The following is a 243,793-nucleotide window of genomic DNA, read 5'->3' as shown; positions in this document are numbered from 1 at the left end:
AAACACCCCCATATAAGGGTAGATAGCCCCAACATACTGGAATCATATTCTTCATTCAAATGTTCTGCCTTTTAGGACGCCATCTTTTCCTGGCATGCTGACTGCACTGTGTATCAGGTAGTTTGTCTTCAAAGAGATCAGAGAGTGACAATCACTACTTTCTCAGTTTGTGGATATATACAGTATAAGTGGTTCAGTGAGAGGTGGCAGAATAATCAAAGACAGGAATCTAAAGAATGCTGTGATGTCAATGGTGCCTAATACTATGCAGCCGATTTACCCACAGTGTGTGATGTGTATGACAGACTTTGACCTTAGGGGTGCTGTTTGTTGACACGTTTTCTAACATCCAACATTGTGTAATACAAACATTGGAATTTAGTGCTTTTGCAGTTCAAACATCCTTACTCACTTTTTAGTGGCCAAGTCTGTGAGCTCTGGTTTGTGTGTAGTTTTCGGGGGTTCTTCATATTGGGAGGTGCTGTTCTACTCTTCATCTACAACAGAGACATCGTGTCACTTATCTGAGGAATTCACCCTGAGCATCTCCTCTTCATAAACACTCCCATGTGGAGCTCATGACTCTGTCTCTCTCAACACACACACACACACACACACACACACACACATTACTTCTCTGAATGGTCGAGCAGAACCAGAAAAAAGGGATAAAAAAAATAGCAATATCCATTAAGTGATTGCTCCCGAAGACACAAATGGCACCTGGAACTTCCTTAAACACGCTCACATTGTTGACATAGTTTTCTGTCTTCATGTTTTCAATGGCATGGCTCCATCCGACAGACAGGTGGTCTTCATTAATGCTGCTCTTGAAAAATGAGACGAGACAAAGAACAACACATGCAAGAGTCACGAGAGAGTGTGTTGTCCATGTTAATATACCCCAGAGTCACAGTGGAAAAGAGATTTATTACATGTGCAGGCATTCTTCATGGACTTATGATACATCCTTACTTAGATTTCATTTCACAAAACGGATCTGTTGAAGTTAAGAGATGATCTTGCCTAATTGTGTTTCAAGCACACATGTACAAAGGCATTTTTCAAATTGAATTCCTACCGCCTGTGTCTGACTGATCTCAGTGACGGGGCAAATGCCAGAGAGGAGCGACAGAGATAAGAATGGAACCTGGAGAATGTAAGTAAATCGTTCTATAACCCAGCAAGCATACGCTCACATTCAGGCATGTTGGCATACCCCTAATAACGGATAGATTTTAAACAAAATGTATCAACCATTCAAAATTATGGTCTTTCTCATAATTAGCCCAACATGTTTTTTCAGGGAAAAATATTTGAAGAATTCTTTGTTGATAACACTAGATTTGGCCATAAATCAGTGAAGCAGTTATTATGGTTAATCATTAAGATTATGGCTAATCCATACAATCTCATACCATTCCTTATTTAAAAAAAGGCATTTACTAATTTCCTGCACTTCCCTGAAAACAAATGAAGACTGGAAGAAAACAACAGCGAGTGGATGCGAGAAAATAAATACCATGTAAACAGACAGTTTAAAATATATGACAGCTGCGCAAATGTTTTTGAAACAATCTGTGTACCATTTATCAGACTAATGTGGCTGTGAGTGTTTATATCCCCTGAGAGTGTACAGTGTGTGAACATGTGAATGACGGTCTGTGTGTGTGTGTGTGTTGGGGGTGGGTGTAATGCAACACCATGGTCTTACGGGGAGGAGTGTGCCTCTGACCCCATCTGGACATACTGACTTCTTGACTCTGCAGGCGTAGCTGCTAATAGAACATGGATCCAGATGAATAGTCAGAGGTTATGTTGACATTGTCATTGGTCTGTCTCGTTGACACACACTGCCATACATTTTTTACATGAAAGTTAGTGGGGGAAGGGTTAGGAGAAAGGGAGAAACCATTAAATTCAGGGGCACACCATCCTTAGATCCCAATGTTGCAGCCACTATTCTTTAGTCTCCATCTCTCAGTCATGTGAACTCTTTAATGGTTTGTACTAAAATGCTAGATTTAATTCTTTCTCCCCTATGACACACCAATTGGTGGTGAATAGCAGACACTAATCAATAGGGATGTCACAAGACACTCAGTTCAAGACTTGACGATACACAAGGTCTACGAGAACAAGATGAGACAAGATTTTAACATTATCGTACTTTTAAGAAAAGTACAATGCATTTTTCAATCCATCCATCCCACTTCTGCTTATTCGGGTCTGTGTCGCAGGGGCATCAGTCTCAGTAGGGAAGTCCAGTCTTCCTGGTCACCTCTTCCAGTTCCACTGGGAGGACACCAAGGCGTTCCCAGACCAGCTGTGAGACATAGTCTCTCCAGCGTGTCCTAGGTCTGTCCCGGGCATTCTCCTGACTAGGCATGCCAGGAAAACCTCACCAGGGAAGCGTCCGGGAGACATCAGGACTAGATGCCCAAGCCACCTCAATTGTCTCCTCTCGATGTGAAGGAACAGCAGCTCGACTGTGAGTGCCTCTGGGATGGCCAAACTCCTTATCCTATCTTGAATCCAGCCACCCTACGGAAGAAACTCTTTTCAGACCTTTTGTATCCGTAATCTCGTTCTTATGTCATGACCCAAAGATCATGACCACAGGTGAGGGTGGACACAAAGATCGACCTGTAAATTGAGAACTTTGCCTTCCGGCTCAGCTCTCTCTTCACCACGACGGTCCAGTACACCAACTGCATTACTGCAGAAGATGCGCTGATCCGCCTGTTGACCTCATGCTCCAACATTCCCTCACTTGTGAACAAGACAGTGAGACACTTGAACTCTTCCACCTGGGTAAAGCTACACTCCCAACCCGAAGGGTGCAAACCACCCTTTTCCCACTGAGAACCATGGCCTCACATTTGGAAGTGCTGAGTCTCATCCACGAAGCTTTACACTCAGCTGGAAACCACCCCAGTAAACGCTGAAGGTCACAGCCCGATGAGGCCATCAGGGCCACAACTTACTGCTGGCAATGCAAACCAGGCTTTTGCTCCGGTTGTACCACGAGGAACACGCCACTAATCCTGTACTCCTGGAGCACCCCCCCACAGGACACCACGAGCAACATGTTTGAATGCCTTTCCAAGTCCAGACCGGTAGACCGGTTGAGCAAACTCCCCTGTACCCTCAAGTTCCCTTGCAAGAGTGTAGAGCTGGTCCAGTGTTCCGCGACTGGGACGAAAACCACATTGAAAACCACCTCCTGTAGCCAAGGTTCGAGTAACGAAGCTGCGTGCCACTTGGCCTGCCGGGACCTGTGAGCTGCTTCAGGAGCCCCACAAGCCATCCATGCTCGATAGGACTCCTTCAGCCTGATGGCAGCCCTGACCTCTGACCATCGGGTTCGGGGCTTGCCGCCACGACTGGAACAAACCACCTAGCGGCCGCAGTTGGAGTCAGTGGAGACACGGAATATGGCCCGTTCGGACTCAATATCCTCATCCTCACAGGAATGCAGGCGAAGCTCTGCCAGAGGTGAGAGTTGAAGACTCGGCGAACGGGAAACTCCAGCCCGCCCTCACTACACGTTTGGGTCTCCCAGGTCTGTCCGACATCCTCCCACGCCATCTAATCCTACTGATCACCAGGTGGTGATCAGTTGACAACTCAACCCCTCTCTTCACTCACGTGTCCAGAACATGTGGACGTAGGTCTGATGTTATGACTACAAAGTCGATCATAGACCTGCGACCTAGGGTGTCCTGGTGCAAGTGCACATGTAGACATCCTTATGTTCGAACATGGTGTTTGTTATCGACAAACTGTGGTTCACAAAGAAGTCCAATAACATCACACCGCACAGATTCAGATCGGGGAGGCTGTTCCTCCCAATCACGCCACTGCAGGTCACATTGTCATTGCCCACATGGGTGTTGAAGTCTCCCAGTCGAACTACGGAGTCATCAGCTGTGAAGGCTGTGTACTCTGAACTGCCGTTTGGTGCATACACACAAATGGTGGGGACTCTGACCTACCAGTTTGCGCACACGCACAAACGACAGTCAGGACGCTTTCCCCAACCCGAAGGCGTAGGGAAATAACTCTCTCATTCACCAGGGATGACTCCAACACGGAGGCACCCATCCAGGGGGCTACTAATAAGCCCAACCCAGCTCGCCGCCTCTCCCTTGCAGAAACTCCAGAGTAGAACAAGGTCCAGCCCCTCTCGAGGAGTTTGGTTCCAGAAGCCAAACTGTGGGTCGAAGTGAGTCCGACTACGGTGTGTCTAGTCGGAATGACCCAACCTCTCGCACAAGTTCGGGCTCCTTCCCCACCAGAGAAGTGACATTGCATGTCCCAAGAACCAGATTTGGCCGCCGGAAGCCAGGTACAGGCGCCCGTCCTCGACCGCCACCCAAAACACATAGTACCAAACCCTTATGCTTGCCCCTGCAGGAGGTGGGACTACGGCGATCCCATGTGGCTTCTTCAGGCTGGGACAGGCCAGGCCCCACGGGTGAAGGCCTGACCACCAGGCGCTCACTTACAAGCCCCTCCCACAGGCCAGGCTCCAGGGTGAGGCCCCGGTATTGCACGTCCAGGCGAGGTGCGGCCCTGTTTGCCTTGGGAAACTCCACCAGGGGCATATAGCCCCAGACAACATAGCTCCTAGGATCACTAGGGCACTCAAACTCCTCCACCACGATAAGGCGGTGATTCATGAAGAAGTATTTTTTCAATCTACTCATGTAATTTCTATTACGTAACGCTCTTCTGCACACTGTGTATATGCTACCAGCCCCGCCTCCATCCACAGAGACAAAGAGACTGTATGACTGACAAAAAGCTCACTCCGTTCTTGCTGTAGTTCTGTGGAACAAACGCAGCTAGGTGCTGAGACCAATGCAAAGAGTGAATCCTCTTCCTGCCTGCTTGGAGGTGAGAGATGAGGAAAACAGACACGCATGAACATGGCAATATATTGAGGCGGACAAAATTATCAACTTCATTTTCATTTATTTTATGATTAATTATCATCCCATGCCAGTGCCCACAAGAATCTTTTTTTTGTACAAGAAATCTTGTCACATTTTAATCTCACGAGATCTTGTGACACCACAACTAATGAGTCCTCTGGCCCGTTTGAAGATTTAATTAAAAGCCAAATAAAGCAGCAATATTTTCAAATTCTGAGGCAGGTCTCCCCTGGAAGGTGCAAGAACACTTCAGGGAAGGTGCAGTAGTGGCAAGTAGGTCCATAGTCAGACCATATGCAGTTACCGTGGGCCCTGGGTTCCCTCTGGTGAGCCTGGAATGTGCCAGCAGTGTCCAGATGATGAAGGCATTGATGATATTGACTGGCCTGCCACGTATCCAGACGGGTATCACCTTGAGCAGCTCCGGGTCATCATGGATCTCTGCATCCAACGTCACCATGTCTCATTGCAGACTGTCCAGGGGCCTCATCCAGGTCTGCGAGGAGATCAACCTGCCCATGCGTTGTAAGGAGTGCATATAGGCACATGCAGGCCATACGCACTCCTGAGACACATTGAGTTGTCTTCACAAAGTTCTCCAAAGTTTGATCAGCTGGTCATCAAATTTTTCCACTTTAATCTTAAGTATGCTTTTAGTATTCAAAGGGTTAATGATTTTGGTTGCCACCAGCTATTTTGTCATCAGCGAATTCAACTTATGTCATTAATAATTAATTTGAACTTTGTAATACTAAGCCTTTAATTTGTATATTGTTGCTGCCTGATTACCACAGTGAATGTAAAGTACTTTTTTCCACTGATAAACAATTTTACAACAAATCATTTCATAAAATGTATGTACGGTAAACAATTGAAGTGTGTCCAATGGGATACTTTGATACTACTCTTAGATTGGACAGTAATATATTGATGTGCAGGTGTACCAAATTAGTGAAAATCCCCTAAAATAAAGAAATGTAAAGATGTGCATCTAGCATTATTGTATGACTATTTATTCATTTGCACTTGAGAAAAGGAAACATTTTTTCCCCCCCACACTGATTGTAGTGCATATTGTTTATTTTCTTGTACACTACTAAATAAAGGATTTGGGTGAAGTCCTGTTCTTGTTTTCTACAGCCCAGTGCATGGATTGGATGGTCTGCTGTCAGCTCATTAACAATGCATCTGGTAAGCATATACCCATTAAGAATGTTGAGGCAGCGCTACCCTCATAGACTTTGTTTAGCTTGCATTGTTTTAAGTGTGCAACTGCTGACGTGTGGCTTCTCTTTGGGTTTAACAATGTGCTGTGGTATTTTAGCCTAGTTATAGACAACTAATCGACCATAGTGTATCATTTACTGTAAGAGTTTTATAGTGATTAGTTTGCTGCAAAATGCGTTTCATTTCCATATGGGTTTGTGTGTATTGTACTTTCACATTCCAGTGTCACAGCTCCATCTGTTTGTAGGAAGAATGGAGAGGCCCTCTGTCGACCCCTGAGAGGTTTAAAGTATGCTGGCCTCCTGCAATCTCCCGGCAAACACTGAACACTCTACTCTGCTTTGGCAAGCCGCTTTCCATTCAGCCTGGGCCTCATGAGGTGAGAGCTGAACTAGTTGGACCACAGCCAGACAAATGTTTGAAAGTAGCAGCGCTGAGCCATCAGGAAACAAGTTTTTAAATCGGTGGAGCTCTTGATCTTTCGTCCTTGAGCCGCAGGTAAAGCAGACCGCCTTTATTGCACTATTTCCGTTTATGTTTTCCGCTGACTCACGTTCCCGCCCATATTTTCTCTCCTTTTATTGCTTGTAGCCTCCAGTGAGACTCATCGGCTGCCGTGTTGTTCTTCTGCAGGCGGTCCTTCTGATTAACTGATTGATTTTTAGCATTTATGGCCCCTCCCCCAACTTTCCCCACTGCACACATACACTGGCCTCTCTTGCTGCTTGAAGATAAATAAGGGGCTCATCCTATCCACTGAAATTTTGATAATGTGTAGAAGCAACACAGGGTGAGAAAATTAAGATGCAACAGCAAATTTAAGTCAAGCTTTAAGATAAAATAAAAGTTATAACACCAGTTGTGTATCAATCTGCATTTATGTCAAAGAAGCTAGGAGTGCAAGTGAATTATTACTTTACCCTCTTGACTGATCTTTAGATGATGCAGATGACATGCCAGTGTTTGAGTTCTCTTTTCAAATCCCATATCTATAAATAGTTTTCAGAAGGTATTTTTAATCGATATACAGTGTTCCCTTGTTTATCACAGGGGGACAGGTTCCCAAAATAGCCCACAATAAGTGAAATCCGGGAAGTACCCAACTATATTATTGTATAATTATTATATGTTATGTATTATATGTTTTAAGGCTGTAAATCCCCTCACCATACACTTTACACACTTTTCTCGGACAGGCATTAACATTTGATCACATTTCTCTCTTGTTCAAACACTCTCAAAGTTCAAATTTCATTTGAATTTTAATGATCAACTTATGAGATTGGACACAAGATATGAAGTGACTCGCGCATATTTCACTCCTCCGATTGTGGCTTGTCCTGGCGCCGTTAGTCTGCAGCGTTTTTGTATCCTTGTGAAAACACCTTCCTCCTCATCTTCCTCCATGAACTGAAGATTAATTTACAGTATTCCAGGCGCCTTACAGCCGCGTAGCTTCTACTTTCATTCAGCATGTATGATCGCTAGCAGCTAGCAATCATACAATAGGAAACAGGCAGCCCTGCATGAAGGAGATTGATTGACAATGGCTGACAGCCAATCAGCATGCACAACACAATGGGCGGGTTCTCCTTTAGCCTATCAGGACTGTTGTGGCTCTATATTTACTGAGACGAACCGGACATGTCTGGACTCTCACATGAGTATACCCTGCCTCTGGTAGCAGTAGTAAAAACAATAACAGACACATTCCACAGAGCACCGATCGATCACTCTAATACACTACAAGTTCATATGCTGTTTAAAAAAAGTGGAAATTGCACTGAAAAAAGCCGCAAAAGAGCGAATCCACAAAAGGTAGACCGCAATGTAGCGAGGGAACACTACAATTTGCAGGCAAGTTGTAAGAAAGAAATAAAGCATGCCTTACTTGTTTCCTACATCTTCCCCAGAAGCGTCTCTAGATTCTGAATATAACATTAAACGGCCAGTTTTGCTCGATTACAATGTTAGGATTCAGCTTTGACATTGCATACGCTCCTTTGCCATCTTTGTAAATCTCCTCAATATAATCAAATGCTAACTTATGTACAAAGAACTGACTCCTCATCATCCCATTTATTCTTGCACACCAATGTTCAATTACATTATCCAGCAGCAGTAACCATAATGTGTATATAATTGTATTATTACAAAAATTATAACAGTGAGCGTAGCAGCGAGGCAGAGCAAACAGCCAATTTCAGTTGTCTTATGTTCAGTTAGATGTAAATCAACAGAAAGTAATAAATAAATAAATCCTCTCACAGACCATAACCATGCCTTTTTGGCAGAAAGGTGTTGAATTGAAAAGGCCATATAATACCAGATTTAGGATTTTACATACTATAATTCAATATTGATGTTTGATAAGCTTAATAGCTTTGATCCAATGCATGTTAATGGAGCTTGGTTACATTTGTCGGATGATGATGCTTGAACACGTTTCTTTTTAATTGTACATACAGTTTGGAGACTGTACATACAGAATAAGTAATTTCTGGTTTAATGATGGTTTACAATATCAAGTGACATTTAATCTATGGCGACATAAAACAGCGGTCGAAAAAACTCGGAAGAAGAGAACTGATCCAGCTGATTAATGAAGTTACTGTGTAACTTCTTATTTAGTAGAGCTGGAGTATGGCAGGTCAAAGCTCCTTTAGGTTGAAACATGGAAAACACTCATAACTTCCATTACATTTTCAATGTTTATGACAATGCTGTTTGGATCACATTTCAGTATAGTACCCAATCTAATAGCCAAGCCTGTCCTTTGAACTGAATGCTGACCAGTCAATGGAAGTGTGCCATCTACTGTTCAAAAGCAGGACTTAAACTCTCAAACGCCTTGCTGCACCTCAACATGCTGGTTCCATTTATGAGGACATTTAACACACTTGGGCTAAAGCCTGACTGAGTAGCAAATCAGAGCGGTTTTGTCTACAGCATAAGGAAATGCTTTTATGTCACGACTGACTGAAAGAGAAGAATATTAGGTAAAAATGGGACAGTTGGAAAGAATGTGTCGTTACTTTTTCAAAAAAACTCCACCTTGCTCTCTCACACAGTGCTGTCAAAAAGTCATTATGTACAATACAGTAATCCCTCATATATCATGGTTAATTGGTTCCAGTCTTGATTATGATAAGTAAAATTTCCGTGAAGTTGGATTCGTTCATTATAAATTGAGTATTTTCGTAGTTATGGCATGGAAAACCTGTTTACAATCTTCTAAATGTTTTTTTTTTTTTTACATTACAGCCATGGAGACATGAAATAGCACCCACATACAGTAGTTATCTTTACATTCATATTACCCAACATAGTATATATATAAAATCAGAGAAAATAAGCCATTTAATTTACCTTGTAGGGGGAGCAGAATCGATGGCGGACAGGAAGTGATGTCGGTGGTTCAGAGTTGAGTTTTAGGTTGTTGTGGGCTATTGTCGCAACAGTAAGCCTTGTTATTATTATTATTAGGATTTTGATTATTATAATGTTAGTATTATTGTGCCTATTGTGAGATTACTTAAACCTGCAATAAAAGCCGGTTGTTAATGGCTTATACTGTATTTGTATTTTCGTGCATTTAGCCATTTTTATGCTTGAAAATGGGCTCAATTCCGGAAAAAATGTTTACAATTTGCTTAAATCTGCATTTTTTTTCTTTTACTAATAATACGCCATAGTCAACCACAAAACAGTGACCATTTAATTGTTTGAAAAACCTCGATAAGAGTTAGAAAGTGATGCTCAAACCATGAGTAGTGAGGAACGACTGTATTGTTAAATAACCAAAGTTGATGTCTCTCTCAGTGAGTTTTACATGATTACGTCCAGTTAATGTTGTCTACTTGTTTGGTTTGACATTTAAGTGCACATGTTAAACAGTAGAAGAATCCCAAAAAGCATTTAAAAAAGCACTTATGTACAGTTGACAATTTCAATTGAATCTGTTAATAAATGCTACCTCGCTTCGTCTGTAAATGAGTTCAGAATGAGTACCTCACAGCTGTAAAGTAGCAGAGGTCTGTGACATGGCATTATAGATGAAAGTGTTGTTGAAGGGCACAAACTGGTGGCTGATGATCTTTATGGCTTCTTGCGCAGCTGAGCCTGAACAATCACAACGCGTTAAAGTAAAAATTAAACACACATTTAAGGACATAACTATACATTCTGTATGTCAAATTTTTGTATTACCTCCCATAAATGCAGCAACTGTATGTGGCTCTGCTGCGCCATACCGACAGCTGCAGGTGAAAAAAAAAAAAAAAAAGTTATTTCAAATCTTGAAGTACACATGACGATTAATGTCAATCAGCCAAAAACAATATGTAACAGTAACAGGGACTTACAACTCATGCACATAATCATCCTTAATGTTAACATTGAGGTTGTACTCCTGCAGCAGGCTGGTGACGCACAGTTTCAGCTTGCTGATGTCTTCTTCTACTTGGTAGTTATACACCCCTGGAAAATGTGACACATCAAACAGATACCATGTCTACTATTCTACAACACAGGATTAAGTGGGTTGTATTTTTTTCCAGCTTGATCATAATTCTGGAAAGTACCAGGGTAGCGGGAGTGCTGCTGGTAGAAGCGATCGACAGCTCGAAGCATCAGGTAGAATACCATCTCACTATCAGGATTGTCCATGCATGAGGCTGGGGACATACACCAATAGTTAATACATAATCATGCCGTAACAGACAATGCAATACAAAATGTAAGATGTACATGAAATGGGTACCATAGAGGAGCTGCTTACTTATTTCATCTCTGTTAACTGAATCCACACTGTACTCTGCTGCTAGAGATCTGCAGTGCACCACCCGAAGGAAGGACGCATTTTTGCCTGTACGTAAGTCATGAAGTAATCAAATTAACAAAAAACAACCAACCACTATATTGTGCAAAATTGTGAGACATTGTGAAGTTTGTCCTACTTGGATAATTATTTTTGTTTAGTCTGAAATGACTTAACCTCAATCCCACTTCAACATTTGACACTGTGTGTAGCTTGTGTAGTCTGAATTTTTGTCAAGAATATTGAAAACACCGTTAAATTTCCAACATAATGTACAAGTTGCTTACAGAAGAGTCTGATGTCTTTGTCAGTTATGCTTTCAGGTGCCTGGTGGAAAAAAAAATACAAGTCATCAAGCTCAAGTTTTAATCATATGCATTGTAATAACATTGATGTCATTCATTTATCCATCCATTCATTTTACACGAATGGATTTTATGGCTTAGTGTGAGATGTGAAGTACACCCTATGCTGGTCACCAATCGACCACAGGACAGACACAACCATTCACACCTATGGGAAATGTTGAAGTCTTCAAGAAACCTACAGTGACTACATCAACAAATGTCTGTGACGGCTATAAAGACCATGACGTAGAGGACAAAATAATATCAACAACCACAATGATAATACTGCATTGAAACAGTCATACGTATTAGTAGTAATGACATTATGTACACAATTGTAATAACCATAATCATATTGCTGATATCACCATCACTGTAATAAAACCAACAAAATAATAACCCCCTGGTTACCTCAGTGAGTTATGTGGGGAAGTACGTATGTACTGTGAGTGTATATACATATGTACGTGTGAACTGGTATCTCTGTATGTGTGCATGTCTTCATGTATGTAAATATGCGTGAATGTGTGAACGTGTAATTGTCACTGAGAATGCATGAAAAAAAAGAGGGACTGCCTCACACCACCCAGCAAGCTCCGGCCCACACAGCCAGGCCGAGCCCCCCCCACCAGAGAGCCACTGGGCCCACAAGGGCGAGCAGAACCAAGATCAGCCCCCCACAAGAGCCAGCCCACAAAGCCCTCCTCTTCCGTCTTCAATGAACCGAACATATGTTTTTAGACAGTGGGAGAAATGCCAAGAGGGTCACTCCATCACCCCAAATATGTTTTGAATCGGTGTCACCAGAAGCATGTACTGCAGGGTATTGTATTACTTGCAGCAATCATGGATAATTTGTGTCGCTTTTGTCGGAAACAGTTCCAACCATGACAATTAACAGTTTAGTACAGTCTTTAGTAATAGTATCAAGACTTCAATAACGCATAGCTTCACAGCATACCTTTCCAACAGACTGCATCAGACTCTCAACATATCCGGCAACAGTTTCTGCATCCTGCAGGGCCTTTTCCCTGTAACTGCGAGAAAACACCAACATCAAGTACAGCAAACGTAATAAAACATGCAAACAAACACACGGAATAATAGGCTTTTGCAGTTTGGTTTTGTAAACTAACAGTGATGGCAATTGTGTGTAATGCTGTGAGGTTAGGTTCACTTGCCAGTAGGGGGCTCTGTTACATTAGATATGGAATTATCTTGCTCTGAAGTGTAACAGAAGATAACCATTCGGCAGTTAAATTGATTGGACAGAAAATGCTTTCCTCTTATATCAAAAGTCTAGTCTGGTAATGAAACATTAGTCATGACATAAACATGTTTACTTTACTGTTACTTTTCTACGTATATATTCATTTTCTTACACATTCTGAAGATTGATAAACTTCTGTGAGTCTGCAATCATGTCTGGTATGGTCCCCCGCACAGGTAAGCTGCCTTGGCCTTCATTGTGTACAAACTCCCTCACAGCTCGCAGCATCACCCAGAAGGATGTAGTCTGTTGAAAAAATACCAACAGAATGTGAGCATTTTGCTCCACTTAGGTTGTCGTATATTTTATCGATCAAGCGTAAAGTCCAAAACCTGTGATGTTATGTTGTTACACTGATCATTATTGAATAGGTCTTTCACAACACTGGGGATCTGCAGAAACAAGAGGAACTAGGTAAGACTCCACAGACAATTCATAACACAAATACAACCAGTGTAGTACCGGCAGTATGAGATGAAAACTGGCACCTTGGTAGGATTTAAAGCAGTATTGACATTCTTAATGGCTTCCTCAAAGTTTTCCTCATCCTCTGGGACACCATTCTCATTCTTCAGGGTTCCTGCCATGGAATACAGTAGAATGAGTTACGTGGGGTGGAGATTTTATTTAACCTAATAATAAAAGGAAAAACTCTCCACACATACCTTCCCGAAGAATTTGTCTGAAGGCCTCTTTCTCTTTGTGATTTCTGGGGGGCTGAGAGTCATTCTAAAAAAGTTGAATTACATTTAATTGCATAGTGATGATATGTCTATCAGTTACACAATACTTGACAAATTTTTACTATACCTCACTGAGCCATTTTTCAAGGTATTTAGCAACAATGACTATCCAAGGTGTGTGACTGTGATCCTATAGAGAAAACAGAAAGGCTATTATCTAACTGAAGCTGACACTACCGGGATCATAAACCTGTACAGACATACAAAAGAAGCACCTTTTTGTCCATGCTGTCAAGGTCATAGGACTGAATGTGCTTCTGGAATTCAGCAAAGGGCTGGTCTAACCTCAGGTCCTCCAAAGCGTTGTCGGGGTGTGACTCAATCACTGTGGAGATTACTCAAATGTAAATTATATAAATCTAAAGTGTAAGACACAGTGGCTTAATATGCATATGGAAATGAATCAAAGGCTACTAACCTGTGTGCTCCTGCACCACAAGCCTCATGTAGCCAGTAAGGCCATACGTTTTACAAAGCAAGAAAGGTACCGATGCACTCCACAGAACTGAACCTAGCCTTAAACATGTGCTATTGGATTTCAGAAAAAAAGGTTAAAAAAAGGATGTTATAATTTTCTATCACAAGAACATAACTAGTAACATACGGCAATTGTCCCAAACCGGCGACAGTAATGTAAATAGTACATACTATATTAAAAAAAAACAAACAAACTATATTTTAATACCTTTCAGGCAACTGTACACCGATAACAATGGTAAATCTATGGAAGAACTCTGGATTGTTATCAAGGAGCATGTCAGGACTCTAGTAAACACAACAGAGAACAGAATCATGATCAAAATACATACACGCACAGTATTGTTACTTGTTTACTATTACTTATATTAATCAGCTTTGTGCTCTATGTTGTACATCTGAATTTGTTGTCACAGTTGCACTGGCAAAAAAACAAATTATCATAAAACAACACCAACCTCCTCAACAAAGTTACCCGACACATCATTGTTCAGTTCTTGGAGTAGCTCTGTGGCAGCCTGTGCTCTATTCTGCAAAAAATTATTAAAGGAATTCAAACTAATACAAATGTATACTTAAACACAAATGCATATATTCAGCATAAGTGTACCTTTCCAATGCTGTTGTTGCTTAGGAAAAAACTGCAAGACAAGATAGCACAGTGGTGAAGAAGAGTATTTTAACAGACGAACAAACAAAGCATGCCTTACTTGTTTCCTACATCTTCCCCAGAAACTGTGTTTCCATCAACTATGGTGAAAGCTCCAATACCTGATGAAGAGATTTGGGTTATTCAATGGAAACCCCACTTATTAGTTGTTGGATTTTATCATCAATGCAAACATTTATTTACCAGGAAGCACAAGGTTTTTGAGTATCTCTGTCCCAGTTGCTGTAGCATTGATCAGACAAACGTGGGCATTCTCTAGAGCTTCTTGACCATGGTCACCCCATAATCTGTGTAAAAATGAAAAACAAGACATGGTCTGCTTTGGCTGGTGATCGATTCTGACCCATAACTGTGAACACCTAACAGATTGAGTTAGCAGGTGAAAGAGTAGCGTGAAACTGGTTTAATAGTTAGTCGCCAAATTTGTGAGATGGTGGGAAAGCAATAACATTGCACGACTGTTGTATTAGCCGAGGCTGTTTGAAAGCTAGCATACGTAGCAAAGCAGCGAAAGCTAGCAACTTTATGTTAGCATTCCCCTATTACCATTGCTTTTATGGACACTGACATACAATCCGATATAACATACACATAGTTACGCAGCATGTATGATATAATTCACAGTTTAAATACCTGAGCTGCCTGTCGTATTTCTGTTCTTTGGAGGCTTTTGTGGCTGCCATGGTATCGGTCACTGCAATGTAAACAGAAATTACTTTTCGCAACGTCAGATTCGACACGAGTTTTACACATACACACAGACACACGCACACACAGTAAGATTCATACTCGCATTTTCGGCACGACAATCAACTGGTCAGAGATTGCTTTCGAAATGATTGTAAATGTTAACCAACACCTCAAAAAATCTATAATTTGTAAAATTATAATAGCTGTGATTAAAAAATGTCATAAAATGAAGTAAGCCGTATTGCTAAAACAGGCAATAGAGGAGTTTCGATTTATTTGAGAGAGCATTTTATTATTTTTAATAAAATCCTAAATAGAAAATGAATGGATGGATGGATACTATATGCTGCACTGGGGTATGAAGAACTATTAAATTGATTTTTGTTTTTGTAACTGGAATGACGTAGTAAGATAATAATTCTAGAATAATTCCTTATTATGTTGCAGTAGTCAATTGTTGTTACTGATTTTAATGCATTGTTTATATATGCCATTGCGATTCATGATCTAGATTGAATTATTTTATGATATACACATTAAACGGGTATAACGTTCCTCAAACCATAATATATTTTGAATTGCAAACCTCCTTTGTATAGTCATATCAGGTAGATAGCAGAAGCAGTGGGTGCGCGCACGCGTGTTCGCGTGTATTTGTGTGTGTGAAGGGGGTGTATCTAATGAGAATAATTGCCCTTCTTCCTGGCGCTACACAACCTGCTTCATCATGCCAGTCCTCTTGAAGCACACTTGACTCAAACCTTGTAATTGCAATCTTGCTGTGTGAAGTCAGAGGATGACGGGAAATAACTGGGGATACGGAAAAAAAGACGGTAAGACGTCACAGTAGAATCTCCTCTTTGCTGCTCCAGTTCATCTATTCCACTACAGTGTGACGGAATTGCATGCGTTTATGCTATTGAGGATGATAGCGTCAGATAATTTACTTCTTAAACGTATTTTTTTTCATTTCATTTGTCCTGCACGGTTTAAACAAGGAGATGTGCTTATTTCTTATTTTACTCATAATAATGCTGATCTCTTTGCCGGTTCTGATTTAAATGAGATGAAAAGCAAAATGAATGGATTCCACTGTGCTTTTTCGGGTGACGATGACATTATTTTGTCACCAAAACGGACATGTGTACATTATTATATACTCATCAGACACAACTTGTACAAGTGTTTTCTTTACATTACTCATATAACTAAACTAAAATAATGAAAATAATAACTAAAATTCATGTAATCAAAATATTAGAAGCTTCTCTTAGTACAACCATGATAAAAACACATAGTTAATTGAATACTTCTGACATTGTGGGCATTATTATCTTTGTAAAGGCAGATTTTATTGATTTGTTTTAACATCTCTTGTGTTGGACCATGTTAAGATTATGCATGTACTGCAGGGGTATCCAAAGTGCGGCCCGTGGGCTATTTTTTGCCTGTCGCTCATTTTTTAATTGGCCTTTGGCATATTATAAAAGTAAAATTAATTAATTACTAATGATGTATATTATTAGATATTACACCACCAACAACGCAAAGCTAAGATGTGAATGTTTTGTTCAAACAGCTTAGCATACACTCCTGATCAAAATTTTAAGACCAGTTGAAAAATTGAAGAATTTACATTTTGCACTGTTGGATCTTACGGAGGTTCTACATCGAGCTTCAAAGTGCAAAAACAAGAAATGGGAGTGAGACAAAAAATTGAGTAGGCAATTTATTGCAAACAACCACTAAAGGAAAACTGCACTTTAATGAGGGAATTTTGCCCATCATCCACAGTCTTTATGTGAGACTTGAACGCACATGTCTTTCTCTTTTCTGAGCTGGTCTAAATATATAAAACAGTTAAAAACAGACAGCTAAGAATGCACATAATCGCATGCAACTATTCTGCCTATAAAGACTTTTGAAAAAACTATAACTAAATAGTGCTTCAGGCATAGTGCATCAGGCCACGCGACATATTAGCGCTGCAGCCACTGCTGCTGTGTTTTTGTTTTTGATCTTGGAAAAGTTAACACTCGGTGTAGTGAAACTTTCTATGTTGCCATGTGAAATCAATGCTCCCAGGAAGGACGTTTCGGGAATGCCTAAAACGACCAAAGTACGGCAAAATACGATTAGTACTACATGTTAACATGAATGTGCCTGTTGCTACATGGTTACATTATGAATATAAAATGATAAAATGTTTTTGGAGGTGTTCTAATAACGGGCTTTCTAGGCGGAATAGGTGTTTCCGTTTACGTGCATTGATGAGCTGCTTCTTTTTATCTGTTTTTATATCTTTAGAATGCACAGAAAAGAGAAAGATGTGTGTTCATGCCTCACATAAGGATTGTGTTTAAGACTACAGCCTTTAAAAGCCAAAATTTGGGCAAGAATGTGGAATTTTAATTATAATGACATTTTCTGTCAGGTTTTCAGACTGTCAAAACGGTCGGATTGTTGAGCTGCATAAACAAGGCCTCTCGCGGCACACTATTGCTGCGGAGGTTGGATGCAGTCAGACAGTCATTTGAAACTTCTTCAAAGATCCAGAGGGTTATGTAACAAAAAAGTCAAGTGGTAGACCCCCCAAAAAATTTCACCGGCCTTGAGCTGGAGGATTCAACTGGCTGTCCATCAAGACACAGGAAGATCTTTGGCCCAAATGAAGGTTGTTACTGGTTCCGAGTGCAGTCTAATAACCAGCAGACGGCATTTGCAAGAGAAGGGTTTTAAGAACAAAAAAGCCTCGTCGTCTTCGACGGCACAAAATGGCCCGTTTGGAATTTGCACGAGAGCACCAAAAATGGGACATTGAAAGGTAGAAAAAAAAATTTTATTCTTTGAAGAAAAATTGTACCCTTGATAGTCTTGAATCCCGATGACTTCCAACGTTACTGGCATGACAAGAAGATTCCATCTGAAATGTTTTCCACACAGCAGCACATCATGATCTGGGATGCTTTTTCCTTCAATGGAACAATAGAGCTTCAAGTTGTGCAGGGGCGCCAAATGGCAGGTGGGTGTGTGGAGAAGGGGGCGCCCCTCATGACCGAAGGCCCTCGTCTGTGTGGTAATGACTAGCTTTTTCAACAGGAGAACGCTGCACTTCACATTGCCCGCTTCACAAAAAATTTCCTCCACAGGAATAATGTCAATCTTTTGGACCATCCTGCATGTTCCTCTGATGTAAAATCAATTGAACATTTGGGAATGGATTGTAAGGGAAGTTTACAAAAATGGACATCAGTTCAAGGCAGTGGATGCCCACACATTGTTTGAGGTGATTAACATGAATGGCGCAGCTACTCATTACTGACTCCTTTTTCAAACATTTTCTTTCTATTCTATTCTATTTTTTTAGCTATGGTCTTAAACTTTTGATCAGCTGATGAACAGCCTATTTCAGTTTGATGGTTTTTGCAATACATGGCTTAAAAATGTTTTTGTCTTACTCCCATTTGTTCTTTTTGCATTATCAAGCTCCAACAGTGGCAGTGCAAAATGTAAATTCTTGCAATTTTTCAACTGGTCTTCAAATTTTTATCAGGAGTGTATATTGACCTACATTGGATTGGTTTTTCCTTTTTATACAAAACGTATCCAAGTGGCCGCCACATCCCTCAGTTTTTCTCTATGTGGCCCTTGTTGGAAAAAGTTTGGACACCCCTCACGTACTGTATGCTGTGGTCAGTTGAATTTTTTAATTCCATTGCTTGTGGTCTTTGTTTATGAACAGGTCCTTCAGTGTGGCACAAAAACTTCCCAGTTGCCGAGGGGAGTAGGCAGTCTCCTATTGATATCGTCCCTCATCAGACTTCACATGACCCCAGCCTGGGACCCATTCTCCTCAACTATGATCACTGTTCCTCCATAAACATTTCCAACAATGGGCACTCTGTTGCGGTCACCTTTGATGACTCGGATGACCGTTCAGGTAAGGGAACGTGCACCTTGATTTATTTACTTTACAGTTAATATTTAATGAGTCCAAATTAATTCCTTAAAACCCTTGATTACAGAAATGGCAAATTCAAATATTGTATAATTTCCAGTCTGCACTTTTTACACACCACATTAGTTATTAGAAGTTTTCACTAATCATTTCTCATTCAACCTTGACAGAAGTATTAAAACGATTTATAGACTAGTTTAGTTTACATACATCTGTGTCAGAATTTTACAAGAAAAAAGTTTTAACCTACCACAAATTTCTGCACATACTGTATATAAAGTATTGATGTACACGTAGTTGAAGGTACATGCAGGTGCTGATTAATTACAGTGTCTGTCTGGTGGAAAAAAAGAGTATAATAAACTGAGCTAATCTCAGTAGTTATTATGATCTTGCAGTATGTGGGTGGCACCATGTACCACCCCATCATTACCATCCATAGGGACAGAAATATGGGGCTGTATGTCATAGGCTCCTTCCATAGAGCAAACAACAAAGGCGTTAAGCAGCAGCAATATAAACAAGGTGCAGAAATCTCTCAAAGCACCTGGTTGTGTTTGTCAGGTGTGGCTCAGTTTGTGGGTAACATGCTATGTCAACATATTGTGTATTGTCAAAAATATTTCTGATATAAGTTCTTTCATAGGAAAAGTTGTAATGGGTTTGGAACGGGACACAGGTAAATGTTTTATTGCATTCAATTACATGGTGTATCATTTTTTTCCTCTGGGGAATAAAGTATATTCATAATTCATTAAAAAGGGTTAACTACAATTAAAAGTTCATATGGTTCGGCCCAAGTGAGATATTACAAGTACAAGATTGGTAGCGTGCATAATTGGAAAATGTCAAAACCAATCATGTTCAATGTTATTTGAATTTTTATTTTTTTAAATCTACTCACATTTTCACGTGTCCTGACAAGGGATGCAACGGTACAGGTAACACACGGTACGATTTGTACCGTTTTTGTTCATGAAGAGTGCACCTTTTTTCTCCAAAATTCTCTTTCTATTATTTTTTTCTTCTTCTTCTTCTTCTTCTTCTTCTTGTTCTTGTTCTTCTTCTTCTTCTTCTTGTCCAAGGGGCCGAAAATGGCCCCTTGGACATCCCTGGTTTACAGTGTTTGTTTTTAGTTCCTAACCTGAAGTGCAGCGTTAATAATTGTAGCTTGCAGAACCATTCTCATACTTGAACAATGGCAGCACGCAGCTTTCATCTTATGCACCCATCTTCGTCCATTTACACAGGTTAATGTTCAAAAACAGGTGCACCGCACCTTGATGTGGAGGCAAGAAGGCGAGGGCACGGCGGGCACATAGCTGAAGAGATTTGCTATGTCACCTTTGCACATTGCTAACACAGAAGGGCAGGGCCGCACCGCTGTTGTCACCTTTACTGTCTGATATACAGTATACTCTTTCCTATACTCTGTTGCCGAATACCTCACCTTTTCGTCTGCTTTTAGGCAGACTGTCTGTCACTTGTGTGGGAAATGGGACATTATGTTGCGGGGACGTCTTTTTGCGAGCCTGGACAGGCACGTGAGCACACATACATACACAACACACAGAGCAAAATGTATTGAAAAACCATGGTCCATTTGGGTGGATTGTCCCGTGCAGGGCAGACTAAACAATATACTGTTTTACCATGCATCCCTAATTTTGACCCTTGTGTCATTCCTACTAAGCTAATTTGACTGTGGCTTGTGAGGCTTGCTTGTCAAGAAGATGTCAGAGCCATCATGACGAATAATAATCAGATTAGTGGGGTGTAGAAGTCAATGCCCAGCAGTCCAGGCCAGAGGCACACATAAAACAGTCTGCACTTTCCTTCTAACATGCAGTGTTCAGTGACATGAAAGCTCAATGTATTAATGGCTGGGTTGGCCAGTTGACGGAAATAGAAATTTCAACACCACTTAGCCATGTTTGACTTCACTTTGCCATTTTGTTTCTCTACCTGAATCCTATGGTTGAGAGGAACGATGATGGATGTGTTGGTAAAGCAGCTTCTCTGTCACTGCTCTCATCCCAGTGATGAGTGAGAGTCAAAAGTCTGCTATGTGGAATAGTATTGACTTACTGTACTTCTACCAAGCTTCCTGGATCATTGTTGTGCACTTGTTACTGTTTTTACAATGCTCCTCTCCTCCTGCAGTGATCCAGGGAGGCCCTCTGGACAATCCATACAGACTACAACAGTTTCACTTCCACTGGGGTGAAAAAGGCTGCCATGGCTCCGAGCACACTGTTGCAGGGAACAGCTATGTGTCAGAGGTCAGTGTTTGAGATGCAATGATCAGTATTTTCAGAATGATGCACTGAAGTTTGAGATACCTGTGCTGTTCCTGTAGCGTCTCTGTGGCTGGTTATCTTACATCAGTCTAGTTTTGTGTTTGAAAGTAATTTGCATGATAAAGCTTTATTGAAATTGACAAAACTATACATTTCCATTCTTCTCTGTCGATTTCCCCTGTCCAGCTTCATTTGGTTCATTGGAATGCAGTTAAGTACAAGACATTTGGCGAGGCGGCAGCAGCTCCAGATGGACTTGCTGTCCTGGGCATCTTTTTGGAAGTAAGATGACTCTTGTTTTTTTAGTTATGTTATTTTCCCCTCTGTATTTTATTTGAGCGCTGTGATTCAGTGGAGCCCATAAACTGTAGTTGTAGCTTGTTAAAGATGTATTTTTATTATAGCTGGTAGGGGCGTCACGAGACTCATTCCACGAGACGAGACAGTGCACGAGATTGGGTTTACAAGAACGAGACAACATTCTAACATTACTTTCAAGAAAAGTACAATGAAAGGAAGAAAGAAATAGCAGCTGGTATCCGGTGTTAGGTTTGTAAGCCAATTTGAAATTGTAAATAAACTGAATAATTATATTTTCTTTAGTAGAGGTGTTGAATTTATTTCAGTTCATTTCCCTTTCCAATTGAGACACAGCATAAATGTCTGCAACATAATCTCCGAGACAGAATAGTGTGTGGCGGTGCATATTTTCATTAGATAACATCTGATCTTGCACTAGTGATGTATTAGTGGTAATGTTATTATTTCATATGAGCTCTAACTCAAAATCAATTGCCCTGTGGTACAAGACTGGCGACGAACACAGATGGCTCCACACAATAACGGATGCACTCTACATGGTGAAGTTTAAGGTGAGTAACACATTTTTTATGTAGTGTATGTCCTCCGTAGCCATGTACATGTGTTACTTATTGTTACTTATTGTGTTGGTCATAGGGGACTGTCACAGATTTCAAAAGTTTCAACCCAAAGTGCCTCCTGCCCAGCAGCCTCCACTATTGGACCTACCTCGGATCACTGACCACACCCCCACTTCATGAAAGTGTCATCTGGATTGTCCTGAAAGAGCCAATCACAGTGTCTGAAAAACAGGTATGTTTCTTTGACCTCAGTATGCCGTTAGGACATAAAAATAAAACTTTTGTTCTATTATAATTATAATATTTTTCATATTACAATGCTATTTGGATGTAGTGTTGTTTTGCAAACATAGGCGAAGTGGTGTTAAATAATGTTTAATTACTACACCTTGATTTGTGGTGTAGGAGTGTGGGTTTTTAGCGTCGTTCTTGCGTATAAATGTTTTAAGTTTTAGTTTTTTATTGAGATCATATTTATTTACAATTTACAATTACTACCGACTAGACACACATGAGACACACGAGATGTGTTTTCTGTTGAAAAAAACGTAAAGCCTATTTTTGGATAATTTTTTTTATAAGCAATACAGTACTTTTATGACCAAAAATCCACTAATTTACGGGGACATGAATGCTGAATCGCGAATGTGCGTGGATCCACTGTATTTTATTACCAGAACCACAGGATGCAGTAGCATTGCCTTTTCCCCAAAATGTAAGGAAAACAACGTCTATAATATCTCATTGGCTATTTGTGATAGTAGCTGATGTTTATAGTATGTTGCATTGTGCAGATTTGGATGAACTGACAACTTAAATCCTACCTTTTCCTCAAAGTTACACCTATGAAATGCCACAGTTCCACAAACATTCTTGTATTTATCTGCAAGACGTTAAGAGGTTAAGGCATTCAAATGAATGCCACGGTTGACCAGTCTGTTGCGAAATCTGCTCTGCTATGCTTCACCATGCTTCCTTTGTCAAACTGCAGTTCAGCATCACTGGACATGTCTGCGAAGATTTAGGAGTTTAGAAGGGTTTTCCAGGAATATACTGTTTACTGTGATGCTAAATTTAAAGCGCAAAACCTCTGTCATGAGCTGATATATCATAGGGTTGACATTGGGCTCTGTTTAGCTCTGCAAATAATCGCAACGTATAAGTGGTAACCCCACCTTGCTGATACCTTAAGCTGACTAACTGTATAACCTTATGAGCCGTCCTTGTGACCTTGTTACCATCTTCTCTGGTGATCTTTCCCGTTCCTGTATATGGGACTGGCAAGACGTTTCTGTAAACTTGTGTGCAGCAATTTACAATTCATGAGTTAGTTCTCAGTTTATTGATCGTCCCCAGATGATTGGGCTGATGGATGCATCACTGCATGGGAATAGGGCTTTCATTGTGAAACGCAAATCCCATAGCCGTTGAGCCCCTGCAATATGTCAAAGTATCTCTATATGTAGGACTGAAATTCTTAATAATATAATATACATTTACATAAGGGCTGTCAAAAATAGCGCGTTAATTAAAACACACACATCATGGCAAGCCACGGCTCGCTATTATGACGACAGACAGCGGCACAGTGTTGCTCCCCACAAACTCACACAGTGTCTGATGAGCTTTTATAACTTTATTCTGACCTGAACACAACAACAGCAGTGCAATTCCAACACCATATATGCGATCTCCTACTCCAAGCAAACACGTCTCTAGTCCATTCATTGCAACAACACTTCCTCATTGTCACGAGACCTAGCGCAAGATGCTTTCATGAACACTCTGAACATCACAAGAACGTCTTTATTATGCTGAATGTGTGGTCTAAATAAACAGAAATGCAATGAAAATCAATAACTGGATATTCTCATCACTCACTTTGTAATAATGCGGAAGTACAATTTTATGAATTTAAGTGTGCTCGGAAAGCTCAGAAAATTCACTCCAAACCTGAAATCAACTTAAATGACGTGGTGTCTTTGAACGCCTCATTGCTCATAATAACAGTTAAAGTCTGATTCAAATATTCTGATATTAAAGAAACCAGTGTTAGGTAAATAGATTTTCAGACATGTGTGCCATCTCTTAACTTGATTAGAATTTTTAAAGTTAGTTTGGTGCTGTTAATACATTCAAATATATATAATCCTGCCCAGTCATTTATTTTTCTTTCAATAAAATACAGTAAAAATGTGCATATTTCAGACATGATAATGGTAATAGTTTAATTTAATTTAACATGCATACATGTTACATACATTGGAATACATCTCATAGTATAATTTACTGTTCTACATGTCCAAAAAGGAGTAGGAAGAAGCAAAGCTTATTTAGTCCTACTCCCCATCCTTTTCACACCAATTGCAACACATTTGTTCACTTCCTGTATTCTAAATGTACTCTTTGCTAGTTTAAAATACATAGGAAAATGATAAGGTACGGTAATATGATAAGGTAATATAAGATGACATGGTGATTAATCATGATTAATTCATTTGAAGCCATGATTAATCTGATTAAACTTTTTAATAATTTGACAGCCCTAATTTCTATGTTTATATTACTAAAATTACCCTACTCAGGACATTGTACTTCCAGACATTTGCACTTGGCCATATAATCACTTCAAATATTTCAGTTAATTCCCCAGTGTCACGCATGAACTACAGTACACTTCCAGTTAAATATAGCCGACAAACGCTTTGTTTACCCTTGCGCTAAAAAACATTGGTCCACTCTTTCTGGGAAAGTTTTAGAAATAATTACCGTTTGGTCAGAAGTTTACATACACTCACGGTCATGAATGTCATATTAATTCTGGGCTGTTAACAATTCAATCCAGGGTGGAAAAATTATACAACGTACATCTTCAATGATTTTTAAAAACTACAATTGGGTGCAAGTTTGAATTTATTTATTTTGGATTTTCTCTAATTCATACATTGGCTAAATGGTAGCGTATAAAATTATTTTAAGTGGAAATGAGGGTGATTGCACAAAAAAAATAGATTTGTAGTGCACTCCCTTGGCCAAGGCTGAACTTCTCATTAGTGATCATGACTGACTTCAGCTGTTGGCAGTTTCTCTTGCCAACATAAAGAGGATTTGTTGAACAGCCCTCATTGGATCAACCAGTGCTCTGAACAATGGGAAAGTTCAAGGAACTCAGCGAAGATCTAAGAAGGTCAACCGTAGATTTACACAAATCGGAAATGTTTTTGGAGCCTGACAGAAAGTCCCAAAATCATAACTTCAGACAACTGTACTGTACTTCCTTCTGAGAACAGACTCAGTGACTCATTGCTGTATTTGTCTTTGAGTGGAACAGGTAAACAAATAGTGTGTCACATGTCAACGTGACAGATGCTTTACAAAACATTTAAATTTTATTCCAGCTGGGCAAGTTCCGAATGCTTCTGTTCACTGGAGAAGAGGAGGACCAGAGGATACGTATGGAAAACAACTACAGGACTCCTCAGCCGCTGAAAGACAGAAAAGTGCGTTCATCTAATTAATGGAACATTTGAGATCCTGTGGCACAATGCGCTAGGAGACGACAGAGCGAATGCAACAATATGATCATTTTTTTAAACTCGGGGCAAGTTGTCAGAGGGACGTAAAACATGCATGATTTGTTTCACTGTTGATCTTTAAGGCCAAAAGAAGTGTTGGCTTGAAAAATAAACATTGTTGGACAGAGCCCCCTTTAATATAACTTTAAAATATGTTTTGCATAATATATTTAGTAACTCCTGATTTTATCCAAGAAAAATCAGAGGTGGTTTTGCTACTCCATTACAGCTACAACTGTTGGGATTAAAAAAAGGAGAGACAGAAAGCAGCAAAGTCTTGTTAGGTGCTATGTCGTTTGTCATGGTTACATTTAACTGGCTATTGTTGGCACTGGAGCTGTTTGTAGGCTGGTACCAAACACTTCTGCTGTTGATGGCCTCCTAAATGGTGTCAAATCATCCTTCTATCCAGCCTATTGCTGGTGGATATCCAGTCCCTGTGGCCGTAGAGCTTTGTGAGCGTAACAATCCTAACTATAGCTGAAATTGGATTAGTGCTGTGGCCATGACAGACTAGTCCCAGGATCTGTTACAGGTCAGGAGTGGGTGTTATTTTTAGCATGCCATTTAGATTTAATTGAAACAAGTGTTTACAATGACTTATTGTGTGAGGTTTTCGGACAGTTCCTTCCCACCATTGCATTACCTGCTGCATGTATGCACAGCCTGTACTGTATCAATGTATGTGACACCCGGCCTGGTTTGTCACACTGTTGAGCTGTGGCAGCTTAGTGTGACGCCACTCTTCATATAGGAGGACTACCAATGGGCATTGGCTGCAATAATTTAGTTTTATGCTCATACTGTACCACAAATTGCACATGAGAAGAATGCACCTCACTTATGATTCATAGATATGCAAAGATTAAACTTACGGGTTGTTTGAAATACTTTGTAATGTGCTTATTCATTGAAATAAAATGCAAGAAACATTTGGCTTTGTTTCACTAATTACAAATTCCATTTGCATGGGATACACAGTAAAAACAAAGCACCTGAGTGTGAAAATCTGCTGCTAAGGTTGCAACACCTGCACCTTGTACCTTGAATCGACATTATTATTTTTTTTTTCAAGGACGTCATTCAAGGAAATGTTTAAACACAAAGTCGCAGATTAGAGAAAGACCCCAAGGGGGCTTTGGTGGTAATTAGTAGCCAGATTGAAGCAGGGTATATAGTCTACAATCACAGGCAATTATTAACATAATATTTTCTTTGAGGAAGTTTAACAGCTAATGGGTTCGTTCAAACCAAGACTTGGGACTGTATGGCATTTTTCTTTATCAGTTTACATGTTTGCTTGAGTATTTTCTATTTGAACAATTTGGTAGAAATGAGGCTGCGCAGTAGAATTGTGGTCAATATGTCAACCTCACAGTTTGGAGAACCAGATTCAAATTTCTGTTGGGCCGTCTGCATGTGGAGTGTGCATGCTACCAGCATGTGTGCATGGGATTAATCCGGTTGCTCTGGCTTCCTCGCACATTTGAAAAACATGCATGTTTTTAGGTTAATTGGCGACTCTAAATTGTCCATAGGTGTGAATGTGAATGTGAATGGTTGTTTGTCTATATGTGCCCTGTGATTGGCTGACGACACGTCCAGAGTGTACCCTACTTCGGAGAGGCTCCAGCTTACCCTTAATGAGGACAAGTGGTATAAGAAAATGGATGTGTGGCTGGTACACAGTCCGCTATTAAAACACCTCCAAAAACCTCCAACAATGGTTTGTATGTAAGTGTATGGTTTTATATACATGCTGTGACCAACGGGTACATTCATGATAACATGTAATACTTACAGTATTTTGTTTATTTTGACCATTCCAAGCATTACCGGAGCTTCCTTGCTGCGGTGCGATGATTTCTCATTGCAACATCGTAGAAACGAACGCCTACACCTAGTGTTAACTTTTCCTAACTAATAGAAATAAAAACACAGCAGCAGTGGCGGCATCTCAAATATGTAGCCTTACCTTTTGTGTCTGAGGCGTTGTGAGCGCGCCGCTGACGCGCTATGGGCGAGTCTGTGGTGAAGCTAGTCGCTAGCCGGCTAGTCGCTAGCCCGTGTATTATGGCTAAGTGTCAATACGCCAGTAATGTAGTTTGATTGGCGTAACAATGTTAATAATAATGTCGCTGCAGCTTGGTTAACACGCACGTCACATTGTATGTAAATGAAATGTTGTTGGTGCTTTTCGGAGACTTTTTCAGACAACTTTATAGGAGGACTAATTATGTCCCATATATGCAGTAAAGAGCTGTCTCTTTTTATCTGTTTTAATATCTTTAAAATGCAAAGAAAAGAGAAAGACATGTGTTCATGTCTCACATAAGTATTGTGGATGATGGACAAAAAAAAAAAGTGCAGTTTTCCTTTAAAGTCTCAAAGAGCCTGAAAAAATAGATTGTTTACAATTTAATGGGCTCTTTGTTGGGACATGTGCTCAACCGATTTTGATGACAGTTGACTTGGCAGTACAGTATTTGTATATTCGAGCGGTAAAAGCAGCCCCTTCTGTAGGCGCCAGCTCACTTTCCATGTCAGTGAGGCCTGCTTTGCACAAAGCATTCTAAGTGCACAACAAGCAGAAGATTGAAACTGCGAACTGGTTTCTACAGAAGATGCCAGATGTCCTTGAGCAAGGCACTGAAGTCAAATCTTTACAGAGTAATCTAATGAGTGAGAAAGTATGGCATGACTTTTAAAACTTGTCATTGTTTTGATGTACTTGCATTTTTGTCCAGCAGGTAGCGCAATTGAAAGCTGAACGAGAGAACACACAGTATTCCTTGGCTAAGTGGAGCAAACTATTTCATCATAAATTCATCAGGCATCTCGACCAGTTAGTAAAAAAACAAATACTGTACATTTTAATGGCTTAAAACAAAGGACCCCAAAAACTACTTTTGCTAAGTACAAACCAGTTGTACCCATTTTTAATTTTCTAAAGCATGATTCCATTCCATTCAGATTTTACGCTTTATTTCATATTTTATAATAAGGTAAATTTTTTTGTACAATGTTTATGCTTGAGTCTTCCTGCAGGTGGCAGCCTCTACCGTTTTTTTTATTTAGACGGTGTTAGTTTGAACTGTAGTTCACCTTTTGCACAGAAGTACTGCAATGTATAGTTGCTTATGACACTTGTAAAATGATTAATTACGGATTTATTTGGTTAAAAAATAAAATACAATTTGATGTATAACAGCATAATATGATATGAATATGATAATTCAAATTTTATATGTCAAAACTTCCAAGGAGCAGTTTAAATCTTCCAGTTCCAGAAATTTGGATCCGAAAACCTTAATTTGACCTTGCCACCTTATTATTGTGTATTGTATAAGTCAAAATTACTATTGCATATAAATGCTGACGTCTGTGGAAACAAATCAGTTAGCAGGCTAATAAATAAAGAATGAGAGCGTGGGCGAGTGTGGGAAGTATATTTAACACATATTCTCAAATAACCCTTCCGAAATAGCACCAGGAAGCCTTATTGAGACTGCAAATACCCGAGTAGGCACATCATCCCCAGTAACAATCGATGGACTATGTTATAAGATATTACAAGTCAGACATCAGAAATAGAGTCCATTTAAATTTAGCACAAGGTCTTTGTGATTGTTGGAGTGATCCTTCCTCAGTCATGATAACCTGTGGTCAGCCTGTAAAAATGATGTGGTAATACTGCTAGGTCAAAGACATAACTGCATGGCCACAAAAGTCACAACTATCAAATAACTTGTGCAACAATAGGTGTTTCCTGCAACACCCTCTTCTTTTAGCCCAACATTGAAATAATTTTGATTTTTTCGAGCCTGAAATGGTGTTCTTAAACACACTGTATACTGTACTATGTACCTATCTCTTCACAATTGGCTGCATTCAAATAAAATGGGCAGTCCAGTATGTTCAACTACTAGTCAACTGCTATTATAAAAATACCCCATACCACGTGGTACTGAAAAAGCTTGGTTACATCTAAAATGATTTACTTAAGCATTATGTGTGCCACACAAGCTTGAAAGAACTCAATTACTTCACACTTTCAATAAACTTTTCAAGTTATTTGTTAGTGTTTATTAAAGTTTTGTACAATATATTTTATGGCAAATAATAGTTTGCCAATAGAAACATAAAAAAGCTAATTTTGATAACAATGTAGAATATGATAATATACAAATATTAAAATAAATTACGTTTTTTATTTTATCCAACTTGCTGCACTTAAACATTAACACGAGAAACTTACAATAGTTTCTCAATATTGGCAAGAACAGCGACTCTTTCTGGCACCCAGAAGAAATGGACACTGCAGTTGCCGTGGTTACAAACAACACATGTAACACACCACGGGCGACTCATATCTCCCTACTTGTCTTTGAACCCGTGATCCATCTGCATCACCTTGTCAGGAAATAAAACATCTAATAAAAATATCCAACGCTTCTTTCCCCTAAAACAACCCCCCCTCGCTGACACGTGCTGCTGTTTTGGTTGGGAGGCTTTATTTAGTAAAGCGTTATCTATTTTGCTTGGATGTTCAGTAAAAGGCCTTGGTTCCTATGCAAGCAGCCATGTGGCCCTCATACCTCCTGAATGCTGACATTTGGTTCTCAGCCAGGTTCAGGGTCAAGTTTAAGGTAGAGCAATAACAGCTTACCACATTAAGTGGCTGTGTATTAACAACAAATAGCATGAAAGTTGACGGACAAGGCCTTGGTTCGCTGGGTGTATTATAAATCACAGCTGAAGGGGATGTGAGTCACTCGCTCTCTGGGTGGTCTGTTAGGATAATTAAATAAAAAACGCACTTTAGAGTCATGGGGCCAAGGTCACAATCTTTAATTCTTGACTTTCATTTCATACACTATGAACATTTTGATCTATGGACTCTTTTTCTCGGAAAATATCACCTTGGCATTTTATTTGACCTCTTTAGTAGTTGCTCAGGCACAGTGTTGATGAGACATTGTTGATTGAGTCGTATGCTTACAACATATGTATGTATGACAGTTGCACCCTGACCCTTGATCTCTGATCTCACCCGGGTCCGGTTACACGGAGTACAAGCATAACATATTTGTAGTGGTCCACGTACAGCTGTATGGTCTTCAGAGAACTCCACTGACTTCACTGAGTGACTGTTAAACCCCTCTGAAGTCGAAGCGCTGGTGTTTGTTCCAAGTCGCTATGGCAACACACACTCACCGCTGCATCACAGCATATTCATTTCATACATGCTTAAAATCACTGTCGGAGATATTTAGATTGTGGATTTGACATATGAAACGACATTCAGGAGGCTCTACTGCCAGGTGTATTTACATTCTTGACTAATTCTGTTAATGCAGCATTGGCTCCAGAGGGCACATTATTGCAATAAACAGTGTTAAAGCTGGTATATAAAGTTTCTTTTGGGGAGGATTTGTTTTCCTGTCCGATGTGCACAAAATCAACTGGGATCGGCTTAAACAGATTTAAGCTAAGGTCACATTGATATAAGCCCCCAAATAGCTGTCCTTGGCTATGCCTGCCGTTAAATAGCCGCTCGTACCCACATTTTTGCTCGCAGTTCCAAGCAAAAAAATCAGTTGAGAAACTATCTAAAAAAAAACAAAAAAACACTTGTTAGTTGGGACACTCGTATGCCAAGATACCGCTGCATAAATGACAATAAAAAATACCGGCAGTGCTTCTCGCAGCTCGCTTCTCTCAAGCAGGTCGACGTAGTCTGTGACGATTCAAATCACAGCAACAGTAGATACAAATAACTTTGGTCTTGTTGCGAGAGCCATCTGCCTGGGCTTTCAAGCTAAATTTACCGATTAAAATACCCTTTTGTTTGTCTATTTCTGCTCAATATTTGTTCCCGCTTGTGGCTCCATTGTCACAACTTTCTCAAACTACAGTGTGGGCTGAGGGTCAAACACGACGTGCGCACGCGGCTCTAAATTGTCCATAGGTAAGAATGTGAGTGTGAATGGTTGTTTGTCTATATGTTAACTGACCCTTTGCTAACGGTTCGTTACCAAAGAGTCAATCGCTGAAGACATCATAGACAGGTGACGAAGCTGATTTCTGTTTTCATGTATTAGCAAGCTGCTAACAAGGGCGTTTTGTTATAAAACTGTATTAAGAACTAGGAGTATCTTAGAATAGTTGATTATTCGACAATTCGATTCAGAGGAGTCTAATTTGAAAATCAATCTGGCCATCGGATCATCACGACTGCTGCTGAGCATAGCGGTACATTTTTACAAAGAATGCCTTTGTTTTTGTTGTATAATAGCCTATTTTCATACAAAAACAAACAATTTGTGCTAATAAAGAATTGAAAATGGCGGGTGTGTTTAACAGAAACCTATACTTATCACGCATTAATAAAATCACCCACTTCAGTACCACAATCCAATGGAGTTGAGGTGAGCGCAAGCTTTGAACGCGAGGAAGACGGTCACCAACGACGGACTTATTGGCTCATAATGGCTACAAAAAATTATTGAAAGTGTGGAAGTATTTTGGTAAGGTTAAAGATGACTCCAGAAAGTGAAGTGCAAGTGGTGTCAGCAGCTTTTTACATACAGCCACCAACATCATTGGCACATTACTGAATATCATTTAAAGCGGTTAAGGCTGTTAGGTGAGAGCAGCCCAGGACAGAGCACTCTGGCGCACTGTTGTCGGCAGTCTATGCTCCAGCAGAAGCGATGGGCCTAACTAACTAAGTAACTAAGGCTGTTAGGACAACTTCATTTTATATCCCGGCAATGAATTTTAAGGCAAGAATTTAGGCAGCTAATATTTTATATTTTATATTTTAGCAGTTTTGGCAGGTTGTTTTTCAAGCCATGCTGTTCGTATTTTATGTGCACTTTTCTGGTGTTGTTCATCTTCCTCTCTGTGTTACTAAATGAACTAAGGTAATGTTGTAGCACCATGTTTATTTTTAATCTGAGTGCTTTAGCTTGTTTTTTTCAGGTGGAAAAAGTAGCAAATGAGATCTGTTTATTTGCTATTAGGTCTACTCTTAAAAAAAACATTTGAATATTAGTCGACTATGAACAAAATTTAACAAATCTGATTTGGCTATGAAAATCCTTAATCAGAGACAATTCTATTAACAACACAGCCATGTAGACATGAAAAAATACTCCTATAGTCACCTTTGCACTCATATTATTCATTGTTTACACCACATTGCAATTCTTATGCTGCAGGAACACGAGACAGCCCCTAGCTAGCAAGCTAGCGAGCTAGCAAGCAAACCAGTTAGCCTTGAATTTATTTCTTCTAGACTTAGGAAGCTAAACACGTATCACATGTACATGGAATGGGAGAACTTTTTTTCACTCTATCATGTTGGACACGCCATGGCTGACTTCATGCTGTGTTAAGGTAATGTAATGTAAGACAATGTCTCAATGTTTGGTGTCATTACTGCCACCTAGTGACCGTATCACTTGTATTTCAATATGTTTTGACTAATAATAGACCATAGTCTACCATCAATATTGAGAGGGATGACTGTACAATGAAAATTTTACTTGTTTATGAAAGGTATGATACAATTTAGACCAAAAATGCCTGTCTGTTTGCAATTGAGGTGAAGCAGACGCTGAGTAAGAAACCCTTTATTTTTATTTCATTACCAGACAGGCCCATAAAGATGCGATATGATGTATAAAAAGGTCTAACAAAGAGAAACCCTTGTGATCACCTCTCTTGGATCTTCTCCAGCACATCACAGGCTTCTGGCTCATCTGCTATCTGCTGCAACGCCCACAAGCCACCCCACCAACACATTCAAGGCAGAGGGGTCAGTCATGCACCCAAGTTTCCAAGATCACTAACCCTCAAGCCCATGGGGTCAAAAAATAGCCCTGTTAGCCTTTTATAAATCAGAGTGTTTCTATAAAAAGCCTACGTCTGACCAGAAGGCTGCGCTGAAGCCGCATTGCCCTATCTTTAGCTTTATTTATGTCCTGGTGTTGACAGCACCACTTGCAAGGCTTTCCAGTCACTGTTCATTAGATCACATGTGTGCCAAACCCTCAACCGCTTGTTGGAAAGCACCGTCCAGTAAAAACGGTCGTCAGAGGGCCTCCAATACTGGTCAACCTGCACCCTTTCGAGAAACAAACAGCCTAACAGCTGCTGAGTTAACAGCCTGATGATTCTTACACTCGGATTCTTTCCATCCAATTAGGGTTTATGGAACTTTGTCCTCATGGCATGTTCACTTTTGTCAAATGATGATTGTCAGTATTATAACTGCTCCAAACTATTACGCTGTTAATGAAGGCTGTTTCACTGTTAAAGAAAAATAGAGAAACCAACAAATGTGACTTTATTCAACAACTAGGTCAGGGTATCTGCTTCACTGTCCTCTGGTGTGTTTGGTTTTTAGTATAGCATGAACTACCACATTTTTCTTTTTACTTAAATATATATTTTAAAATATTATTTTATATTCATTTAACATTTCAACTTACGACTGTCATTATAGCCATATGATCCCCTGAGTAAATATTTTGAGGTTTCCTGAAAATAACACTTTCCAGTTCTACTGTTTTTCTTTGGTTCAGGTGCGAATACATTAGTATAATATCTCAGATTTAGTATAAAGCAGCAATTCAATTTCAAAATAATCTGGATAACTAAAGTTATCACAGTCTTGTCAGGTGTAATACATTTTTCATTTCATTTTTATCAGTAGTATTATCTAATCAAACAGCCTGGTTGGCATAAGCAATTTTTTCAACGGCCTGTGGCGCCTAGGAAGTATGCCTGGCAACATGTGGCCACACAAATAGTTCCAAATAATGCTGCTGATCTCTGTTAGAAATAAGATGTACTGTATGTTGCATTTTGATGGTAAAAAAACCCCATCATGTTTTCCATATACAGGAGGTCATTAGTTAACGAACAAGTTACGTTCAAATGACGTAAAGTTGGAATATTATACCGAACTTATACCTAAATTAACATCAAAGTCACTCACACTGTACACAGAACACATGAAAGATATATAAAATACAAAAATAAAAAGATTAAATACAAGAATTGCATGAAACAGTGATAAAAAAGAGAAAACAATACGTGGATTCCTGTAGTTCGCTTGCACACCGTAAAGGGGCGTTAACAATAAACAGCGATAGAGACGTTGTTCGGTGCCGCTCCAAATGACTACGTATTCTCCTGCTGCGCTCACATAACCATTTTTTGATCGAGTTTCATATTGCCAAACCAAAACGCTCAAGTAACTGGATAAAAACTACGGTTTTAAATAATTTATGGGAGTGCATCAAGCACCAAGGACCACCAGTAGCTTGTTTGTGGAGTGTATTGTGGACAAATGTAACCCGGGCTATGGCTAATACCGTGCAGCAGCTACAAAGCATGGTGCTGGACACACCAAACTTTATTATGGGTGATTATAACAACTGTAAACCGGCAAAGTCTTTGGGTAATTTTTACCAGTATGTCACTTGTCCAACACACCTGGCGAAACATCTGGACCTTTTTTTGGATCCGTAAAGGGAGTTTAAAAATCCCTCCGCAGAGCTCCACTCGGCATGTCAGACCATAATGTGGTTTATTTAGTTCCGTCATACAAACTGGTCCTGAGGAGAAACAAACCAGAGTGAAGATTGGTCAGAGGACTCCTTTCAGTGTCTCCAGGACTGTTAAAAATGTACGGACTGGGTGGTATTTAAAGAAGCCTGTGTGAATTTGGATGAACTGACTGAGACTATTTGGGCATATGTTACTTTTTGTGAACGCTTGGTCATTCCCCGGAAATTCATTTCAGCATATCCAAATAATAAGCCTTGGATAGCTAAATCTCTGAAAAATTTGATCACACAGCGTAATGTTTGCTTTAACCAGGGTGACATGACCCGATATAAGGAGCTTCAGAGACAAGTGAGGAAAGATTTGAAGGCTGCAAAGTTCTGCTATGAGGACAAAGTGGAGAAGCTCCTCAGCTCTGCAAACTCCCGCCCAGCCTGGGAGGGGATCAAATCCATGATGGGGATGCCTCTTGAAAAGGGTGTCATCTCCCAGAAAGACAAGTCTAATTTTGAGCTGACAAATGCGCTGAACATTTTTTATAACCATTTTAATATCCACGATTTTAGTAAGGAGTTGTCAGTTTTTAAAAATACCTCTGAACAGACCACTGTGCAGGTGGGCAGGGATCAGGTCCTGAAACCTTTTAGTGGTGTTAGAGATGGTATTGGGGATTGTGCGGAAAAATTTTGCGGACATTTTTCTTTTATTTTCAATTTGTCCTCCAACTTCAAAGGGTTCCTTGTGTGAGAAAGGATTCTATTATTGTTCCTCTGCCCAAAATGAACTTTCCAGAGGCTCTTAATGATGATAGACCTGTGGCTCTCACTTCTCCGGTGATGAAAACATTTGAGAAAATTGTCAATGGGGAGCTTTTGAATTTTGTTCAGGCGAATCTGGATCCACTCCAGTTTGGTTATAGGTCTGGCAGGGGGGTTGATGATGCGATCGGTACTCTGCTTCATCTGACCCCGACGCATCTGGAAGGTGCAATGACTTGTGTGCGCCTAGTTTTTATTGACTTTTCCTCAGCTTTTAATTGCATCCAACCGTATATTTTAGCAGATAGACTGAAGAGCATTCACAGCATTGAGCCTGGCCTCATATCACGGTTGATGGACTTTTTATCTGAGACGTAACAGCATGTGAGAGTAAACAGTGTTTTATCTGATGTTCCTTTATTTTCCACTGGGTTGCCACAGGGGTGTGTCCTCTCCCTTCTTTTATTTGTCTTGTATACCAATGAGTGCCAAAGTCCACAGGCTCCGGAATATCCTCAAATTTGCAGATGACTCTTTGTCTCTTCTCATGATGACTCTGATCATGGTGGTTCAGCTGTAGACGTATCTTGGAATGGTGCTGGACCACAGGCTAACATTCGAGTCTCAGGTGGATGCCGTATGTAAAAAAGTTCATCAGAGGATGTATTTTTTTCCGGAAACGTGGCAGTTTTAAAGTGGATAACACATTTATGAAAATGTTTTATTCTTGTTTTATTCAGTGCTGAAGTTTTCTTTTAGCAGCTGGTATGGGCTGCTCACCCTCAAAAACAGTAACAGGTTGCAGGGCATCACTAAAGTGTGCAGCAGAACTGCTGGCACCACACTTCATGACTTAGCTGTGTTGTATCAGAGTTGGACTCTGAAAAAGGCTCAATCAATCCTTGTTGATCCCAGTCATCCCCTGCATGATGAGTTCAGGTTGCTTCCATTGAGGCGCACATACGGTGTTCAAAAATGTAGGACCAATCGGATGAGGAATTCTTTGGTTCCAGGAGCCACTGTTTTGATGAATAACTGTAATCTTGGTGTTGTATTTGTTGTTTTTAATTTTGTATTTACTGTTGGTTTGTTGAGGAGAAGCGGTATAGAAAATGGATGGATGGATGGATGTTGGTCTGTTGTCAGTGTGATACTGCTGGCTGTAGAACAAATTGCCTCTTGGGGATAATCAAGTTCCCCTTGATCTTGAGCCTGGTCTTCACGCTAGCGCTACAACCATGCTTCCATCTGCTGTGGCGCCGCCTCCATCTCCCTCTATAGCAGCTAGTACTGGTATGCGGCTCTGCAGGAAGCTGGGTCGTCCCATTTTTCCAAGCCGCATCTCCATAATCCACACTGCTTGCCTATTGTTATTCCAGTAAAAATGCACGATCATATATTAAACGGGTAGTTCTGATTTTTGTTAATGCACAAAGTAATCATCAAACTTACTTATTTGTTCATATGATGCACACAGAGCAATGACCAACGTCATACTCTGTCTCCTTTCAGCTCTGTTCTCCTTGCGCCGTGGCATTCAGGTGCACTCGTAATTGTGAGTGTAAGGCCCTCATTGTTTCTGGATTTTATTTAGGTATCCCCATTATAATTAGCATACCACACTTTGGGGACCTAGGGTCTACATTATTGCAGCTCAAGTTTGACCACTCAAGGGCAGCAGGTCTCATCCCACTCATGCATCAGTTCATGAGTGATGCCAGAGGCCACTTGTCTCATCTTGGATGTACTAAGAGACTGGAGGTGGACTGTGTGTGAATGTGTGTGTGTTTGTTCATTACCCTCATTGTAAGATCAAACCACTCTTAAGATAAAACGTGGCAGCAGCTACTGTCATTCTCATTGTATCTGTTTCTTTTTGTGTGAAATATTCTTTTTGTACTTTGTTCATTACTGCTATTTATAATGGCTTGCGGCTCTGCACATTGATCTGTGCAAAGAATGCGTGGTGCAGTCATGCAGTACACGTGTTTGTGTCAATGTGTCAGTGCATGTAGATGGTGAGTGGCATGAAGGCTGTCGGAAAGCGATGGAATGATTGCAACCTTTTAAATAGAGGCTGCGTCTTGTCAAGAGCATAAGAGCTCTCCAGCGTCTTTGCTTTTCAGACATGATCAGGAAATAAAGCATGTAGGTGTTTTTTTGCAATTTTGCATGGCATTGAGTAAATTTGTCTTAAATTTGTGTGATGTATTTGTAAAGTGTGGGGGCTACGTGCAGGTGTGCACAGAAAACTTGGAAATGTTCAAAATTTCTGTCATGCCACCTTTGTTGCCAATTGTCAGGAACATTGTGCAACCTATTCATTAAAATGTGGGCGGTATATGTCACTTTCAGACCCCTACAAACTTTGATTTTACATCCATCCATCCATTTTCTTCTGCTTATCGGGGTCCGGGTCACAGGGGCAGCAGCCTCAGTAGGGAAAAACTCGTCCACCCCTGGAGCTTTGCCACTGGGGAGTGTTTTGACTACCCGAGAAACCTCAGATCTGATTTTACACTTTTTACACTTTGATTTTCCAATTTTACACATTTCCCAAGTTGTCACCAAACAATACTGCTACAAGATGCATCCCAAGAAGACAAGCAGAGGGAGCGCAAGACCAGCAGTGCCTGGACTTGAAGAAGAGTCCAGGAAAGAAACCGAGACAGAAAGAGAGTTGGAAGTTGCAGAGAGGGACATTTCTCCCCCATCCCTACCGCAGCTGCAAGATAATATAAACACCTTTTTTTCTGCAATGTGAGCTTCTTCTCTGGAGTTCAACATCTTGTAGGTCCCTTGCAAATCGAGAAATTAATGAAGCTGGGGTGATGCCTGCATAGCGTGGCATCATTAAGGGACAAAGCTGGACCAAATTATGCCATGACTAGTTCACGAATGCGGAAGTGGTGGTGACGATGCATACCGATGCTGGAACAAGGTTCTTCGCTCCTACTATGTCTTACACCAGACGTAAACAGTGCTTGACTTGCATGTCATGACAATGCATAAGTCGTGCATTTTGTACCAATACACACCATTTTCACTCACTGTTTACCAAGTGCATAAACACAATGCAAACAGCATGCAAACTAGTCTTACTACCATCTACTACGTACTACCATCTATACTGATACGCACTGCCACGGCAAATTGGAGGACAATGTGGAGACAAAATTTGTACAAGTGTAAAGGTGGCTTATTTCGAATGTTACAACACTGGTACTGTTACGTACAGTGAAATGTGGTGTATTATCATTTTAGCGTCCTGACAGAGGTACACAGAATCTGACACTCTTTTTTAAAACTTTATTCTGACATTAACACCTCAACAGCAGTGCTCAGTTCAAACACCATATATCTCCAGTACATTAAAACTTCACATTCTTGCGGGGCTTTTTATTGTGGCCACTGTGCAATAATCATGTTGTCTAATCAGCATCTTGATATGCCATACCTGTGAAGTGGCTGGATTATCTCGGCAAAGGAAAAGTGCTCACAGATTTAGAGAGATTTGTGAACACTATTTGAGAGAAATATGCCTTTAGTCTACATCGAAAAAGTTTTAGATTTTTGAGCTCAGCTCATGAAAAATGGGAGCAAAAACAAGTGTTGCGTTTTTTGTTTAGTGTAAAAGTCATTTAAATTCACTTCTGATTTGTCACTGATTGGAGGGAGTGGGCTGCACTTTCTCAAAGAAGCATTACAGCCCACTTTGCTTTCACATGCATTTATTCCTCCTGCTCCTTGAATCAAATTGTTTATTTCCAGCTTCCTGTCTGAAAGTCTGCAATGTAAGAGTGATTACAGGCTCTAAAGTGCCTGAAATAGCACGAGTGACGCACATACTGTGTCAGATGTCCATTTCTTTTGACATGCAGTTAAAGCTCTTTTCCGGTTCAGAACACAAAATTACACTAGTACACAGGGGACACATTTTTTTCCAAGTATTTTTATTCTCACAACCCCTATTTGCTGTGCAGATGCACATGACATCCTGTTTATTTTGAGGTTGCAATATAACTGTACTTCTGGTTCTTGTACTATATGTGTGGATCCTACCAATAGAATCTATAGAAATTTGAATGTTGCAATAAAAGCCTTTAAGTTAATGGTGTCACGAGGGGTGTCAGCCAGTGTTTGAATCCCAAAATGCAGAGAGGACCAGGCAGCATTTTAGAACAAAAGTTTAATACAAAAAGAGTCCTCCACAGGAGGACATTAAGACCACGATAATCAATGCACGGATGTAAGGATTTGTCCTTCTTTTCCACAAAGACAAACTCTGCCCCCAGCGGTGAAGACGAAAGACGAATAAGACTCGCGGCCAAGGAGGAAGAGATGTATTCCTTAAGAGCTTCTTGCTCCAAGCCCCGAAACATTATATAACCTAGCATTAGGTAACGGCATGTCTGAAAGCAACTTGATAGCGCAGTCGTAAGGCCAGTGTGGGGGCTCGAACCTTACTGAATACTTGGCTGAGGTCGTGATACTCGGTCTGAACGCCTGAGAGGTCAATCTCCTCAGCTAGTAATTTAGCAAACGGCGTATCTTGTACTGCAGAGCGGAAGCAGTTCGCGTGGCGAAAAGCGCTCCAGTTATTAACCCGGTTCTTTCCCCAATCAACGGAAGGATTATGTAATTTGAGCCAGGTTAACCCTAACAAAACGGGAGCAGATTGAGACGGGATTATAAAAAAGCGAATGGTCTTGTGGTGATTACCTGAAAGGCGAAGGGAGAATTACTTTGTCTGGTGCGTAACCACCGCCAGGAGGCGCCCATCTAAGAAGTGTACCTCCTTAGCCGACTGGAGCTTCACCTTAACAAACCCATATTTCTCAACAAAACTGGAGTCCAAAACTATTGTCAGCCCTCGAGTCAATCAACGCAGAGACCTGGACACTCTTTCCCCCCGAGAAATAGTTCCTGTGATTTGTAGTCTCCTGTTGGGCCACATCTCACTGAGCCGGAGCGGCTACTTATCAGCATACTCACAAAAGGAGGCAGTAGATCGATCCACGTTGGAGGACCGATCCTGCGTCGATACCGGTGGGATCTCGTTGCTAGTTTTTGGTGGATTGGACAGTCTAACCGGACACTTGGCGATCTGATGGCCCGGATCACCGCAGTACAGGCAGAGATGGTGTCTGTGACGGCACACTTGCTCTGATGAGGTGAGACGTGTTCCTCCAAGCTGCATGAGTACCCCCATCGATATTGCAGAAGAGGTGCCAGGAGTCGAGTCCGCTGAGCTGCTGTCCATGTCAGTAGCCGTTGATGTCGATGTCACTCGAGCAATCGACGCTGAGCTGGTGGGCTTTTCCTCTTCAGTGTGCTCACGGTCCCATTCTCTTAGTCGATTGTCGAACCAGATGGCTAAGTCAATAAGAGAATCCAAAGACGTAATATCATCACGCACAGCCAACTCATCCTTTATGCGGACATTAAGGGCCTTGCAGAAAATGCTTCGCAAGGTGACCTTGTCATAGCCCCTCTCGGCTTCCAAAACCCTAGAGTCAATAGAAATTCAGTCACCGAGCATCCCTTCTGCTTGATATCAAGCAATCGACTGCCTGCCTCCCTCTATCTAAAGGGATGGTCAAAAACCTTCCTCATCTCGACCAAAAATAGAGGAAGAGAAGAGCGAGCCTCTGCGAGATCCATTGTGCCCAGATTGTTCTGTCACAAGTGGCGTCAGCCAGTGTTTGGTGTTCACCAGTGGCTCCGCCTTTGTAGGACCAGCAGTGTCTCATATTTGGTGCTCTTGTGTCAATTCCAAATGGGCAATTTTATGGTATTGAAGGAGACAAGGCCTTTGAAGATGTTTTTTTTTTTGTTCTTAAAACCCTTCTCCTGCCGATGCCTTCTGATGGTTATTAGACTGCATTCGACAACAGTAACAACCTTCATTTGGGCTGAAGATCGTCCCATATCTAGACGGACAGCCAATCGCAACCTCTTGCTCAGGGCCGGTGAAATTTGTTTGGCTCTACCACTTGACATTTTTGTTCCATAACCCTCAGCATCCTATAAAAAGTTTAAAGTTACTGTCTTACTGCATCCAACCTCAGCAGAAATGGTGCACTGAGAGAGAACTTGCTTATGCAGCTTAGTTGAAAGTGAGAGGGCTTTTTTTCCCTTTGCCATCAAGAGACCGTGACAGTGTGAATACCTGACAGAAAAAGACATTGAATCCACATTTTTGCCCAGATTTTGGCTTTAAAAAGCTGTAGTCTAAAACGTTTGATCAGCTGATGAACAGCCTATTTCAGTTTAATGGTTGTTTGCGATAAACTGTTAACTCACTTTTTTTTGGTGTCACTCCCATTTCTTCTTTTTGTATTTTAAAGCCCTACTTAGAACCTCCTTAAGATCCAACAGTGCAAAATGTAAATTCTTGAAATTTTTCAACTGGTCTTAAATTTTGATGAAGAGTGTATCTATCCAGTATTAAGCATTGTTACGTCTTTTAATGTCTTATTTTCCAATAACGACAACATACTTTCAACGTTTCTACTAGATTACCAGTAGCTCCTGATAAATGTTGTTCCTGTAAGAGAGGACAGCTGCACCACTTCAGTCCAAATGATGCAACTTAATGCACCAGTAGGTTGTGTGCTCTTTTGAATAACCATTCCTGTCACTGCATCCATTTATTGTTCACATGGGAAAAACCCCTTTTGCCTGTGACCCTCTTCAAGTGCAAGTAATTGCCAGCAATTTAGTCATAATTGGCTAAAAGGGCAAGATGCTGAAACAGCTAAGAATGTCTTCCAAGCGAGAATGCTAATGTTTTAACCTTTAAGGGTTCAAATGTTTGTTACATAGAAACAGAAAGCAGGCATTCATCATGTGTCTTGATCTGTCTTGATGAGTACTTTTGATCCACTTAGGATAAAAACAAATAAATGCTGTGGTCTCACTTAGAATATAATAATACGTAACATGTAATCAACATACTGCAATTAAAATTTAAATAGGCGATATATTTGCCTGCTGTCCTGCTCTTGGTGATAATGGGACTACACCAGTAGATGAAAATAATTACTAATAATTAATTTAGTCATTGTTAAGTAGTTTACGCCAAGCAGTCGCTGATTAGCAGTGAAGGAAACCAACAGAAAGCACATCGCTGACAAGAAATAAGTACAAAGACAATATAACCTTTAACCCCAGCTACCCTAATCATCTTCAATATATTAATATGTTTTTTGTGTGCTTTATCAAAAAATATTTATGGTTGTGACTTGTAACTTATGAAAATATGATGTGAAATACAGTATGGTTGAAATGTCTCAGATTTTGTCTGTAATTATGGAAATAAAATCCTGAAAGTTTGAAGGTCAGGTTTGTCCAGCAGGCGCCTGAACAACATATTATATTGCCAATTTGCATTTTTATTGCAGTATGTTGATTACATGGTACACATTATTATATTCTGAGTGACACCACTGATTGCATTTAGCGCATATGCAGTAGTCTGTTAATTGACATTCAGTTGTTTAAACCATGAGACCGAAAGACTGGAAGAAATGTGGTTTGTAAAGTGAAACTACACCGAAAAAAGACTAAAATAACTAGGGGCATGGAGGGGACTTGGACTAGTGGGAGGGGTGGACTATGTCTGAATGAGCAATGGAAAACGGGCCGGCCACTTGGGGAAACATGGACCCTGCTTCTGTCCTTCAGTGTCGAGTAGTAGTAGGATTATCTCTCTTTTTCCAAGCTACTTGGAAGTGATCGGGACCCTCACCTCCCTTTCTTTCTGTGGCCTTGCCCCACTCTCAGCTCAACATCACTGTCCTCAGAGGAGCCTTCATAACACATCATGGCCACAGTGAAGGCTCACTGCCTCTCAAAACTTGATCCCAGGCCACGAGCTGTCCACTTCCCCTCTGCCCTCTCATCTCGCTCAGGGTCCTTTTCCTCACTGGATATAAATAGTCTATTATAAATGGGTGGTGGCTGCGTGGGCTACAAGCAGCATTGTCACAATATTCTGTGAGTCATCACACATTGAAAATGTACAGAATGGAGCTGCTATCACTTGATTACACATATTTATGTAATTGAATAGATGTTTGGAGATGAAGATTATTTTGTCATTCAGGTTATTTTATTATTAAAAATACAGGAAGCAGGGAATAACAAAACATGCATTTTGTCAGCAGGGCATGACAAAAGACTGCATCAAAACGGGAAAATAAATACACTGATGACAACAATGCACAAGGGAGCAGGACCCAAGGGAAGGGAAGGACAGGTGACAGTAGTGATGAGCTGAACACAAAGGCAAAACATGGGCAAAAATAAAGCAAGTTCAACACAAAATGGGCGGTCCAAGCAGTCCCCTATATAATAATACACAATAATCCCCACAATAATCCCCTGTTTATCGCGTTTAATTGGTTCCAGACGCAGCCATGATAACTGCATTCCCGCGAAGGATTCCTTATTTATGAATCGGATATTTTCGCAGTTAGAGCATAGGAAACCTGTTCACGTCCTTCTAAGTTTTTAACATTATTATTATATTATTATACATTATCACCTATAGTGACCTTTACACTCATATTACCCAATATAGTAGGCATAAAAGAGTGAATAAGCCATTTAAGGCATAAATAAGACTTGTGCGCATGTGTGTTGATGTAAATGTGTTCAGGTGCTTGGGGAGATGAGTTAGGGGGTAGACAGGAAGTGACATCAGGGGTTCAGAGTTGAGGTTTAGCTTGGCGTGGGTTACGGTCGCAACAGTAGCTCATGTTATTGATTATTGTGCCTGTTGTGAGATAATTCAAACCTGCAATTAAAGCCTGTTGTTCTGGCGTTCAAGTCTAGTGCTTGTGTGCAAATGTATTTTGGACAAAATAAATGTGAAATTAGCTGAAATATGCATATTTTTTTTAACAAACAATAGGCCGTATTCAACCACAAAACAGAATGATTCAATAATTAATATATTTCTGAAGAAATGTGATGAGTGAAGCTGCAAAATTCAAAGCACAAAGTGGTGAGGGATTACTGTACTTTGTCCATTTGAAATAAAAGGCTTGTTTGACTTGCCTTGAAGATTAAAGAAATCTAAATCAACACATAATATTATTTTTAATTTGATCACAGTTTTACAAGAATCATTCTTCATCAATTTCACAAGACAAGCAATAAAGTTTAAAACAAAATACCTAAAACTACATCTAAAATGACACTTTAAAAATGTAACAAACAGCCGCATAACCCAGGCGCAGGCAGGCCTAGGACCTACTTTTTACATCTACCCGACTGAATTTTAAATATACATTACAAGCCAAAGGTTTGAACACACCTTCTCGTTCATTGCGTTTCCTTTATTTTCTATTATTTACATTGTAGATTCTCAAAACAATGACTGAACATATGTGGAATTGTGTGCAAAACAAAAAGTGTGAAATAACTCTAAATATGTCTTATATTTCAGATTCCTCAAAGTAGCCACTCTTTGCTTTTTTGATAGCGCTGCAAACGCTTGGTGTTCTCTCAAATAGCTTCATGAGCCAGTCACCTGAAATGGTTTTCACTGTGCCTTGTCAGGCTTACTTGTCTTATTAATGGGGTTGGGACCATCAGTTGTGTTGTGTGTTTCCAAACGTTTGGCCTGTACTGTAGATACACAATCTATATTTTCTGAGCGGCATATAAGCATTGGCAGGTGATCATGATGTTTAGATTGACATTTTTAGAGGAACTCTCTCCTGGCTCGTGTTACCCGGCTGTTTGGGGTTCTGGTAAGACAGCCTCGCAAACACAACAGCAAGGATAATACCTATAAAACACAAAAAAAGCACAACACCTGAGCTAGTAAACCATATCACAATATCACCTGTTGCGTGAGTAATGATAGAAATGATGAAGACAGAATCCCCAGTCTGTCAAAAGTAATTCTCTTTGATAATATGTGTGATGTTGCCAGTAACTTTAAAGCCCAGAGTGATCAATACTGACCAATGACTGCAAATGTACCCAGCAGAATGCCCACTGCAGACTGGATAGTTGGCATGCCCTGCAGCTGCTTGGCTGGCATTTTGCAGTTGCCCCTGATGTTGCAAGGGCACACAGTCACTAAGCAAAAAAAAATAGAACGAACCAGTCATCACATCACATAGCACAATGACTATCAGACTTATGTGAGAGAAGTGACATGCCAAGAGGAGGTTGTGAATGGTGGAGAACTATTTCGCTGATGAGCAGCAACATCAAGTCACCAGAACAGAACTAGGCTGAACCAACACGTTGGATTTAATTAGAGGTGTACGATAATTATCGGGCATTTATGAGAATTATGACGTCATACCATAACATTAAAAAATAGCTCAGATAACCGACAATTTAAAAAAACTCCAATGAGGTGAGATTGCTCGTACTGTGTTGGTGACCAAATCAAGCGCTCCTTTTTTCTCCTGTTTGTGACGTCTGACTTCCGACGGCCTGTCGTAACTTTCCCTGAGCTCACTTGTAAACGAACATTCCGTTTTTCTGCTGCTAGTTCCACCAAACGATCTGCAATGAGGGAAAAAACATTGCGCTTCAACCCATCAAACCTTATCAGCCACCTGAAACATCAGCATCGCTACAATGCCGGGGATTGTTCCTATCACCACAGCATTTGAAAAGTGCAAAAAAGTTGGCCTGAGATGACCAAAGGCTAACACGATCTGTAATTTCATTCTGGAACAATGTCTCTAAATGCTAGCCCTTTACTGTCGTTGAAGATATTGTTTTTTGTCGGCTAGTAAACACCTTGGAGCCAGGGTTTGTACTTCTGAGCCACCACTGTTTTTATATGTTTTATATGTTTTGTTAATAGCTAGTGATGTCATCATTTTTTATTAGGAAAAACCTACAAGTACAATTTGTCAAATCCAACTTGGTTTGAGTCCTTCTTACCTTCAGGTGTGCACAAATAAAAAATAATCAATATAAAACGTTATTTGTTATCGGTATCGGTCTTGAGAAGCAGGAACTTGTCGGCATCAATATTGGCATGGAAAAAAAAAACTGTGCATGTCGAGATTTAATCTCTATTGATTGTTCCTTAGTGTTAGTCTCACAACCTCCCTGCACTTGGTTTTTACCTGGTAGGTTTATGAAGGTGCTCCTGGGAGGAGAGCTGCTGTCCGAGATAGTGAAGGGCACGGTGTAAACCTCGGGGGCCAGATATGGTGCGTTTAGGGACAGGTTGGTGTGAGTATCTGAGGAAAAAAAAAATCACAAATGATGGACTGATTTATTATAATGACCTAATATTGAATCAGGACTGTGACTTAATCATCATCATGCATCCCCTGGCTTTTCAGTAATTTACCTTGGCAACGTTCAAATTGCAATTTAATTCAGTGTATTTACTTAATTGCACAGACTGAAACCTGCACCAGAGGTTTAGAGCTTAACCATGTTTGTATGCATGTGAATATTGTCATTCATCCAGGTCATTTATTCTCAGGGCATTGAATCAGTCACAGCTGAACTGTTCAGGTTGTCTTAGAACAGTGGTTCTCAACTGGTTTGGCTGCGGGATTCGCCATCACCAGTCAATGACAAACGGCTACACAAAGTACGGGGTTTTTGAAAACTCTCTCAAATGCCATATATACAGTACATACTGGCCAGGCATAGACCCGCAACCCACTGAAAACAGATTCGCAATCCACCTTTGGGTCCCAACCCACCAATTAAGTATCACCGTCTTAGAAGATGTTTCTCCTCTCATCTCACCCCAACCGGGAATGGTTTCACTCTTTTGGGATGCAAAACATTAAGATACAGTGGAGTGAGACCTGCGCCTCCCTGGATGAAAATTCCCTCAGACACACACCAACATTTTGTCAAACGTTTCTCCTGCCAACCTCATTCCCGTTCTTCCATGTAGCAGTTGTGAAGAGCGCAGGCAGGTGTGACTCTTTATCTTATCTGCGCAAATTAGTTTTAAATACACGCCTGGCTGTATGACGTGAGCAAAGCCCTGTAAACAGAAGTGTTTATCAAACTGTTTGAACCCTTATCTGAGGGTCCTACACTTGCATCTTACCATCATTCGCCTTCATGTTCCATTTGTCAGTCAAAACAACACAAGCTGTTTATCACTTAGAAGCTGATTACACATTGTTTTTTCTTCTCTGTGTGCCCTGTTTCATTAGTGGCCTTACACCTCTGCAGATTTCTTTTGGACGCTTTTGCAATGACAAGGTTTGATTATATTAAATGCATTAAATACAGAATGGATGAATCATGTCTCTTTACTGCAAAGGATAATTAGGCATAAGTGGGTCCTCATTTGCATTGCAGGGTTACGGCACAAAAACTGCATTGATGGCAAAGTGCAAAGCATTCTGGGTGATTCCTCTTTTAGCCTCCATCAGCTGGCAAGAACACATTGATGACGACAGACGAATTACGCAGTTCAGCAAGTCATAATTACAGCTGAGCTCAATCAATTAGAACAGGAAGAAGGGAGGGGAAGCGGCAGATGGAACTCCTGCAAGGTGGTTGAGATCTGAGAAATGTGCTGCTTATATAGTGAACGCATTTCTACTCTACTTAAAGTCCTTTAACAATGTAACATTCACACCATGATGATAGTGTATGCTGTCATGGAATACAAATGACCTGCTCATTCACACACAGAAGAGCAGCAAGACAAAGTTGAGGTTGAGTATCTGGCTGGAGGATACTGCAGGGAGATTTAGATGGAGACTTGAACCAGCAATCTTCCTCTGATTATGCCTCCTCCAAGCACATTGAATAATGCAGTGAAAAGATACTTTCAGCAATATCTCTTCTGATAAGGAGAACATCAAGGCCAGACCACTGTGACATTTTCTAGTGGCTTGCGTATTAAACCCTAATAGAAAAGATGTCTCATGAGTCATGCTTGAATGTTAAAAATCAGTAATTGAGCAAGCCAATTTTATTGCACAAATTTGTTTTTTTGCTGTCTGCTAAAATGTAAAATAATGTTCCTGGTGGGGCTGCACATCGGACGAGTGGTTCGCATCTTGGCCTCATAGTCAGGTAAGCGAGGGTTTGAATCTCCGTTTGGGCATCTCTGTGAGAGAGTTTGCAAGTTCTCCCTGTGCGTGAGAATACACATTCCAAAAACATGCATGTTAGCTTAATTCAGTGCTTCTCAAATAGTTGTGCGGGCTCCCCTGGGGGTGCGGTCAACTATCGGGGGGGGGGGGGGGGGGGGGGGGTGACAGGGAGGGAGGACTTTCAATACAGTGCAGACCTGCCAACATGTATAATTGTAAATTGTTCATACATGTAACATGTATGAATTTGCATGCAATTTGACTCTTGAATATGCTTGTATGCGTCACTGCTCTCCATTTTGTTGCATTTCGCTGGTTTCAGTTTCGAGTTCAGTCTGTACAGGACATCCCATCCACACATTTTCTATGCTGCTTATCCTAATTAGGGTCGCGGTGGTATGCTGGAGCCTATCCCAGCTGACTTCAGGCGAGAGGTGTACACCCTGGACTGGACACCAGCCAATCGCAGGGCACATATAGACGAACAACCATTCACATTCACAGTCATACCTATGGACAATTTAGAGTCGCCAATTAACCTAACATGCGTGTTTTTTTTCCGAATCTGGGAGGAAACCGGAGTACCCGGAGAAAACCCACACACGCACGGCGAGACTGTGCAAACTCCGCACAGAGAGGAACAAGCGGCGATTCGAACCCAAGTCTTCCCAATCTCCTGACTGTGTGGCCAACATGCTAACCGTGTGGCCTTTACAGTACAGATAAAGAAATAGACAGAAACTAACTGAGAATCACTGCAATAGGCACAGTAGTACTAACATCATAATAATAATCATCATAATAATAACACGGCTTACTGTTGCGACAATAGCCCACAACAAGCTAAAACTCAACTCTGAACCACCGACCACTTCCTATTTATGACTGTTAATTGGAGACTCTAAATTGTCCATTGGTGTGAACGTGCGTGTGAATGCTTGTTTGTCTGTGCCCTGCGATTGAGTGTGTACCCCGCCTCTCTCACAAAGTCAGCTGGGGTAGGCTTACAGCTGACCCAAGACCCGAATGAGGACAAGCAGTATATAAAATGACAGATTCCAGCTTTACATAAGTATGACTAAGACATGCTATTCCAAAGCATTTTTACATTTGAACATAATCACAGCAATATAATATAATAATGCAGTATTTCACAAACATGAGTACACCTCAACCATTTTATTATATCTTCTCAAGGGACAGTACTAAAGAATTTGGTGATAACTTCATTTTGGTTGATATACAATACATAATTCAAAATCGTATTTGTATTTGAAATTACAAGGTGCTGCCAACAATATAACACAAGCTCATCAGATGCCAAGTCAAGGTTTTGAATGCCTATTTGTGCATGTCCATCGGACTGTGGTTGTACAGGGTGTATTTCTGGCCTTTGTGTGCTCACCATTTTAAATATAACAAACAGTAAAGGCATGCTTGCGTCTAGACTGAGTCCATCTCACCATTAATGGGTGTGAGCTTCCAGTTGCGTCGGACTGTAGCATCGCTCCGTAGGGAGAAGTTGAGTCTTCCTCCGTGTTGCGGGCCGTCACTGTCCCGAGAGGCCAGCACCAGCGCTTGGTCTTCCCAGCGAGGCGTACACAAGTACTTCCAGGAGTAGTCACCCACCAACACTGGACTGTTGTCATTAACATCCAGGATTTGGACCGTGACCAAGGTTGAAGCAGATAAGGAAGAGTTTCCTGAGAGGAAGAACAAATATAATAAAGAGAAGATAAGAGTAGTAATGCATTGTTCTCCACTAACTAACCAACATTATTTGGATTTATATGGGTGGGTATACTGTATATAGAGGCATACTATTTAGTGCTGATCCATCCAAATTGTAATTGTTTATTTACATTTGAGTTATTCCACATATTAATTATTGGAAGGAATAATGTTCCATGCATGTGGTGATGACTAATAATGAAATTTAACTTACGTCCATCAACTGCAATGACCTCCATGGTGTATGTGCTGTTCTCCTCTCGGTCCAGGGCCTGCACAGTCTTTAGTTCACCGGAATATTTTCCTATTGAAAAGTACTTCTTGGTGTCCCCTTGAAGAGAATATCTAGACAGAAAAAATGTGCATGTCTGTGGAACTCGATTGATGTTAATGTCCTTTCTGATCAGTGAAAGAAAGCTTTACCTGATCGGGTGAGAATCAGGGTCATAGCCTCGGATGGTGGCAATCACCCGCCCTGGTTCCTCACCTTCTCTAACGGTCACCTCATAATGACTTTGAGACAGAACTGGACCTTCATTTACATCATCAACATAGATCGATACAGTTGCCGTGGATGAAGGACCATAGCGGCCCCGGACCAAAGCTACTGGGTTCTGGGCACTTAGAACCAGGATGTACTCACTCTCACGCTCAAAGTCCAGAACCTGCACAGTGAAAACAAAGGAAAGCAAAAAATTTAATTATAATTGTCTTACCTTAATTCAAATGAACACCACAAATGTGGGAAAAACATCTTTTGATTGTTTTGGTCACATTTTAAAATAGCCTTAGAGGCATACAATTTGGAATTGGTCCAAAATATTTGGGAGCATTACAATTTCAGAGTAGCATGAGGCACATAGTCATACACACAACATTTATTGTTTAAACTGATGAAGTAGGAACAGTAAACCTGTGACCTGGTGACATTAATGGATTAAAAGCAGAAGGACAACAATGACTCAAGCTCCAGTTCAAACAGTCATTGCTCAGTGATTTCAATTAGCTTTTAGAGGTCAACATTTAGTGTGTCCAAAGCCAGTGTTTGATGTCGAGTTTTATCTTTAAATGTGCGCTAGTGCTCTCACTTGCCATTAAACAAAACATTATCACACCCCTGCTGTCTGACATCAGGTTGCTCACGCTGAGTGCGTCTGTGTTGCTAGGGTGAAAGAACACAGACCTTTAGAGGGGGGTGGTGGGTAACTGTGACTGGAAGTGATGCAACGTACTACTCGGTGTGCATCAGCACATCAAAACGTGCATGCACTATCTTGTGGATACAGTCATCTAAGCAAGTATTGTAGAGCGTACTGTAGACGTATGATCCAGTTTCTTCTTGATGCTAACAGTAACCTAAAACAATGAATATACGTATGTATTTGTTCTTGCATTGTCATAGTTAAAGTGACACCTTTATGTGTGGAGTGCTCCCTGTGCTCATGCTTTCGCCAGGTACTTTGAATTCATCCCACAGTCTGAAAACACACGTTTTAGTTTAATCAAAGGCTTTAAAAAGTCAATATGTGTATGTGAGTGTGGATGGTCTGTGTCAGCCCTGTGTAAGTGATATAGATTGATTGATTTGCAGAGCTACCACTGGGGCTCAACCATTTCCACTGCAGATATCATTAGGGGTACATTTATCCGCATACGGATTTTTCACGACACAGCCTTTGGTTTGAAACAGTGGCATACCAAATACCGTATGGTTTACATTATGTGTTTCTTGTAGGGCTGTAACGATTGAATAACAATTCGATTCATATCATGATTCGCAGTAAGATTCAAGGATGATATTGGTCCATTTAGAACAATACGATCTCAAACCATTCAGTAACTTTAAATCGATTCAGTAACGTTTTAGCCAAAAATTCAACCAGTGTGACTGTGAAATAAATACCTGGATACTAGACAGTGCAGGTGACGTTTCCTAGAGTCACGCTGTTTTTTTGTAAGGGAATCAGGTATAAATGAATTATGGATATAAACAAACAAGTAAACAACAATTACTGGCAAATGTAAGTGCAACCAACACTTCCGGGTGAATTAACAGGAGGTTAACCTGTTCTGCTCTCATTTTCAATATTCAGTACATCTCCAATAAAAGTACAATAAGTGCAACCAACATTTCAATAGTAGGTTTACCTGCTACTTCTGCTTCTGTTTTCCACGATAAATAATAATACAATATTAATATCAAAATACAGCAATTGGCTGGCGACCAGTCCAGGGTGTACCCCGCCTCTCGCCCGAAGTCAGCTGGGATAGGCTCCAACATACTCCCGCGACCCTGATAAGGATAAGCGGCATAGAAAAAGAATGGATGGATATCAAAATAAAGTGCAACTAACATCTGTTCAGGTTGATTAACAGTAGGTTTACCAGCTACTTGCTACTGCAAAAGGTGCCTGGGAGGTTAGCATATTTTGAAATCCTATGTCGCCTTAGTATGTGGTTGGAGAGATTGTCGTGTTGCCTTGGTATTTTACTTGACCTTTACATAGCCTACAAACAGTGAGGGACTTATTTAGGACGTCTCTTTGCAAAAGCCAACGTGTTTCCACACACTGGACCGCAATGGTGGCTTTTTTCTCGCTCGCCTGCTTGTCCTCTGCCATCCTCCGTGCTACGTTTTGTTGTCTGCTGGCGCGCGGCAATGAAACGTTTAACGTCTTTATCATTACAATTAATAAAAAAACACATCCATATCCACATCCTGCCGTGCTTAAATCCAATGCTCTATTTCCTAGTATCGATGCAATCGATTGGTTACCTTTTAAACGATGTCGGAAAGAATGGCAACTTGCCCAACACACATCTATGTAGTTGGATCATAGTAATATACACTAATTCCATATATCGTTGTAGTAGATGTTACACCCCTACTTTCTTGCATTGTGTGTTTACTTGGTAATCAAATACATTGCATCGTAAAATGAGAGTGAATGAGAAAATGAGAGTGTACATTATCACTGCTGTGAAAGGCGAGGTGTGGTAGCATGCAAAAAACCTCCACAAGCATGCAGCCCAGCCTTTGACGAGCAGGAATCATGACTAGTAAGAGTGCTTAGAAGTACAGTGCTTGAAGACACTCTTCTGTGCGCTGTGGCACACTGTCGAAATAAAATAAATAAGAATTTAAAAAAATAAAAAATTTTTAAAATAATTTAATTACAAAAATATGAAATGCTGATGCTCATAACTAATAATAACGCACAGATTTGTCTTTAAATATATGTAGAACGTTTTTTAGCCTCTTAAAAAAAATAAAAAATCTAAGTGGGACCTGTATTCAGAATGTTTGGTGGAAAAATATGGGACATTTCATGGGACGGACAAAGACAAGCGGATAAAACAAAAGCAGTGAGCTGGCATTGTTCCATGCATTACAGTTGCTAAAAATAAAATAATCATTCAGACTGTTCAACCTCTTACTGTTAGCGTGCATTATTTGAAGTTCCTCAAAAGCAACCTTGTCAATTATGATATAGTATACCGTATTTATTTTTTTATTCAAGAATGTTATTCATTTGAGAATTACCTGTCAGCAGTTTGCATTTTTGTAGGTGTCATTTTAATATTGATTAAAGCTGCACAAAACCTAAGCAGTTTTGTGTTTTGTACTTTGTACCTGCACTGTACCGAAAATGGACCAAACCGTGAGATGTTACCCCTCCTCAGATGTCATTGTTATTGTTTTTTTATTTCAAACAATTTGGATTCATTTCCATTCTACCCAAATCATTTTAGATATAATTTCATACTAACTGCTCAGCTCACTTCCCCTTTCTCACAATACATCTACTTTAATTGGCAGCCTCCAGCCTATGTGCTTAACTGCCATTAGTGTCTGCACGCTCAATCTGATTATTCTCCAGGGCTGTGCACATTGTGTGATTTCTAATCATGAAATGTGTCTGCCTTCCGGCTATGACCTCACATGGTGACAAAATGAATTAAAGGAGTTGCAAGAGTGCCTCTTAATCCACTGGGGATTGACTTATGAAGGATATAAACTTTTGTTTTTAATGAATGAAAGTAAATGAACCACATTGTAAAATTACTGTAGCCGCCCTATCGGTTGGATAACAGTCTACTAAAATCAAGCACTTAAACTCTCAAGTAATTGAAACTAATGTGTGCTGTTTGATGTTACCTTGGCAAAATAGCCATCTGTGTGTAAAGTTTGTGCTTTTACACTTGAGAGCAGAGCAGTGCAGTTGCATTACATTCAGATGCTCTCATAGAAAGGTTGCTGACCCATTTAGAGCAAACACACACACACACACACATCTTCCAAAACACCCTGCTGGATTACATGAGCCAGGCACAGAGTGATGTGCCCCCGGGACAGGGAGAGATTACTGGGCTAAAAGATTCCATTGTCATCACGACTCATTTTATCTGAGGCTAGTTCACACCTATTGATGAGGTGGAATATCAATTTACATCTGCTTTGTTTTTGTCAGTGCCTCACATGTTGCCATTATGATATTTTAAAAAGGCTTGAGTCATATCTGACAGCTTTGACAGAGATTTAATCACTTTATTTCATTTTCTTACTCTACATGATCTTCATTATTGTGCCCTCCCCTCCCCTTTTACTCCTCAACAATTGAGTTGAATTACTTACATACAAATTTATGAATGACAATGAACACTAGATCAGTGATTCTCATCTGGTTTGGCTGCGGGACCCACCGTCACCACTCAATGACAAGAGGTGACCCAAATTGCAGAAATTTTTCAATGAAAACTTCTAAAATATCTTATTTTTAGATGGCCTGTTTGCAAAAATTACACGGCTGCCTTGAGCAGGGATTCTCAACTGGTGGATCCGGACCTAAAAGTGGGTCACAGATCCATTCTGGGTGGGTCGCAGACACCCAGTCAAAAATGACATTCAAATATGTAATATACAACTGATGTATGGCTTGTTTTTTATTATTTAGCAGTAAAATGGAACAGCATTTTAGTCTTCCTCTTTGATATACTGTATATTCATTGGAGTTTTAAATGCAAATATATGATTTTGTAGTCTTATTTAGTGAAATTATGACAATTAATTTTAATTTATGCATTGTATGCATACGGTTATCATGTTCTCTATCATCTACTGTCGTATCACTGCACGTTCATTGTTGTGTATGTGTTCCACGGTGTTTACACACGCAGATGCAATGCAAGAGTCTCACATTTCATCGTCGTTCCGCTGTGAGGTCTGACTTTTTCCAAGGAGGCATTTTTGTGATGTAAATGTATTACTCTTTTGAACGCATATTGTTTTGAGAAGCCAAACTCTTTGCTTAAATGGCCCCACCAACTAACCGGAACTATGTTCCTCATCACCGAAATCTGACTAGAACTCTGCTCACGGGACGAAGTGGGGGGTAAGTTACTGCTGATGCACTACGCTGCTGATGGGGATGTCATACAACTTCATGTCAAAAAAACCCGAGCTATTCTTTGAACCGCTACAAACGAGGGACGACTGTATATCTTATTTACGTCTAAGATGTCATACTGTCTTATGTCTTTTATATTGGGTAATACGAGTGTAAAAATGACTGTCGTCTCTTGAGGGCTCTAATAATGATAAAAAGGGTATTTAGAAGGTCGTAAAAAGATTTATAAAGTAGGAATCCTACTTTGCTGAAATTCGCCTATCGTGGTCGAGTCTGGAATTAATAAATCATGACAAACGAGGAATTACTGTAGTGTATACCTTTTCAAAGGACAATATTAAACTCGCTCTCATAACTCATCTACATTATTGTCTGTAACAGTCCCAATTGTTTCTCACCAAAGGTCAAGCATGGTAGTCGTAAACCCAATTGTGCACCACTGGAAGGTGAAGCCATGCAAGGTATCGAACATCCACCTGTGGTGTCGTCATGGAGAAGTGGAAGAGGATTCCAGAAACAACCTGCTGGCGGTGGTGACTCCCATACCCAAGAGGAATAAGGCAGTGCCCGATAGCGATGGTGCTCACACTAAATAATGACGATAATGGCTGTAAGCGACTAAATCTGTACTAATTTTCAAGATGTACATTACTACTACTCCTATTAGTACATTACTACTCTAAGGTACATCCAAGTTGAGTAATGTAGTATTGCCCTTTGAGAAGATGCTTGCTGATACGTGAATGGTGTACTCACTTTTGTACGATACTGTAATTCTACTGCAACATAGCTTGAGAGTTTGTTTAAAGAGATAAAGGATAATAAGAGGGAGGATTAAGGGTAGAAAGCTGTTTACCTTTGAAAGGACAAGCGAGACCTCATTGGTCTGCCTGTCTGTCATCAACGAGAAGACCTCTTCCTCGTTTCCAGACTCTAACCGGTAGTTCACCTGCCAGCTGTCTCCTCCTCGCACATCAGCATCCCCTGCCAGCACAGCTGTTACGATGGTGCCCACTGAAGCATCTTCTGGGATGTGAAATGGTCCATACTGCAGAGAAAGAAGCAGAAAATGTGTCACTGGATGCACACAATGAGGCTTACCACACGTAGCCATGATTACATTTTCACAAATAAAAGCCACGAGGGAGGAACAATCCATTTTGAACCATTCTATGTTTGGGGAAGACCTTTTCTTCTGTGTGCACAGAACCCTGGTTTGAACACTTTTGGAATGAACTAGAACAGAGATTGCATGATGACTGAATGGACATAGACTCTCATAAACACACATCTTGTAATGAGAATTTGCCCCAATACGTGTACATATAATGTAATGTTAACCCCTGTTGCCCTCCTGGTGTTGGCTGACCTTTATTCACGCACCCCTATGTGTTTAGACAGCCTTTTAATCTGCCACTCACTAATGTCCTCCAGTAAAGCAGCCATGTCTCTGATCTGGCTGCCCCAGCAGCAGGGTCGCTGAACCCAGCCCTGTCACCAATCACCTCCCACATCAGCCTGTTTGGTGCTGCTTTCACGAGGCCATGGAAAATGCTGCACTGCTCAGGCGTGACCTGCTCAAGAGCATTTTCCACCTCACTGCTTGTGTGCGGGAATCTGAGTGGCGGTCACAGCTGGAACTCTGAAAAGCTTTGTGGGTTAATCCTACAGTGTGACACCTGCACATATCAAAACAAGCATTTCTGAGAGTCTGATTTGGAAAGTTATTTCTTTCCTTTCGTCTAAAAGCACTTTCTTTTATAGGTCCTAATGCCTGTACAGCCGCTTTGTGTCACTTCAGTCTCACAAAGAAAAAACAACTAAGGACTGACTGGCTATTATCACAGCATGAGGGTTCTCCCACGTTTCTCACAGCCTTCATTGCTGTTCCCTCGTATGTTATATGGCACATGTGGGCGTCAGTGAGATGGTTCTTTATCACGGCCTTTCCGTCCATCGTCTATGACCCTTATCCTATATAGGGTCACAGCAGCCTATCTCTGATGAGATTGGGTGAGAGGCAGGGTCATGCCATACACATGACCAGTCAGTCAATCACATGTGACACCATTAGGTACACCTGCACAATCAAATGAGCCCTATACATAGTCCACCCATCCATCCATTTTATATGCCGCTTATCCTCACAAGGGTCACGGGGGTATTCTGGAGCCTATCCCAGCTGACTTTGGGCGAGAGGCCAGAGGGGTACACAACGGACTGGTTGCTCTTGCCATAGTCGCCTATTATAAAGATTATAATGTTAAATTTTGGCTCAGTTTTTGTGTGGAGTTTGCATGTTCTCTCTGTGCGTGGGTTTTCTCAGAGTACTCTGGCTTCCCCCCACGTTCTAAAAACATGCATGTTAGGTCAATTGGCACCTCTAAATTGTCCATAGGTATGATTGTGAATGTGAGTGCGAATGGTTGTTTGTCTATATGTGCTCTGCGATTGGCTGGCGACCAGTCCAGGTTGTACCCCGCCTCTCGCCCAAAATCAGCTGGGATAGGCTCCAGCATACCTCCTACGACCCTAGTGAGGGTAAGTGGCATAGAAAAGGGATGGATGGAACTCCTACTGCTTATTGATATTTTTTTAAAACAAAATTTAAATGACAAAATGTAAGAAAACGAAACATTATACAGTAAGTCTAAAAGTGTAAAATGTAAAAGTTATGGCGTAATAGACATAGGGAAGAGGTAGGATTAAATAAACTTGGCTTCTTCCAACTCCTTTTTGGACATTTGTAAATGTAACTTAATGTTAAAATGTTAAGCATGTCTGAAACAAGCAAACCATACCATACCATATTAACAAACTCTAAGTATGTCTACATACGCCAACCACACGCTCTTTACAACCCGTCTAGGCTAAATACGTGTTTTAAGTTGTATTAAACCACGTGACACATTATGAAATCATTTGTGATGTCATTTTTAACATGATAATGCATCTGCTGCAGGGATGATGTTACGCTGCTCTAAAAATACACCAGTGGAAACTTCTCTCCAAAGCAAGCTAATGTGATTAAACTCTAAGAGCACTGTCTATGTAGAATACAAAGAACGGAATAAAACTCAGATAACACTGTGCCATCGCCATGAGCCTGAGATTAGAGGGCGTGCTTTATTTAGTTCACCACCAGGAAAATTAGATCAGTGACCTGCAGAGTCATGGTCTGCAGTCAAATAGCCGCTTCTATCGGTCTGGGATGTTTGGCTAGCCCTATTTCCAAGAGTATTGATCATGTTCATTATAGCGTGTTTTACTATGTGTACCCATCGTACCTCATGTTGGGAGAAAACTGGTGGATTGTTGTTCTCATCTTGCACCGTCACCACCACCGTGCAGGAACTGTTCAGACCTGACGGGACATCATCACACCTTCTGTTGGTGACTCAGGTCAGGCCAGCACACAAATTAAAGATGAGGAAAGAACAGCAAGTACCTCATCTTGCCTCCATCTCATCCTTATCCATGACTCATGCAGCATGCAAAAGCATACTTCCTGTTTATCAACAAGGCTATTGGTCTTGTATTTTTTAGATCGGGGTCTTCAATTAAATTTGAGTAAGGTTTGTTTATGCAATTTTTGTCACGGCGAAGGTCCAGATCTTATTTTCGCCTCAAATTGCATCAATCAAATTGCATCATCACTACACTGTGGCTAATATCAAATTAATGAAACCCAGCACATCACCCTATTGTTTCAATACAACACAATAATGTTGGCACCTAAATTGCATTTAAAAGAAAATGGGACCAGATTTCACATAAATAATAAAAGGTTTGATTTTACAAACAATGAATGAACAAACTAGGCTTATTTTTAAGTTAAATAAAACTGCACCGGTTTCTCTGAAAAAATATTAAACAATAACAATTAGTGTGTCATTAAAAGAAAAGCTGCTACAGTACATCCTCTTTAAGTTTCAGATTTTCTTCCTTTTTTGTTTTAGTTGACATTTGGGATTTGCCTGAATTTATCACACAATTCCTCTTTTTGTTTACCTTTGAGTAGGGTCTCTGTAGCAGGAGCACTCCTGCACAACTAATATTTTTTGTTTTGCTCCATATCCATACAATACTTAGTGAACACTCATTTGCTATAAATGGCTATGCGATGACTCTTGTAGATTTTTCATACTGGGCTCTAAGCAACGTTATTTTCCGTGCTCCCACATCACACCCTGCCATGATGTGTTTTGTCAGGCAATGTCACATCACGTTTGCACTTTTGACCAATGCTAGAGTTTCAAAGCATATGAGAGGCAGCGGATTGGCAGGCAGCAAAAACATATGGTTATACCAGCCAATCAGCGAAGACAGGAAAATAAAACAATAAAAAGTTTGAATATGATATCATGATAATTAAATATAATCAAAGGAATATACTGTATCTGAATTGTTGTGTTTGATTTATTTGTTGTTGTTATATTTATTGTTACAAGGGACAAAAGGTGCAAATTGGCCGTTTTGATAATATGCATGCACCCTTTTAATGAGCCATAATTTACAGCCATTTTCCCAATATTTTCAGTATTATTATGACTGTCAAAGCAAGAAATGTACTGATTTTGTACCCATTTCATTTCTTATTCTAAAATGCAAAGTCTAATGAGAAGGGTCTCAAGTCACCTTTAGCATCTTCAGCAGTGATAGTAAGCGTGTACTGTGGTGCTGTTCCCTCCATGCTGTCTGCTTGGACCGAGATGACCCCAGAGTCCCGGTCCACTCTGAACAGGGCACGAGGACTCTCTGGGATTTGTCCAACCAAACGATAGAAGATCCGTACGTTATCTGTCTTAGGATCGTCATTATCAGCTGCCTGCACTGTCAAGATTTCCGTCCCTTTAGAAACACAAGTGCACAAGTCAGTTTTCAGCCACTGCTCTTTGCAACAAGTTAGAGTCCTTGAAACCAAAGCGTAAAAGCCTGGCCAAAAAAGCTTTTATTCTAGGACCTGATGTGTCACAACACAGTTGGCTTTTAAAGCTTTTTACAAGGGAGTGACAACGTTTTTCCATATCTTTTCCTAAGACGTCTTTCTAATAGGTACCTGGCATCAATTATTCAACTAAATTTGGATATTGTATGTCTGCTGTGGATAAACTTCCGTTCCAGCTGAACAGAACCTCTGTTGTTCTGTTGCAGTTTCACAACTCAAGTTTTAATGCTCTGTAAATCAAAAACGTGTTATTATTCATTGGAGTGACACAATTTAGTGGATCAGAATATTGCCAAATCATTTCCGTATTAGTATTAGTATTCAGTATTAGTGTTAGTGTCCTCAATGTACAGTCAGGGGAGGCAGGGGAGGTAGCCTGTTATGAAATAAAAAACAAATAATAACATAAAATAAATATTTGTCAATTGAACTGTATTATAATTGTATTTTATAAGTGTATTTCAATAATTTAAAACATTTTCTTATGTAAAAATTGCTGAATTTGCACATTTCTTGATCATATGCAGGCCAGAAACCAAAGATGAGGCTGCTGCGTGCAGCTTAGTACGCAAGTCCTGCCGTCTGAGTTGGATCATGGTGCCTGTTAGTGCTGTTAGTCAGCATGTTGCCAATAATACAATGTTGCAGAAACATTTATTATACACCATGACTTTCTACAGCCTGTACAATGTCTTTAATGTAAGCATGACATCATTATTCTTGACAATAAAATACATAGAAATATATGCGGAAGCGCTTCTGTACTTTTGTCATCCTGAAGAGATGAGAGTGTGGATGAGCTAGAAGGTCCTTGTCGCTTGTCACTGCCGTCCTTCCGTAGAGAGGAAAATACAGTGTTGTTTTTTTTTGGTTTTTTTTAGCTGGAGAACAGCAATTCAAATACATTAAATATATTTTTATGCTCTGATGAATGAATTTGACTGCCAAGATGGTGGACTGTAGCTGACCAGAAGGTGATCAAACTTTTACAACAAAGTATCAGAGCCTGGAGGACAGGATGCATGTATTTCATATAGAAATGAAGGCAAGACCACAAATATAAAATGGGAGTGAAAAAAAATAAATGGGAGTCAGAAGTATTTATAGACAACATTATTGACAAAAGTAAATTATTATTTTGTTTTTTCTTGTTATCCTCTTCATGAGCAACCTTTATTAACATTTAAAAAATAAACTCCAAAGGAGTCAGTGCCACACGAGTCATGAACCGCACCGAATGTCAATTTTGGCTGTTTTTTTTTTTTTTAGGAATGCTAGACTGACCATAGTGTAGGTAATTACTTCCTAGTTTCTTTACCTACAATACAAAAAAATTTGAATCACACAAAGTACCAAGTATTTTTATTTTATTGTCAGGTTCATAATTATATTTGGGTAGCATGCAGTAAAATGCACTTCAGGACCATTCCTAAAACATGTTAACTCTGATCTAAAAATACATGTACTGTAGTTAAGGCCTGGAATGGAAATGTAATTATGTCTTTCCTAGTATTTACCGATGTACTTTGTCACAATGTTGTGAAAAGGATGGTACCCCAATACTTTTGCACAGTTTTACTGTATATATACAGGAAGTGAATTTTCCGTTACCTCGAGCTGCCAGTTCCTTGACCACAGTGTGATACTGTGCCTGTGGAAATGTGGGTCTGTTGTCATTGGCGTCACCCACCATCACCCTTAATTCCACCGGCTTGGCGATCTCTCGGCCATCCGGACGCTCCACCACGATGCTGATCAGAAACTGAATCAGCAAAGTAATATTGTAGTAATATTTATATGTGATCCACAAGTCATTAATTCGCTATGCTAAATACCTTTGGAAGTGAGGATCAGTACTTTGATACGCAATGTGAGTATAAACCAGTATCTCTTTCTTCACTAATGTTACATGCAAATTCAATGCAAACTTTATACATATCATAAACTACTATTGATACCTTTAGGCTGACCATGTTCCATCCTGCTAAAAATAAGTTAGTAGGCACCGTATACTGGAGAGATGTGGAAACATTTCAAGTTCAATTTGGAATCTGCCTACAAATACCTGTTTTAGTCTAAAGTGAACAAGATACACCACTACGTTTTACCCCTGACTTTATCGTTACGATTTGGCATTACCTATTAAATGGAGAACGACGGTACAGTTATGACAGAAGGTTCAAAGGAAAAAGAAAGCTATTAAATGAAGTTCCAAAGCAGAAACAGGGGCTCGTAGATACAGTACAGTGCAACTGCAAATGTGGCTGTGTTTAGACTTTTAAACATTAATTATAAGCACAGCATTCATTATTAGGTGCTGGAGATGTTTAGTTTGCAGGCTTTACAGACCTGGTCTTGTGTTTCTCTGTCCAGGGGGGCGTTGAGATAAATGACTCCTTCCCTACTGATGGTGAAGAGCATCTCTGGAAACTCCCCCTCCAGACTGTACTCTACTCGACTTCCACTCCATTTCACCTGCATAAACATCCACATTCAGCATGAAGTGCTATCAATTCAGGGAAATGTATTATACAACCATGGCAAACATACTGTGTAACACATTTGCTTAACATATGCTCCAAAACGTGAATATTTATGGTAAACCCCGAGGGCCATTTAAGCTGTCCTGTGTGTGCAAAGCTACGCTACCAGTTGTTTACATGATAAGGAGCCAACTGAACTGACAGTGAACAATGGAACAGAGAGTGTGGCCAAAACTAACTATGCAGGCTGAAGGGGATTTTCCATTCTGCTTTACAGCCCTTGACGGAGCATTGTGCAGTGGGGCTGAAAGAGCCTCAGTAGCCATCAAACAGCACCCAACAAGGAGAGGAGGCCAGCACACGCAGCACATGTGCATCTCCTCAACTCACTGTCACACACTTTCCCTTTGTTTCGGCGATTACGCCATGCTTTTGTATACAAATCAAAACATCACCCAGCTAGCTGTCTCTCTGTGCTAGTATGTTACCTCAGAACAACAGGATACAATAATAATGAATGCAAAGTCGCAAACTCCATCCATTGTCTATACCGCTTATCCTCATTAGGGTCGCGGGGGCATGCTGGAGCCTATCCCAGCTGACTTCGGGCGCATTGCAAACTCTGAATTCATATTTTGTATTTGTCACTGGCAGACATAAACAAAGGTGACATGTTTGGGGTTTAAAGGACTAAAGTGGGATAATAGTTTTGTTCACAGAGAGTGGACGGAAGATTCAAACAAGACACTTATGTATCATTAGAGCACATTTGTTTCAATAGTTCTGCAAGAGGAATTGATTCAAATATGAGCTTAATGAAGGTGAATGTTTTAGCTTAATCCCAACAGTACTGTTTGCTGGAAGCATATGTATTTTTTTATTTGACTAAAATATTTGTCCATAGTTTTAATCTGATTATATTCATGAACCACAAATTTAAGGCAAAATCATGAAATCATTCAATGATTGTGAAGATTTTCAAGCAAAGTATCAGTGTCAGTATCGGCAATAGTGGCCTTGTATTTACCTGGGATCGGATCAATGCCAACATTTGTATTATCGTCCACCCCAACCAATACTGCATGTGTAGGAGAAACGGTGATAAAAATGACTAATGTCGTGAAAGGATAAATGAGTTATACATGTATATATTGTTGTATGTTATATATGTATATTAGCATGCTAAAAGCACACCCCCTTGCCAGCACACACGTACACTTCCATCCATCCATCTTCTATGCCGCTTATCCTACTAGAGTCACTAGAACTCTGAGAAAACGCACGGACGTACGGGGGAACATGCAAACTCCACACGGCCCCACACATACACTTGATAAATTTAATATATTGATCCTTTACCACTATTTTTCTGGATGCTGACTGTTGTATCACTATCGTATTGTATACAAGTGTAGATGTTGTCACAAGGGTGATGGGGAGAGTATGAGGAGGATTGTACACCGACAGAAAGACAGACATTTCCAGAGGAATCAGGAGCAGAGGGGATGTCTCCGTTTTCGGCCGCCTGAAATTGTATCTTCTTGCTTCCACATTCAAAAAAAAAACCATGCATGTTAGTTTAACTGGTGACTTTAAATTGTCAATAGGTATGAATGTTAGTGTGAATGGTTGTTTGTCTATATGTGCCCCGCGGTTGACTGGCGACCCTTGACACACAGTCTGACGGTCGTTTATAACTTTATAACTGTCGATGTAGTATGTCATGTCAAAAAATCCAAGCTCTCCCTTTAAACTTATTCAGAAAATATCTCATGTTTCTCAAATAGATAAAATCTATTAAGCAGAAGCAAAACTAAAATAGATATTTAGTGTAGTGTAGTAGAAGTGACATAATCAGCAGAAAGAGACAGAGAATGGCCCAGATAACGTTGAGCAGCATGAGCACAATGTTGACAGTAAATAACGCAAACTAAACGCACATCTGTTGATTGAATAACACAGCATGAGTTAGTGAGTCCATACTTTAGATTTCTAGAACTATGCCTTTGCATTTTTCAGTTTAACTTCACCACACGGCATTTGTTTGTTTATTCTTCTTTTGCCTTCTTTTCTTCTTCTTCTGTGACTTTTGCCCAATTTTTTGCCACTTTTGGGAGGAGCTCCTCCTAGATGACAAAAAATGGCAACTCACTGAGGAGGAAAGGTGGAAGATGTTTATAACAGCTGTATTTTAATACGATTTTTTAAAAAAAGATCCCTGGCAAGAGCATATCGATAATCCATCGTAGGGTTAAATATCACGATAGTTCAATATATCGATTTTTCATCACGCCTCTACGAATAACTATAACTAATGACTTTTTTAAAAGTATTTTTCCCAACATTGGTGCCTACTGTATGACAAAGGCAATAGAAGCAGGGCTAACATGCCTCTGTAGCCCACCACCACTGTAGTGATAAATGATTAATTGCAGGGCAAATAATAGAACTGTTTTGTTAAAAAAAGAGAGATACCTCCGTCATCTAGACCTCGACAGATTCTGAGTCAAGAATCCCTCAGTGACAACCTCCCTGCAGCTGCTAATGGCATTGTCGTCATTGATGCACCAAAAGTGTTGACAGTGAGATCACGCATTTTTTCCACTGGCAATGACATGATTTGGACATAAATGTTCCTGCATGTATCTTACGATCTCTATCTCGCTGTTATTTTTGTTGTTGTTGAAGAACCGCTGACTTCATATAGTTCAGACTTTTTCTATTTTTGGCACTGAGTATAATTTTCCACACAACAGCAACAAGATAATGAAAACATCCCCTTGGTTATTGACTAAACACATCAACAGGCAACAGTTCCTACCTCAGCCATGTTGTATGCATGCAAAATATTGCCAAGAGCAACTGTAACACTGACGTCAGTGTTGCCACTATAAAAGCTGTGTGATGCTGTTTTATTTATGACGCTCATTTTAATTAAATTTAGTTTTCGCTTCGCTATACCACTCAAGGAACCAGTTAGCTGGAGTTGCACATGTACAGTATATGAATATGATTAGATTATAGATTAAGGGGCTATGACAAATTCGCACACATCCACTTTGCATCAAAAAAATCTGATTTGTACTGAAAGTGACGAAATGCAGCAAAGCGCCTTGACTAACTCATTCACAGGGACTGGCAACTCGCTTCCACTCCAAAGTCTCAATAGATTCCATTACTGAAGTCAAGTGCTTTCACTGATTGCCTTCCACAATCAAACCTTTAGGCAGGCAATCAAAAGCATGTGGTAGATAACGGAATGAAATTAGCCTTCAGCACCCCAAAGTACAGATAACAATGGTTTGGAATTCAAATTCCAGCCACATATTGTTTTGATTATGTTCAACAGTCTGTAGCATGCAGCATATACAGTGCATGCACAGTTGCGAGTTAGTATTTTGTTGTTATCCTTATATCTGAGCATTTTTCCAACTACAAATTATATCTTGACAGTTTAGTGTCGGACTAGTGTGATTAAGATCCCATATTCTCATTCATCCAGGTCATTGTGTTCTCAGGGCATTGAATTGATCTCAATGGGACTATTAATGTTGTCTTAAAAGCTGCCTCAGTATTATGCACAATATAATATGGGGTCTCAAGGCATTAATAGATGGTAAATGGACTTGAGCATGAACTGCTCAAAGACCAGATAGGAAAACTGTAGTCTGACTAGATAGGACAGCACCAGTCTGTCAACTCTAGCTATAGAGCTGTCGTATCTAGTTAGACTACAGCTGTCCTAAAAAATAATGTTAAAGAACTCTTGTCTGACTAGACAGGACAGCTCTAGTCGGTTAACTCTAGCTATAGTGCTGTCCTATCCAGTTAGACTAGAGCTGTCCTATCTGGTCTTTGAGCTCTCTATAGCTAGATTTGACAGACTATAGCTGTCCTGTCTTGCCCCAGCTCCGGAGATGCATGCGGCTCTCCAGCTTCAAATATTTTTTTAACACAGGAGTGGGGAAAATGCGCACCTTTGCAATGAGTTTTTAAAAAAATCTGACTTTCTGTGAGACCGTGAATGCATCCTGGCTGAGTTCTGACTGGTAATTGGATGAGTGAGAGGAAGGGAGGGGAAGCTGGTGTTTGGCTGCCTGCTTTGGTTGAGACGTGACAGACACGTCTTCTTCCCCAACACAGTAAACTAACCATCAATATATCCCCCAAAATGAAACATCTTCGAAGAAAATAGAGTTTTTATTTCTGCACGGACAGATGCCTTTGTCTCCTCTGCCAACGATGCTGGCTTACATTTATGCTTAATATGTGGCAGGAAACAACACAAAATGCTGAAAGACTTTCTATTTCAAAGTAGATGTGCATATGCATCATCTTGTCTCGTGAGTTAGGTGTCTCGTGACACCCCTACAAATAAATGGATGATGTAAGAAACACTTCCTGTCTTTCGCTTTTAATGCGCACCCCCACTCGCTAAATATAACGACCATGTTCGGTGATAGTTGTACGCCCGGGCAAATGTAACAAGCATAAATACAATGCCTCTGTGATTAAGGATGCAGACAAGTCTGAAAAGCCATGTGATTTGATCTGACAAATCTTAAGTAACTTTGATCAAATGTAGAACTGCTACAGCTTCTGCTTGGACATTAACATGGCTTTGCACCCGTTCAATTCTGATGGCGTAAATAGCCACACGATACTTGCTGACGCTAGGTTGGATTGCAAGGTGTTCGTAAAGCACTTAATGTGCGGTTCCAATAACCCCTTGCACACTGCAACTTCAATATCACTCCTATTATCATTCATAGTAACGATGCCATAGATCACAGTCTGATTGGCTTCTGGCTGCTCTGTTCTCGCAAGACAGCTTTTCTCCAAACGAGAAGTCTCACCACGTTATAATCTCGCGACACGAGATCTCGTGACACCCCTAGTAAATAGTCAACAGGGTTGCAAGAAATGTTCAAGTATGAGCTGAAATATAGTTTTAGAATGGCTGAGAGCAAAGTATTTGGTCAAAATTGTACATGAAAAAGTGGTTAGCATTATAATAACATGTGCTGTACAAGAGTGATTATCTAGAGAAGGTGATCATGGCTGCTTTATGTATTTATAGGCAATATAGAGTAGGTGGGATTCACAGAGTGAGTGCTTGAATATGACTACCCCTAGATGTGTCATAAGAGTGGTTTGTCCTGCCGCCCACTTCACACATTAATGCGGGGGCAAACTGAGGCTTTCCCCAGTAAGAGTCATACTTTTCTTTTTTTTTAAATTCTAATTCAGAGTGTTTTTGTGAATATTTTGATGAAAATTGTTTATGTTTCACTGCATTTAATTAGACGCAGGAATGTTATTAATTTAAACATTTCATTACATACAGTAGCCTACATAGAAGCAGTATACAAGCAGGTAGCACCTCTAATGGCTGTTATTAATTTAACCTGAACTAGACATGCAATCATTTCCGAGTATGGGAATCAAAAGCTCCTACACTTGTGAATCCACACATGTTCAGTGGGCGGACGGGGCTGTTATAACAGCAGAGATGAGAGGCGGAGGGCGAGTGTGTGGGAAGAGAAGGAAAGCAGGAGGTGGATGGGAGGTATTGTGATGTACAGTACCTGCGGTGCCTACTGACAAGCTCCTTGTTTTTGCCATTTTCTGAATGTATTGCCATTCAGGTGATGATGTGCAGTTATTCTCCCAGTGCAACACAATGTGTAAGGGCTTATGCGATATCTACTGTATACATGTAGTCAAGAATTATCAACAGAATAGTGATAAGGTGCAATTCAAAGCCATGGATGACAAATACAACCGTCAATCCAATGTAAAATCTAAACAATACAAGAAGTGTATATGAAGAAAAAATATGTATAACTGTACGATATGATGTAAAATGAGAAATGCACATTCCATTTCCATTTTACATTTGTAAATACCCCTTGGAACTAGTAGTGGCAGGGCAAGTGAGGGATAATGGGAGTTAAAGTGACTCAGTCAGGATGTAGCCTGAAAGGATCCATGGCATTTCAACAGCATCAATAATTCAGTATTTGGTCATTTAGGAGGACCCGAGAGGCCCTAAAAACAGCAACCGGCAATGTGATGCCACTTTACTCTGTTCAGGTTATTGACAGTTTGTTTCATTGTAACACAATATCATAGATGGAACAGCATAAACTCTCTATTCTAAAGTAGTTTCTCCATTTTGTGGTCAAATTGGGAAAATAACAATAGCGTAAATGTGGCAGCATTTTATTTGTTTCCAGTGTATCAGAGTCAACAGGCTCACCTGGGAGATTGGGATGGGATAAGGGCCCGGGAGGTTCTCCTGCAGTCGTACGGGATCAGGCGATGCCCAAGTATTCCCAGTCACCTCAACGGTAACAATGCCGGTGGTAAAGAATGCATTCGATTTCCCAGCCATGTCCTTCACCATCACTGACAGTTTATATCTGCCGCACATCTCAGGGTCCAGTGTTGATGCTCCTGGTGAGGGTGCAAGCACATTTCAATACACCATGACACTATACAGTATATTTTTCACTCAAAGTTATCCGCGTCCTGTATTTCTCATTTAATACCCGACTGACAACAGAATACTGTCATTATTTTGAGTAATTTGACCTTTGACTACAGCTATGACGGACAGACATGTCTGGGTGGTTAAGAAAGTGCTCTGTGAACGTACATACTGTAAGGTTGTGATTCGGCCAGCGTAGGTATGTAGACGAGAAAGTTAATGAATGCACACCCCTCTCCCTGCATCCCATCCATTGTCACCACTGAAATATCATTGAACAATGTTCTAACAGTTGAACAAGCAGCTAACAGTTGCTCCCTAGGCTCTGGAGAAGCCGCTCCGGTGTGCAACAAACGTGTAATTACAACTGTACAGTATGTACCCCATGGGGTGTCCTAATTTTTTCACTATATACATATGACAACATACATTTGTTTGTGTAACATGACTGTTCTACTCTACTAATCGCTGTACACAATAGGGTGAACATTTGGGAAAACATGCACCCGTACTGTGTTGCTTGTGCTATTATTTGTCTGACAAATACACCACATGGTAACGCTTACATTAAAACCCAAAGCCTGACCCCATAGGTTTGTTTGACTTAAAACTTCACCATAATGTGCACACCTTTAGGAGATTGTCTGAAATTTTGTGTGAGATTGGGTAAAAAATATGACCACCCTCCAGTTTCTATGCTGCTCATCCTCACTAGGGTTGTGGGGGTGTGCTGGAGTCTATCCAGCTGACTTCGGGCGAGAGGCGGGGCACACCATGGACTGGTAAAACATGGCCAGCATCAACCAAAATATACAGGTATTTGCTTATCAACTATGGCTCTTAAGTCATTGACCGTTCATTTAATTATTATAAAACGGAGAATATCTGCCATTTGTGGCCCCATGGTGTGTGCTAATTTGTTCACATGACTGTAACTGTAACCATACAACATGTAAGTACAAATATTACGTCTATTCTTTGTTGTTATCAACAAAGGGAACTTTCAAGCAGTGCCAACACAGGACTGACCATCCTCGGTGAGGGAAACCTCTCCAGTGATAGAGTCAATGAAGAACATTTGAGGGGAGGGGATTCTGGGTGTCTGCTCCATCAGGCGGAAACGTAGCTCAGCATGGGCAGTTTTGCGGTCATCACGGTCCAGCGCCTCCACCTGCATGAAGGGTATCCCTGAGAGACACATGTTGTATTGGTACTATGTGACAAAAAGATTTATTTTCACCATCCTCAGCCCTTTCTACGACATACACAGGTTAACCAAAATGCTAGCATGAAATATATGAGATTACATATATTTATAAATAGGGTTGGGTATCATTTACATATTATCCAAAGCCGGTGCAAATCTGTACTTTTGAAGCTGTGCTTTTTTATTTTTGACTAGAAAGAACGTACATGGCAAGAGGTCTGCTGTACTACAGTTTTGACCTATTTTGGTGCTTTCTTGACTACACTTCGGGAACACAAGAACTCATACAGGCTCATACAGGCAAGAGGTACAGATTCTTTGAAATAAATGAGTTACACTGCTGACACCTGTTAACAAGCCAAGCTAACCGGCTAACTGCTGAAGTTAGCAACAATGCCAAACAAAAAGCAAAATGATACCGGTCCTGGAAATCAGGTTCTAAAATCAGAAAGAAGGCCATTCTGGAGGATGGATGAGGAGGATTTGTAATTAGATGGCACCTAGAAGCTGTATGCATGTTCGAAATAAATTAAACCATAACCATAAACAGTGCCCGAACTGGCACAGGAAAACATTAATTTTAGCACAAAAACATTTTTGTGACATGCAAGTTGAACAGAATAGTAATTTAAATACTTCCATCCATCCATCCATCTTCTTCTGCTTATCCGAGGTTGGGTCGCTGGGGCAGCAGCCTAAGCAGGGAAGCCCAGAATTCCCTCTCCCCGGCTACTTTGTCCATCTTCTCCCGATGGATCCCGAGGCGTTCTCAGGCCAGTTGAGACAGTCTCTCCAATGTGTCCTGGGTCTTCCCAGAGGCCTCCTCCCGGTCGGACATGCCCTTAACACCTCGCCGGGGAGGCATCCAGGAGGCATCCTCAATCTTCTCCTTTCGTCACTACCCAAAGCTCATGACCATAGGTGAGGATAGAAACGTAGATCGACTGGTAAATTGTGAGCTTTGCTTTTTGCCTCAACTCCCTCTTCACCACAACTGACCGATGCAGAGTTTGCATTACTGCAGACGCCGCACCTATCCGCCTGTCAATCTTGCGTTCCATCCTCCCCTCACTCGTGAACAAGACCTTGAGGTGCTTAAACTTCTCCACTTGGTGCAGGATCTCATCCCCAAACCGGAGATGGCACGCCACCCTTTTCTGGGCGAGAACTATGAACTTGGAGGTGCTGATTCTCATCCCAGCCGCTTCACACTTCACACTGCAGAACTGATCCTGTAAGAGTGGAAGATCATGGCCCGATGCAGCCAGCAGGACCTCATCATCTGCAGAAAGCAGAGACCCAATCCTGCAGCCACCAAACCGGATCCCCTCAGTGCCCTACACCTACAAATTCTGGATTTTTGCCGGCAATGCGGACCAAGCTCTGACACCGGTCATACAGGGAGAGAACCGCCTGAATTAGGTGGTCCCATTCCCACAGACTTCTTTGAGGATGAAGGTTGAATTCCTTTCCAAAGTCCACAAAGCACATATGGACTGGTTGTGCAAACTCCCATGCATTCTCAAGGACCCTTATGAGAGTGTCAAGTTGGTCCACAGTTCCATGACCAGGACGAAAACCACACTGCTCCTCCTGAATGCGAGATTCAACTATTGGGTAGATCCTCCTCTTCAGAACCCCTGAATAGACCTTACCAAGAAGGCTCACAAGTGTGATCCCACAATAGTTGGAACACACCCTCTGGTCCCCCTTCTCAAAAAGGGGTACCACCTCCCCGGTCTGCAAATCCAGAGGCACCACCTTTGATGTCCACCTGATGCTGTGAAGTCGTGTGAACCAAGACACCCCCACAGCATCCAGGGCCTTAAGGAACTCCGGGAGGATCTTATCCACCCCCGGAGCCCTGCCACTGAGGAGCTTTTTGAACACCTTGGCAAGCCCAGCCCCAGAGATAGGGGGTCCCATCGTGGAAGCCTCAGGCACTGCTTCCTCACTGGAAGACATGTCGATGGGTTTGAGGAGGTCTTTTTAGTATTCTACCACCCCATCACCAGCATACAACGTTTACCGAGTACCATTTCCCCCTCATGAGATGGAAGATGGTGGTACCGAATCTCTTCTAAACCATCCGGAAGTCGTCTCTATGGCTTCCCCAAATTCATCCCATGTCCAAGTTTTTGCCGCCTGAATAATGGAGACACAGAACAAGGCATACTCGGACTCCCTCTGAACATGGTCAAAGCTCTCCCGGAGGTGGGAGTTGAAACTCCTTCTGACAGGGAAATCCCTTACCAGCAGACCCCCACAATGCGTTTGGGCCTGCCTGGTCTGACCAGCATCCTCCCCCACCATCGGAGCCAACTCACCACCAGGTGATGATCGATTGACAGCTCCACCCCTCTTTTCACCCAAGTGTCTAAAACATGTAAGTCCGATGACACGACCACAAAGTCAACATCAAACTGCGGTTTGTGATGGACAATCTGTGATGAGCACAGAAATCCAATAACAAAGCACTGCTCTGGTTCAGATCTGGGGGACCATAACTTCCAGTCACGCCTTTCCAGATCTTACTGTAGCAGCCAATATGAGCGTTGAGCCTGGTCGCAAAAAGAATTGCCATCTCCACCCATTACCTCTCACTGCTGGCAACACCAGAGTGGAATAAAGTCCAGCCTCTTTAGAGAAGAGGTTCCAGAGCCCTTGCTGTGCATTGAGGTGAGTCCGACTATATCTAGCAGGGACTTCTCCACGTCGTGCACCAGCTCAGGGTCCTTCCGCACCAGAGACATGACAAATTATGTACCAAGAGCTAGCTTGTCGCCTCTTCTGGCTGTGCATGGGTGCAGACCTGGCCACCAGACGCTGCAGGTAATTTAAATACTTAAATAATATAAATAAAATGATAAGTAATAAAATTCACCAATATGAAATCAAATTCACAATAAATTGTCATAATTATCACAATAAAACCAGCAGAAATACAGAACACAAAGAATATTAAAAAATGATTTAACAGTACTTTAAGTGCATATATTCCACTATTTAAGTGCACAGTTGGAGCAGAAATTGATAATTGATACACAATTATGGCTATATTAGACTACCATTAATCCGGCATGCAAGAGTTGTGTACTAATTTAGCAAAATCAAGTTTGTGTAACAACATGCTTGTGTTGTAATGTTGATGTTCAGAATTCTGGTGTTGCTTGCTGAGTGTTGTGTTGCTCGTGTGGACAATGACGGAGTAACGTGTGTGCGAGTTTGAGCACTGCTGTTGGCATGTTAAGGTCGGCAAGAAACTTGAAAAAGACTGTCAGAGACTGTAGGCTTCTGTTGGATGGTACATTACTTACAAGATATTGCTCATACAATATCTGTTACGTCTTGCCTTGTTAGTGTTGTGACGCGACCACAGGATGCAGAGAGATTCCACCTGATCGCAGGTAAAAAGTGTTTATTTAATAATGAATGGTGCTGTGCAGCGTCAGGGATCCAACAATCAGCAGAAACTAACGCAAACAAGAATAATGCTCCAACACCCGACAGACGCCAAAGGCTCAACTAAATAATCAAACACAAATGAGTGGCAGGTGCGATGGAACATATACATAAAGCAGGCAGAAAACAGCACAAGCAAAACGAGAAGAGCAACAAAACAAGAGCATAAAACCAGAATTAAGGCAGTGACTAATAGTGAAACTAAACAAACTCTCACACAGACTACGATGCAGAGCCTGTCAGTACCCCTCCCAAGGATGGATCCCAGATGTTGGACAATCCAATGTAGAAAAAAAACCCAGCAGGACCCCTCCGGGAGGCGTCCGGGACGGTAAGCCCGGCGGAACCAGCAGGACCCCTTTGGGGGACGGCCGGAACGGCCAGGACACCATGCCCGGCGAAGCTGGAGGGACTCCTCCGGTGGGCGGCTTGGGCTCCATGTGCGGCAGAGCTGGTAGGACGCCTCTGGGACACGGCCGCATCTTTGGGACACGGCCGCATCTTTGGGACACCCCTAGGTGACTGAAGAAGAGGAACTTGAAGCCGGATGGCCGCAGGTCATGCGCCATTGCCGCAGGAAAGCTGGTGAGCATCTTGGGCTGGTGTGGAGCCGGGAGAGGCACTGATGGTGGCAGGCGAATGGACTGAACCAGGACAAGAACCCCAGGCAAACCCCAGGTTAGTGTGTGGGAGACGCCAGGACAGGAACTCCAGGCGGAGTATGCTGGCGTGAGGAGAATGCTGGAACAGGAATTCCAGGCAAAGCAGGCTGGTGTGTTGGCTGAGCCTGGACAGGAACTGAAGAAGGAGCAGGCTGATGCGTGGACTGAGCCTGGACAGGAATTGAAGACGGAGCAGGCTGATGTGTGGGCTGAACCTGGACAGGAACTGAAGACGGAGCAGAAGCAGGAGGCTGATGTGATGCCGAAGAAGCAGCACAAGAAGAGGGCTGTGCTTCTTGGCTTGCTGCAGCGAGTCCCGCGTTTGACTTGAAGGTAGAGGACCAAGCTATGCATCTTGGATAAGTGCAGCGAGCCCTGCATCCTGACTTGAAGGCGGAGGACAAGGAAGTGCGTCTTGCATAGCTACAGTGAGCCCTCTTTCTTGACTTGAATGTGGGGGACCAAGCTGTGCATCTTGGCTAGCTGCAGCGAGCCCTGCGTCCTGACATGAGGAGTGGGCTGTGTGTCACCAGTTGCACAGCTGATCCCCTTCCAGACGACGTTCTCAGCCAAAACTGGGATCAAGGACTTCGCCTTGGCATGTCGTGGAGAGAGGGAGGGAAGGTTGCACCTTTGGACACCGAGGAGACCTCTCTCGAGCCGAGGTGTGCGCTTGTGCCGTGGCCGAGCAAACGTGTGATGGGCGGGTCTAGGATAAATCAATTCCCTGGGAACCAGCTTGCCTTTCGGGGCCCCACACCATTGTCTCCAAGCGCCTTCACCGTATACTGCATGCACTGTGTTGTGGTGCGACTCCAGGATGCAGAGAGATTTGACCCAATTGCAGGTAAAAGTATGTATTTAATAATGAATGGCTGCCATGCAGCAGCAGGGATCAGCAGAAAGAACGCAAACAAGAATAATGCTGCAACACCCGACAGACGACAAACGCTCAACTAAATAATCACACATAAATGAGAGGGACGTGCTTTGGAAAGTAAACGTAAAGCAGGCAGAAAACAGCACAGGGAAATCAGGCAGAACTGCAAAATAAGAGCATAAACCCAGGAACTAAGACGTGAAAGTTAAACTAAAGAGCGTGACAATATCACCTTCAAGCACTGGTTGCAGGTGGCTGAGTCTACATTCATTTAGCACGGAAATGAGGCACTGATAACTACCAAGTTGTTTGGTCTGGTTACTACTCTTTACATCGGCACTGGTGTCATTATGATACATCATCATATTTTATTTTGTAAACCTTGTGAGGACCAAGTAAGAGCTATTACATACATTTGAGAGATCTGCGCTCATTCTAGTTGAAGTATATCTTCAGTGAGTCAGGTACATACTTCTTTTGTATATAATAACATTTTATTACCATTTGGGTTATTGGGTTTCTTTTTACCATGATCGAGATGAGCCTTGTGAAGCTCTCTTACCTTTGAGAAGCCCAAGCTGCACGCTGCCTCTCATGCTCTCCTGAATGAAAGTGGGCACATTGTCGTTCTTGTCGATGACGCACACTTCGACCGTGAACCTCTGCCGTTGCCCTGATGTTCTGAAAGATACCTTGTGAGACACACACACACACACACTTATCAAATGTAATTTATATATTAATAATGGGTGAAGAATTCTTCATATATTCCTAAAGCCCCGTAAGCAAGGTAAGGAATTGTTTCTGCAAAGATTAAGGGAAACAACGATGTAGAAATGTTAGCATAACATTTCCACTTGTTGACTGAACAGCCACTTCTGCCACAATTGCTCTGACATTTTCTATGCTGCTGAAGGGACGTTTTCATACAGTAGTATGCAATAGGGTGATCCTAAAGCCAGTATTCCTACTTGCTTTGGTATTAGCATTGCTCAGTATTATAATGTATATTATAATGTGTAAATCACCCACATTGTGCCATTGATTTAGTCATATTTCCTTTACATTTCTGAGGGAATTGCAATTGTTGTCTGCAAGGACTTGGACACAAGTAAATTGCAAGTAGTTGATGGATTAGGTTGAAAAAGCCCTTGAGCAAGTCCACCACCCCTGGTCTCAACTCAGGAATACCGTTTGTGTGCCCCATCACTGGTCTGGGTCGCTCCTCTTCTGTGTGGTGTCATGCGTGCCGCACAATACACATACAGCAGAGTGAAAATGTGATTTACAGTTAGCTCTTCAAATTAGTTGAATGATTTGAATGCTATTATACAACATGATATTGGTTGAGTTGAAGTTGTATGATGTGTGATACTGCACAAAGAACTGCTACATAATGCATTCATGGATACCTGCAGTGAGTAAGACGGCTGCTTCTCTCGGTCCAGTGGTTTCAGAGCATAAAGGAACTGAGCGTCCACTCCAAATATACCTTCATCGTCCCCTGTTACCACTAAGTCGCTGTAATTGCCTGTCAGGCTGTGAAGCTGCAGAGCACACAACGTTAGTTTAAAAAGCAAACTGCTTGCAGCTGATAAATAAAATAATCATATCTTTATTTGAAAATTATAACATGTGTTTGCTTTGTCCAGTGGATGAGATTGTCATGTTAAATAAAGCAGAACACAACATGATGCCGATCAGATGTGTTGGCGAAACCCGTGGTTTCTTAGGTTAAGATATATTTGTAAGGCATTTAAAACATAAAGCGGGAGAACTGATGTGCAGACTACCACTAAGAGCATTTAAACATCATGTAATTATTATGCCTGTTCCATTTATAAAACACCAAGTGGGGTTGTTATCCAACATCTCCATTCTATTTGAAGCGTTGATGACACTGAATGTGACACAAAGAGCGAAGATGTTTTATGTATCAAGAAAGCACAATGCAACCAATGAAAGAGGCATTTTAGTGACATTTATGAAGAAAATATTGCCTGCTGACCAGCTGGATTGAATGAAGAAGACGAGTCTGACGTCTGAAAAGCAATTGTGAGCGCAACTATTATAGTCAGAGGATGACGACAGCATGTGCACTCATCTTAAACCTTGAGTGCAGACTGAGGAAAGAAAGACTGTCGCCTTCATAGCTGATACACTACAGTATTATTTGATTTGATGGAAGCCAGAAGCCAGTATATATTATAAGCTCTGCTGGTAGCAATGTTCTTATACTTTATGTTGACAACTATATTTATACATTCTGTGAACAAGGACACAGACTTTTATCTTCATTGCTGTGCAAAATACTGAAGTGGTGCATGTTAATCATCACTCTCATCATATGCATACCTGTTGATCTAACATGATCCAGTTCATATACTATATATAAAGATAATAAAGCACCGTTTTTTATGTATAATTTAACAATATGTTTGTTGGTGCAGTTTTACTGCAGTAGAAGTGTACTCCATCACACTGAGGGGTGTTTCTAATATTTTGTGTCTCTTTTGCTGTTAAATAGCCAAAGTATTATCAGAATTGGCTTTATTGGCGAAGTATGCTTGCACAAACAAGGAATTTGAATTTGATTAAATTATAAATAATTATTTAGGATTATTAAAAAGATTTGCCAGTTTAGTAATTAATGTACAATATTAAAGCAGACTGTTCATTCATACATTGGATTGTAGAGGTGTACAATTTCAGTCAGCTATTTTGTGTGTGTGTGTGTGTGTGTGTGTGTTTGGGAATTGCAGATGTTTGTTCTCTGCATCCTCTCTCAAAAATGGGGAAAAATAGCAACTGTGCATATCTACTTATCTATGAATAAAGCACTTTTGGTGTTGATAGATTGCGAACAAGAAAATGGTCTTACCTTGGCTAAATACCATGGGAAAATGCCATCATAGTTCTCAGGAACACCTATTTTAACATTAGCTCCCAAGCAAGATGCAAATATGTTCACCACCACCTGTAAAACAGCAAGATAACAGTTTTTCCACTTTTTTCCACCTAGTCCTCTCACCACATGGTAGAACCTAATATTTCATGATAAATTGAGATAAGCGTCTTACTGTGACAGCAAAAATGAGCAGAGGTCCAGCCTTGCAGTCAGCCATGACTACCTGCAAATGTCACAATATTTCAGACCCAGGGCTCAACACAATGTCCCTCTTGTTACTCAATCACAAGCATGAAATTCTTTCCAATTGATATGGTTGGCAGCCTGCATTCAAATATGTAACCTATGAAACTTTAAAGTCTAAAGACCTAAGTGAGACAAATTTGATTTGAAGCAAAAACATTCCAGTTGGAATGAAAGCAGAAACGTCTATCAAATGTGTTTTAAGTAGCATTCTGGCTCATTTTCAAAGGAATTTAGTTGTTGTATCCTACCTTCTCCGAATGATGAGTGTGATCCCTTTGCGAGGTGTGAGCAGAGTTTAAATTGGCTGGAAAAAATTGCGTTCTTGTACTCCTTCAGTGGATTAATGGTTAACGTCTCCAAAAAAACATGCTTAACTACCATGTTTCCTGCCTGTAAAACCAAAGCCAGAGCACCACCATTCCTCTGATAGGCTCAAATGAATATTCAACAGGATGCAAATCACTTGATTTCTGTGAACCAAAGCAAATTGTTCTCGCTTCAATCAAAACAAGAGACGGTGTTTTGTTTTTATGTCAGATTTATTGAAAAACTGAAATGATGAAAACAAAACAAAAAAAAAATGTCTACAAGACAAATATAACTTATTGCTTCACAAACTGAGCTTAGAAGTGTTAAACAACAACTGACAACATTTCTCTTTGAGCTGTGGCTTCATTGAACTTGGCTGAGGCACGAACCTGCGTACCACCTTTCAAGTACAGTATACGCGACTCCACTACAATGTATTGTGATGCTTTATGTCCTTGAGCATAATGAGATGTATGTATGTTGCATTCAGCATCATTCATGTCACAATTTATACATCGGTCCCTTCCATTAAAAAAGGAAAGGCAATCTTTGCAACCGATTGGGAAAAAAGCAACGCTTTTGTGGATTTGTCACACAACTGACCATATCATATTTCAAATAAATATGCAAAGCTTCATGCATGCGAACGCCATGATATGACAAGTGATGTCAGTCTTCTATTAATCAAGTCTTCACTTTTGGTGTCTGAAAATTAAAAATATATATTTGTACAGCTCTATTAGTCCGTTAGTGTTCAAATTAAAAAACACACAGCGTTGGGTCTTCAGAGGCCAAAGAAAATAATAGTCCTTGAGTCACATCTGGTTCTCAGAGAACTGTGAGGTCATGACAGGACTTGGACTTTTGCCTAAAAGCCATCTTCTTGTTCTTGCGTGCTACTATGCGGCCCAGAAATCTTTTGGCTTTCTTGCTGATGCTCTCTCGCCGCCTGCAGTTAGCCATGCGCCGAGCATTCTCCTCCTTGCTGTCCTTCCTCAGGCGGATTTGTCTGACGATGCCCTCAAACAGGTGCTGCACGTTGTGGTGAAGGGAGGCTGACGTCTCGATGAACTTGCAGTCGAACACCACTGCACAAGCACTTCCCTCTGAAGAGAATGAAGGAAGTGTTAATTCTCTGAGAAGATGAACACTGACATTTTTCACATTTACTCTGAAGAAACGATGATATTAAGCCAGATTTGATCACAAACGCCTCAAATACTAGATGCTTATTGACATTTCTTTGAATAATGCCTTACGGAAGGTTAAATGACTCTGACTTACCATCTACTGACACTTCTCTGGACCTCACCAGGTCACTCTTGTTGCCCACAAGGATTATCGGAATATCTTCAGATTGTCTGGCTCTGCGCAGCTGAATCCGCAGCTCTGATGCCTTCTCGAAGCTTGATTTGTCCGTCACTGAGTACACAATGATGTAGGCGTCGCCCATCCTCATACACTGCTCCTTTAGCCACTGGCTGTTATCCTTCATAGAAAACAACAGTCCAATTGTCAGCTTCATACATGATTAAATGTGTGATGCATTTACTGTATGTGATGTGATATCAACATGTATACATGAACCTCACCTGTTCCCATATGTCATACAGCATAATAGCCGCTTCTTCCTCATCGACCATAATGGATCTGTCATACGTGTTTCCTGAGGGAGGAAATAAGTAATATGTTACACAAAAATAATCAATTCATGTCAGCACATTTCATCTTCTTGCAGTGTGCATTTTTGAGATGATCACCTCAGCCATCACACTGGCAGGGATGTCCAAACCCTTTCCACAGATCAAATAATATTTTTATATATTTATTACTATTTGTAAAAAAAAATTGTATCGATATTTCAGCCTTTTCTCTTGAAATTGTGCCTTTTTGCACTATTTTCCCATTTTTGCTGGGATTTTTTGGCTTCATTTCCCCCCACAATGTGCCACAGGCCAATATCAAACAAACCCTGGACCACACTTTGGACATCCCTGATCACTAGTCTAGTACAACATATTTTTTCTTAGTGTTATGTTATTCGATTTGTGTGTGACAGCAGACTGCAGCGCTGGTGGCTGGGTGGAGATGGAAATAGCAATAATCAATACATGCACACTCTTGCGTGCAGCAATAAGAAGCCAATCCACCGCCGATTCACACAGCTGTTATAGCTACAAAAATAGAAGGTGGCCGTTTTCTTTTGGTTTTGTACCTCATACGAGATAAGGCACAGCCCAAAAATGAATATACAGTGGCATGACTAATTGACCTTTGTGCAGGTGACACATGCTGTGTAATGGATGATGACTCATCGTCTGCATCCCCATCATTTACCTGCTTCATCGGCATCGTGACCAGCATCCTCCAGTCCTCCAAAGACGCGTGCCAGGCTCGACTTCCCTACTCCGTGCTCCCCGAGGAGAACTACTTTGTACACTTGCGAGTCAGCCTCGCTGCCGGTGGAGATGACCGAGTCCGAGGAGTCAGAGGCACAACTGCCCCGGTGCTGCTCGTTCGGGGAGTAGGTGCAGCGTAGAAGCTTGGACAGCTCGTCGCTTTGTCCGCTTTGAGGCACGGTGGTGGCGTGCAGGTCCCGGTCGTCCACCGGCATGCTTCTCCTATGCAAGTTGGCCATGTTCATAGGGAAGGGCGTGCTGCCTCTCCTCTTGTCCATGTTTCGCAATCTGTCGCTCTTGTTCAAAGTCATTGTGCTTCAAAAACAGAGGACCTGTGGACACATGGCGCATATGTCTTATTGGTGTGATCTGGTACCACAGTGTGATTTCATATCATTTCATAAAATCTTAACTCGAACACGAATATCAAATCACTTACTGGGTGCTGCCAAAAAAATCCAGCGAAGTCAGGTCCAGTAATCCCTCAGTGGTTGTAGTAGCTCTAAAGTGCCTTTGCTCCAGCCACACTACCATTTATACAGAAGAGGGTGTGACGTCAGAGGGAATCGCGGCTCATGCTTATTGTAGTGGTGCGTCATGGCGACATGGGGGTGGGGGTGGGGGTGACTGGAAGAGCGAAGGAATCTCCCTTCCGCAAAGCCAAATGGAGCATCCTCCTCCTCCGTGCATCTTTGTGAAGGGGAAGCCCACTAAAAGCTAGAGTGGTATGAATATTTAATTTGGGAGTTAAATTTAGAGACGCTGAGAGGCATATCCTCATATTGAATGGTAGTCTGGCAATCTACACAACCAAATGTGTGAGTGTGCATTCTTATAGATTCTGCATGGATGCAATGCAGTCTATGTACAGTATATCAATGTTGTGGGTGAATGATGAACTGAATGATGCTTCCAGTTCAAGTCAGCACGATGGAGTTCAACTCAGTCTGCTAAATGAAGCTGTAAAATGCAGGTGCATCTCAATAAATCTTCGAAAATTTCATTTATTTCAGTAGTTCAAACAAGGCCGCCCATTTTGCGCAAGGGGGCGCATTCTTGCCAAATGTTCAAAGGATGCGCATTGCTGCTCTGAGGAATAGCGCACCAAGTCAACCCAAGGCAGGAGAGAAAAAATACAATTTTGCATAAGACCGCAATTTGGCTAGGGGTGGCCCTGAGTTCAATTCAAGAGTATCTGCAAAAGTAAAGGGAAAGATTTACAGGACAAGAGTGAGACCAGCCCTCATGTGTGGTCTGGAGACGGCAGCTCTGCCCAACAGACAGGAGGCACAGCTGGAGATGATAGAGCTGAAGATGCTTAGACTTTCATTGGGAGTGACGAAGACAGACAGACAGGAATAGAAATGTGCAGATCAAACGAAAACAGCCGAAGTTCGACGTCTGGGAGACAAGGTCAGAGAGGCCAGATTGAGATGGTTTGGTCATGTGAAAAGGATTGCAATTACAGTATGTTTGTAGAAGGATATATTGGTAGAAGGATGCTGGAGATTGCCAGGGAAGAGAAGAAGAAGAGCAAGATGTGATTGGAGAGGAAATAATAATGGTTCTCAGACTTTTTACGCCAAGTACAACCTCACAAATATTTGGCTTTCCAGGTATCACTGTTTTTGGTAACTGTGTTTACCATCACACCACTCCAGCTTTGAATAAGTGGCTTGTACTCAGATAATTGGCTTGTGGCAGATGAGGTTAGTTAAACATTATTATTATTATTACTATTTACTCTGTTGTCCCTGTGTAACACAACATGGAGGTTATACCACCAGTGATGTTTCTACCACAGTTTAAGAATCAGTGATCTAGCTCAATGGTTCTTCACGAGTGAGGTGCGCATCTCTCTTGACCCTAAGACTTTAAGAACAGCAGCTTGAAAAAAATAAAGGCAAAACATTTGATTTAGAGTTCCTACAGCGACAGAGTAAACAGATTCTGGGGTGAGAAGATAACTAAAGAAAAAATTATCCATGTATTAAGGGAGGCCCCAACCGTGTTCTCACTGTGCCACACTTTGAAACCTCTTGCTCTAGCTCAGGTATACCTCATGTTTGGCCAGTAAAAGTACAGTACCTTTCCTCACACAAGGAATACGTCGCATGTTTGCACTGTTGGTTGAATGTTGCTGCCATCTGGTGAGCAAATGTTGTATTGCAGGTTCCCTCCAAAGTCCATTTATATATTGTTCAGCTAGGTGGTCATTGAATTCGGAAATTCCTGTTAATAACATTCGCAATTCATCTCATACACGTGCACAATCAAACTGAGATAGTACGTTGCATTAGAGTGCGAAGCGGCTTAAGTTGGCTTAGACATTAATAGGTCAAAATGGTATGTTCACTGTCGGTGCAGAACGCTGGTAACGCGCAGGCGTGAAGGCGGCAGAACTTCCAATAACCCCGGAAGTTAACTGCTTGAATGGGATATTACGCATGCGCAATCTTCTCGTGCGTTCGACCTCCACTTGTCACCGGTAAGGGTTTATCTCTGCTGTCGTTCTGCACGCTTTACAGCACAATTTGACTTTATGTCGCCTCTATGAATTGTATTTAAACAGAAATTTCTCCATTGTGTTCTAACTACCTTGTCGGCAGCGATCTTTTTAGTCGCAACCAACGACCTTATTGTGTGCGGCCACTCTTGTGACATGGTTTCGTCTTGTACGCTACCATCTGTGTCTCAATGGATGTTCACCTTGTGATGTTTCAAGTGTATTTGTGATTGAACAGACCTTGATCATCTTCAGCTGCCGTGGTTGACCTGACGAGGACGTCCTGTCGTGATGTATGCTTGTGCTAAGTTCGTTTCCACGCCCTCTCTGGTGAGGCTACACAAGTGGATGGAAATGACAAACTATACGCATGCATGACTCCTTCAATTACCATGGCAGCTCTTAGGGAGTACGTTTGGTATGTTAACACTTGTTCTGTAACTTGCTAACAGTGCTTCTCTGCTCCGTAGCTGCCCATGACCCTTTGGTAAAGAGTTAGCTTGTGATAACAAGGGCGTCTCGCTGGGTTCAACTAGTAAATACAAGAAACATGACATCTACATGGGAAATGTAGTACTTTTAGCAGACTTGGTTGACCTCTGCGTTAATAATAAATTAATTAATTAATAAATACCTTTTTAATAAATTAAGCTTGACTGAACATTTAACATTCATTAAAGATGCAATTCACATGCACGTGCACACTCAGATCCCACCGCATGCATCACAGGAGACATGGAGTGTTGCTGTGTTGTATAGGGCTTGCAAGATTGATATCTGATGCAGACCAAACAGTTGTAGAAGATAATGAAGGCTGTCAGTCTGTCGATCGGTTATTTTACTACAACACTGCTAAAATAATGACAATTTTCTCCATTCATTCAGGTCCGTGCTGGATCTCGGGCTCTTTACAGGCCACTGTCAGCGGCTGTAGTGTCGGATACTAAGAGGGCAGAGGTAAGAAGCCGCCTTTGCTGAAACACAATGTGTTAATGTCATCACAATACATTATTGGCGTTGTTTAATGAATGACATGTTACAGCAGCAAAGTTTTTGAATACTTTCCATTTTTAGACTGCTGCACTCCTGCCACCACATGGCATTGCTATCTCCCAGCAACAGGTGGCGCTGCGTTGGTTTCAGACAAGCGCAGTGAGCCGTGACATTGACACAGCCGCAAAGTTTATTGGTGCTGGAGCTGCCACTGTTGGAGTGGCTGGGTCCGGAGCCGGTATCGGGACCGTGTTCGGAAGCCTCATCATCGGCTATGCCAGGTATGCCGCCTCTTATCAATTCCAGCATTTTTTTTAAGGTGTATGCATATCCTCCAACCTAATGTCATGGGATAATCATTTTACTTGTAAGCAAAGTGTGGTGGGCTTTTTCCCTACTTTTTTTGCTACACCGAACAATTTAAAGACATACTGTACTATAATAAGTGTGCTGTATTTGTTGCTAGACTTAAAGTTTTCTTAATTGTTTTCAACAGGAACCCTTCACTGAAGCAGCAGCTGTTCTCCTATGCTATCCTGGGCTTTGCTCTGTCTGAGGCCATGGGTCTCTTCTGTCTGATGGTTGCGTTCCTCATTCTGTTTGCGATGTAACCCATTAAGGTGTCTACTGCCAGGGACACATCAAAATCATCAAGAAGGAGCAGTCGGGGCGCCCGTGAATGGTACCAGAACTTAATCTAAACATGGTGCTTAGTTGTCATCATCGATGTATGTAATGATTGTGAAATCACGTGATGTGTGGAATTTGGCAAACCATTTTTGATGGATTTTACTAGTATATTGTATATTTAATCAAATGTTTTTGTTAAAGACCTTACAAGAAAATTAAAAACATTTAATTCTGTGTGGACATTATAATTGGTGTTTTTAATCAGTGTCGCAACTGCTTAAAATTTATTTTAACAAATTCGAAAGCGATATTGACGGAGTACAAACTTGAATGAACTTTATTACTCCTTTCACCGGTTATTTATACTGTCAAGATATTCATCCATCCATCCGTTTTCTATACTGCTTCTCCTGATTAGGGTAGTGGGGGTATGCCGGAGCCTATCCCAGCTGACTCTGGGCGACAGGCGGGGTACACCCTGGACTGGTCGGTCAACACATTCAGTCAGAGGCAATTGTAATAGTCTGGGTACCTTTTATTTAACAATACCAAACAGTTAAAATGAACAGAATCAGCCAAATGCTCACAGTATGATATAATAGATACTTTATTGATGACGGCTTTACCGGTAAGAAGGAGGGAGGACACAAGATGAAAAAAGGTAAGCACTTAGATTTCATTAGACTGAGAACGTGAATGTCTGCACTGGTGAGTAAGAGTACTAATGACAAATAGTGCACGTGGGGATGACACTGGATAGTAGTTGGAAGGGAGATGAACCTTGAGGTTACAAAGGTAATACTGTAGTGTATATATATATATACTGTATATATATGCACTGCTCAAAAAAATTAGAGGAACACTTCAAAAACACATCAGATCTAAACTGGGGGAAAAAATGATCTTGAATATCATTCCTGATAAGTAGGTGATGTATTAGTAACAAAATGATGCCACATAATTTGATAGAAATGAAAATGCTCACCCTATAGAGGGGGGAAATCAAAGACACCCCAAAAATGAAAGTGAAAAAATGATGCAGCAGACTGGTCCATTTTGCCAAGATGTCATTGTAGCAACTCAAAATGATTCTCAGTAGTTTGTGTGGCCCCCACGTGCATGTACGCATGCCTGACAACGTCGGGGCATGCTCCTAATGAGACTACGGATGGTGTCCTGGGGGATCTCCTCCCAGATCTGGACCGGGGCATCACTGCGGTACCTGGATGCATGGAGGAGATTCCAGGAGACAGGTAGTTACTCCAGGAGAGCTGGACAGGGCCATAGAAGGTCCTTCAACCCTCAGCAGGATCGGTATCTGCTCCTTTGTGCAAGGAGGAACAGGATGAGCACTGCCAGAGCCCTACAAAATCACCTCCAGCAGGCCACTGGTATGAATGTTTCTGACCAAACAATCAGAAACAATCTCCATGAAGGTGGCCTGAGGGCCCGACGTCCTGTAGTGGGCCCTGTGCTCACTGCCCAGCACCGTAGAGCTCGATTGGCATTTGCCATAGACCACCAGAATTGGCAACTACACCACTGGTGCCCTGTGCTCTTCACTGATGAGAGCAAGTTCAACCTGAGCACATGCGACAGATGTGAAAGGGTCTGGAGATGCCGTGGAGAACGTTATGCTGCCTGCAACATCATTCAGCATGACCGGTTTGGTGGTGGGTCAGTGAAGGTCTGGGGAGGCATATCCCTGGAAGGACGCACAGACCTATAAAGGTTAGATAATGGCACCCTGACTGCTATTAGGTATCTGGATGAAGTCCTTGGACCCATTGTCAGAACCTACGCTGGTGCAGTGGGACCTGGGTTCCTCCTGGTCCACGACAATGCCCGACCTCATGTGGCTAGTGTATGCAGGTAGGTCCTGGAGGATGAAGGAATTGATACCATTGACTGGCCCCCACGTTCACCTGACCTAAACCCAATAGAACATCTCTGGGACATTATGTTTAGGTCCATCCGGCGCCTCCAGGTTGCTCCTCAGACTGTCCAGGAGCTCATGGATGCCCTGGTCCAGTTCTGGGAGGAGATCCCCCAGACACCATCCGTAGTCTCATTAGGAGCATGCCCCGACGTTGTCAGGCATGCGTACAAGCACGTGGGGGCCACACAAACTACAGAGAATCATTTTGAGTTGCTAAAATGACATTTTAGCAAAATGGATCAGTGTGCTGCATCATTTTTTCACTTTCATTTTTGGGGTGTCTTTGATTTCCCCCCTCTATAGGGTGATCATTTTCATTTCTATCAAATTATGTGGCATCATTTTGTTACTAATACATCACCCACTTATTATCAGGAAAGATATTCAAGATCACTTTTCCCCCAGTTTAGATCTAATGTGTTTTCGAAGTGTTCCTTTAATTTTTTTAGCATTATATTTATTAACAAAGGTTGGTGCATTATTTAAAACCGGCCAATTTAAAAGCTGGTTAAATACTCCACAATACTCGTGATCCTTTTCTACCGGATATAGCTTTGCATTGCTATATACTCCAGTACAGGAGGTGGCGCTGTGCATCACCAAGGTCATACTAGTAATCGGCCTTCAACTCGGAAAAGGAAACCAACGGACCCCGAAATTGATGTTAAATTATCAGTTTTAGCTTGTCTACGACCTTTTAGTTCGATCTTTTATGGAGAAGACAAATGTTTCAACTTCCAGTGTATGCACGGGGTACATTGTGCGTTAGATTTGGGAAACTAACCCCGAGACCTCTGTGTTCGTCTTATGGAGAGGCAGGTCACGATGCTGTTTTCAAAGCCAAGAAGCCTCAACAAGATTCCATGAGCCAGGTAAGCAATCGCCTCCTCATGACGTTGCTCCTGAGACTTCATTTTGACTTTGGAGTGGAGAGATGATTTGTCTCAATAACCTGGCATCATTACTTTATGAGCTACAGTTTAATACCACGTGTACATGTATTTAGGTAATTACAACACACTGCAAATCAAACAAAGTAGAGGAGGTTAAGCAGAACAAGCTCCATTATACCTACTGTAATTCAGTGTTGGCATTGGGTGTGTTTCACGCATTGTCCAGCAGGTGTCGTCACCATGCAAGTTTTTGCAGCTCGAGAGTAATTTGGATCATTTCGATATACATGCACAGTATTGACATCCAAAATGCGTTATATAGAAGGAAAAAAAATACCATAAGAACATAACATTCCTTAGGTTTAATGAAGACTGTCAGAATTTACTGTTAAATTAATATCATTAATATTTTTACTGTTTGACGTGTGATTCGGTTCTGTATCACTCAGAGGTTGCTAATATTTTAGTAGATAAGGTATTTTTATAAAGCTCTTCGTTGAACGTCGGGGAATGAATCAAATGAGGTTACAAAGCTAGATGACTCATCCCTGTATAAACATTCAGAGTGCTGTCATAGTTTCCTATGGGATGTCGCTAGTCAAGTAGGGCCATCATATGCCTCAATATTTTATTCTGTTCATTTCAGGTAAACAGAAGAAGCAAAAAAGAGTGTCAGCTTATTCTGGACCATTTTGACCAGCAGTACAGTGAAGAGCTTGGGGACTTGTGGGCGTCTGTGAGGTCGGTATAGTTCAGAATGTAATTGCATCATTTTTATTGCATACAGTGTTTGCCCACTGGTGCTGCTTCTGTTCCACAGATCTGTGCTCGTCGACCCTCATTCCTGGCAGTACGGCGTGTTGCTGAACCGCTTCACTGTGGTGACAGACATCAAGCGTGTCCTCTTGTCACAAGGCTTTTCCACACTACTGCCTCAAAAAGAAGCCCTGACATTACCGAGTGTTGTGCCCACCGTGTTCAATGCTGACTGTCAAACATCCAAAAACTCTCAAGCCAAGTGTCCCAAGGATGACTCCCATCTGCATCTTCAGAACAGCTCTCATACACTCATTCAGCAGCCCGAGTCAGAACGATGCCTCACTCTGCCCTCTTTGTCGTTACAGTGTTACATCCACCCGTATCCATTGCGTTTTCCATCACAGGCTCACAGGCCCGGGCAGCTGAAGCAATACTACCTCCTGAATGCCGCCTCCTTGCTTCCAGTACTTGCTTTGCAAGTCAGAAATGGAGATAAAGTTTTGGATCTGTGCTCTGCTCCCGGGGGCAAAGCTTTAACTATAATGCAGTGTGCAACCCCAGGTGACACTGATTTACTTAAGCAGTCTTTTAAGAATTAATCCTCAAAAAGTGATGCACCACTTAAAGTTGTTACAGTGTACTGAATATAATTTGAGATACATAACACACATACGGTATCTGGTCCGACAAAGTGAAACTGTCCAGATCATTTAGTTGCTCCAATATACGGATAGCATTTTTCTCTTCTCTTTCAATTACTACGGATTGATTTTCCTTGCTAGCCCGTTTAAGTTTGTTGTTACTGTACTTCCAAATAGGGATGTTCCGATCGATCGGCCACTGATCGGTATTGTCTGATTTCTGTGAAAAATCACATCATATGCCTTTTCAATGGCGATCACAAAAGCCCATCACCTGTGGCTTCTACTGTCACACCCTGGAGCGATCACCGCATGCAGTGTAGTGTCTTGGGTAGCGTCCTCCTCGCACTTGCCTTCACACTCAGGCGTGCCAAAACAAAAACAATCATGTCTGCCGTGTGGAACTTACCTGCCAAACATGCCACAAAAGGTATCTCACGGGGCTAGCACGTTAAAAAGCTTTACGGGTAATTTAATACAGCATTTGAAGAACAAACACATGACGGAGTATGGTGATTTTTCGTGCTCATCAGTCAAACGGCAGCTAACGCAGCCAAAACGGTGGACAACACTCGCCCGTATGTGCCTGACAGTCAGAAGGCTAAGCAAATAACCCGAAAAATAATTCATCAGACAAGATGGCTGGCCTTTGTCAGTGGTGGAAGACACTGGGTTTGCCGAATGCTCTCTCACTTGGATCCCACGCCCGTGCTGAATGTCCTGCCAGAGCTCCACCAATGTACTCTCACATCTCACATCCAACTCCTTAAAGAAGGCGTCCCATCGTTACGAGTGATATGTTCTCTTGAAAAAGTCAAATATATTTTTGTCTAAATTAAGGTGATTTTATTGTTCCTTTTTTCATGTCATATAGCCAATAGCAGGGATGCAGCCAAAAATTCTGGGACCTATGGGGGGGAAAAAAAATCACCCATTAAAGGGGTAAAGACTGTTTTTATTAATTAATTACTCATTTTATTAGTAATTATGTATTTTTGGGCTTCTTGGCAGTCAGGGGTCCTTGGAATTGTCCTGACTTTTCCCCTTCATACGGCACCCCTGGCCAATAGCACTCATCATAAATAGAAAAATGTATAATTAATCCATGTGCTCGGTATCGGACGGAGGCAGGCAGCATAAAACCGTGATCGGAGCATCCCTGCTTCCAACCATGACTGTATCATTCAAATGGTAGTACATCAAATGACCTTTTCCCCAAATAAAATGTTCTTTCATTTTTTTCTTTTTTTTTTCAATCTTTTTTCTGCTTTTGTTTGTGACTGTGCAGTGACGGCACGCAATAAACTCTTGTGCATTGTTTTCCAGCATTCCTCTGCTGTAATGAACCCGACTCTCACAGACGCGACAGGCTGGCTAAAACACTGGAGTCATTCCTGCCTCATTCAATGAGAAGCCGAGTGGTTGTGTCGGCCCAGGATGGACGGTGCTTTGGGCAAAGGGAAGAAGGGAATTATGACAAGGTAAGAACTTTTCAAAATGTGCATACAATTAATCTTGCACAGTCAATTATTTCTCACTAAATGTTGCTATTTAGTAATATTACGTGCATTTTCAGTGTACAGCACCAGTTCACTTTTAAAAAAGAAACCCACCAAGAATTTGAGAAATGACCATATTATCAACCATTTTACACAGGGTAGCCTTTACATATAGTTTGTGTAATTTTTGACAGTAGGAGCAGGCATCTCAGACTGTATGTATTTTTGTGTTCCAGTTTGCAAATCATATATTTAAAAAAAAAAAGAAAAAATCCTTGCGTACCCCCTATGTTAGTTGTATCCCAATTTGGGAATCACTGCACTAGTGGATAGTTCTCGAAGGAGAAGATCAACTAAAGAGTCATCTTCCTAATATTAGCGCTTAATATGTGAACCTGTGTTACTGGGCACATTCGGCAGATACAATGATGTTCATTTTTAATTGGCAGACTCAGACATAAGAATTGAAATAACTGAAGTGATTCTAATCATTCTTGTAATTTTGTAGTGCATAGTGTGGTTCTGTGCGGCACTGTTCTATAGTATATTTTAGTTACCTTATTTTGCTACATGTCCTGCATTTTTCAGCTTGATACAATGTATTTCTGCAAAATACATCCAAAATAAACATAGTTATATAAATATTTCCATCACATTATCAGTTTAAAAAAATGTATTTCATTACATTTTACAAGTTTACCTTAATGATATACCATATGTGGAAGGGAATTATCACAAGTAATTACAAAAAAAGTAACTACCAGTAATAACTTGCTTAATATTATACACTTGATTAATTAATGTTACCTGTTAAAAACATATTTTTACCTTAACATCTATTAGAAATTCTTTGATAGTGCAGGTCTTGCTGCGATAAATGAAATATCAGGGTGTTGCATGAGATTGCAATGACTGGAGGGTAAGACATTTTCTTCAGGATAAAGATCAGAGTGAAAAAGGGGGCTGGGTCATTTTTCGGAGAAAGCTGCTGCGAGGGATCTGATTGGGTGCTTGGCTTCATATCTTTTCATGTGTCAAAGCAGAGCGTGGTTCTGAGAAAACCAATAGCAAAGGTGGATTTTGCAGCAGAGCATGAACAACATCTCACTTGCACATGTCGCTGTGTGTGTGACAGGTCCTGGTTGATGCTCCATGCTCCAATGACAGGAGCTGGCTGTTCTCACCCGCTGACCAGCAGGTGGAACAGAGGTTAAAACAGAGAAGCAGACTGCCACGGCTTCAGGTCCAACTACTACGGCAAGTCCAAATGTCTGCCGAGTCTCTTGTTAGGAGTTAAACTTTATAACAAAAATACTGCCATTTAGGTCAACCTACTGATTTAGAATAAAATGACATCGCTTGCCTGTTCACATCCGTACAACACCATACACCATACCTGTATGGTGTACAAATTAGGTAGAAACACTGACAGACAGGTGATAATTTATCTATGTATTTTAGTATTGCTGATTGCAGGTTGACATAGTTAGTGATGCTGAGAGATTTAACACATTTATCATTTATCGATATGAGAGCCAGAATGTTGGCAATACCTCTCTGAGCATTATTGTCACTTTAATTGAACGTCATTAGAGTGTGCTGATGTTGTTGTGGCCCCGAGAGCGTCACATGAAAGAGGAGAGAATGTAGTAAAAAGTTTGTTGTCAGACACATTTGGAATGAAATGTGAGGTATGTCTGCTCCGTGCAGGTCTGCATTGTCAGCAGTACGTCCAGGGGGCGTTGTGGTCTATTCAACATGCACCATGTCCACCGCAGAAAACTTTGCCGTGGTAGAGGCGGTGCTCAGAGATTGTCCTGAAGCCGAACCCGAGGACCTCTGGGAGGAGATTGCTCTTCCCTTATCGACCTACTTCACATTTCGTCCTGCTCACCGTGTTAGTGGACTGGTAACCCACACACAATCCCTGCAGCCACTGTGTGGCCACGCATCCTCATTTGACCAAAAATTGGGCATTCTGGTACTTCCACAGCCTTGTAAAACCTGGGGACCGATGTTTTTGTCTCGGCTTAGAAAGAGGAAGAAATGACATCTGAATGTAAGAAATTGACATTTTAATTAAACGTCTGTTCCTTAAAATAAATGTAATACACATCTGAATTTATTACACATGCTTACTCAGTTACTTTTAACAAAGAGCCAGGTTTCCTCATTGTTGGAAATTGTTTGCCATGCATAGGTAAATCAGTAGTTTACAGATGCTCTTGTGTATATCCCATTTATACTCAATTAAAACACAAAGACTATTATGCACACAGTCAATGAAGATGCGTCCTTGTTCTCATGGAATATTAAACCTAAATGAATGAATTAAATGAACTTGACTTCGTTGACGAGATATGTTAAACCAGTGGTCACCAACGTGGTGCCCTCGGGCACCAGGTAGCCCCCCACGACCACATGAGGTGCCCGCAAGCCTGCTTTTCATTCAGGTTTTCAGTTAATAATGAAAGAACAGTAGAAAGAAATGCATTCTGAAATACAAAATGTGAGTTGTGGACACCAGCATTTTGTTAATGTTCTGGTAAAACAAGCATATTCGCTTTGTTTGGGTTTAAAATAAGCTCTGAAAATAAATGTTACAAAAATGAGTAGCTCTTGGCCATTTTCATTTGGTAAATGTAGCTCTCACAAGGAAAAACGTTGGTGACCCCTGTGTTAAACACTGGAGTGGTTATGATTGAAAACTGCACTTTATGTTACATCATTGGTCATCTTTATGTCATTTCTAAAAATATGGTTTTTGTCTGTCAAGAAATGTAAGAGCAGTAATCACATCATCAAGTTAGAGTTCCCCTGTTCCGTGCTGCACCAGATGAACCACTTTTAGGTAAGCCCATCAGCTCAGATTTTACACACTTCAACAAGTCATTTTCTTAAGTTCTGTCACCCCCCAGTTGGTCGTTACATGACTGCTGCCATGCCAGAGTGGTCAGGCTTGAAATGTTGAGAACGTAACCTTGCATTTGACTTTCTCAGCACTGAAATGGCACTCAGCAGAGCACAGACATATACCAAGGCCCAACGATCCTAATTTGGATGTGCACAAATAGTAAATTAATATACACACTTCCTGCATATACCTGAATTATGCCAATAAGATTCATGCAGTATAACTGGTGGAGTTTCGTATACAGTCGTCTCTCACCACTGTGCGGTTCGAATTTTGCTGCTTCACTTTATCAGGTTTTAAAAAAAATATATTAATGAATAATTCATGCTGTTACATAGTTGAATATGGCTGAGGCAAAACATATGCATATTTAAACAAGTGTTAAGTATTTTTTGCCAAAATTAAGCATTCTCAAACAAAAAAATAAAAACACATGCTACCGTTGCGGCTGTAAGCCATGGCCAGGTAAAACTCAACTCAGAACCCCCGACATCACTTCCTGTCCACCCTTCACTCAGCTTCCGCAGAGAACACATTTATAACGACACACACAAGCATGAGTCTTGTTTATGGCTTAAATGGCTTTTTAACTCTTATTATGTCTTCTATATTGGGAAATATGAGTGTAAAGGTGATGTGAGTGTGAACGGTTGTTTGTCTATAAGTGCCCTGCGATTGGGTGGTGACCAGTCCAGGATGTACCCCGCCTCTCGCCCAAAGTCATCTGGGACAGGCTCCAGCATACCCGCGACTCGAGTGAGGACAAGCAGATGGATGGAGTGTAAAGGTGACTATAGGGGTTTTAGTTCATGTGTAGAGGGCTCTAATAATAATTCGTAACTGTATTTAGGAGGTCATAAACAGGTTTTCCATGCTCTAGCTACGAAAATATTGGATTTATCAATAAGGAATCGTACTCCGCGGAAATTCACTTATCACGTTCGGGTCTGGAACCAGTTAACTGTGATAAACAAGGGATTACTGGACTGCAATTCACGGGGAAAGACGGTGAAAAATCTTGTACATGGATTTTATATTTTATGCAGTGGTTTTTTTTCCCAATGTTTTTTTGCCTATCTAGAAATTGGACAGGGCTGGAAAAATAATCTGAGCCAGTCTGAATACCTGAATTGCTGTATTTAATAATAACATAGTAGTAACAGTTGTTGTTTTGAAAGAAAAATGTATGTTACATTTCTTGGAGCAATTTATAATGAATACAGTAATTTATTTTGTAGCCTGCCATTTTTCTTATAAAAGGGCCACTGATGCTGGTGTTAAGCCAAGATATATTGACGAAACATTACATTGCGAAGGACACCATTGCTGAAATCGGGAAAGCTGCCATAACCCTGCGTCTGCTTCATCCACCTACACTGGGTGAACACCGTTTGTTTTTATTATTTTATTTTATGCCTGCTCTACTTTTGCTGACGGCCTTTTGAAATGTAACCACCGCATCTCATCAACGTGTGTTCATATGGCTAGGCAACTTAAAAAGACATGTGGCGATGATATGTCGCGATGAAGTGGGGGTACAAAATGGCCCGCCATTTTGCTGACCTCTGAGTGAACTCTGGTTTGTTGATGTTCCCCATGTTGCCGCGGTTCCTCGAGGGGAGAATCTCTAAGCAGCTTTCCCTCCACTTCAAAGGGAGAATATAGGCCTGCTTTGCATAATCAGGTGGGGAACAGATTTTTGCCAGAGAGGCAGGAATTAATTTGTGGCACCGCCAGATGCAATCATTAAAACCCCAGTCATCGGCAATAATGAGAGAGGAGGAGGGGAAATTAGAGCAGGAAATGTAGTGTGAGTGAATAAGGAGAGCGCTACGATGATTGGATTGGCCTGCCAATGAAGTTAATTTGTATTGCCTTTATCCCTTCATATTGATAGTTTGTGATATTGTATGGGGTATTGTATTCCCTAATTAAAGGTTCTTACCTCTGCCAAAGAGGATAAGCGGCATAGAAAATGGATGGATGGACCTGTGCCAAGGAAGAACTACTTATATGCATTTATCACGATTTTTAAAAAGCCCATAAAATTTGTATTGTGTATTCACATACAGTATACATTTTGTGACTATTTTTAATTTTCCGTCATTTCCTCAATTACTTATTGAATTGAATAATGCATGAATTTTAATGAGAAAACGCGGTTAAATGAGCTGAAAAATGTATGATGCACGGCATGCGGTGTTCATTGTGAACACACGCTTGAGTCACCGTTTGACTTTTCCTTAAATTTGAACCCGTTGATTTTTTTGGTGGAAAACGGGCCTGTGTTCAGTCATGCACGCAATTATGCAATACATGTTGGTATGGATGATGCCCATGCTAACATATGAAAATAAAATAAATAAGATATTCAGTTGTAATTTTAGTGGCTATTTTTTGGAGAGTCTACGTTTTATGACACATCCTGTAGTGCCGTGCAAAAGTCTTAAATCAGTTATTTAGACAAAATATGTAAATAGTAGTTTTTTCATTACATTGGAGAGGTTTCCCCTCTACTTTACTTTGTTTTTACCTTGCTTTAATTGTGTTTATTTTAGAGATAATTATAATGCTGTCTTCCACGCTATTAAGACTTGTGAACTTGTGAATGTACGCGAGAACGCGAGTGTGAATGGTTGTCTCTACAGTGGTGTGGAAAAACTGTTTTCCCCCTTCCTGATTTTTTATTTTGCATGTTTGTCACACTTAGTCCATGACAACACAACTGAACACAAAATTCACTTTTTACATGGAACTTTATTATTAAGGGAGAAAAAAAAATCCAAACCTACATGGCCCTGTGTGAAAAAGTGATTGTCCTCTAAACCTAATAACTGGTTGGGCCACCCTTAGCAGCAACAACTGCAATCAAGCGTTTGCGATAACTTGTATAGAGTCTCTTACAGTGCTGGGGAGGAATTTTGACCCATTCATCTTTGCAGTTTTGTTGTAATTCAGCCACGTTGGAGGGTTTTCCAGCACAAATTACTTTTTTAAGGTCATGCCACAGCATCTTAATAGGACTCAGGTCAGGACTTTGACTAGGCCACTCCAAAGTCTTCATTTTGTCTTTCTTCATCCATTCAGAGGTGGACATGCTGGTGTGTTTTGGATCATTGTCCTGCTACAGAATCCAAGTTTGTTTCAGCTTGAGGTCACAAACAGATGGGCGGACATTCTCCTTCAGGATTGGTAGACAGCAGAATTCATGGTTCCATTTATCACAGCAAGTCTTCCAGGTGCTGAAGCAGCAAAATAGCCCCAGACCATCACACTCCCACCACCACACTTTACTGTTGGCATGATGTTGTTTTTCTGAAATGCAGCGTTACTTTTAGGCCAAATGTAATGGGACACGCACCTTCCAAAAGGTTAAACTTTTTTCTAGTATTTTCCCAAAGGTCTTGGGGATCATGCAGATGTTTTCTGGCAAAATTGAGACGAGCCTTAATGTTCTTTTCTGTTCAGCAGTGGCTTTCATCTTGGAACTCTGCCGTGCAGACCGTTTCTGCCCAGCATCTTTCTTATGGTGGAGTCATGGACACTGACCTTAACTGAGGCAAGTGACACCTGCAGTTCTTTGGATGTTATTATGGGGTCTTTTGTGACTTCTTGGATGAGTCATCACTGCGCTCTTGGGGCAATAAACATTGACCTGACCTAATGACTGTGAATTTCAGATTGGTGTGCTATTACTGAATGACTGTGACTTTAAAGCTCAGCAACAGATCAGTCTCCCAAGGATGTAGTCCCAAAAAGGCAGTTAAAGAATGAAGTTTAACATCAGACACACTTGACTTGGGTTTGGAATTTTCTGTGAAGAACATGGTGTGGGGAAGTTTCAAAAGCTTTGTTATTTATCCATCACTCCAACATTTTTGTAGCCACTAAAAAATGCTTGAGGTGCTGGACAGTTAACAAGTGGCCCCATAGATTTACAACATTTCAGGGCACCCATCATTCTTTTCAAATGTCATAATTTGTCAATATTCCATCAGTGGATGTGAGAGACAGGGATTGCTGCACCTGATTGATTGTTACATGACAAACCTCAGAGGGGAGAAACAGGGAAGGATCAATATCGATACAGCGCAAGTCACACCACATTTGACTTCTGCCTGTAAAAGCGCGGGACAGCGATATTCCTTAGGCTGCGTTAATTGCAGAAGACATTAGACATTTTAGCGTTATGTGCCGTTTCTTTGTCAAAGACCACTGGGGAACTGTTATACTGGGATCTCTAGCTGAACACAGCCATGATAAATCTGTGCAACACCTTCAGTTGTTCCACTGCTACCAAGGGAGTCAGAACCATCTCTCATTTTGTGTTGAGAAAAATGCGCAATAGGGTTTCTGTTTAAAACCTGCATTGGGCAGAGTGTTTTCCTCAATGTGGAAGAAAACATTCCTCCTGAGTTTCGTTATTGAGACATCAGGTACCATCAATGTCAGCAGTGACGGGGAACGCCAGAGGAAAATTAATGGATGGGGGGAGAAAGTTACTGATGCAACTTCAAGTTCAAGGAAATGAAAAGACACCCCCCAGTTGATATCTGTCAGATAAAAAACACACACACATATACACAGTATGTACTTGTAAAAAATGTCTTTTAAAAAAAACAACACATTTATTATGCACCGTTTCGATTTAGGTACAAAAAATGTTTCACCTCAAGACCCAAATTAGAACGGTGGGGCCCAAATTGACTAAAATACCTCATGATGCTAAATAATACCTCACAGACATAAATCATTCCTGTCAAACCTCCCGTTTTCCTTGGGGAACTCACGTATTTTGTGCTTCTTTTCTGGTGAACTCCCATTTTAATAGTTTCCCATAGTTTAACTTTCACAAAAAAAGTCCTCTACATATTGCTGGAGCAGCACAACTTCTTGTCCAATCAGCAACCACACCACTAAGTGAGGCCTTCAAAATAAAAGCACACCAAAAAAATAATGCCTCAGCCAAAACCACTCATCGGATTGACTTGCTGTGGCTGAAAGTGAAACATACTCCACAGTAGGCAGTCGGGTCTTTACACAACTAAATATTTTGACAACAATGAGTTGCCAGGCACTGCAATATTCTAATGAGAATCAACACTGAATAGGATCCCGTAAGTGCTCAGAAGTCATTGATAAATTGGAGTGGTTTTGAGTATGAGCCTGTATGAGTTTTGAGTATGAGCCTGCATTTAAAATTAGCATAATTCTTACCTACGTTTACTCATCTTATGCTCCACTTTGCATTTCATTTCTAGTGAGAGATGATGGTCTGTTGCTCAATACAAAATATCAGTATAGGTTTTATTTATTTTTTCCAATCAATTTTGTTTCCTGAGTAGATGGATGAAAGTCTGGGCCGGGGTAATCTGTCCTGCCTTCAGTCTGCGGAGTGTGTGCTTTGTCTTCTCATGCAGCTTTTATGGATGTTTCCTCTCTCTCACAGTTCCAAAGGACGTACAGCCCAGGTACTACACGAGTCTCTCAGCACATTTTATCAAATACCACACTGCAGTTAGCCTTGAACAAACGCTCAGACGTTTTCTCGTTCTCAGGTGAGTAGTTTGATTTGATATGTTTGTAAATTTAACAGACAAAACCCTTGAGATGAACAAGGACAATCTGATGTCTTGAACCGATGAACTTCAGCCTCGAAAGCCATAAAAAAAAGATGTCTTATATGAGACTTTATGATGTTGAAACTTGCACATACAGTCCTGAAAGCATAAATATACAATCTAGTTTAGACTTGCTCTCAGACCAATTAAATATATAGTAGATTCCTGCACATTTGCAATCAGGCATTCATGACCCTGCAAATTTGGGGGGGGGTTGGCCTTTTTTCCCCTCCCAAAATTGGCTTTTTTTCAGCAGAAAAACACATCTCATTCACCATAAGTTGTTAATAATTTTGAAATACTTGATAATACAAGGGAAATATACAGCATTCATGTACCACTGTTAAAACCAATGTTAGAAAACTGTTAGAAAACCCCACACATTTTACAAGTTTATGTCCTGACGCTTCACTAATAATGTTTTTGCATGAAGTGTTGAGATTTCACACTTTGGTCAGCTGTCCATGAACGCACCATAATTGTGTGCCGTGTGCTACAAGTAATTCCGTTAGTGCTGTGCGGTGAGATTCATGGCTGGTGAGGCACAGACTCTTTTGGAGGGTTTTTTTATGTTAAAGGGATAGTTCGGATTTTTTGACATGAAGTTGTATGACATCCCCATCAGCATTGTAGTCCAATAACAGCGACTGCCCCCCCACTTGGTGTCCAAAGTCCAGTTCTGGTCAGATTTCCGTGATGAAGAACGTAGTTCCACTTAGTTGCTGGGGACAATGAAGTAAAGAGTTTGGCTTCTCAAAACAATATGCGTCCTAAAGATTAATACATTTCCATCACAAAAATGCCTTGATGATGCGAGTGTCTTCGTCACATTCCCATGAACGCACATACGACAGTGCGCAGGGATACGGCGGGAGACAGACATAACGCCAAGCGTTTTGTGAGGTTTGAGTTTTTTGAGAAGGCATTTTTGTGATGCAAATGTTTTAATCTTTTGAACGCATAGTGAGGCTCCACAGTGTACCCCGCCTCTCGCCCGAAGACAGCTGGCATAATATCCAGTATACCCGTGACCTTTGTGAGGATATGCGGTATAGAAAATGCATGCATGGATGGACTGGTGAGGCTCTGCCTCACCTGCCTCCCATGACTGCATGCCACAGGATTCCGTCTGTTCATCAAAAATCTTACATTATCATTCATTACCGATGAGCACCCACAGTATATGTTTTATACTTTAAATGCTTTTAAGTGTGTGACAAATATTAATATTAAAAGTGAACAATGGCAATTGAAGAGACATGGGGAGGGTTCTGAAGCTGAATGTAATTAATAATTTCAACAGGCGCTTTTATTGCAAATATTGACCAGAAATCGGAGAACGTCAACGTCAAGCTATCAGGAGGGTTTAGCGTGCATGTGTCAAACGTAGACATTTTTATGGGTTATCAATTATGCACAGATTTTTTTTTTCCAGTCACTGGTGATCCATAACGTAAACCCGCACAAAGCAGGGTTCTGCTGTAAGTCTGCATATTTGCCCACCTTTAATATTGAATTATTATCATTGCTTTAAAAATGATAGTTTGACACGCAAATGCTTGAATGTCATGATGTTTTCATTGTCAGCATGAAGGTGCGCAGTGTCACCATCTCAAGCGTAATAATAACTCTATAGACGTAAAGAGGCTGTAATGATATCAAATATATCATTGAAATGGAAAATAGTTAATTAAGTATGCCTGCACTGCTGCAGGTTTAGTTCATTTCCCTTTTATATAATTTAAATAATGTACCTCTCTCTTAGCGGCAGGCCATGTGGATTTGATCCGATAAGGACCACATAAAGAGTTCTGTTTTGCACCCTTGATGCCTGCAGTATACACAGGCCCTCAAATAAAGTCTTCACCCAGAAATGATGTTCGCAGAATGACCTCCCTCGTCTCACTTTTTAAAAAATTTCATGTATGTCATACTTCCATACTTCAAACATTTTTGGCATGGGCCCTCCTGGTGTGAGGGGAAAGTATGAACGATAACTTATTCAACCAAAGGGAGAAGGAGAAATGGTCACAAGGGACACTGGTATATTTCATACCACAACTTCCAGTTTAAAGAAAAATGTCAGGGGGTATAATTCAGAGGATTAAATCAGAGTAATTAACAATGTTTTTTTTCATTTGATTCTAGTTTATACTATGTGAACTGTTATTCATAATATACACACATAACCGCCACAATATTAGCAAAAGGTAATTTAGTGTGTCTTCCCATACATGAGCTATATACTAATACTTATTGATTGCTTTGATTAAGTATAGAAATACTCATTTGTGGGGAGGTGCATTTTGTACTTAGGCAATCCACCTCTTAACGCATTCAATCCCAGGCATTTTTCAAAAGACAACCCCTTCAGTACTGGCCATTTTAGACGATATTGACTGATCTTTCAAGGCACACAGAATATTGTGTTGTATGGCTATATAAACATGGAACCTACCAAAAGAAGGATGAGATTCTCATATTTCATCAGAAAACAAAAGCTTGTTTCTACACTTTTCTATTCTTTAGTAATCAGCAGTAGAACATACAGTAGGTAAGTTTCAGGAAAATATCAGTTCCCAACAAAAAAAAAGGGAGAAAAACAGCTTTTTGTGAAAAGACACATTTCAAGCATAACTTTCACTTTGGTTAATATTTGGTAAATATATTTTTTGCTTCTTTGACAGCTGAAATATCTAATCAACTACTATACCAACATAAACAACACAAAAGTGTTTTTTTTTTACATCAAAATAACTATTTACAAATATAACACTATGCACTATTTACAGTTTTCACATTTGGATCTCAATTATGTGTGTGCACGTGTGTGCCTGTACATGTTGTGTGTGTGCGTGTGTGCACGTGTTTGCCTGCGTGTGTGTGTTAAAATTTCCCTACAATAACTTTCTGCACGCTACACTCCTACAAAGCTCTCCAACTTCCTCCTTCCTGTCTTCTGTCTTTTCTGCGTCATCATGAGCGCCACGTCTTTGGTATTGAATGAGTTAATACCACCACTATCACATCACAATTATGCTAACCATCAATAATATATCAATATGTAGCATTACAGAATTGGGAATGAATATCATTATTACTAAAGCAAAAAACAAACCCAGTTAACCCTTTTTCTTTAAATACATCATATCTAAACAACTCCAAACCACTACACTACAGTACAACATCATCTGGAGCAGTTCAGTATCAATATCTATCTTATAAAATACCTCACACTCACCACTCACTCTTACTGAAAGCAATGGTCTGGAAGACTTCTATTGGAAGTGGCCAACAAACCCATTCACAGACTGATATACACTCCTGATCAAAATCTTAAGACAGTTGAAAAATGGCTAGAATTTGCATTTTGCACATTTAGATCTTAATGAGGTTTTAACTAGAGCTACAATGCAGGATGGTCCAAAAGAGTGATGTTGTTCTCCCTGAAGAAGTCAAGCGAGCATTGTGAACTGCAGCGTTGTCCTGTTGAAAAACCCAGCTGTTACCACACAGACGAGGGCCCTCACTCATGAGGGCGACCCTGCACCTCCTGAAGCTCCAGTGTTCCACTGAATGAAAAAGCACCCCAGATTGCGCTGCAGTTGGCACCAGTAAGGGCCTTAATTTGGGTGGAAGACCGCCCTGTGTCTTGATGGACAGCCAATCGGATCCTCCGGCTCAGCGCAGGTGTGATTTTTTTGGATTTACCACTTGACTTTTTTGGTCCATAATGCTCAGGATCTTTCAAAAAATGTAGAATGACTGTCTTACTGCGCCTAACCTCAGCAGCAATGGTACGCTGCGAGAAGCGTAGCTTATGCAGCTCGACAATCCGACCACGTTCAAAAAGAGAAAGCTTCTTAGCTTTAGCCATCAGGAGGGCATGACAGTGAATGCCTGACAGAAAATGAACATTTGGAGCAGATTTTGGCTTTTATAGCCTGTGGTCTTAAACTTTTGATCAGCTGATAAACAGCCTATTTCAGTTTAATTGTTGTTTTCAATAAATTACTTTTTCAAAGTGCTTTTTGTCTCACTCCCCTTCTTGTTTTTGTATATTGTAGCTCTACTTAAAATCGCATTAAGATCCAAACGTGCAAAATGCAAATTCTAGCAATTTTTCAACTGGTCTTAAGATTTTGATCAGGAGCGTATATCAAATATATTAACTCACTTACTTGTTTATATAATGCACATAGAAAGATCAATAACATTGTGTCGGAACAGCATCAATTAAGCTCTGCGCTGTTCTTATGATGAGGCGTTCAAGCGCATTGCGTAACTCTGAGTGTTGGCATTGGCTTTCAGACATCAACCAATCAGAGGATGGGAAAATACAGATGATACTGTATGCCTGCTTGCTGGCCCTGTGGGGCAAATCTGAAACCTGATTGGTTAAAAGACACGCCCCATTGCTAATAGTTGAAGTGTCATGGGCCAGCACTCCTAACTCTGAAGGCCCTGAGCAGATTACATTGACGTGGCAACACATCAAAGCTGAAATCTGATTGGACAAAACAATCTTAACATACACATACATGTACTGGAAGCTGGAAGACATGCTACTTAATGAAAATAATAGACTGTTGGGAATAAATTCATACAATTTCATGGAACAAATACAGCCATTGTTTATCGCAGTTAATTAGTACTGTAGTTCCAGACCCAACCATGACAAGTGAATTTCTGTGAAGTAGGATTTCTTATTTATAAATGGAATATTTTCGTAGCTAGAGCATAGAAAACCTGTTTACAACCTTCTAAATATGTTTTTTTTAACATTATTAGAACGCTCTCGACATGAAATAACACCCCATAGTCACCATTACACACGTATTATACAGTAGACATTAAAAGACAGAAAACAAGGCATTTACAGCCTAAATAAGGTATACTATAGACTCACATGATAGCAGCAGGAGAGCCACACCGAGTACTTCCTACAGTAGCTTTTGTCTCATCAATGTAACATTACTGACATCTAGTGACCAGTGTAGAACACTACATATGAGAAACATACAGTGTTTGAATGCGTCTTCTGAATGCCTTATGTTTGTATTTTAGTTCATTTAGCCATGTTTGTGCTAGAAAATGCTTGATTTAGGCCAGAAATACATACAGATGACCTCAATTTAGCTTAAATATGCATATTTGACTAATGATAGGCAATAGTCCATCACAAAACAGCGCTGATTTATTAATCAATATATTTTAAAAACCGTCATAGAGTGAAGCCACAAAATTTAAAGCTCAAAGTTGCGTGGGATGACTGTAGTAGGATTTAAATTGTAAGTCTGCTTTTTTTTTACCCCAACCACTTGCTAAAAGGAACCTTCCCTTATCCCTTGACCTTAAGCTCCCTTCCTTATCTCCACCACCACCACCACCACCACCACCGCAAGAGTTATGTGGACCCCCAGGGGAAGTCTCCCCTTCATATCAGAAGCCCTTGACTGACATCATGCTTTCTTAGGTTTGCATCTTTCGAACTCTGATCTTCCTGGTCACATTTACATATAATTACTGCAGATCTCACAGTTAGTCTTCTTATGCACTACAGTGCCTTTACGTTGTTACAATTATACTGAAGGTCTGTGCCTCATTAATCATGTAAATGGCTTTATCCCAATGCACAGTGGACCAGTACAGCAAACATAACAAAGTTTGTTATTTTTTTTTTTTTTTTGTATACGTTCCAGAAAGTTTTGTCTGACTCAGTTGTCAGTGTGCTGGCCATATGCATTCAGTGGTTGGCTTTTGCAATGTTTTTCACAAGACGTACACAAGGTGACACAAGGCCAATGAAGCGCATAATCTGGAGTCAGCAAAGGCAAGTGGCAGAAGGAACATGTCTTCTATTTATCCTCCCTCCCTGTCAGTGTTTTCTTTACCTTCCTCCCGGTCCCTTCTGCGCTTCTCCCTCTGTCTCCTTGTCACCGGATAACTTTTTCTTTTCCTACTTCTGTCTGTGTCTTCTTCCATCCCCGTCCCCCCTCGTCTGGCTCAGCCAAACTCTCTGATCTTACAGGTCCTTGCATAGAGGCAGACAGTGATGCTGCATGGCTTTTCTCAGCTTATTAATGTCTTAAGTCTTTGCCCTGCCTTGTGGTGCAGCATACACTAAGACATCACTTCCCCATGCTGCACTGCTTAATGACACCCCCAAACTACAATGTGTCTCTATTATGTATGTGGGTGCGTTTGAAGAGCGAGGTAAATTTAAATGAGGTGGGGAGAAAAGGTCTGAAATTCACACACACTAAAATAAATATGGTGACAGCAAAACTCTTGATTGTCCTTATCAACAACAAACACACCTAGCCATGTCTTGTTTCCACAGGGGATATGCAGCACACTTTGTAGCTGCACGCTACCAATGGTTCACACAAAATAATACTTTTATGTTAAAAAGTTTGTGGTATTGGAATTAGGCAAGGGGGTTTATCAAAATTACATTTATTAGAAGAGATGTATCAAACTTCTTCCTGTGTCATTATGTTTATTAATGTGTCTGTAATTTGCAGTGGTGGGGAATTAAGCAAGGTGTTTCCGGGTACAAGACACACCTGAATAAATGTCACATGTCTGTTTAATTTAATCTGAAGTCTGCTTGAAGGGGAAGCAAAAGCAGTGAAGTGAAACAAAGTAATAAAGTGATAAAAGACTTTTTACTTGCTACAGTCATCCAGGATATACTGTAAATAAGAGGTACTTGATTTGGCCCTCGAGGGACTCAGCTGCCTCATTTGAACAACATGCACTATAAAATAACAATGGCGTGTAGTCAGGGCCAGCAATGCCTTCTCTGTTGGCCTACCACTACCAGAAGCACAGATTTACAATTTTAATTCTAATGATTGTTCCATGTATTTGTATCAGTTTATTCCCAACAGTCTATTATCTAATTTACTAGTGTCTTTCTTGGCTGCACTGCTTCCAGTTGTGTATGTGTATGTAAGATTTTTTTGTCCAATCAGTTTCTATGTGTCGCCATATCAATGTAATCTGTCCACAGCCTTCAGAATCAGGAGTGCTTGTCCCTGTCACATACACACTGTTAGCAATGGGGCTGTTTTGTTGTTGTTTTTTAGCCAACCAAATCTCTGATTCACCTCTGAGGGCCAACTTGCAGGCCCCCAACTCTGATTGGTTGATCAGAGCAAATGGCAGGCTCCCAGAGTGTCAGCAAGATAAGTTACACTCATAATAGCTGACTGAGGAGGAGAAGTTGACATCTACAGTCATGGAAAAAATGATTAGACCACCCTTGTTTTTTCAGTTTCTTGTCCATTTTAATGCCTGATACAACTAAAGGTACCTTTGTTTGGACAAATATAAGAATGACAACAAAAAAGCTCATAAAAGTTACATTTTTTGGCAGTACAATGCTATAGCTTTTCATGTAAGAACTTAAGTGATTTTGGTTATTATCAAGAAAACCATGAAAAGTTGCTAGATACCAGCTCTTAAATTAAACTCTTATGAGCTATAATTTGTTATCATCATTATATTTGTCCAAACAAATGTACCTTTAATTATAGCAGGCATTAAAATGGATCAATAAACTGAAGAAACGAGGGTGGTCTAATTATTTTTCCATGACTGAATGGTGAGCAAATGTATATTATTTAAAAGTTTTAGGTTTTTGTTGTGTTAGTCGATAAATATTGATTCTGAACTGCGCCATATTGCGCTGTATTTACATACTGCGTTGTATTTACACTCTACATTCGGCTGAGCCCCAACAAGCATCGCCGATCACCAGTAGAAATGAATTATTTATGATCGAAGTTGAGAGCAGAAATGTAAGTTGGGGTTATCAGTGACAATGTTTTGGAAGATAATGGGTTAAGTTGGTGTCTTGCTTCATTAATTATGATATAGTGGTGACCATAACTCCGCTTCATAACACACCTTATATGTTGAAAAAATCTGTCTTGACAATTTAGCGACATGGTCACTATATTTAGGGAGTAGAGCTGCACAAGTGAAAGACAGCATGTTTCTTGCGTCATGCATTTATTCCGTAATGAAGCACAAGCGATCGATAAAGGCAAACTGGATCTCCACCTCTGTACTGCTGTGCAATGCCAGTCTGAAAGCTGCAAAAATCTCCACAATGCAATCCAAGCCTTGACCAGCTACAGAGACAAGAAGACAGAACTTGGACACACTCCTCCCTCACCTAGCAACTAGGGATGAGCCGGATACTCGTTTTAGACGAGTATCCGTTACGGATAATGCATTTTTGCAGAGTACGAGCATGAAATGAGTGCAGCTTGTCATTATCCGTAATCATGATGAAGGAAAATCCTCGTTGAGTAACTACTTATGTATTCACTCTTCATGCTCTGTGATTGGGCAGTCACACACAGCGACTGCCACTACCTAGACAGACTCCCTACAGCAAGGGAGAGGATTTGACAAGACAGAGTTGAAAACGGCTTGGTGACTGCCTCCACTCCGGACGGGGATTTTTTTTACGTTTTCCTCAGCTCAGCTCGTATCTAAAGTTACTTGCTAAACTTGTTTTGTTATGTATGTGGTGCATTTGACAAGACAGAGCTGTAAACGGTTGCGTTGGTCACTGCTGGTGTATTTTTTTTAAATTCATCTGCTTGCTTCTAATTTGGCTGGTGATATAAAGTCACTATCAACTTCTTGCCCTTGAGAGCTGCCAATTCCATCTCTGTACTAACATTAATTAGAGAGGGACAGAAACATCCTAACCATCCCGCTACCAACCCAGAAACTGGACAGCTAGCCATGGCCTCGGATTGGAAGATGCCAGCTGATATTGGCAAGCAACTAATCTTTCCCCCAGAGATTGCAACCACCACCCTCAGGCCAGACTTGGTGCTATGATCCCCTTCACTAAAGGTGGTCTACATCATAGAGCTCACGGTCCCATGGGAGGATTCCACCAAAGTGGCCTACAAAGGAAAGAAACTGCGCTACACAGACCTGGCAGCGGATGCACAACAACGAGGATGGAAGGCCAAGGTCTATCCAGCTGAAGTAGGATGCAGAAGTTTTGTGGCCTCCTCTACCATCAGGCTTATGAAAGACCTTGGCATTCATGGACAGGCTTTGCGACAGACAATCAGTCTCTTCAGGTCAGTCTCTGAAGCGGCCGAAAGAAGCAGCCAGTGGCTATGGATCAAGCGCAAGGACCCTTGCTGGGCTCAAAGCAGAGGGGGGAACACACCTGGAACGCCAGGTGTTACCGATAACCTCTCTGGAGGTGTCATGGGCCTATCGGTGGGCCTATAATTGAAACCCCAAGGAGGGTACCCGCCTGACGACCCTAAAGAAGTTTAATACCCACCCCCTTCCTTCCTGCCCTTACCCAATGGTGGAGTGTGGGGGGGAAGGGAGGAGGCTGAGCGGCGACCCTTTCGGCGAGGCAGTTCTTTGGTCCCACGTAGGGACCTTACTGACTAGATCATTGCTCATGGCTTTTTCACGGCCGATACCAATACTGATTTTTAGTATTCACAGAGACCAATAACCGATATTTAGAGCCGCAGTAAGAGTGAAAATATTGGTGACAAAAATTTTTATAATGAATTCTCCAACTTTTAACTTACTATTACTCAAATTATTTTGCTTAAACCATGCAGTACAATTCATCAGAGTACTATGTATAGTAGTGTGTAGTAGTGTATGTACTGTATAGTAGTATAATCAGACATTTACTTGGTTGTAGTTTGCCATTTGGGATCATGCAGTTATGCAAGGTGCTTGTGCAAACATATTGTGTGAAATATACTCAGTAAAAGCATAAATATTATATATATATTATTGTTATGATTGGACAATGCCAAGAGTACTGGAGACGAGCCAGTCCGTGTAAGAAAAATGTATTAACAGAAAGTGTCCACACAGTAGAAAAACACAGGAAACACAAAAACAAAAAACAACCTGGACCTGGTCGCGGGAAACCCCCCCGCTGCTGAGCACGGAAAACTAGCAGGAAAAAAAAACTAGAGAACTAAAGGAGTGCAAAAAAGGGAGCAGAGAAAAAACACTATCACAAAACGCTACTGAGAACAAGCAGGATACACTGGCTAACAATAGCACTAACCACTGCAGGAGAGCCCGTGAGGGAACAATCGGGTATTTACAAAAAGTGGAAAAAAAGCGACCAGGAAGTATCTAAGCACGAGGAAACTGCTGGGAGGAGCAGGTCGCAGGCGAAGAGCAGGTAACAATCTAGAAAAGAACGCAGTGCAACTTTAAGAAGGCAGACTGGGTAATTGCAAACAGGTGTGTAAATTGGCTCCTCCCAGGTGCTGCAACACATGGCAGATAGGGGGCAGCAGACAGCACACAGACAATTGACTGTGACAATTATGAAGTTATGGATGTCACAATGTACCGAGATCATCGTGTTTAATTGAATTATTTTTCAATTAAAGTAAACAAAGATACTAGACAGACAACATTGTTTTGTGTGTTTTTTTGTGATCAAGTTCTATGTGCTAGCACAACTGGCTTCCAAGTGGCAAGTCTCCACTCTTTGCAGTACATACGAGTTTATTTCCCATGGTTATAGTTATGGTTTTTTTATGGTTCAATTTTTTTGAACATGCATACAAGTTACATTATAATATGTCTTTTTGTCACAATTCACAATTCCGCATGTCCAAGTGGAGTAGAAAGAAGCAAAGCTTATTCCATCCTACCCCATCCATTTCACATCAATCACACTACATTAATTCACAATACAGTAATTCACCCCCTATATTTTAAATGTACTCTTTGCCAAGATACAAAGGAAAATGGTAAGGTAGTCCAACAATGTGGTCAAATAGGAGTCAAAGTTTTCAGTTCCTGTAAATAAATTATATAACAATCATAAACAATAAGTATATAATAGTAATAGCTGATGAAAGGGTTAATAGTTGGATGACAGAGTCCAAACAATGTCTTCATAAAATAAAAAATAAAAAAATGAATTGGTAGCAAGTGCAGGAGTGGTTGGATACAACATTACATGTACACAGAAGTTCAGGATTCTGCCTCCTTGTACTTTGTAAACATCAACTGGCAGAATTGTTTCTTGAAATCGCTCATTTTAGTGTATGGTTTGAGTTCCTTCCCAATCCACTCCATAATTTTATTCCACATACTGATATGCGTATATAAGCGTTTAAAATGACATTTTTCCCTAAGGTCATATTTCACTTTCCTCTCTTGTTGAGAAGAATTGTATCATGTTTTTGGGTAACAGATTATTGTTCGCTTTATGCATCATTTTAGCGGTTTGAAAATGAACTAAATCAACAAATTTTAATAATTGTGATTTTAGGAATAAAGGGTTGGTATGTTATTTATAAGCGGAATTACGGACTATCCTAACTGACCGTTTTTATAGCACGGTTAGCGAGGGAAGTGTACTTTTATAGTTATTTCCCCATATCGCCACACAATAAGTTATATATGGTAATACCAGAGAACAATGGAGAGTATGGAGTGATTTCTGATTCAGAAAAAATGTTGCCTTATTGAGTATAGAAGTGTTTCTTGCCACTTTATGTATATTTTTAATGTGGGATTTCCAACTCATTTTGTCATCTATTGTAACACCTATACATTTATTTTCATTCACCCTGTCAATGTCTAAGCCATCTATTTGTATTTGCGCATCAATGTCCTTTCTGCTGTTACCAAATAGCATTATTTTAGTTTTACTTAGCTTCAGGGATAATCTGTTTTTATTTAACCATTTTTTAGTATGATTATTTCATCTTTGACTCTTGTGCGCATTTCCCGAACAAAATGCAGCAGTATCGTCTGGAAATAATACTAGCTTCAGGTCTTTCGTCGCTTTACAGATATCATTTATATATAGGTTGAACAATTTGGTCCCAGTATTGACCCCTGAGGTCAGCCCATCTCCATATCTTTTATTGACTGTCTGACTAACAAAAAAAGGCAGATGCCGATATGTGTCAAAATTACGACAATTGGCCCGGCTGATTATCAGTCGATCACAAGAATAAATATGGCAAAAAAAACAAAAAACGTCACAAACGTTAAGATTTACAGTATAATATCCTACAAACAGTCATCGAGTAGTTGTGGTTTAAAGGTTTACATTTCTGATTTTCGATGGATTAAAAGAGGCGGCATGGCTGAGGTGGTAGAGTGGTCGTCTGCCAACCTGAAGGTTGCGGGTTCGATCCTCTGTCCTCCTGTGATCATGTTGACGTGTCCTTGGGCAAGATACTGAACCCTCAGTTGCTCCTGATGCTGTTAGCAGTGTCAAAGTATCTTTGGCTGGGATTACCTCTCTGCGGCCCCTTGCTGGTCTTCCCGGGGGGGAGGGCTCTCTGGGCTGGCTCTTGGGGGGCTGATCTTTGCGCTGCCTGCCCCTGTGGGCCTGGTGGCTTTCTGGCGGTGGGGGCTCGGCCTGGCTATTTGGGGCGGGGCTCTCTGGGCGGTGGAGGGGGGCCCCTCTCCTTTCATGCATTCTCAGTGACAATTACACGCTCACACATTCTTGCACCTTTATATATATGAAGACTTGCACACATACAGCCTGTATCTGTACACACGTACATATGCACACTCACAATACATACTTACTTACTCACTGAGTTAACTGGGGTGTTATTATGTTGTTGGTTTTATTCCAGCGACGGTGGTGTCGGCAATATGATTATAGTTTTTACAATGATGTGCGTTATAGTTATTGTCATTCTGTTCACTATCATAGTTCATCATTTCATGACTACTGTTATGTGTGACTGTTTCAATGCAGCTTTGTCATTGTGGTTGTTGATGTTATTTGTCCTTTCCGTCAGGGTCTTTATAGACATCACAGACATTTGCTGATGTCGCCCTGCTTGTTTCTGTTGTTCTGTTATTGTTGTCACAATTGTTGTTGCTGCTGCTGTCCTTGTCTCTGTCTTGTTTTTGTCACCCTCTTATCCCCGCACCCCCCCTCTGTTTTCTTTTCTCTTCTTCTCTGTCCCCTCCTGCTCCGCTCCGGGCGCTCCAAATTTGCATAATAACATGCATCAAAGTTAAATAAATTCTGTATTACAGGGGAAGTGTATGTCACACTTTTCCTTGGCGGAGTAAATCTGTTGAGCACTTGAGGGCATTTAGATCTACAATTCTATCTGCCTTAAAGGCTGGACAGGACACGGGGGAAAAAAAAAGCAGTGTCAAAGCGCTTTGAGTAACTTGGAAGTTTAAAAGCGCTATACAAGTGAAAAACCATTACCATTTACTATTAAAAAGGGCCGCACGGTGGCCGAGTGGTTAGCATGTTGGCCACACAGCCAGGAGATCTCCTCGTGGGTGCTTGGGTTTTCTCCGGGTACTCGGGTTTCTTCCCACATTCCAAAAACATGCATGTTAGGTTCATTGGCGACTCTAAATTGTCCATAGGTATGAATGTGAGTGTGAATGGTTGTTTGTCTATACAGTATGTGCCCTGCGATTGGCTGGCGACCAGTCCAAGGTGTACCCTGCCTCTCGCCCAAAGTCAACTGGGATAGGCTCCAGCATACCGCCATACCCCCGCGACCCTAATGAGTATAAATGGCATAGAAAATGGCATAGAAAGCGCTGATTTCAAACAAATTGAATTGGTATTTATTGATGTTGTTCTAAGGTGTATTGACTTTGGTAAACAAAAAAGGAAAAAAAAAAAGAAAGAGAAAGTCACTATCTGGTTATGTCTTAAGTGGTGAAACTCAGACAATTCCCAGCAATGCTGCGTATGTGTCAAAAGCAAAGCAACATGAGAGGAAGTACTGGCTTTACGTGTTCAAATTTATGGGTCAAAAGTAAAAAGTTACCCAAATAATAAATATTGAGGGAGTCTTCTTACTTTTCTAATGTAAGTTTTTAAATTGCACCTCAGGTTCCAACACATGCATCCATTATACACACCATTTTTTATTCATCTATTTTCAAACAGCACATTCTCCCCTTTTTGCCCTAATCCCTTCAAGCCTTCACCCTCCTCCTCCAATCCTCTCTTTCCCTAAGTGCTGGCTCCCGGCCGCGAGCCTCAGGGATCCACGCAACTTGATTGTGTTTTGATGTTCTTGTGAAACTCACAAGTGCACTCAGCACTCAAGACCCATAACATACATTTTCAGGCCATACACCCAGAGGAGAAAAGACTGAGGAGAAGGGGAGGATGACTCAAGTCAGAAGAGTGTACGTACTCACAGTTGCATAAATACACTGAAGCCCCTGTGTACATGTGAGGGGCACAGTAACATCATGTATGGTAATCCGTGTTCCTGCATGATCCCCCCCCGTCACACATCTGTAAAAAGCTGCCCCGTGACCTTAGCCCACTCCTTTTTTGAGTAAGTTAAGGCGGCCAAGATTGTCAAGGTGTTCATAATATATCTGGTGAGTCGACTGTATGTTACCAGACACACGTCCAATGGAAGGGCAAAAGCGATATAAAACAGTAAAAAAAAAAAAAAAAAAAAGTGTGTTTTTATGTTTTAATTTGTGTGAAGAAACTATATCAGCCAGCTAAGCCGGAAAGAGGCAGCACCTTGGGGGTGCTCTGTAATCAAAAGAATGGGTGTGAAAACATAAACAGACGTTTCTTTAGAGTTGCTGCTGATTTGCCACATTCATCAAGCGCGACTCGCTTATATGAATAATGCATATGAATAAATGGTTCTACACAAGTACTTCAGTTATCATCATGAATAATAAATGTATAATCAAAAGGTGCTTGGAGATTTTAGTGACACACTTAGACAGTGTATAATTATTCTCAGTCACAATCCGTGTCAGCTTCTCAAAACATTTCACCTGTTGCACAGACAGCCAATGATCTGCGCATTGTCAGGAAAATAAGGGGGTTGATCTGTTGACAGGACAGTAAAAATAATCAAGCAGGGGAGTCAAATAAAATTCACAATGGAGTGATGTGCTGTCGGGAAAGTCATGATGAAGCAAAACCCTATTAATGATAACATGAAATAAATATTAATGTTTGTATATTGAACTGTGATATGAATATTTCTGAATGATTTCAATCATGTTTAACATTCGCTGAATTTGCACGTCTCCTGATGGAAAACAAGGCAGAAACCTAAGATGAGGCTGCCACGAGCGTCTCCTTTCGGTCTGAGTGCACTCAGTGAGTGCATTGAGTTGAATCATGGAGCCTGCCAGTTTCTGTGTGTCAGCATGTTGCCAATAACATAATGTTGCGGAAACATTTATTATACCCAATTACGTTCTACAACCTGCGTAATGCCGATAATGTAGGTGTGACATTGAGTGGCGGTTCAAGCTATGGGCCATATGGGCCCTATTGCGGTATTCTCTAGGGTGCGCCAAGGATGAGGGGAAAGAAAAAAAAATCCGATTTATTTATGTTCAGCGCTCATTTGCTCATCAAGGCAGGGTAAGTGTGGCTGATGGGTGCCCTCTACAGGTAGGACACTAGTGTCCCCATGCTGCTCATACGTGATCAAACGTCCACGACGTGACACGGCTCAAACCAAAGGGAGTAGTGAGTGGGGTGAGCCTGGTGAGTTCAACGCTGGGCCTCAGCCCAGAGCTTTAAGAGCTGCCCAGGTTAATTACAAGGTAAAAAAAAAGTAAATTACAACAGTAATTGCTCAAAAATAAAACATATTTTATTCTTAATATAATATTATATTAATTATATCGCATATATACCATATCATGGAATAGATGTAATCAAATAACGCTACCTGATTGCTATAGGCTAACTTCTGTTCATGTGTTTTCTGCTGTTCACGTGGGTTCTAATTGTTTAAATAATATATTACATTCCAAATCCAATTTAACGGGAGCTAGTGAAATATTTTGGAGCACCTTCTGCAGTTAGGATGACGAGCCATCTACTCTATGTCCTCAGTCACGTAGACCATCACAGAAATGACTTTGCAGGCTTCAAGTGTGTGTGGAAATATGTGCTGCTACCTTAATGCTGCTGTCTTTTCATACTTAATGTTGTCTATTATTATCTTAACTGGTTGTATTTTAGTAGCAGTAGTAGTCATTTGGTTGTTAAATGTTTCGTTTGAAATGTAATAATGATATGTATTTGATTTTTCAGATTTTTTTTTTAGATTTTTTAAAGAGCAACCTCCATCCATCTTCTATGCCGCTTATCCTCACTTGGGTCGTGGGTATGCTGGAGCCTATCCCCGCTGACTTTGGGCGAGCGGCGGGGTACACCAGTCAATCGCAGGGCACATACAGTATAGACAAACAAGCCTTCACACCTATGGACAATTTAGAGTCGCCAATTTACCTAACATGCATGTTTTTGGAATGTGCACGCACGCACGGGGAGAACGTGCAAATTCCACACAGAGATGCCCAATGGAAATTCAAACCCAGATCTTCCCGATCTCCTGACTGTGTGGCTAACATGCTAACCACTAGGCCACCGTGCAACCTAAAGAGAAACCTGAATTAACATAAAAAAAACTCCAAAGAAATAAGTACTTCATCAGCCATGAACCTCAAAGCATGTGCATTATTGTCATTGTTTTATCTCACTGGTGAAATTCAATCGACACTGTAAATCTTTGTCGTTAGTTACTCACCCACTTGCAACCGGGCTAATATGAATAAACATCAGCAAAAAAAAAACAGTCGTTCAGCAGTTGGAGGTTTGAGGGATTACGAAAGGTCACCTTGGCAGTGCTTAGGAATTAAACTGGCATCTGTCCTGGCGAGTTGTCCAGTGTGTACCTTGGCTTTAGCTGGCTAGGTCCCTTTTGAACACGCAGTACAAACAGTTTACTGTAGAACAGGGATGGATGGTGTCCTGCATTTGATAATGCTTCACTATCAACAATACTGTACTTCACTTGCATAAAGACGTTCAATATTGTGTGAAATTAGTTTGCAAAGTAAAGGGGCTTGCTGAGAGTTGCTGTGTCGGCTCTCTTTGTGGTCAACGAGAGGGCAGGAGCCTGCTGCCACCTTTTAAAGTGCTCCCCCGGAGGATGGATACACGGCTCTCACTGACTCTTCTTTATCAAACTGAGGCTACAGCTTAATCTTCATCACAACACATTGCTTGGGGAGAGGGAGGAAAAAAAGAGAAAGACAGCTGGCAGGGGAGCTTTCAGAATGGACAAGCCTGCATTCTGGCTTGGAATAAATAGACTTATTGTGGAAGGTAACAGTAACATCCTGGAGGTTGCAGAGATCACCACAAATACATCATTTTATACAAGAATTCTGCCACTGACCTACATTATATGGTTTCAAACCATTTATAAATCACAGGTTGGGCTTGATCGGGGTTCCAAATCATAATTCTTTTGAATACTGTACCAATATACTGTATTTTGGACAATTCATGGACTGAGTGGAAAAGCTGGAACAGGCCCCATCAACCCCATCAAACACCTTTGGGATGAATGAGAACAGAGAGAATCAACCAGTAGTTTATCAGCGACCTTTAACCTTAATATTCTGAACTAGATGCTCGAGCCACCTCAACTGGCTCCTCTCGATGTGAAGGAGCAGCAGCCCCTCCCGGATGGCCGAGCTCCTCACCCTATCTCTTAGGGTGAGTCCAGCCACCCTACAGAGGAAACTCATTTCAACCACTTGTATCCGTGATCTCGTTCTTCCGGTCACGACCCAAATCTCATGACCATAGGTGAGGGTGGGACATACAGTAGATCGACGGGTAAACTGAGAGCTGAGCCAGAAAGCAAAGCTCTTCACCACGACAATGCGGTACAGTGACCGCATTACTGCAGATGCTGCGCCGATCCGCCTGTTGAACTCACACTCCAACCTTCCCTCACTCGTGAACAAGACCATGAGATACTCAAACCTCTCCACCTGGGGCAAGACCTCACTCCCAACACGGAAGGTACAATCCATCCTTTTCCGACTGAGAACCATAGCCTCAGATTTGGAGGTGCTGAACCTCGTCCTCGCTTCACACTTATCTATGAACCACCCCAGTAAACGCTTAAGGTCACAGCCTGATGGGGCCATCAGGACCACATTGTCTGAGAATAGCAGAGACAAGATCCACAAAACAAGCACAGTAGAATCGTGGGTAACTGGTATTACCAGGTGGGTAATTGGTTGCAGGTGCGACCAGGTGGCTCCGCCTCAGCAGGCCGGAGTGCACTGCAACAAAAAGACAGACAAGCGGCAGCAGAGCGACAGACACAGAACACAACATTATTTCTAGTAATAAGAATCTTTGGACCAATTAAGGATAAAGCTTATTGAATACTAATGACTTTTAAAGGGATCACAGACTGCTGTGTGCTATTACAAGAAGATCTGGGAGAAGATGAGGAGGCTACCCTTCCAGACTAGCCGGAGGACAATATTTAAGATGATAGAACAACCACAGGGATAAAAGTATGGAATTGTTCTCTTTTTTATTACTGTTGCATTAAGTTATTGTATTTAATCTTTTTATGAATGTATATTGTAGGTCCTTCACCTATTCTGTGTGTACAGTGTGAGTAACTTCGGTGTTGATTTAGGTATAATTTAAGCTTAAGTTCCGACTTGACTTCCATTTTTGTTTTTTGTTTTTTATAAAACGCTTTTCAAGACACCGCTACACGGTGAGCCACATAAAGATAAACGTCACAGTCTAAGAATGGAACTTGTTCATAATCTGAGCACCACCTGTATTGTGCCACGACACAGTGGTTGGGAATGACTGATTTCAACCACAGAGAAGGTATCTACTGTACAAATTACAACCTTTTCTCTTTTCAATATAGTTGCCCATAATGCCTGTCAAAGACTAATGTGTGTTCAACTTTTGAAGGGCATTCAGCCTGTCATATCCCATAATCACAGAGAGAATTTACCATCCTACTGGGCCTGTTGGACACAGCGTCAGTCAGATACGTAAACCACAAATCTTGCCTTCGACCTCCTGCAACCAAGATCAATGTTCAAACAACAGGTGTTCAGATCTGGTCGCACATCGACTGAAAGCCTCTCTGGGCTTCAGAACAAAGGCAATCAGCTCAGTGGGACATGAAGAGGGAGGATCACACGTCATATGAAGTCCTCCAGAGGTCCGATGTGTCACCTTGCCACTTTACTGTAGATGAAGGTTGAATACCGAAAATTTCCTCTGCCCATGAGAAGAATGCAACATTTAGAAACAAAAGAGGAGATAAGTCTAAATTCCTTGACGAATGGTTTAGTTGATGCTTATCCAGGAACACAATCTGCCACGTTGAGTGACACATGAATGAGATCACAAAACAAAACAAAAAAAAAACATTTACAAAAATGTTAATTGTGACCTTTTTGTTTGTAACAAAGCTGAAATACCATCCTGGGGGGAGGTATATTAATCAACATTTACAGGCTTTCAAAAGGGCAGCAAGATCCTTATATGGATATGAAACTCAACATATGACTTACTTTGATTTATATATTTTTTTATGTCTCTCAATCATAACGTATGCAACAAGATGAAGTGCAAATGGGGAATCATAACTCAGATGTTGCTCTGAAATGAAACAACGACCAATTTTACCTGCATAAAGAATGCTGCTTGTTTAAATACACGTTTTTCTCACTTTCATCTTTTCCCCCCTGTGAGGGGTCACCACAGTGAGTCAGTCACATGAATGGTTTTGGTTTACTTTTTACACTGGACGCTAGGGATTGGTACCGAAAATTGTACTTTTAAAGGCACCGATCGAATTCCACCAGTAGCTGAAATAAGTCATACTTTTTAAGTACAGGTATATGGATCCAATAAAAAAAAGATAAAAACAATTCACCATGTAGCAAAACGTTTATATTGTACTGTATAATGTGGGCAATCTCCCACAATGGCGATTTTTTTTCTATGCCTCCGACGAGCACCACAACCTCGAAGTAGATGTCTTTTAAACACACATTGAAACATTAGCGACAACATGAAAGAGCTGTAGAAAGTTCTATTATCCATTAGCAAGGACGGCTTCACAGCTAATAACATGTAGCTTTATCTTCTTCTACACGCAAAGCCGTTCAGTGACCACAATCGCCCCCAGGCGTTCTTGAAATAGAAGTGCACATGTAATGCAGAAAGAGTAAAGCTAATTAACGGCAAAGAAGTTTGCTTCACTTTCATTTCCAGTTCGTATTACTTCAGTTTTGTTAATATTAAACCTTTATTTTGACGTCATTTTCTTTTGTTCATTTGTTTTAAACGTATTTGCCCTCCATGGACCCTCGTCACACAAGTTTTCCAGAGAGGAAAGGAAAGGAATAGGAGTGCGTAGAGCTGGGTTTGAATTGTAGTTAAGGGTTTCAATATTGTAAAACAACTGTGATGTTACAGTGCAGTTGGACGTTGTTTTGATACATTTGTTAAAGATTGTATATCGAGAGACAAATATCTTATATTGAAAAAAAATCTTAAAATTGTACATTAACCACATAAACACACAAAAGTACTGAAAATAGATACCTATCCCTACTGGATGACCCTCCTGACAGAACCCTGGCCAATAGTTGAACCCATACTCTCTGCCATGAAAGGCAGAAGCACGTACCATTACACCACCTGGTATGTTTAAAATGCACTACATTCCCAATTTTCACATGGCTTATGTTCCGAGACCACCAGCGAATGGCAAAAATCCACCAGTAATTGAGACCCCCATGTGTCTATTTTTGACACACGGCTTGCTCCTTCCTCTCCAAATTTTCCTGCTAGCTTGATGTTGATATTTTCCTCCAATTTTGGATCAACACTTGAAGGGTGAACGTTATAATTATTAGATGAGAGTCTGCTCGAGAACCCTCCTCCCGTCTCTCCTCAATATTTCACACACACTCATTAAATACATTTTAAATTATAAAACGTATAGCAGTGACATTTGCTCAGGGGACGCAGAAAGCCTCACCTGCCATGATGAAAAATACACAAAGGAATAATGATAACATAAAATAAATATTTAATAGTAATATTATTAGTGCTAATAATATTTGTCCATTGAACTGTACTGTAAACACATATTTTTGTATGATTTCAATCATTTCCAATCATTCAAGTAAAAAAATAGCTGAATTTGCATTTCCCAATGAAATGCAGGGCAGAAACCTAAGATGAGGCTGCTGCGAGCGTCTCCTGTCCCCTTAGTGTGCAAGACCAGCATACCATCTGAGTACACTCACTGAGTTGAATCTTGGCGCCTGCCAGTTTGTGTTTGTCAGCATGTCACCAAAAATAGAATGTCGCAGAAGCATTTCTACAGCCTGTTTGATATATTTAATGTAAGTGTGACATCATTATTTTTGCCAAACGGACAATACACTCCTGATCAAAATCTTAAGACCAGTTGAAAAATGGCAAGAATTTGTATTTTGCACATTTGGATCTTAATGAGCTTTTAAGTAGAGCTACAATATGCAAAAGCAAGAAGGGGGGGTGACACAAAAAACATTTGGAATTTAAACAAAAAAAATAAAATAAATGAAATAGGTTGTTTATCACCTGATCAAAAGTTTAAGACCACAGGCTATAAAAGCCAAAATCTGCTCAAAATGTTCATTTTCTGTCAGGCATTCACACTGTCATGCCCTCCTGATGGCTAAAGCTAAGAAGCTTTCTCTTTTTGAACGCGGTCGGATTGTCGAGCTGCATGAGCAAGGCCTCTCGTAGCGTGCCATTGCTGCTGAGGTTGGGTGCAGTAAATCAGTCATTCTACATTTTTTGAAAGATCCTGAGCATTATGGAACAAAAAGTCAAGTGGTAGACCCAAAAAAATCACACCTGCGCTGAGCCAGTGGATCCGATTGGCTGTCCACAATAACCATCGGACGGCATCTGCAGGAAAAGGGTTTAAAAAACAAAAAACAAATACAAAGACCTCGTCTCCTTCAACGCCACAAAACTGCTCTTTTAGACTTTGCCAGGGAGCATCAAACATGGGACATTGAAAGGTGGAAAAAAGTTTTATTCTCTGATGAGAAAAAATGTAACCTTGACGGACCAGATGGCTTCCAACGTTACTGGCATGACAAGGAGATCCCACCTGAGGTATTTTCACTTCCTGTCATTGCCCTCTACACTTCCCTGCCACCTCCTGGGTGCATTCTTGCTGTTGCAGGAGCACCTTCTCCGGCTGGAGGCGGGACTACTGGGCTCCTACCTCTCTGAAGTTGATAGACTGCACCTGGGAGACGCTGGATAATTCCTCTTGGTTTGTGCCACATGTATGGACAGCTGTATTCTGGCTCCTTGGACCTTAACCACATTTGTTGCATTACTGGCTTACCCTATTTTCTCCTCCTGAGGACTAAGCGTCTCCCAGAGTGTGCGCCCAGTGCTCCCAGCTCTCCAGTCTGATACCTCATCTGCCTTCCGCCAAGCCTTGGCGTCCATGGTGCTTTTTCTTTTCTGTTGCCTTATCCACGCACCATCACCTTTTGTTCGCTTAAGACTCTATTAAAAGACTCACTTGCTGCTCACCTGCCTCCTGCCTCTGCATCTGGGGTCCCACTCGTAACAATAACAGCACTCTTTTGGGCCATCCTGCATGTTCCCCTCATTTAAATCCCATAGAGAACATTTGGGGATGGATGGCAAGGGAAGTTTGTAAAAATGGCCATCAGTTCCAGACAGTTGATGCCCTTCGTGAAGCCATCTTCACCACTTGGAGCAATGTTCCCACTAGCCTCCTGGAAACACTCGCATCAAGCATGCCCAAACCAATTTTTGAAGTGATTAACAAGAACAGTGGAGCTACTCATTACTGAGTCCTACTGAGAACATTTTTTGTTCTGGTTTGGAGAGTTTTTTGTTATTTTTTTGAGCGATGGTCTTACACTTTTGATCAGCTGTGAATGCTGAATTGCGAATGTGTAGGGATTCACCACAGTTGTCCCTCGCCACATCACGGTTTAGAATTTTGAGGCTTCGCTCTATCATAGTTGTTCAAAAATATATTAATTAATAAATCACGCTTGGATGAATATGACCTATTATTAATAAAAAAAAAGAAGCATATTTAAGAAAATGTTATGTATTTTGTGCCTAAATTAAGCATTTTCAAACATGCACATGGCCAAATGAACAAAAATACTAGATTCCTGGCATTTTGAAGATGCATTCAAAGACGTGGGGCATTATAGTATTTTACATTGGTCACCAGGTATTTGGTGAGGCTCAAAAGCGTCAGACTTGATCGCCGGAACAAGGGGATTTTATTGCAGGTTTGAATTACCTAAAAAAAGGCACAATAATAATAACATAATAATAATTATTATTATTATTATTCTAATAATCAGAATAATAACATAGGCTACTGTTAAGCTAAAAGTCAATCTCTGTCCTCCACATGTCCGGAACACATTTATTGCAAAGCACACAAGTTTGAGTTATTTATATCTATATTACTTGTAATTATTTATGTCTTAAATATCTTATTTTATCTTATTATGTCTACTATATTGGGTAATATGAGTGTAAATGTGACTATAGGGTGTTATTTCCTGTTTAGAGGACTCCAATAATGTTAAAAATCGAATTTTGGACGCCGTAAAAAGGTTTTCTATGCTCTAACTATGAAAATATTTTATTTATAAATGAGGAATCCTACTTTGTGGATATTCATTTACTGGTCTGGAACCAATTAACTGTGATAAACGAGGGATTACTGTATATTCTTTTCTTGTCATCCAAATTCTTATAATGTTGAGCGACCGGAAACGGGTAAAATAGTCTCTTTTGGAAGTTTGTATAGTGGACCTCCTAGTTCAATCCCCCTGTTTGACCAATTTTTTTTCTGGAAAATACCCCACTTCTGAAGTTAAATCTGTCATGCAAAACGTCCCATGTGACTTTAGCATATGTTCTATGACTTCAGCTCATTGAGCATCTGAAAAATAAACTCCACGTTTTCTTTTTTATTTGATTTGTCTGCATTGTTTTGTGATGCTACCCCAGACGGGTAGAAGCAAAAAGATTTAAGTGTGATGAAAGACATGTTACATGTAAAAGAGGCATGTGTCTCTGCCCTGAATGGTCAGTAGTTGACAACAACAATAAAACACAATGAAGAACATTGGAAAAGGATTATGTGTCATCATGGTAAAGTTGATTTCAAACATGCTCAATGGATTCTTTTTAAGTTTTATTATACAGCGGGTGACTTTATATTTTATACATGCGTGACTCTTAGGAAGTTGCAAGCTATGTTGAGCCTCAGAGGTTCCATTTTAGTTTGCTCAACGCTAGATCAGGCTTGTCCTGAATCATCCCTTGCAGTTACTGTAGAAGATTTCCCATGATACCACAAACTCCTCTCTCCTCCATTGCCTCTGTTGAAAATGTCTATTGTTCTTGTTTCTCTCAGTTATTACACTAATCAACCCCAGGGGAAATTCAGTGGATCAATCTGTTGTATATGTTTTAGCGCATGCATTACCACATTCAAAGTCTTACCCTTGGTAAGCATGGCAATCAGTTGAGAATTTTGACCACCAGAGCGCTGATAAGAAACATCTCCAGACATAGTGGACATGTTGGACATGTTGGACATGTTCCATACCTTTAGGCGTAATACTCTAGTACTTTGTAAGGCACATGTCTGTGTCAAGTGTAGTATGGAAAGTTTTCGTCCAATTTAAAGGCAAAGTAAGCATCAATCGATCGGGCAGAGTCTAGTGTCACATTTGGACCTGCAGGTGGTGAGCGATATGAAGCGAGGGGATCGCCAAAGTCATTAGCATTCATCCTGTGGCCACCAAAGGTATCGGCACTGATGGAAGTAAATCCACTTATTCATGTGATGAATCTGTAATAAACTTAACTCAACCTATTCTCTCCCTTTTACTCACACATAAACCAAGACACACCATCCAAGTGATTGCTCCTTTTCTATCACTTCTCCATTAATAAAATACAATTATGTCTCCGAGCTTCTCTGTCGACTTCCCTAGAGCCTCCCTCTCTTGTCCTCCTCTCTTTGCCGGGCGCCGCTTCTCCTTCCCTGTCCTCACTCTTCTGCATCACCAGTTCTATGTCAGCCCTTAATTGTGTTTTGATGTTCTTCCAGACCTGCAATTGAGCTGCACTTTTGCCAGCCAAAACAGAACAGTCATTTGCCACTGCGAGGTTCCTTTGTCCTCCACTTTCACCCCCTATCTATCTATCTATCTATCTATCTACAGTGTATCTATATATCTATCTCTCTATCTACTGTATCTATCTATCTAAAGAAGACATCACAGAGAGGATGGGGTGGAGCAGTATCATCAACAATGTATGACGAGACCAAAGTCCTTCTCTCCCCTCTAGGAGCAATGTCACATGTAATCACTGTTAGATGACACACACACACACACACACACACACACGCACACACGCACACAAACCCACACACACAGTTTGTCCCAACACTCAACTAAGCCAAGTTCAGAGCGTAAATATTTGTGCTGTGCAAGCTCTAGACAGGCTCCTCACCTCAGCACTTCGCCACCAAATCATGAAATATTCAGAGAGCGAGAGACAGGAAGAGAGAGCAGTATAGCAAGCGAGAGAGAGAGAGTTCATATAGAACGGAATAAGATGGACTGAGGGTAAAAAGTGTGTGGGCAGGTGCCTCGGCGCTGCAGTAGAGGATCTGAGGGCAAGGAATGAGTTGTTTGGGGAAAGGAAGAAAGAAGAAAAGAGATGCAGAGGAAGGCGCTGAGGGAGCCGGGATGAACGAAGGCTGTGGCGAGAGAGAGGATCAGGCACAGAAGAGAGGCAGGCAGGCAAGACAAAACAAGAAAAAGCGGCAAATGGAGAGGAGGTGTGGGTTCTCTAAATACAGATATAGGCTGACAGGCAGATGAAATAAATAATAATCAGGCGGTACATGCACTTGTGGTGCACTTCAGTGGAGGAGGGATGTGAATAAAAAATTGTGAGGGGAACTAAGTTCTAAAGCTCAGTCAGCGGTGATTCAGAAGTGATAGCACCTCTGCAGGACTTCACGAAGCTTTATTCTGTCACAGGTCATCTTGCTTTGATGTTTGAGACACGTCCCAGCATCACATAGGTTCTATTTACCTACATTCTCACCTTGAATTGATCATTAACACAGTTGCATTCACATCTGATTGTTAGTCAAGGCAGTCTTAATGTTGAATGAGGAAGGCTTAATGCAAAGATGATTTGCATTGCAGATATGCTCGCACATCTCGCTTTTTAGCCGTGTTACTTGCCCCTACAAAACATAACAACCACCAAACACACGCCTTAACAAAAGACCATGCAAGTGCAGGTCTGCTTTGAATGTGAGTCTGCTTAGTGCTTAGTACCTTCCTGTGTTTGTATTCTTCTCGACTCACATTCTTCTTCTCTCAAAGGGGCTGTTTGCAACTGGCTCAAGACTGAATATAATATAATATAAGAAGAACCCCCACTGCCATGTGTTACCATCAGTGATGTGCGGTGAGTTTCATGGCTGGTGAGGCACTAGCTCTTTTGGCGATTTTTTTCATGTTGGTAGAGGCTGCTCATTAAGAGGATGACAAGAAAAAGAAGACACAAATTCATTTTGGTTAAAATTTTTTGGACATTATCTTCAAACACGTCTTAGTCCCATTTATAATTTGTTTTAATGAACTGAAAAACATTAGTGTTCTTACCTTTGTTGTCCGACCTCTTACCTTTCTTACCCATCTGTATATGACGGGGGTCGGCAATGCATGCGACTCTTCACCCTCCTTGTTGCGGCACCCTTCGCCGAGCACGGTGGCTATTTTTTAACACCGGAGCGGAGGAAATGTGCATTCACGAAAAGAGTTTAAAATATCCGACTCACCATAAGTCCGTGAATGCATCTAGACTGCGTTCTGACTGCTGATTGGATGAAAAAGGGAAGAGGAGGTAGTCTAGCGTGTGCAGTGAGGTAAGGGAGTTTTGTACTGACTTTGAAGCAAGTTACTACACAGTAAAAAAACCAACTAATGTAAGTAACGAGAGCACGGCAATATGTTTTATAATGAGAAGGGTGCTGCAGCTACTGTACGTCTATGTGCTCACAGTCTGTGACACGCTAATCGCCGAGGTGGTGACTGCGGTAGAGACAGGTAGTGTGCCACGGGAGTTGACTGTGCACCGACCGCCTGTGACTGCTTTGGGACGGGGCAGACCTCTCAGCAGCAACCGCAGAACAATGCGCGCTTTTATTTTTAAACAAAAACTGCACTCCTTGGGGGAATTTTGCCCATCATCCACAATCCTTATGTGAGACATGAACACATATGTCTTTCTCTTTTCTGTGCGTTTTAAAGCTATAAAAACAGATAAAAAGTGACAGCTCAGTGGTGCACGTAATGGAATACACCTTTGCCGTCTACATAGAGTGCTATTACAGGGATAGTTCCGATTTTTTTGACATGAAGTTGCATGACATCCCCATCAGCATTATACTCCATTAACAGTGACTTACCCCCCCATTTGGTCCCGTGAGTCCAGTTCTGGTTGGATTTCCGTGATGAGGAACGTAGTTCTGCTTAGTTGCCGGGTCATTCAAATCAAGAGTTTGGCTTCTCAAAACAATCTACGTTCAAAAGGGTAATACAGTACATTTGCATCATAGAAATGCCATGTCCCTCCTTGCGCACTGTCGCCTCTCCATTCTGCTGTGGAACACTAGGAAACAAGATGGCCACGTGCTCCGTCGCGGATGAAGATGGTACCATTTTCATCACATACACACAAACGGAGAGGCGACAGTGGGCAGGGAGACGGCGGGAGACAAATATAACGCCGAGCGATTTGTGATGTCTGATTTGTTTTTTTCATCCCTTTGAACACACCTCCAAAAACCTCCAACAACGTTTTATGGTTTTAAATACATGCTGTGACCATGTAGTGTAGTAACAGGTACATTCATGATAACATGTAATGCTTATACAGTGGTATTTTGCGTATTTCAGCCATTCTAAGCATTGCCGGAACTTCCTTGCTTGGCGCATAAATTTTACATAGCAAGGTTGTAGAAACGAACGCCCACACCTAGCATTAACTTTTCCAAACTCAGAAATAAAAATATAGCAGCAGTGGCGGCATCTCGAATATGTAGCCTTACCTTTTGGTAGTGTCTGAGGAGCTGTGAGCGTTGCTAGCCGGCTAGTAATTAGCCAGCTAGCAACTAGCTGGTGTTTTCTGGCTCAGTGTCCATACAACAGTAATGTAGTTCAATCAACGTAACAATGGTAATAACAATAATAACAAGCTTGCTTAATATGCATGTCACATTATATGTAAATGGAGCGTTGTTGCCGCTTTTTAGAGACTTTTTCAGATGCCTTTATAGGGGGAATACAGTAAGTATGCCCCTCACGTGCAGTAATGAGCTGGCTCTTTTTTCTGTTTTTAGATATTTAATATATTTTAAATAGAAAAGAGAAAGACGTGTGTTCATGTCTCATATAAGGACTGTGGATGATGGGCAGTTTTCTCCAAAGTCTCCAAATATCAGAAAAGTCTCAGACGACGCCAGGAAAAGTCCCTGCATTTACCACTAGTCGCTGTAGAGTAAAAAAAGGGTCGCCAAGACGGGTTTGGAAAGTCGCCAGATTTCACGAGAAAGTCTGCAAGTTGGCAACACTGGGCTGCACATGCAGTTTGTAAGGAGGGGGAAGCCGTTCACTGATGGAGAATACGTGAAAGAATCTTTCATAAAAAGAGTATCTATTCTCTGAATTAAAAAATGAACAGGAAATTATTGAGAAAATGAAAGAATGCCTCCCTCTGCAAAGACAGTCACAGGACCAATAGAACAACAAACATCACAAACAGGCAAATTGATGACATTAATTCAGTGCAGGCGTAAACGGTATTAAGCAAACAACACTGATATGCAGGTATGTGAACTCTGATGGGTTTTTTTAATGTTACAGTTCGCTACGTTTTAATTTCACACAAATACGAGAACCACTCAAAACAGCTTACATAGTGAAGTGATTAATTAATTTCAGAGTAGGCCTACATATGCACGCTGCACTTCTTAGGTAAAATTTTTAAAAAGATTCCAAACTTTAAAAGTTTTTTAGCTGTGTTTTGCGGCTCCAGACTATTTTTTTTCCTGGAAGAGTAAGCAAAATGGCTCTTTTGATGGTAAAGGTTGCTAACCCCTTGTATATGAAGTACATGCACGCTATCCTTCTCCAGGAAAAGTTCTGATACTTTTGTTCTGATGACCTCCTGGTGAGTTTGGGTATATAATCCTCCATCTTGGCAGAGAGATTCATTCATTCAGGAGAGCATAAAAATATCTTGCATTTGACTTACTGCTCTCCACTGGCTTTTCATGTCTATGGACGAATGGCAGTGACAGGCGGCTTCCAGCTCGCTCACGTCCCTGCCCCTCAGGATGAAGTGGTAATGCAAGTGCCTCCTGTATGATATTTTTTTGTATTTTACTTTATTTATTCTCCAGTTAGCAAGAATAATGATGTCACATTTTACATTAAAGACATTACACAGGCTATAGACAGTCATTGTGCAAAGTAAATGTTTTTGCAATATTATAATATTGGCAACATGCTGACAAACAGGCACTGGCAGTCAACATGATCCACCTAAGTGTGCACTCACGCTAGGGCTGCCAACTCCCTGAAAAATCAATCAAAATCAACGACCACCTTTTTGGCAGGGCCAACTGACCTGATATTTTGGGGTGGGTTTTTGCTGTTATTGGTGTGAAACAATTGTTGTACCATTTCACACATTTTGTAATATTTAAATTTAATTTGATGCATGTTTTAGAGTAATACGAATAAATTGGGAATTAATTGTTCAATAATTTCTTTGGTCGTTGAAAATAACGCAGTTAACTAAATAAAATAATAATTTAAATATCTTTCTGATAGAAATCGTTTAACGGTATAAATTCAGCATCCAGGTTTATCATCCAACCTCCATCACTATTAAAGTTACTTGGACAAAAAGAAGGGATCGGTTTTGTCATTGTCTTTGTTTTATGTTAGTGGCAACATTTAAATTGTACTTTATTTACAAATCAGATTAATACCAGCCGCTCAAACAGTGTGGTCATTGTCTTGATGCTATTTTGTGGTCATTTGTCGTTAAATAGAGAGAGGCATCGTGTCTGAATCGAACTCTTATAAAAATACTAATAGTTTAAGTAAATATTATTTGGAGCTGCTCAATATCAGCTGGCGACCTACTTGTAGCTCACAAGGTACCTGTTGGAGACACCTGTGATAGCTGTACTCAAAGTTGGACACACTATGTGTTTATGTTAAACATCTTAGACACACAACTAGTGTTTGGAGGACAAGTCATAATTATTATAAATGACAACAAGAGAGCAAGGTTAAGTGACACTTTAAGAAAGTATTTGTACTACTAAGTTAGCATGCCCCCTGGACGCGATAGCCATTCTCCCATAGGAAAAAAAAACGAGCTCCGAACTCACCGCATCGTTTTAAAGACTAATTGTCACTGTGGGAAAAAACCCCCCTCACATTTGGAGTCCGAAGACTGGAAGCTAGGCAGATAACTCTAGTGAGTTCGCTAGCTGTCATCAATGCGAGGGAGAGGGACAGCCAGGAAAAGTGTGTAAACAAAATGCCAGAAAATTTCAACGACAGTGAGTTTCATCAGGGAGCAATCAGACACGCTGGTATTGATTGACTTAGCCTGTGACAAGCTGTCATCAATAGACTCCACATTTTACAGTTTTTATTCATAGGGTAATAAGGGAGAAAGTTCGTCCCTTGTCTGCTCAATATGGGACGGGTACTTTTATTTCTAAATACAGGATCATTCTGTTTTTCAAAAGACAGTTGGCAACCCTAACTAAGCCAGAAAAGACGCTCGCGGCAGCCTCAGCTTAGGTTTCTGCCTTGTAGTTGATCAGGAAATGTACAAATTCAGCAATTTTTACTTTTAAAAATGTTAAAAAACTATTGGACTCATACAGAAAAGACATTTAGAATACAGTTCAATGGACAAATATTGATATTTATTTTATTTTATCATTATTGTTTTGTTATTTTAGCCTCACGGACCTCTCTTGACTGTACAGCACTGTATACCATTAGTGATTAAGAACAAATTGAAAGAAAAAATGGCTACATTTTTCACAATTGCAAATTAAATTGAGTGGAAATTGTCGTTCGGCCCGAATAAGATGACCGGTGTTCGTGGCTGTCACCGTCTCATACACGCTTGCATGTCCGTGGTGCGTGCGCATGCACAGGAGCGGTCCCAGATAGGCAACTAACAATTGGCAGTCATGCTGTTGTTACGATAGGCGGTACATTCAATGATGGATAACTGGTTATTAGCAAAACTTTGCCAAATCACTCTTATTAGCTGACAGAAAACATGGCTAGATGTGTGTGTTGCATGCAATGTTTGCAGCACGTTCGATATTTAGTGCCCTATAGGGAGCCGTTGCAAACATGTCCCTTTACACAAGAGCTGATTAAAAAAGTCACGGATGAAATGGCCATATTAAAAAGATGGTTTGAAAAAAACTGATTATCCTTGAATCTAAGTGAAACTAAAATAGCAGAAAGGACATGTATGACCAAATACAAATAGACGGAGTGGACATTGAAAGGGTGAACAAAAATACATTTAATAATAATAGATGAAAAAATTAGCTGGAAATCTCACATCAAAAATATACAACATAAGGTGGCCAGAAATACTACAATATTTGTTTTTGATCAAATGAAGAAGTATGATGTATTCACTTGGAAATTGTGCTAACTGTAGGCTACCTATACTTAATCATTTGCAAAGCTGTACCGAGACATTGAGACATGTACTAAGACATTTGCAGTTTGATTAAATGAATAAGAAATTGAATTTTGTTTTTAACAATTGCCAAGTTGTTTGGAGGTTTGCCTATGTTATTTAGAGAATGCAATTTCTGATTCAAGAAATGAGCCAAACCAGTGGAGAAGAACTGTAACTTTGAATGCTGGAGTGTGTATCCTGTGATTGACTAGTGACCAGTCTAGAGTGTGCCTCGCCTCTCTCCTGAAATCAGCTGGGCTAGGCTCCAGCTCACCCTTCACCCTGAACAGTACAAGCGGTAAAATAAATGAATGAATGAATGGTTTGAACGTAAAGTTATGTGCAACTCTAAAGGCATGTTTTTGCTGAAAATGTTGTGAAAATTCTGAATTCAATTTCATTGTACAGTCAAACCTTGGTTTTTACCGTTTTCGACTAAAGATTTTCACCAAAATTTGGCCTCGGTCCTCGTACACCGTCTCGGCTTTGTACAATATTGCGCGTAAGAATCTCTTGCATTTTACCTTTTGGCACGTCAAATCTCGTGGTATTAAAGATGTGGATGGACTACTCCCAGCATTGCTTGTTTATTCAGCCATCTTGGCTCACATACTCAACACCAAATCTTGCGATACTTACGTATACACAATAGTAACTGTAGATAGCTATGGTTGGGCAAAAATCATGCAATTACACCCATTTTATGTCCTGTTCAAGGTTGCGGGGAGCCTGTCCCAGCTGACTTTGGATGAGGAGGACTAGCACTGGTTGAAAGTCAATCACAGGGCACATATATCGCACTCAAATTCACACAATCACTTGAGTGTGAACTAAACCCACACTGCCTGGACTCTGAAAACCCCTTTCAAACTCTGGCATTGCGAGCCTCTCTGGTTACGACTGGGAGCCCCATACTGCCCAAAAACCTGGAGCACTTTTTGGGGAGTTTTCTGCTCACCTTAGACTCTGTTTACGCTCTCACTATAGGAATAAAACATCAATTAATTTTGCCTTTGACATAGAAGTCGGCTTAGCAGGTTTGTTTTTCTTTTTTGTTCTTCAGCTGCTACACCTCCCCTGAAATCCATTGGTGCCTCCCAGGGGAGGCCAGCCTCACACCTTGAAAACCCCATCAGTTACTCAAGTACACCAATTTCAACCAACTCAGCCAGTTGCCAATATATGCCTATAATGCCAATATAATCAATGAGCAAGAGAAATTTGTCAGAATAGTTTGTATGTCCAATGCACAAGTTAATCTATGCTGTTTTTGCTTGTATTTCGAAACGGATAAAGTTCATAAAATCCAAGGATCCTCAAAGGAGCTCCTTAAATTTATGACGACATAAATGCAATGCAGCAAATCATGCGACATCAGAACATCCACAGAGGATGTACTAGAGGTACTCACTTTGCAAAGCAGCTGTGTAGATAAATAGATACTTTATTAGTTATTACATACATACTGTACAGCATGTGCATCTCATTAATTCATCTTTCCACCATTCAATCCGGCGGCTGCTGTAAGTGTTGTGAACAAAAGCATATGGTGGCAAAAATATATATATAAAAAAAAAACTGTGTGTTTGTTGAGTTTCTTCCCGAATGTTGGGGCATTTAAGGTATTTTTGATTAATTCTGGTGTACCATTCAGATCAATGTACAAAGAGACATGTACCAATGTTCTGTTCTTAATAATAATAAAGGATAATTCAGTGAAACCTCTAAGTAGAAAAGGCACACACTTGTATACAGTATTGTGGAATACATTAAAAGACATGTACTTAAGCCCAGATTTTTTACTTCACACTCCTAGATCTTATTAGTTTGGGTGACATAAAGACACGACACCACTGATGACCCTTTTTCACAGTACATTAACACAACTGCTGTGGGAAGCCAGGTTTAGACCATTTTCACTAACAATTCCATCTCTGTACAAACACAGCTCGACAGAACTGCAAATGTGCTCGTTGACTCTTATATGAAGTCGCTTGCTCTATGATGCACTTAAGACATCACAGACATCTCGTGAATTGCTCAATTACAGCGAAGGTGTCTGCCAAAAACTGCTTTCACTCAACAGTGTGTGAGAAACATATATGCAATAGGCAGGCGGAGATGCATGTGTAATTCTGGAGCAGCAATTTATAGTCAAAACTGCTTGACAGTGTCAAGATGGGACTACAAGGGGTCTGGTGAGTATATATAGAGTGGCTGTCAAGCACTGGAAAATGAGGCAGTAAGGATATATTGCTTTTTTTAAGGGCTAAAATAAGCTTGAGTATATAGTATACTATATATGTATTTCTCCTTTAAATTGCTTCCAAGATAGGTTTTGTCTTGTGTGCAGCTTCAAGGTTCTACAACATATATACTGTACATACATACAGCTTTTGTTTTTTTCCCTGTTGGCGCTTCCACAGACAGGGCTAACCATAGCAAGTGGTTGCTACCGGTTGCAGCCCTCTGCCCTCATGTAAGGCAGAAATGTGTACCATTACACCACCACAGATTATGAACAGCTTCCAATTAAAGGCTGTTCATGTTTTATGAACATGACGGTTAACAAATGCAGTCAGAGCCAGCAGAAGCACTGACCCAAATTTACAACTTAGAAGTCCATTATTTGTTCCATGAAATTGAATTAATTTATTCTCAACAGACTGTTTTCATTTCATAGCGTGTCTTTTAGCTGCATTGCTTCCAGTGCGTGTATGTGTAGGCTAGATATTTTTGTCCAATCAGATTTCAGCTTCTATGTGTTGCCATGTCAGTCTAATGTGCCCAGGGCCTTCGGAATCAGGAGTGCTGGCCCATGTCACGTACACACTATTAGACATGGGGCTGTTTTTTAACCAGTCCGATTTCAGAGTCACCTCCACAGTGGCGTCAGCATTTTTCTGTCCTCTAATTTACGTCTGAAAGCCTATTCTTTAACACACAAAGTTACCAGTGTGCTGGAATGCATCATCACATCAGCCACACTTAATTGATTCTATTTCGACATGAAGAAAGGAGACAGGCATGGAGTTGTTCATTGTTCTGTGTAAGTTATATGAACAAATAAGTGACTTTATATACTGTGTATATATTTTATATGTAAGTCAGCCTGGGAAAAAGTTAGTTTGACCACTTCCAGACTGGTGCGTACGAGGGGAATGTGTGATCTGTTTCATGTTTTTGTCATGTTATTTGGTAAATACTTATTCTGAAATGCTCCAGATAATATTATAGTGTAGAGGTTTGTAGGTTGGAGTTGTTTAGAGACGATGTATTGGAAGATAACACTGGTTTCATGCTTTAGTAACAATGGTATTTATCCCCAATTCTTTAATGCTGTGCATTGATATATTGTGATTTTTGTGCATTTTTGATGGTTTGTATAATTGTTACATGATAGTGGTGGTATTAAGAGGTGCATATGGTCGCTTAAGTTCCCACTGAAGGCCCGGGGACGAAATGCACAGCCAGCCACTGATGTTTATACCCACAACTTCATTTTAGCATTCAGTAATGAAAAATGCTAAAAATGAATAGCAACCTCTGGATGTTTAAGGTGCTCCTGAAAAAAGGTCTCCAAATAAGACAAAAAATTCCAGATGACCACAATGTGGCCCGTGTGTCAAATAGTTTGCCCACCCCTGGTATATGGTCTGAAATGATTACTTTCCAGCTATATGGTATCAGCATGAGCGGTTACTGTTGCAACACAAACAAAGCAAACATGACAAACTTACATTTTTCTACAGCATTTCTGTACATTTTCCAACATAATACAATATTTAAGGTCGTGCCATGTTGTCGTAGCATGTTTGCATTATTGCTAAACAAAGCATTTTTAAGCACTGCAAGAAGTCTACTTATCATCCAGCATTCCTTTTTGCATTTGAATTTTTGCCCAATTCTTGGTAGAACAGGCTCATTAATTACAGTTTTAGAATATAAACAGACTGAAGAGCCTCAGTAATTAGACCTTTACTGAATACCCACAAATTGCCACAAGTGTTAACAAAGTGCACTCAATCCACTTTCACTACCAGTTGGATTGTGTACAAAAAGCAAAATTGCACTTTAGTTCGTAGTTACGCATAGTTTGGGGGTTTCTTAAAAAAAAACAATAATGCCCTAAGTTTAACTCCCTAACCACCAAGTGCTTCGATGCTCTGAAGTGTTAACCTGTCATACAATTTCCTACAAAATTACCCCGGCAACACACAACAAATACTACCAATTAGAACATCAATGTGAGGTCAAGTTGAGGACAGCTCAAAAGAAATACGAACCCAAAAGGCAGATTTTGTAGTTGAGTCAAAACAATAGATACTGCAAATCCCTGCTTATAGTCCTTGGAGTTTGCAATATTTGTCTGCTCGGAGCATTATCACGGACATGTCTAAAAATCTCACCTGTTTGAGGTGCCGGAATATGCAACATTTAAATCAATCAGTGTTTTCTTTTGCAATGGGGCCACTCATGTGGTGTTTGAAACCAAAATTGGTTCAGCCTCCAGTGAGCACAGTTGGGCTTCGTATGTTAAGTTACTGTATACTATTTGATTTGAATATTACATATAATGACAATTTGCAGAAAATTGACCTCTGACCAAGCTAACAATCATCATGGAAAATGAAGATCCACTTAACATACTGTAACATGGACAGAACAACTTTGTTTGGATGCCATGCTGTGAATGAATGGACATATCCAATCATCCGTGTGCTCAGCCGCTTTAAGAGCAACAATAGAATTATATGAGAATGGAAGAGTTATGCTGCTTTCACTCAGCAGGAAGTAAATGACTTTGAATTGACCATTGCAGTTCAAAGCCACATGCTTAGAGTGTCTCAAACAGCAGGTAGAAAGGGGAATCCAGGGATATATTATAGAGAAACACACTGTTGAAAGCAAAAATAAATATAAAAACTGGCATACTTGGTATTAGCTACAGTAGTTGAGCCTATCGCTAAAAGGGGCCCTATCCTAAATTTCCAACTTTTCAGACTAATGTATGTTTAAAGTGTTGCACTCTTGCTACATCATGAGGTTGGTGTGTTTTTGAGTTGTCCCTGGTTTGATTTGTATGCCTTTCTTGAAAATGGCAGCCAGAAAGGGTTTTTTCGGACATAAGAATTCTTTATCTAAACCGGAATAAGGAAGCAATGGGACGATATTTTTGTTTTCAGGGGGGCTAAAGGCCTACCTCACAGTCACAGTCACAAAAGAAACTTACTGTAGTGCCCCACTAGGATCAATATCATTTTAAAACCCCCTGAAAAGGTAAAGAAAGGCCCCTTTTTAGCACAAGTCAGCAAACGCTGTCTGGTGCCACTGTCCATAGTGCTGAAGGACACAAAATTCCTCTGAGATGTGCCACAATGTTATATTTTTGGAAGAAATGTTACGGAATACGATAATACAACAATTATTTAATTCAAAATTATTGGTGAATTGGTCATAAATATTATTGTCCCCATTGAAACGGATAATCCACACCAAATAAACCAAAAATAAAGGGTTTAAGGACAGTTACTGGATTAAACTCAGAATCAAGGAACAATATTCAATGGCTGCAGCACAACAAAGTGACAAGCGACCATTGTTGGTACAACATGAACCTTTGAAATTGTTTAGAATAGTCAGTGCACAGCTTGTATAGCAGTACAGCCTTACAATCCACTGAAAATGACCCAACACACGGACCTTATTGTCTAAATAGCTTCCTGTCTTTCTTGGCATCTTTCCGTCAGGGTTGACGACGGCGTCTGCTCAATTGTTGTTACGTCTAACGAGGCATTTCCTATTATGACCGAAAAGTCCAATCCGAGCGTGACATTCCTTGGAGCAATTTATGCAAATGAATGTTGAGGCTGTAACAAGACACGCTTGTGCAATTACCAGCAAAGTAATTGTGTATTGCCTACAGTCAAGCATGATGGTGGTAGCGTCATGGTCTGGGGCAACATGAGTGCTGCCGGCACTGGGGAGCTGGGGTTCATTGAATGGCACATATTCTGTGCCATTCTGAAGCAGAGCATGATCTTGTCCCTATACATGTCAGCTTTCCAACATAATAATGACACCAACGACACCTCCAAGATTACAAGTGCCTTGCTGAGGAAGCTGAAGGTGAAGGTGAGAAGTAGCCATGTGTCTCCTCCTGACCTGAACCCAGTTGACCCTTCTGGGGCATCCCCAGGTAGAAGGTGGAGGAGCGAAGGTGTCAAACATCCAGCAAACGTTAAAAAATACTGGTGAACTTTTGTAAAAGTAGACAGTTTTATCCGAATATGACATTGTCGCGTGTGCGTGTGTGTACAATGTACTTTGTGCTGTAGCTTCCTGGTGTGCTGATGCTGGTGATAGAATCATATGCATCACTACACATGCAGAGCTGCATTTTTACTCCTGGATGACCACACCATGACTGTTTGCACACAAAAAGCAGCACAACAACTTCCTAGAATTGAATAATGGATGAGTCCTTTGTTTCATCAATCCGTGTTGGACAGCATGATGACATTTACAATGCATGAATGTGCTGCAGGTGACTAATTCTACACTTGCAAAAGAACAAGGACACCGCGTGTGTTTATATGCTTGCACAATACGTGCCTTATTGTGTATTTATTTGCTTTCTATCCGCTTGCCTGAGCCCCAGACACATTACTGCTCCTGAAACCACATAATCCAATGCAGCCATATAAGATGCACTATAGCATGCGTGCGTCTGGCTTCATATTTCCACATGCACCCCCATTCTCCCAAAAATAGAAACCCACACATTGTGTCTAGACTCGTTTGTTTATGTGATACATTCAAGCAGAAACAAGGTAGAAATGAAGATAAAGAACACATCCTATTTCTATTTGTTCTCCTGTCCTCTGTTTGTGTGGTGGAGAAAAAGACAGAGAGAAAAAAGAGAGAGAAGGAGAAAGAGAGGAGAGCGAGCGAGCGAGCGAGCGCGAGAGAGAGAGAGCTGAAAGTAAAGCGGGATGTCCGGGATCTTCTTCCTTGTTGTGCATCTTGCTTATCTGTCCTTTTTTGGAATGAACACATCGAAATCCAATCCACAGTGACTTTACCCTGAAGCGTCCATCGGGAAAGTTCGCCGAGACTCCGCACGAGCCCGCCTTTTCTTTTAATTTGGAAGTTGCTCCAGCCGAAGTATTCTTGTTTAGCGCGCGCGATGGCAGCTCGTCTCCATCGCCTGTCTGCTCACCTCCTCCTGGAACTACTGATGAAATCTTACCGATGAAAAAACAACTCATGTGGACCAGACAGTGACCTTGTGAGTGTGGATACTGCAGCTTGTTTTCATGATAACCCCACAGCTTTTATTTTGGAGGGTCTATTGAGGGCTGCGTGCTTTGGCGCTTCTTGAGCGCACCTGTCTGACTCAACCATGTTGTCCTCTGGGAAATACTACCTGCTTCTGGTCCTGCTCACCAAAAGTATCCTGTCTGACCCAGGAACCTCAAACCAAGGTGAGAACACGTTCGAATGCTTTAAATGTCTACTGCACCCTCAACAGTGGCTTTAAAGATTTTTACCATTAAATTAACAAAATATTAAATCAACAATAAAATAAAAAAATACACGCGTGATATATGTATATATATTGCATATAATACATATTGCATCATGCAGTGCACCCTCACAGTGGCTCTATTTTTTAGTTTTAAATCAATAATAAAAAGTACATGCATAATGAATTGTATATATTGCATATCATATACATATAGCATATGGCCAATACATCCTTAATAGGGGCTTATTTAGAATTTTTACATTAAATGTACTTAATTTTAAATCAATAAAATGTAAATATACATGCATATCCTAATTTTCCTCATTTCCAATACTATTTATGCTCTGTAAATTAAAAAAAACAACAGCTGAAAAAGATGCAAATGAAGACTTCACTAGCAATGTCATATGTTGCATAATCCTACAAGAGATCATGATTAGAATGATCAATGCTCTGTGTGCCTGCTGGCTAGCAATAATTTAATGATACTAAAAAAAGTGTCAATATTTGAGCTGACACATTATTTTTCAACATAGTCGAAAAAATGAAAGGCACTGACTAAATATTTGGGGATTTATGCATAACTTATGTAACATTTTCAAACAAAAAGGTATACCATTTTATCACAACGATAACATGAGGCAATTTGCATTTAATTATAATTCACTTCAGTTATGGTTCCTCATCATCCTTATTGCTCTTTGTGGAGGCGGTTCTACTGCCCCTCTTATAAATATGGTTCCTTTACCATTCTCAAGAAATGTTGACCTCAAAACAATATGAATTTAGTGTGCAACTTTGAATCGATCCAATATTTGTAATAGCTTGCGAGATAAAGCGCTACAAGGGCCACACATGGAGGCTCAGAGCTAAATAATGCAAAATGACACTGTTCTCCACCTCCGAAGTCTGAGGGCACAGAAATATTGTTCCAGTGACAGGGAACGCTGAGTTTTAGAGTAAACGGAAGCCTCTGGCAACTTGTCAGCTCTACCGATGCTTTGGACCTACCTTTTCCCACCTCTGTGCCTCTTTTTTTGTTGATATCAGACAAGTTGACTTCTGCAGTCCCAGAAGAATCCCTCACATACTGACACTGCAGGAAACATCACAATTCCATCTCTGCTTATAGAGGTGGACTCTAAACATAACAGGATAATTGCACACTTTTTGAAATGTATTCCCAGTCAGATGGGCAGTGTGAGTTGCATATGTATGAGGAAACATAGGATGTAATAATAATGTTATCTGCTCTGGCTTGTGCTCATAAGTCTCATGGGTAAACGGTCCCCTTCATTTAAATCTCATCTTGAAATCTTCCACTTCACACATTGACAGAGGTCAGATTAATATTCCTCGTCCGATGTTTGATGTTTAGGATACACATTTTCAAAGAGGACAGACAGCTCCTGTCACTAGCCAAATGTCAGAGTCTCCTTCACTTTATCTTAGTGTGCGCATCACTTTATGTAAGTGCGCTGAGTTTTCCCCACAGGATGCGTGTCTGCCTGCCTGCCTGTGCTGGAGACAGGCTTGAAGGGGAGGGAAGACTTATGGGAGAAACTTGATAAAACTACAACGTGACGAGTTTGAAATGTACCCACCAAGAGGCAATACTGACTAGGTGCTAAGGGCGCGTCTTGAATATGAAGTAGGTGCGGGCTATTTTGCTTAACAACTTTGAGTAAAAGTTCAATATAAAACGTATGTACATATTGGGGTTTGTGTAATGTCTAAATGTCTTATAATGTACCTGACATGGCAAAGTAACACAGCCTCAAACTATGACTTGACTCAAAAGGGGTGGCAGTCAAGGTGGTCAATGTCCAGTTCTTTTTCTTCGTAAAAGAAAAAAAACAAAACAAAACAGTTCACTGGATTACAATATGTCCAAACAGTTGCCAAACAGTGTATACCGTTGGTTCTTACTTTTGGCACACTGATGTGAAGTGGTCAATGTACCATATTTTGATAACTACAACTTCAATTGGAATTGCAAATATAATACATTTCTATTTGAAAGTATATTTTAAGGATATATCATTATGATCAATATAACGTAAGAGTAAACAATTAAAAACACACTGTAAAACCAAGTATGGAACTTAATAAACGTGCTAGTGTACATGCAAATGTTTCTGAAAATACTGACTATTTTCCAAATATAAATGGTTAAATTGGTACTTGTGCGTGTCAGTGTATATTGTAGCGCAGTCATCTTCGCTTCTCTGGTCATCGACAATAGTGGATGCTACACTGTCAGAAGGAGCGCTGGTGGTGAGTGTACCTCGGGCAGTATTGTTTTTAAATATTAATTAAAATAAATGTGCTATAAAATGATCATTATAATACTATACAGTTAAAACTACTGCTACTGAAAACGTATGTGTACATGAAAAGATGGTACATTATCTTCTTATTTTGTTACAGAAAAAAACAACACATATGTGCATTTAAGAATGTAGAGCAGACTATCTCTTTAAGACGAGGTTGTCATATTGTCCGTGTCATAATTAGCTGAATTCAGTAATGCTAATTTGGCATTGTGAAAGTTAAGGAAAAATAAGCAAATTCTAGTCCACTGTATGTGAAAGAATCTAATATGAAGCTAAAGATTATCCAGGCAGGATACTACCATATCCCCAAAATGTATTTAAAACGCTTTTGCTCTTTCAAAGAAAGACCTGGCCTTTTGATTTAGTTCGGCATCAGCTCTGTATTTGCAAGTTGCAGCTGCAGTTGTGAAATTAAATCCTATTATATTTGAGCCCAATCAGACTTTGGCCAGCAACAGCAAACATCTGGTCGTGTCAACACCTGCTCAAGTCCACAGTAGGATGATGATTTCCTCTTTTTGTGTGTAGGTTTCTGTTTCTGTTTCTGTAGGTTTTAGAAGCAGTACTTTACAGTCTCTTAATGCCACATGATTATTGTCTATAATTGCAATAACCATGAAAATAACCATATCTGTCATCATCATGTAGAGTACGCTATATGGCATTCAAACATAACATAACATAACATAGCATAACATAACATAACATAACATAACATAACATAACATAACATAACATAACGTAACATAACGTAACATAACATAACATATATAATATCAGTAATTGCAATGCTATGCAATGCAATACAATACAGTATAATACAATATAATATTGTATAATAGCTATTGTATAATAGCCCTGGTTGAGTAATGCCTTTTGTGCAGGCGGGCACGGGTTTGATTCCTGCCCCCAACACCCAGCCATTGGAAATATCCAGTGCTGGTCACAAGCCAAAGCCAAAAATGGGACAGTACATATGCATATATATATATATATACAGTAAATATATATATCAGTAATATATAATACAATGCAATACAACACGGTGCAATGGCTTAGAGCAGCTAAAGCCTAGAAATAAAAAACATAACGCTCTCAAGCGTAAATACACACACACACACACACACACAGTGCATACCTGTAAACGCTCACGTTTCCCCGGAAAAATCACATATTTTGCCCTTATTTACCATTGCCTTCCATTTATATACTGTATTTCATATCATTTTTTTTCCCCGTATTTTAAATTTCATCAAAATTGAAAAATCCTCTCCGTTACTCCAGGTAACAATGGCGACGTTATCCACACTTGAGCGACAGCAGTCCTCAAGGACAATGTTGCAGCACATTGGCAGTGGGCAGTCGTGTCTTTCCGAGGAATTTCCCTTATTATCCTTTATTTTCTGGAAAATGTCCCTTTTTTTAAACGCAAATTTTGACAGGTATGATACAATGTGCGGACGTACAGTATACTTTGGCTGACATAAACAATCTTAAAGGAAAACTGTTTTTTTTTTGGAATTTTGCCCATCATCCACAATCCTTATGTGAGACGTACACCCATGTCTTTCTCTTTTCTGTGCGTTCTAAAGATATAAAAACAGATAAAAAGAGACTGCTCATTACTGCGCGTAATGGGATCCACCTATGCTGCCTACAAAAACGTTAAACAACGTTTTATCATTTTACATCCATGCTGTAACCACGTAGCAACAGGCACATTCATCATAACATGTAGTACTTACAGTATTTTGCTGTATTTGGGTCCTTTTAAGCATTACCGGAACTTCCTTCCTGGGCGCATTGATTTCACATAGCAACATAGAAATGAACGCCTACACCTAGCGTTAACTTTTCAAATCTCAAAATCAAATTGCAGCAGCAGCAGCGGCAGCTCCAATATGTAGCGTTACCTTTCGGTAGTGGTCTGAGGCATTTCATTCAGTGGTCTGAATTGTGAGCGTGCTGGGGGTGATATATGATGTTAACAAGTGCAAACGTGCTGTGGACAGCCCTAGTTAAATGAAGATTTTGCGTGTGGTGTGTGGAAAATGTGGGAGGGCAGAGTGTCCATAAACGAAAAATGTGGTTTGAAGCCATGGAGTTGGAGGTCACGGTGGATAATGCAAATAAACACTGATGTTTATGAACTCCAGCAGAGACATCACATCATCATAATAATGCTATATTAGGTTATTTAGTCATTTAATATACGTTTTAGAGTACAACATGTCGTGAAATATACGTGTTTTATACTATTAAACAATGAAACGTATGGTTTATCAGGTTATATTCATGTGAACGTGTAGAAAGTGTACTTATATAGTGTTATGTACATTACTTAGACATAACATCACAGCCAGGTGAAATCCACACTAAAATACACACTATTGTGTTAAAGAATGCGACAAAAGAATGCGACGGCTCGTTCTTATTTCACCGGCACAACTGGTGTGCAGGAATGGTCCAGACACAAGAAAATACAGTGTTGCAAGGAATTTCCCTGTAGGATATTCAAAAAGGACCTCAAAAATGGCATTGCTAGATAGATGGATGGATGGATGCTCCGTCATCCATTCAATTCAGTTCAGTTCAGTTCAATTTATTTATATAGCGGCAAATCACGACAGCAATTATCTCATGGCACATTACAGGTGAAGGTCACATTCGTAAATGAAAACAAAGAACCGACTGAAACCATCACCTGTTGCATGCCTCCTTCTCGCCACAGCGCCCGGTCGTGCGTAACGAACCAGATGCAAAAATAACGACCACAAACAGTTTTAGGTTTGATAAATCACATTGTGGGTGCAAAGTGATTACATTTGCATCTCCCAATATTTCATGCCTTCTGATAATCTACATATCTTCTGCATATTCATGAAAGCAAAAATGCAAAAAGGGCCGCTCATTTGACATACACAATCCTTGTGACACCCTGTTAGTAGATCAGCTTTGCACATGATATTGTTTTTATACACGCAAACCTGCAGTAGATCAGGCTCTGTGTGTTCAATATTGGCTTGTCCCAATTGCTTGACTCGCGACCATCATTAAGGATAAATATTGTATTGCAACGTCTACCCGAACATTGTGCGAATGACGAAGACAACAATTTCTTTATTGCCAAACCAAAAAGGCAACTGTTGGCCAAACCATGCCAAAATAACATCAGCAAACTCAACTGTCCTCTCGGCATGCAGCCACATCCGGACTCATTTCATATACGGACGTCACAAAACTCTTGAACTCCTTTGAAAAAGACAGCAATAACTACATAGTGTAGAGGTTTTATTATTGAGATGGATTGCTGAAGTCTGCTAGTGCTAGTGCTATTACTGTTTCATTTAATTATTGTATTTCGTGTTGTATTATTTGATGCCCATTATGTCCTCTGTGTACAGTGTGAGTGACTTTGGAGTCACTTTAGGTATAATTTAGGTATGAGATCCGGTTTTATCAAAACTCACACGTAACCCGAGGACCACCTGTATTGAATCGGCTCTCCTTTCAGCTTCCACTCTTCTTGGAACACTTTCTTCAATATGCTGGAGCGTGTCCGTGGTCCATTTTTGTCCATTCATCCAGAAGAAAATCTGTGAGGTCACAGATCACTGATGTTAGACTCACATTCTTACATTTTCTGAGGTTTGGATTCTCAAATTTGCTTTTTTGGACCTTCCGATAGAGTTGTGTTGGAAGAACAAAATGGTCAATCATGTATTGAGAAGATTAGGAACTTAGGTAACTTAAGCGCCTCCATTATTTTTTACTCCATTCATTTTAGGAGGTTTATCCCAAGACCCTGTAGACATCCCTACTTCCAGGTGTGGTCTTGTAAGCAGAGTAGAAATGCATGATAAAATCATGATTGTTCAAATTTACAATATTGGATGAACTATTTGTGACACTGTTTATTATTATTTCAGATTGCTTATTGAACAATGTAGTTAGGGATGTCCGTTAAACATGAGGCCTGTTCAGAGGAGATCAATTCCAGACTTCAATGATCATTATCAGTGAGTGTTTCTCATAGTGTGTAATGGAAACAGACTGTTCCACACTATCTCAGTATTTAGGGAGCCCAAATCCTCCCACTGCTATTTTAATTGACTGATAGCTCCTAAAGAATGGGGTCATTGCAGTATAAAGGATGTAATTGATTGGAAGAGGTATATAAATTGGGAGAGTGTTACCATCTTAATTGCATTGATCTTCCCTGCCTTGAACATGGGTGAGTAGAAGTTCGCCTAACTCTCTCCAAAAGTAAAAGAACCAACACTTGCCCGGTCCTTTTTTTCTACTCTCCTGATCATCCTTTGGGAATGAAACGGGTTTGGAAATGTGAGAACATTTTTGCTGTTGTACTTCAGTGCTGAATGTCTTGTCAGTGTATACAACATGCAAAGTACGCTTGTTGTTTTCTGTTCCTGCTTTCTGCACGTTTTCTGAACAAATCAGCCAGACGGCATCTTACAGCTCTTTTTGGAAAGTCAATCATATGGATGTGGTTTTCTCAGCAGCGCAATAAAAGTCGCAAATGATTCTATTATATTGGTGTTACATTTAGGATAAAGTTCCGAATTTCCCACTCGACTGCATGCTACGTGTTGTGGTGGTGGCGGTGGGGGCACATAATGCCGTCATTGTCAAATTTGTATGATTGGCCATGACACATTTTAAAAAATGAACAAAAAAACATGACAAAACCAGAATAAAAATCTGAATTTTTATTGTCATTGTAAAGAGTACAACAAAATTATGTACAATTCTCTTCAATGCAAAATAAAAGAATAAAGAGAAATAAAAAAATAGATAAAAAAAATTTAAAAACCTATAAAAACTAGACCTGAACTTCTATTCTTTTAGCTGCCATGTATGGATAACAAAATAAGATATTGCACAGATAGCTATATTAATATTGCACTGGTGGGTTACACGACAAAGAGCAGTTATAGATTATTGCGGCGGCCCTGTGAAATGTACTTTTCATAGTCAGGTTGTTTTGGCCTTCAGCATCCTGTACCGCCTCCCTGAAGGGAGCAGTTGGAACAAGGGCTTTGCAGGGTGAAAGCAAAACAAACATGTTTAGCACTAAAAATGAACTTTATTCTGTCACTACTTTTTGTTATTTTTTTTAGAAGGGTCGGATTACTTATTTGTCGCTATATTAGCAACACCGATCTCTCCTGCTGCGTCTTCCCATTCTCTGGCAGAACAGGTGCGTTACACAGGGTTACGTACAAGTTGCGTTCCTAGACTGTGATGCAAGTTGAGTTTTGATGTCAGCTGAATCTATACCAAAATTGAACCGAAATGAAGTCATAAGTCACTCACACTGTCAATAATTAAATAAAACAGTAATAAAAAGTATGGATGCTCCGATCGATCGGCCACCGATGTCCGTGGAAAAGCGCATGATCGGCATATGCCGGTAACTGCCTTTCAATGCCGATCAAAAAAGCAGATCACCTCTGGCAAGCCTGCAGCCAGACACTGCACATGCGTGTCAAAACCAAAACAAACATGTCTGCCGTGTGGAACTTACCTGACATTTGCGAGGTGATATAAAATGAAAAAAATGCTTGAAAAATATCTTGTGGGGGTAGCACATTAAAAAGCCTTAATTTAATATGACATTTGAAGAACAAACACTTGACGGAGTGTGGTGAGTTTTCGAGGCTCACCGTCTGATCATCAGTCAAATGGCAGCTAACGCAGCCGACGCTGGACAATACTCGCCCGTATGTGCTTGACAGTCAGAAGGCTAAGCAAATAACCCGAAAAATAATTGAATTAATAGGACTAGATGGCCAGGCTTTCTCAGCGGTGGAAGACACCGGGTTCGCCGACTGCTCTTTCCCTTGAAGCCCCGCTGCGTGCTTCTTGGGAGTCCTGCTATAACTCCATCAGATCCTTTTTTCATACCACATAGCCAATAGCAGGGGTGCAGCCAGGAATTCTGGCACCCATGAAAAAAAAATCACATTGGATCCCCTTTTTTATTTTGTAATAATTACCCATGTTTTGCGCCCCATGGCAGCCAGGGAACAATAGAATTGTCCTAACTTTCTCCCTTATACAGCACCCCTGGCCAATAGCACTCATCATAAATAAATTGATAAATGTACAGTTCATCCATGGTATCAGCCGATTTCACTCATGGATGACCGGTATCGGAATCGGCAGCATAAAACCCTGATCGGAGCATCCCTAATAAAAAGAACAACTTACTTTTATCCCTGTGGAACACAAGTAACCTTTCCATCTCAATAATAAAACCACTATGTTGCTTTGACATCAAATGTGTGTACGTAGTACAGCAGTTGCAGATTGTACTGGTTTGGAACCTCACCTGCATCACACTGAAAGCTGTTTGTATTTTGATCCTCTGACTAAATAAGGAAAAATAATAGGTAATAAGGAAACTGATTATTAGAAACACCTCTCTGTATGATGAGGTGATCTTCTACATCACTGCACACCGCAAAGTCTCACACTCAAAACGGAGCTCATTGGACTGAGCAAGTGTACCTAACATGGCCGTTGGTCATACAGTACTGTATAGCTTTAATCTATGAATTACAAGAGCAAAGGGATGTAGAGAAAGTGATAAAGTTACTGATTTTTTTTCTCCCAAAAAAATCATCAACCAATATTTGTGGCACCAAATATATATCTTTTTAATTCAAACATTCAATTTGACATTGAAGGGAGTTCAAGTGCAAGAAAGGTGAGGCTGCAAAACATGGCACAAAATATTACATCAGACATTAAAAATCATTATCATAAGTAAGCCTTTATGTACCGAGCTGATCAGCGGCGGATGGGGTTTCTGTAAATACTGACTTACTGCTTCATTTAGTCTCAAGCCAGGTTTATTAGCTTTGCCCTGGACAACCAAAATTGGAAAAAACAGTTGTAATGCTGGAGTGGCAGGTCATCTGAAGATGTGACTCTCCGCCCTATGATGCCCACCAGTGAAGTGGGACTTGCTTTATTGATAGAGATTGGAATTAACTGTCTGTGTAGAGACAAAGGAAATTGCACATTCATCATATCAAATTGGCTCACAGGACTCAGTCAGATAGTGGCTCTCTTCAAACCTGAGCCGTGACCGGAGTGCAGAGGGCTTGGGATTACTCTTGTATGTACTCATGCATTAAGAAAAAATAAGTTGTTAACACAACAGTTCAGGGGAGCACAGAACAGAGGCCCATAGACCCTCTTTGTATTTTTTGTTATTGGCAATGCAGGCCAAATGCGTATGCGTACTGATTGTTTTAGGACAAACCCCAAGTTAATTACGAGGGATGAGCCGGATACTCATTTTAGACTTGTTGTCGAGTACGAGCATGGAACGAGTACAGCTCGTCATTATCCGTAATTGTGATGAAGGAAAATTGTCATTGGGTAACTACTTAGTATGTATTCACTCTTCGTGCTGTGTGACTCCCAAGACAGACTCGCTACAACCAGAGCTTTTTCACACACAGACACAATACCGACAGTGACTCTCTGCTTGCTTGGCTCGACTCCAGCTCACATTCTCTATTTCGCTGTATTTCGATTTGTATGATATTTAAGTTAATTGGTAGACTTATTTCGTTACGTACTCGGTGCACTTGACAAGACAGAGCTGTAAACGGCTTGTGTTGCGTCCGTTTTTTTTTTTTGTGTGTGCTTGCTTCTAATTTGGCTGGTGATATAAAGTCAGTTGGAAAACTTTGCTGACAGATTAGTTCCCTGTTTGCCATCACTGGATGTTTGCATGAATCACCAACTTCACATAGATCATTAAAAAAATAATTAAATAATAAAGTCTAACAGATCAGTTACACATATACACAGTACACATACAGTTAAATAATAAACAATAAATATAGCAATTTATGATCAATCATTTCAGACTTAAAATAATGTACCGATTTAAGCCCCATCCATGGTAAAGGAGTGGGGAGAGACCAAGCCAGTGGGGACAAGATCTGGGCAGATGAACTCAATCTGTTTTTTGACAGATTTGAGTCTGCCCTCCCTCCCTAGAATCAGCCCTAGAATCCTCAAGGACTGTGCTGACCAGCTCTGTGGAGTTCTCAGGCACTTGTTCAATATCAGCCTGAGCCTGGAGAAAGTCCCGGCCCTGTGGAAGACCTCCTGTGTGGTCCCGATACCAAAGACACCGCGTCCCAAGGAGCCTAACCACTTCAGGCCTGTTGCCTTGACCTCTCACCTGATGAAGACCATGGAGAGGATTATCCTGCAGCACCTGCGACCCCTGGTGGGCACTCAGCTGGACCCCCTGCAGTTTGCTTACCGGCCTCGGATCGGAGTGGACGACGCAGTGATCTACCTGCTGCACAGATCACTGCTACACCTGGAGGACAGCGGGAGCGCTGTGAGGGTCATGTTTTTTGACTTCTCCAGTGCCTTTAACACCATCCAGCCGTCACTACTCAGAGTGAAGATGGAGAGTGTGGGAGTAGACCAACACCTGACTGCATGGGTTATAGACTACTTCACCAACAGACCACAGTATGTGAGGCTCCGTGACTGTGTGTCTGACATGGTACTCTGCAGCACAGGTGCCCCTCAAGGTACGGTGCTCTCCCCTTTCCTCTTCACCCTCTACACCTCGGACTTCACACACAACTCCACAAAGTGTCACATCCAGAAGTTCTCCGACGACACAGCCATCATTGGTTGTGTTTCAGAGGGGAATGATCTGGAATACAGGACGGTCATCAGGGACTTTGTCAGCTGGAGTGAGCTTAACCAGCTGCAGCTCAACACCAGCAAGACAAAGGAGATGATCATTAACTTCCAGAGGAAAACATCTCACTTTACACCGGTGAACATCCAGCGAGCGGACATAGAGTTGGTAGACAGCTACAAATTCCTGGGTGTTCACCTTAACAACAAACTGGACTGGTCCGTCAACACCCACGCCCTCTACAAGAAGGGCCAGAGTCGCCTCCACCTGCTGAGGAGACTGAGGTCCTTTGGTGTGTGCAGGACGCTTTTACGGACCTTTTATGACTCTGTGGTGGCCTCAGCCATCTTCTATGCTGTGGGCTGCTGGAGAGGGGGCAGCACGGAAAGGGACAGGAGCAGGATCAATAGGCTGATCAGGAGAGCGAGCTCTGTCTTGGACGGTCCTCTGGACTCCATGGAGGAAGTGGGGGAGAGAAGGATGTTGGCTAAGCTGACATCCATCATGGACAACACCTCTCACCCGCTACATGACACTGTTGTTTCCCTTAGCAGCTCCTTCAGCAGCAGACTGTTACACCCACGGTGTAAGAAGGAGAGGTTCCGCAGGTCCTTCATACCGACCGCTGTCAGGCTCTACAACACCTGCACCACCTGAACCATGTTGTAGTCAATATGCATTCTTTACACTGTACTCTTTACTTGCGTATCTTGCTTGCTGCTGTAACAAGTAAATTTCCCCGCTGTGGGATAAATAAAGTACATACATGCATACATACATTTCCAGTTAAACCATGCCCAATTCCGGTTTATGCCCTGCCCACTCAGAGTATAGATACGGATACAGATAATTTAGATGGATGAACAGAGACAGATAAAGATACAGATCGTAGTGTACTCTTTCATCCCTATTATTTACAATGTCTATTCCATCTAATCTTCTGACTGGACAGCTGATTACTTTAGGTTTTTGGCCTAATGTGTTGCCAGCTCCCAAAAACGACAACCATACTCTGTGAGTACTTAATAGTACAAAATATTAAATAAAACAAAACAACACTTTAGTATGTAGTACTTTGTCTTAACTGTTAAGACCATTGTCAATGTCAAAGATATAAAAACCAAGTGTGGAATAATCTCAGATCTTTAACCTCAGCTCCACGGGTCAAATATCTTGACTGTTACTGTACCGAAGAGGAATAATCTCTGAAAGTTTGGAGATGGGTCACAGCTACAACTCTCACAAAGGTTACAGGGTTCTGTCTCTGCTACAGAGAAACAAATCCAACACAACAATAATAGAAATACACTTTTTTGTGGTTGGAATGTGGGAATACACATTTTATTATTTGAAATATAATATTATATAATGGGAATTCAAATTGAGTGATGGATTGTACAAAATTACAATATTTTGTTGTCATGACCTTTTGTTTGTCTAATGTTCATTTCACTGCAACTCCTTAGTCACACACAACAACATCCCCAACAACTAATCACCGTTTTAAATGAGTCACAAAACACGTTTTGAGATTTTTCTTGTCCCACAAATTGATGCTAATCGATTATTGTCAACATTTTTGATACCAAATAAAAACCACTGATGTTCTGATAATATATATTAACCACATGATATTATAATATACCATAATAATACAATCTTTCCTTTAATATGTCATCTTTAACTCTGTAAAGCTGCAGAATTGGCATTTGTGACATGTACTGTATTTTCTCACAGGCAGTTCATACTGTCTGTCAAAAGTTTGGAGCATTTCTTGAAATGCTGGCTTTTTAACTGTATTAAAAAGCAGCATTTCTTTTGCGATGTAGCAAAAAATGTCTCAGTGAGTGTTGACTTTTGGGACAAAAGCTCTGCATCTGTGTAGTTTTTTTCCCAGATGGGAATACTGGGTCAGGTTGATCTGTTTGAGGTAAGTCCATCAGTTCATCCGTGTCGGCTCACGTTTCTCATTCGGTTTGAAGCTGGAATATTCCCATGCGGATACTCTGACATTTTGCTTTGCAATCATCTTTTTGCCTCCTAATTTCAACTACGGTACCACTGCATTGCTCCCCTCTAGGCTTACTTCCCGCACTCTGTGTGTATGCTAGCGGTCCCGCCTGACCCCACAGAGAAAAAGTGACTGTATGACAGAGAAGAGAATTCACTCATCGTTGTTTTATGGAACGCTGTTGTTCTATGAACCATCTAGGTGCTGAACCAGTGCACAGTGATCCCTCTTTCTGCCTGTTTGGAAGCAATAGACAAGGAAAAAAGACACGCATGTACATGGCAATATATGGAGTGCCGGCAAAATTATCGATTACGTTTTCATTTATCGTGCGATTTATTTATTACCGCAAGACTGTTTTTTTCTGAACGAAAAATCTTATCACGTTTTAATCTTGCAACATGAGATCTTGTGTCACCCCTATTCTTCAGATATTGTAAAAAAAAACCATCAGGACTTGAGCAGTTTTTCATTGTTTACATGTATCCACTGCCTTAAAAGACTATATGTACACTGCAATAATAATCCATCCATCCATTTTCAGTACCATTGTTAGGGGGCCTACTACAGCTGACTTCCTGGACTGGTCGTCAGTCAATTGCAGGACACAATAGTTATAATAATAACAATAATAAATTATTTTGATGAGGTTGATCAGTTTTCAAACGAATTAATCATGATTTATCACTATTTGCAACTATGTCTGAAATTTAAATTGAATGAAATGCAAATTTTTTCTGTAACTTTTTATTATTAAGGGAGAAAAAAAATCTAAACCTACATGGCCCCGTGTGAAAAAGTGATTGCCCCCTAAACCTAATAACTGATTGCTGCAAGGCCACCCTTGCAGCAACAACTGCAATCAAGTGTTTGCGATAACTTGTCTCATACAGCGCTGTGGAGGAATTTTGGCCCACTCATCTTTGCAGAATTGTTGTAATTCAGCCACATTGGGCTGTTTTTGAGCATGAACCACCTTTTTCAGGTCATACCACAGCATCTCAATAGGATTCAGGTCAGGACTTTGACGAGGCCACTCCAAACTCTTCATTTTGTTTTTCTTCAGCCATTCAGAGGTGGACTTGCTGGTGTGTTTTGGATCATTGTCCTGCTGCAGAACTCAAGTTTGTTTCAGCTTGAGGTCACAAACAGATGGTCGAACATTGGTAGACTGCAGAATTCATGGTTCCATTTATTACAGCAAGTCTTCAACTTTTATCTCATCAGTCCACAGAATATTTTCCCAAAGGTCTTGCGTATCAAGATGTTTTCTGGCAAAATTGAGACGAGCCTTAAAAGTCCTTAACTGTTTTTCAGGTAATAAAAAAATATAAATGAATACATGGGTCCAAACAATTTTAAACAATTTTTTAACCAAAGTGAAATAATATTTTCTTTTTTTTATCCTCTTAATGACAAACATGAATTAATAGAAAAAAAAATAAAAAAAGAAAACAAAGGAGTCAGTCCCTCACCAGCCATGAACCTCACTGCAGGTCACTGCATACAGTATATGGTGCTGGAATTGCACTGCTGTGCAATTCCAGCACTTCCAGCCAGAATAAATTTATAAACAAGCATCAGACTTTGTTTGAACTTCCAGGTAATTGCAACACACGCCTAATTTGCAAAAACCATTTGTAGCAATGACCTGAGAGGGACTGAAAGTTTTTAATTTGCAGTAAGTTGCTTTAAATGATGATTGTCACTTTAAATGCTTAAATGTGCAACCCACAATCATCTCAAACTGCTGTGGAAGGTTAGATTGTGAACCGCTTCCACACTAAACTCTGGTTGAGTACAAATACAAAAATTGTCTGAGATGGCTTCAAAACAATCATGCTGAATTTAATGTACATTTGCAAAAGTTGCAAACGCAGGCCAGAGTGTCTCCATACATTTCACACTGACGTGAACAGATTTATTTTTAGCAGAGCGGATTCTGCTGTGTCTCACTCAGACACAAAGTGATGCTTTCCGCAGCCTTCTATCTTCCACACAGACAGCAACGAAATGCACTTTGCCTTTTTCATGAACATTACTCTGCTTTGATTTAATTAAATAGGGAATGCCACGTTGAAAAAAAAACTGTTGTAATCTCATTGTTGTTTTTTGAATTAATAGTTTTGAATCCATAGTTACAGTAACTAACCATGGTGGAGAGATCGCGATTAAGAGATAAGGTTCATTAGGTCATTTGACCTTTGTGTTCATGAAGCTAGTCCTCCATGACAAGACAGTGTGTTGTATCCCTTAATCCACATGTGTCAAACTCGTGCCCTGGAGGGCCGAGACGCTGCAGGTTTTCTCTCCAACCAGCTTCTTCAGCAGGTGATTTAATTGATGAGCTCCTTCCCTCAAACTGAAGGTGTTGATCATTAAAATCACCTGCTTTAGTGACTGGATGGAAAGAAAACCTGCAGTGTCTCAGCCCTCCATGGCACGAGTTTGACACCCCTGCCTTAATCCAGCAATATTTCTGAAAAATCTTCGTGACCTCTTTATGGGAGCGTCGACTTCCCCTGTACATGCAGGTCAGGTGTCTAATAGAGCTGCATTGTCCTGGACCTTCTAAAGAGCTATTATTTCACACTTGGTTGAATCTGTTAAGGGCGTTACGACCCTCTATGCTCACTGACAGCTTGATAAGTATTGTCTGTTCTTTTCCCATTTTGGCATTTCCATTTCTTTTCTCTTTAACTTCCGAGTCCAACCTCTTTTGCACTCACCCGCTTCGCTTTTTGCGGCTCTCCTGCCATTCTTGTGCTTGTACCGCCGTGCTCTCACTCTTCTAACCTTCCTTTCCATTTTACACGACTTTGCTCTTTCCAGTGATTCTTTTGGACACCACAGCAGTGCTGGGAGAACTGGACTGGAAGACCTATCCTGTCAATGGGGTGAGTGACATTAGAATTGATTCGTTTAAGACTCATCTATGTTAAAGGCCTTTAGTGACTATAAAAGGTTAACAAATCTTGATTCATAAAATACACACCACCAACAGCATTTCATGGCAGGTTATAATTTGGACATCGTTGCGCTGTTTGTTATGCTGTCTGAACTTGCATTACTTGCGTGACTTGTACACTTGTACACTTATTGCGTGAGCAGACAAGTAGACGGACATCAAGGTCATCCTTCACAACTCCTCGGGTTGATGATTCAGATGAATGCACAGAATATCACATGTAACATATGCTCTTATCAAGCCAAATCCACTGAACAGTGATGCAATGCAACAACATCCAACCAGCCAGTCGTCTTAGAATCAGCAGATTCAGGAGACACTGAAGAGATGATGACCGTAAAATTCCCGAACAGATCACAATTGTCACTGTTTTCCGTAGTGTTTGTGACATTGAAAAAAATGACAACAAGAAGTGAAAGAAATGCAATTCTAAACATATTTCTTTTGCTTTTCATGTTTTTTAATCGATTTTGCAAAGGCGTCATGGCCGATTACGCAAATTCAATGTTATTCCCCACCACCCCCGCAACACACCACCATTACAGATAGATCGTAGTCCTGTCCTGTGGTCAACACTGAACTAACGTCCATATTAACAAACAAAGAAACCCATTTTTCTTGTTTTCTTTGTGAAAACGCATGCCTCGGGTGAAAAGGATGTAATGCAAAGCACATGTGGCGCTGTGAACGCATATGGAACCATGTGACACACTATACTATCGAAGAACAAAAAACGCATGTGAATAAGTCCGTCGTCTTTCGTTTTCCAAGGCTCCTACAGACTTACGACAAAGTGGAATTACCTCTGCGAGTCATTCTGGGAGTGTAACACAATAAATACCAGGAGAATGTTGACTGCGGTCAGTCATGACACTCAAAATATTCAGACATGTTGGCTTGTCATCATATCTCACTTCTGGTCACGTGACGGTGATAGGGTGGCGACGGGTCAGTGATGTCATTGTTTTCAAAAAGCTGTGGATTGCTCGTTATATTGTCCTCATATTCACCCACCTCTATGAATCACACTTATCCTCAAACATCTACATATATATACTGTATACTGTATATATGAACATGTTGTGCTTGTTTAAAACATAAAGATGGGGGGGGGGGAGCACAGTGGAATTTATGTCTTTATTCAGAAGGCCCGTCTACAGATAAGCTTAATGGGACATAATTCTTATAAACCTATGAGATATAAATGTGCAACTATTGGCGGGAGCAAGCAGCAATTTTTCCACATCGGGTCTAATTTAGGACATGAAATGACAACAGAACAATTTGTGCTCTTGGCTGTTATTAAAAGTGCAATAAATACTGCAGCAATGCCAATATTAAGCAACAAAGTACAGAACCATTTCCCAGGCCAAATACTGTACCCACTGTGGGGAAAAAAACCCCAACAACTTCTCTCTGGAAAACAACTCAGGAGGTTTCGCTGTTGGGGAACGTTGGCTGTAATTGGCTGAACAATAACACAACACGTCACCACTCAGATTCACATCAAATCAATAATTCATCACAACTGCAGAGATTTAACGTTATTTTCATAATGTTTTTCTCATAGCCTGTAGGGAGACAATGACAAATTGGGCTGTTGTAATCTAAATCTCACCACCCTTTGCCAGGTTGACTTCCTCTACTGTTATTGATAGGGTGTGTGTAAAATTCATAACTCATACTCATATAAAAACCTATCAATTAAATGTTTTACATCATAATCATTTTTGCATAATTAGGTTTTTGATTCATAATCTGTCAAAGTTCACATTTTATGCCTTTCTTGCCATGATGTTGATGCCGTTCACATTATTGCACCACATAACTAATAGTGTAGCGCATGAGAGGATGAACCACAACCACAATGAGGATAACAAGACGTGTTTTACTAATAAATTAGCTGCTGCCACAATATGTATAATTAATTTGAACACTTCCTCACATGTTATCTGTCAGTAACAAACTGAAGTACAAATTATGTCCCTTTAATGCTCATGGTGGTAAAGCTGTTTTTAGTGCTTTGTCATTGACATCATCGACTGCACATCTGCAGGCTGGGCTCAGTTGTCAAATATATCTTTCACTTGCTGAATTCAGACCCACTGGGAGTTTCTGTAAAAAAAACAAAAAAACACTCCCAACAGGAAGAGTGAGAAAGTTTTTGTAGAATGTTTTCAGTATTTGAATGTTTGCACAATGATCGTATTTTACAACTGCTTCTTCTCAATGCCATGAAGAATATCTCAGTGCAAAGTCACAGAGAAGCTCATAAAAGAAGGCGTGAATGTGGAAACACATTTAAGGCAGGGTGTAGGAGAGCGCTCTGTCCAAAGGTGTAATTCCGGCATAAATCCTGCTCATGGAATGAATACAAACTAATTTACCCAAGAGGGTTACAATTTACAATTGGTCCATTGTCCACAATGACAGCTTGCCTGATGATTGCTATTGATGCCAAACCATTGGCAAACTATGCTAACAAGGTCCACGGTACTTTTGACCAAATGTGGTTTATTTTTTTTACATAACCTCCCCTATAGTCCACAAACTTGGCGCTTGGATTCCCGTGGTATAGAAGCTCTCATTCTGATTATGAAAAAGTCCTCAACAACAGATATGACCTCATCATCGGTCTGACAATGCTTCCCTGCCAAGTGTTTGTTCTTGTTGAGGAACAGAAAATGGCCAGATGGTGCCAAATCTGGAGAATGTGGAGGGTGATCGAAGCCACAGTTGCGCACAACATTCATTGCAACCTTGTAACTTGTGTGCAGGAGCATTGTCCTGGTGAAACAGGACCTTCTTTGTCAGTTTTCCAGGGCGTTTTGACTTAATAGCCTTTCACAGCTGCCTCAAGTTCTCATAGCTCCATTGATGGTTTGGCCTTTCTCAATGTAATCAATGGACACAATGCCCGAACCATCTCAGAAGACAGAGGCCATCCTTAGGGGGGTTGGCACTTTGGTCTCTTGCTTGAGGAGGTGAACCTAACATGCATCTTGGTGAGGAAACATTCAAGAAACCCTGCTGAATCTGTTTCATAAAGTGCCAAATTTGCCTGCGACATGACCAGTCTGGTGTGCTTTTGATCAAGCGTTAATAGCCGTGGCACCCTCCGAGCGGAACTTCGACATGCCAAGTTTGTTGTGCAGAATGTTTTATACTTGTTGACAGGAGATGCCTGGAGCATTAGCTATCTGATTAACACTTAAATGTCTGTCATCCATCAACATGTGGTGAAGACGGTTAATGTTCTTTTGGATGCTAGCTGTGGCAGGATGTTGGGACCTTGGATCATTTTCAAGGCTCTCTCTACCCTTCTTGAATTAAGCTGCTCACTTTTGCACAGTTGATAAAGCTGCAGCCTCGTCCCCTAATGTAGCAACCATGTCAGCATGAATGTCCTTGGGGGCTGACCCTTTTTTCTGCAGATATTTGATAACACCACAGTGCCTAATTTTATCCATTTTCACAAAATGTCTCTTTCACAAAATACTACTTTTCAATGTCCTGAATTATTCATCCATTTATTCGAAGGAAAGCATGCAGTTCGTATCAGAAAAGGCTGAATCTAATGCATACCAAGTGTCATTGATGTAGCATAACTTCTTTTTAGTCAAGCTATGAACTTTACACCTCTAACCCTCGTCGTTACTATTCATTTTATTATTATTATTTTATTTTTTGCTCAGGCCAAAACTTGTAAGTGTACTCCACCTCAAAAGATGCAGACTCAGCCACCTGCAACAAGTGCTTCAAAGTAATTTAGTCATGTCTTGTAAGTAACTTCATTTTGCTAAATTAATACACCACTATTGCATGCAGGATTAAAGCAAATGATTCAAGATTACATTTATTTCAACCAAAATATATAAGGACACCACCACCGGCTAGCATATGTTACCAAATCGCGGTTTAAAATAACAAATTGAAAAAAAAAAATCTATATTTCTCTGCATAAAAAATTGTCGGGCGCTTTAAATCGGGCCAAATAAGGTGACTGCCATTCTTGGCTGTCACTCACGGCTGAAACTTACATGTCCATAGTGCTTGCACATACAAAGAAGCAGTCTCAGAGAAGCGACAAACAATTAGTCTTTGTGTTGTTACGATTATACATTGCTACAAGGCTAAGCATTCAACGATACTTAATTATTTAGTTAATTATAGTTAGTTATTTGCCTGCACGCTTTAGTTCCTGTTTCTGTGTTTTTCTTGTATTACTTCCTGTTTTCCTTTGTTTGTGCTCTGCCATCTTTACGTTCTTGCCCACGCGCACCTGGAACTGATTTGTGTTCCACTTCTACTTAGTTCAGCCACGTGCTTCTTAGTCTGTTGGTGTATTGTGTTTTACTGCTTGTCAGATGCTGGATCACTGTTGCTGCTCTACATAACAATATTCAAATATATATTTTACCTGCATTAGGTCTCGTCTCTGCATCCTGGGGTCGTCGCCAGAATTAACGACATGCCGTCGCGTGACATGTTAGTTGCTAAACTTTGCCCAGTCAATATCGTTAGCTGCCAACAAACATAACTACAGTTGTCCCTTGCCAATTTGCGTTTTGAATTTTGCGGTTTCACTCTATCATGGTTTTCCAAAAATATATGATATACATAAAATTAATAAATCATGTGTTGTTAGTCAAAAACTGTGCATATTTAAGGAAATGTTATGTATTTTTTCCCCAAGTTAAGCATTTTCAACTACTTAACCGTATGTCAAGTTAATAACTCGTGGCTGTGTCAGTTAATACTGAGCATTATTATTTTTGCAGAAGAAGAATCTTTTTTTTAAGCAGTTCCTGTACCGAGTCTCATTAGATTGGGCAAGTGTGCCTAATATTATGCTCGTCGAGTGTTTAGTCATGCATTACTGAGACAAAACATGCAGTCTGCAGTTTAATAAAAGTACATTCCATAACCCCTTGCGTTTTATTGCTTTCCTTAATTGACACACATATTTGTAATCACTTTGAGTTTACATTTAGTTTTAGAGTATGTGCTCTAATGTGGTGTGTGTGTAACAGTTAATAAGCTCTGTGATTAGTCTGTGCATATCTGATGCAGCTCATGTTTCAAACTAGCTGCCTGGATTGTTTTTTTTCTTCCTTTTTGAACTATGCCACATCCCAAGGGTGCATTTTAGAACGCTGAAGAACATAGAGTAAGAAATCATCATTTTCAGCTATTTGTAGACATAATGGAACTGAAATAACTTCATGCTGATCTTATGAAAAGCATGGAGTCAGCTTATATCGAAGGCACACGTCTTTCTCCTGGAAAAAAAAGAAGTAGGGCACCAATATATAGGATTTAAAAACGAGCAAGTTTTCCCTCACGTTACATATATTTCCAATGGCTTAACCATCTTCACTGGATATACACCAGCAAATTCTCCTAAATGACACCGGCATGTGGCAAGTACTGCACAATCACTAGTACAATCATACTTATATCTGTTATCGATCTGGCCACCCTGTTTTGGTGTCACTTAGTGATAAGACAAAACAAATGTAATACAGCCTGATAATAAATCATGTAAATGCAAAAAATGTAGGTCGCTTTTTAAACTGACAAAGCACTGAGCCACGCAGAGACAACTGCCACTCACAATCTGACTGCTCTCATCAGATACTTCATGAACTGAAACAGACAGATGAGACCCTCAAGCTGGAGAAAGCTTGCATGGTGAGAGAGATGACTTTTAACTATTGAGACAAGCAGCTGATGTTTGTCAACCCCTGCAGTGTTATACATTACAGCTTGATGTGTCAATTACCGCCATTAAAACGCCATTTAATTCACTACTCACATCTTCAAAGCCAGCCATATTGAATCATAGTGAGGCGGCAGGCTTTAATCTCAAGCCTATATGCATTAAAATGAAGAAGTAGCTGTTGCATTGTCAACACCCTTTTTTCTTTGGATATGCTTTTGTATGTGTTTCTTCAGAGGCTTTGCTCTATAGTATCTTACATGCAATGGTGTGAAAGTGCGTTTGCCCCCTTCCTGATTTCGTATTTTTTTGCATGTTTGTCACATTTAAATGTTTCCAATCATCAAACAAATTTTAATATTAGTCACTGACAACACAACTGAACACAAAATGCAGTTTTTAAATGCAACTTTTTATTATTAAAGGAGAAAAAAAATATATATATGGCCCTGTGTGAAAAAGTGATTGCCTTCTTGTTAAAACTTAACTGAGATTATTTGAGCTCTATCAGTCTGGCAAAGATTATAAAGTCATTTCTAAAGCTTTGGGACTCCAGCGAACCACAGTGAGAGCCATTATCCACAAATGGCGAAAGCATGGAACCGTGGTGAACCTTCCCAGGAGTGGCCAGCCAACCAAAATTACCCCAAGAGCGCAGTGACGACTCATCCAAGAGGTCACAAAATACCCCACAAAAACATCCAAAGAACTGCAGGCCTCACTTGCCTCAGTTAAGGTGTTCATGACTCCACCATAAAAAAGACACTGGGCATGCAAGGTAGAGTTCCAAGACCAAAACCACTCCTGAACAAAAAGAACATTAAGGCTCATCTCAATTTTGCCAGAAAACATCTTGATGATTCCCAAGACCTTCAGGAAAATACTCTGTGATCTGATGAGACAAAAGCTGAACTTTTTGGATGGTGTGTATCCCATTACATCTGGCGTAAAAGTAACGGCGCCTTTCAGATAAACATCATACCAACAGTAAAATATGGTGGTTGTAGTGTGATGGCCTGGGGCTGTTTTGCTGCTTCCAGACCTGGAAGACTTGCTGTGATAAATGGAACCATGAATTCTGCAGTCATCCAAAAAATCCTGAAGGAGAATTTCTGTTTCTGTTGTTTATTTCTGTTGTTTATCATATGAGGAAAGTTGAAGATCGCAAACATAAGATGAGGAGAATGTAAATTAGGCCTATTAAAGCATACATCTTATACAGGGTGCAAATTTTAGTTGATCGAGCCTCTTTACAAGTGCCCCTCTAGGCGATGGAAGAGCGCGCATGATGAATTTAAACACTGGAACCTTCACAGTCTTGTTTCAACATAAAAATAAATAGTTTTATTTTACTTTTAGCATTAATCAGACACTATAATACACTGTATGTTACAAACTATTGGGACACTTAACTGTTACGATGACAAGAGGTGAACTTAGAATTATAACTTAAATGAAGATACTTTCTGCAAGATTTTATTCATTTTATTCATATACTGTACCTCTTGGAACAATTCCAGTCTGCCTTGGTAAAAATCACAGATGAACTTGTAGCTAACTCTGGACTAGTAACCATTTCCATCCTGCTTGATTTGAGTGCAGCCTTCCACAATCTCCCATACTATTTTCACTGGCAAACTAACCTCCATCGCAATCTTAGATTAGACTGGTTCATATTGGATCTCTCTAGTCTACTAATTTTATTCAACTTAAACCGTACAAGTGTAGAGCCCTTGTGTCAATAAATGTTCCGCAAAGGTTGAATTGAGACAACTGGACCCTTTTTTTGTTGAAGACGTTTCACCCTTTGTCCAAAACGATTATTCAGTTCCAAATTTTTAGGTGTGGACTTTCCCTATTTATATCCCTGGTAGGTGTGTCCCCTTAAGGTGTTTACAAGAGGGTTGTTGTTGTAATTGTGGCCCAGCGTGGCTGTTGAACAACCTTCCTGCAATTAGTCGTTCTGAATTTCTCTTCCAAACCAGCCAGGTACAGGAACACCACATTTCGGCTCCTGTTTCTATCTTCAGGCTCGGATGTAGTGGTCCTTCTTCCCCTGGCGGATTTGACAAAGGTCCAGTTAGTATGCCCACAGTTAGAAAGAGCCTTCCTGATGTCTAGTTTTATGAATATTGAGGGTGTCGTACAGTTAAGGGAGAGCAGACAAATGAGACGTGGCTGATGCAACATCTTGAAAATATTGGTGGTGCGGACCTAGAATCTCTCAAACTTCATGTTTTTATATATCAGTTTACACTGCACGAGTGAGATGCATGGGTTCAACTTGTTGTGGAACAGAGTATAACATAGTTATTAGCAAAACTACTACTAACTCCATTTACTGTGCCGTGCCTCTTGTTAATATTTGAAAGAAAACACTGATTCCTCAAATGTTGCATCATGCTGGAACAGAAATGGGCCTTCGGAAGCATAAAATGATCCAAGATGTGCTGGTAATATGAAGAATTCAGATGTAGGCCAACCAATGTCTGATTAACCCAAATCAAGAGGCCCTTTGCGTCAATTTGGTTTGTTTGCACGAGTCTCACAGAAAGTTAAAGCAAAAATTACTGTATTTAAAGCATACAAGGTATGGTGACTTTTATGTGATACATTCGTATTTGGCTTATCTTTTGAGCACCTGGCAAAATGGTAGAACCAATGTGTGTATATAGCTAAAGCCTTGCATATTTTTTATTTTACAGTGGGATGCCATCACTGAGATGGATGAACAGAACAGACCAATCCACACCTTCCAAGTTTGCCACGTGATGGAGCTAAACCAAAACAACTGGCTTCAATCTGGATGGATCCAGCGACAGGCAGCACAGAGGGTCTGGATTGTTTTACTGCTCCAATATCTCCTTTCTGTTTCTTTACCATAAAGTATGATTCAGATTTATTCTCTGTGAAAATAATCAAAGTAGCAAGGTGGGCTGGGTGTGTCAGTGTGTCATATTTCCATTTCATACACTCATACATACATTCATACATACACTGTAATTCAGTCGCTTAGAAATTCATAAATGCTGTAGGAGGATGCTGAAAATGAACTCTTTGCAGGCAAGGCAGGCTTCCAAGTAATGTATCACAAAACAGATTATCCAAGCCTATGCCAACATGTACAGGTTCATCAATAAACATAATGTGAAATCATTCAAGATACAGGAAGTGCTCCCTAATGGAAGCAGCCTACCTTGTATGAACTTGAGTTGTATCACAGACTTATAAAAAAGCTAAGACTTTAAATATATCACAAAATATTTTTTTTTACTTCTAATAATGGTTTAAATGGTGAACTTTTGGTTGATGCTATTTACAGTATGTATTTACATTTCCATATAGGTATATGTGGAACTGCGTTTCACTTTGAGAGACTGCAACTCCATTCCTTGGGTGTCTGGCACATGTAAGGAAACCTTCAACCTCTTCTACCTGCAGACGAATGAACCGCTCCCTGCAGGGACACGCTTCCGACCCACCGACTATACCAAGGTTAGTGTCCGACACAAAAGAATGTACAAAAGGTGTCATCTGAAAATGCTTCACGATACTAATCAAATGTTTTGGATCATTTTAAGGTTGATACTATAGCAGCAGATGAGAGTTTTACTCAGACAGATCTTGGCGATCGTGTTCTTCGGCTCAATACTGAGGTCAGGGAGGTGGGGCCGGTGACACAGAGAGGTTTCTACTTGGCCTTCCAGGATGTGGGCGCTTGTATTGCTCTTGTATCTGTTAAGGTCAGTAGACAGGAATGAGTGCCATTAAATGGACAGTTTTATCTGGTTTGCATGAAATTCCCATTTAACTGTTTTACTTCAGGTGTTCTACAAACGCTGCCCATCAACGCAGCGGAATCTCGCGGAATTTCCCGACACTGTGCCACATACGGACTCTTCCTCTCTGGTGGAGGTTAGGGGCGCCTGTGTGGAGAATGCGGAGGAGAGAGATACGCCTAAATTGTACTGTGGCGCTGATGGAGACTGGTTGGTACCACTGGGTCACTGCATATGTAGCTTTGGCCACGAGGAGATGGATGGCTCCTGCCAGGGTAAGACGAGTTTTGAGTTTTTTATGTTTACAAGTTTGTCTTGAAGGTATCAGTTGGATAAAGCAAGCAAGAACAATGCAACATCCACCAATGTATGTTTTCTTACACTCAACCTCCTTATGCACACTTTACTGTGACATGTTTAAAGTTTAAAGAGGGATGAAAAGTTCCTTGACTGAAAATAATTACATGCGCCTGCCAGTTGGACCTCATTAGTAAAGGTAAATGCCTCCAGTCTGCATTCCAGGACATGAGGCTGAAGCAGACGTTGTGAGACGGGAGGACTCACAACACCTAGAAGAAAGGCCATGCCTTGGGGCCTCGGTCACCCTCCGTCAACTTGAAAATTAGGGTTTATGTCTTGGGTTTGAAAAGCTACAAAAAAAGGTCGTTTATCGAGGCTAATTAGGATACACTTGCAGCCACATCCACAAGTTTTACTTGCCCTTCAAGAGATGTTTAGGAATTCATTGTTGAGAAACAAATGTACAGTCGTCCCTCGTATTACGGTTAATTGGTTCCAGACAAGGCCGTGATAAGTGAATTTCCACGAAGTAAGATTCCTTATTTATAAATTCAATATTTTTGTGGTTAGAGCATAGAAATCCTGTTTGTGACCTTCTAAATATGTTTTGTACAGTTATTAGAGCCCTGTAGACATGAAATAACACCCCTATAGTCACCTTTACACCTTTACTACATTGTATCATCAATGTAACGTTACTGACACCTAGTGGCCAGTGTAGAATACGAATCTTCTGCCGCTGTTTGTCATGAAGAAGAGACTCACGATGCACTTTAGTCGCTTTATTAACAAGCAGAGAACATATACAGTGAACATTCACACAGCGGCTGGTGTCGCCACTCTTTACACAGCTGACCTGCTGCTAGCATCCAGCTAACAGTTAACTCTAGCTAGCTGACGTCACACACGTCACTTCCCAGGCACTGCTTCTTAAAGTCACAGATACTGTATTACACCTCATATCACGTCTTTTGAATGCCTTATATTTGTATTTTCATTCAGTTAGCCATTTTTATGAATGAAAATGCTTAGTTTAGGCCAGGGGTGTCAAACTCCCTTTGGTCTGCGGGCCGAATACAGCTTAATTTGAGATCAAGCGGGCCGGACCAGTAAACTCATTGCAAAATTACATAGAACTAACAATAAGCCCACTTTTTTCCTTTGTATTAGTCACTAATACTAATAATTAGTGCAAAGAATGAGTAAATTATCAAAATGTTTATTAACAGAATTTTCCTTTTACATTATGAACAATATATTATGAACAAGAGAATAACATAAGAACATAAATAAAGTATGTGCAATTTTAACAACCCTTTTACACAGTTAAACATATATTTAAGTGTGTTGTACATAAAACTGATCACAGAAATAGTAACAATGTTCCAAAAACATTTAGTACCAGCCTTGTGGAACTTAAAAACACTGTTTTTCAACATCTGGAAAGCAATTTGAACAAATGAATAACTTTCACAGAAATTATTCGTCTTGCTTGGAATTTGCCCCTGAAACTTGACATCGTTTATCCTGCACAAGTGCATCAATATGAGGCATCATGTCCTGAGAAGCAGCCAATTTCAGAATCTCATTCAAATGCTTATGTGTGAGCTTTGAGCGCAGCTTTGTTTTATTAATGTTCATTAGTGAGAAAACTTGCTCACAAAGGTAGGTTGTCCCAAACATGGACAATGTTTTAGCAGCTAGTGCTGTCAATGTGGGATAGCCTGGTAGGAGGTACTTGTAAAACGTGTCCAAGCTTACAGAGGCAAATCTGTCCTTCAGTTCTACATCACACTGCAAATCAATGATTTCAAGTTGCATGGCAACGGGCAAATCAGAAGCTTTGACTGTGAATGGTGAGCGAAAAACTGCAAAATCTGTTTCGAGTTCGCTAAAAACCTGAAATCTTTTCTCAAACTCCATCAACAGCCCTGAAATCTTCTCTTTGTACCGTTTCACGTCAGAATTAACGCTTGCTGCGCACATATCTTTTAAACAGGGAAAATGAGCAGGGTCACCGCTTGCCACCTGCGTCTCCCATAACCCGAGCTTTAACTTGAATGCACGTATGCTGTCATAATACTGTGTTACGATTTTTTTGCGTCCCTGCAACATTTTGTTAAGAATATTCAAGTGCTCAGTGATGTCAACCATAAATGCAAGGTCCTGCAGCCACAGATGGCACTGTAATTCCTTAACAGGTTTACCTTTTTTCTCCATGAATTGTCCGATTTCATCACGTAAATCAAAGAAGCGCTTTAGCACAGCACCTCTGCTTAACCATCGTACGTTCGTGTGATAAGGCACACCATGGATAATGTTACAGTCACTGAGAAAGCTGTCAAATTGACGATGATTGAGACCTCTGGCTCGGATGAAATTAACAGTTCGGACAACCACCTCCATGACGTGATCCATTCTTAGCGATTTGCTGCATAATGCCTCCTGATGCAAAATGCAATGAAATGTCCAAAAATTACCTCCCCCATTTGCGGCTTGTACTTTATCTCTGAACTTTGTTACAACACCTGCCTTTTTACCGATCATTGACGGCGCACCATCAGTAGCCAGGCTTACGGCGCGTGACCAGTCCGCTCCGACTCTGTCCAGCGCTCCAACGACGGAGCTGAAAATGTCCTCAGCTGTTGTGGTGTCGATCATCGGCACCAGCTCGAGAAACTCCTCTGTGACATTCAAAGTCTTGTCAACTCCACGAATGAATATGGCCAGTTGAGCGACGTCCGTGATATCAGTACTCTCATCAATCGCAACAGAAAATGCCACAAATGACCCCACTTTGCGTTTTAGTTGGTGGTCCAAATCTGCAGAGAGTTCCGAAATCCTGTCTGCCACGGTATTTCTTGTCAAGCTTATATTGGCGAAAGCATGTCGCTTCTCAGGACACACAATTTCAGCAGCCGTCAGCAAGCAGTTTTTGATGAACTCTCCATCACTGTACGGCTTTGATGCCATTGCTATTTGGCTCGCAATTAGGTAGCTGGCTTTCACCGCAGCATCACTGGCTTCTCGGCTCCGGGTGAAAACAGATTGCTGTTTCTTCAGACGCGCCATCATTTCATTTACCTTCTGTTTTCTCAATTCTCCATGCAAACTGTTGTATTTTTCACCATGCTGAGTTTCGTAATGGCGCCGAATATTGTATTCTTTAAGCACCGAAACTTGCTGCTGGCACACCAGGCACACGGGTTTCCCATTCACCTCCGTGAACATATAAGAACATGTCCATTTTTCTTGAAAAGTCCGACACTCTGTGTCTACTTTTCTCCTTTTTGACAAAGACATTTTGCTGATGAGGGTGCGAGGCAAACGGAAAAGTAGATAATGCAATTGTCGCCAATAGACGCTGTACAGACGTTCAATTTTACCAGGTTAAGGTGGTCCTAGTTCCGCCGCAGTGTTGCTTTCATGTTGTCTGCACGTACTAAAACACTGCGCCCCCTAGCGGATAATACAAGAACTACAAATTTTAAAGAAAATTAATATTTTTTTTTATACAATGCAGCTTTCTTCCCCGGGCCGTACCAAACCACCAGACGGGCCGGATCCGGCCCGCGGGCCGTATGTTTGACACCCCTGGTTTAGGCCTTGAATACGTACAATTTGCTGAAATCTGCATTTTGTTTTACTAATAATAGACCATATTCAGCCACGAAACAGCAATCATTTATGAATTAATTAATTTTTGAAAAACCCGCAAAAAGAAGATGCAACTTTCAGATTCTGCTGGTCTTCTGTTTTTTGGAGGAGATAGACTTAAATCAGCTTCTGTTCCCAAAACTGATGTAACTTCTCAGCCAGCTATTTTCAAGTTTAACCTCCAGTCTCCTTTCACTCTCGACTTCCTCTGCCTTCACTCTCTTCCTTGTCCTTTTATTTAATTCATCCATTTGCTTCATTCACATTGCTTCTCATCACCATTGTTTTATCCAAGACAATAGCAATATGTGGAGAGCAGGGCATGTTCTGACATTTCAAAACCACCACTCCCTCAGTTAAGGACGTCTCTTGTCTCTTTTTGTTCCAGTGGGAAAGCAATATTTGTCACATCAAGGTGCTTTTAGTTTTTTGGCGTTTATTTGTCCATTTTCACCACAATAAATGTCAAGCTGTTGTAGAACCTGCATCCATAAACTATTATTATGAGAGCAGAGAAAGCTGATAAATACCACACGGTTTCTGTAAAAGGCTTTTTGGGATACGTCTACTCTAATTAGTTGTATCAGCGTTACTTAATGTGCCCCGAGAGTCAGAGGAAAAGTTTACCACAGCTGTTGGGTTGCTCTGGATAGTCGCTGGCCTTGTTTCTCAATTAGACTGTGCAGACAGAGTGGGGGGCTAGCTGGCTAATTGCCTTCATTTGTTAGTTTCACTGCTAATTTAGCTTGCATCTTGTCCTTTGTAGAAGTCCCCCAACCCTCTTTTTCATTTATAAGGCTCAGGCATACTCTTGTAATGAAGGCATGTGAATGAAGGCAGGTAAATTAAGACACCCTACATGGTTACAGTTGAGGTGTGCTTCCTGCCATTTATTTTGCAGACTGAAAGAAGAGTCCCAGCAGGCTCGGTTGAAATTCAGGTGCAAATCCAGTGGTGATGCAGTAACTGCAGTTATTACAGAAAAGGCCAGCGGTCATTAATACTGCTCATATGTAGGACATGCTCTAATGATTCCTTTATTTTCTCTTTGTTTGTACTTTCTCCCTTTCATCGTCGTGTCTTGCATTTATTTTATGCGTCTTTGTGACACTATCACTTTAAAATGTGGCGAAACACCATGGAGGCCTGTCACAAGTGATTACTGTGGAGATGAGAGATGGTGCCCTACATTTATCTTCCCTTTTCCATGCCCCCTGCTGACAGCAGTTTGACATTCTCTTTTGTACCGAAGTCGCACCAGTGTCAAGTGAATCTTGACAGCCACTTCAATGAGCAGGACAGCAAGTCAATTAGCATCCAATTACAATTATATATTAATATTATGAGCATTAAATTAGGTTAACGGTGGAAGCATGGTTACAGTAGTGTCAGACAATGAGCATTACCAGAAGTCACAATCATTTAACATTACTGAACTCGGCAACACGCACAGCAAAGTAGTTAGCACGTCTGCCTCACAGCCAGGAGAGCTTTGTTCGTGTGTGTTCCTCCCACATCCCAAAGACATGCATGATAGGCCCTGTCCACATGGGGACGTTCCTGTTTTTTTTTTTTTGTGTGTGTAATCGTGTCCAGAAAGTGTTGTGAAAGTGTCATGAAATAGTCACATCCACACGGGAACCGGGCACTGGGTGAAAACGATGTAACACATTAGGCACACCTACATGTGGCGCTGTAAACGGATACACAGACAGAACCACGAGACCTACCAAAACTATAGAGGAAAGAACGCATTTGCATGAAAGTCGTCGACTTCCACTTGTCCGGTGTGTCGAGACTGTCGACGAAGTGGAGTTACTTCTGAGAGTCACTTCGGAGTATACGGCAAAAAAGATATTAGGAGAAAGTCGACTGGGTCATGCCAGTCATGCCGGTCGAAATATTCAGATATTATGCTGGCTTTTGGGCAGCAGTACACAACCGGTCACTTCCAGTCACGTCACGGTGACGGGGCGGCAATGTCATCGTTTTCAGAAAGTAGTGGTTTGCTTGTCCACACGGCAACGATCAGATTTTCCCACCCCATTTTCCAGCCGTATGGACGAAAGGCTGAAATGATAAAATACTTTACCGTGATGACCTGAAAGTGTTCCCGTGTGAACGGGTTCTTAGGTGTGACTGACAGCACATGTAGTTATGTTAAGAAGTTGTATATATTTCAAGAAAAAAATGCATCTTAGCCTAGTGATATACAGTAGGTGAAAAAGCATATTATTAGTATGAACGTCGGTCTTTGCTCTTTTTATTCACATTTTTGCTGTTATTTTTTTCAAGTTTATTCTCATAAAAATGGTGAGTTTTTTCTTGTTAGAATACAACTTTTTTCTCTTAATACTTTGATTTTATTCTCGTATAACTACAGTTTTTTTTTCAGATTTCTGCTGCTGTTTTTTGTTGATTTTCCAATTAGTTCAGCTTTCTTCTAGTAAATTTTCTTCTTGTAATTATGACTTTATTTCCATAATATTTTGACATTATTCTCGTGACATTATGACTCATTCCGCAACCTACTTTTTCAAAAATGTACTTACAATGTTATTTTTCCTCATACTATTACAATGTTATGACTTTTTCTTCTTAGATTACAATTTTCTCGTAATATTGTGACTTTATTCTTGTAAAATTATTGCAGATTTTTTTTTTTTTTTTACTTTTCTTGCTAAGTAATATTTATAGAATGTGCCGTGGGCTGCAAATGGCCCCCAGGCCACACTTTGGTCACCCACGGTATAAATCCATGGTGCTGTGTAAAATCACACACAATTGTGGCAAACTGCTGACATTGCTGGCCTATCCGCTACCGCTTTAATACAGGTTGTCCGTATAAAAGAAGCAATGATAATTGCTCCAATACTGTTTCCTGGTCATGTTCCTGGTTCCTGGTCAATAAGCATTGAAAAAAGAACAACAGTGCCAACTGCTGGGTTGGATGGGGCACTGCCGTGTCATTAATGCAGAGTCCCCAAACAATTGCTAATGATATTTCAATTAGTTACATTTACATTACAAGATGTGGTCAATAGTAATCAGACTTTGTTGCGTTGCAATCGGTGATTTAGTTCAATACTTGTCACTGGACTCTGTGAACTAGTGCAGGGAAAAAGCAGTGCAGTTTGCAGGAAGTTTAGGCGTGAACTTGCGATGACTTCTGCTTTCTCCTCGTTTTCATTTTGGAACACTGCTTCAAAGGGAGCTGTGATCAAAGCTGTCTGAGAGGCAGCGTGGGGAACGAGCGAGAGCCGGGAGCTGGAGAGAGGGAGCGAGAGTGAGAGAGAGAGAATAGGGAAAACCCCAGTGCTCCCAAATATGAGCACAGCTTCTCTCCAACACGTCCATCTCACCCTCCCATATGCCTAAACAAAGGTATCAGCACTTATCAAATCCCGCTTTTCACCCTGATAGCATGCAGCTAGACTGTTTTGACATCTCCATCGAGTGGCTTATTATTCTCTTCCTTTCATTCAGCATCAGCCACTAGAGGATTACTCAAAGATAGCCTGGTTATATCATGACCTAGATAAGGCAACATCATAGTACTCATAGTACTAATGCTATTTGTTCCACATCCTTTCATCACGCCATCATATTCCAAAGGAGACCCTGAACTGCGGGGGAAGCTTTTGGAACATGAGTTGAATCCCAATAAAGATGCAAACAAGAACCAAAACCCACAAGTGTGCTAAGTAATTACACATTTTCACATTCCAATATTTTGGCTTCACAATATCATGTTCCGCAGCTGAATTCTAAGATATCAGTCTGCACCATGCCTCCTCTTATCGTCTAGCCAAAGAGCCTCTGAGTTGTTTTTCGTGCAGTAATTATTAAAAATCTGACATATTTTTTTTGAGAAGCATCATCTCCAGCGCAAGCTTTTCAACGCTTCTATTGCTGAAAAATAGTCCAGTTCACAATACGCAACACAATACAGCGCTTAATTATTCATACAACGTCCTTCTAAATGTCTGTGAGAAAAACACTGAGTTGAATGGTGAAGCAAATGAACAAAGTTCAACAATACAATAAGCCCGCTTTGCTTTCTCTTCTCTGACTGTGACCACTCAGAGTCAGAGGTCAGTTTACCTTACTTAGCCTGCTCTCTGATGACCTCTGCTGTCTCAAAGCCCTCGATTGATCGGGTTAGAAAGTACAGCAGGATGAGCGATGAGGAAATCAATACATTCTTTTCGTTGTATCTGAGTCATTGTCCATTAAGGACTGTGTTTACTCAGGCCTCATCGCCGTCCTCCCAGACTGGAGCATCACTCATTCTGTGTGAACTCGCCATCTGCATATCAAAGCTCGTAGACCAGGCTAAACGCGCTCTGGCTCCATCTGTTTCTGACAACCAAGAGCCAAGAGAAAACTTCCAACTCTTTACGTCCAAACTACTCTTTGCAACTGTGTCATTACGTTCATGCAAATGTGCGTGATTGGCCCCTGCAGGTGATCTCATGTTTAATCAGAGTATTGTCACTGTAGAATAAAAACCTGGTATGTTTGTGTTTTGGAAACTATGTTAGTTGTGACATGTCAGAATGCATACATTCAATATATTTTTTGGACTTTGAGTGAAGAAGGAGGAGGAAGTGAGCTAAAAATCTTGTTTATGTTACTTTCAAAAGGGAGAAAAGTAAAACCATATGCTTCCACCGTGCTCATTAAAGCACTACATTGGTATTATAAATTGAAATTAGTGATGCACATAAGGGACCCACATTTTTTCTCTTCCGTTTAATTCCTGATACCTGAATATGGATATCTGCAGGCACCAATACTATTCTGATACCAGAGCACTGCTTCAATATTGTTCTAATCATTAATGTTGATTTTGCATGTAATAAACTCCTCTCTATGGGCAAGTATGACATGTACGAACATATGCAAACACGCCCCAAAAGGTAACGTGAGCTAAGTGTAAGCTCTGAAAACGAAGTAAGAAAAATCCCGTCAACAGGAAAATGTAAAATATTTCCACACAGCGGAAAATTTGTGATAAGGGACGGGCGATATGGCCAAAATTCCATACAGTTGTACCTCGCCACGCCGCAGTTCAAACATCGCTCTCTCACGCTATTGTGTTGATTCAAAAATGTATTTACTAATAAATGATTGGTGTTTCGTGGTTGAATACCGCCTATTATTAGTCAAAATTATGCATATTTAAGCACATTTTATGTATTCTTGGCCTAAACTGAGCAATGCCATGCTTAAAAATGGACACTTTCAAATTCTAGTATGTAGTATGCTACACTGGTTACTAGGTGTCAGTAATGTTACTGAAATGATTGGTGAGACAAGCAATCACCAGACGTGATTGCCGGCTTGATCAGCAGGCTTTTATTTCAGGTTTGAATTATCTCACAACAAGCACAATAATTGCTAATAAAAAGTACTACACGGGCTACTGTCCGTCTTTGACCTACGCCAAACTAAAACTCAACTCTGAACCCATGACATTGCTTCCTGTCCGCCACCCACTGAGCTCCCCCTAGCACCGGAACACATTTACAGAACACACATGAGTACATGTCTTATTTATGTCTTAATGGCTTATATTCTGTTATTATGTCTACTGTGTTGGGTAATACGAGTGGAAAGGTTACTGTGAGGTTGTTATTTCATGTCTAGACAGCTCTAATAATGTTAAAAAATATTCCTAAGTATTTTCTATGATCTAACTACAAAAATATTCCATTTATTAACAATTAATCCTAAATCGCAGACATTCACTTATTACAGTCAGGTCTGGAACCAATTAACTGCGATAAACAAGGGACTGTATTGTGATATATATTTGCGATAATGATGTATATCACGATAAATTCTTTGGCGTATAAATTGTAATAGAACCACTTCAAAACAGGTTACTGGTTACAAAGGCTCCTCCTCTAAAGTAAAGCATCATTTCCGTTTTTCGGATGGTCTTCACAGTGTAGTTGGTCTGTGTAGCTCAGGGGTCACCAACGTGGTGCCCGCGGGCACCAGGTAGCCCCCCACGACCACATGAGGTGCCCGCAAGCCTGCTTTTCATTCAGGTTTTCAGTTAATAATGAAAGAACAGTAGAAAGAAATGCATTCTGAAATACAAAATGTGAGTTGTGGACACCAGCATTTTGTTAATATTCTGGTAAAACAAGCATATTCGCTTTGTTTGGGTTTAAAATAAGCTCTGAAAATAAATGTTACAAAAATGAGTAGCTCTTGGCCATTTTCATTTGGTAAAAGTAGCTCTCACAAGGAAAAACGTTGGTGACCCCTGGTGTAGCTGTTGTGTGTTATTATCTTTCTAGACTCTTATTAAGCTACTTGGTAATTTCCTGTTCATAGCTATGAATATATATGCAGTTGTTCTTCTGTTGTATGGCTACTATACATTTAAGCTGTCTTAGCAGTTAGCATGGCTTCTCTGTTTTAGCTCAGCTCTATTCCTCGTCCTCCTTCATGATACGTTTGAGAAGTGATGTTTATGTTCACCATGGAGGCGAGGATTATAACTCTTAACTCTGGAAGGACATAGTTTAGCCGTGCTAGCTACAGCACGCACCATTACATTTTGCAGCAAGCTAGCAGAGCAGCCGGCTAAGCATAGACATCGCTCATGGATCAGGAATCGGAAATTTCCGATCCACGAATTATGCTGATATCAGAACCTGATACCAATACTAGATCAAATCGGCCCCATCCCTAATTGAAATCAGCAAAATCCAGAGTAAATGACGAATTTAGTCACCTGATTTTTACCTGCATGCATCAGTCAACTCAATTGAGCATAATTATACATTTATTGATAATGACAACCTCAAAACATTGTGTTCATTATCCAAGGTTTTTGGTTGAAAAACAACATGTACGAGCGAGCACAAGTACAGTGGAACCTCAGAAGCCTACCCAAATTTTCTTCCTCTAAATTCAAACACACCTTGGACTTTAAACTGTCATTAACAGACGTTAGCAAACTTTGGCTTCTTTGTGATTTTATTAGAAAAAGTGTCTTATTGTCATGAACGACTCACTCCTGCATACCCCAAACGCCCCACAACATAGTCTACCCATAGAACATGGGTATGACCTTTTTTTGCACAATATGAGTACTGCAATATACTATATTATATTATATCAATTAATGATGTGCGATACCATTGATTTTGTTTCCTATCCGATACCGAGTACAATTCAGGCTGGTATCTGCGATACTGATCCGATACCGATATTTTATGCAATTCTAACGTGTCTGGTAAAAAAATAGTGTATTTCATATCATAGCATAAGGAATGCAAGGCATTTAATAATTAAAACAATTAAATAAATTATCAATTTCAGTACATTAATAATTTAAATAAACAAATAATTTCATAATTAATTGATGTAATTAATTTTTCTTATTTTAAACACCGACGTATATTGAGGTAGCGGGGTGATGTACAATATAGCCAAGCTAATATTCAGCAACAGAAAAAACAAGGGACAGAATCATATAAAATATGTGAAAATGGTATATTAAACAATCGAAAAGAAAATGAATGAAATATTAAAACCATTTGAATAGATGATTAATTATTAAGAGCTTCTATACGAATTACAACTTTATTCATAATCCACACATGGCTCTGTTTAAGACTGGTCATCTGGTCAAGTATCAAAAGTATCTATATTTTGATTTGAGAATCAATTTCAGAGCATGATGAGCTGGTATCGGAAGTATCGATATTTCTGTACCGATCTGCACATCACTAATATCAATTGAATACACAAATAATTTTGCTAAGCAGATGGAAATATAAATAGCACGTAGCTTAAAGCATTACTCCATTTTCACCGATTGGGAACTGAACCCACACCGCCTGCAAGAACGTCAGGTGAATCGGTCCCTAAAAGAAATAGCATGACTGCCCTTTGCTCCCAGGACCCTTGAGACCATTTACCAGTTCCTCTCATGTCATTCTGGGCTGATCCCTCACTTTTCTCAGAACCATCCTTACCCCACAAGGTGAAATCAAGCTTGGAGCTCCTAAGCGAGTGCAATTGACTCTTACCTTTATATTTATGAATTATATTGTAGTTATATTATAATTATATTATAGTCTTTCTCACCAGTGTTCAGGCTGAAGGTACAGGACTAATTTGTGTGCTTTATCAACACATAACTGGTCTGTGGGGATCAGAATTCTTGCTGGTTGGAAAGGGATCAAATATTTATTTTGCCCTCTGTCTATTAAAGTTAGCCATGTTAAAAGGTTAATTAAAACATTGACCATATAGTTAATAAAGTTTTATAATGGAAACAGTTTGAACCAGAAACAAATTATTTTTTTTGTGTGATCTGTACCTTTTTCATGTCACAATTCGGATGTTTTTCAAATCCGACCCAGGCCTCTTTTGTACGTGGATATAAATCCGATATGTATCAGATGCTACTGCATTCTCAATGTCCGGGTCTCGTATATCCGACCTATATATCGTCGAAATGACTGAATAGCTGTGCGAATGTTGGGGGAAAGTACTCACAGATGTAGGCAAACGTTCTTCTTGTCATCCAAAAATAATTTCGTTTCAGTGAAGTTGCTCTCGTCAATGTCCCACCACTCCTGGCTCCGACATCCACCCACACGCTCCTCAAGCTCCCCACAAACTGCCATAGGCAAAAGTCTTGCTGTTGTCTTTCTTAATCTCCTACGTAAAATAATTTGGTGAAGAAAATGTTGACTCCGGTTGCACAAAATCCTTGAAATTGCCACAAATGCAGCACGACTGAGACCGCAAATTGTGGACTTGTTCACATCCGTAAACACACTCACATGCATGTGACGTTGGTGTTTCGGATGCATGCGCGTCACTTCCCGGACACGTTGCGTCCACACTTTACACAAATACAAGTCCAATTTTTTGGTGATGTGAGTGACTATGTACATAAAAGGAACAGATTTGAACAAAAAGTCCAAACTGGGCATCATACCCTGCAGGGTGAACGTAGCCTTTGACTATAACAGCAGTTGTGTGTTGACCAACTTTAAGTCTACTTAAAAAATTGGAATGGGCACGCTGATGTCTGAAGATGATGTGCGTTTTCTAATGGACACACCGAGCAGCCAATGGAGATGCAAGTTAAACGCATGATACAATAAAACATGTTTTGAATAATAGATCCAAAAACAAGTGTATGCATTCTGCCTGACACGATATCATGCTCTACAACCTGTGTGTGTCATTTACTTTGACATAAATTGTGTTTTTTTGTTGTTAAAGCTTTGAAGATGTATTCTTACAGCATAGCACCTGCGGTTCGGTATCTTTTACATATTTTCCAACACGTTGCTTTAACGGTGGCCGAATCGGTACAAATCTGTCCAAAAACCATGCCTTTTTATTTTTCCAGAATGTTGGGACATTTTAGCCCATGACTTCTTTTAGTTTTAGGATTCTGCTTTAATTGTTTCAAGTCCTTGATTCTAATGCCAATATGTCACTCTATTTTTCCAGTAAGCAGTCTGAACGACACCAGTCGTCAAACTCTCAACATGTTAACAGACTGACACATCAACAACAATGTGATAACATGCACGTAATGCTAATATTGCTTAAATGTAATTTTATATGTTGTTGGATTTAAAAAAAAACAAGATGAAAAAGGGACCAATGGTTGAATTAGGTGTCCTCACCACATGAGCACTCAGCATACGGTCTTTCCTTCATTAAGTAAGTTTCTAACCTAGTAAACAGATTGGCATTATTTATGTATTTTACAGGAAGGCACTATTGGTTTGCATTGTGAATACATATTTTGTGCAAAAAGTGTGCCTTTCATGAATAAGAATGCATTGGCTTACAAAATGCCAAAGAACTGAACAAATTGGATTGAAATTGCTTTCTGAAGGTGATCGTCGCAGCTTCTAGGAGAGTGTAACCAGCACCTGCAAGCTCAAATGAATCTCCGTTGGTTGCCTTTGGCAGGATTGCAACATAAAGTACACACAATGTAACATTCATGTGAATATGCTGGAATGGTCATTGAAATTACCAAATAACTTTTTTCATTAGGTGTATAAGCATCAGTTTGAATCTCTGTCTATTTTACTCTCACTTCGTGTGTGCCCATCTTGCATTTGGATTTTGTATTCTCACTGCAGTGCATTGAGAAATCTCCAAATTCAAATGTACCCAAAAAATACATACTGGGACATTTGCTTGTTAGAATATCAATAACAGGCTCATGGACCAATTCGCTATGCTGGTGTGTAGAAGTTGTTGTTCAGTGAATATATTACAATTACAGAGTGAAAATAACACCCCGGATCTATATAGTCAAGGCTTTACAAAGGCCCAAGTTCAACTTGTTTGTGTTCGTTTAAGAGAGACACACAAGAACAAGTGATGTACGGTCAGGAGAGGCACCTGTCATGATAAAAAATACAAAGCAATTAATGATAACATCAAATAAATATTAACATTGGTCCATGGAACTGTATTATACATTTTCTTAAGGGCAAAAACCTAAGATGAGGCTGCCGCAAGCGTCTCCTCTCAGCTTAGTGTGCAAGGTCAGCCTACCGCCTGAGTGCACTGGGTTGGATCATGGCTGGGGTTGGGCATCGAGTCTCGATCATCGATGGGACCTGGGACTCTCCCGGGATTGTTTAAATGTTTTTAGGTCGATTCCTAGTTTCTATGCCCACTTTGCTGACGGGAAGAAATAGCCACAAGCACCAACGACGAAGAAGCACCAGCGAAGAAGAAGCTGCTTAATTTAAGAACTTGGCTTAACTTCATAAAAAAGAGAGGTTCGCTCAGTGCGACATTTGCAACACAATGATATCATGCAGAGAACGGTGCACAAGCAACATGATTAATGTTCGCACATTTATGGTGTACAGATAACAGAGAACCTTGTCTTGTCGGACTTTCTCTAAGCGATCAGAATCAGGGAAGTCTGTCACATGCCAGTCCATCTCCGTTGGCAACAGTCAGGGGATCTTCTCAACTCATACTTGTACAACACACTTCCGGCCTTCCAAATAAGAGCGCTGTGGGCTATATCCTGTTTACTTGTGTTCACAAAATAAGGGTGTCATAAAAAAAATAGCATACACCAACACTGAGGCAGCAAACAGCCTCTCGCCCGAAGTCAGCTGGGATAGGCTCCAGCATACCCCCAACCCTGGTGAGGATAAGCAGCATAGAAGATGGATGGATGAATGCTGGTTGAAAATAGCCCTGTAAGAAATTCATCATAAAGTTGATCAAAAAGTTCATATCATTAAAACAATTCATTGAGAAGTTCAGACATTTCATCTAAAGAGAACTCTGGTTAGCGCCCTCATTTAAACCATTCAAACTTTTATGACACTGCCTTTTAAAAGCATCGGAGACAAGACAAGAACAACATCAAATTCAAAGTAGTAAATGAATACAGACCCATCATCCACCAGGACGAGCCTGGAGTTAGTTTTTCCGAGAGATTATACATCGCCGTTTGATGTGTGCTAGCATGAATTAACTTGAGGTTGTGCCCTGAACAAGTATGCATATTAGCACTCAGTAACGTCATCAAATCTTACATACCTTTATGCATTTCCACATAGTATCAGCATTGGGGACCAAATATGAGGCGAAAGAAGAATGAGTGTGGGAGAAAGGGGAGAAAGCGACATAAACAACATAAACATGCAAAACCAGGTGACTTCTAACTATATTATTTTTTCAATAAAATAATGGTCCATATTTCCAAAATTGATCTCCTTTTACATAAAATGTGTTGTAATTATTTAGAAATTATTATTATTATTATTTATTTATTTTTTTTATAATTGCGGCTGAAAGGTGGCCCGGTGGCTGGGGACCAGTGCCTTACAGCATGCTTGGGGATATGATGTGCTCTTTTACACATTTGAAAATACTGTAATAATGCCACTTCTATACAATACAATTGGTTTCTTTATTATATAAAGTAAGATGAATGTCTACGTCAACAAATGTAACCGTAGAATCTTTTTCGACTCTAATTAAATTGAATCGTTTGTACACAGTATTGACTCATATGAAATCATTCAGTTTTTAAATATATTGTTTTGAATCGCATCGTAGCCTGTGTATCTAGATGCGTATTGCATCGTCTATCACAAAGAGATTTACAACCCTACTAAAAATATATTTCATGTAATAATAGGAACACAGCAGGCCAAGAATCACACATCATACCAAGACACACTTCGAAAAAGAAAATGTGCTATAAACAAATCTGGTGTGAGAAGTACATGTTGACAATATAGCGAACAGTATAGCATACTACAGATACACTTGTGTCTGTTTCCAGCTATGAGCGAGATTGGACATTACCGCCACATACCAGCAGAGGTACTATTGTGCAGTGTTGTTACCTGATTGTGATCATTAGTGAGAAAAGAGCGAGTAATTTAGATTAACACAGCTTGGCTCTGCTGTCATAGGAAAAATTCAAATTTTAAGAAAAACTTCTTAAATACTGTATGCTCTTGCTTGCAAGTTTTTTGGTTGGCTCATTTTGTAGCCTATAACTTATGTGTGATAATTTTGTCATTTTAATGCATAACCATCACACACATTGTGACCACATTAACCATGTAAAAAATAAAAACAATACAGACCACTGTCCACCAGAATATTAAATGACTGCATTATTAGTTCTCTATTCTCAGCTGAGATAAGTCGGGGGGGAAAAGGAATCAATTCACATTGGTTTTTTCCATCTTCTGATGGAAAAGGTGAGGGAAAGGAAAGCGGAAGGAAAATATCCTCCCAAAAAGGAGAAAAATATAAGCGATAGGAAAGGAGGGCTGGTTGAGGTGATAGAAAAAATAAGAAATATGTTGGTAGAATTGCAGAGAACCTGATGTGGTAATGAGGTAGGAGAAATTGAACTAAGGTGTAGCTGGAAACCTGAAGAAAACATGGCTCAGCAGAATGGACCATAATACATTCAGGGATATTTTGAGTGAAAGAATCTTTTAGATCAGCTTATTAGTATGCTAATAGCTTTTTACGTGCATGAAAAACAAATTGTTATGGAATGTATTTTCTTACTGAATTGCAACATGGGTCTAAACTATTATTTATGGACTTTTTGTAGTTTTAAGTATGAAATAATCTTACAAACAAGCTGATAACTACGGTTTTAAAACATCTGTTGGTGTGTTCATCACTTTTCTCAGAGTGAATCATCACAACTATTCCAATTATTTATGACTGCCTTTGTTCCTACTATGTTTGCAGAAAACGTCAGCATCATGGGGTGGATATTTGTAGCTCAGAGTAAAATATCCCTGCAATATTCAGATGGACTGCCATGAATTTTACATCAGACATCCAAGCGCTAGTCTGACTGTGAATCGTATGTCTTTTATAGACTCCATTATAACACGGTCTAAAATAAGTCAACAAAAACTTTTGGCTTCCTGCAGCAAAAACACTGTCCGTCCACTCCTCACTTTGCCAAGCTGTAATAAAAAAAGGCTTCTCAAGGGAATTAACTATCGTGCAGAATGTAAGGCGCTATATTACCTTTTTTTTTGCCTGTGCAAGCTCCATGTGAATTTCCAAACCCTCTCAGTGGTGCACCCTCAAAAAAGTCATGAATCTTTGCCTCATCAAACATTGCAGATAGCAGAAGCCTGAAAAAAAAAACAACTTAAAACAAACAACATTTACTTGAAGTGCCAATTTTCAAATTTAATTCAAAGGTTTCACAAACATCAGTATTTAATTTATTTGTATCTATTGTATGCAGAGTACCTCCATTTTCAGGGGCTCAGAAATACCATAAATTCCGATGTGTAAGCCACACCCACTAAATTTACAAGAAAAAAACATATTTGTACATATTTAAGCCGCACGTGTCCACCTCATAAAATGTCATATTGTGGCGTGCAGGAGTCCACGAGGACCAGGCAGCTCTTTATTTGACAGGAGCCAATGATCGATGAAAAAACACACAAGCTTGTCAACTCATTGGAAATTGCAGGAGGTCATTACTCAATAAGTCTGACTCACGGTGTCATCTTCCAAACAACACTAAATTCATCACACAGCAAATTAACACTCAAAAGGTATACCTAATGAATATACAAACATGTACCAATATGAGTTTAAAAAAGTTTTCCCATAATACATTTGGTTTGAGCAAAGCATTTAATTAGAAGACAAGCAGCATAGAAAATGGATGGAAGGTGCTGCAATGCTGCCTCTGTCCACAAGAGGGAGCCCGGAGCCCAGAGTGAGGCTGATGTCATTGCAACGCCCGAATGAATGCGTTGTTCAAACGCAATGAATTATTGGAAAACTTTAAGAGAGTTTAATATACAAACATGTACCAACTCGTACTGGTACATGTTTGTATGTTTGTCATCTCTACCTTTTGAGTGTTAAGTTGCTGTGTGCAAGACAAAAAAAATGAAAGAGCTATTGTTTCCTCACTGTATTTCCACACAGTATTTAAACAATTAGTAGTAGTTCGGAAGTAAAGGAGATGTCATGAGATTAGCCATAAATTAGCCACAATGTTCAACGTTTAAGAAAAAAACAGCGGCTTCTTCACGGGAATTTACTTAAAATTTAAAAACATAATTTTTAATACTTGAAAAATAAAATCCTCAAGTCTGGTGCCCTCGGAATTGTATTTCCATGACATTTTTCTAGTTCGTGTGTCTTGCTGCCTTCATTTTCATCTGAAGTAACAGAACATTATGCACAGTTGGGTTGAGATCAGGCCACTGGCTGTGCCGTTGAATTTTTTTTTTTTTTTTTTTGTCATTATTAAACCGAGCCTTGAAGTGTAGTCCTATCAGCTGTGTAGCATTTGGCCTATTCTGAACAGAGAGACACCTCACAATTCATAGTGTTATGCCCATGTAATAGCACTCCCTCTGGCATGTCTGATAGATGATGTGGTACACTTTGGATCATGCAAAATTGTCAACACTGTATTTTTATGATAACTCTTAGATAAAATCTGAAAGTCTATAGTTACGTCTTGTTTTTTTCTAATGCATCATCATAAAAACTCAATATTATCTACTAATCCATCTACAAAATTCCTGTTTGGAACAGGCTGAGGTAATGTTCAAAGTTTACAAGGGAGGCAGCGTAACACCGTGACACTGCTTGGATATTGCACCCTGAAATGTAAGCCATTGTTAGAAAGCTAATCGGGATGTGAGAGTGGTCCAAGAGTAACTGGAGCTACTGTATGCATTTCATGTACATTACAAAGGAACATTGTCTAACTGACTTTGTCTGCTTTTGACTGTTTTTCAGCCTGTAAGCCTGGTTTCTTCAAACCGTACGCCGGGAACATGAAATGCTCTCAGTGTCCTCTACATAGTTCCAGCCATGACCAGGCCGCCACCATGTGTCATTGTGAGAAAGGCTTCTACAGGGCTAACAAGGACCCCTCTACTATGGCTTGCACAAGTATGCGCAAACTAGTTTGCTGAAAATATTATTTTCCCTCTGTTAATGTCTATTATGTAGTAATAATCTGTATCACTAGATTTCCCTTCGTCTGCTTTAAATTAATTGTTTTCAACATAATGTATGTGCTGTATCACAAGGATTAAGCTCAATGTCAACGTACGGCTTCATCAGAGACTATCAGCTTCTACATGAGTAAATGTGTTACATTCAAAACTTTAGAAATATGTATATCTGAGAAATTGAGCCACAGCATGTTGGCTTGAAACAGAGACTTCTGACCGCCACCCACTCACTCACCCACACGCTTCTTAAATACCCACTTGCACTTGCAGCTTTTTGTTCACTTTGCCAAGTAAGATACTTCATCACCAAGTAAGGCACTTCATCCAAATTCACACATGTATTTAAAATTTGATCACTTGTTACTCAAAGGTCTTTGTATTATTTTGTGAGTGTGAGTAGTTTGTTACACGAACCTCCTCTGCACATTGCTGTTAAAGTGTTAGTGTTAACACCTTCCTACCTTCATAAAAACCTGCTCAGAATAGGGTTGACTTCCAACAAACCGTATGCATTGCAGTTCATTTCATCATTATAGTAAACTCTTGAAGGGTAATGTCACTGTATTTTATCATTTTTTTTCACCTCACCAAGTTGTAGGTCTTGCCAGAGCCGCCCCTCCCTACATGCAGACCAGGCGCTGTGCGTAGGGCCCCATGAACCATGGGGGGCCCCGTTTTGTGCAAGGCACCGCGTTATCAGCAAATGCGCAATGGATGAGGCATAGAGGATATCGCACCACGTCAGCCTGAGGAAGGGAGGCAGAAAAGAGACGAGTCATTTGACACTGCACTCGTTGCCGCAATGATTGACAGCGCACAGAATAAAATGGAAGAATTAATCTGCTCACATGTCAATCCCTGGTGTTGTAATGGTACAGCTGCTGCCTTTTACGGTAGAGGGAGTGGGTTCAATTTTGTACTAAAAACTATTATTGAACAATTTGTTTCTCATGTATTAATTTTACTCCAAAATGTGCATATAAGTGAATTCAGGTTAAAATCACGTAGTATAAAAGTAGCTTTTTATGCGTCAGTTACCAGTGGGGCCCAGTATGATGACGGGGGGGGGGGGGGGGGGGGGGGGGGGCTCCTAATAAAAATCTGCGAGTAGCCGAAATTTGACCAGGGTTGACCCTGGGTCTTGCTGGGTATTATATTGCAATACTGTATAATATGAGATATTTTCTCTCACCTTATAGGACCTCCATCAGCACCCAGGAACCTGGTGTCACTGATCAATGACACAGCCCTCTTCCTGCAGTGGATGCCTCCGAGTGACACAGGAGGCCGCAGTGACATCAGCTACAATGTCCTGTGCCAGCGCTGCGATGGGGACAGCGGCGTGACACAGTGCGAGCCATGTGAGCCAGACCTGAGATTCATCCCACGGCCACTGGGTCTGACTGGGATCTCTGTGGCCATACTAGATTTTGCAACGCCCGCCAACTACACATTCCTTGTGGAGGCTGTGAATGGTGTATCTGGGCTGGGCGTGGCTGCACGTGCGCTGATAAATGTCACCGTCAATACGCATCAAGCCGGTGAGTGAAACCTTTCATTTGTTTGGCTGTTTTTAAAAACCAATGGGGCTAGTTGCTGCATAATTGGAATATAATTGACATTGAGTTGGATTATGTGTATGTGAAATAAATAAGTACTTTTGACTGGCATTTTATATGGACCAACAACTCAGGCAGGCTATATAATCTCTTATTGTCCAATTTGCTTCTTTAAATTCAATTTATCTTTCAACTAAAATGTTATGAATTGTACATGCCACACAAAACATTTTATTATAAAACATCACAAACGAAATAAAATGTTAATCAACTATTAAACATAGGCACGTAGATCAACAGAATTGCTCTCTCTCGTTTTTAGGTCAAACACTGGCATTCCAGTTTGCAGCATTTTAGTATATAGTCGTTCTTTGCTACACTGCGGTTCAAATATCACTCCCTCACCTTATTGTTGTTTTGAATGATGAAAATTAATTAATTAATGAATAAATAGTCGTTTTGTGGTTGTCTATGGCCTATTATTCTGTGTGGAAGTGGTGCGTATTTGCCTGCTTATTTTGTCCTTCTTACCCACTTTCAAACCCATTCTTAAGTTTAGGATAAATAAATTTGAGGCTAACTAGTTAGCTTGGTATACAGTACAGTGTTCCCTCACTACATCGCAGTTCACCTTTTGTGGACTTGCTGTTTTGTGGAAATTTTTCTGTGTTTTTGTGTGTTCTGCATCCTGATTGGCTAAGGGAGAACCCATGCATTGTGTTCTGTGTCCTGATTGGCTAAAAGACTGTAGACCATTGTCAATCATTCTCCTCCATGCCTTCCTGTACAGTACAGAATGCATTTGGCTTGCCAAATTTACTTAAATGTTCAATCGCTAGCAGTATGACTCTGAAGTGCTCTATGTTTGCAAGTTTTATCCCCGACAACACCCACGATGTCGACCAAACGTTCTGTACCGTCTAAGGCACCTGCGGTCGCACCGCAAAGTAGTGCTAACCATCGCACAAAAAGTTGGACTTCTGGACATGCTGAAGGAAGGTAGAAGTTGTGGCTGTAGGGCGCCATTACCGAAGGAGGAGGAAACGAGGAGCAGTATGTTTTAACAAGGATACAAAAACGCTACAGTACAGCGGAACGGCGCCAGGACGAAGAGACACGGTCAGAGGATTTCTGTGTCTAACCTCAAAGTTTGATCAGTTTAAACAAGAGAGAAATGTGAGAAAATGTTAATGCCTGTCTGAGAAAAGTGTATAAAGTGTATGGTGAGGGGTTTTATAGCCTTAAAACATATATAATAATTATAAAAAAAATAAATTGGCTACTTCACGGATTTCACTTATCCCGGTCTATTTTGGGAGCCTATCCCTGCGATAAACGAGGAGACACTGTATTGCTATGTTTAAAGCGGTGGCCGTCTCTTGTGTCACTTCAGAAATGCCGTAGCCTGCGCCCAAGCTGTGCGCAATGTGATGTAAACAAAGCTAGCAGTACTCTGGGAGTGTACGTCAGATACATGTGCATGTCAGACTGGCGCGTATATATAGATCACGTGACAAATGTCATAGTGAGTGATAATTTATTCTTAAGTATGTCAGCATTATTAATAATTTATACCTGATTCCCTTACAAAAAACAACGTGAATCTATGAAACTTCCCCTTCACTGTCCAGTATCCAGGTATTTATTTCACAGTCACACTGGTTGAATTTTTGGCTAAAAAGTTACTGAATTGATTTAAAGTTGCTGAATCATTTTGGATCCTATCGTTTTAAATCAACCAAAATCGTTCTTCAATCATATCGTGAACCACAAATCATGATACGAATCGAATCGTTATTAAAATAAATCGTAACACCCACAGTTATTATGTCTTTTTATTGCTTATCATGTCTAGTATATTAGGTAGTACGAGTATAAAAGGTGACTGTAGGGGTGTTAGTTCATGTTTACAGGGCTCTAATAAAGTAAAAAATGTTGAGCTGCTGCAGAGCGAGGGGCTTATTAATGTCAACATTAGGGTCGTTTCCACAGGCTTGAACAACAAATGCATTAATTTATCTCTGCCGTCAAGTGCCAACAGGCCAGACAGGTGATTCCGATGCATTTTTTTTAAAATAAAGTTTTAAAGGATAAAGGATTTCATTCTTATTAATTGTGGTCAACATGTAAATAATAGGCTATACATGTACCTATATAGCACAGGGGTGCTCACACTTTTTCAGCCTGTGGGCTACTTTGTCCCAAAGATCTACCTCCTACTGTAAACATATAAAATATGTGTATTTATTTTATTTATAAATATGAGTATTTATGTACATTGTACATGTATATCACACAATCAAAATGATCTACCTCTTACTATAAAACACACAGCATATATACAATCCAAGCGGTAAACTTTGCAACTACTACACTAAATACTAATGATTTGTATTTCACTTTCACACTTTCAAAGTTTACAGGTCATCAAAATAGTTGATATCATTCAGTAATTCACAATTCAAACCAATATGGCAATAAAAATAATTACCCATAATTCCTCAATAGTTGTGTACATAAACTGAGTAATATTTCAGTGAAAATAGCAACGTAGCGTTCGTCACGTATTACGTCAAGTTAGCATTTCCTATACATTACAGCTATTGTATACCCAAAATGAAAAGGGTTATGCAAAAGACAATGCAGCCGCAGTCAAGGCAACGTATTAAAAAGCTTTCAACAATGGGCTTCCAATCTTCCAATTCATCATGAAATAATAGTTTAACAAACAAACTTGGAGAAAATATAGAAATGTGTGTTAGTTAGTTTTGTGTTAGTTACACTGCATAACTAGGATAGTATCCAGCACCTTTAACAGCATAAGAGGTAAACGGATAAATGGGTGGATGTCAGGTGTAACATATTTATTCCATTAGCACAGGCAGGCATCTCTTTTTTTGTTTTAGAGCAATAGCTGGGCTCCAGAGCATCGCCCATTTTGCCGCTTGGCCCGGCCATTGTGGCCTGAATTTTGTCTTAATTTGCAGCTCCATGCTGATCTGAGGTCAGCTGCAGCGTGCAATTCTCAACGGTGCTTTGTCTTGGCCTTGAATTAGGAACCAAAAGTTCAGTGGAAATCTGAACTCTCTCGTCTATGGAGACAAATATGGATTGAATAATTGATGGATCAGCATAAACCCCGGAAAAGCTGGAGAGTTGATGAATAAATTATAAATGTTATGAAAACATTATATGGCATACACGTGTTATCCTTTCATTGGACAGAATTAAAACTGCAATACAATTACAATTGCTTATAGTAAATCGTTGTCTCTTGCTTGCAGTAATGGGCAGCTGTTAAATACAGTGATTATATTAACAAAGCTTGCCACAGAATTTTATTACTGCTAAAAATGATTAAGTGATATGAAGGTTTAATCATGATCACGCTCTAGTTTGTCATTATTGTAATTAACAAGCAACCAATACAGAATTTGTGTTACATTGGCTTTATTAACATTTTGGAACCAAATTAAAGCAACAAGCTCAGGAAGCGCAAACCTCTCGCAAGGCAACACAATTTCAGCATGGTGGCATTTACTGAGCCATGGCGCCCTGCCACGATCCATTACATGTAGCGGAAACCCTGATTGTTTGGAAGATAAACCCGTAAGTCAGTTATATTGCGTAATGACCTCCTGCAATTTCCAATGGGTTGACAAGCTCGTCGTGAGTTTATTCATAGCTCATGATTGGCTCCTGTCACATAAAGAGCTGACTGGTCCTCACACTCATGCGCGCCACAATATGCCGTTTTATGACACATGCGGCTTATACACTGGTGCGGCTTATACACCGGAATTTACAGTAATTGTCGAAAGCTTTTGTCAAATCCATAAATACTGCAGCTGCACGCTTTCTGTGGTCTATAGCATTGGTAATTTCCTTGGTAATTTTGATTAGTGACCTTGAATATCACAGAAATTGTTGCAGATATCAGCTTTACTAATTCCTCAGCTAATTCAAGATTTAAACAAAAATGTGCATACCTCCTGTCCATTGGTTGTGAATTTGCTGTTTTCAAACCGTGAAACATATTTATGAGTTAGTATTTTTCCGAACAGCAATGTTGTCGCTCATGGATTGTCATCATTTGGAAACCAGATGTCAGGTATGTGTATCACAAGCCATCCTGAGGCCACCAGACTGACAGGAGGAAGTTGGGATGCAAACTAATCTCTGGAGAGGAGGAGAAGCGGCCTGGGGGGATGTTCCCATTAGGATGCCGAGAAAGGATTAACTTGTCAAACTGCCTCTGCTCAATTGACATACTGTACACACACACACACACACACACACACACACACACACACGCAGATTCAGGCATTCATATAAGCAAGCGAAGGAAGCGTTGCTTTCACCACCTACAGCCTTGCATATTTGGTAAGACAGCAGCCTACATGCTTTCTTTATTAGCATACAGTACACTGTATAGTAGAGCTTATTACACAACTTTATATGGCGTTACCCTTTATTCACTGGGTGTAATTAGAAAATTGTACATTAAATAGACAGATGTTTCATTCCATTAGTGAGAGTTGAGGAAATGAAGAGAGACTAAAAAGAGATGAGAGATTCAAAGTGTAATTGATATTTAAATGTAACGGCGGAGTGACTTGGATTGCCTTGTCTTATTAATTAAGTGCTTTCAACGCGAAGGAGGTTCAACGCTGATGGTGACGATGTCGAAGGAAAGCGAGAGGTAGGAGATCGAAGGAGAAAGGCAGGAGTGAAGTGTCTGCAGGGTGTGGAGGCCGGCCACAGAGGCGAGGCTGTGAAAATTAGGTGATAGGAGGGGATGATAAAACTGTCCTTTTTTTGAGGTATTGTACATTTTAGCATAGGATGCAGTTTTCCTGCAGTATAAATGTAACTATAAATAATGAGTAACAACATTAAAAATTCTAACAAAACAAGGTTTACAGAGTGATTCAATGTTAACCCTTCAAAGTCTCACAAATTCAACATTTCAACTTATTGAGACGTCACAAAATGTTGCAAAACATTCATTTTTGTTATCCAGTTCAGGCTTAGATAGTATTGTCTAAATCCCTCACTCTGAACAAATTATGTCCAAAGTGTCAATATTTAGTGTGAACACCATTGTTATCTACCACTGCCTTAATCCTCTTGGGCATGGCAGTCAGTCACCTTTTCCTTTTCCAGCCCTCTTTGTTGACTCACCTTCACTCTTCTACTTTCCGCTTGAGGATGCCCCAGAGGTGTTCAATTGGGTCCAGGTCTAGAAGAGACACACTTGGCCACTCCATTACCTTCACCCTCAGCTTCCTAAGCAAGGCACTTTTCATTTTGTTGCTGTGTTTGGGGTCATTATCATGTTGGAAAACTACCATGCAGCTGAGTTTCCCAAGGGAGGGGACCATGCTCTGCTTCAGGATAGAACAGTACATGTTGGAATTCATGTTTCCCGCATTGCCCCAGCGCCCCATTATTGTTAATAATGGCTGTGGGTCAAGTCATTTTCAGTGTATAGTAAATCTATACTCCTATACGGGCTTAACCATGATTACTCTAAAGTAATCCAAGTTTCATTTTTATAGTATTATTCTTATTATATGCTAAATATATATGTACATATACATTATATAGTTAAATATGTAACGGATGCCAGCCTGTGAGGCTGTGCAAGTGTACGTTGGTAAACCTCACTCCCTCTGCCTCAAGAGCTGCGCTGAACACGCTGTCGACAGTCTGGGCTTTTGGCCGTGTGGTCAGCGCTCTCGTCTCCCATTGCGAAGGTCCTGTGTTCGAGGCCCCAGAGCGGGCAGTGTGAAGCAGGATGGGTTACATAAATATAGATATCCTAAAATGTTTTCAACACCAAATATCAAATATAATCATAGAAACACACATGCTAGTTAAATATATCTATATTTCTGTTAGATGAAGGCCACACAGCCAACAATGCTGACCAATCGTAATCGATATACCACAAGTTCAGTATCAACCAGATAATTTGCTCTGTACCGCACCACCCAGCGACGTGCGGTGAGGCACTGACTCCATTGTAGTTACATGTCATGAGCTCAGTCTAGAGCAGGGGTGTCAAACTAATTTTCACTTCGGGTCACATCGACATAATGGCTGTCCTCAATGGGCCAGATGTAACTTATAAATAAAACTAAATGTAATCGAATGTAATGTAAAATAAACGTAACAACTCCTTCATGTTAAATAACTCTAAATTTATGACAAACATTACAGTTGCATAGAAAAAAAATATCTTTACTTGTTGCTCTGTTACAACATAAATCATTTGAATTTGTCAGCTTATGAAACCCACACTACTCCATCAATCAAGGATCAAACTATCCAAGTGAATTAAGAAAAATAACATAAAGTTATGACATTAACTTTGTTCAAAACGTTTTTGTCCAAGTTAAAATGGGCTTAATTACTGTAAAATCAACAATTGTGAGCTGCTAACAACATGTATGACAGATGTAGCATTTTACAAAAAAAGGCTGCACAGTCTTGCATCCAACTGATGGTTTGACTACAATCATTTGTCTGCATACAAACATAAAACCTGCAAATACTAAATAATTGCAACAGCAGCTACACATAAATAATATGTAATCAACTAAAAATGACAAAATAATAGTTGACTCAGTATATTGGTCAAGTTTTTAGGTTAATAACTAACCTAAAAACTGATATTTTTTTAAATCTGTAATTGGTCGGGACACACCTGCTCACAGACCTTCAGCATGCACAGCTTCAAACAACGCTCCCTCTGAAAAACACTTGGAAGCGTGGGCAATTTCTTCAGCCACAATAAAGCTAGCTTCCATTGCCGCATTGTTTTTGGCTGTGGATTTCGTGACCACACTCTGCTGCAACCACAGTTTGCCTTTTAATTCTTGGGCAATTTGTTGCTTTTCTTGAAGGCTAGCTTTGGCGTACTTAGCTCCGTGTTTAGTGTCAAAATGCCGACGCAGATTGTACTCTTTAACAACCGACACCGCTTCGTAACACAAAACACATATCGGTCTTTCTCCTTGAAGCACAGACAAGTACCTGCCTTCCCATCTTTCTTGAAACGGTCTTCTATCCGCATCAACTTTTCTCTCCCTGGACATTTTGGGATCATTATTTGTCAATTCAACTCGTTGGCATTGATTAGAGTCCCTCCGTTTAGTGGCGGTGAGCCATCACTTCGTATTGTAGTCGATAGGCATTGTGGGAAATGTAGTTTTTGATCAGAGCACGCTTTTGACCTATTTAATTGCTCTCGCGGGCCGCATAAAATGACGTGGCGGGCCACATTTCGCACGCGGGCCTTGAGTTTGACACATGTGGTCTAGAGGGAAAGAGTGGCACGAACACTGGCAAAGTCTGGGACAAATGTGAAAGCTACGAATGTGTAGAGGAAAAACAGATTTACTACAAAAAAACAATATCATCAGAATTGTACAAAAATGCGTGAACTGATACTCTTAAAACTCACAAAAATGTCTGCTGAGTCTTGATCAGAGGAGGGAGAGAACTGGCCATCCAATTCGTCCCTTCTTAAGCAGACCAGGCCAATTCGGTCCACCTGGGTCAGGTCAGCTGCTGAGCACATAGGAGAGAGCGAGAGAGAGAATGAGAGAGAGAAATTTCACAACAAAAACAACACAACGGCTCAAGGGCCGTAACATGTTAATACATGTTGCTCATTACGAGGATACCAAAAATGTAAAAAATGGCATAATACAGTAGTTTAAAAATAAATTGAAAACAGACCTGGAAAAAAGCAGAATTAAAAACAAAAAAATCCCCAGACAGTTTGACAAGCGTATTGATTTGAGAGGGGTGATATGTCTGATCTGGCTTTCTTATGTGGTCAGCATACAAATAAAGTAGATGCATGCCGTGCAGTTTCAACACACAGGCAAGCGCATGAGCTGGAAACTCAGAGTGAAGGCAACAAAGAAAAAACAGTTGTTCACTTGCGTGCATAGACACATTGTTATGATACAAGCCTATCTGAAAGTCTGCAGAGTTTCTTTTTGGCTTCTCTACCAGAGTGGCGATTTAATATGGTACCCTTACACTTCTCAATGCATCAGTGCTAAGCAGAGTGCAGAGGACAATCACTCGAATGCACAAACAGTGAACTGCACTCTCGTCTAAATACACTGGCGTTATTGCTCAGCAGAGCTTTATTCAACCAACATTCAACCCTCACATTTCACTGCACAATAAAAAGGCACACAGGAGCAAAGTGATTCTTTGTCAAGATTTGCACAATTGCGTAACTGAAATCTTTTGACACCTAAATAGAATGGGATTACTGTACTTCAATAAACATCATATTATATTTATAATGGCTGGTGCTTTGTGTCCCAATGGACATTCTTCCATAAACTATAAAAGGATGTGTCAACATGAAGCTCAAACTACCGAAAAGGAGGTCTGATTTCTCTGTCCTCAATGCATCCTCCATGTGTGCAACTGCACTGCAGCTGTTCACTTGTGATCAGAGAAACCAAGACACATGCTTATCCCAGGTGGGAACTACAGCCCATACGTGCGATGTAAAGTGGACAAAGTTCCAACTAATGAGGTCATGTTTTTATTATTATTAGTATTTTTTCTCAGTTTAATGTGATGTCTTTATTCAGGAGATTCATTTTTTTCCTCAAGTGGGCTTCCTTCTGCTTTCATCCACCTTCCTTTGGGAATAAGGCCAGCATCTATTTATATGCTTAGATGCTGTAGAGATCCATCCTCATGGGACATCTTCCCAGCTCTCCCAGCTCCCTCCCTCTCTTCTTCCTCTTTTTCCACCTCCTGTCCTTTCTATATCTCTCTTATCTCTAACTATATACTGTTCAGTTGGAGGTTAAAGTGTTTTCTTTTTTCATTTTGCCTGGAATCAAGCTATGTCGTCTACTCTGGGGCTTCTTTGCTAGAATATTTCTAGTTTCTAAAGAACAGTTATAACAACAATAGCAGAACACTCGTTAGATTCTAGATTGCTGATTTGAAGATCTGCATCAAAGTGCACACGTTCATAGACGCTGTCCTGTTGCATATATCGGATACCGTCATGCCTCGCCATTTCATGGATCGAATTTCAGAGCTTTCACGGTTTTAAAAGATATATTAAATAATACAATCATGCTGTTTTGTGGTTGAATATAGCCTATTGTTATTTTAAAAATATGCCTTTTGAAGTAAACTAAGTATTTTTTGCTTAGGTTAAGCATTTTTGCAAAATGAACTAAAATACATATATAAGGCATTCAGAAGATGCATTCAAACAGGCTGTGAATGATATGTAGTGTTTTACACTGGTCAATAGGTGTCAGTAATGTTACTGTAATGTTCGGTGAAACACATTAACGCTCGACTTGATCCCCAGTATAACAGGCTTTTACTGCAGGTTTGAATGATCTCACAACAGGCACAATAATCCCTGATAAAAACACCGGCTGCTGTTGTGGCCGTAACCCACGTAAAGCTAAAACTCGATGTCACTTCCTGTCCGCCCCCCACTCAGCTTCCCGAGGGAACATACTTATAGCAACACACACAAGCATGAGTCTTATATAAATGGCTTATTTACTCTTATTATGGCAACTATGTTGGGTAATATGAATGTAAAGGTGACTGCGGTGGTGTTAGTTCATCTCTAAAGGGCTCGAATAATGTTAAAAATTTATTTAGAATGTCGTAAATAGGTTTTCTATGCTCTAACTATATATTATTATATATATAATATATATTATTATTTATAAATATTCTATTTATAAATAAGGACTCCTACTTCACGATAAACGAGGGATTTCTCTATGTAAGATTCCTTATAATGCATTCACGAAGAATTTAAGGAAAAGCATTATGAAAATTGTGAAAAAGATTAGTTTCTAAAAAATGCACATGCCCTTCTGACAGAACTTAAATGCTCCACACATCAAATGCATGTGCAGCTCTATCCATGCATGGTAATACATACATAGCAGTTCTCTGCAATGAGAGATCCCCTCCAGTAATTTGGATCTGGCAGAGATTCTCCTCCACCAAGTTATGCATTTTTATCAACCTACTCACATAGAGAATCATCCTAGTTCCATATAACCAGGATGGGTGCTACACCCGTCTCACAGCACGTATACTGTAGTAAAATGGTATGTGTTGTACTCATATGGATGGAGATTATGTTCCAAAGATAATTGAATGAAATGTGCATGTGTCTATAGCCTAAATGTCACTATTAAGATACAAGAGGTTACTGTACATGTTCTCTCTGTGCTTGTGTGGGTTCTCTGCAGGTAGTCTTGTTCCCTACCTCATACCAAAACATTTAAGACTCTAAATGGCCTGTAGGTGTGAATGTGAGTGAGAAATGTTTGTCTGTACGTGCCCTGTGATTGACTGGCGGCCAGTGCAGGGTGTACCCTGCCTCTCACCCATTGTCAGCGCACTGTGACCTTCCAGAGTCTTAGCAGCATGACGAACGGGTAGACTTCTATATGAGCACAACACAGAAAATTATTTCCTGTCAGCTCTCGTAGGCTCTCCTCAGCATGCAACTATTAAGATTTGGCTCCCTCCCTCCCTCTTTGTGTTTGCCTGTAGCAGGCTGCTGTTTTCAGAGACGAAGTGATCACATACAATCCTGCACGGCATCAAATTGAACACCAATCTAAAATCTGTTCTAATTAGCAACTGATAGCAATAGAGGAGTATTTAGTGTTGCAGCTATTTCCCTCAGGATGTGATAGGAATAAAAAAACAGATCTAACAAAGAGACAATTAGACTCAGCATATGGATCGAAAAACAATGAATGAGAAGCTTCATTAGGCTTGAAAGTGTAACTAAGTTTCCCATGTAAACCTGAAAGTTGCTTGGTTTAATGTAGTTGTTGTAATGCATCTTCTTTTACATGTAAGGGGCCAAAGAGTGACTTATATGTCATCATTTGTTTTGCTTATTTTAGTGCGTATACTTACTATATAACCATTACGCTGGTTTGGATGTTATTGTGATAGTGCTGTTTTACTTGTTTCTGCTCTGCTCAGCTGGCCTAAAATGTCAGTTGCCGCAGAGACAGGGAAACTTCTCTACTGACGCGAGATTTAAAAACTGAAGTGATCCTCTCTATTTCACATACGAGCCGAGCAGACATGACATACGAGCCATTAATAACTGCAGCGAGCGACTCGATTGAGCTATTCCCCCAACATCTCTAGTGCCACCTTCCGCTACAACAGGAAGAGTGTGTTATCAAAATACGAGACGTCAGCAAATGTGTGATGTGGCCTTGCAAAATTGCTTAATAGACAACACAGTTAAATTACTGGATGCTGTTATTTCCCAGTCCTGTATTGTTAATGACATATTTGACATGACTCATTTCGCCTCGCTATCAATTAAGTAACTAAATTTGTCATATTCCGTATGCATTATGAATGCTCATACTGTATGTGTTTATAGTTGCAATTCAAGCATTTGAATTTATGCACTGGATAGATGTTGGACAAAGCTTATACTGTATATGAATGTATTTTCCACCTTGGGCGTGAGGTTTGCATCAGTCAGCAATGAAACTCCTACATTCTATGCACACCTTCCCCTCTGCTGGATTTTGCTTTAAAAATAGCTGCAATGGTGGAACTGCTGAACTGTGAAGCATCGTGTCGGGTTGAGTTGCTGCTAGAAAATGTTGGTTTCATGACAAGATGTGAAAGTAGCGTTTGCATCCCTCTGCCCCGACTTACTGTGACGCACCACCTCTCTGAAGTGCCGCATTCTGGCCTTTGATTTTGGTCTTTTCGCACGTCTACTTAGCAGATGATGATGAGGACTAGATAAAGATGTCACTCCAGGCATGAATTTGTATTCAAGTAATGAGAGCAGCTCGCTTGATAAGAGGGTGTGGATCTTTTAGTTTGCCTGTGTTTAAATGAGGGATTTATTAATAATTGATAGTAAATATTTGAATCTCAGTGAAACGTGTTTGCCTCCCTCGTGTGTCTCACAAATTCACACAAATCACAGTTGAAGTAGGTGTACGTTACAAAATGATCCATACCCAAATGACTGTTCTTTATATGTAAATGTGTCCTATAGAGTGAATCCTCCTAGCTGAGACCAAGCTATTGCATTTGTTTTCTCCAGCAAGGCGACTAAGGGTTAATGGTATGTACGTATGTGCCAGAGGCACTTTCTTCAAGGTGTGCCTTTGTGTGTGTTTTATTTTCGATTTGGAGTTCTGAAAACTTTTCTCATGTCGTCTGAAGATACTTCAGAATGGTTTTTGAAAGCACATCTCTGAACTGTTTGGAATCACTTTTGAGTTCATTTCAAGAGTAAATAACGTCTGATGCAGACTTCAGTCGGTCTTTTTCTTTAGATTTCTTCCGTATACTTTCCTGTCAATATTCACTATGTACTTCAAAGGAGCATACTGTATACATGATTTAGATTTGACCTATCCAAGTCAACCTGTGTGCTTAATGATTTGGATTGAAAATGATGTCAGTGGTTTATTTTACACAAAGCCTATACAATAACAGATTAATTTAACTTTGTTTTTGTTTTTTAATTTCACAAGTTTTTCTGTAATCTTTGTGCTCGATGTGTCCTTTAGGTCCTGCGCTGGTGGGTGTCATCAGGAAGGATTGGGCCACTGATAACAGTATCGCCCTCTCCTGGACAGAAGAGGAACATCCGCCATTAGACATTGTGGACTATGAAGTCAAATACTACGAGAAGGTGATAAATAATGTACTTTTTATGATCGAAACTAACAATTGTGATTTGCAATATGACAATAAATATTATAATATAAATATAATACATACATATATAATACATTATTTATTTTAACAATACAACAATACATATACTGTAGGTACATCTGAATGAATTGAGACATTGTGCAAAATTAAATTAATTTCAGAAGCTGTAGACTATTTAAAAACTCAGGAAGTCTTTTGCAGCTCATTTGGTAATGAGAGTGTCACAACAGTATTTTAATGTTGAACGTTTTTTCCACCATACCTCAACTGCCCCCCAATTTTAGCTGCATTGTTAGCTGTCATCCATATGCATCCCTATCATATACATACACACACACATACACCCCTCAGGGACACAAAGGCCAGCCCTTCAGAGCTGTTTTATTGATTTAGATTTTTAATTGCATAATAGACACAATCCCATTTTATCACATTCACGGGTGGAGCGGGCTGGATCGGGGTGCCTACTGCCTATCCCGTGGCGCCAGTCTGCCGGGCGCGGTTGGGGCTGTGACTGTGGACCTGTCCGCTGGCTGTCGCAACGCAGTGGCTCGCCCAGGGAGGCCTGGCTTGTGGGGCATTTTTGTCTGGTTCGCCTACCCTTCCCGGGGGTGGCCCATTGGGGCTGGCCGATGCCGGGGCTTGCGCCGAGGGGGTGACTTGCAGTACTTCCCTGGGACAGACCTGGGCTGGGACCCGTGGTACTGGTGGCGTGCATGCCGCCGTGGTGGCTTGGGGTTGCTGCACCGTGGTGGCTGCTAGGGGGACCGGGCTGTGTCATGATGTGGGGCTTGGTCTTGCTCGTGGGGACCGCGGGCCTGTGGGGTGTGGGGGGCGTGCGCCTTGGGGCCGGGTCTGCCGGGGGCGTGGTGCTCTCCCAGGCGATTGGGCGTTTGTTGCCGCCGGTGTTTGTGCTTTGCTGGGCTGTTGTCCGCACCTTTGCCTCCCCCGGGTCCCCACATATTTGCATAAATTATTACTGACTTAGAGTGTCAGTGAATAAGAAAAAAATGCCTGTTTTTGGAAATACTATTTATATATTTTTTTTTCCCAAAAAAATCTTCAAATCCGTAGAGTCGTGAATGCTGATTCGTTAATATGCGGGGATCCCCTGTATTCCAACATGCAAGTGGTTTCTTCCACTGTCCTTCCATTATGTGCATTAGTTAGTAACTTTTTTTTTTTTAGGAACAAGATCAGCTGAGCTACTCGTCGACAAGGACCAACAATCCCAGTGTGGTAGTATCGGGCCTCAGACCCTCAACTGTCTATGTGTTCCATGTACGCGCTCGGACAACTGCTGGCTACACTGCTTACAGTTCCAACTTTGAGTTCTCGACTGCAGCTGAAGGTATGATCAACAACTATATAAAATGTCTGAGGATAATAAATGCGGATTATTTTCTATGGATCAGTGAAACGCATCAGTACTTCCTCAAGCATGATCTATTTCTTCAGAAGTTTTATAAGCTCTTTGATCAACCCAGGCTGGGCAGCTATGCATATTATTGTTTTTACGCTCATATAACACGCTGCTGATTGTAAATCTACTTCCTTCAGGACACACTAAAAACTTTCCCATACATATTTAAACACTCATTTGCCACAACATTACATAAAAAAACTACTGAAATCCAACGCAAGCGCTGCAAAAGGATAATACATATTGTAATGATCCATTTTGATTTTATTTTCATTTAACATCTGTTTATTGATGTGGTTGCAATTTGCAATGCACTGTATTATACTGATATGTTACTAATATGTTGCGCTATCATGAAAGATAGCGTAAATCTTACACATTGTGTACCGTGCTTTTTCTTCAGCACCTGATGTCGCAGATCAGGGTCAAGTGCTGGTTGTTGTCACAGCATCTGTTGGTGGCTTCTCACTGCTGGTCATCCTTACGCTCTTCCTCCTCATAACTGGACGGTGAGACACCTTAAGCAACTTTCTTGCAGGCACACACACGCACACACACACCCACACACACACACACACACATGCACATCCAGAAGTCTGCTAATGGACTATTTTTTTGGCCACCAAGCAGGCACTCTTATTTTCCAAATGGCTGACCAAATTTTCTGCTTAATTACTCAGCATGTAATTCACAAACCAGCCATTTGATCCATTCCATTAGCTCCCTCTGTTTAGCTCATATTTGTGACATCCGTGAGATTCTGGTTCGGAAATTAATTTTTTGTTTTTCCATGAGCAGCATTTCATAGTAAAATAGAACAATTACGAAGAGACAGTCGATAGTTTTGTTTACACTATAAGGTGATTGTGGTATGATCTGGGGTGACATTTTTAACTCTTAACTCTCTGCAAACAGTCACAGTTTCATGGTAGTTATACAATAGGAGGAGTAGTAACAGTGGTACTAGTTTAGTAGTGGTTATCCTGAGATGTTCTTTTTCATGCCAGCAGCGAGAAACCACTGGAGCTAACATATAGGTTTTAAAGTGACTTCAGAGTACGATTTTTAGGTTGAGTGTTAGTTTTCTTTTGTCATACCAATGATAAAAACTAAAGTGACTGACTCTACACTCTTGTTCGGACACAGCTTCACAGAGGCTGTAGAAGCCTTTATTAATGTCTGACAATATTCAGAAATTGTCTTGCATGATTCTAAATCTAAATGACCGTGCTAACTTCTTGTAGATCATTCTTACTGTAATCAACTATCAGTTTAGAATGACAAATGAAAAAAATGAAAAACAAAATATTGAAAAAGGCTATGAACATTTTTTAAACATATAGTCAAAATTTAGACCAGTCCAGGGTGTACCCCGCCTCTCACCCAAAGTCAGGTGGGATAGGCTCCAGCATATCCCCGCGACCCTAATTAGGATACGCGGCATAGAAAATGGATGGATGGATGGATGGATAGTCAAAATTTTGAAAATAATGAAAATGCAGTAGCGTAGCAGACCAATAAAGAGTAGCAACTAGTCCCATACCCAGTTTCTATACTTCCAGGAAATCAACCGTCAGAAATCAGTCAGTATTCAGTAAATGTGGTCATCTTCACAGGTGTCAGGGATATATCAAAGCCAGGATGAAGTCAGAGGAGAAGAGGAGGACACGCTTCCGTAGTGGGCATGGTAATGTTATGTTACGGTTTCTGTTGACTTTGTGTTACATATACACACACACATAAAGATACATGGGCTAATGGATTTCTATATTTCTGACTAATGACAACAAATATTGTTTCATATTGTTTAATAAATATACATTTAAGTTAAGGTCAAAATGCTGGCTCCAATGACGTGTTAAATCTGTGCTTTTACTAGGGATGTCCGATATTATCGGTCCCATATAATTTTAAGGATGGTATTGATTTTTATCCCTACAGTAAAAGCTAATACAGAACTTTTAGCACCAAGCTAAATTTGCAACATTGCCCAAATTGGTGCATCATGAAGTTAATACTGTGCTGCTCAAAAGTCTGTGAGATTAAGGCAACCCTATATTTAAAGCATAGTAACATCAAAACGTACAATGAACTTACCAGCGTCTTAGAAATTGCGGGGGTGGGTTACCATTACACACACTAGTCTTACTCACGGTGTTTTTCAAAGAAAGAGCTAAAAAAAAAACACAGCAACAAAATAGGGAGATAACAACAGACAAACGAGAAATGCAGAATAACCGACAACCATGTGAGCTCTAAACATGTACAGTAACTCAGCGGCTGTTTACAACAACAATGCAGCAAAGCTCGCTGGCAAACGGGAAGCTCTGCTGTCAAAACAAGATACGTAGACGCCGTTTCGCTGAGCCGTAGGTCAGCATCGCCGCCATATTGGATGTGGCAAGGCTGCGCTGTAAGTGAATACAAGGAAATGTACTTCATAAAACGACTTTCTACAAAGAAATTTAAGTTAATGCCTCTCGTTTATACATTTACACATGCACTAATATACTTGGCACCAAAACAATGTATTTGATCTTCTCAGATGGCTCAGATAAGAACTTTATTGATCCAACACGGTAGTAATTCATCAGCTACAGAGCATAAAGTAGTGCCGAAAGACCATATACAGTATATATATACATAGTAGTTTTAATGCAATAAAATAAGAATATAAAATAAGAACATGAAAGTTAGCAATCAAAACAATAATCAGCAAATTCATGTATTTTATACAATACCCCTTTAACTAAAAATAAATTAAATCTTTCCAAAAATGACATAAATCAAGGCATAAGAAACACAAATGTATTCTTATATAAAATATGTAATACATTAATTGTCTACTCAGAGATGGGTGGCGTAGCCAACAAAACAACTGTACTCATTTAAGAGTATGGTAACTTTACAACAATTTTACTCAAGAAAAACATGTGTGATGTTATCGGTATCGGTTGATATCGTAATCAGAAATTGAGAGTTGGACAATATTGGCATCTCGGTTTCCGGCAAAAAAGCCAGTATCAGACATCCCTAGTTTTTACCCATGCATTCTCCACAGTATCTTCTTGAAACTATTATTGAGCAAAGCAAGTTTTTTTCCAGCCTCCTCAGTTTGAACTGACAGTAATACAGATAGTTTCCAGCTCTATCATTGGTTCCATTCAGCATGCGCACTGTTTACTGCTGCAGGGATTCCAGCTGCAGACTGTGAAGCCTGACAGCCTCCACTGTTAGATGTTGGCATTGTTTTAAGCATTAATTCGACTGTCACCTTATTGAGTAGTCAGACTAGAAGCTTCACTTGTTTAAGAGCACACTAAATAGATCAGACAGGCAAGGTAAAATATATACCTGTGCAAGGTATTTTCAGCTGTTGTCTAAGAGTTTTCATTTTCAAATAATTTACCATATTTTATAAACCACATTAAACACTATTTCAAACCTGAAGAGCAAAGTTGTATGTTGTCTTTCTTCTCTTACCAGTTCCATTCTCTGGGATAAAGACTTATGTGGACCCAGACACTTATGAAGACCCCACGCAGGCTGTGGAGGAATTTGCAAAAGAGATAGACCCCTCATCTATATGCATCGACAGGGTGATTGGCACAGGTGAATGGAAATATTGTTCGCTAGGTTACTACATAATTGACCAAATACAATACTGTATATGACATGTTGTCCCATTACAGGAAAATACCAGTGATGTAAAGGTGCTTCATTTATTTGTATTTTTATTCAACATAATATATATTTTTGTTTTAAATTTGAAGTTTTAAATTTCACATTACCCTAACTAGTATAATATACTGTACTTAAAAGATAAAAGATACTGACTCTGTTTATTAGCCAAGCAAATAAATGTTTCTGTAAATCTAGCGCCATCTGCTGGAGACAGTTTGTAAATGGCTTTTTAACTAGAAACGTACAATATGTCCTTCACTGCTCTCTTTAGTGGCAAAGTTGAGTGAATGAATCAACTGTCAGCAGTATTAAGCCCCAGTTAACACACTTTAAAATCAACAATGCAATTAATTAATCTAATTGACATGTTAAATCTTGCTGCAACCTTCCTTCTGAGAACTGCTTTTGAAATACTAGCAGCAGGAATTTCTAGAAATGTTGTAAACATGGAATCAAATTAAACTGCAAGCAGTGGCTGGTTATGTTCATATATCTGCTCCGATACAGGAGAATTTGGCGAGGTTTGTAGTGGTCGTTTACGCATACCTGGAAGGCTGGACATTGCTGTGGCAATAAAAACTCTTAAAGGCGGCTACATGGACCAGCAGAGGAGAGACTTTTTGCGTGAAGCATCCATCATGGGGCAGTTTAACAGCCCAAACATCATCAGACTGGAAGGAGTGGTCACCAAGAGTAAGCTCTATGTGTGATGTGTGTCTAATATCTGTTACATTCTTCTTCTGCTACTTTCACTCACTCCATGTGTTTCCTCAGGCAGGCCTGTGATGATAGTGGTGGAGTACATGGCAAATGGAGCACTTGATTCTTTCCTACGGGTTTGAACATATTAGCACATTATATACAGTATATGCACTTTTGTCTTATTTTCTTTAATTAACTTTTTTATATTCATCTCCAGACACGTGATGGCCAGTTCACGGTGCTCCAGCTTGTTGGTATGATGCGTGGCGTGGCAGTGGGCATGGCCTACCTCTCAGAGATGGGCTACGTTCACAGGGACCTAGCGGCTCGCAACATCTTGGTAGATGAAAACCTGGTGTGTAAGGTGTCTGACTTTGGCATGTCCAGAGTGATGGAAGAAGACACAGAGGCAACATACACCGCTACAGTAAATGTGGGTTTTAATTGTGGTCATTTGTAGGATATCTATGTGTCCTCAAGTTCTGCATCCTTAAAGATGATTCAGTTTTACTCTGACCACCAGGGGGGAAAGATACCAATACGCTGGACAGCACCAGAGGCGATCGCTTATGGAAAGTTCTCCTCAGCCAGTGATGTTTGGAGTTATGGCATTGTCATGTGGGAAGTTATGTCATACGGCGAGAGGCCTTACTGGGAGATGTCCAATCAAGATGTAAGATATGGAAACTAGATTGACACTGTTGTTGTGCCAAAACTTTTAGACACCTTCTATTTCCAATGTCAGGTCATTCTGTCAATGGAGGAAGGATATCGATTACCTGCTCCAATGGGCTGCCCCGTCACTCTGCACCAGCTGATGTTGCACTGCTGGCAGAAAGAGTCGAATCAGCGTCCGCGATTCAACAACGTGCTCTGTTTCCTGGACAAACTCATCATCAACCCCAGTGGTCTTCTTACTCTAGTGAATGATACACAGATGTAAGTACCAGCCCTCTCTCTCTCTCTTTCTCTCACACACACACACACACGCACACACACACACACACACACACACACACACACACACACAACAGGCAGGCCCAAATGTGTTGCCTGACAGGTTTTAACCTAACATCAATATTAGGAATACCAACACGAGTACCACATCGAGTCTTAGTCAACCTGTGAGTTAGTGAAACTCAAGTCTTTGTCAAGCACCCGTGAGTCAGTAAAACTCAAGTTTTTGTTGAGCACCTGTGAATCAGTGAAATTCGAGTATTTGTCGAGCACCTTGTGAGTCAGAGGAAGTCGAGTCTTCGTTGAACACCCATGAGTCAGTGAAACTCGAGTCTTCATCAAGCACCTGTGAGTCAGTGAAAGTCACTCTTCCTCAACCCATGAGACAGTGAAACGCGAGTCTTCGTCAAGTACCCACAAGTCAGTGAAACTCAAGACTTCGTCAAGCACCAGTGAGTCAATGAATCTCAAGTCTTCGTAGAGCACCCATGAGTCAGTGAAACTTGCAGTTTTGTTGAGCACCCGTGAATCAGTGAAACCAGAGTCTTCGTCAACCCCTGAATCAGTGAAACTCGAGTCTTTGTTGACCGACGAGTCACCCACGAGTCAGTAAAATTCAAGTCTTCATCAATCCATGAATCAGTGAAAGTCAATGCTTCGTCAAGCACCCACAAGTCAGTGAAATTCAAGTCTTCGTTAACCCGTGAGTCAGTGAACTCAAGTCTTCACCGAGCACCCATGACTCAGTGAAACTCAAGTTTTTGTCAAACCATGAGTCAGTGAAACGCGAGTCTTCGTCAAACCTTGAGTCAGTGAAACTCGAGTCTTTGCTGACCACCCATGAGTCATTTAAATTCCAGTCTTCATAAATCCATGAATCAGTGAAACTCAAGTCTTCATCAAGCACCCACATGTCAGTGTAACTCAAGTCTTTGTCAACCTGAGAGTCAGTGAACTCAAGTCTTCGCAGAGCACCTGTGAATCAGTGAAACTCGAGTCATTGTCGAGCACCTGCGAGTCAGGGGAACTCATGTGTTCTTGAGTCTTCATCAACTCATGAGTCAGTGAAACTTGAGTCTTCATCGAGCACCCGTGGGGCCTCCAGCCAATGGTAAAAAACAAGTAATTGAGACACCAATAAAAATGTCTATTTTCGACACACGGCTCACTCCTCCTTCCCAACCCTCCTGCTAGCTTGATGTTGACATTCTCCTCCAATTGTGGATCAACATCTGCAATAAAAGTGTTGTCATTTTTAGATTCCTACCCTGCCCTGTGTCTCTTCAATATGCCTCACACTCTTATTGCGGACATTTTAAAGTATAAAATGCAGTGAGTCACAGTGTACAAGTTAGTATCACTTTTGTGTCTCACAGCAACTCTGGTGCGTTCAAAGACTGCCAATCAAAGTGCGAAATCTCAACGCTTGATGAAAAACCATTAAGCATAGACATTAACATTAGGGGTGTCACAAGATGCTGTGTCACAAGATCTCGCTAGATTAAAATATGACAAGATTTCTCGTTCAGAAAAAAAGCTGTCTCGTGGGCACTAGGCTTGGGACGACAATAAATTAATTAATCACACAATAAATGAAAATGAACTCGATAATTTTACAAGCCTCAATAGATTGCCATGTAGGCCTACTGTACATGTACAATATGTCTGTTTTCCTCGTCTGCCGCCTCCAAACAGGCAGAAAGAAAGTTCGCTCTGTGCATTGGTTTCAGCGCCGCCATAGAACAACAACATGAATCAAGTGAGCCCTTCTGTCAGTCATACGGTCTCTTTGTCTTGGTAGGTGGAGGCAGGGCCGGTACCATACATATAGAGTGCTGAAGAGTGTAATGCAGTAGAAATTACATTAGTAGACTGCAATATATTATGCAGTGTATATATTATGCAGTGTTTGCCCCCTTCCTGATTTCTTAATTATTTGCATGTTTGTCACACTTTTAAAATGTTTCAGATCATCATCATACGGTGGGTGACAAATATAACGCAGAGTGATTTGTGAAGTCTGATTTTTCGTCATTCTTCATGTCAAAAAATCCAAACTATCACTTTAAGCGAGAAAAAAAATCCAAACCTACAAGGCCCTGTGTGGAAAAAGTGATTGTCCTCTAAACCTAATAACTGGTTGGGCCACCCTTAGTAGCAACAACTGCAACCAAGCCTTTCTCCTTCCGGATTTTTTAGTAAACAGCGGAATTAATGGTTCCATTTATCACAGCAAGTCTTCCAGGTCCTGAAGCAGCAAAACAGCCCCAGACCATCACACTACCACCACCATATTTTACTGTTGGTGTGATGTTCTTTTTCGGAAATGGGGTGTTACTTTTACACTAGATGTAATGGGACACACACCTTCCAAAAAGTTCAACTTTTGTCTCGTCAAGAGTATTTTCCCTAAAGTCTTGGGGATCATCAGGATGTTTTCTGGCAAAATTGAGACGAGCCTTAACAGTCTTTTTGTTCAGCAGTGGTTTTTGTCTTGGAAGTCTGCCGTGCAGGCTGTTTTTGCCCAGTGTCTTTCTTATGGTGGAGTCATGAACACCATGCATTTTCTCTTGCTTCAAACAGTTTCTCATATAAATCTCCATGAGAATTGAATTGAAAAAATTGAATTGAATTGAAAAAAGTCATCATACTGAGGAAAAAAAACTATTATCTGGATCTTCCCCAAAATGTAGTCTTTAACCCTGCTTTAAACTATGGAAACAAAAGGTAAAAGGTCTTATCAGAGGAAAATACTAAAATACATTCAGAAATCTTTCAATATGTGTGTTTCTTCAGCATGCAGTTTATGAGCTTAACCATGCCACACCGTCATGGGTGGTCCTTCAAAGCATATTAAGTATTCATGGTTGCTAATCCATCTGCTTCTTATCTTCTTAATTGCTGTCTCAGTTTCCCTGATTCTCCAGACGACATGCCGGACTATCCTCTCTTCATCTCTATCGGGGACTGGCTTGATTCCATCAAAATGAGCCAATATAAAAACAACTTCATTGCAGCGGGTTATACAACACTGGATTCCATTGCAACAATGAGCATAGAGTGAGTCATCTGTCATAGCATCTTTGACCCGCTGACTCTCTGACTTTGATTTATTCTTATCATCTCATGGACCATGCTGCATGCTGACCTTCACGGATGTTTCCCTTTGAGTGGGTTATTTTACTATTTTTGAACAATTCCATCAAAACTGTTTTCTCCTCAGTGACATCAGGAGAATTGGGATCTGTCTGATTGGCCACCAGAGGAGAATCATAAGCAGCATACAATCTCTGCGCCTGCAGTTTCACCATATCCAGCAGAGTGGCTTTCAAGTGTGACGCCATGGTACAAAGGCAGACTGTGTGTGCACACATTCGACTACTGCACACCAGACTGTTGGATTTAGTAAGTGTCACACACTGCGGATGAGAGCAATCTGGAGCTTGATAATGTGGAGTCTAGTCAGTCATCATCTTATTGGTCACTGTCAATGCAGCCACTTGACAACAACTAACCTCAGCCGGTCCTGGCTAAATGCGGTCTCGTTAGCTCAGCAAATATTAACATTAGTTTCAATTGAGTTTTGATTCAAGTGCCAGTCAATGCCGCTGCTCTTTCCAAGTGACAATCCAATGGTTCTGATTGACTTGTCTCGAATTTGATACCTCAAGACCAGAGATAATGTGGAGAGAACATGTGACAGTGTATGTCACAGTATGTTATTTTATTAGCAAATTTGATGCTGGTTTATTAAATATGAAGAATTGAAATTATAGTAAATACAATCCTATTACTGAACTGAAGACCACTGAATGTCAAAAGATTTTATAGAAACGTGTTCCACATCCATGGTATTGCAGTGTGTCTTGTACTGAACGTCATGTAAAAGGTGTATGTTTCTTCCTTAATAAACAACTCTATTTTAAATCCTGTTTTCACTGACTTCAGATACATTTCACCTATAATGACACACAGACACACACACTAATAGAGGTGTCCGTGGATGCACACACAATAACAATTTCCTCTTAACCGTTACTCAAGAGACTGACACGTTTTCTGGACATGAAGAATTGTCAGGTGAGTTTGTCAGTGCTTACTGTTTGCAGGCTATTAAACAACGGGCCTGAAGACATTGATTTGATGTTACATATGTTTGTGTTTGTTGAACCTGCTGTAGCATTCACAGTGTATCACAATAATGATGACAAAATAGTATGCAAAGCATTTAAATATACTTGTTTTCACATCCTTAATTTCTTCACGATGCTGTTGGTAGCTTAGTTGCTATTGAATTGAAGTCACTGCGCGTGCTTTCATTAGAGTAATGAATAGCGTTGAAGTAGCTTTATTTGGCCTGTAAGTGGCACGCTTGAGTAGAGCGCTGTAGTCACCTAGCAACACCACTGTGTGTTTTAAGGACCTACGGAAAGTTGAGTGCTTTGAGAATCCGCAACGAAGTCGAGCAAACACGCACATCTACGTCAAATACATTAAAGAGTCATATAATTCATATATATTTAGAAAGACAGAGCTGACCACATTGGAGAATTTATTATTTTTTTTACCCCTACGAGTCCGAGCGAACAAATTGAGGTAAGTCTGTTTATCCACACCAAAACAAAGTAATTACAAAACATTTCTATTTGAGTGTTAGTTTAACGAGTGTTTGTTTTTCCAATTTCAAAGTCGAGGAGGTAAATTTCCGAGATCGGAAGAGGGTTAGGGGGGCAGTCCCACTTTCTGTTAACTGACTTGAAGCTGTAAAATCCACACTCTCCAGTGCAACTGAATGCAGCATAAGTAAGAGTGTATCATGGTCACCATGAAAGACAACATGAGAAATGAATGAAACGCCGGACACACTGCTGACGGAATAAACGTGTCCAGACAAGAGTTCTGTGCACATTAACATCAAGAACACGGATTAAATCACAGGTAAAATCCAGGACATCCAAACAGTACAAGCGTCTGGGTAAGCGTTACAGGTTGCATGCTAACGCTAGCGTAGTTGCTGATTATGTGCCACAAATTGCACACTTCTACAACGATTTCGTAACAACAGAAGTTTTTGCGCTTTGTCTTAACATTTAACCGCAATGAACACATAAAGCTGGTAAACTAAAGAGTAAAGTCATAGCATTAGCACCAAAGGGTTAGCTCATGCTAACCTGTGTAGTGGCATGTATAGAAGATTAACTAAATGGAACTGCGACTGTTAACTACGCTACAATCGCTTTAGCCGGGAGTTAGCGGATAACAAGCTAATAAAGCACGAGTTCGTGCCGATACCCACACTGTCAGTTGTACCCACCGTCTTTATTTAACGCCTGGCTAACATAAATAAACATTACCACGACCGATGACGTTAAGGTTGCCTACCTACAACAATAGATTCTATTGTGTCAGGAAAAATTGTAGTATAGTAGACACCTAGGTGAGATGTGACGATAACCCTTACAGAACAGAAACACAAGGAGGGATAAATGTCATTTTAAGAACTATACTGGTATATGTTTCCTATAGCTGTCTCTTACGAACTGTTGTTTGCTTCTGGTCAATTGCTATATTGTCATAATTTGTGGGAAATGTAGTCACTGACTTTAGATATCATTGCGCAGAAAAGAGTGCAATTAAAATCAGAGCATGTCCTAAGATGTCATGCAATCTGATTGGACACACAATGATATTCCTTCTATCGTCACTGATACAACATTGCTCCTCTGGTCGCAACACAGAAATAATCTAAAACCAAAAACACAAACACCATAAACAAATACAGTGAGGAAATGTTGCAATAACAAACACCACAACATCAAAACATGCAAAAACAAATCCCACAATGCAAGCTTTTAATCACAACCTCAAGCAACTGCAACTGCAATCCCGTAGCCAGTAAATGTACACCTACAGAATAAAAAAGCACCACAACATCAACCCCCCTCCACCTCCCCACCGTAATTCAATAACTTCATGTTATGTTGTTAAAGAACTTTAAAAACATAAAATATTCGTTGTATCTTTGTTTTACCTGTCCTCTTACAAACACTTGAGTTTTGCGTAATGTCCAATTATGCGAATTAGACGATGATGCCGTTTAGCCCACACCTTCCCCGGAACCCACTGCCACAATTAAAAAGTAGACCCATGGGGAACCGTGCACTAATATTACAGTACGTCGGTCTCACAACATTTTCACAGTGAGATGCTCCATTTTTCTGTAGAGACGCCGACAACGGATGGTTGCTGCCAATGGGGCTGTTTGACAAGTTGGCAGGATGGCTGGGCTTCAAGAAAGAGGTGAATGTGCTCTGCCTCGGCCTGGACAATAGCGGGAAAACCACCATCATCAACAAACTCAAGCCATCCAACGTAGGTTCACCTCTTGGTTTTCTCTGAGTGAGAGATACAGGTGCATCTCAATAAAATAAAATGTCCTGCAAAAGCTATTTTATTTCAGAAGTTCACTTATGACTAAGGGTCCAATTAAAGGCTCACAAAGTGTTTTGCACTTCATTTGCTAAATAGAGTGTGAACCAATAGTTTCAAAATTTCAACTTTTAAGAGATACTGAATTTGGGGTTTTTATTACTGTAGCTGTAAGGTAATCATCAAGATTATTAAGAAATTATTGAATACACTCTTGCAAATGTTTCACTCTATAAATCTATAACATATAAGACCTTCACTTTTTGAATTGAACTACTGAAATAAATTAACTTTTAAAATATTGAAATCTGAATTTGTGACTGGGCTTGCATTTAGTTTAATCAAACATTAGTGATTTAGCACCCTCACCAAGGTTTCCTCCTGGTTAAAGAAAAAGCAGTAGTAAGACCACAATAAGTTAGTTTGCCTCTACACACCATGAAAGTTTTATCAATAACGTACAAAATTTGCGACCATCTCCCAGTCCCAGGCACAAGACATCGTCCCGACCATTGGTTTCAGCATAGAGAAGTTCAAGACATCCAGGTAGCTTTTCACAACAGCACAGCAACTTGTTAATTCAAAACAGCTTCAAATTAAATTTCCTTGTCTTTGTGTAGTCTTTCCTTTACAGTCTTTGACATGTCTGGCCAAGGTAGATACAGAAACCTTTGGGAGCACTACTACAAGTCAGTCCACAACATTTTCTCTACCTCATGCCGTGTATATTGTTGATATGTTTACTAATGTTGCTGAAATGTTTGTGTTATTAGGGAGGGCCAGGCTGTCATATTTGTCATTGACAGTGCAGATAAGCTGAGGATGGTCGTGGCCAAAGAAGAATTGGACACATTATTAAATCATCCTGGTAAGTTTTTCTTCTTACATTTTTATTACGTCTACTAGAGAGGTGTGTTCGTCCATAGGCGTATTTCTGCCATTATCTGATATTTTCTGTGTGTGTGTGTGCGTGTAGGGTCAAAAGCTGAATTGACAAAGCAACTTTGATCCATATCTGATCCAGAATGTGCATTTGGAAGAACTTATTTACTTACTAACTAACTTACTAACTTATACCGCTCTCTCTGAAAGTGTGTGTGATGCACTATTGTGTACTTCAACTTTTTGTGCATAGAGTTTTGCGCCGGTTACAATCTGGGGCCACCAGTGAATACTGTAAATCTGCAAGTAATTGAGACGTCCTTAAAATGTCTATTTTTGACACACGGCTTGCTTCCCCTCCAGGTGTACCTGCTAGATTCTCCCATTCCTTCAAGTAACGCAACTTCTGTCCCTTAAAAACGATTTGATACGTTATTCTCTATCTTTTGGCTATATTAAATGTACTTTTTCCCCTTCCAATTCTCATTGCCTTTGGGACAAAATTCTACTCTGCACCCTGGCACAGCACTCCCCTATGGCAATGCATAGTTTTACTCCTCTAGAAAGAGATTTTAATTTTAACTGCATATTCCATCCCTTTTTTCCACTAAAATCCATGGTCATGATCCTTTACTTTTTTTCTTACTTTCATACAATTCACTATGCTCTTGTCTTTACAAAATATGAATCATCAAAGAGAGTGACTTTGGACAAGTTTTAAAATCGTTTAACATTTTGCTGATTTTTTTTTGTTTTTTGTGTTATGAAATACAAATAACCTCTTTTCTGATGTAGAAATATATTTGAACAAAAAAACACAGGAATAATATGTGATAACCATAATGTATAATAACCATAAACACATACAACCACACACACACACAGAAAAAAACAACACTGAAACAAAACCATATGCTTTGTGTAAGATAATACGTTGTTTGCAATCTCAAACATACCGGTATGCATGTTCAGTAATATTATTTTCCAGAACATATTATATGAATTAATCCTTTTACTTCAGTCATTCAGCAGCAAAAAAAAAAAAAAATGTTGTTTATCCAAATGAAGGGTCATGCCGGGTCAACTGTAAGCAAACTGGCTTACTAACTGCACTGTATACAATGCCTGGTAAGCATAATGAAACACTGAGATTCTCCCATTCCTTCAAGTAACGCAACCTTCGTCCCTTAAAAAAATACGTATATCATGATATAACAAAAAAGTACGTACATTTCCTCTTAGCTATTGTAGAGCTGTATAAACGTATCAATTCTGGACATACATTTAATCAGAGGAATTTTACACGATCAAAAATATCTGAGAGATCGACAGTGCAACACCCTTAAATTATCAATCATAAATCTACATTTCAATCATACTTACAGGTGAAATGTTCGTCCACAGCCTTTGAACTAGCGATTTGTGCTGTTAATAGCTGCACATGCAGGCATCTTAAGTCAAAATTTGTGTCCAATTCGAATTCATAAAATAAGTTCACCACGAATGCAAAAGCTTGCCCGAGAAGTGTTTCTTGCGAGGAGCAATATGGCGGCCGTTTGCCTTCACAAGTCATCGCCAATGAGCTATCCAGGTATATAATACAGATCAGTGTATGTCACTGACATTGCTAGCAACTGAACAGCAGCATCATTCTAAGTTAACCTATTCATTGAAGAAAAACTGAATGACTGAAGTGGGTGTATATAAAGGGCGGGCTCATCTTACAACGAGTGGGCCAGAGGCGGTATCACGTCCACGAGGAAGGATGTTTTTTGTTCATGAAGTTATAAAAATGTGAAACTTCAAAACTGACTGCTTGAGTGCCTCTTCTGTCAATAGTGGAGCAAAGAAGTGCGGACGATAATAGATTTTTGTCACGTTTTGTGGGCATTAACAGGCTCTAGGTACACATTACAGCTATACCTCAGTTTTGCATAATAGGCAACCTTTTACGCTCGGCAAATGTTTGTGCTCTGTGTTTGTAAGGATAATATTTTACATGTTTGCCTATGTCATTTGACCCTGAAAATATCTCCCTAATGGAATGTTATTAAGCATGCACCGATCGCTCGACTGATCCTTGCATATGAAACCAATGTTATTCACTGATCTTATCTACTGTTGCAAAGGTCTGAAAGTCAGTCACTGTCCCCTTTTGCTCTGTCAGACTGACAGCCAGCAGTCAAGCTAAGGCTAAAGCTAAAGCCAAAGCTAACCGGAGCAAAGAGCAGCCGGCCACTGTTGCCGCTAATGAGCAGTGAAAAGAACAAAGCTACTACGAGGAAAATTCTGGAGATTAAGGCATTGGACGACCAGCCATTTTCCGTCGCGGTGCACTTTATTTTTGCTGAGAGGCTTAAATCCACATTGTAACCTGTTGTACAAGTTTTGTTTGTTTTTAAAATGTGAAAAATAAAAGCCGAAAGGAACAGATACAATTCAGTAGTGTGGACAGCAATTTTCTAAACTTTTCAGTTATATTTGAGAGGAGTATCTCGTGCGGTTAAAACAACAAGTTTTTTATTTTTTCACGGGTATTGCTCAATGTTTTTCAACAAAATAAGATTGGAATATGAAGGTGTATGCTGTCCGTTATAAAACTGTATCGGCCCAAATCAGAATCGCCAGGTCAGGCTCCTTAGTGATCAGTGAATTGCAATCGGTGCTCCCCTCAATGGTACTGCAAAATTTCATAATACAGTATTATGTTTTATAATGTCGGCGATCAAGGAAATCATCGACATTGTCAATAAAAAACTGATTGTAGTGGTTACTATACTAAAAGATGTTTTGATAAAAACACACTATCCCTGAATCTAAGTAAAACTATTACAAATACAAATTGATGGAATGGCCATCGAAAGGGTGAACGAAAACAAATTTCTGGGTGTCATTATAGATGAAAAGATGAGCTGGATACCTCACATCAAAAATATACAACATAAAGTGCGAGAAACACATCAATATTGAATAAAGCAAAATTTGTCATTGATCAACAATCACTCCATAATCTCTATTGTTCCCTGGTATTACCATATCTAACTTTTTGTGTGGAGATATGGGGAAGTACTGTAACTATAAAAGTACACTTCACTTGTTAAAGACACTGCAAAAAAAGATCAGTTAGGATTATCCAGAAGATAGAGAACATACAAATCCTCTATTTCTAAAATCACAATTATGAAAATTTTATGATCTAGTTGATTTTCAAACAACTAAAAATATGCATAAAGCAAACAGTAGTCTGCTACCTAAAAATGTCATACAGTTCTTCTTCGACAAGAGAGGAAAAATATGACCTCAGGGAAAAATTAACCTTAAAACATTTATACGTGAGAACAAAAAAAAAAAAAAACTTTCAGCATCTCAGTATGTGGAATCAAATTATGGAACGGATTGAGCTAGGAGGTCAAAAAAATGCACTGAGATGAGCGATTACAAGAAACAATACAAGCACTTGATATTTGCCAAGTACAAGGAAGAAGAGTCCTGAAACACTCTGTACATACAATGCTATGTCTAAACACGACTACAATCACTACTAACTCTTCCTTCTTGTCACTTATTTCTCTTTATTCTTTTGTGAGTACATTGCCAGTATTCTGTTCTGTTTCATTTGTCAATGCTATGTTTGATCACTACCACACTTATTACTTACTCTTCCTTGTTATGAGTTAATTGTCATTACTCACCTATTATCAAGCTATGTTTATGTCTATTTCATATTATTTATTAGGATTGTCTAATCAAGTAGTTATGGTGACAAAAAATCTGACTAAATTTGAAACTTGACTACTATTTTTTCTACTATTTATCACATTATTACATTATCTTATTAATTTTCAATGTATTCAACTACAAGAGTGTGTATTTGAAATACAGGAAGTGAACAAATTGCAATTGATGTAAAACGGATGCGAGGTATGATTAAATAAGCTTTGCTTCTTCCTACTCCTTTTGGACATGTGGAACTGTGAATTGTAATATGTGATGTATTCCAATGTAACTTGTATGCATTTTCTAATAAATTAAATTATTACTGTTACCATTACCATCTCATTAATTTCTGTCGCCACAACAGACATCAAGCACAGGCGAATTCCCATCCTGTTCTTGGCTAACAAGATGGATGTCCGAGACGCTTTGTCTTCAGTGAAAGTCTCCCAGCTGCTCTGCTTGGAAAATATCAAAGACAAACCTTGGCACATCTGGTATGATCATATTATTTCCATAAAATCTACTGTCAGTGTTTTGCTCTCTGGTGTTTGGATATAAAATTTTGTTGCAACCTGTGCAGAACGTTAAGTAGCATACTATATTTAGTTCATATTTTTCCACAAAATGTATAAGCAAACCCGAAACCCACTCCACAAACATAGGAGACAATAATGTGGTAAAAACACTTTTATGCTACAAATAAGATTTCTTTGTCCATAATTTGAAAGTACTCTGGGTTCATGGCATTATTTTCATTACTTTACTTTAATTACTGTTGATGTACTTTTTGTAAATAGGGAATAGATTATATTATTATGATGTAAAATATCTAGAGCAGTCAAAAATAGCGCATTAATGGCATTAATTAATTTATTTAATTAATTATGTTAAAATATGTAGTGTAATTTACGCAGGTGCATCATATCAAGCCACGCGTCTCTGTTATGACAGCAGACTGAAGAACAATAGCGTCCCCACAAAATCACACAGAGTCTGACGTTCTTAATAACTTTATTCTGATTTGAACACCATCAGCAGCAGTGCAATTTCAACACCATGTATGTATCTCCAACTCACAAACGCGTCTCTAGTCTGACACTTCTTTATTGTCACTAGACGACAGTGAGGGGCATTCATGGATACTCCGAACATCACAACGTCTTTATTATGCGTGTTTGTGTGGTCTAAATAAACAAAGAAAACCAGTAAGTAGATATTCTTATCGCTCACTAACATAACTCCTACTGGAGAAGTACAATTTGCTGCATTTAAGTATGCTCGGAAATCCAAGAAAATGCATCTACACTCAAAGCTTGTGAATTCAACGAAAATTACGTGGTGTTTTTGAAGGCAACCCATCATGGCTCATAATAATGCGTTGAAAGTATGAGTCCCATCTTCTGCTACTATAAAAGAGAGTAACGTTAGGCAAAAACATTTTCGTCATCTTACAAAGAACACTAAACTCATCACACAGCAACTTAACACTCAAAATGTGTACCTAAGAAATATACAAACAAATACCACTACGAGTTTAAAATTAAAAAAAACCTCTTTTAAAGTTTTCCCATCATGCATTGCATTGAGCAAAGCATTTAATTGGAGGGCAAGCGGCATAGTGGATGGATGGTGCTGCCTCTGTCCACCAAAGGAGCCCAGAGGGAGGCTGATATCATTGCAGCACCCCGGCAGGCACCAATTAATTCTTTGCTCAGATGCAGTGCATTATGGGAAAACTTTAAAATAGTTGTTTTTGCTTTCATTTTCTAATTCGTATGTGTACTTCTTTGTATATTTCTTAGGTACACCTTTTGAGTATTAAGTTGCTGTGTGATGAGGTTAGTGTTCTTTGCAAGATGACACCGTGAGTTAGACTGTAATATTGAGTGGCACGGTATTTAAATGATTTGTAGTAGTTCTTAAGTAAAGGAAACTCCACGAGATTAGAATTTTCCCAGGGTTCAAAGTTTTAAGACAAAAGTAGTGGCTTACACACCGGAAATTACGGTACTTTAAAATTGTGATTAATTTGATCAATGTTTTAAATCATTTAACAGCCCTAAAAATATCATTATATTAATGTAGGTGTTGCTATGTTTCAGTGCCACTGATGCTCTAAAAGGAGAAGGTTTACAGGAGGGAGTAGAATGGTTACAAGGTAAACTTCATGTGTGTGTGTTTGTGCGCGCGTGTGTGTGTGTTTATTTGCAATGCGCGTTCAGTTTTAGAATTACAATGCTATACAATTACAATGCTATGTACATTGATCAGTTTTGAATAACTTTGAATGTTGTTTTTAGATCAAATCAAGTCAATGAGAACATGAGGGCGTGAAGACTGACGACTGACTGACTGTGTAAGTCTTTGACAGAAGAAGGTACCAAAAACATTTCGTAGATGTCGTGTGGTTTACTTGAAATCTGAATGCAGTTTTGATTCTCAAATACCAGTGAGAACAGAACAATGCAAACACCAATTGTGCTAAGTCAGCAAGATTCATGACCTGTTCATCATTTTGATCAATTATATTCCTTTAATTCTTACTTTCTTACTTCTTTTACTGTCATTTGCTTCTATTTCAATTATTATTATTAATATTAAATCAATTATTCGCTTCTGTGTGTAATTGCGTTGTGTAATCTAACAAAAAAATCACTGAAACCACCAAAAGAGATCATCTACCTAAAACAATATGACACAAATGTAATAAGAACGCACCAGCAATGTAACAAGTTGTGCCAATATAATTAGGTTATTTCAGTGGCTTTCATGTGGTCATTTCTTTTTCAGAGAAACGTAGAACTGCTGTGACCTAGTTAAGAAACCAATCACATGCAGTGTGTACGTTCAAAGATGATTATATTATAGTTTTAATATTGTATTTACTACATTCCAGTGTGGTTACTGAAAAAATGAACACTATTTGCCATCATTTAGTTTTGCACATTATGTAAATGCAACAAGGCTGATATATATATATTTCACTGAATGTTAACCCAGTTGCAAGGCATCATAGCTATATTTGATAGATTTTTTTTTCTATTGCCGCTAATACTTGTGCAGCTCTGCTCTTTTAATGTTTTTTGTTTTTCCTTCGTATTTGAAAAGTTTCACCATGTTTGACATTTAGAATCTGTCTGAATGTATTCTCCCTCCCCCCATTTCCACCAGATTTTATTGTATGTAATTTAACGTGACAGAATTTGTTCAGTTAGATTGTTAAATATGTTTAAATGTTTTTTTTTCTAAATAACTACAGCTTTATGTTTTTGCCTTATTTTATGGCTCAACTGAAAGCTTCTCTTAACAATCAGCAAGGCTACTTCACTGATTAAATGTGGATCTTTGTAGTTGTAGATGTGTTATTTTGTTTTTGGCTGTGGGTATATAAACCCTGAATGTTGTTATCAGTTAAACAAGTTTGATGTTCTGTGTTTAGTTTAATCAACTCCGCTTTCACTTAACAGACACACAATGTTTGTTGTTAGGTTTTTTTTTTAGCAATAATTTAGTTTAAAGAAAAAAACATGTTTGCTGCTGTGTTAAAACACTATACATCATCAGTAGTTTTATTAAAATATATGGTTATGTGTCGCTTTCAGCTCATTTTCAGCGTATGACTGAGGGCAACACAAAGTCTTATACATGTGGTCCTCGCTTTACGTTCCTAGACTGTGATGAAAGTAAGTTGGATCTTAGTCTTTTATCCTCATTCCGCTGTTAATTGTTATGTTATTGCTATTTATTGATTGACGATTATGTGGTGCAGAGAGGCCTCATTACATGACAATTTCGTTGTAACTGTTGTGCAATGACAATAAAGGCTATTCTATTATATAGCTAAATGAACTACCAAGTCACTCGCACTGTACACAGAACACACGAAGGACGTCAAATACGGTAATAAAACACTAAATACAATAATTAAATGAAACAGTAATCAGATGTAATCAAAATAAAAGCCAAACCACGAGCAAACTTTCCATCACAATAATAAGACCACTACACTGAATATTTATTACTGTGGCTTTCATACGAGCAGATCCTTTAACATGCTTAATATCACCTGGGCCCGGCTGTTCAAAATTCGGTTATTTTAACCACTGGTTAACCCCTAAGCACCGGTTAAATTTTTAACCCGCCGTTAGCTAACCGACCGTTAAATAATGCGTTGTTCAAACATGGTTAGTCCCGTCGTTAGTTGACGTCACTGGTCAGAGCCAATATATCCCACAATACCGCATTTTGGTGACTTCCGGTTTAGTGAAAAAAATTGAACGATTTAACAAATTAAAAAAGGATTTAAAGAAAAATATTCAGTTCAATATATTATTCATTAAAGTAAACAATATTTAACATAGTTTACAGCTTTACAGCTGGCGAACCTCAGGCCGGATACCGGAACTACTTAACCAGCCTTCAAAGTAAGAGCCCAGACGCGCTCAACTTAAAAATGTTCAAATTGTATTCTGTAACAAATGAAGCTAAACGTTTTACAAATTAAAACAAGCAAGCAAATTATGAACAGGCTGTTTATGTAGAAGCTGTTGGTTTGGAAAAATACTGAAAGTCGGCTCGCCTTCAAAGTAAGAGTCTTAGGGTTCAACCTAATATTGGTGCCAAGATGATATTACGTATAATAGCTATTCATGAATAAACGACACATAAGCAATATTTATCAAATGTATGTTTTATTTGTTTGTTTATTATTATTTTTTATTATTATTTATTTGTTACACAAGTGTACAGAACACAATACATTGCAAAGGCAAAACTATGTACAACATCAGACACACTATACTTACAATTCCTTTGGAAAGCTTTAAAAATAATGGAACTATCGCCTCAAATTGCAAGTTCATAAAAATACAATCTTGTGACGCAGATAAAGCCTCAAATAGTACAATTATTTCATCAAAATCATTGTTCTTAAACATGACTAATATAGAGTTTGCAAGCTTAACACAGTTTAATAAAATAGTTTCCTTTAAAATCTAGGCAGTTAAAAGCATGTTTTTCTGTCTTGCAAATATAAATAATTTGTCATGTGCTGAAAAGCTGCAATGTACAGTAAAGTAAAGACATGAGCAATGCACGTAAGGAGACATGACAGTATGGCATCATGAAGGCAGCGTTAGCCGCCAACTCCATCTTGAGAGTTAACCACCTGTTAAAAAGTTAGCGGTGGTCCTTAGGTGTGTTCACTTTAACGTAAAGTTAACAGCCGATTAAAGTTAACCGAGTTTTGGACAACAAGATAAGTGTCGTTGACTTTAACAGTCAGTTAAGTCTACTTAACCAGTGGTTAAATAAATACCCGAGTTTTGAACAACCGGGCCCAGTTATGTGTAGTGTTAAAAGGTTTTGTGATTTCCGACTGTGTCCTGACTGTATGCGGGAGGAGGAAGGCTCCATGCATGAGGACAGTTGAGTTTGCTGACATTTTCTTTTGGCGTGGTTAAGTAGCCTGTTTTGTTCTTGCATTAAGAGATTGTTGATTGACCACGCCTCCTTGTCATCCTTCCAACCTACTGTATTCTTCCGCTGTAACTAGCTCTCAAGCAAGTGTCGTGTCTTTGAACCGAAATTAAGTTTTTAATCAATTCATGGGAAACTCTGAACGCCGCAAACCGAGGACCACCTTGTAGCACCTCATTGAAGGGATAGTTCAGTTTTTTTTACATGAAGTTGTATGACATCTCCATCAGCATTGTAGTCCAATAACAGAGACTTACCCCGCACTTGGTCTCCTAAGTCCAGCTCTGGTCAGATTTCTGTGATGAAGTCCACTTAGTTGCTGGGGACAATTAAGTAAAGAGTTTGGCTTCTCAAAACTATATGCGTTCAAAAGATTAAAACATTTGCATCACAAAAATGACTTCTCAAAAAACTCAAACCTCACAAAACGCTCTGCGTTATTTCTGTCTCCCGCCGTATCCCTGCGCACTGTCGCCTGTGCGTTCATGTGAATGTGACGAAGACACTGGCATCTTCTTCCCCTGATTTAGGAGACCAAGTGGGGGGTAATTTGCTGTTATTGGACTACAATGCTGATGGGGATGTCATACAACTTCATGTCAAAAATCCGAACTATCCCTTTTAAGTAATAATGGTGCATTATGTAACAATGTAATCAATTTTCAGCTCATTATAGAACAATGGCACATTTGTAAAAAATCTGTCATATTTTTCAACTACATTTTTAAACAACTTGAAATAAACTTTGCCGTATCATGTAATAAAATAAGTGTGGCATCCACATTTTGTTAGGAGCTTTGCATTATGTGGCAGGTTATTACAAAATGCGTTCAATATTTTTTTTTACAAAATATGGCAGATTATTACAAAATGCAGTGTTATTACATAATGAGATGAAAATGTATAGGATTTTACATAACACACAATTATTACATAAGGTGGCGCGACACACCTGTACATGATACACGTAGTAGCTTACACGACAGCAAACTGGTTGTAAAATAGCTTTTATTTGTTAATGAGATTACAATAACCATCTAAGCACAATGTTAGGTGACTATTAGAACATCAGATGAGCTGTGTGTGTTTTGTTCATGTCAGTGTAAGCATTTTCAAAGAATAAATGCATTTTTATTTTGGAAGTTATTACACTGTCATCTCTTCCTGTGTCATGTTAATTTGATAAATGTGTGCATGTCTTGTCTCTGGCTCTCGCTCACTCTCCAATCCAACATCTTCAGCCCTGCCAGCAACAGCTGCTCATTAAATGTCCGGCCACTCTGTCCTTCCTGACCTCTTTATAATAAAAACACGCTTCAACAGCTCTATGGCTCTAAGTTGTGCTCAGAGGTGAAAATAGGCGTATATTGTCTTTGTACAACCAAAAACAGGTTGTGTGCTACCTTCCCAAGTTGGGCTCGTGTATTATCCATCTGTCATCAACATGCATCAGCAAACGTTTGCAGCTGTCAGCAGCTTCTTTTATGTTGGCACCGGTATCACACCAGATGTCAAAATGGATCTTTATTAATGCATTTATTTACTTGTTTACACATAACATTTAAAGGCGAGAGTACGTCAGAATCTCGACATTCTGCAAAGGTATCTTGTAACTGTTCATGGTGCTGAATCGCAATATTCCTGTGTTTTACCAGCAGGTGGCAGTGCGTGTGCTAAAGTGTTAAATGTCTGTGTCTACCTTTCTTTCAATTAGCCTTGAGAGCAGCAATATGGCGCTGTTTGTGTTCATCCGTATTTGGCATGCAGGCAACCCTCGTGTGTGTGCCAGGAAGACTTTAAAGTCAGATGTGTCATTAGATTTCTCTCCCTGCTGCTCTCCAGGATTCATCCTAATTGGGTATCTGTCAGCTTTCACACCAGAACCCCACGTTGCACGCAGGATGACATTAAGCAGCTCCACTTATTCATGTACTTATTGTATGAAGGCAAAGTGGCAGTGGTGGTACTTTTAAAACATTTTACAGTTGCTTAGGTGGGGGCATTCGCTCTATAAAGAGTCTATAAAGAGAAGTGGGTTGAAGACTGTTGTGTGTAAGTGAAGTTGACTGGAGTTCATTAGGTAATTTTGCAAAATTGAGAGAGATTCAATCCAAAAGCTGTGCAGCTGTGGGTTATTTGTTTTAAACATGCTTACTCACAAGTTTGCTCACATTTTGTCATTTAAAGTTTGCTCACTTTCTGTGTGTGACCATGTTTTTATTTAAAGAGAAAGAATAACTGATGCGTGGTAATGGATAGATAGCTTGTGCATTGATGAAGGAAAGAAAACGGGGAAAAGGTATTGAAAATCTAAAATATTACTGTAAACAAATATAAGTTTAAAAAACTGACAGTATATCACGTGTGTAATGTTAAATGAAATAGAAAAAACATAAAATGTAATAAAGTAAATATAATAAATGGGAAATAAAATAAATTAGAGTAAGTAAAGATATTAATAAATAAATGGATACTGGAGTAAAAATTTTGACCATACAATTTATAATTGAATGGATATAGATTACATATAGATAACAGAGATGAAGGCAAATAAAAAAAAAAGAAAATGAATTAAATGGAAAAAATAAAAGTAAAAACGTGTAGCTTGTGCAGTGTTAAAGTAAAATGAAGAAATAATGTTTAAAGACAAAAATAAATGCAAAATGTAATAGAATGGGAATAAATAGTTACTAATAATACAGCCAGCGAGCGCCACTTACTGAAAAATGAAAGAAAGCAAGGGCCACTTTCGCATTTTGTAGTTATATACAGTATATTTAAAAAAAAAAAAACTGCAGCTCAGCTTCGTGATATAGGTGAAACAGCATGTAGTTACTATGAACATCCATCTATTGCTCTTTTTTTCCCCATTTTTGATGTTTTTTTTATTTCCAAATATTGCAACTTTCTTTTTAAATGATCTTTTTAAATTGTCTTCTCATAATGTTATGACTTTATTCCCATAATATAACTTTTTCCCCAATTCAGTTTTCAAAAAATTACAACTTTAGCCGTTGTTTTGTGTTTTTCACATAATACTATGACTTTAAAAAAAATATGTATTTTTTCTTTAATATGTCAACTTTATGCTACTAAAATGACGCTATTTTTTCCTCATAATATTACGACATTATTCTTTTATAACAAAAAAAAAAACACGACTTTTTCCTCACTAGTTTGCAACTTTTTTCTCTTAATATTTTGACTTTATTCTTATGGCAAATGGCAAATGAAAAAACACAAATGCAGTTTGGACTCCCCTGTGTTAGACAGAGAAACATCGCACGTTTGCAACACAGCATAATACAGTACAAACACAACACATTGTTTTATGAATACCTTTCTGACTGTACAATATGATGATCACTGTTATAGGTGTAATACATAAAGTGCTCATAATAAATGTACTGTATAATCTGGAGAAGAAATGATAAACAATAAACTGCAAGCAGCAAAATGTCACATTTATAAACCGTATAGTGTCCTCCGGTAGACGCGTCAAGGCTTCTTTTCATTTTTCAAAAAAAGGTTGCAGTGAGTCAGCTAATTGCTTGAAACACATAATAGACTTTGAACATAGACAAATGCATGAAAGATTTGCTCAAATGGCTTAAAATTGTGTTTTTGTCTTCAAATGACATGTCAAAAAAGTTACATTTGTAAGCCCATTCATTCTGCTTTGAAGTAAGTGGATCTCAGCGTGCATGACGTAGCACGTGTCTCGGTGCAAGGTGCTCACTGAGGGGAGGGGGGACTTTCGGTTCCTCTGACGTGTGTTACCAGTCCTCTGACGGCACCTGCCCCCCATCAAAAGCCCACAAAGTCACCCGGGAGACCTCCGCCGTTGTCTCATTGGAGCGTTCCGCACAGGCTCTTGACGGAACCGTCTGAGGTGGCCAGCCCATGCCTCAAGAAGCTTCTCAAGTACGTTGAAAATACTCTCCTAGTAGTTTGGCGACAAGGTCAGCTCGTTTGCATCTTATTATTTCACTCGAATTATTTTTTTTCTGAACTTAACGGGAGGTGTGGAAGTCATTTTCCGTGCGTAATGCGCCAAATTACGCACAGACGATTTACCAGAACAAAGCAAAAGATCTAATTGACGTGTATTGGAGCCAATGTTGCTTTTAGCTTTATTGGCTGTTTTTTTTATTTGGATAGGTTTTACATGTATTGTCCCTAGGCGTTGTTGACAGTAATTGAATACAGCGTGCTTTAAAAAAGTGGCATATATATTCTTGGCACACGAGTCTCTCTTTCTGTGCGCACTCGACAGGTCTCCATGCGTCCTCGTTCCTAGCGCAAGACCCGGCGCGACCATGACCATCCATGTAGAAGGACTTGTGGCTATCGCGGTCTTCTACCTCCTCATCCTCTTCGTGGGCATCTGGGCGGCATGGAAGAACAAACACTCCGGAGAGGCCGAGGGAACCGACCGCAGCGAAACCATCATGGTCGGAGGCAGAGATATTGGATTATTCGTCGGGGGATTTACCATGACAGGTAACTGATTATAAATTTCACCACCAGTACTGAGGTATCAGATTTGTTTTATACACTAATTGATTAAGTTTGTCTAGGCATATAGAATGCTGACCGGCCATTTCATTAGGTACACCAGCAAAGCAGATCCAGTCCAACTGTATCAATTGTTTAAATGTTCGAAATACCTCACAGTTCGATGCATGTACATCTCTAGTACTGCAAACTACAAGGGTAAACATAAAGTGAATACTAGATTATAATTATCATGGTCTTTGTAATACAGCTTTTACACTTGGCTCTCGTTAGATGTGAAGGTTAATGGAGTGGTTAGTACCACGAGATCTTTTGAATTCATTAAACAAGGCAACAAATAAAATGGGAAAAAAACATATACTTGGAAATGTGTTTAATTTGTTGTCTTTTTCAAACTATTTTCAGCAACTTGGGTTGGAGGAGGATATATTAACGGCACTGCTGAGTACGTTTATCTTCCAGATAAAGGTTTGGCTTGGGCACAAGCCCCCTTTGGATATGCCCTCAGTCTTGTTCTTGGTGAGTGATGCATGTTTATGTTTGTCATCCGCCCCTGTCATTTACCCCATTCGTGCATGTTTTTACCAATTGAGACTCACAATAATGTACTGACTTGGTTTATTTGGTGTGTCTTTAGTTGTATAATGCCTTTCGGTTGCCAGTATTTTGTCCCATGACCCTCTCTTGAGCCCTAAGGCTGCTGCAGCTGAATTGGATATTTTAGATCATGTTTATTAGCATATAGTTTGCAGTGGTGTAGAACTGCACTGCATCACATGAAGATATAAAATACATTTTTAGCATGCATTAATACAGCCCGGATGAAAAGCGTGCACTTGTGTCTGTGTGAAGGTATCATTTAATGCAGCTTTTGCATTGAATTTCATCAACAAGTGTACTTAATGAAGTGTCCAATGAGTGTATAGTCACTGGGTTTGTCACGTCTTGAAACTATGACATCAACTAGCAGTGACATTTGAACACAATCTGTTCGTGATAAATCTGGCAACAAATATATACACACCCTGCATAACAACAAAATGAAGGGATTATTAAACATTCTGTTCTAGTTTTTTAATTTAGTTTCAGAGATTATCTGTTAAAGCACAAGCAGCACACTTGAGAATTGCATCCAATCTTTTTGTGTACATATTTATTGACTCATTCAAATCATAAGCTAATAATTACAAGTCCTGAAGTGTCATAGTACAAACATGTCCATTCATTGTCCCATAGGTGGACTTTTTTTCGCCAAGCCCATGCGCTCAAGGGGTTATGTAACCATGTTAGACCCGTTCCAGCAACTGTACGGGAAACGCATGGGCGGCCTTCTCTTCATACCTGCATTAATGGGGGAGATCTTCTGGTCTGCCGCCATCTTGTCCGCTCTCGGTAAGCTTACTACTGTCTAGGTGTTCATGAAAATCATTGTCCGCGTCTGAGTGACATCATCTGTGTCCATTGTGACCTCAGGTGCCACTCTCAGTGTCATCGTGGACATCAACATCAAAATGTCAGTGATCATCTCGGCTCTCATTGCCATCTTTTACACGCTGGTTGGAGGACTTTACTCGGTGGCCTACACTGATGTTGTGCAGCTCTTCTGCATCTTTGTGGGCCTGGTAGGTCAATGCTGATCATTATTGTGTAATGTGCAATTATAGCTTATTTGGCCTAACAATGAGGCAATACAGTATATCTAGAACATCCCTCAGTATCTTACCTTAAAGTCATATCGCTTTTGTGAGGGAGTTTGCTTTTTCGCCCTGTGCTTATGTGGGTTTTGTCTGTGTACTCTGCTTTCCTCCCTCCAACAGTCCAAAACGTGAATGTTTGGTTAATTGGAAACTCTAAATTGCCCATAATTGTGTTTGACTGGCACCTATTCCAGGATCTATGACCATCATCAGCTGGGATAGGCTCCAGCTCACCCATGACCCTCAATGGAATAAGCGGTAGATAATGAATGAAAGAATGCTCTTGTAAGCGCAGGGGCTTTGGATATTAGATTACTGAATGTATTTAGCAGGGGTCGTCAATAGGTGGCCCGCAGGCCTCATTAGGCCCACCAAAGCTTTTCATTTGCCCGCCATACATCATCTAATGGCAACAGTGAGGCGTAAGCATCACAGTGAAGAAGCAGTAGAAGAAGATGGTGCAAATATGGTGCTATAAACTCAAAAAAAAAATGCTGAAAACTAGACACTGAAAATTGGACTTTTAACAGTGACTGGACCACAATGTATGCATTTAGCAAAAATGCGGTGGGGAAGGCGATGTAAGTAAACACTGGGATTATAGGAAGGATTATAACCTGTGGAGGCACTATCAGACAAAACATCAAAACTTTCACGCAGTACATCCACTTAGTTTGATATACACACACAAAAATTGAAAACTTGGAAAGACAATGACGAGTGAAGCGGGATTATCTTCTCTCGGCCCTGTTCTGTGATGCAACTTTTTTGTTTTCCACTTGTAATTTACTTGAAATTCTGCTGTGATGCTACTTACTGTATTTTTACTTGATCCATTTTTGTTTTATTTGCATGAAATACTGCTGTTATGCATCTTATTTTCATTAAATGCACTTTTGCTGTTATACTAAGAGCTTTTTTTAAAGGGATAGTTTGGATTTTTTGACATGAAGTTGTGTGACATCCCCATCAGCATTGTGGTCCAAAAACAGCGACTTACCCCCCACTTGGTCTCCTAAGTCCAGTTCTGGTCAGATTTCCGTGATGAAGAACGTAGTTCCACTTAGTTGCTAGGGACAATTAAGTAAAGACTTTGACTTCTCAAAACAATATGCGTTCAAAAGATTAAAACATTTGCGTCACAAAAATGCCTTATCAAAAAAAAAAAACAGACCTCACAAAACGCTTGGTGTTATATCTTTGTCTCCCGCCGTATTCCTGCGCACTGTCGCCTGTGCGTTCATATGTATGTAACGAAGACGCTCGCATCTACTTCTGCAACCGAGCGCCACGGCCATCTTGTTTACGTATGTGTTTCACAGCGGAAGAAGATGCGAGTGTCTTCGGCACATTCACATGAACGCATCACGTTCTTCATCACAGAAATCTGACCAGACTTGGACTTAGGAGACCGAGTGGGGGGGTAAGTCGCTGTTATTGGACTACAATGCTGATGGGGATGTCATACAACTTCATGTCAAAACAAAAAATCCAAACTATCCCTTTAAAGTCGCGGTGAAAAAATTACATTGAAAAGGCATATTGCCTGTGGTAGTCGTGTGCTTGGATGTTGAAATATTTACCTTTTTTTGGGTGGTTTTTACAATTTTCGCCACTTCTGCCGAACTCTGTAGAAGGAGGAACAAATTCCATTTACCCCAGAAGTTCCCACCCGGAAGCTATCGTTCACGCCAATGCTTTCTCAATTGTTGTGTTCCAGTTCTGGATGAATGTCTGTTGTTTGTTATATATTTATTTATATTATGCCCACTCTGTTGTGTTAAAGGCTTTTGCCGGAACACTTGAGGAGGCGGAGAAAGCTTGTTCACATTTCCAAAAAATGCCATTCACTGCGTCAGATGCTTCGGCATTTCAGCAAACAACAATTGTTTTGATACTACCCCCGCAGATTGAAATAAAATAAGTCAAAAACCCACAAGACGTTCGACCGTGCAAAAGCGTGACAAGGTGGCAGTAAGTCAATCCACATTTTTTCTACTAATATTCTCTATAGTAGCCAGCCTAATGCTAATAAAGTGTTGATGTAACTGGCTTGGTTTAACGCTAGGCAGCTATTGTGGTATCTGTTGTAGCTTGCAACAATAAATCCAAAGGGTCGTCTTTGATTGCAGCTTCACTATGAATTTTAGAATAAAATATGGGTTATCACTCATCTTGTGGGCTGCCACTCATCTTTCAAGCCTATCTTGCAGTCGATCTTTCAGTTTCAGTAAGTAAATCCATATTGTTTTTACTACTATCTATTCTACGAATCTTAGAATAATAGTATGGGGTTTCATGCCAGGGTTAGATAAGCAGTGATCTGCCGCTCACTGGTCTTGTATTTTGCAGTGTGCATGGAGCTGTCAGTATCACTTACTGGCAGTCAAATAAACATACTTTTGTGTGTGTTATCATACTCGTCATGTTATTACTGCGTTATTAGTGTCAATATGTCACTTTCTTGACTTTGCTGTGAATTCATGGCTGCATTTGTTTGACTCTGGTTCCTGGAACGTAATCTGGTAGTCACGTCACAGCCAAGATGGCGTCGGTTCAGAAAACTCACTGGGGGGGTTGCGTGTCAAAATCGTATCCAAATCTGCACTTAATTTCACTCGTAGTTGTTTGTTTATTTATGACATGTACTGTCCCATTATGCTCACTTGACATGAGCTGCCACACTTTGAATGCTTTTATTTTATATGACTATCATCCATAGCAATCCACAAACATTGTGTTTTAACGTGCTCATGACACCAAAAAAAGTTTGAAAAAAAAACAATAACAAAATGAAAGCATTCACTTAATAAAACATTTTTGTCATACTGCTGTCTGGCCCTTGGGCCAATACATTTTTTAAACCGTGGCCCTCCCCATTATGTAGTTGAGAAGCCCTGGTTTACAACATGTATCACAGGATTGTGAGAGCACGTAAATGATTGTGTGTTAACTTGCATTCATTATACTTGTTTGTGTCCACCTGCAGTGGATCAGTGTCCCATTTGCGTTGACCAACGTGGCTGTGTCAGACATCACAGTGACTGCTGTGAAGCAAGTGTACCAGTCGCCATGGAGAGGCAGTGTCAACAACAGCGACACCTGGGTCTGGATTGACAATTTTTGTCTTCTGGTACTGTGTTCCTTCTCATTTTTTTAATCAAATGAAAATGATATAGTGGAACTGAATTTTGCTGATGGTTTGCTAGTTTAATTAAAACAGAGTTAAAATTCTGTTCATAAATGTATCTAATCGGACTGTAATTTGAATCCAGATGCTTGGAGGCATTCCTTGGCAAGTGTATTTCCAAAGAGTCCTGTCTGCTTCCTCTGCTACGTACGCACAAGTCCTCTCCTTCCTGGCTGCTTTCGGATGTCTGGTCATGGCCGTCCCCTCTGTCCTTATTGGAGCTATCGGAGCCTCAACAGGTTGGGAAGTTCTTACACAAGCTGTCATGTGCATGAAATATGTTTGTGTGTTTGTGTGATTTGTGTTGCTCAGGATGGATCCATGTTGCCCATAGATCTGAGAGAGCTGGGTAAATAGCAGCTGCTTCACCTCATTCATTATGTAGCAGCGATCCATTTTAAATATTGCATCAGAAGGAAGCGAGGGACCAAATTAGTGGATTGATTTACAGATTTCTCAGTGCCAAAATCGTATGTGTACACCTGGACACTTGAATATACTGGATGCAGTACACTGTACAGCATCTTTTTTGCGTATTGTGTTATATTCTTCAACTTGAGGCTTTTTTTAAAGCAGCGCCAAGACTTAAAAGTGTTGTAATCCCATTTTAAGTTGTACATGTACATATTACATTAACCTTTAATGTAACGTAACCTTTTACAGCCTGCTATACGTAACTAGAAATTTTAAGTGAATGGGTTACAAATTTAAGGAAACTCTTAGGACAAAAAAAATCACTAACTCAGGCATACTTACTGTATATTCCGTAAATATGCCCCCTAGGTTACGTTCATGCTTCAGGTCAATTCAGATTTTTTTTTTTTGCTCATATGTGACCTGTGTCTGTTTTTTCTTGTCAGTGTGAACAATACAATTCCATTTTTTTTCAAATGCAACCCAGACCTCTTTTGTATGTGGTCACAAATCCGATATGTCTGGACGTTCAGGTCACATATATCTGACCTATACGTCACCGAAAGTGGACAAAGGCCACAGTTTGTCGCCAAAATCGACAGGCGCGTAAATAAGATGTTTTGGAACTGATTACTTACTTCAATGTCGCACCACTCTTGGCACAGACGCCTCACTCACACACTCCTCCCAACAAACGTCATAGCAAGTTCCCCACAAAATGCCATAGCCAAAATCCCTGCCCGCTCCCTTCTTATTCTCCTACGCGAAATAAATTAGTTAAGAAAATGTTGGACACTTTTACTTCTGGAAACACGTTGCGTTGCGTGTGACATTGTGATTTGTGCACACGTGCTTCACTTCCTGGGCGCATCGCATTCACATTTAGAAGTCGCATCATACCCTGCAGTGTGAGTGTAACCTTAGAGGATGATAAACGGCACAATCTGATTGGAACTTTACTTTTATGATACTCTGTGTCGTTACATCAATGCATTATAGTTTGTATTATTGCTTTTTGGTTCATGATCTCACCTTTGAGTAGTGTTTGGAGCTGGTGTGTTTTTGGTGAGAAATAAATATTACACATGAATTATATTTCAAGCAAATACTTCTGTATACTTTTTTCTTCTTTGTATACTTTGTTTTTTGTTATCATTTAGTAAGCATAGTAATTCAATCAAAATTATGCTGATTGATCTGCTGCACTCAGACTGGAACCAAACAACATATGGTGCCATTCCGCCTAAAGACAAGGAAGAGGCAGATATGATTCTGCCCATCGTTCTCCAACACCTCTGCCCGCCGTTTGTCTCTTTTTTCGGCCTCGGTGCTGTGTCTGCTGCTGTCATGTCGTCTGCAGACTCGTCCATCCTGTCAGCCAGCTCCATGTTTGCAAGGAACATCTACCAGCTGGCTTTCAGACAGTCGGTCAGTGCAGTGTTTTTCCACACGACATTCATACTCCATGATTTTGTCTTAAATGTGTGTCCCACCCCTTTTTCTCCACAGGCATCAGATCGTGAGATTGTGTGGGTGATGCGCATCACCATCTTTGTGTTTGGCGGTCTCGCCACATTGATGGCCCTGGTTACGGGGACAGTTTACGGACTGTGGTACCTCAGCTCAGACCTGGTTTATGTCATCATCTTCCCCCAGCTCCTCAGTGTGCTCTTTGTCAAAGGCACCAACACGTACGGCTCAGTGGCTGCTTATTTGTTTGGCATGGTGCTGCGTATAGGCGGAGGCGAGCCCTACCTGCAGCTGCCCCCTTTCATTTATTACCCCGGTTGGACCATCGAGCAACGCGAGCACCACATCACCGGAGAAATGGAGGATGTCGTCATCCAAAAGTTTCCATTTAAGACAGCCTCTATGCTTGCCTCCTTTCTTGGTAACGTGGCGTTCTCCTACTTGGCTAAGTACCTGTTTGAGAGCGGCAAGCTGTCGCACAAGTACGACTTCCTCGATGCGGTAGTGTCCAAGCACAGTGGAGAGATTATGGATAAGACGACGCTCGTGACTCGTGGCAACAACATCGGGCTGTCTGAGATGGCGCCTGTCAAACCGCGGCTGAGTGTGACCTTGGCGGCCGCCTTCACGCGCCGTGACACGCTGCCAGCAGAAACAGTGGAGGAGGAAGAGGAGGAGTCGAGCCCTGACTCCTCCCATCACGATGAAGAATGAAAAACTCAGTATGGGATTTTTAGGTGACTGAAATCTGGTCAAGCTGTCAATCACAAAAAGACGACGATGAGCCAACATCCTCTCACAGGACAGTGAGGTACCACACTGACTGGTGGCGATTGGGATACGAGTGGCAATTTCAGGAGCAATATGTTCTCACTAATTTAGTAGGAAATTGGACAGCTTAACACGTTTGAACTGTTTCATACACATGAACCATCCATCCCTGCAGTGGCAAAAATTGTCCAATGAAAATACAATACCCCATATAAAAATATTTAATATATTGTTAAAAAATAATTTACAATAAAGCAGACAACAAAGGGGGTTATGGCGTCGTAAGTTGTTTGAATAACATTACTAGTATATTTTGTTGTTGAATAACCCAAATGTATTATCCTTTCTAATACTGTTTGATAAAATCTTACTAAATTCTAGTGAGAACAGGCTCGTCAGGATACGTAGTGTAGCAGTTTATTGATGCATATGAGGTCCTCTCTCAGTGGAATACCATAAACACCCCTACAGAGAGATCTTCAGTAATATAACCATCTGTTTGAAAGATGCGGTCAATTTCATTATTATCATTTTGTCTCTGACATCAATCAGACGATATCAAACTGCACAAGTAGAAAGAAGAGATGAAACCGTTTCAGAGTTTGACAGAGCACAACGATAGTTTGCAAGTTGGAAAAATACTTAACACCTTTGTAAAACTCCCAAAGGAAAACGAGATGTGCAGCAGGGGAACGGATGTGGTTCCCAAACGAGTAAGATACTCAGTTGTTCTACTGTGATGTGGGGTCACATTCTCAATGACAACCAAGAGTATCTTCCTCAAGGATACTTGGGATGCTTTCACAAGTCTGAAGGAGAACCAGGAGCAGACATGGTTTTAGCATACAATTACATGAAATACTGTAGCTTGTGATGCCATAAAATGAACTATAGCTAATGTAACTTTGCTCACTGCTTTTGTTAGGCCATGTCCACACGCATATGGATATTTTAAAAACAGATTTTTCTTTGCGTTTTGGCCGCTCGTCCACAAGCAAACGTAGGTTTTTGTCCTTAAAAGTTGTTTTTTGGAAAACCACTTCAGCCTATCGGTGTGGACGGGTAAAATAAGAGTTTTTTCTTGTTTGTATCATAAAAAATGTGCATCATTATCTCACATTTTTAAACCTTTTTAACAACAGAATGTGAAGTTATTGTATCATGGGTGTTGGTTTCATTTCTTTCAGCGGTAGATGAGCGCATATGCGTTTTGCACCATGGGCACAGGCACTTAAGAAAAACATTTAGTATATTTCCTGGGCTCCATGAAAGCGTGTGTTGATTTTAAGATAATGTACCTGCCACAAAGTCAGTTAGGTTAATTTGAGACTCTAAAATTGTCGATAGGTATGAATATGAGTGTGAATGTTGGTCTATTGGCTGGCGACCAGTCCAGGGTGTACCCCGCCTCTCGTCCTAAGTCAGCTGGGATAGGCTCCAGCATACCCCCGCGAAGTGGCATAGAAAAAGGATGGATGGATGTACAGTCATTGCTTATCTAATATCTCACTATATCGATGAACAGAGGTGTTATATTGCACGACCAAGTCAGCTGCTGTTGCTTTTTCAGGTTTCTTCTTCGCTCAACATGTGCATGACAGCTGGTGAATGTGTTTTATTTGGACAGACATTTTTTGGATGGAGATTTTTTTTATAACACCGTATTGGGAAAATGTGGGTTTTTGAAAATATCAGTGCTCGTGCGGACATGGCTTTAGATGCAGTCTGACAGGCACTGGCATATACATTTCTGAAGGCTGGTATAACATAAAACAAACACACCATGACTTAATCAACTCATCAATCAAGCCGAATAGACACGACATTATAAAAGCAAAAGCGGAAATAGTTGACTAGTTCTCTTTGAGAAGCTGATTTCAAGCATCAATGTAAAAAAACACGACATGTTTCAAAAGAGCGTTTATTCAACTGCCTTAATGTAAATCATGTGAACAGATGTGTTTATTTCCACGAAACCGACTGTACTCTGGTCAAATCGCAGTGAAAGAACACTTGAATATGAATGTAACCGCCAATCATATTGTCTCAAGAAGTGTAATTGCTGTTTGTGTATTTTATTTTGCAAGTCAAACGGTTGCAGAATAATGCTGTTTTGAGTTATCGATGTGTAATGTATATGTTGTTCACAGGCTTGTACAGATTATTTTCTCTGTGACGTACATGTTTGGGTAAATTTGGAGGGAACGATGTAGTGATAACAAATTGCTGTTTAACATTATTCAGATAAGATGGAAGGATGTTATATAAATGTTTATTTATTTTTGATGTCATAACAGATGTACAACAATAAAAGTGTCACATTACAATGTCAAATAATATATATTAATATACTTTGGTATAGTGTCACATTGTTATTCCATATTATCTGAAATGCTATTGGCGTTAAGCTCCTGATACTTACGTGTTTTAGTGGCTTTGCTTTTAATGCATTTTTTATAGCTGTAGTAGTCTTCATGTCAAATGCATTTCAAACTTGTGATTTGATACTATAGATGTGCTATGGAAGCATTATACTCATTATTCATGGGATTTGGAAAGGCAACTGGGAAACTCAATGAAAGTGATTCTTCCCTCAACTGGCAGCCTGCAAAAAATGCCTGCTATCAATAGGTAACGCAGTGAACACGTACTGTACTGTATGTAGGGCTCCATTCAAATCCTTTTAAAACTATTTGACTTATCTGAAGAATTAACAAATGACAATGGGCTAACGTGTTCATGTAGCAAAACCATGCAGTCAGAAATGTAGTATGTTGTTTTTAGCCAAATTATTGGCTGAAAATGTAAATATTCCCAGACATGTTTGATGCACTTTAGTAATACTACATTTTTGGAGGCATGACAGTAATCTTTTAAAACGGCTCACTGTCTATTTTTGAGGTACTATCATTTTTAATTTAACTTTAAAAGTGGTTATGTTAGAGCTTTCTTTTGTGGCGGCCCTTTGGCCAGTTGGGTGGTAGACAGAGCGCATGTCTGAAAACGTGAGTGAAATTACGATCGCTTGGGTTGCATCTTTGTCCCCGTTCATGGCCATAAGGAATGACAACGTCTTAAAATAGCTCTCCTTCCCTGGTTATTTACATTATCTTAAGTGCTGTACTCTCGTCTTGGACCCGAGCAGGAGCCACTTGGGTTGGGCGGGGCTGCTGGTGGTCATCGCTGATGCACTTGGATGGGAGGGGTGTAGCATCCTGGCGCCTGTTGTCATAAAATCCACCAATGGTAGTGCACAAGAATGACGCAGGTACTCGACCCATTCCCTGCACCTCCTCCCTCATCATAATTGTCCTTTTTGGCGTCCTTGAGAAGTAAGACCAATCCCATAAAATGGACAGAGTAGAGGGTGGGGGAAGAAAGAACATCCCATATCCATTCATGGCGAGTGCCTCACCGAGCACTCTCCATAATTAACAATTATCAAGGAAAACTGTCGCTTGCCCGAGTCAGTCCTTTTATTTAGTGCTTTACGGACAACGAGGAGATGGTTGGGGGAGGGGTTTTGCGTAGGACTCTCAGGATGGGATCGTTTGGACCTGAACCAAAACAGAGTCATTCATTCACAACGACTGGGTACATTTAGAATGCCCTCTTTACAAACGTCATTGATAGTTTTGGCTCAAGCGGATTTTTGGCTTCAATTTGAAGTCATCAACAAAAGGCTTGACATTTATGTTAAATTTATCCTCTCAATGGCTAACTCACTCACATTCCAAACATGTCCAAAAACGTTGCTGTTACTTGTACAGATATTGACCATGATGCAAACTGAATTCACTCCCATCCACACTTCAATCCATTTTCAATTCAGTCCAAGTACAAAGGTTTTAAGAAATATTGTACTTCTTCTGCATGACGATAAAGGTGATGTCAGCATTGCTGCAGCAATGTCATGGCATCATCATCGTGGAAGTGTCCAATTAGAACGCTCATTTGTCATCCAGGAGCCAGATGAGGTAGCTTGGGCATCCGGTCAGGATGCCTCCCAGACGCCTCCCTGAGGCAAAAGGCCTTGAGGAAAACCCAGGACACGTTGGAGAGACTATGTCTCTCAGCTGGCCTGGGAACACCTCAAGATCCCTCGTGAAGCGCTAGATGAAGTAGCCAGAAATAGGGATTCACTGGTGTCTCTTCTTCTGCTACCCTCAAGACAATAAGCGGAAGAAGATAGATGAACGGATGGATGGAGATGTCATCCTCAATGGTGCCCACTGCCTCTACAAGGTACAGTCCATCCAGGTGTTGCATTCTTGCTCACAGTGCAACCAAAAAGTGTGTGGCTGGGCTTCCCAGCATGTCTTGCGGGTTATAAATTAGTATAAAATAGTATTGGTTTGCATGTACAGGTATATTGGTGTGTAAGCGTTTATTTAGATATCCGCCTAACCCATGTGGTACAGTTACACGGTGTCTTCTGAAAGTTACTTGTGTTATGTTTTGGTTGGTTTGGTGAAGTTGGCATTTGGGTGGATAAGCTCCTGTCGGTTTGTGATGTGTTAGTAAGAGTGTAAATATCAACCGGTGCCAACCTGCATATAAAGAACACCCCCTCAAGGAAGTTGAAATATGCCATTGACTACTTTCTAGACTCAAGTTTTACCAAAGTAGGAAAAATTAGATGGGTTTTATCCCAATAAATGGCCAAATTATGGAGATTATAAGCACAAAAACGTGTTCATGAAAAATCAAATCGAACATGCAGGCCAAATATGCTGGGATCCGCTGCATTTGCTATGATATGTAACCAAGTAGCTTGGTGACATCATCTCTCAGCAATCGTACACACGTTGTTGTTGGGCAATTGCAGTTCTTGTCTTTTACACGTACTTTCCCAGACCACCCCCTCTTTCTTTGCATTATCCATTTCAGGGTCACGGGGGAGCCTATTTCAGCTGATAATGGCAAGAGGCAGGGTTCACGCTGGACCCACTGTTAGGATGTTCAGGTAGCATAATGTACAAATATTTGGGCTGTGGCGGGAAGCAGGAGTATCCACACGAGCACATGGAGAAAATCCAAACTTCACAGGTCCGAGCCAAGATTCAAACCAGCAAGCTTTTTCGTTGCCGTATGCCGGTAACACAAAAGTTAAAATGGCATTACAGTACAGGAATCATAGGAAAGGAGACATCCGACAATCTTATAGTTTTGTCTAATTTGTCAGTACACAGGAAGAATAACAGAATGAATACTCGGTGTGCTTGTGTAGGGTTACTGTGGGTACTTCAGCTTCCGCCTAAAGTCCAAAAACATGCATGTTGGGTCAGTAGAAGACTAGGTCCACGTGTGACGTGTGTGTGAATCACTGTTCGTATATAAAGGTACACTATGTGATCTGGTGATCAGTCTGGCTGTGATAGGCCCCAGCTTTCCAATGACCCTGAACAGTAGAAGCCAGGGGTGTCCAAAGTGCAGCCCATGGGCCAGTTGCAGCCCGTGGCACATTCTAAATATATTGTATGATTTAACAAGAAAACTAAAACAAATCAGCAGTTATTTTACGAATGAAGTCAAAATGATGAAGGGGACTGCCTTATTTGGAGCATGATGATGTTTGCTGGTGTTGTTGACTGAGGCACCTGGTCATGGCACCAACGATATCAACCAGAGCCTTTGGCAGCAGCTGAGGGGATGTTCTAAAGAGCTTCTTCTCCGATCAAAGAAGGCAGGAGGTTGTCTCACTCTTCCCCCAGACGTGGAGGTTCGCTGCGCTCGGCAGGGCATCACACAGCTTGCACCAGGAAACGGACCAGATGGAAGTCTGCCTGCAAGATGTTTGTCCAAGTGACCCTGCGCTGCAGTGCATTGCACCCACCTTGTCTGTGCTCGTTGCTGCCGGAGTCCCACTCCACACCTGCTCTGACCTCTTCCTGGAGTAGATGGTGTCTTTCCTTGCCGCGGGCCTGGCTTAACAGGGTTTTTGGGAAGTATCCCAAGCTCGCTCTGCCTGACGCCATGGTGCCCACCTGTGCCTTTTCTCTCAGGCGTGTCTTTGCCACCTCCACTGCTTTCCCAGACTTCCATTTCCTTCCTGTCCTCACCTCAAAGCCAGCTGATGACACCTTGCAGTCCCCGGAGTCCCTGTACTTCTCTGGTGCGTACCACCATGAATTCTTCAGTGAGCCCACTACAGGTCAGCGCTAGGATGTTACTCGCCCCATACGGTGCAGTGCTGGTGAGAGTACGCGGAAGGCCCAACCACTATCAAAGAAAGCCACTGAGTTCCTTTCTAGGGACTCAACTGGTGCCCTTGAGACTGGCAAGAGGGTTCAACCTGGACTGGTTGATTATGAGGAAGTTATCATTTTTGGAAAGTTAGGTGGGGAGAAAAGTTATAATATTATGGCAATAAATTCCAAATATTATGAGAAGAGAATTTACAGATTATCTGAGAAGAAAGTAGAAATATTTGGAATATTTAAACAAAAACAACAGCAAACATGGGGAAAAAAGTATGTTTCTTGAAATACAGGTAATATATACTGTAACTTCTTAGCATATCTACGTGTGTTGGTTTACAAAATATCAAAGTCCTCTGTGGAAAAAGTTTGGAAAGCAGTATGGACAGATGGATTTTCTCTCATTTTAACAGAAATGATGTCATGACATATATGAGCCTGTACACTACAGTATGTTGAGTACCCTTCTGTAAACATCCATCCATCCATTTTCTATACCGCTTCTCCTCTTTAGGGTTGCGGGGGCATGCTGAAGCCTATCCCAGCTGACTTTGGGCAACAGGCGGGGTACACCCTGGACTGGTCGCCAGCCAATCGCAGGGCACATATAGACAAACAACCATTCACACTCACATTCATACCTATGGACAATTTAGAGTCGCCAATTAACCTTTTTGAATGTGGGAGGAAACCGGAGTACCCGGAGAAAACCCACGCACGCACAGGGAGAACATGCAAACTCCACACAGAAATGCCCAAGGGAGAATCGAACCCAGGTCTTCCCAACCTCCAGACTGTTACTGTGTTGGCCAACATGCTAACCACTAGACCACCGTGCGGCCCGCCTTCTGTAAACATTTGTCAGTATATTCTTGAGAACATGCCTGAACATGATTTAGAGTTTTCTTGATCAAAGAGATTCTGTTCTATATCTCATCTTCCACTCCACTATCATGATGACTGACCCCTATTTATGTCCTTCCTAAGTAATGTCCTCTGTAATGTAATTGCAAGCCAGTAGCTGGAAACATGGCAAGATGATGACATACGCAGATTTCACAAAACGATAGGAGGGATAAATATTAAAATGTTGAAAGTTTTAACGAACAATACAGGATTTTAGAACCACAAACAAAACTGTTAGATGACACTGCTTGTATCACACAACGTAACATAGTGCCATGTCTTATTGGTTCCCATATATCTCTCCATCTCTTCCATTAGCCTCTCCAAGCAGCTGAGGAGAATCGTGAGCTAAATGAATGGAGCGGCTTCTCTAATTGAATCAGCCAAGAGAACCTAATTATAGAACCGCTCCCAGAACCTCCCAGACCGGCTGCAGGTAGACCGATTGGAGCTCAGAGCAGGAACAAGACAATCGCTATACAATCAGCGAGACACGGCCTCTTAAGGAGTGAAAGTCATGAATCATTTTCACTCATTTCAAATGAATGTTGCCATTATGTATAAATCTCACAGAAGAGATTTACATGTGTGGCAGCTCCAGCTGATCGATGAGATTATATGACATTACAGTAGCCACAAGAGTTCCTGGGGTTTATGCTTTTTATTCAACTAGATTATATTGGCTTTGTTTTTTTCATTTGTTGTTAGTAGATTTTCTTAACAGTCAATAATTATAATGGTACTAATGTAAATTACTAATTCAGCGTTGTTTAGCTTGAATGACTCCACTGTTGCATTCGATTTATAGTCATTCAGCCTTTTAAGGGGTGTCCAAAGTGAAGCATGGGGGCCATTTACGGCCTGCGGCTGTTTTTTCATTGGCTCGCAGCGTGTTCTAAAAATAATAATAATAGAAACTAAACGACAACAACAACAACAACAAAGCAACAGCAAAAATAGACAAATCGGGAATTAATTGAAAATATTAAGAAAAATAAGTTGTAGGAGTAAGTAATTTTACGAGGAATAATAACATCATTTTAGTTGCAAAAAGTTGAAATATCAAAGAAAGACATTATTTTTTGAAGTTGTAGAACAAGAATTTTTTTTTTTTTTTTTGGAAAATTGGGTTGTGGAGAAAGTTATAAGTCATAATTACGAAAAAAGAATGTTTACAGAAAGAAAATCAAAATAGTTTGGAAAAACAGCAGAAATGAAAAAAAAAACAGCTATAATTTTACAATAAAGTCAAAATATGAAGAAAAAAGTCACAATTTCCCAAGAATTAATTTGTAATATTATGAGGAAAATAGGGCCGAACGGTGGTCTAGTGGTTAGCATGTTGGCCACAGATCAGGAAGATGTGGATTCGATTCTCCCTTGCGGCATTCTTGTGAGGAGTTTGAATGTTCTTTTCTCTGGGTACTCCAGTTTCCTCCCACATTCCAAAAACATGCATGTTAGGTTCATTGGAGACTCTAAATTGTCCATAGGTATGAATGTGAGCGTGATTGGTTGTTTGTCTATATGTGCCCTGCGATTGGCTGGCGATCAGTCCGGGGTGTACCCCGCCTGTCGCCCGAAGTCAGCTGGGATAGGCTCCAGCATACCCCCGTGACCCTAATGAGGAGAAGCGGCAAAGAAAATGGATGGATGGATGAGGAAAATAAGGTCATTGTATTAGCATAGAGTTGAAATATTGAACAAAAAATGTTTTTTTTTAAGTCGTAATATCATGAGAAACAAAAAAAAAAAAGTTGCCATTTTGGAAAATTAGGTTGGGAAAAAAGTTATAATATTATGGGAATAAAGAAAAACTATTACAAAGATGATTTTAAAAGAAAGTTGAAATATTGGGAAATGTAAAAGGACAACAACAGCAAAATGGGGAAAAAAAGAGCAAAG

At 40.3% G+C, this 243,793-nt stretch overlaps 9 protein-coding genes across 15 annotated transcripts; 6 read left to right on the top strand and 3 right to left on the bottom strand.

Annotated features, from left to right (window-relative positions):
- Positions 1-9,362: 9,362 nt before the first annotated feature.
- Positions 9,363-15,247, bottom strand: nae1 (nedd8 activating enzyme E1 subunit 1). The gene is made up of 20 exons (XM_054771662.1): positions 15,127-15,247; positions 14,677-14,780; positions 14,534-14,594; positions 14,434-14,464; positions 14,282-14,353; positions 14,032-14,111; positions 13,765-13,874; positions 13,562-13,671; positions 13,414-13,476; positions 13,269-13,332; positions 13,092-13,183; positions 12,936-12,995; positions 12,716-12,849; positions 12,295-12,370; positions 11,274-11,313; positions 10,948-11,034; positions 10,751-10,843; positions 10,532-10,646; positions 10,377-10,426; positions 9,363-10,289 (listed from the first exon to the last, which is right to left on the bottom strand). Exons 1-20 carry the CDS (start codon positions 15,174-15,176, stop codon positions 10,180-10,182), a joined length of 1,602 nt encoding a protein of 533 aa, XP_054627637.1. The 5' UTR covers positions 15,177-15,247; the 3' UTR covers positions 9,363-10,179.
- A 599-nt stretch (positions 15,248-15,846) lies between these two features.
- On the top strand, positions 15,847-26,793 carry ca7 (carbonic anhydrase VII). Its single transcript, XM_054770696.1, has 7 exons — positions 15,847-16,016; positions 18,926-19,123; positions 21,305-21,423; positions 21,628-21,723; positions 22,251-22,313; positions 22,399-22,554; positions 25,721-26,793. Exons 1-7 carry the CDS (start codon positions 15,980-15,982, stop codon positions 25,838-25,840), a joined length of 789 nt encoding a protein of 262 aa, XP_054626671.1. The 5' UTR covers positions 15,847-15,979; the 3' UTR covers positions 25,841-26,793.
- An 18,654-nt stretch (positions 26,794-45,447) lies between these two features.
- Positions 45,448-79,703, bottom strand: cdh16 (cadherin 16, KSP-cadherin). Its single transcript, XM_054770897.1, has 17 exons — positions 79,659-79,703; positions 79,460-79,555; positions 77,991-78,125; positions 77,141-77,270; positions 71,397-71,555; positions 70,137-70,333; positions 63,741-63,866; positions 63,003-63,153; positions 61,082-61,294; positions 59,731-59,807; positions 57,300-57,491; positions 51,459-51,700; positions 51,250-51,380; positions 50,768-51,007; positions 47,349-47,465; positions 46,219-46,335; positions 45,448-46,039 (listed from the first exon to the last, which is right to left on the bottom strand). The coding sequence occupies exons 1-17, from the start codon at positions 79,701-79,703 to the stop codon at positions 45,939-45,941; spliced, it is 2,469 nt and encodes an 822-aa protein (XP_054626872.1). The 3' UTR covers positions 45,448-45,938.
- Positions 79,704-80,241: 538 nt separating this feature from the next.
- Positions 80,242-83,010, bottom strand: rrad (Ras-related associated with diabetes). Its single transcript, XM_054771864.1, has 5 exons — positions 82,880-83,010; positions 82,379-82,772; positions 81,634-81,707; positions 81,326-81,530; positions 80,242-81,147 (listed from the first exon to the last, which is right to left on the bottom strand). The coding sequence occupies exons 2-5, from the start codon at positions 82,749-82,751 to the stop codon at positions 80,870-80,872; spliced, it is 930 nt and encodes a 309-aa protein (XP_054627839.1). The 5' UTR covers positions 82,752-82,772; positions 82,880-83,010; the 3' UTR covers positions 80,242-80,869.
- A 1,845-nt stretch (positions 83,011-84,855) lies between these two features.
- LOC129179048 (ATP synthase F(0) complex subunit C3, mitochondrial-like) lies at positions 84,856-86,803 on the top strand. The gene is made up of 5 exons (XM_054771865.1): positions 84,856-84,928; positions 85,185-85,276; positions 85,832-85,903; positions 86,021-86,220; positions 86,436-86,803. Exons 2-5 carry the CDS (start codon positions 85,238-85,240, stop codon positions 86,548-86,550), a joined length of 426 nt encoding a protein of 141 aa, XP_054627840.1. The 5' UTR covers positions 84,856-84,928; positions 85,185-85,237; the 3' UTR covers positions 86,551-86,803.
- A 2,308-nt stretch (positions 86,804-89,111) lies between these two features.
- Positions 89,112-113,158, top strand: nsun3 (NOP2/Sun RNA methyltransferase 3). 3 transcript variants are annotated; one of them, XR_008569799.1, is made up of 7 exons: positions 89,112-89,380; positions 90,048-90,142; positions 90,222-90,721; positions 92,128-92,282; positions 93,436-93,557; positions 94,011-95,151; positions 95,880-113,157. XR_008569799.1 is itself a non-coding variant. In XM_054770701.1 (6 exons), the coding sequence occupies exons 1-6, from the start codon at positions 89,234-89,236 to the stop codon at positions 94,348-94,350; spliced, it is 1,359 nt and encodes a 452-aa protein (XP_054626676.1). In that variant the 5' UTR covers positions 89,112-89,233; the 3' UTR covers positions 94,351-113,158. The 3 variants fall into 3 exon arrangements, 1 of the variants encoding a protein (XP_054626676.1); XR_008569798.1 differs by having other exon boundaries at positions 94,011-96,001; positions 98,683-113,155; XM_054770701.1 differs by having other exon boundaries at positions 94,011-113,158.
- Positions 113,159-139,546: 26,388 nt separating this feature from the next.
- LOC129177986 (ephrin type-A receptor 6-like) lies at positions 139,547-210,288 on the top strand. 2 transcript variants are annotated; one of them, XM_054769578.1, is made up of 20 exons: positions 139,547-140,081; positions 156,015-156,079; positions 164,578-164,706; positions 165,218-165,367; positions 165,454-165,615; positions 165,698-165,926; positions 184,915-185,070; positions 186,335-186,676; positions 199,300-199,424; positions 200,639-200,801; positions 201,277-201,382; positions 202,490-202,560; positions 204,360-204,485; positions 205,065-205,250; positions 205,332-205,393; positions 205,477-205,692; positions 205,765-205,932; positions 206,005-206,198; positions 209,127-209,276; positions 209,440-210,288. In XM_054769578.1, the coding sequence occupies exons 1-20, from the start codon at positions 140,000-140,002 to the stop codon at positions 209,552-209,554; spliced, it is 2,997 nt and encodes a 998-aa protein (XP_054625553.1). In that variant the 5' UTR covers positions 139,547-139,999; the 3' UTR covers positions 209,555-210,288. The 2 variants fall into 2 exon arrangements, with proteins under 2 accessions (XP_054625553.1, XP_054625554.1); XM_054769579.1 differs by having other exon boundaries at positions 139,548-140,081; positions 205,783-205,932; positions 209,440-210,287.
- A 719-nt stretch (positions 210,289-211,007) lies between these two features.
- On the top strand, positions 211,008-224,023 carry arl6 (ADP-ribosylation factor-like 6). 3 transcript variants are annotated; one of them, XM_054769580.1, is made up of 8 exons: positions 211,008-211,154; positions 212,441-212,588; positions 213,130-213,191; positions 213,266-213,334; positions 213,419-213,513; positions 217,609-217,738; positions 219,347-219,402; positions 219,545-224,022. In XM_054769580.1, the coding sequence occupies exons 2-8, from the start codon at positions 212,469-212,471 to the stop codon at positions 219,568-219,570; spliced, it is 558 nt and encodes a 185-aa protein (XP_054625555.1). In that variant the 5' UTR covers positions 211,008-211,154; positions 212,441-212,468; the 3' UTR covers positions 219,571-224,022. The 3 variants fall into 3 exon arrangements, with proteins under 3 accessions (XP_054625555.1, XP_054625557.1, XP_054625556.1); XM_054769581.1 differs by having other exon boundaries at positions 211,022-211,191; positions 219,545-224,023; XM_054769582.1 differs by lacking the exon at positions 219,347-219,402 and having other exon boundaries at positions 219,545-224,023.
- Positions 224,024-226,366: 2,343 nt separating this feature from the next.
- slc5a7a (solute carrier family 5 member 7a) lies at positions 226,367-237,101 on the top strand. 2 transcript variants are annotated; one of them, XM_054770690.1, is made up of 9 exons: positions 226,367-226,646; positions 226,999-227,225; positions 227,646-227,759; positions 228,477-228,632; positions 228,714-228,862; positions 231,927-232,070; positions 232,213-232,366; positions 233,752-233,969; positions 234,051-237,101. In XM_054770690.1, the coding sequence occupies exons 2-9, from the start codon at positions 227,042-227,044 to the stop codon at positions 234,723-234,725; spliced, it is 1,794 nt and encodes a 597-aa protein (XP_054626665.1). In that variant the 5' UTR covers positions 226,367-226,646; positions 226,999-227,041; the 3' UTR covers positions 234,726-237,101. The 2 variants fall into 2 exon arrangements, with proteins under 2 accessions (XP_054626665.1, XP_054626666.1); XM_054770691.1 differs by having other exon boundaries at positions 226,367-226,684.
- The last annotated feature ends 6,692 nt before the right edge of the window (positions 237,102-243,793 follow it).

This window comes from Dunckerocampus dactyliophorus, chromosome 3, assembly GCF_027744805.1.
Source record: "Dunckerocampus dactyliophorus isolate RoL2022-P2 chromosome 3, RoL_Ddac_1.1, whole genome shotgun sequence".
In the NCBI taxonomy this organism is placed as follows: Eukaryota; Metazoa; Chordata; class Actinopteri; order Syngnathiformes; family Syngnathidae; genus Dunckerocampus; species Dunckerocampus dactyliophorus.
This window is presented reverse-complemented; position numbering and strand designations above follow the sequence as displayed.

What these genes read in the sequence shown, in the direction of transcription:
- nae1 (XM_054771662.1), bottom strand. Translation starts at nt 15,176, where the DNA reads ATGGCAGCCACAAAAGCCTCCAAAGAACAGAAATACGACAGGCAGCTC. An exon ending in CGGGTAACTTTGTTGAGGAG is followed by an intron (nt 14,112 to 14,281) that starts GTTGGTGTTGTT and finishes TGTGTTTACTAG; the next exon opens with AGTCCTGACATGCTCCTTGA. An exon ending in TTTATCAATCTTCAGAATGT is followed by an intron (nt 12,371 to 12,715) that starts GTAAGAAAATGA and finishes GTTTTCTCGCAG; the next exon opens with TTACAGGGAAAAGGCCCTGC.
- ca7 (XM_054770696.1), top strand. Translation starts at nt 15,980, where the DNA reads ATGACGGGAAATAACTGGGGATACGGAAAAAAAGACG. An exon ending in TGACTCGGATGACCGTTCAG is followed by an intron (nt 19,124 to 21,304) that starts GTAAGGGAACGT and finishes CTCCTCCTGCAG; the next exon opens with TGATCCAGGGAGGCCCTCTG. An exon ending in TCTACATGGTGAAGTTTAAG is followed by an intron (nt 22,314 to 22,398) that starts GTGAGTAACACA and finishes TGTTGGTCATAG; the next exon opens with GGGACTGTCACAGATTTCAA.
- cdh16 (XM_054770897.1), bottom strand. Translation starts at nt 79,703, where the DNA reads ATGGCTGACTGCAAGGCTGGACCTCTGCTCATTTTTGCTGTCACA. An exon ending in TCCCATGGTATTTAGCCAAG is followed by an intron (nt 78,126 to 79,459) that starts GTAAGACCATTT and finishes TGTGCTCTGCAG; the next exon opens with CTTCACAGCCTGACAGGCAA. An exon ending in ATCCCATCCCAATCTCCCAG is followed by an intron (nt 63,867 to 70,136) that starts GTGAGCCTGTTG and finishes ATGTTTATGCAG; the next exon opens with GTGAAATGGAGTGGAAGTCG.
- rrad (XM_054771864.1), bottom strand. Translation starts at nt 82,751, where the DNA reads ATGACTTTGAACAAGAGCGACAGATTGCGAAACATGGACAAGAGGAGA. An exon ending in TCACGATGCCGATGAAGCAG is followed by an intron (nt 81,708 to 82,378) that starts GTAAATGATGGG and finishes TTCCTCCCTCAG; the next exon opens with GAAACACGTATGACAGATCC. An exon ending in CAGAGAAGTGTCAGTAGATG is followed by an intron (nt 81,148 to 81,325) that starts GTAAGTCAGAGT and finishes CATTCTCTTCAG; the next exon opens with AGGGAAGTGCTTGTGCAGTG.
- LOC129179048 (XM_054771865.1), top strand. Translation starts at nt 85,238, where the DNA reads ATGTATGCTTGTGCTAAGTTCGTTTCCACGCCCTCTCTG. An exon ending in CGGATACTAAGAGGGCAGAG is followed by an intron (nt 85,904 to 86,020) that starts GTAAGAAGCCGC and finishes TTCCATTTTTAG; the next exon opens with ACTGCTGCACTCCTGCCACC. An exon ending in CTCATCATCGGCTATGCCAG is followed by an intron (nt 86,221 to 86,435) that starts GTATGCCGCCTC and finishes TGTTTTCAACAG; the next exon opens with GAACCCTTCACTGAAGCAGC.
- nsun3 (XM_054770701.1), top strand. Translation starts at nt 89,234, where the DNA reads ATGTTTCAACTTCCAGTGTATGCACGGGGTACATTGTGCGTTAGATTT. An exon ending in AACAAGATTCCATGAGCCAG is followed by an intron (nt 89,381 to 90,047) that starts GTAAGCAATCGC and finishes TGTTCATTTCAG; the next exon opens with GTAAACAGAAGAAGCAAAAA. An exon ending in AATGCAGTGTGCAACCCCAG is followed by an intron (nt 90,722 to 92,127) that starts GTGACACTGATT and finishes ATTGTTTTCCAG; the next exon opens with CATTCCTCTGCTGTAATGAA.
- LOC129177986 (XM_054769578.1), top strand. Translation starts at nt 140,000, where the DNA reads ATGTTGTCCTCTGGGAAATACTACCTGCTTCTGGTCCTGCTCACCAAA. An exon ending in CTCTACTATGGCTTGCACAA is followed by an intron (nt 185,071 to 186,334) that starts GTATGCGCAAAC and finishes CTCACCTTATAG; the next exon opens with GACCTCCATCAGCACCCAGG. An exon ending in CACTTGATTCTTTCCTACGG is followed by an intron (nt 205,394 to 205,476) that starts GTTTGAACATAT and finishes ATTCATCTCCAG; the next exon opens with ACACGTGATGGCCAGTTCAC.
- arl6 (XM_054769581.1), top strand. Translation starts at nt 212,469, where the DNA reads ATGGGGCTGTTTGACAAGTTGGCAGGATGGCTGGGCTTCAAGAAAGAG. An exon ending in ACAAACTCAAGCCATCCAAC is followed by an intron (nt 212,589 to 213,129) that starts GTAGGTTCACCT and finishes ACCATCTCCCAG; the next exon opens with TCCCAGGCACAAGACATCGT. An exon ending in GAGAAGTTCAAGACATCCAG is followed by an intron (nt 213,192 to 213,265) that starts GTAGCTTTTCAC and finishes GTCTTTGTGTAG; the next exon opens with TCTTTCCTTTACAGTCTTTG.
- slc5a7a (XM_054770690.1), top strand. Translation starts at nt 227,042, where the DNA reads ATGACCATCCATGTAGAAGGACTTGTGGCTATCGCGGTCTTCTACCTC. An exon ending in TCTGCATCTTTGTGGGCCTG is followed by an intron (nt 228,863 to 231,926) that starts GTAGGTCAATGC and finishes GTCCACCTGCAG; the next exon opens with TGGATCAGTGTCCCATTTGC. An exon ending in TTGACAATTTTTGTCTTCTG is followed by an intron (nt 232,071 to 232,212) that starts GTACTGTGTTCC and finishes ATTTGAATCCAG; the next exon opens with ATGCTTGGAGGCATTCCTTG.